A 288,358-nucleotide genomic window follows, 5' to 3' on the forward strand; every position below is an offset into this window, starting at 1 on the left:
AGCGATGATGGCTGCTGCGTCTGGGGAAAGGGCCCCTGCCTTCACTGCACAGGAGTTGGAGAAGCTTGTGGATGGGGTCCTCCCCCAGTATACGCTACTCTACGGTCCTCCAGACCAACAGGTTAGTACACAGGGAGCACGTTGTATGGGCTAGGCCTGGGTGGACAGGGCTGGGTGGATGAGGGAAGGGGGCAGAGTACATAGAACAGTCATGCATGGGGATGAATGGGCCACAGGGATAGAGTTGGGAGGGGGCCAATTACAACGACGGTGCTGTAGGTAATGACTGTTCCTCTTTCCTTGTGCATGTCATGTAGGTCAGCGCCCACCAGAAGAGGGACATTTGGCGTGCCATCGCCAAGGAAGTCCGGACCCTGGGGGCCCACCCGAGACGGGGCACCCACTGCCGGAAGAGATGGGAGGACATTCGCTGCTGCAGCAAGAAGATGGCGGAGGCTCAGTTGGGGATGGCCTCCCAACGTGGGAGGGGTGCCCGTCGCACCATGACCCCCATGATGTTCCGGATCCTGGCGGTGGCCTACCCGGAGTTGGATGGGCACTTAAGGACATCACAGCAGACACAAGGGGATGAGTACAACCTCATCCTATGGACTTTGCGTGCAGTGGAGCTGTCTGGGTGGGGGTGGTGGGCTGTGGGTGTCCCTAGGCCAGGGCGAGTTAGGTAGGCAAGGCCCCTCCATTATGTAGGCCATGTGGCAATCTACCCCAGCTAAAAAGGAAGACAAATTGATGTATAGTTGCCCCTTTGCCATCCATGTGGGCAGATTTCTACCATTGTCATGTATGCCATATCCCAGAAATTGCATGTGCAGAGGGCAGGAGCACGGCGTAATGCAGGGGGCTGCTGCGTTTATCTTGTCCGCCAACGGTAGTGGTATGCCATGCACTAAAACTCTCTTTCTTCTGTCTCCACCCTTTTTCTGCTCTCCCTGTCCTTCTGTACATCAGCATCAACAGGCAGAGGTACAGTGGCACCGGAGCACGAGGGAGCTGCATTCCACATGGCCATGGAGGGCCACACCACAGACTCTGAATTCACCAGTGGGACGGAGGGCGAGGGGAGCTTCACGTCGGCCACAGGATCACCAAACAGCGACACGGACTCGTCTGCCGATGTGAGCTCCCCTGTGGTGGCGGCACCATCTTTGTGCCCCACTTCTACAGGTACAGCCGCCACCTCCCCTACCAGCACCGCCCTCCCAGCAGCCCCTCAGCGTTCGCCCCGTGCCCGCTCACCCAGGAGGGTGGGCATCACCTTCGCCCCAGGTACCTCAGGCCCTGCCCCAGTCACCCCAGCTGCCCTCAGTGAGGAGGCCATTGACCTCCTCAGGTCACTCACTGTTGGGCAGTCTACCATTGTGAATGCCATCCAGGGTGTAGAACGAGAGTTGAAACACGGTAATGCATTCCTGGAAGGCATTCATTCTGGTCAGGCTGTCCTTCAGCGAACCCTGCAATCTCTGGCCTCAGCACTGATGGCAGTCATTGTCCCTGTGTCCAGGGTCCCCCCTCCAACTTCCTCCACCCAGACCCAATCCCCTGCACCCCAGCCCATCCCAAGCACACCTACAGACCAGCATGCACACAAGTCAACACACCAAGTAGCTCAAGCAAATATAGGCACCACACACATCACAGGCACTCACACAAGCATCAGACCCATACAGACACAGGAACATCCACTGTCTTCACTGTGTCCCCCTCCTCCTCTTCTCCCTCCCAGTCTCGTCTACACACACACTTGCATGCACCACATCTACAAGCACTAGGACTCGCACCAGGACACCCAGCACCACAAGCCGCTCACCTGCACTCACCACCTCCACTGCCATATACACGTCCCCTGTGTCCTCTCCCAGTGTGTCTGTGACGCCCCCTCCCAAAGTACACAAACGCCGGCAATCACTCACCCAACATCCATCCACCTCACGACAGCCTCCAGTACCTGCACCTGCACCCAAAACAGCTAAAGTGACACCTCCAACAACCACCTCCTCTTCCTCCACTCCCAGAGCCCCTCCAGCTACCCGTCCCAGTGTACATCAGAAACTGTCCCTATGTCAAATTGACCTTTTTGCCCCCCCCTCTAATTCATCAGTCCCGTCGTAGCGCCTCAGCCAAAAAGCCACCAGTACCAGTGGTGCGTGTACCAGGTTTTTGGAGTGCTCCGTCTACCAGGGCAGGCAGTAGGACCCAGAGCCAAGGCACTGTCAGCCCACCCCCTGTAAAGGCTCCGAAATTGGAGAGTGGACGACGGGACCGTGTCAAGACTCCTGGTGGGACAAACAGTGAAATGGGATCCAAGGCGATTGGTGAGTCATCTGTAACTCAAAAGAAGGTGGGGAAGGTCCCGAGGAAGTCTCCCCAACCTGTTGTGAGTGTCACGGCGGAGAAGTGCGCCATCATTTCTGGCGGTCCAGACACAACCGCCAGCACCGTCGTTACTGGTCAGGAGACCACCGCCAGAGTCATAGCCCAGGAGGGCTCAAGTATCATCACTGGTCCAGAGACCACCGCCAGAGTCATAGCCCAGGAGGGCTCAAGTATCGTCACTGGTTCAGAGACCACCGCCACCGCCAGAGTCATAGCCCAGGAGGGCTCAAGTATCGTAACTGGTCAGGAGACCACCGCCAGAGTCACAGCCCAGGAGGGCCCAAGTATCGTAACTGGTCAGGAGAACACCGCCAGAGTCACAGCCCAGGAGGGCTCAAGTATCGTAACTGGTCAGGAGACCACCGCCAGAGTCATAGCCCAGGAGGGCCCAAGTATCGTTACTGGTCAGGAGACCACCGCCAGAGTCATAGCCCAGGAGGGCTCAAGTATTGTAACTGGTCAGGAGACCACCACCAGAGTCATAGCCCAGGAGGGCCCAAGTATCGTTACTGGTCAGGAGACCACTGCCACCGCCAGAGTCATAGCCCAGGAGGGCTCAAGTATTGTAACTGGTCAGGAGACCACCGCCAGAGTCATAGCCCAGGAGGGCTCAAGTATCGTAACTGGTCAGGAGACCACCGCCAGAGTCATAGCCCAGGAGGGCCCAAGTATCGTTACTGGTCAGGAGACCACCGCCACCGCCGGAGTCACAGCCCAGGAGGGCTCAAGTATTGTAACTGGTCAGGAGACCACCGCCAGAGTCATAGCCCAGGAGGGCCCAAGTATCGTTACTGGTCAGGAGACCACCGCCACCGCCAGAGTCACAGCCCAGGAGGGCTCAAGTATCGTAACTGGTCAGGAGACCACCGCCAGAGTCATAGCCCAGGAGGGCCCAAGTATCGTTACTGGTCAGGAGACCACCGCCACCGCCGGAGTCACAGCCCATGAGGGTCCAGAATCCCACAGCCCCGCTGGGCAATGATGGAACGTCAAGCCACACACCAACGTCCAGTTTGGAGTTCGTCATGCCACACACCAACGTCCAGTGTGTAGTTCGTCATGCCACACACCAACGTCCAGTTTGGAGTTCGTCATGCCACACACCAATGTCCAGTGTGGAGTTCGTCATGCCACACACCAATGTCCAGTGTGGAGTTCGTCATGCCACACACCAACGTCCAGTGTGGAGTTCGTCATGCCACACACCAACGTCCAGTGTGGAGTTCGTCATGCCACACACCAATGTCCAGTGTGGAGTTCGTCATGCCACACACCAATGTCCATTGTGGAGATCGTAATGCCACACACCAATATCCGTACCAGAACCGCCATGGCAAAGCACCGCTGAACAGGGCAAAGACCGCCATGGTGAAGACCGCTGAACAGGGCAAAGACCGCCATGGCTAAGCACCGCTGAACAAGGCCAAGACTGCCAGGGTGAAGACCGCTGAACAGGGCAAAGACCGCCATGGTGAAGACCGCTGAACAGGGCAAAGACTGCCATGGCAAAGCACCGCTGAACAGTCCATAGCCAGCCATGGCAAAGCACCGCTGAACAAGGCCAAGACCGCAATGGTGAAGACCGCTGAACAGGGCAAAGACCGCCATGGTGAAGACCGCTGAACAGGGCAAAGACCGCTGTGGATCTGGCTTTGCATTCATCTGGCTGAGATGCCCCCCCTTCCCTTCCCCCTGAGGTGCCTGTATTGTTTCTATCTGAAGCCCCGGCAGTGTTCTCTCGGATTTTGGTCAGGTATCTATTGTGGGCGTCGCCCATGCATTTTTGGACTGTTGGTGCACGGACATTGTTGTGTACACATCTGCACTACTTCTTGTATTGTACATTTTTTTTGACAGATTTGGTGATATATATATATCCATATATTTTTTAATGAGTAGTATATTGGCACAATACAAAGTTTGACCGATATTCGCTTTGTCTTTGCATTCTTCCGGGGGGATTGTGGGTTGTTACTGTGATATTTTGACTGCATTGGTGTGTATGTTGTGATATGCGAGGGTGGGGATGGGGGTGTTTGGTGGGTGTCCCCTTAACTTTTGCCTCCCCCATGTCGTAGGTGCTGTACTCACCGGTATGTTCTGCGCCTACGTCGCTGTTGGTCGTAGATGAGCAGGAATGCAAGGGCAGGGAGTATTTGTAGTTCCGGCTCCATGGTGTCCTCGTTCCTCGTGGGATGTGTTGAGGTGAGCATTTTCCCATAGCACAAGCTGTTTCCGCCGTCTTTTTATCCACGGTGAATCCGCCCCGGAAAAGGTGGCGGATTGGTGTGTTGTGATAGTGTGGGCGGTACATTGTCTTCCGCCTGTCTGTTGGCGGTGACCACCGCGCTGTTTGTCTGTACCACCGTGGCGGGCGATGTGTTAAAGTGGCTTTCTTAGTTGGCGGTTTCCGCCAGGGTCGTAATTCCCTTTTTTTGTCCGCCGGCCTGTTTGCGGTATTACCGCAGCTTTCACACCGTCCGCCAGGGTTGTAATGACCACCTATGTTTTGAAAAAATGTATTTACACAAATCAAAAATATAATTTGTAATGTAGATTTCAGAAAATTAAATGCCAGTTACGGACAATAAAACATGAATGTTGACCCACAAATTGTAAGGTTCCCAAGTAACAAACTAAAAACGATGAGTCTCTAAGGAAATGTGAAATGGATGAGAGATAAAAATAAATGAGTACTGTTAGACTTGTCAACCTTAGGGTGACCTTTCCCAAAACGTTTTGCTTGCTTGCCTCACATTTTTGCTGATTTCTTTTTGTTGGCCTTAGGGCTCTGAGCACTTTACCGCTGCTGATCAATGCTCAAGTGCATGTGATCTCCCTTAAACATAGTTTGATTGGTACATCCACAATTGGCATATTTAGTTTACTTGTAAGTCCCTAGTAAAGTGCACAGCATGTCCCCAGGGCCTGTAAATGAAATGCTACTAGTGGGACTGCAGCACTGCTTGTGCCACCTACTCAAGTAGCCGATAAACCCTGCCATGTCGACTTGGCATTTAAAACTTCTTGGCAAGCCTTAAATCCCACTTTATTACATATAAGTCACAACTAAAGTAGCCCCTAGTTAGCGCACAGGGCAGAGTACTATGTAACTAAAAGGTAGGACATGTACTTTTAAGTTTTACTTGGTAGTGAAAACCTCCTAAATTCGTTTTTCAATACTGTGAGGCCTACCACTCTCATAGGATAACACTGGAGATTCCTTATTGCATTTAATAAGCTATATTTCCTAATGGAGAAGGAGTAGATATGTCATCTTTAGAATAGTAATAAGAAATCTTTTTTAATGATACGTCGGTTCTATTGTTATTTTAAAAATGACACTTTTAGAAATACTTTTTAGAATGTCTTTATTTTCCTGCTCTTAGCTCTGTGTGCCTGCAGCCTGTCTCCAATACATGTCTGGGCTGGGGGATAGCTGGACTTTATGCACTCTCTCTACACAGCCAACACAAAGGGAGCTTAAGTGTGACTGATGGACAGTCAACACTCTTATGGGCCATCCTGGGCAGAATGAGAGGGGGGAGCTGACACTAACACCTGAATGGGCAGTGTCCTGCTCTAAACAAAGGATTGCATGCCCCCTGTACTAACTTCCCTGTGGAGCTAGGGCAGGAAAAAAGACCTCTTTACACTTCAAAGACCCTTCTTTGTAGTCACCCCTCACTTCAAAGGGACAGCTGGGTATAAGTCCTGGATCTCTGACCATATCAAAGCAGCACACTACTAGACCTCTGAAGAACTCTGTCAGGGGGAAGGACAGCTGTGCTGCTAAAAGGACTGCACTCTAGACTGCTGCTCTGCAAAAACTGATCTTCTGCTGTGCTGCCCTGCTGCCTCCTACCCTCTGCGCTGCTAGAAAGTACTGGACCCATCTCACTTAAACCTGGAGTGACTCCTAGAGCTTGCTGGCTTGCATTCTGTATTTTGAATCCTCAGGGACACAAAAGACCTCCAACTAACCTGCTACAGCAACTGGACTCTGCCATCTGTGAGTCTTCCTGCCAAGTTCCTACCAGTCATGGACCCTTGAAAGTGAGACGAAGGTGCTCTGCCCGCTGTGGTCTCTTTAGAACCACTGCAAAGCAACGAAAACCCAGGAAAGCCTCATCGCTTAGCTGCCAGTCTCACCTAAACTGACACCAGGCAGTGCGAAGCCACGCAAAGCTTCGCCGAACAGCTGCCAATCCATCGGAACTAACGCACAGTGACGCCAAGCCATGCAAGGCCTAAATACACAGCTCCCTGGGATCGACACAAAGCGATGCCAAGCCCTGCAAAGCCTCACTGCACAGCTTTTTGGAACTGATGCCAGACAAAGCAAAGCCTTGCAGAGCAACACTGTACAGTCTATGTATCACGATTTGAAGTACTGTTTTCAGCAGGCCCAAGTGGGTCCCTGTAGCCAGCCCACACTTTATCGCAGTCGGCCTGAACTTGTGACTTTGTCCCAGTCTGACACAACCAGACAACAGCTGGCGCTTTGCGCTTCTAGATACTATTTTCACCTAAATCTTTAAAATTGCATATATAAGGATCTACTTATTGGACTTTTGTCATTTTGGTCTTGTTTTATTTATTAAATTATGATGTATTTTTTTAACCTGATGTGGTGTTTTCATTGTTTTACTGTTCGAAATGTTGCACAAATAATTTACACATTGCCTCTGTGAGGCCTGACTGCTCTCTGCCAAGCTACCAGAGGGTGTACACAAGTTAATTTATGATGTGACTTACCCTGTCTAGGATTGTGGTTCCTGCTTGGGCAGGCTGTCAATCAATCAATCAATCAATGATTTATAGATTGCACTAATCACCCGTTAGGGTCTCAAGGTGCAAGGGGGAGCTACTGGTCGTAGAGCCATGTCTTGTGGCGTTTCCTAAATGTCAAGAGGTCTTGGGTCTGGCGAAGGTGGAGCGGTAGGAAGTTCCAGGTCTTGGCGGCTAGGTGAGAGAATGATCTTCCTCCAGTGGTGGTGCGGTGGATGCGGTGGATGGAGGCGAGGGCGAGGCTGGCGGAGCGAAGATTGCGGGTGGGGGTGTGGAAGGTGAGTCTGTCGTTGAGGTAGGCTGGGCCTGTGTCGTGGAGGGCCTTGTGTGCGTGGATGAGGAGTTTGAAGGTGATCCTCTTTGATACTGGTAGCCAGTGAAGGTCTCTGAGGTGGGGAAATTTGGTCGGGGTGTGGGATGTCCAGAATGAGGTGGGCGGATGCGTCCTGGATTCTTTGCAGCTTTGTTAGGAGTTTGGTTGTTATTCCTGCATATAGGGCTGTGTACCTCTGCCAACCAGAAACCTAATTTCTAACATGTATCACTAACAGGAGACAGTATTTTTTTTATTCCTCTTGATGGTGGTGTGATTTGCACTATCCTCACCTGGGCCAGATAATCAACCCGTCCTCAGGGTCACTAGAGCAGCCTGTGTTGGTCTATGGGGTGAGGTGGCAGTGGCTTCCACAGGCAAAAGTGCACCCCTTTCTGTAGAGAAGGGTGCTGGAGAACCTCATAATATTTTTTTTTTTTACCTAGGCCCCATGGAATGACCACTAAAGAAGACACTGGTGCCACTATAGTTTTGAAACAATCCTGTACCACCCCTTTTTGTAAAGTCTGGAGACTTAGATGCCAATTCAGTAAGTTATTTTGGGTCCCCAAAAGGTAATTCTCCACCCTTAGGAGGTCTACTATCTGGCCCAATTGATTCTCATCTGGCTAGAGACACCCATTAGATGTTGACCAACCTATCAGAAGATGGACCAACTGCCTCAAACACCCTCCCATGCTTGTGAACCAGCACCAAGAGTATGCATATGGGCCTCTAGCCTTCTGTTTTGGTTATCAATGTAACATGACCTTGCTGAACAGGAGTTGAAGAAGGAAGAGTAGAAAGTGATGCCAGCACAGGAGTAACCATAGTTGTTGGTGGAGTAATGTCAAGGAGTAGGATGTTACAGACAGGACTGACCATTTGATATTGGACTGGGGGTTCTGGCGGGCGACTTGATCAGGTTTAGGTGGGTTAACAAAGGTTGTGGTCTCAGTGCCTTTGATGTACCCAGCTGCTGTTCCATTTCTTCATCATGAAGGGGGAATGACATACACCTAAAGACTTCACAAAGTTCTTCTTAAAAAAAAGTGGAGACCTAAGAAGTTGATGACACATTTTCTTGTTTAGCAGTTTATTTCTTAGGTCTCAGAAGAAACTGCAAGAAGACTATGGGCCTGATTTAGAGTTTGACAGAGGGGTTACTCAGTCACAAACCTGATGAATATCCTGTCCGCAGTATTACAAGTTCCATAGGCTATATGAGAATTGTAATAAGGAAGACAGGATATCTGTCATGTTTGTGATTGTATAAACCCTCTGTCAAACTCTAAATCAGGTCCTATAGCTGCAGTCTATGAGGCACTCTCACCTGGGTTTGTTTTCTCTCAGGCTCCTGGCTACTGCTCCTTGCTAGTGCAGGCCCCAAATGGCAATCACTTGTCTTAGGGCTTACAGCTGTCTTTTAAACATGCTACACAGTTAGTCCACTTTGGACTTTCATTCTCTTTCTGTTTCCTTTTCTATCATAGGTGCTTCTTCCTTAGTTTCTTTCTGACTTTCATAATCCATCATGCCTTCTGTTATGTGGAGTATTGTTGTAATTTACTTTTACTATTATTTTACTATACAATGGTGTCAGTCTGGGTGGAAGCTGTTTGGCAACAAAGCGGTGTTCCTTTGCTTGCTTCCATGCTCATTTCTTTCTGATCTTGACTCTTCATTCTAGAAAATCCCAACATTTTCATTTCCTGGTTTTCTTCTATCCTCCTGAGAAGGGAAAGTGGAGGCTTCTCGAGGGCACTTGCCTACCACACATTCCTGTGTGTGGTATCCCTCTGGCTTCTGGGAAACAGTTGCCCATACCTTGGGCAGCAAAAAACTCAGACCCAGATTAGGCATACACCTTACACTTTGATTTAACACAATTTGCAGTCTGTAAACTGTAGCAGTAGTACAGGAGACACATACAGGACAGATTTTCTATGAAAAATTAGTATGGTCAGCTAATGATTTGTGCATGGTGGATGTAATATATAAAGGGTTCAGTTTCATTCTTTATTTACTCCACAGAACCAATGCTGCCAATTTGATTAGGTTTATGTATTGATATTCTCACATAACTTGTCAAACATTGTGCCATGGTGGAATGTTTGTGACTCTACTAGGCCTTTTCATTCAAACAAATAAATGATTGCACAAATTCATCATAGAAATGAAGAAAGCACTTAACTTAATTGTGCTAATTACAGGACAAAAATAGTAAGCTCACGAATTGTAGGTTGAACAAAAACATAAAATATACCATTAAAATAAATGTATACAGACTAGGAAACCTGCCATTTTATTTACACATGTGCAGTGTATGCATCTAACTTAAAATGCAAGTACAGAGATTACTTATTGTAGCATTGTTAGCCTAGAAGGATATATGAAGTAAGACCTATCATATTGTGAAGCATGTGAAAAAAAACAAGACATCTATATTATATCTACAGAGAAAGAAAAATGTACATTTTACTACATCTCACCAATAGACACTCTGCCTTAATGCAACACCCCCCAAGCCGTCAATGACGTCAACAGAGCCGCACACACCCTCCACAAATGGATCACCAACTGTGACAACACCTTCTCCCCCCTCAAAACGCCCCCCAACAGAGGCACAGCTAAGAAAGCAAACTGGATCATCCCTGCACTCAGAGAATCAAAGCAGCTCTGCAGATGCCTTGAGAAGAAATGGCGCACAGACAAGACCCCCACAACCCACAAAGCCTTCAAACACACCATCAAACATCACCACCAGCTCACCAGGACCACCAGAAAACTCACCCATCCACAACGCATCACCAACAACACCAAAGAACTTTTCACCGTCATCAGAGAGTTCACCAATCCCAGCTCCGACTCCACCGATCGCAAGAACTCAGCGACAACCTCGTCAACTATTTCCACCGCAAGAACACAGATATCGATGGCAGCTTCACCACCCATGACCCGCCCACTACTCCCACCACCAGCTTGACGACTGAAGCGTCACCATGACCCCCTGCCCTCCTTTGCTGGAACAACATCACCGACAATGAGACACGCAACATCATCGCAACCATTCACTCAGGAGCACCCACTCACCCCTGCGCCAGCACATCTTCAACAAAACAGACAACACCATTGCACCCAAACTCCAACACACCATTAACCGCTCCTTTGAAACCAACACCTTCCCAGAGAGTTGGAAACACGCTGATATCAACCCTCTACTGAAGAAACGCTCCACTGATCCAGCAGACCTTAAGAACTACCGGCCCATCTCTCTGCTCTCCTTTCCAGCCAAAGTCATCGAGAAGGCAGTCAACAAACAACTCACCGCCTTCCTGGAAGCCAACAACATCCTGGACCCCTCACAGACAGGATTCAGGAGCAACCATAGTACCAAGACTGCACTCCTCACCCCCACAGACGACATCCACACCCTCCTCGACCGAGGCAAGACCGTCGCCCTCACCCGCCTAGTCCTCTCTGCACCTTTGACACTCTCTCCCACAACACACTACATACCCGACTCCACGACACCAGCATCCAATAATCAGCACTGGAATGGCTCTTCCTCATTCCTCACCGGCAGAACACAGAAGGTGCGACTCCCTCCTTTCTCTCGGAAGCCACCAAGATCAGCTGTGGCGTCCCCCAAGGATCCTCGCTGAGTCTTACCCTCTTCAACCTCTACATGACCCCACTGGCCGCCATCATCAGAACCCACGCACTTGAATTTGTCTCCTACGCCAACAACACCCAACTGATTGTCTCCCTCACCAACAACCCAACCACCACCAAGAACAACTTCCATGAAGGAATGAAGGCAGTCGCCGCCTGGATGAAAGACAGTTGCCTCAAGCTGAACTCAGACAAAACAGAGGTCCTCATCCTCGGCTCCACACCCTCCACCTGGAACAATTCAAGGTGGCACGCCCCCCCTCAGAAACACCCCAACCCCAACCCACCACACCTGCAATCCTGGTGTCCTCATAGAGTCATCGCTCTCAATGGACCAACAGGTGAGCGCTGTCTCATCAGGATGCTTGCACACTCTGTGCATGCTTCGGAAGATCTACAAGTGTACCCCAAGGGAAACCAGAAGGACAGTCACCCAGGCCCTCGTCAGCAGCCACCTCTACTACGACAACACACTCTAGGCTGGAACCACCACCAAGACCCAGAAAATTATGCAACGCATCCAGAACGCCTCCGCCCGACTCATCACCAACGCCGATCACAGCCACGCCTTTGCCCTTCTGAGAGACCTACACTGGCTGCCTATCAACAAGAAAATCACCTTCAAACTTCTGACACATGCCTGCAAGGCCCTACACGACACCGGACCAGCCTACCTCAACCACAGACTCTCCTTCTGCACTCCCTCCAGAAAGCTCCGCTCCACCAACCAGGCCCTCACCAATGTCCCCAGCATCTGGAAGAACACAGCCAGAGGAAGATCCTTCTCCCACATTGCCAACAAGACCTGGAACACTCTCTCCATCCATCTCAGACAGTGCCCCACCCTCTCACAGTTCAGGAAGGACCTCACGACTTGGGTCTTCGACTGATCCTCAGCTTTCCCCCCTCCTCCACCATCAGCACATTGAGACCCTCAGGCGTGAGTAGTCATGCTTTACAAATCATTGATTGATTGATTGATTGAAAAGTATAGATGCACATGCACAACAAAACATTGTTCATATCAGAACAAAAAGTTAAACATAAATCTCTAAAATGTGGCATCTCAAAAACCTTCTACAGCCCTTTCTTCATTAGTCGCGGAAAAATGTAATAAGCAGCATCACTCCCTAGAGGAGACTGAGAACTGATATACCTTACTCAACACACCACAACCTCATTAAAAGACACCCTGATTAATAGAACGAGGCTTGAATTGCAACCTGCCTCTAGCACCTGAAATGTTTCCATCAAGTCAGTGTTGCTCCAGCACCCAGTTCCATGCCAGGTCCTACATTTCAGGAGGAGAAAAATATTTCTTTAGGCTGGAATTGTTGATAAAGGTGAGACATTCACTAGAAGTTACAACAATCGACAAAGCTAAGATGTGCTCTCACAATTGTGCAAGCTGGATACAATGCCCCAGCTTTTCTGTGCCCTAACCAGCCCAATGAGCAAAAGACAAAGAATATGAGAAGAACTCAGGCTTTGTGCTGTGAATTATTGAAACCGTAAAACTGCTTCTTCCGCTACCTATGACTGTTTAAATTGAACTCTTTGTTTTTGTGCAAATTGTACTTTTCAAACTGCTCTTTACCCGTGACTGCCTAAATTTCTGTCTTAGTTTTCTCTTGCACTGTGAGAAAACCTGTAGAAGGCAACCCACCCCTCTTGTTTTTTCAAGGTAAAAAGCCAAATTACACCTTAGGGGCTAACCAGAGTGTACTTAAGAGACTGCTTAATTTGCTTTATGAATCAACTGTGTTTGAAAAATGTATGTAGCCCTGGGCCCAGGTGCAGAACCCCACTCCACGGGCAGAGTTTGTGGAATTCAGGAAATTCTTGCTACATGGAGAAGTGCAGAGTTTCCGAATTCTGCATTCCGGTGCAGAGTAGACTTCCTTTGCATGCACAAGATTTGGTTTTGGCGTTCTCTTGCAAATGCCACAATACTCTTAGGCCATTAGCGAGACTTTGCATTCACTGGTGCTGCTTCCAGCCCCACATGAGACTTTGTGCGCAAGTGCACCTGGGCTGAATTTTCTACTCGATATACACCTAAATCTAGTCAAAAAGAGGTTTTTGAGTGGATTTTATTCTCCATGCCATTAGGTGCAGAAGAGAAGAGACATCGAATCACCCACAGTACTGCCAAAGAGAAGCACTGTACAGGTAGTCCTCCAATCTCTTCTGCTTGTGCAACTTAATGGCACTGCCAATTAGAGCTTTATGATGGCCCAAAGAAAATTGGTCTCAAGAAAGTGGTCAGTGAGAAGAAGCAGCCTTCTACCAATGGTGTGCTGACCACAACCTTTTTTGGGAGACTTGTGCTTGCCATAGCAGCCTCCAGGGAGGAACCTGGGAGCAGCACTCCTGCATCAACAGCATCACCCCAACCTCAGCCCATAGCCATGTCTGTCAGTGAAGCAGTCACTGCAATCATGGCAACGTCAAAGAGAAGTGCCACTGAATTTTATTTGTCCATTTTGAAAAGTAGTAGCCAATCATTTTAGGAAACAAGGCAAAGTGGACAGTAGCCACAGCCAGCAATAGATCTTGCCGAAGTTTCAGCAAAACAGTAGGTCGAGCTTCCTGCAGAGCAACAGCCTCCGAATAAATGGCTCTCAGATCTCCAGCAAGAAAAAGGAAAGGTACTACTCCACCATCTTCTCCAAACACTACTTCCGAGGACGATGATAAGGACATGGAGTGGACCCCAGTAGAGTTGAGTGATGCCAGGAGAGGGAAGCGAAAAGAAAAGTTTCAGACTTAAAATCGAGAAAGGAGATGAAGTTGAGGAGGCTGATGATGACGAGCCAGTCTTTGTGAAAGCTGACACAGAGGAGTCTGACTTTACTATCCAACCTGCTCAAGGTTTGTGGCACAGGCAGCACTGCCACTCCCATATTTGTAAGGCCCTAGCAGAGACCTGCACCAACCCATACCTCATTATAAGTAAGCACTGCAGAGAGGCAATCAACACACCCACCTACCTCCAGTTGTTCCTCACACATTGCCAGTTGCCCAATAAGAAAGTACTTCTCCCCAGTTTGAGACATTTTTATGATTATCAAACAAGAAGAGAACATTGCGATATTCTCCATTTGTCACGCACATGTTTGTTGATATATGCCTGGTTCACATTATGGTTCTGGAGGCCAGACAACCCATATAAAAAAACATTATGCAATCCCATGCGAGGAGGACTGTTGGACTTTTCATCCTTGTTGTGGTCTCCCTTAACTTTTTGCCTCTGTTTCCCAGGATGTTGGTATGTGCTGGACTCTGTTTTTGCTGTTTTTGTTACTCTGGGCACTTTACCACTGCTAACCAGTGCTAAAGTGCAAGTGGTCCTGTACAGAATGTGTATGTAATTGACTTATCCATGATTAGCATATTTGATTTATTAGTAAGTCCCTAGTAAAGTGCACTAGAGGTGCCCAGGGCCTGTAAATCAAATGCTACTAGTGGGCCTGCAGCACTGGTTGTGCCACCCACAGAAGTAGCTCTGTAACCATGTCTCAGACCTGCCACTGCAGTGTCTGTGTGTACAGTTTTAACTGTAAATTTGACTTGCAAGTGTACCCACTTGCCAGGCCTAAACCTTCCGTTTTCTTACATGTCAGACACCCCTAAGGTAGGCCCTAGGTAGCCCCAAGAGCAGGATGCAGTGCATGGTTAAGGCAGGACATATAGTAATGTGTTTTATATGTCCTGACAGTGAAATATTACTAAATTTGTTTTTCACTGTTGCAAGGCCTGTCCCTCTCATAGGTTAACAAGGGGGCTACCTTTAAATCTGATTTAAGTGTAGATTCCCTTTGGGGGCGGATATTCATGTGGAGTTTGGGGTTTCTGAGCTCACAATTAAAAAATATATATTTTAGTAAAATTGACTTTAAGATTGTGTGTTTGAAAATGCCACTTTCACCATTTCTGTGACTTTGCCTGTTTGTGGATTCCCTGTCTGGGTCAGTTTGACAGTTGGGCTGGTTGCACCTCTCACTTGACAATGACACAAGGGGAGCTGGGGTGTAGTCTGCATTTCCTGATGAGCCATCTGTGCTAGGAGGGAGGGTAGAAGTGGTCATTCACACTTGAAAGGTCTGTGCCTGCCCTCACATAATGCAGTCTCCACCCGCCTGGTGTGTGTCTGGGGCCTGGCCTGGGCAAGGCAGGATTTCACAATCAAGAGAGACTTTCCTTTGAAGTAAGTCTACTTCAAAGTGCAAAATGAGTACAAGAAGGGCACCCAAAACCACAGACCTTAGATCACTTCTGGACTTCAAGAGGAACCTCTGCCTGGAGAAGAGCTAAAGAGCTGAGGAGGAGTGTGCCCTGTCTGAGACTGTGCTTTATGGAGCCATCTTGCAGTTGCTGCTTCTGCCTGTGCAAGAGGACAAAGTTTTGCAGCAAAGTGGTGTCCACACTATCCACCTGATGACAGACAAGTGGACCAGTTGTCAGGCTGCTGATTACATGTGCATCACTGCACACTGGATCTCTTTTGAAGAGTAAAGCAATAGCTATCTACAGGCCTTGGCCCTGAGGAATTTTTAATAGTGTTCTGCAGCATGCAATAGTAGCCATGTTCATTATGGAGAAATCACATACAACTGAAAACATCTTGGTGAATTTAATACCAGGGCATCTGCATGGCTGCGACCCAGAGGTCACCACCAAATTGGATTTGTTGCCATGGACACTGGTAGTAACATAGCCAAGGCCATGGCGGATGATGGCTATTTCAGGGCCTGTGTTTGGTGCACTGCATCAACCTGGTTGTGCAAGACTTTCTAAAAAAAGAAGACATAGCAACATACTGACTATTAGAAATGGGGTATTTGGTTGGCAGTCAGGTTACCCCGTCCAAGCAAGGACCCTCACTCTAGTCAGGGTAAGTCAAACACAGTCCAAATTATCCTGTGCCCACCCTCTGGTAGCTTGGCACTGATCAGTCAGTTTTAACTTAGAAGGCAATGTGTAAAGTATTTGTGCAATAAATCATGCAATAACACAGTAGAGCAAATGATATAAAGTATCCTTAGTCTCTTAAAAGCAATACATGTCTCTTTCAAGCACAAAGTGTCTGGTTTCGGTTCAAAATCTCTGCAAAGAACCACAGAGGAGGAGATGCATGGAAAACAGGGAAGTGTGCGTTGATTTCTCAGGTTGCACATGGCAATGCGTCATTTAGATTTCAAGTTTTCACGCAGGGAAGGCTTTGCGCCGATTTCCTGCGGTCGGTCTTGGATCCTCTTCGGGTTGCGGGGTTTTCGAATGCCTTGGGGATGATGCATGGATTTCCGGTGCTGACAGGATGAAATCACAGGGGCTGTGTTGATCCGGTGGGCGTTGTGTGGAAATGTGTACTGCACAGAAGGTGCTGCGTAGATTCCTCTCTGGAAGTCGGGCTGCGTCATTCCTGCTTGGCTGTGCATTGATCCAGTGGGCCGTGCGTCGAATTTTCAGTCGCTACATTGGAGCTGCATCGATCTTCTCATTGCGAATTCAGGCTGCGTCGTTCCGATTTGGCATGCAGTAAATTTTTTACTGCAATGCAGACTGTGCATTGTTTCTGGCAGGCTGTGTGCCGATTTTTGCCGCACAAGGAGTCCTTCTTGCAGAGACAAAGTATTTTGGTCCTGAGACTTCAGGTAACAGGAGGCATGCTCTATCCAAGCCCTTGGAGAGCACTTCTCACCACAGCCAGAGAGCAGCAAGGCAGCAGGGTAACAGCAAGGCATCAGTCCTTCCAGAAAGCAGTCAGGTGAGTCCTTTGGGCAGCCAGGCAGTTCTTCTTGCCAGGATGCAGGATCTGGTTCAGGTTCTCTTCTCCAGGAAGTGTCTGAGTCTGTAGGGGCAGAGGCCCTGTTTAAATTCCCAAATGTGCATTTGAAGTGGGGGAGACGTCAAATAGTGGCTTAGAAGTGCATCAGGTCCCCTTTCAGTTCAATTCTGTCTGCCAGGGTCCCAGTAAGGGGTGTGGCAGTCCTTTGTGTGAGGGCAGGCTACTGTCCTTTGACATGTAAGTGTCAGGCCCTCCACCCTCCCAGCCCATGAAGACCCATTCAAAATGCAGATGAATGCAAGTGAGGCTGAGCATCGTGTGTTTGGGGTTTGTCTGAGTGAATGCACAAGGGAGCTGTCAACTAAACCCAGCCAGATGTGGATTGTAAGGCATAGAAGGATTTAAGTGCAGAGAAATGCTCACTTTCTAAAAGTGGCATTTCTAAAATAGTAATATTAAATCTAACTTCACCAATCAGCAGGATTTTGTATTACCATTCTGGCCATACTAAATATGACCTTCCTACTCCTTTCAGATCAGCAGCTACCACTCAAACAATATATGAGGGTAGCCCCAATGTTAGCCTATGACAGGAGCAGGCCTCACAGCAATGTAAAAATGAATTCAGGAGTTTTACACTACCAGGACATGTAAACTACACAGGTTCATGTCCTGCCTTTTGCCTACATAGCACCCTGCCCTATGGGTTACCTAGGGCATACTTTAGGGGTAACTTATATGTTTTAAAAGGAGAGTTTTAGGCTTGGCAAGTACTTTTAAATGCCATGTCAAATCGGCAGTGAAACTGCACACACAGGCTTTGCAATGGCAGGCCTGAGACATGGTTAGGGAGCTACTTAAGTGGGTGGCACAATTTGTGCTGCAGACCCACTAGTAGCATTTAATCTGTAGGCCCTGGGCACATATAGTGCACTTTACTAGGGACTTATAAGTAAATTAAATAAGCCAATTGGGTATGATCCAATGTTATCATATTTAAAGGGAGAGTGCATATGCACTGAAGCACTGGTTAGCAGTGGTAAAGTGTGCAGATTCTAAAAATCAGCAAAAACAGTATTTAAAAAGTGGAGGGAGTGAGGAAGGCAAAAAGTTAGTGGTGATCACCCTAAGGCTGTCAGGTCTAAAACTGACCACCTGCAGATGAATCTGCACTCATTTCAGACAATCTTTTAAAGTCCAGATGCAGTTGTAAATTATTCATCTTGGTAACAGTGTACCAGTTACAGCCCTAATACAGGAGGTGCCAACGTGTTGGAATTCAGCCTAGTATATGTTGCAACATCTGTTTGAGCAGTGCAGACAGAACAATGACTATTTCGTTCTAAGAGAAGGAAATGCAATTGGGAAAGCTATCACCATGGATGCAGACAAATGGAGCCTCCCTTTGAAAAGCTGCTCCCTTTTGAGGTTTTTAAACAGGAAGTTAGCAAGGAGGACAGTTGGATGAGCCAAGCTATACCGTTGTTGCATGTGCTACAGGTGTAGCTAAAAAAGGCATCTGAAAGGTAAACACTCAGAGGTATGAACAAAAACTCAGAAGCCCATGTCACGGTTGAGAGCCCAAACTATCACTTGACTTGTAATGGAAGGCTGCAAAATGACATTATCTCATCCAAAGAGTACATCTGTGCCACCCTACTTGATCCACGGTACCAAAATATTCTTCCCACTTTCATTCCTTTTTCTGAAGGGAATGTTTCAAAATACAAAAGGTGGATTGTTGAGCAAGCCGGAGAACTGGAATGAGAACTGGAACTTAGACTCCATCTCCACAGTTCTGGGGTGCCACCTTCAACTTCCAGATAGGTCAGTCTTGTCTCACTGCAGCTTAAACCAGCAACAAGAACACTACCAACAACAGCATCAGAAGACTTGGACCAAACATCAGCACTGGCTTCATTTCAAGTGGCAGGCCTTAAGTCCAGTACAGAGGCAAGGGCAAAAGAGGTCGAGCAAGTGGCAGAATCAATGACACTTCAGAGGATGATTCAGGAGTATTTCGATGACCCAAAAGAGGTGTATGTGGCTCAAACCTCATTGGTGTATTGGTATGGAAAGATGCACCAATGACCAGAGCTCAGCAGACTGTCAATAAAGAATATGGCTTGTCCTGTAGCCAGTGTGTCTGCTGAACGTGTGTTCGGTGCTGTTAACGGAGTTGTTACAGTGGAAAGGCCCAGTCTCTCACCTCAAAACGTGGAGATGTTACCCATGATCAGAATGACCCAGCATTTTATACCACCTGATTACACTGTTCCTGAAACATCACAGGAGGAAGAAGATGATGATTGGTCAGAATCAAGGGGGTTTGTTGACCAACTTCTGAGAGTACCACATGAGTTTGGGGACAAATTCCACTTCCCAGACTAAATATGCCAGTGCCACCATATAACTTTTTTATTATTTCCCATTGAATTTCTTTTTTTACTTAAAAATAAAATAGCTAGTGGAACATTATTTGTGCCAAATGTATGCTGCCCCACCATTTATAATAATCACACACATGGCTGGATTGGAGTTGAACCTGTGTGCAGTGAAGAAGCCCATGTATTCCCTTTAGGATGTTTGAGGCTATGCCTGCCTCCCTCACATGCCATTGCCTATCCATTTTTACATCATCTAGCCAGGCTGCCCCTGAAGATCATTGATTAAAAGACTACAAGTGCCAATGCCAATTTCCAACGTGTTGCTACCATCAAAGCGGAGATAATATTTTAGATCAACTTGCTTGGATTGGAAGAGGTAACTACTAACTATTGTAACCATGAGTGATGACATATTGAGTGATTGTGAGTGATGATGTAAATGATGGCTGATAGAGAGGGAGGGAGGTAAAAAAAAAATTTAAGTTGAGTTTGATGATTTGTCGTGTTTGGGGGCTGATGGGTGATCAGTTTTTTCCTGAAAGCGATTTGCCTTTCACACTTTGTAAAATTTACTTTCAGGGTATACTCCTTTTTGTTCTGGCTCCTCAGAGACCAGACCAGTCACTTTAGTTACCAAACGCAAATCTACACAAAAATACTCCAATTCTGTTTCTCTATCTGTTCTTCAACAACAGTGCACTACAAAGGTCTTCTTCCCTCATTTTGGGACAGGGGCGAAGTTACTCAGAATCAGGAGAAGGAGTAGAAGGATAGAAGGATGCAGGGCAGATTTGGGAAGTATTGCTGAGAGGGTGTTTGCTGCATTGCTGGCCCAGACATAAAACTGCTCTTCATGTTCTTACTATGCCTCTGAGTCTTCTTGGTACACTCCTGACTACTAATGAAGTTTACCTTGCTTCATTTTTGGCCTTCTCTTTTACTCCATAATACAGTTACTGCTTTTCAATATGCAGACCTTCTTCTAGTCCTCTCCTGCACAATCAAAACTTTGTAAGAGCTCAACACTCCAGCCTACCTATCAGACAGGGTCAGCCAGGAGCCCAGCAATAAGGGACATTCCAAGGAGAATGGAGATGCACTGCCCTTTTTGGCAATACAGTATAATTTGCCTTTTAACAATCATAATTTTTTAGAACTGGGTAAGTTAACTTCAATCCTCGATAATTTGTATTTTTTAACCCTAGAAGACATAACATTTAGAAATATAATATCTTGGTTATCTGTGGGACAGAATGACTGTTTGCAGTGCATTTACCTGAACTGTGTTATACTTATCCCTTCCTCGTTTCCTTCTACAACAGATTGATGATGGTGTGCTGCTCAGCGCCCCAATTAATATTGTTGTGGTTTCTTTTATGTAGTGTTTGCCTTAGTCAAACCTTTCCCCAAATTCCCTTTCCCATCCATTCATCTAGCCCCTAACTGTCTTTCACCAGGCACTGTGATTTATACTTTTTATTACCTGAGCAATAGTCCACATCACCACCATCAACATCATCACTGAGGCCTTGTATTGTATTATGCATAAATGCTTAACCTTGTCCAACCACTCCTGACTCTGAGCCCAGTTCTCCTGACTCAAGGATTTCATTTCCTAAGTTTTTTTTTTTATTATCATGTCAGGTCTGCTTTATTGTGTGTCAATTACTGTCACTGTGATAATCTGGTCTCAGTCTTCCTAAATTTATGATATATGACCCACTAACTCCCTGTTTTCTTTTAATCTAGTTGACAGTGATGAATAACCCTTTGATTAATCCTGCAGATGGAGTTTGCATAGGTGGGAGTGGCAGCTTTGGTCTTCCCTGTTAGCACATTAGCCTGCTACTACTACTGCCCCCTTAAGTTAAGATAAAAGCCACCTTGGGAAAACCCTGCAGTAGAAGAGTGAGATATCATCCCTCACTTCAATTATTTAGGTATGGGAAGAACTATGGATTGAAGTGAACTTGTTTAGTTAGTAATTACCTTCTACTGAAGAAGATGTTGTTTGTGTGCATCTAGATTTTTGGAGGGAAAATAGGCAATGTCAATCATCCCCTAGTGGTCAATGTAGCTACACAGGGCAGTAGAGCAAGAGTATAAGTAAATGACACACACTTTTATTAGCAGATTTAAAAAAAGGCTACACTAAAAGACAGCAGTGCAAACTAAACCACCAAAAGAAACATTTGAGACCTAAATGAAGTAAAATATCCCCTTTTTATTTTTAAGAAATAGAAAATCCAACCTTTCCACCCCCTTCCCAAACAAATAGTCCCACCCCCAAAAGTCCAACGAAAGTCCAAAGGGAAACTCAGTGCCAACTCCCTCCCTACCCTCTCCACCCTCAAGAAGTCCCTCCTACCAAAAGAAAAAAATGTAAAAAGGGCTCAGAAGAGGGTATTATCTATTAGGGTCCAGAGCTGGTCCAGGCTCTGCTTGATCCTGTCTCTCCATCTGGTCCATGTGCTGTAGGATATGATGGAGTAAGTGGGAGGGGAAGGCACCAGGTGCACTCAGGGCCTCTGACAGCTGGTGGCAGCACCAGTGATGTAGTGACCAGGAGCCTGGAGGCTGGCATGCTACTGAACTGCGTATTAGGTCAGAGGCAGCTATTTCCCTCTCTTCTACCTCCAGGACCACATCCACAGGTTTTCAGCCTGTATAGACTCCAGCCTCTACCGTCACAGATGGGCCGCTATCTCTTGCCTGATGGGTGGTGCTGGTCGACCGGCAGGAGTAACTAAATCAGGAGGAACCAATATAAAAAAGACAAATTGTAAACAATGCTCTGAGCAATCACTTCTTTAAAAGTAATTAGTGGGTGCCGCAGTAGTAGTACACTACAGGATTCTTTCCTGCCCACCTAAAGAATGCATATATGCGTCCATTATTAAAGAAAACAAATCTGGACCTACATAACCCCCAACAACTACAGACTGGTTACAAATGGTCCTTTCCTGGGCAAATGGATAGAAAGAGCAGCATCCATCCATATGTCACAATTAATTAAGGATAACTCAATACTTCCAGACTACCAAACAGGATTCCACCTAGGAAAAGGCACATAATCTGCCCTCATTGCCATCTGGGATGACCTTAAAAACACAGTAGACTGGAATGGGGTCACTGCACTACTTCTCTAGGACCTCTCAGCTGCCTATGACACAATTGACTATGACACTCTAAGACAAAGACTACGAAACTGGCTTAGAGAGGACATCCTACCTTCAAAATAGAACAAATATCATCTATGTTCTCACTTTCTCATCCAAACTATACCTCACAAAAGCAGGCATCCATCTAGGCTCTATCATCTCACCCATGCTTTTCAAGATGTGCATGAAGTCTACTGATAATGATCAATGAATTTCAATGCACAAGCTATAACTATGCAGATAAAACACTCATATTTCTTAAACTGGAAAGCCCCAAGGACACTGAAACTCAAAAATCTTCAGTCACCTCAGAGCCGTTGATCAGTGGATGACCCGGGCCATCTCAAATTGAATACTTCCAAAACTGAAATACTCACATGTGGTGAATGAAAAATGATGACCCACTCTGTGCCTGGCCTGATGATATGAGTATGCTCTCCTTAACTATCTAAGATAGTAAGAAACCTTGGAATTACCATGGACTCCAAGTTATCAATAAATGCCCAAACAGACAAATTAGCTAGATCAACCTTCATTACTATGAAAACTCTGCAAAGCATCTTCCCCCACCTGGGATTTCCAAACAAGGTCCGAGCTTCTATCTCTATTGTACTATCTAAACTTGATTATGCCAATGGCATCTACCACAGATCTTTATCAACTATGAAAAGACTACAACAGATTCAGAACTCTGCTACTAGACTACTCCTACATGTAAAGCTACAATCCCACATTTCCCCATCCTTGAGGGCCCTACATTGGTTACCGGTTGCCAGAAGATCCGCCTTCAAGCTGCTTTGTATCACCCACAAAGCAATACATGGAGCAGCGCTTTTCATCAGGAATAAAACCACCAAATATATTCAACAAAGGAACCTCTGCCATAGATTGGCACCTCACCTCAAAATCCCACCACACAAGAAAAAAAACACAGGTGGTACATCTTTCTCTGTACAAGTAGCCAAACTATGGAATTCGTAACACCTAAATATAAGATCCACAAATAATTACATCATCTTCAGAACACTACTCAAGTCCGCCATACTCAAAAACTAATGTACAGCATAACCCTGTGTATATAAACATTTATAATTTGATTGTATATATGTTTTATAGATATCTGTATTTCTACTACAATTTTTAAATATATAGATTTTTTTAACCGGTTCTGTGCTGCGGACGTAATGGTTACGTTCTGCGGCACAGTGATGCTGTGCCGAGGACGTAACTATTACGTCCTTGGCACACAGCCCAGAGGGAGCGCTCTCGCTCCCTCTGTGTGCTTCCCCCCACCCCCCTAAAGGCAGGGATGGAAGGGGAAGCCCTTCCCCTTCCACCCCCGCTCTCCCCACCCTCCCATAATGACGTCAGCGCACGATCGCGCGCTGACTTCATTACAGGGTGCCCGTCGCACAGGAAGCCATTTGCTTCCTGTGCGGCGAGGGAGGAAGAGGTGAGTTTCTCTTCCCGGTGGGTGGGAGGTTTGCAAAAAGAGGCACCAAGGGAAAGGAAAGGGTTTTCCTTTCCCCCGGTGTCTCTTTGAGCATTCCTGCTGCCCGATCGCATTGCGCACGGGGCACCCCCCCAAAGGGGGCATTGACCTGTTCATCATTTCTGCCCCCCTTGGGGGCAGATGGGCCTATTTTTTTAGGTCCATCTGCCCCCAAGGGAGGTAGAAGCCACTTAGACACCAGGGATAGTGTGTGTGTGTGTGAGTGGATGGGGGGGCCCTTGGGCAAGGGACTCCCCCCCCCTTTGGAGGCACATGTACCAAGGCCATTTCTGCACCCCTTGGAGACAGATTGGCCTATTATTTTTAGGCTGATCTGCCCCCAAGGGGGGCAGAAACCACTAGAACGCCAGGGATTTTTTTTTATTTGTTTATTTTTGTGGGGGGCATCCCCTTGGGCACGGGGCGCCCCTCCAAGGGGGGCATTGACCTGTTGGCCATTTCTGACCCCTTTGGGGGCAGATGGGACTATTTGTTTAGGGCCATCTGCCCCAAGGGGGGCAGAAGCCACTTAGGCACCAGGGTTAGTGTTGTGTGTGTTTTTTTGTTTTTTTTGTTTGGGGGCTGTCCCCTTGGGCAAGGGTCGCTCCCCATGGGGACATACTACTAAAGGCATTTTCTGCCCTCCTTGGGGCAGATAGGCCTTTTTTTTTTGTAGGCCCATCTGCCCCAATGGCAGAATCCACTTAGGCACCAATTTTCTAAATGTATGATGGTGGGGTGTTTGACAACTGATGAAGTATTTGCATTTGTGATAAAAAATGTTTTCCTCCTTTTTGTTCTAGTTCAAAGCTTTTGCTTTATTTGCTGTGGCTCCTTGCGGTTTTGACGGTGGTTGACCTGCGGTTTGCATAGCTGCATGTTTTAGGTAAGTAAAAACAATTTACTCCAAAGAAGTACTGTTGCCATGCATGAATGACATGTTTGTAGGGGGTGTACTAAATGCAGGATTGTGTGTGAAATTGTCCTTAGAATTGTGCACAATGATATTTGTTTTGTCTTATTTCTAATTTGCTTTTCTTTCTTTCTTTTTAGTGGGATATCATTGGTGATTGCTGTGTCTGTGCAGAGTAGTTGCTGGTGAATCAAGCTTTTTCAGGCAAGTGAGCGGTATAGTTTTTGAGTTTATAACTCTTACTAATAAAGCTACACTTTGTTACTTATCTTACACAGTGCTGGTTGTTGGTGGTGAATTTTTCCAGTTAATTTTAGTAGGAAAGATCATGGCTAGCCGCAGGATGACCGCTCAGCAGGTGGTTGGTATGCTTTTTGAGTCATTGTCTGATCATGATTATGAGGCGGACTCTGCATCTGAGGCAGAGGAAGAAGTGAGAGATTCTGGCAGTGATGTTTCTGTTGGAGGGGAATCTTCTGATGAGGAAGCAACACTCAGTTTTAGAGGAGGACACTGATGTGCCATTAGTGCAGCAACCTGGGGCTGAAAGGTTTCCCGTTATAAGACCTGATCTCTGGGTTGCCCCAAACATGGAGCAGCCAGAGTTGCCTGTCTTTACTGGTCTTCTGGGGTGTAGCGCCAATACAGAACACTTTTTGCCTGTCAATTTCTTTGAGTTATTCATGGATGATGTGTTTTTGGAAGAGATTGTTGAGCAGACTAATTTGTATGCGGAGCAGCATTTGAGGGACAATGCTGCTAGACTTAGGCCACACTCTAGTGCTGCCCAGTGGATTCCCACAAATTTGGAGGAGATAAAAAAGTTTTTGGGTTTGACTTTTTTGATGGGGTTGATAAGGAAGCCGTCACTGGATTCTTATTGGTCTACTAGTCCCTTGATGGAAACAGCTATATTTCCTGTGACCATGAGTCGCAATCGGTATTTGCTTCTTCTTAGGATGCTGCATTTTGTTGACAATGTATTAGCCTTGCCACGAGATCACCCAGATTCTGACCGTCTTTTTAAGATTAGGCCTGTCCTTGATCATTTTGTAGATTGGTTTTCGGAGGTCTATGTTCCAGGCAAAGAGATAAGTGTGGACGAGTCTTTGGTCCTCTTCAAGGGTCAGTACATTCCAAGCAAAAAGGCACGATATGGAATTAAATTGTATATGCTGTCTGAAAGTAGTACAGGATATGTGTAAAGTTTCCATGTCTGGTAGGGATTTCAATATTGACCCCCCTGGTTGTCCTCCCACTTTTGGAGCAACTGAGAAAATTGTGTGGGATCATGGTAGACGACTGTTCAACAAAGGTCACCATTTGTATGTAGATAACTTCTACACTGGAGTGCAGTTGTTCAAGGAATTTTTTAAAGTGGACACTGTTGCTTGTGGGACAATTCGTTGTTACCGGAAAGGTTATCCAAGGGAGCTTGTTTGTAAAAAACTTGAGAGAGGACAGTGCTGTGCCTTGCGGAATGCTAGCTTTGAAATTTTCAGACAAGAGGGATGTCTACATGCTAAGTACCATCCATGATGAGAGTACTTCCCCCGTGACTGTTTGGGGCCAGGTTGCTGAAGTGTGCAAACCTGTGTGCATTTTAGATTATAATAAGCACATGGGAGGTGTAGATAGAGTTGATCAGAGGTTGGAACCTTATACTGCTACTCGTAAGTCTTACGTTTGGTATAAGAAGTTAGCAATTCACCTCTTCCACTTAGCAACCTTTAATGCTTTTATTGTGTTTAGGGATAGGTCTCCAGAGTGAAAGATGACATTTGTGAAATTTCAGGAGTCAGTGATAGGGAGCCTTATTGTGGTGGAACTGGTCAGAGTTCCTAGAGAAGCAGTGGTGGAGGATGTGGCTAGATTGAAAGATCGCCACTTTGCTGAGCACATTCCTACCACACCCAAAAAAGACTTTCCAGCTAAGAAATGTAGAGTGTGTTTTCGAAGAGGTATCCGGAGGGAGACTCAAATGTACTGCCCAGATTGTCCTTCAAAGCCTGGGCTGTGTGTGGGTGGTTGTTTTAAGAATGACCACACCCAGAAGAATTTCTGGGAACAACCATGAGTGTAAACTCCTGTCTGTTTTGTATTTTCATGTGTTCAGTTTCATGGTTAGCATTTCTGTCATGTACTTAGTTAGAGCTTTTGTGTTTGTAGTTTTGTAATTCTTTCTACTTAGTTAGGGGTTCCTCTATTTAAAAACAAAAAAACAAAATGATGCCATTGTGTGTGGAGTGGGGCTTGGCTGAGGGTGTACATAGTGTACATATTGACTTGCTGTTGGCTACTGCAACACACTGCCAGCCAAACACCAGTCCACACTCCCATCAGCTGGTGTGATTGTTATATCAGGCATGTGGGCTTATGTAAGTGATAAGCCCTTGAGTGGCGCTGTCTGTCGATGTGAGTGTTGTAATGTGCTGGGCCTGTGGAGGCGGTGTGAATGGTCTTGTGCGTGTCATGTATAAAAGGTGTGTGAATGGACTGTAAAGCGGTTGGTGCCTTGTCGTGGCTTTACAGCTCACAAGCTGTGAGTCATTGGTTCAGTTTTTTGCCTTTCAGTTATTAACAGTGCATTTCATTTTTGTGAAATCTCTTGTTAATAAAATTTGATCCACTGAACCATCACTCACCCTCGTGCAAAATCCAACCAGTATGTGTGGTAAAAATGACAAAACCTGCTCTGCTGTAATCAGGCATTGCAGCACACCTGTGACACGCTAGGTGCCTTGGGTGGGACCCTGATGATGAAGTATGCCACCAACTTGGTTGGTGGGTGAGGGGTCTTTTTCACATAACCTAAGTGTGTTTCTTTTCACAATTTTAGTTTTTGGCACATCACGGAGGTATGTGGACACATCAAAATGATATATTACAAAACTACCTGTGTTTGGGGGAGAGGGGCCACTTGTGGTTTTGGTCCTGGGTGCGGTCTTCATCTAGGGAAACCTACCAAACCCAGACATTTTTTTAAACTAGACACCCCAAGGAGTGCAGGGAGATGTGGCTTGCGTGGATCCCCCAACATTTTCTTACCCAGACGTCTCTGCAAACCGCAAAATTTGCTTGAAAAAGCATATTTTCCTGACTTTTGTTTGTACGATAACCGCTCCAGCACAAAATTCCTACTCCCCAGTGTTCCCCTCAGTCTCCCAAGTAAAATGACACCTCACTTATGTGGGTCCCCAAAGCAGAGTTAGCCTAAAGATTTATAAAAGAAGAATATGTCCTTATAAACTCACTGTGATATCCCCTCTATCTCTACAAGTTTTGGACCTTATTCTGTTGCAGGCACCTGGCCCACCCACACAAGTAAGGTATCATCTTTACCGGGATACTGGGAAGAACGCTGGGTGGAAGAAAATTTGTGGCTCCTCTCAGATTCCAGAACTTTCTGTCACCGAAATGTGAGGGAAACGTGTTTCTTTAGCCACATTTTGAGGTTTGCAAAGGATTCTGGGTAACAGAACCTGGTCAGAGCCCCACAAGTCACCCCATCTTGGATTCCCCTAGATCTCTAGTTTTCAACACTGCACAGGTTTGGTAGGTTTCCCTAGGTGACAGCTGAGCTAGAGGCCAAATTCTACAGGTAGGCACTTTGCAAAAAACAGCTCTGTTTTCTGTCAAAAAATGGGATGTGTCCATGTTGTGCTTTGGGGCATTTCCTGTCGCGGGCGTTAGTCCTACCCATACAAGTGCGCTATCATTTTTATAGGGAGACTTGGGGGAACGCGGGGTGGAAGGAAATTTGTGCCTCCTCTCAGATTCCAGAACTTTCTGTCACCGAAATGTGAGGACAATGTGTTTTTTTAGCCAAATGTTGAGGTTTGCAAAGGATTCTGGGTAACAGAACCTGGTCAGATCCCCACAAGTCACCCCATCTTGGATTCCCCTAGGTCTCTAGTTTTCAAAAATGCACAGGTTCGGTAGGTTTCCCTAGGTGCCGGCTGAGCTAGAGGCCAAAATCTACAGGTAGGCACTTTGCAAAAAGCAGCTCTGTTTTCTGTGAAAAAATGGGATGTGTCCACGTTGTGTTTTGGGGCATATCCTGTCGCGGGTGCTAGGCCTACCCACACAAGTGAGGTACCGTTTTTATCGGGAGACTTGGGTGAACGCTGGGTGGAAAGAAATTTGTGGCTCTTCTCAGTTTCCAGAACTTTCTGTCACCGAAATGTGAGGAAAATTTGTTTTTTTAGCCAAATTTTGAGGTTTGCAAAGGATTCTGGGTAACAGAACCTGGTCAGAGCCCCACAAGTCACCCAATCTTGGATTCCCCTAGGTCTCTAGTTTTTAAAAATGCACAGGTTTGGTAGGTTTCCCTAGGTGCCGGCTGAGCTAGAGGCCACAATCTACAGGTAGGCACTTTGCAAAAAACAGCTCTGTTTTCTGTGAAAAAATGGGATGTGTCCACGTTGTGTTTTGGGGCATATCCTGTCGCGGGCGCTAGGCCTACCCACACAAGTGAGGTACCATTTTTATCGGGAGACTTGGGGGAACGATGGGTGGAAGTAAATTTGTGGCTCCTTTCAGATTCCAGAACTTTCTGCCACCGAAATGTGAGGACAATCTGTTTTTTTAGCCAAATATTGAGGTTTGCAAAGGATTCTGGGTAACACAACCTGGTCAGAGCCCCACAAGTCACCCCATCTTGGATTCCCCTCGGTCTCTAATTTTCAGAAATGCACAGGTTTGGTAGGTTCCCCTAGGTGCTGGCTGAGCTAGAGGCCAAAATCTACAGGTAGGCACTTTGCACAAAACAGCTCTGTTTTCTGTCAAAAAATGTGATGTGTCCACGTTGTGTTTTGGGGCATATCCTGTCGCAGGCGCTAGGCCTACCCACACAAGTGAGGTACCATTTTTATCGGGAGACTTGGGGGAACACTGGGTGGATGGAAATTTGTGGCTTCTCTCAAATTCCAGAACTTTCTGTCACCGAAATGACAGGAAAAAGTGTTTTTTTTAGCCATATTTTGAGGTTTGCAAAGGATTCTGGGTAACAGAACCTGGTCAGAGCCCCACAAGTCACCCCATCTTGGATTCCCCTAGGTCTCTAGTTTTAAAAAATGCACAGGTTTGGTAGGTTTCCCTAGATGCCTGCTGAGCTAGAGGCCAAAATCTACAGGTAGGCACTTTGCAAAAAACAGCTCTGTTTTCTGTCAAAAAATAGGATGTGTCCACGTTGTGTTTTGGGACATATCTTATCGCGGGCGCCAGGCCTACCCACACAAGTGAGGTACCATTTGTATCGGGAGACTTGGGGGAACGCTGGGTGGAAGGAAATTTGTGGCTCCTCTCAGATTCCAGAACTTTCAGTCACCGAAATGTGAGGAAAATCAGTTTTTTTAGCCAAATTTTGAGGTTTGCAAAGGATTCTGGGTAACAGAACCTGGTCAGAGCCCCAAAAATCACCCCATCTTGGATTCCCCTAGGTCTCTAGTTTTTAAAAATGCACAGGTTTGGTAGGTTTCCCTAGGTGCCGGCTGAGCTAGAGGCCACAATCTACAGGTAGGCACTTTGCAAAAAACAGCTCTGTTTTCTGTGAAAAAATGGGATGTGTCCACGTTGTGTTTTGGGGCATATCCTGTCGCGGGCGCTAGGCCTACCCACACAAGTGAGGTACCATTTTTATCGGGAGACTTGGGGGAACGATGGGTGGAAGTAAATTTGTGGCTCCTTTCAGATTCCAGAACTTTCTGCCACCGAAATGTGAGGACAATCTGTTTTTTTAGCCAAATATTGACGTTTGCAAAGGATTCTGGGTAACACAACCTGGTCAGAGCCCCACAAGTCACCCCATCTTGGATTCCCCTCGGTCTCTAATTTTCAGAAATGCACAGGTTTGGTAGGTTTCCCTAGGTGCTGGCTGAGCTAGAGGCCAAAATCTACAGGTAGGAACTTTGCACAAAACAGCTCTGTTTTCTGTCAAAAAATGTGATGTGTCCACGTTGTGTTTTGGGGCATATCCTGTCGCAGGCGCTAGGCCTACCCACACAAGTGAGGTACCATTTTTATCGGGAGACTTGGGGGAACACTGGGTGGATGGAAATTTGTGGCTTCTCTCAGATTCCAGAACTTTCTGTCACCGAAATGACAGGAAAAAGTGTTTTTTTTAGCCATATTTTGAGGTTTGCAAAGGATTCTGGGTAACAGAACCTGGTCAGAGCCCCACAAGTCACCCCATCTTGGATTCCCCTAGGTCTCTAGTTTTAAAAAATGCACAGGTTTGGTAGGTTTCCCTAGATGCCTGCTGAGCTAGAGGCCAAAATCTACAGGTAGGCACTTTGCAAAAAACAGCTCTGTTTTCTGTCAAAAAATAGGATGTGTCCACGTTGTGTTTTGGGACATATCTTATCGCGGGCGCCAGGCCTACCCACACAAGTGAGGTACCATTTGTATCGGGAGACTTGGGGGAACGCTGGGTGGAAGGAAATTTGTGGCTCCTCTCAGATTCCAGAACTTTCAGTCACCGAAATGTGAGGAAAATCAGTTTTTTTAGCCAAATTTTGAGGTTTGCAAAGGATTCTGGGTAACAGAACCTGGTCAGAGCCCCAAAAATCACCCCATCTTGGATTCCCCTAGGTCTCTAGTTTTTAAAAATGCACAGGTTTGGTAGGTTTCCCTAGGTGCCGGCTGAGCTAGAGGCCACAATCTACAGGTAGGCACTTTGCAAAAAACAGCTCTGTTTTCTGTGAAAAAATGGGATGTGTCCACGTTGTGTTTTGGGGCATATCCTGTCGCGGGCGCTAGGCCTACCCACACAAGTGAGGTACCATTTTTATCGGGAGACTTGGGGGAACGATGGGTGGAAATAAATTTGTGGCTCCTTTCAGATTCCAGAACTTTCTGCCACCGAAATGTGAGGACAATCTGTTTTTTTAGCCAAATATTGAGGTTTGCAAAGGATTCTGGGTAACACAACCTGGTCAGAGCCCCACAAGTCACCCCATCTTGGATTCCCCTCGGTCTCTAATTTTCAGAAATGCACAGGTTTGGTAGGTTTCCCTAGGTGCTGGCTGAGCTAGAGGCCAAAATCTACAGGTAGGCACTTTGCACAAAACAGCTCTGTTTTCTGTCAAAAAATGTGATGTGTCCACGTTGTGTTTTGGGGCATATCCTGTCGCGGGCGCTAGGCCTACCCACACAAGTGAGGTACCATTTTTATCGGGAGACTTGGGGGAACACTGGGTGGATGGAAATTTGTGGCTTCTCTCAGATTCCAGAACTTTCTGTCACCGAAATGACAGGAAAAAGTGTTTTTTTTAGCCATATTTTGAGGTTTGCAAAGGATTCTGGGTAACAGAACCTGGTCAGAGCCCCACAAGTCACCCCATCTTGGATTCCCCTAGGTCTCTAGTTTTCAAAAATGCACAGGTTTGGTAGGTTTCCCTAGATGCCGGCTGAGCTAGAGGCCAAAATCTACAGGTAGGCACTTTGCAAAAAACAGCTCTGTTTTCTGTCAAAAAATAGGATGTGTCCACGTTGTGTTTTGGGACATATCTTATCGCGGGCGCCAGGCCTACCCACACAAGTGAGGTACCATTTGTATCGGGAGACTTGGGGGAACGCTGGGTGGAAGGAAATTTGTGGCTCCTCTCAGATTCCAGAACTTTCAGTCACCGAAATGTGAGGAAAATCAGTTTTTTTAGCCAAATTTTGAGGTTTGCAAAGGATTCTGGGTAACAGAACCTGGTCAGAGCCCCAAAAATCACCCCATCTTGGATTCCCCTAGGTCTCTAGTTTTTAAAAATGCACAGGTTTGGTAGGTTTCCCTAGGTGCCGGCTGAGCTAGAGGCCACAATCTACAGGTAGGCACTTTGCAAAAAACAGCTCTGTTTTCTGTGAAAAAATGGGATGTGTCCACGTTGTGTTTTGGGGCATATCCTGTCGCGGGCGCTAGGCCTACCCACACAAGTGAGGTACCATTTTTATCGGGAGACTTGGGGGAACGATGGGTGGAAGTAAATTTGTGGCTCCTTTCAGATTCCAGAACTTCTGCCACCGAAATGTGAGGACAATCTGTTTTTTTAGCCAAATATTGAGGTTTGCAAAGGATTCTGGGTAACACAACCTGGTCAGAGCCCCACAAGTCACCCCATCTTGGATTCCCCTCGGTCTCTAATTTTCAGAAATGCACAGGTTTGGTAGGTTTCCCTAGGTGCTGGCTGAGCTGGAGGCCAAAATCTACAGGTAGGCACTTTGCACAAAACAGCTCTGTTTTCTGTCAAAAAATGTGATGTGTCCACGTTGTGTTTTGGGGCATATCCTGTCGCGGGCGCTAGGCCTACCCACACAAGTGAGGTACCATTTTTATCGGGAGACTTGGGGGAACACTGGGTGGATGGAAATTTGTGGCTTCTCTCAGATTCCAGAACTTTCTGTCACCGAAATGACAGGAAAAAGTGTTTTTTTTAGCCATATTTTGAGGTTTGCAAAGGATTCTGGGTAACAGAACCTGGTCAGAGCCCCACAAGTCACCCCATCTTGGATTCCCCTAGGTCTCTAGTTTTCAAAAATGCACAGGTTTGGTAGGTTTCCCTAGATGCCGGCTGAGCTAGAGGCCAAAATCTACAGGTAGGCACTTTGCAAAAAACAGCTCTGTTTTCTGTCAAAAAATAGGATGTGTCCACGTTGTGTTTTGGGACATATGTTATCGCGGGCGCCAGGCCTACCCACACAAGTGAGGTACCATTTGTATCGGGAGACTTGGGGGAACTCTGGGTGGAAGGAAATTTGTGGCTCCTCTCAGATTCCAGAACTTTCAGTCACCGAAATGTGAGGAAAATCAGTTTTTTTAGCCAAATTTTGAGGTTTGCAAAGGATTCTGGGTAACAGAACCTGGTCAGAGCCCCATAAATCACCCCATCTTGGATTCCCCTAGGTCTCTAGTTTTTAAAAATGCACAGGTTTGGTAGGTTTCCTTATTTGCCGGCTGAGCTAGAGGCCAAAATCTACAGGTAGGCACTTTGCAAAAAACACCTCTGTTTTCTGTAAAAAAATGTGATGTGTCCACGTTGTGTTTTGGGGCATATCCTGTCACAGGCGCTAGGCCTACCCACACAAGTGAGGTACCATTTTTATCGGGAGACTTGGGTGAACGCTGGGTGGACGGAAATTTGTGGCTCCTCTCAGATTCCAGAACTTTCAGTCACCGAAATGTGAGGAAAATCCGTTTTTTTAGCCACATTTTGAGGTTTGCAAAGGATTCTGGGTAACGGAACTTGGTCAGAGCCCCACAAGTCACCCCATCTTGGATTCCCCTAGGTCTCTAGTTTTTAAAAATGCAGAGGTTTGGTAGGTTTCCCTAGGTGCCAGCTGAGCTAGAGGCCAAAATCTACAGGTAGGCACTTTGCAAAAAACAGCTCTGTTTTCTGTGAAAAAATGGGATGTGTCCACGTTGTGTTTTGGGGCATATCATGTCGCGGGGGCATATTCTGTCGCGGGCGCTAGGCGTACCCACACAAGTGAGGTACCATTTTTATCGGGAGACTTGGGGGAACGCTGGGTAGAAGGAAATTTGTGGCTCCCCTCAGATTCCAGAACTTTCTGTCACCGAAATGTGAGGAGCATCTGTTTTTTTAGCCAAATTTTGAGGTTTGCAAAGGATTCTGGGTAACAGAACCTGGTCAGAGCCCCACAAGTCACCCCATCTTGGATTACACTAGGTCTCTAGTTTTCAAAAAGGCACAGGTTTGGTAGGTTTCCCTAGGTGCCAGCTGAGCCACAGGCCAAAATCTACAGGTAGGCACTTTGCAAAAAAACAGCTCTGTTTTCTGTCACAAAATGGGATGTGTCCACGTTGTGTTTTGGGACATTTCCTGTCGCTGGCACTAGGCCTACCCACACAAGTGAGGTATCATTTATATCGGCACACTTGGGGGAACACTGGGTGGAAGGAAATTTGTGGCTCTTCTCAGATTCCAGAACTTTCTGTCACCATAATGTGAGGAAAATTTGTTTTTTTTACCAAATTTTGAGGTTTGCAAAGGATTCTGGGTAACAGAACCTGGTTAGAGCCCCACAAGTCACCCCATCTTGGATCCCCCTAGGTGTCTAGTTTTCAAAAATGTGCATGTTTGCTAGGTTTCCCCAGGTGCCGGCTGAGCTAGAGGCCAAAATCCACAGCTAGGCACTTAGTAAAAAACAGCTCTGTTTTCTTTCTGAAAATGTGATGTGTCCACGTTATGTTTTGGGGCATAGCCTGTCGCGGGCGCTAGGCCTACCCACACAAGTGAGGTACCATTGTTATCGGTAGACTTGGGGGAACGCTGGGTGGAAGGACATTTTTGGCTCCTCTCGGATTCCAGAACTTTCTGTCACCGAAATGACAGGAAAAAGTGTTTTTTTTTGCCAAATTTTGAGGTTTGCAAAGGATTATGGGTAACAGAACCTGGTCAGAGCCCCACAAGTCACCCCATCTTGGATTCCCCTACGTGTCTAGTTTTAAAAAATGTGCAGGTTTGCTATGTTTCCCCTGGTGCCGGCTGAGCTAGAGGCCAAAATCCACAGCTAGGCATTTTGTAACAAAACAGCTCTTTTTTCTTTCTGAAAATGTGATGTGTCCACGTTGTGTTTTGGGGCATATCCTGTCGCGGGCGCTAGGCCTACCCACACAAGTGAGGTACCATTTTTATCGGGAGACTTGGGGGAACACTGGGTGGATGGAAATTTGTGGCTTCTCTCAGATTCCAGAACTTTCTGCCACCGAAATGTGAGGACAATCTGTTTTTTTAGCCAAATATTGAGGTTTGCAAAGGATTCTGGGTAACACAACCTGGTCAGAGCCCCACAAGTCACCCCATCTTGGATTCCCCTCGGTCTCTAATTTTCAAAAATGTGCATTTTTGCGAGGTTTCCCCAGGTGCCGGCTGAGCTAGAGGCCAAAATCCACAGCTAGGCACTTAGTAAAAAATAGCTCTGTTTTCTTTCTGAAAATGTGATGTGTCCACGTCGTGTTTTGGGGCATAGCCTGTTGCGGGCGCTAGGCCTACCCACACAAGTGAGGTACCATTGTTATCTGTAGACTTGGGGGAACGCTGGGTGGAAGGACATTTTTGGCTCCTCTCGGATTCCAGAACTTTCTGTCACCGAAATGACAGGAAAAAGTGTTTTTTTTGCCAAATTTTGAGGTTTGCAAAGGATTATGGGTAACAGAACCTGGTCAAAGCCCCACAAGTCACCCCATCTTGGATTCCCCTACGTTTCTAGTTTTAAAAAATTTGCAGGTTTGCTATGTTTTCCCTGGTGCCGGCTGAGCTAGAGGCCAAAATCCACAGCTAGGCACTTTGTAAAAAAACAGCTCTTTTTTCTTTCTGAAAATGTGATGTGTCCACGTTGTGTTTTGGGGCATATCCTGTCGCGGGCACTAGGCCTACCCACACAAGTGAGGTACCATTTTTATCGGGAGACTTGGGGGAACACTGGGTGGATGGAAATTTGTGGCTTCTCTCAGATTCCAGAACTTTCTGCCACCGAAATGTGAGGACAATCTGTTTTTTTAGCCAAATATTGAGGTTTGCAAAGGATTCTGGGTAACAGTACCTGGTCAGAGCCCCACAAGTCACCCCATCTTGGATTCCCCTAGGTCTCTAGTTTTCAAAAATGCACAGGTTTGGTAGGTTTCCCTAGGTGCTGGGTGAGCTAGAGGCCAAAATCTAAAGGTAGGCACTTTGCAAAAAACAGCTCTGTTTTCTGTCAAAAAATAGGATGTGTCCATGTTGTGTTTTGGGACATATCTTATCGCGGGCGCCAGGCCTACCCACACAAGTGAGGTACCATTTGTATCGGGAGACTTGGGGAAACGCTGGGTAGAAGGACATTTGTGGCTCCTCTCAGATTCCAGAACTTTCTGTCACCGAAATGTGAGGAAAATCTGTTTTTTTAGCCAAATTTTGAGGTTTGCAAAGGATTCTGGGTAACAGAACCTGGTCAGAGCCCCACAAGTCACCCCATCTTGTATTCCCCTAGGTCTCTAGTTTTCAAAAAGGCACAGGTTTGGTAGGTTTCCCTAGGTGCCGGCTGAGCTACAGGCCAAAATCTACAGGTAGGCACTTTGCAAAAAAACAGCTCTGTTTTCTGTCAAAAAATAGGATGTGTCCACGTTGTGTTTTGGGACATTTCCTGTCGCTGGCACTAGGCCTACCCACACAAATGAGGTATCATTTATATCGGCACACTTGGGGGAACACTGGGTGGAAGGAAATTTGTGGCTCTTCTCAGATTCCAGAACTTTCTGTCACCATAATGTGAGGAAAATTTGTTTTTTTTAACCAAATTTTGAGGTTTGCAAAGGATTCTGGGTAAGAGAACCTGGTTAGAGCCCCACAAGTCACCCCATCTTGGATCCCCCTAGGTGTCTAGTTTTCAAAAATGTGCATGTTTGCTAGGTTTCCCCAGGTGCCGGCTGAGCTAGAGGCCAAAATCCACAGCTAGGCACTTAGTAAAAAACAGCTCTGTTTTCTTTCTGAAAATGTGATGTGTCCACGTCGTGTTTTGGGGCAGAGCCTGTCGCGGGCGCTAGGCCTACCCACACAAGTGAGGTACCATTGTTATCGGTAGACTTGGGGAACGCTGGGTGGAAGGACATTTTTGGCTCCTCTCGGATTCCAGAACTTTCTGTCACCGAAATGACAGGAAAAAGTGTTTTTTTTTGCCAAATTTTGAGGTTTGCAAAGGATTATGGGTAACAGAACCTGGTCAGAGCCCCACAAGTCACCCCATCTTGGATTCCCCTACGTGTCTAGTTTTAATAAAAATGTGCAGGTTTGCTATGTTTCCCCTTGTGCCAGCTGAGCTAGAGGCCAAAATCCACAGCTAGGCACTTTGTAAAAAAACAGCTCTTTTTTCTTTCTGAAAAAGTGATGTGTCCATGTTGTGTTTTGGGGGATATCCTGTCGTGGGCGCTAGGCCTACCCACACAAGTGAGGTATCATATTTATCGGGAGACTTGGGGAACATAGAATAGCAAAACAAGTGTTATTGCCCCTTGTCTTTCTCTACATTTTTTCCTTCCAAATGTAAGACAGTGTGTAAAAAAGACGTCTATTTGAGATATGCCCTGTAATTCACATGCTAGTATGGGCACCCCGGAATTCAGAGATGTGCAAATAACCACTGCTCCTCAACACCTTATCTTGTGCCCCTTTTGGAAATACAAAGGTCTTCTTGATAGCTATTTTTTACTCTTTATATTTCAGCAAATTAATTGCTGTATACCTGGTATAGAATGAAAACCCACTGCAGGGTGCTGGTCATTTATTGGCTCTGGGTACCTAGAGTTCTCGATGAACCTACAAGCCCTATATATCCCCGCAACCAGAAGAGTCCATCAGACGTAACGGTATATTGCTTTAAAAAATCTGACATTGCAGGAACAAGTTACAGAGTAAAACGTATTGAAAAATTGCAGATTTTTTCACCTCAATTTCAATATTCTTTTTTTAGTTGTTATTTTCGGTAGGAAACCCTTGTAGGATCTACACAAATTACCCCTTGCTGAATTTAGAATTTCGTCTACTTTTCAGAAATGTTGCGGTTTCTGGGATACAGCATTGGTTTCATGCCCATTTCTGTCACTGACTGGGAGGAGGCTGAAAGCACAAAAAATCGTACAAATGGGGTATGTCCCAGTAAAATGCCAAAATTGTGTTGACAAATTGGGTTTTCTGATTCAAGTCTGCCTGTTCCTGAAAGCTGGGAAGCTGGTGATTTTAGCACCACAAACCCTTTGTTGATGCCATTTTCAGGGAGAAAACCACAAGCCTTCTTCTGCAGCCCCTTTTTTCAATTTTTTTGAAAAAAACGACATTTTCACTGTATTTTGGCTAATTTCTTGGCCTCCTTCTGGGGAACCCACAAAGTCTGGGTACCTCAAGAATCCCTAGGTTGTTGGAAAAAAAGGACGCAAATTTGGCGTGGGTAGCTTATGTGAACAAAAAGTTATGAGGGCCTAAGCGTGAACTGTCCCAAATAGCCAAAAAAAGGCTCCACACAGGAGGGGGAAAAGGCCTGGCAGCGAAGGGGTTAAGTCTGCTTAACAGAGGTAAATATTATCACATATAGTTATATATATATACACATACACACACACACACACACACACACACACATATATATATATATATATATATATATATAGATAGATATATATATATATATCTTATTCTATGCTTAACATGTATATAGGTCACTGCATAGTTTTCAGATAAGTAATTTGAATAGATGCTTATTGGTCTCCGTTTTATTTATCTATCAAAGTATGTAAATATTATCGTAACTATGTTACCTACAAGTGCTTCACTATTGAAATGTTGAAGAAAATATAAACACATAAATAAAAAATAGGTATAAAAGTACACAAATAAATTAGCTTCAAGTACACCAACACTTGAACGTCTGAGTTTATAAAATACAACTTTAAATCTCAATATTATATCCTCCTTATACATGTATACCCTTTCTATTTACTTATGTATCTATATATTCATTACTTAACTCCTACCTTAGAAGCAAAACAATTTTGACTCTCTTTAATGCACTGTTCTATGTCTCACCTTATTGCTCTCCCAATATATCCTCTTCCCCGCTCTCTGATTCACCTAACCCTCATCCTACTACTATGACATCCAAATTAACCCTTTCTAGACCCTTCTCTGCTCTACCCCTCTTTCGATCACCACAAACCTCATCTAACTGCTATGATCTCCCAGACAACCATTTCTAAATTCTTCCCTCATATGTCCCTCCATTGACTCATCCCAAACCTCATTTTACTACTATGATCTCCCTAATCCATTTCCAGAGACTCCTTGCTCCTCCATCTCTCCTTTTTTTATCCCAAACCTCCTCTCACTACTGTGATCTCTCAAATAACACTTTCTAGACTCTTCTCTCTTCTCTACCTCCATTATCTTATCTAAGGCATTCAACAGACTTGCATTACCACCCCTCAAATTAACAAATATTCACTAATACTTTTCCACCACTAATCCTTTTTGGGTTCCGGAGTAGTGTGCTACTCACCACAAACCAATTCCATGCCTAATCAGGGGTAGTAAACCTTACATAAATATAATTACAATTATAATAAGTGTTCTCATGTGCACTGCCAGTTTAAAGATGTAGAGCACATCAACAAAGTTGTTACACAGTTAACTGAGCCTCACATCTTGCACATTACAACTGCCACTAAGTTGATACCTTTTGAAATACACCTACCCATTAGTGTGCATCTCACAATGATGACCACACTGCAATGGTAAAACTGAAAAGCGCTATTACCATGCATGTCCTGAATAGCACTTACAAACTGTGCCACTTTTCAAGTTTGAACTCAGTGAAGCTGCACCTGTATTTATTTCCTTTCTGTTGCAAGTACAGTCCTTAAGAACTCCACAGGTCCCGACAAGTCCTAATATTTGCACAGCAAATAGGTTTGCTACCACTTCATCCTTCTTATCTCTAGTTTTGGGCCTCCTCCCACTCCCCTTAATCCTCCCTGAGTGGCTGCCAACTGAACTCCAGATCATGTGCCATCCTTCTATACAACTGAGGACTAGGGGAAATCCACCTTTCCAAAAGCATTTCCATTGGAGTTTTAGTACTGCAGCACCGTACTCTGAGTGGCCACAGGCAGCAACACAATGATGGCATCAGAAGACAGGGTATTGATCAAAAGGCTGTGTAGCACCTACAGTACAGTCTTTCAGTAACCAGCTGCCATGAATCAAATTGCAGGTCACCGTTCCCAATGCTTCTACTCCTCTCAGTTGTTGCATGGCTGCCATAATGCAGTTATTACCACCTGTCAAAAAGCTGGAGTTTACAAACCTGTGGTCACCTGCATTTGTGAGCCATATCTCCTTTTCTAATGACATTACCATTACCAACAAGAGCTATATACACATGGTCAGGAAGTTCCAGGCGTGGCAGCTACCAACAGAAACAGATGCATTTATTCACCGATTGAAGTGGACCTGACGACTTCCATCCCAGCCTAACAGAACCAAAATGCCACAGGCAGTGCCTCAGTGGAACATAGAAGTCACTGAACAGTACAACTTCGCAAACCACACAGCCACATTCAGACATGGACACTAAGAATGGGAGAACAAATGGTACCACACTAACGCCTCTCATCTCATGAAATTCATGCTCCAGTCACTTATTATCATCCCCTCTCTGACATGGTAGTGATGTAATCACCTTAGCTGTATCACCACACCAACACAATCTGGTACTATAATATTTCATGACCAGCATATTTCTGCATATTCCTTGTGAACTTTATTGTAAAAAATAATATAAACACAAAATATTACTCTCATGGACATTGATTAACCAAAGTGTCAAGTGTAGGCCAAGTTACATTTTGCACTTTGCCTCCTGGTACCCCATTATAGATACCTTCCCAAAATCCCAACCCCATTAGTAGACCCCTATTTTCTGTGAAGGGGCTCTGGGAGAGAGAAAAGTACTGCAAATAAAGAACATTGTCCGTTTCTTTGTTCCTGCTGCTGGTTTCATGACCACTGAGACCAGGATAGAAAAAGCAGTGCCAACGATATCAAATGTGAAGAATGAGATAGCAGCTGCTATAACAAGTTGAAACCATACTTATGCATTGGTCATTGAAGACACAATTTTCGTAAATGCAGTCTATAACTGAATCCCACCTCTTCCTTCAGTTGCCTCTCCTTGTCCAACGATTATTATTTTGAGGGTTTTATTGTGTGACCAAAGGTTTCTGTAATAGTTTTAAATATGAGTGAAGGTTTGGTTTTTCGTTACTACACATATTCTGGGTAAATAATATTTTTGTGTGGGTCGATGCCGTTACACATCTTCTGATGATGGGGCATTAAATTACTGGTCTGCAAATCCTAGAAGGGAGCAATATGTTGCCAATATGTTATGTAGGAAAATCAGCTCTAAAATATTTCCGAGAACTTGTTTCCTCCTTCCCTCCCAGGTTAAACTACCTACAAGCATCTCCCTTCCACAGACACAGCAAGTATAATATGAATCTACCACTGTTCAATATAACACACGGGCTATTCAGAATAATCAAAATTAGGGGCTTGAGGGGATTATACAGTCCAGCACACCTCCCCCAATCTCCTAAATAAACATAGTAATAGAGGGTGCCCTTTCCGGAAAAAGGTCGATCCCAGTCTTCTGTTGTCTCAAGTTACAGGTCAAAAAAGTGGAAGCACTCTCTATCGGAAACACAGGCCCTCACCACCGAGGTCACATGCTTCATCATCGGCCCGAGGTCCTTGCTGGACGGGCGATACAAAGCCCAGCAGCTCCAACAAGGAAGCTCATTACCTTAGAGTTACCAATCCGGTAATGAATAATTACTGTTAGAAATGGGGTTTCTGGTTGGCTAGGTTATGCACCTCAGCCAGGCAGAACTTACCCACTCTAGTCAGGGCAAGGGAGTTACATGTCCAAGATAACCCCTGCTCACCCCCTTGGTAGCTTGGCACGAGCAGTCAGGCTTAACCCGGAAGCAATGTGTAAAGCGTCTGCACAACACACCCAACACATGTGACGCAATATCCCCACCACAAAGGAAACACAACACCAGATTATATGAAAATATACTGTATTGTACACAACGCAATTACCAGACCAAACATCACATATCAGTACTATTCTGCTACCTTAGCAGTTGTCAGAACATTACACATTAGTTACTCTGCAAATTAGCAGTAGTCACACATAACACACAGGTTACTCAGTATTCTGCAACATAAGCAGTAGTCAGAAAACACGTAATCACATTAGAACACTTGTCATAAGAATATCATAAAACGCCCATAGTAGGAACATTAGAAAACATATGGCAAGTTAGAAAAACATATTAGCATGTCATGCCCATAACAGGAACATTTGCATACACTTATGTAACACCATCAAAAACAGGTAGGCAATATATATATCAGGAGAAGTCTCTAGTAAGAACTTATGTTCTATATATTGTTCCTTTAAAAGTACCTGGCTTGATGAAGGCACCTCCAGTGCCTAGAAGATGAACAATGGGGCCCCCGGTGCTCCTATGCGCAAAATGGGGGCCTCTTACATCCTTTTGAGGAGAAGAGGGCTGCACGCACCTCCTCTAGACCATTGACGGGCCCCTCTGGGGACCGTGATTACTGGGGGCCATCCAGGAAGCGCTTTTCAAAGCGCTAAGGCCATACTTATAGCCCGGGTTGCTGCGGTGATTCGAGCATGAAACAGGTGCCTCGAAGTGCCTGAGGGCACAGAAGAGCGCTCTCTCAGTGCAAAGGGGATATCAAGGCAGCACTCCTCGTGCAGGGAAAAGTTACAGGGGGTCAGGGGCCACGGCACCCTGCCCCTGGGAACAATGAAGCAGGAAGGAGCACAAGGCTGGTGGGTCCAGCTACAGGCCAGCACAAGGGGTGCAGATGATAGCAGTTCCTCCTAGTGACCAGGCAGGTCACAGGTTAGCACAGCAGCAGCAGTCCAAGGTGGTTTCCTGGTGAATCCATTCAGCAGCTTCTTGTGTCCAGGTTCAATTTCCAAGAGTGTTCAAATTGTGGGGGAAATTCCCCTGTACTTATAGTCAGTTCTTACAGTGTTTTACAATGGTAGGGAGAGGAGGTTCCAGCCAGTTACAACTGGTTCTGGGAGTGCCCCCTCTCTCCTTTCAGCACAGGCTCCAAACATCAGTGGGGGGTTAACGACCCTATTGTGTGAGGCCAGGGCACAGTCTTTACAAATGCAGGTGTGCCCTGCCTCTCCCTTCTCTCAGCCCAGGAAGACTATTCAGTATGCAGATGCACGTCTGTGACACCTCCACCCTCCCTGTGTACAGGCTGTCTGAAAAGTATGCACAAAGCCCCAACTGTCACTCTGCCCAGACGTGGATTGGAGTCAAGCTGCAAAACACCAGAGTCATAACCACAGATAAATGCGCACTTTCTAGAACTGGCATTTCTGTGATAGTAATAAAAAATACACCCACACCAATAAGCAGCATTTATTATCACCATCACAACCATACCAAACACGCCTACGCTACCCCTCATAAATCAGACAATACCCCTTACACATAAGTCAGGGCATTTCTAATGCAATCCTTTGAGAAGGCAGCACTCACAGCAGTGAGACACCATGTTAGGCTGTTTGTCACTACTAGGACAGGCCATGCAATATGGCACGTGTCCTGCCTTTCTACATACATGGCACCCTGCCCATAGGGCTAGCTAGGGCGTGCCTTAGGAGTGACTTACATGTAGTAAAAGGGGAGTTCTGGGCCTGGCAAGTAACTTTAGATGCCAGGTCCCTGTGGCAGAAAACTGTGCACACAGGCCCTGCGCTAGCAGGCCTGAGACAGGTTTGAAAGTCTACTTCAGTGGGTGGCGTAAGCAGCGCTGCAGGCCCACTAGTAGTATTTATTTTACAGGCCCTGGTTATAGAGATACCACTGTACAAGGGACTTATAGGTAAATTAAATATGCCAATTAGGTATACGCCAATCATACCAACTTTAGATGGGAGAGCACCTGCACTTTAGCACTGGTCAGCAGTGATAAAGTGCTCAGAGTCTTAGAGCCAACAGCGAGAGGTCAGAAAAACCAGGAGGAAGGAGGCAAAAAGACTGGGGATGACCCTGTGTAAGGCAAAAAAGTCCAACAATTACCATAAGGGTTCCCTAAGAACAAGCAATATAGGAGCGGGGCAAGGACTAAAACAAAAACAAAAAATACAACCCACCTCCAATTAGGTTCCACTGAGTAGAATCCCACATAAAGAAAAGTTCAAAGGTCATTCATTATAGTCAGGATTCTCAATAGGATCCCATTGAGAAGAAAACATTGTTCTGCTTTAATTATGTTTTTTAGATTGATGAGTTAGTGTGTGTGGTATGACTGTATGAATGATGGGTGTATGAGATGGGTGCATGGCATTTAGGTCCTACATAAAGAGCATTATATTATTTTTGACGTAAGGAATTACAATCATAATATAAGTGAATAAACAATGATATTGGCTATAGGTGATGTTGTTTGGTACATAATATTTATAATTGAAATGTAGTATTTATCAGTAACCTTTCCTTATGCTATTATAGTGTGGGATTTTACTCAATTGAATCTAATTGGAGGGGGGTTGTGTTTTTTGCTTTTGCTAATCGGGCAAAGCCCTAAGCCTTGTTAGGAGGCGAAATGAGAAATAAAATGAAAATAATAGACTGGGAAAAGGGAGGTTAAAATTGGTTATAAGCCATCAATGAAAATACTTTTACTGTTTTTACTGAGAGCTCATGGCAAGGTTAAAAATGAAGATGGAACCTGTAAGATGTGAATGAATCCTCGGTTCACAATGTCAACTTGTTTCTTCCCCTCATCTACTCACAAGTGAGTCAATGCCAAGTCATCAGGGCTAGGTGGGGAAACCCTAATCTACCTAATTAGATATGCAAATCAGACTTTTAAAATATCCTGTTATTTGGAATTTAACCCCTTCGCTGCCAGGCCTTTTCCCCCTCCTGTGCCATGCCTTTTTTTGCCTATTTGGGGCAGTTCGCGCTTAGGCCCTCATAACTTTTTGTGCACATAAGCTAACCAAGCCAAATTTGCGTCCTTTTTTTCCAACATCCTAGGGATTCTAGAGGTACCCAGACTTTGTGGGTTCCCTTGAAGGAGGCATACCCCATTTTTGCAATTTTTTGTGCTTTCAGCCTCCTTCCAGTCAGTGACAGGCATGGGCATGAAACCAATGCTGGATCCCAGAAACCTAACCATTTCTGAAAAGTAGACAAAATTCTGAATTCAGCAAGGGGTCATTTGTGTAGATCCTACAAGGGTTTCCTACAGAAAATAACAGCTGAAAAAGAAAAATATTGAAATTGAGGTGAAAAAAACATCAATTTTTTTCTACGTTTTACTCTGTAACTTTTCCCTGCAATGTCAGATTATGGAAAGCAATATAATGTTACGTCTGCTGGACTCCTCTGGTTGCGGGGATATATAGGGCTTGTAGGTTCATCAAGAACCCGAGGAACCCAGAGCCAATAAATGAGCTGCACCCTCATTTGCTGAAATATAAAGAGTAAAAAATTGCTATCAAGAAAACCTTTGCATTTCCAAAAAGGGCACAAGATAAGGTGCTGAGGAGCAGTGGTTATTTGCACATCTCTGAATTCCGGGGTGACCATACTTGCATGTGAATTATAGGGAATTTCTCAAATAGATGTCTTTTTTACACACTCTCCTACATTTGGAAGGAAAAAATGTAGAGAAAGACAAGGGGCAATAGCACTTGTTTTGCTAATCTATGTTCCCCCAAGTCTCCCGATAAAAATGATACCTCACTTGTGTGGGTTGACCTAGCGCCCGTGGCAGGAAACGCCCCAAAACGCAACGTGGACACATCCCAATATTTTGAAAGAAAGCAGAGGTGTTTTTTGCGAAGTGTCTACCTGTAGATGTTGGCCTCTAGCTCAGCCGGCACCTAGGGAAACTTACCAAACCTGTGCATTTCTGAAAACTAGAGACCTAGGGGAATCCAAGGAGGGGTGACATGCGGGGCTCGGACCAGGTTCTGTTACCCAGAATCCTTTGCAAACCTCAAAATTTGGCTAAAAAAACACATGTTCCTCACATTTCTGTGGCAGAAAGTTCTGGAATCTGAGAGGAGCCACAGATTTCCTTCCACCCAGCGTTCCCCCAAGTCTCCCGATAAAAATGATACCTGACTTGTGTGGCTAGGCCTAGCGCCGGCGACAGGAAACACCCCAAAGCGCAACGTGGACACATCAAAAAGTTTGGAAGAAAACAGAGGTGTTTTTTGCGAAGTGCCTACCTGTAGATTTTGGCCTCTAGCTCAGCCGGCACCTAGGGAAACCTACCAAACCTGTGCATTTCTGAAAACTAGAGACCTAGGGGAATCCAAGGAGGGGTGACTTGCGGGGCTCGGACCAGGTTCTGTTACCCAGAATCCTTTGCAAACCTCAGAATTTGGCTAAAAAAACACATGTTCCTCAAATTTCTGTGGCAGAAAGTTCTGGAATCTGAGAGGAGCCACAAATTTCCTTCCACCCAGCGTTCCCCCATGTCTCCCGATAAAAATGATACCTCACTTGCGTGGGTAGGCCTAGCGCCCGCGACAGGAAACACCCCAAAGCGCAACGTGGACACATCAAACGTTTTGGAAGAAAACAGAGGTGTTTTTTGCGAAGTGCCTACCTGTAGATTTTGGCCTCTAGCTCAGCCGGCACCTAAGGAAACCTACCAAACCTGTGCATTTCTGAAAACTAGAGACCTAGGGGAATCCAAGGAGGGGTGACTTTCGGGGCTCGGACCAGGTTCTGTTACCCAGAATCCTTTGCAAAGCTCAAAATTTGGCTAAAAAAACACATGTTCCTCACATTTCTGTGGCAGAAAGTTCTGGAATCTGAGAGGAGCCACAAATTTCCTTCCACCCAGCATTCCCCTAAGTCTCTCGATAAAAATGGTACCTCACTTCTGTGGGTAGGCCTAGCTCCCACGAAAGGAAATGGCCCAAAACACAACGTGGACAGAACATATTTTTTCACAGAAAACAGAGGTGTTTTTTGCAAAGTGCCTACCTGTGGAGTTTGGCCTCTAGCTCAGCCGGCCCCGGGAGGGGGGGGGGGGCAGAAATGCCCTAAAATAAATTTGACCCCCCAAGCCCCCCTGCCCCTGCCCGGGAACAACCCCTGCCTACGGGGTCGCTCCCCCTGCATGACATTGGCGCCAAAAAACAAATCCCAGGTGCCTAGTGGTTTCTGCCCCCTTGGGGCAGATTGACCTAAAATCGGCCAATCTGCCCCCAAGGGGGGCAGAAATGGCCTAAATACAATTTTCCCCCCAGGGGAGCGACCCTTGCCTGATGGGTCGCTCCCCATCTCTTAAAAAAAGAAAAAAAACACAAACAAAAAAATTGCCCTGGCGCCTAGAAGGTTCTGCCCCCCCCGGGGGCAGTTCGGCCTAATAATTGGCCGATGTGCCCCCGGGGGGGGGCAGAAATGGCCTAAAATAAATTTGCCCCCCCAACTCCCCCCCCACCCGGGAGCGACCCTTGCCTACGGGGTCGCTTCCCCTGCGTGACACTGGCGCCAAAAAACAAATCCCCGGTGCCTAGTGGTTTCTGCCCCCTTGGGGGCAGATTGACCTAAAATCGGCCAATCTGCCCCCAAGGGGGGCAGAAATGGCCTAAATACAATTTGCCCCCCAGGGGAGCGACCCTTGCCTGATGGGTCGCTCCCCATCTCTTAAAAAAAGAAACAAAAAAAAAAAAAACACAAACAAAAAAATTGCCCTGGCGCCTAGAGAGTTCTGCCCCCCCCGGGGGCAGTTCGGCCTAATAATAGGCCGATGTGCCCCCGGGGGGGGGCAGAAATGGCCTAAAATAAATTTGCCCCCCCAACCCCCACCCCCCCCCCAGGAGCGACCCTTGCCTACGGTGTCGCTCCCCCTGCGTGACATTGGCACCAAAAAACAAATCCCCGGTGCCTAGTGGTTTCTGCCCCCTTGGGGGCAGATTGACCTAAAATCGGCCAATCTGCCCCCAGGGGGGCAGAAATGGCCTAAATACAATTTGCCCCCCAGGGGAGCGACCCTGCCTGATGGGTCACTCCCCATCTCGAAAAAAACAAACAAACAAAAAAAAAACACAACAAAAAAATTTGCCCTGGTGCCCTGAGGGTTCTGCCCCCCCCTGGGGGCAGAAATGCCCTAAAATAAATTTGCCCCCCCAGCCCCCACCCCCGCCCCCGGGAGCGACCCTTGCCTACGGGGTCGCTCCCCCTGCGTGACATTGGCGCCAAAAAACAAATCCCAGGTGCCTAGTGGTTTCTGCCCCCTTGGGGGCAGATTGACCTAAAATCGGCCAATCTGCCCCCAGGGGGGCAGAAATGGCCTAAATACAATTTGCCCCCCAGGGGAGCGACCCTTGCCTGATGGGTCGCTCCCCATCTCTAAAAAAAGAAAGAACAAAAAAAAAAAAACACAAAAAAAAAATGTGCCCTGGCGCCTAGAGGTTTCTGCCCCCCCTGGGGGCAGAAATGGCCTAAAATAAATTTGCCCCCCCACAGGCCCCCCCCCCCCGGGAGCGACCCTTGCCTACGGGGTCGCTCCCCCTGCGTGACATTGGCGCCAAAAAACAAATCCCAGGCGCCTAGTGGTTTCTGCCCCCTTGGGGGCAGATTGACCTAAAATCGGCCAATCTGCCCCCAGGGGGGCAGAAATGGCCTAAATACAATTTGCCCCCCAGGGGAGCGACCCTTGCCTGATGGGTCGCTCCCCATCTCGAAAAAAACAAACAAACAAAAAAAAAAACACAACAAAAAAATTTTCCCTGGTGCCCTGAGGGTTCTGCCCCCCCCCCTGGGGGCAGTTCGGCATAATAATAGGCCGAACTGTCCCCAGGGGGGGCAGAAATGGCCTAAAATAAATTTGCCCCCCCCAGCCCCCACCCCCGCCCCCGGGAGCGACCCTTGCCTACGGGGTCGCTCCACCTGCGTGACATTGGCGCCAAAAAACAAATCCCAGGCGCCTAGTGGTTTCTGCCCCCTTGGGGGCAGATTGACCTAAAATCGGCCAATCTGCCCCCAGGGGGGCAGAAATGGCCTAAATACAATTTGCCCCCCAGGGGGGCGACCCTTGCCTGATGGGTCGCTCCCCATCTCGAAAAAAACAAACAAACAAAAAAAAAAACACAACAAAAAAATTTGCCCTGGTGCCCTGAGGGTTCTGCCCCCCCCCCCCGGGGGCAGTTCAGCCTAATAATAGGCCGAACTGTCCTCAGGGGGGGCAGAAATGGCCTAAAATAAATTTGCACCCCCCCAGCCCCCACCCCCGCCCCTGGGAGCGACCCTTGCCTACGGGGTCGCTCCCCCTGCGTGACATTGGCGCCAAAAAACAAATCCCAGGTGTCTAGTGGTTTCTGCCCCCTTGGGGGCAGATTGACCTAAAATCGGCCAATCTGCCCCAAGGGGGGCAGAAATGGCCTAAATACAATTTGCCCCCCAGGGGAGCGACCCTTGCCTGATGGGTCGCTCCCAATCCTGAAAAAAACAAACAAACAAAAAAAAAAACACAACAAAAAAATTTGCCCTGGTGCCCTGAGGGATCTGCCCCCCCCCCCACCAAAAAAAAAAAAAAATGAAACATAAAAAAAAAACAAAAAAAAATGGTCCCTGGTGCCTAGAGGTTTCTGCCCCCCTGGGGGCAGATCGGCCTAATAGTAGGCCGATCTGCCCCCAGGGGGGGCAGAAAAGGCCTTCCCGAAAATATGCCCCCCCTGGGAGCGACCCTTGCCCAAGGGGTCGCTCCCTTTTGTCAATAACAATTAAAAAAAAAAAAATCCCTGGTGTCTAGTGGTTTCTACCCCCCTTGGGGGCAGATTGGCCTCATCAAAATAGGCCAATCTGCCCCCAAGGGGGGCAGAAATGGCCAAAATATAATTTTCCCCCAAGGGGAGCGACCCTTGCCTAAGGGGTCGCTCCCCACCAAAAAAAAAAGAAATGAAACATTAAAAAATAAAAAAATAAAAAATATATGGTCCCTGGTGCCTAGAGGTTTCTGCCCCCAGGGGGGGCAGAAAAGGCCTTCTCAAAAAAATGCCCCCCCTGGGAGCGACCCTTGCCCAAGGGGTCGCTCCCTTTTGTCAGTTTCAATAAAATAAAAAAAAATCCCTGGTGTCTAGTGAGGTTTCAAAAGCCGGATTGCAAGCAATCCGGCTTTTGAAACCCTTGGAGGGACTTCAAAGGGAAGGAAATACTTTTCCTTCCCTTTGAAGCCCCTCCGGGCCTCCCAAGTGATTGAAAAAGAAATGCTTTTGCATTTCTTTTTCAATCGCGCTGGAAGCAGAGCTCCCAGCGCGACTAGGGAGGCCCCTGTGACAAATCAGGGCGCGCTCGCGCGCTGACGTCACAGGGGGGGTGGGGGGGTCGGGGGTGGAAGGGGAAGGTCTTCCCCTTCCATCCCGACTTGGGGGGGGAAGGGGGGTGCACGGGGGGCGCGCTAGCGCGCCCCCAAGTTCCCCTGTGCCATGGACGAGATGATCTCATCCAAGGCACAGGGGAACTGTAGCCTTGGACGAGATCATCTCGTCCAAGGCACAGAACCGGTTAACAAAATATAGGGAGTGACTCTCACTGTGGGGATCCTCACTGTGTGGCCCATCAATCAGAGTACTTGTGTATCCGACAGGGGAGGCTCCTCTGCTATGGCAGAGGAGCATCACCCCCCGCCAGCAGCTGCAAAACTTGTACAATAAAACCATAATAAACTATGTTTTTGAAGCTGCAAAACGTTTACAATAAAAGCATAATAAACTATGTTTATTATGCTTTTATTGTAAAAGGGGTGAGGCCACAGGCAATGACAGGCACTGAGAGGGAGTGCACATCACTCCCACTCAGTGTGCATGTAGGTTTGGCCATCTTGGGCCAGCCAAACACACATGTGCATTGTGCTCTCTCCACCCCGGCAAAGCAGTGCTCCCACTCTGACTCGGAGCGCCAAGTGAGGGCGCTCCCTCCAATCCTCACGCTACTTTCATGCTGCCAGTAGCATGAAAGCAGCGTTAGGATTGACCACAAGGCAGGCTGGGAGCCTGTACCTGCAGTGAGGACAACGGAGCGGTGTGGCGGGGAAGGTTTGTTTTTTAAAATTGTCATTATTATTTTTTTGTCATTTCCCTGCCTTACCGCCCAACCCCTTTCTCCCCTGCGAGACGCAACTGGTATCCAATAGGGATTGGAACGTCACACTCTTGTGAACGCTTATTCTGATACCCAAACAAGGTTTAGTTTAGTTTTTTTTAAACTGCTTTATGTCTGATTCCAATTCACATTTTATTGGCAAATAGAGGAACTTTAGGTGAAGAAAGCACGAAAGCCGTCAACAACGTACCGAGCACTCAGGAAGTCCGTGTAAAGGTATAATTAACACAGACAGCTTAATTGCTTTCAGGTGAATTCCATGAACACTCCTTTTCAGCATACAGTGGTGTTGTAATTCAATTGCGCTTGTCACTATGACTAAGGTCAAATTGAAACTATACCCGGAAGTGCACTCAGTGCACATGAAAGTCTTATATTGCATTAGTTCCTGGTCAAGCAGTTGTACCTTTTCATGTGGATTCAAGAGACGCAGCAAAGCTACTGCTGACTTGGCCATTTCCCCAAAACGTATCAGCAAGATTTTTGTTTTGGGCGCGAAGACACGATGTTGGTATTTCGCCTAATCAAATTTAAACCTCTTGTCACAAGAGCTCTAAGTACAGCATCGCAGCAATTGCCAAAAGGCAAGCCGACGCAACACGTCCTTCAGACAGCAAGGACATTTTGCCATAAAGCAGGTGAGACGGAAGGAAAAAAAGGCAACTTGCAGGCGACTTATCCAGGTGAGCAAAGAACATTTCACGTGAGTTTGTCCGTGGTGTCCGTTGTAATAGATACGTGTGTTTCTGCATCTATTTGAATTTCTAACAGAACATTTTAGTATTTAATGTGATGCATTATATACTTCAGGATTTCGTTCTGAGGTTATTAGGAGTAAAGTGTAAAAAACATAAACATCACCGTTGTAGAAATCTCGTCCTGTGCTCCCAGGATTTGTTTACAATGAGAGATGGTAGCAAATGTAGAAGTGTTAGAAGTTTCTTTACCACGTTTAAAACCGCATAAAGTGCACTGTTTATTACTGCATTGAAAACCTAACACAATTTAATGATGAGAGTACTATTCTGTGATAAATACTTTGCTGCCTTACGATGTAATAGCTATAAAAAAAGTTTGCATTAATTGATGTATAATTCGCAATTCATATGATCTTACTTCAACAAGAGAAAAATAGTTTGGTGAATTTGTTACCTCGAGTATTAAGTATCGATCATGCTAAGTAAATAATAAATAAAAAGGGCAGCGTGTATGTAGCATGAGATACAGACACAGAGTGGCTATGCTACTGGTTCGCACCTCCTATGTTTGCATATAGTAAACTGAAAGAATATAATGTCCATCCATCGCAGATAGTGCTGCCAGGGGTGCCAAACTGGTAGAACATCCAATCACTTTGAGTGTACTTGTATCGGTTGAAAGAATCAACCAACTTATACGAATCCAAAACTTATATACCAAGGCACACCACAACAGTTCCTATAGTCCATTCCTTGATGTACTGAGTCAAGCAAAGTTCAACGTAAAACATCTGTGGGTGATGATAATTTTATTCATCACATGCAAAAAGAGTCCAATGGAATAACACCCAATCCAGCTGACACCTGTTTCATCAACACGACTTTCTCAAGGCATAGGTATGGGTATAATCAAATGTTCCGGGAATGCTGCAAAGTTTCCAACATCCAGACACCACTGCAGGAAGTGAGTTTGCAGTTGTCAAAGCATGAGATATAATATAATTAAGTTGATGAATGCAACCGTGATAAGTAGTATTCGTACGAGTATGTCCCGCGTAGACTAACATTATACCCATAACTATGCCTTGAGAAAGTCATGTTGACGAAACACGTGTTGGCTGTCTGTTTCATTGGATTGGCTGTTATTCCATTGGACTCTTTTTGCAAATGATTAATAAAATTTCCATCACCCACAGATGTTTTACATTGAACTTTGATTGACTCAGTACATCAAGGAATGGACTATAAGAACTGTTGTGGTGTAGCTTGTAAGTAGCTGTTTGCAGCACCACACTGGCCTGAAAAGCCATGGTTCGTCCTCAGGGAATCAGATCTGCAAAGATCTACATAGACAGAACAAGCACTATATTAAATGCTACTGGTGGGCCTGTACCAGTTATTGTGCCACCCACTTAAGTAGCCCTTTAAATATATTTCTTACCTGCCATTGCAGGGTCTGTGTCAGTAGGTTTGAACTAGGGGTGTGTGGCATTTTTAATTCTGCTGGCGTGCGCTACTCTTGTAACACGGAATTACTAATACATTTCGCTGCTCTGCTTCACCTGCACAATTAATCAGCACTGCAAAGACGTGAACGCAGGTACTGACAACCTAATCAGAAAAAAAATATTATTTACTTCTTTCCAAGATGGCTGCTAAGCTCTCAGCTCATTTGTTGCGACCATGTTCAGTTCAATCTGTTCTCTTACACATCAGTACTAGGAAGTCCTAGCCAATTCTGTTGCCTGCCACTTTTACAGCCTGGGCCCAGGTGTGGGGACACGCGACAACAACACAGCGCAAGGCGTCCATACCAACATTGAGAGCGCATGCAGCTGGATCTGAGCTGTAGCCATGGTGAGCAGATGGGTGATGCTATATAGGGGGTGGGGGGGGGGGTGCAATCATAGGAGTTCTGTCTGGCATGTTCACAGATATCACTGACCTGTGCAGAACAGAAACACCATACATTGACATTTGCAGAAAGGGTGCAAACTAACAGCATCTTTGTGCATTCTCACATGTGCAAGAAGCACCATTTCTGACTGACGCCAAGCTGCAACCAGTGCACAGAGGTCAGGATCCCGCTGTGAACTGATCTCACGGTAAGCTAGAAATGAACCCACTCACTGTGCTACTTATTGGACGGTCAGTGCATTCTCATACATGCAAGAAACAGAAGCCAGTGAGCAGTAGCTAGGAAGAAATGGTGCTCCTCTCAGTCTCTGAGTTGTGTGATACCGGGCAAAGTCATGCTGACTTCCTGAACATAGCTCTATCAGCATAACCACCCGTAAACAAACACCTCTCTGCTGCAATGTAGTGCGGACCCCGCCCACTTCCAACAAGCCTCTTCAGTTTTTAAAAGTAGATGGTTTTCCCTTACAACTACAAACAATAACACACTGGAGCTCATGTTTTTGACATTTAACAGGAAGTGCCTAACAAAACTGTCAACTGCCATTCATCCAATAATGAATGGCTGAATTTACTTGTACTAAGCATAGCTGCAGAGAAAGTCACCCCAAGGAGCTTTCTGCTTCGAAGAGCAAGTAATCGAGGTGCTGAGAATAGGCTGTGCTTGTGAGTTTTTCCTTCTGAACAGGGGGTGAGGTACTTAGGCCCATATTTATACTTTTTTAGCGCCTCATTTGCGTCATTTTTTACGCAAAGGCGGCGCAAAATTACAAAATACCATTGACCCATATTTATACTTTTTTAGCGCCGCATTTACGTTGTTTTTTGATGCAAAATTGGCGCAAACTTACAAAATACAATTGTGCCGCCCACATACATTAGTAGCCCTTTTAAGTATGTCTCAGACCTGCCATTGCAGCCTGTAGGTGAAGTTTTAAACTGCCATTTTGACCTGGCAAAATAGATCTTTTCAAATGCCTAAACATTCCTTTTTAATGCGTCCCTTCAACAAAGTCATAATTACCAGTCGGGCAAAAAGAGAGGCCTAAATTTAGAGTTGTAAGTTCACAAGATGTCAATGTTCTATTCGACAAATTTATTACTGTGTTGTTACCTTCCGTAAATACTTTAATTTTTCTGGCCCCACTATGAGTTCCCATGGGGGTTGATGATAGAAATGGGGTCTCTAGTTGGCAGAGGTATTCACCCTGGTCCAAGAAGGGACCACAATCCTAGTCAGGGTAAGTCACACACAATTCAAATTTTCCTGTGCCCACCCTCTGGTAGTTTGGCACTGAGCAGTTAGACTTAACTTTGAAGGCAATGTGTAAAGAATTTGTGCAATAAATCAAACAGTAACACAGTGAAAACACCACAAAAAATAAACCACACAAGTTTAGAAAAATATATGATATTTATCTGGTTAAATTAAGGTCAAAACGATAAAGATTAAATAAGCACAAGTTGAGATATCACTGTTGCAAGATTAAAAATAGTCCTAAATCTTAGAAATCAACAAATGTCTCTTGTTTGCACAAAGTACCTGGTTTGCATAAAAAATAACAACACGCACAGAGACCGCAGAGGAGGAGATGTGTAGAAAAATAGGGTGTGCGTCAGATTTTCCGGCGCGACACAGATGATGCTCTGTATCTTTCCACGCTGCAAGGGGCTTTGCATCCATTTCCAGCGTGCAGTCTTGGTTCCTCACTGCGATACGGGGATCATTTGATGCCCAGGGATGATGCGGGGAAAATCCTGGCCATGCAGGATGAAGCCACAGGTGTTGCATCGTTCCGGTAGGTGACAGGTTAAATTTTCTTTCGCACAGCAGGTGCTGCGTGGATTCTTCACTTGGTAAGTTGGGCTGCATCGTTCCAGTTCGGCTGTGCATAGATCCGGTAGGCTGTGCATCGAACTTCCATCTGCACGGTAGGTGCTGCATCAATTCTATACTCGGGAAGTCGGGCTGCATCATTCCGGCTCGGCTGTGCAGCAATTTCTTGGTCGCAAAATGACTGTGCATTGTTTCTGGCAGGCTGTGAGTCGAATTTCCAACCGCAAGGCAGGGGCTGCGTCGATTCTTTACTTGGGAAGTCGGGCTGCGTCTTTTCGGCATGGCTGTGCAGCAATTTCTCGGTCTGATTGTGCATCATTCCCTGCAGGCGGTGCGTCAAATTTTGGCGCACAAGGTGTTTCCTGGAGAGATTAATGCCCACATTATAATTTTGGCGGTAAGTACCGCCTACCGCCGCGACAACGGCCGCCAAAAAGACCGATGCCACTGCTAACATCTATCCACCATAATATGACCACAGACGGATTACCGCCATAAGAAGGGCAGAAATCCGGCTGTGGCCATACTGGCGGACGGTGTTAGGTGTCTGCGTGTAAGTTTGGATGTGTGTACGGATATGTGCATGAATGAATAGATGCATGCGTGTATGCCTGTGTGAACGAGTGTGTGAATGCGTGGTGTGTGCCTACGAGTGTGCGTGCATGGGACGATGATTGGAAGGGGGGCGCATGGATGGAGGGGGATGGGAGTTGTCTGGGGAGTGTTGGGGGGGAGTGTGTTTCTTCCTACCAGTGACAGGTCAGGAATTCCCTGTCACTGGTATGGCCTACTGCCATGGTTTTCGTGGTGTTACGAACGCCACAAAAACCATGGTGGTAGCAAGTGTCCTAATGCCTCAAGCTGGACAGTAGCGGCTGCCAGGTTGGAGATTGCTATCTCTAGCACGGCGGCTGCTACCACCATGGCGGTCGGTGTGGTACATTGGCAGGTTGGCTTCAGGAAACCTGCAATGCAATAATGTGGCGGTATGTACCACCAGCCTGTTGGCAGTGCTACCTCCACATTTCCGCAGACTGCCGGGGTCATAATGACCCCCTAAGTCTTTTTTGCCCTGAGACCTCAGAAAACAAGAGGCAAGCTCAATCAAAGCCCTTGGTGAGCACTTCTCAGCAAAGCCAGAGTGCAGCAAGGCAGCAGGGAAACATCAGGGCAGCAGTCCTTCTCAGCAAAGCAGTCCAGGCAGATCCTCTTGACAGGTTGCAGGCTTAGGTCCAGAAGTGTCTGAGTTGGTGGGGTCAGGGACCGAGTTTATATACCCAAAAATAACCTTTGAAGCTAAGGAGACTTCAAAGAGTGGTTTTCAAGTGCACAAGGTACCCTTTCAGTACAGGTCTGTTTACCAAGGTCCCAATAGGGGTGTTGGCAGTCCATTGTGTGAGGGCAGGCCACTAGCCTTTGAAATGTAAGTGTCAGGACCTCTACCCTTCCATCCCAGGAAGACCCATTCAGTATGCAGATGAGTGTAGGTGTGACTGAGTATCCTGTGTTTGTGGTTGTCTGGCTGAAATGCACAAGGAAGCTGTCAACCAGCCCAGACATTGATTGGAGACAGGCTGTAAGGCACAGATGGATTTTTAATGCAGAGAAATGCTCATTTTCTAAAAGTGGCATTTCTAAAATAGCAAAATAAAATCCAATCTCAGCAATACACAGGATTTTCTATTACCATTCTGGCCATACTAAATATGATATGGTTACCCCTTTCTGAAGAGAATCTACCACTCAAACAGTATATGAGGATAGCGCTAATGCTATCCTATGAAAGGAGCAGGCCTAACACTAGTGGAAAATTAATTTAGGAGTTTTCCACTAACTGGGCATATAAAACACAGATGTACATGTCCTGTCTTTTACCTACATAGCACCCTGCCCTATGGGTTACCTAGGGCCTACACTAGGGGTGACTTATATATAGAAAAAGAGGAGTTTAAGGCTTGGCAAGTACTTTTATATGCCAAGTCGAAGTGGCAGTGAAACTGCACACACAGGCCTTGCAGTGGCAAGCCTGAGACATGGTTAAGGGCCTACTTATGTGGATGGCACAACCAGTGCTGCAGGCCCACTAGTAGCATTCAGTTTACAGGCCCTGGGCACATGTAGTGCAGTTTACTAGGGACTTACAAGTAAGCCAGATATGCCAATTGGGCATTAACCAATGTTACCATGTTTAAGGGGGAGAGAATATGCACTTTAGCACTGGTTAGCAGTGGTAAAGTGCGGAGAGCCCTAAAATCAGTAAAAACAGTGTCATAAATGTGGAGGGAGGCCGGCAAAAATTTGGGGGATAACCATCCTAAGGCTGTCAGGTCTAACAGTTGAAATAATGAGTATCGGGTTATATTTGTAAGATGAGAGTTTACGTTCTAAATTCTGTTGGATATTACTGACATGGAGAAGCAATTGATGAGATTTTGCGTTTGATTTGTGTGTCAGTGGTTCCAAAAATGTTAACAAACTTTGACTGAGTAAATATCGGAACACTGATCATTTATTTCAATTATATTTTTGTTTACAAATTGTTGATTAACAACCCTTGATAACTGATATGTTATTCGTGACTCTATATGTTAGTTAACATCCAAACCACTAAGATATATGGTAACATCAATACTTTTCCTTTTCTGTATACATTGTGCATGTTCCATGATGGCGGATGCCGTAACGGGGAAAGTTTGATGCCAATACCGATTAGTCATTTCTTTTTGTTGTTCACTTATGGAATTTGGTGGATTGTGAAGCACAGCCACCCTGTGTTTGAGCCAAGCTGTTAAGCCAAAACACGTCGCAGGGGTTGGAGGTATTTCTATATATACGCTGAGAGCATGTGTTCTCTCCTTTTTGGGAAATCTATATTTTTGCATGTCGGATACCTCTCAGGCTTCCACATGCCACTCAGAGGGAGAAAGTCTGGTATTAGTGCTGATTTGTTGGAAACAATATATATTATATATATATATATATATATATATATATATATATATATATATATATATATATATATATATATATATATTTATGTATATATAGTTAGAGGTAGGACCTAGTTTACACAGAAAGAGTGTTTTTTTGTTTTGCCTATAAGCTTGGCGCCGCTTGATGAATCTTCAAGACATTTTTAAAACGTATACTTTGCTAAGTTCAACTTCTGTCTTGAAAGTTTCAGGATGATCTGTCAAGTGGGACCGAGAAAACTGGGGAGGTACCAAAACACATCTTCCCCATTTATTTTTCAATAGGACTTTTAGACACTCCTACAACCCAAACCACTGAACGGAATTACACCAAATTTGGCACGAAGCTAGATTCTGTTACACAGATCATGCTTTTTGTTATTTGGTGTGAATCCATTCAGTAGTTTTGGAGAAATGTAAGGCCAAAAAATATAGATATTTAGTGATGCAAACCACAGTCTCCTGCACTTTTTTAAATGCCCCGGGTGGGCCAGGTCTGGGGTGCAATCATAAAGGAAGGGGCGCATGCCCCCCCTCCTCGGGCTTTAATAAGCCATGTGCACCACCATCTCCTTGTGGTGAATGTTTCAATAAAAGCGGGGGGCCTCACCCACCTGCACTCGGGGGCCACCACCCCCAGGGAAAAATGTTTTTTACTGAGGGGGGAGGCCCGATGTCCTCCCCCACAGCTCCGGGGACCATCACGTCCCCAGGGCTATCAACTTAATTGATGTGGGGGGGGGCTGTGGCTCTCTGCACCCTGGGGACTACCACCCCCCAGGGCTACACTTTAGTTGGAGAGAGGGGGGCTGGTTTGCCCCTTGCACCCCAGGGACCACCATCCCTGTGGTAAAAAGCAATTTATTTTAAAGGGGACTGCACGCCCTCCCCACTGCCACAGTGACCACCTACCCGTGGGCATATCTTATAAAAAAGAATGCGCCAAGGACCACCACCCCCCAGGGCAACACTTTATTTGGAGTGGGGGGACTGTGGGCACCACCTGTAAGGGGGCCCATGGCTCCCCTACACCCTAGGGCCCAACATTCTCTGAGGGTACACTTTATTTGGAGACTGGTCTGGCCGGCACCCACAGCACAGGGACCACCACCCCAGGGCAAAAAGCAACTTATGTTTGGGGGGCCACATGGCCCCCCACTGCCCTGGGGGCCACCTCCCCGTTGGTCAAGTCTTCTATAAAAGAATGGAGGTCCCTATGGGACCACAAAGCTATGTCATTGTCTTGGAGCCACAGATGGTCCTGGGGACCAGCACCCCACACAGCCAGCACTTGCTATGTCCCGAGGTGCCTACCCCCGGGACATAGCTGTTTGCTGTGTCTTTGCTGTGGTGCTGCAGCCAAGCCACAGTAAATGCTCTGCTGTTTGACAGTGGAACCTTTAAAGCAGGTTCTGCTGTCAAACAGAGGGGACAGAGATGAATTGCTTCAGCAAGCACTGAGCTGCTGTCAAAGCCTTGAGGCTTCCCCTGCAGTGCCAGGTAGCCTGAAAGATCATTTTATTATAAATAAAAATAATAAAACAATAATGAGAAATAAAAAAGTATGTCGCGACTGCGGGGGAGCCCTTGAGGGTTCCCTCGCAGTCCTAGAAATACCATAAAGGGCTAAAATTAAAAAAACAAAAACAAAACCCCTGTAGCTCAGTATGAAGAGCATTTGAGGTTCGAGTCCAGCTGGACTCATTACCATTTTTTATTTAAATAAAAAAAATATAATATTTTAAAAAAATATATACATAATTTTTTTTTATTTTATATTGGATATAAATATCTCATTCTGAGTATATCAGACATCAACACCTAAAAATCTCTGTCTCATGCCCTCTCACTTTCTTTCTCTTTCTCTCTCTTTCAATTCATTCTTCCACTCTCAGACCCACTCAGACACTTACACACTCACTCAGACACTCACACATCCACTCACAGACCCTCTCAGACACTCACATACCCACTCGCAGACCCACTCAGACCCTTATGCACTCACTCAGAGCCCCAGTCAGACCCTCACGCACCCACGCATAGCCCCAGTCAGACCCTCAGGCACCCACTCAGACCCACCAGATAGCTATGCGTCACCTCACACACCCACTGAGACTCTCACACACCCACTCACAGACCCAATGACACCCTCATGCACCCACTCACAGACCCACGCACACACTGAGGCACCCACTAAAACACTGATGTATGCACTCTCACACCCAGAAAGACTATCTGACAGCCACTCTCACCCCCAGATACACCCTCTCACATCTATTCTCACTCCAAGAGAGTCAACGAACAACACCTGCCATGCATGGTCAAAGGGCAATGCGCAGCATGGGGTTGGGTGGTTGGGAGGTTGACTGCAGGCCAGGTCTTGCAGGTAACCTCCGCTGCAGATGAGTGAAGGCTGTGCATGGTGCAACGTTGGGTGGCTATAGGAGGTTAATCACAGGGCCTGGCCACAGGCCCAGCCCTGTGGCCAATCACCGCCATGCACAGCCAAAGGCCATGTACAGTGTTGCTTGGATTCATGTATAGTAAGGAAAATTACTATATGTTAAAAAAACATAGAAATTCACTGAGAAAAAAATGTTTACAGGGACGTTATAGTTAGGAAATAGATTTTTTTTAAACCTTAGAAACTCACACAAAAAACAAAAGGTTACATGGACGTTATAGTTAGGTTCAGAATTTACTAGAAATTCAGCAGTTATAGTTACCCAAGCTAACTATAACTTGTGCTTCCGTAATGCACTGCTTATGACCTCACATATTACATCACTCATGACATGGTCAGTGACATCACTGATGACATCTCATATGATATCATTGATGACTTCATCCAGAGACTGTAAGTGGTTGTATTGAAGACTGAATGGATGTGTAAGTTGCTGTATGGGTGAGCAAGTGACTGTGTGAGGAGCTGCATTTCATTTAGTGAGTTGGTCTGTGGGTGGCTGTATGTGTGAGAGAGTGAGTGTCAGAGTGGTTGTCTGGGTAAGTGAATTTGTGTCACTGTAGTGGTGAGTGACTTGGTGAGTCAGTTACTGTATGGGTGAGTCAGTGAGTGTCTGAATGGCTGTAAGTATAACTGAGTTGCTGTGTCAGTGAGTGTATGGGAGAGTCAGTGGGTGAATGGGTGGCTGTATCGTAACCTGAGTGGGTGTGTCAGTTTTTGTATAGGATAGTGAGTGGACGTGTGAGAACGTGTGTTGGTCAGTGAGTGGCTGCGTGAGTGGATGCATGGGTGACTGACTGGGGAAGTGAGTGTGTTGCTTTTGAATAGTTGTATAGTTAAGTGATTGCGTGTATAAGTGACTGAACTGATGAGTCAGTGCCTGTGTCACTGACTGTATGGATGAGTGTGTGTGTGTGGCAGTGCTTCTACGGCTGATTGACTGCATGTGTCACTAGATTAGTGATATATTAATGGGCTTCTTGAGTTATTGAATGGGTTTATAAGTGGGTGTGTCAGTAGGTGAATGGGTGTATGAGTGGGTGTGTAAGTAACTGTATGAGCCTGTGAATACCTCAGTTAGTAGTGTATGGGTGTGTGAGTTTTTGTGGCAATGACTATTTGACTGAATGAATGTCTATATATCACTACTTTTATGCACCTCTGAATAAGTGAATAAGTATGTGAGTAGATGTTTGTGTGGGCATACAAGAGTTTGTATCAGCAAATGTGTGGGTGTATGCCTGTTTATATGGATGATGTCATCAGTGCTGACGTATGAGATGTCATCAGTGATGTCGCTGACCATGTCATGAGTGATGTAATATGTGAGGTCATAAGCAGTGCATTACGGAAGCACAAGTTATAGTTAGCTTGGGTAACTATAACTGCTGAATTTCTATGGTTTTGTACGTGTACATTCAAAACCTAACTATAATGTCCATGTAAGATCCTGCATAAGTGGTTGGGAATATATGTATGTATTTTTGTGTGTGTGAATGGGGAGTGTTACATGAGGTGTTCTCTGATCATATTACAGTAATCTTGCTGCAAAATAAATGTATGCAAGCGCACAAGAGATATTAGATCTATATAAAGTGTGTGATCTATAAGAGTTATGAAAGTTGATTGCAGGCGGTGTTTTCTCATGTGAGAAAGTTGGAAGTGTGGCTGTTGGCAATAGGTATTGCATAAATATATAGCTGTTGGTTTATCATGTAGAAATGCTGGGCTGTGATGAAGCAAGGTGGAGATGATGACAAAGGGGCATGGCCAACCGGGACCCAAGATGGTCACAAACTATTTGTACTACTGACTTGAACTCCACTTTTTCTCTGATGCTGCTTACCCCAGGCATCCCAAGACCACCACTGCTGGTGATTGTTCCAAACATCGGAGCAAGCCTAGCCAGGCAGCAGATGTGAGGTACGACTGTGTCTGTAACATCCAATAGACTCCCTCATGAATATTAATAAATCAAAGTACCAGGTGAAGGTGAAGTTACATCTTGCACTCTTCTTATTACCCTGGCCTTGATACCTTCTCGAACTCACAGCCTCATTAATAGAACCCTATTTGCTATGAAGGGCCTCTGAAAGAGAGAAAAGTACTGAAAATAAAGAACCCTGTTCGGTTTTTTGTTCCTGCTGCTGCTGGTTTCATGACCCCCCTGACGAGGCTAGCAAAAGAAGTGCCTAAAGTATCAAATGGTGAGAAAGAGACCCCAAGTTGAAATCATACTTATGCATTGGTCATTAAAGACATACGTTTTGTAAATCCAGTCTATAACTGAATCCCACCTCTTTTCTCACTTGCTTCTCCTTGTTCTATGGCTGTTACTGTATGTCCAGAGGTTTTTGTAATTATTTTAAATAATTGTGAAGTTTTAGTTTTTCGTTACTACACATATTCTAGAAAATTGATATTTTTTGTGTGGGTAAAATTTGTGGGTCGACGACAAGACACGTCTACTTATGATAGTCACGTTCTGTTTGGGCATCAAATGACTAACCCTCAAATCCTAGAAGGGATCATTATGTTTCGAATATGTTATTGAAGAAAACCTGCTCTAAAATATTTGTCAAAACTTCTTTCCTCCTTACCTCCCCAGGTTAAACTCCGTACAAGCATCTCCCCTCTACAGACACAGCAAATATATAATATGAATGTACCACTGTTCATTATAATGAACTGGCTATTCAGAAACCTACTGACCAAACAAAAAGAGGGGCTTGTGGGGATTATACAGTCCGGTACACCTCCCCCAATCTCCTAAATTAACCGGGTGTGCAATTCCGGAAGATGTTAATTAATAGACTGGGAAAAGGGGGGGTTAAAAGTAACTATAAGTCATCAATAAAAGTACTATTATTATTCACATCGAGAACACATGGCAAGGTTAAAAATGAAGATGGAACCTGAAAGATGTCAGTGACTCCTAGGTTCATGTCAATTTATTTCTTGCCCTAATCTGCTCACAAAGGAGTTAATGTCAATTCATCATGACTAGAGGGGGAAACCGTAATATACCAAATTAGCTATACTAATCAGACTTTTAATACATCCTGTCATTTGTAATTTAAGAAAATATAAGGAGTGAATCTCACTGAGGCGATCCTTTCTGTGTGACCCGCTACTCAGAGGGCCTAAGAATCCGATAAATGATGGTACGGCATATTCTTTTTGATCGCTTATTCTGAAACCTAAACCACTTTTAGTTTTAATTCCTTTTTATTAAAAACAACTTATTTTATGTCTGATTCATGCAATGTCATTTTATTGGCAAATAGAGGAAGTTTAGGTGAAGAAAGCATGAAATCGGATGACAACTTGCAGAGCTGCCAGGCAGTCTGTGTCATGGTGTAATTGCAACAGTCATCTTAATTGCTTTCGGGTGAATTCCATGAACACTCCTTTTCAACATACTGTGAGGTTGGAACACAGTTGTGCTCGTCACTATGACTAAAGACAAATTGAATCTATAAACGGAAGTGCACTTTGTGCACATAAAAGTCTTATATTGCACTAATTCCACTTCAAGCAGTTGTAACTTTTCATGAGGATTCAAGGGACACAGCAAAGCTACTGCTTGCTGACGTGGTCATTTACCAGAAAAGTATCAGCAAGATATATGTTTCGGACACATAGGTTCGATGTTAGGATTTCGCCTAATCAAATATAAAACTCTTATCACAAGAGCTCTAAGTATAGCATGGCAACAATTGCCACAAGGCAAGCAGATGCAACACGTCCTTCAGACAGCAAGGACCTTTTGCCATAAAGCATGTGAGACAGAAGGAAACAAACATTTGCAATGCAATGTGTCTCACATTTGCTCAAGTTAGAGCTATTAGCGTTGTAAATTCTTAACTGGACTTTTCTTGCCACATAAATAAAAAAATGAAAAGTAAAACAGTTGACATAAGCAAACCAATTCAAAGCGCCACAGCTGCCGTGAGCGTGAAGGAGACACACAAAAGGAAAAAGAAGTTCGCTCACAGTCAAAAGTATTGGCAAACATGCAAATATCCATGTAACAGGGTCGATGGTCAAATCAGTAACAAAACTACCCCAAGGAGGGACAATCATAAAGCAGTTGTCAATGATAACAAAGGATTTTTGAATGGCAAGCCCATGAACGAATGCTAGTAATGGGCATACAGTGCTGTGGTTAAAAGCCCACAGATAGATTACAACACGTCAGAGCGCTTGCGCGCTCAGCTTAAAAATAGTGGAAAAATGAACTCCTGATGAAGAAAAAAGAGAGGAACAAAACAAGGAAAGAAGTAACCAAGTTTTTGTGAGTTTGAAAGAGGAGATAGCAAGAGGAAGAGGGAAATAAAAAAAAGGCAGAGGAGTAGAAATAAACGGTTGAAAGAAAGAGCAAAGCTGTTAACCTGTGGATTTTAATAGCTGGAAAGAGAAAAGTGGGGGAGAAAGAAAACATTAAGAGTAAACAGAGTAAAGGAAAGAACAGAGTGAGATAGGTGAAACAGACCCTCCCAAATAAATATGGCAGCTAAGAATAGATTTAATTGGCTCCCCCATATCCTCAAACAGAAGTCAGAGTGTGGAATTGCAGGGCAGAACTGCAGAACAGCAGGAGGTGCATTATCAGAGTTGTATGTGAACCACAATACAGAATATTGGGGCACTTCAGATCAGGAGTGGAGGTATGGACAGAGCTGTGTCCCAGCCCAGTGCTGGAAGAACAGAAAGGCAGCGGGTGAGGAATAAGAAACAGAGCACTGTGTAATTCCTGATATTGGAATAATGGGGCGCTGTAGGTTAGGGTTGAGGTGCACTTACAGGGTTGAATGTGGACTGCAGTACTGAAATAGTAATGGACACACAAGGTCATAAGTGAGGTATGTTAATGCAGCTTTGTGTGGAACCATAATATTGGCATGCCAGGGTTGCTGAGTGTTAGCCTGGAGGTGCCCTGGTGAAGCTGCGGTTGGGGCCCAATATGGGAGTGTCATTGTCTCTGAACCACAGAAGGGAGGAGTCCTGAAGGAGCCTTAGTATGAGAAGAAATGTGCACTGAATGTTAGAATTGATGGGGTCTGGCAGAACTGTGGTGGTTCCCATCAACAGTGGTGTTGAATGTTAGACTTGAAGAGCACTGGCTAAGCCGTGATTTGCTCTTTTGGGTCCAGGATTGGCTTGGCAGTGGGAATGAATATTAGAATTGAGCTGCTGTAATGGAACTGTTGTGGGTGGGGTCCCAGTATAGGAAAGGAAGTGCCCTCACCAGGGTAGAACTGAGGTGCAATGTTGGAGCTGTGCCTGAGATCCTAGTAGTGGATCAGCAGCGTGTACTGACTGTAAGAAGTGAGGTGCTCTGGCAGACAGTGTATGTGGCGTTCTCGCAGGGGCACCGCTGAGGGCTTGGAGTATGAACTGAGGTGGACTGATAGAGCTGTGCCCGAGGTCCCAGTACTGGAACATCAGAGTGTATTGGCTGTAAGAACTGAGGTGCTCTGGCAGATGGCATGTGTAGGGTTCTGGCATGGCTGAGGAGCTTGGAGTATGTGAACTGAGGTGCACCGATGGCGCTGCGCTTGAGGCCCCAGTACTAGAGCAGCAGTGTGTACTGGCTGTAAGAAGTAAGGTGCTCTGGCAGACAGGTTTTGTGGGGTTCTGGCAAGGCTGAGGGGCTCAGTGTGTGAACTGAGGAGTACTGACGGAGCTGCGCTCGAGGTCCCAGTACTAGAACATCAAGGTGTATTGACTGTAAGAACTGAGGTGCTGTGGCAGACTGTGTGTGGGGGGTTGCATAGGCACGGCTGAGAGGATTGGAGTATGTGAATTGAGGTGCAGTGATGAAGCTGCACCCGAGGTCCCAGTACTGGAGCAGTAGAGTGCACTGACTCCATGAACTGAGGTGCTGTGACAGACAGCGCATGTGGGGTTCCTGGCACTGGCACGGCTGAGGGTTTGGATGGTGTTAACTGTGGTGCGCTGAGCGAACTGACTGCAAGAACAGAGGCGCTCTGGCAAACAGCGCATGTGGTGTTTCTGGCACTGGCCCTTTCAGCACACAGGCAGGCACACTTGGTAAAGAAAATCCAAGCCAAGGAAGCGTGGGAGCCAGGCAGCTGAGAGAGGGTGCAGAGAGTCCACAAAGACTAAGGTGGTAATTATGACATTGGTAGTAAATGCGGCATACCGCTGCGGAGGCGAACATTCGTTCGCCAAATTATGACACACACACACAAAACCGACACAATATTGCCACAAACACAAATCCTCCAGACCAAAGGTGAGTGGTAAAGTGTTGGTGTGAACACCCATACTGTTACACCAACAAAACAAAGCCCATCACATTATGACTCACGAATCATCACAGTGGAAATTCAACGGCGGTAAACCATTGGAGGTACACACCGGTGCGATCAGAGTGGCCACCTAAATACAAAACAACACATCATTGACCAAAACTAAAATCACACACCTGACACTCCTAAACCCCCACAGATGGAGGCATCCGAACCTGGCCTTCAGGAGGCTGAAGGTACATTCCATGATTCGCCTGGTTCGCCCATGTGCATCATTACACTGATTCTCAGCCCTTGTCCTGGCATGGCATTCCTCACAGGGGTCAGGAGCCATGACAGGTTTGGGTAGTCAGAGTCACCTGCAAGAATTGAGGGACAAACATCAGCCTTACACAACGGTATGGGGAATTACTCCAGAAAGCATACACTGACATATCTCACCTCTCACCTATCAGCCACACCTTGTGCCTCTGTAACTGTGCCATCACATTTAGGATGCTGCTATTCCTCAGGATGAAGGTGTCATGCACTGACCCAGGATACTTGGCAGTGACGTGGGAGATGCACTGGTCAGCCAGGCACACCATTTGCACATTGAGTGAGTGGAAACTCTTCCGATTCCTGAACACCTGTTCATTCTGCTTCGGGCTGGGGCAAATGCAATATGTGTCTGTCAATCGCCCCAATAATATTGTGAATATGTCCCATTGCATAGAATCCACCCTTCACAGTGGCCAAATATTCCACTTGGAGGAAGGCGATGTAGCTGCACATGTGTTTGACAAAGGCAGACAAAACTCTTGTCAGCACAATTAAGAACATTGGCTCTGACATTCCTGCCACCAAGCTCACTGTCCTTTGTAAAGAACCAGTTGCCACTAAATGGAGCACTGATAGAACTTGCACAAGAGGGGGGACCCCAGTGGGATGAAGAATAGCTAACAGCAGATCAAGCTCCAATTGAGTACACAGCTCTGTGATTGTAGCCCTGTCCAGCCTATAGGTCAGTATTATATACCTCTCCTCCAGTGTAGCCAAGTCCACAAGGGGTATGTACATGGATTCTTACCTCCTCCTCCAATTCCTCTGCAGTAGTAGGTACCTAAGCGACACAAGGGTGTGAAGGGTGGCACACACTGAACAATGGAACCACAAGGCCAGTGCTACTGGGCATGTATGTAATCAGACTATGTGAATGGCAATGTATGTACAATTCACAGCAATGATGCAGTTTCAAATATCTGGTTGTTGTCCACCACCATGAAATTTTGACCGCCTGTAAGTATGGACAGGTGGAAGTGATGTAACTCCGCCAGCGTTGGGCATCATGACAGAAGGAGGTCTTGCACCGCCATGCTATTCCTCGTTGGCTAACATGGGGCTCTATGGAGTACAGCATCCAATGAGGATCACCGGCGGCAGTGATGGAGTACACAGCCACAGAGGTGAGTGCCATTTTCTATCTATAATCTCACTTGATTCCTGACTTTCCACAGGACAAAACCTGCACTGCGTGTGCTGCGTTTGCTGTTGTGACCTGTGTCTGGATCCTGCCATGGCCCATGTGACAGGGGAAAAGGCCCCTGCCTTCACTTCAGAGGAGTTAGAGCGCCTGGTGGATGGGGTCCTACCCCTGTATCAACAGCAGTATGGGCCTCCAGACCAACAGGTGAGTACACCATGGGGATGATGCATGCAACAAGGTGTGGGCTATGTTTGGTGGTAGTGTACATGCAGTGCTCTGGGTGATGTGTGTGCCAATGGAGATGGAAATGTAAATTGTGGCCATATGTGTGACAGGCCAAACTGTCTGGTTAATGGTCTCCTCCTGTCTGTATTACCTATGCAGGTCAGTGCCCATCAGAAGAAGGGATTGTGGTGTGCCATCGCCAAGGACGTGCAGACCCTGGGTGTCTATGGCAGGCGGAGCACCCACTGAAGGAAAAGGTGGGAGGACCTGAGATGCTGGGCCCAGAAGACTGTGGAGGCTCAGCTGGGGATGGCCTCCCAAAGAGGGTCGGGTGCCTGTCGAAAACCTGACTACCCTGATGGCTTGCATACTGGCGGTGGCCTACCCAGAGCTGGATAGGCCCTTGAGGGCAGCACAGCAGCCACAAGGGGGTGAGGACAGTGAGTGTGACAACCATTGTTTATGGCTGGCATGGGATCCAGTTGGTGGGCTTCAGAAAGTGGGTGCCCCTTAATGCCAGCTCAGACATTGCTGCATGGTCCAGCACAAGGTAAATGGGTGAATAGCAACATCTTGTATTCCAGATAGGTGGCAATTCAGGTCAGACAGTCCCAGGAGGGATGCAGTTGGCGGTGGTTGGCTCTCATCTTGCTGTGGTACCTAGCCAATGGAATGCCAGTGCTATGCATAGTGCCCAATCTTGGTCCCTGTGTGTGATGGTAATGTGTATGCCATCTGTGGTGTTGGGGCTGTAGTTGACCTAGTGCTCCCTTTTTCTCTCCCCCCTCTATTTTCTTCTGTCATCCTGTCCATGTTTGCATCAGCACTATCTGACGTAGGAGCAAGGACACCGACAACTGAGGGAGCTGCATCCCACAGGACCCAGGAGGCAGAGTTCACCGATGCTGAGGGGACCAGTGGGACAGAGGGTGAGGGGAGCACCACGGCGGGGAATGGAGGTGACAACACTGACTCTGATACCTCCTCCGATGGAAGCTCCCTGGTGGTGGTGGACACCTCTGGAACCACTCTAGCTACAGGTACAGCTGCCACCCCACGTACCAGTACTGCCCTCCCAATAGCCCCCCTCCGCGTTGCCTGTACCCATTCACCCAGGAGGGTGGGCATCTCCTTCGCCCCAGGTACCTCAGGCCCTGCCCCAGTGAGCCCTGCTGCCCTGAGTGAGGAGTCTATTGACCTCCTGAGATCCATCTCTGTAGGGCAGTCAACCATAGTGAATTCCATCCAGGGGCTGGCATCACAGATGCAGCAACGCAGTGCATTCCTGGAAGGCATCCACAGTGGATTGGCCGCCCTACAGAGATCGTTTGAGGCTCTGGCCTCTTCTCTAATGGCAGCCAGTCTCCCTGTTCCTGCCTTCTCCCCTCCAACTACCACTTCCCAGTCCCAGTCTCCTCATCCCCTACCCATCCCATGCACATATACAGAAAAGCATGCACACAAAACAGCAGACAAGAGTAGCACAGTCAAACACAGGCAGCACACTTCAGGTCACAAGCACTCACACAAGCAACAGACAGTTGCACACACAACCACATCCACTGTCTCCCCCTCCTCCTCCATCTCTTCCTCCCTCACAGTCACATCCACACTCACACCTGCATGCACTGCATCAACAGTCACCACCACCATCACCACATCATGCAGCACAACCACCTCACCTGCAGACACCTCCACAACATCCATCCATGCATCCCCTTTGTCCTCTCCTGCCCTGTCTGCCCCTTCCTAAGAGAGACAAACGCATGCACTCAGACTCCCAACAGCCATCCACCTCACACAAGCACACTGTCTTTGCACCTATACCCAAGTCCAGTAGACGTACACCTCTGACGTCCACTCCTTCAAACTCCACTATCCCTCCTCCCACATCCTGCCCCAGCATACCATTAAGAATCTTTTCCTTTCCCAATTTGACCTCTTCCCTTGCTTCCATCCCCCCGTCTTGTCCGTACGAGCAGGGTCCCAATGACCCAGCCCAGCACCTGAGCCAAACAGTCTGCCACTGCTCCCATCAAATCCTCAGCTGCAGGCACAACAGGGCCCCAGATTGTGATGGGTGCCACTCCTACTGTGAGTACACATCTGACTCAGAAAGGGAGGACTAGGGTGGTGAAATCCAAGGGACAGGATATGGGGACAGTGGAGGCACCTCCTAGTCCTGGAGGCAAGAAAGGGATGGTTCCGACTCCACCACCCAAGAAAGTGAAGGTTCCCACTCCACCAGCAGTGGGCAAGGAACCCTCCCCTCCAGCAGAGGCTGCCTGGGGAACACCTCCACCAGTAGTGAGCAAGAAGTCCTCACCCCCAGCAGAGGCAGCCAGGGTAACACCTCCACCAGCAGTGAGGAAGGGGACCTCACCCCCAGCAGAGGCAGCCAGGGTAACACCTCCACCACAGTGAGTAAGGAGACTTCACCCCCACAGAGGCCACCCACCAGGGACAATTGGGCATGGAGCCCCCTCCAGAACCAGTGGGCAAGTTCCCCACTTCAGAGACTGTGACCTTGCACTCCCCACCAGGGACAATTGGGCATGGAGCCCCCTCCAGAACCAGTGGGCAAGTTCCCCACTTCAGAGACTGTGGCCTTGCACTCCCACCAGGGACAATTGGGCATGGAGCCCCGTCCAGAACCAGTGGGCATGTTCGCCACTTCAGCTGAGGTGCTCCCTACCCCCAACCCCCTTCCCCGTGAAGTGCCTGCCCATTTCCAACATGTTGTCCCTACACAGTGGAGTCCAGATAGTCAGGAGTCAAGTTAGGCCTTGGGCTGTGTCCTGTGGCCATGTGAGCCTTTTATACTTTGGACTGGTCATTGGCCCTTTTTGAACATTGACGAATGCTTTTGTTTTCACATGGACAATATGGTGGCTGTTGGCATCAAATTACAGTGTTTGCTGATTCTCATAGCTGTCCTTGTTTTATTTTAACTTCTTTCCTGAGATATTGATTTAAATCTGCAGCTGGTTGTGTGAATGATGTGTGTTGTGCGTGTTTGTGTCACTCTCCTTTTTCTCCCTCCCTCCCTTGTGTACTAGGTGGCTGTACTCACCGTCGTCGTCTTCGTCGGCGTTGATGTTCCAGATGAACCATGGTGTAGAGGGGCATCGGGAAGAAATGAAGTTCCGGTACGATGGTGGCGGCGGAGTCCTCTGTGTACATGTTGGTGAGTCTTTCGTTTTCTGTGTTCTGTTTCTGCCAGACTTTTGATGACGTTGATATCACCCCGGAAATCCTGGCTACTGCTGTTGTGAGTGATGTTGATGACCTGGCGATTGGTGTGGTTCATTGGTTGTCTATGGAAAGATTTGCCACAATGGTCATAATTTGGCGTCATTACCGTCAGCCTGTTGGCGGTATTACCACCACTTTAACAGTCTACACCAATGTCATAATGAGGACGTAATTACGACCAAGATAACAGCCTGATTTATAGCCTTGTTTACAGCTAAGCTCAGAGGAAGAATGCTCTGCAAATGAAAGTGGACTGGAGCAGGAAACAAAGTGAAAAGAAAAGTCCCCTACAGACCATATAAACAGGACAACGTGTAATTATACAGTACTTGGTCCCTGCTCCCACACAGATGAAGGAGGGACAAAGGGGCACGACTGACCACTACCAAGTAAGGATTTTTAAATGACACTGAAACTAACAAATGAAATAGATGGAAGCCCACAGAAGAACTATACTTAAAAGTATACAAGAGGTCTTATGCTTAGACTCGACCTAAAAAAGGGAACCTTGCAGACAACGTATCCGGGTGAGCAAATAACATTTCATGTCATTTTTGATACTCTGGGCAATTTACCACTGCTAACCAGTGCTAAAGTGTAGGTGCTCCTGTCTAAAATGTATTTGTAATTGGTTTTCCATGATTGGCATTCTTGATTTACTAGTAAGTCACCAAGGAAGTGGTATCTGACAAAGGTACCAACTACATCTCTACTTATATGAAATCTCTGTGGAAGGAGTGTAGGATAATGTATAAGTTTACCCCTCCTTAGCACCCCAAAGCAATGGTCTGGTTTAACGGTTCAACCGCACCTTGAAAGGCATGATCATGGGCCTGTCAAAGCCCTTGAGGCATAAGTGGGATGTCCTCTTGCCATGCCTTCTTTTCGCCTACAGGGAGGTGCCTCAAAAAAGGCTTGGATTTAGTCCTTTTGAGCTACTGTATGGCCACCTTATCAGGGGACCTTTGAGTCTGGTAAAGGAGGGCTTGGAGAAAGCTCCCTGTAAATGCCCCCAGGATGTATTCAGTTACATGCTGGCTTTTAGGAACCTGACTGCTCGCTCCAGGGCTCGCACAAGAGAACCTAGAAGCAAGCCAGGCACACACAAAACACGGATATGACCAGAATGCCACTCTGGTCGAGTTTCCGCCAGGTCAGAAAGTGTGGGTGATAGTGCTAGTGGAGCCTAGGGCACTCCAGGACAAGTAGACTGGGCCATTTGAGGTGGTAGAGCGCAAGAGTAAGGTCACCTACCTGGTGTACTTGCGGTCTCCCAGGAACCTCTTGGGGTTGTGAATCGCCTCAAGCCACACTTTGAGCGAACTGAACTGACTGTGCTTCGAGTGAGTCTCTTCCTGACCTTCTGTCTGCTGGAGAGAAGGATGGATCTGTGGAGGTTGTTAACCTCTACCCCACCCTGACCTCAGAACAACAGAGCGACTGTCCCTGGTGTTGGGTAAGTTTACCTCCCTTGATCCCAGGGGTCACACACTTGTGTACACATGATGTAAACACTGGGGAAGTCCACCTGTTAAACAGAAGGTTTACAGGGTGACTGACAAGATCAGGGCTAGCATAAAAGATGACGTATCAAAAGATGTTAACCCTAGGGGTAATTGAGTTTTCCAGTAGTCCTTGTGCCAGCCCAGTGGTCTTGGTCCCAAAGGCTGCTGCTCCTGGTGCCACACCAGAACTCTGGTTCTGTGTGGACTACCAGGGTCTCTTTGCGGTCACTAAGACTGATGTGCACCCCATCCCTTGAGCTGATGAGCTTATTGATCGGTTGGGAGTGGCCAAATACCCTAGCACCTTTGACTTGACGTCTGGGTTTTGGCAGATTTCCTTAACTGGGGGTGGGGGGGGGCGGCTAGGAGAGGTCAGCATTTTCTAACCGAGATGGGCGCTACCAGTTTAAATTGATGCCCTTTGAGATGAAAAATTCCCCTGCCACCTTTCAGAGGTTGGTGGTGTTGGCTGGACTGGATGATTTCAGTGCAGCCTACCTGGACAACATTGCTGTGTTCAGTTCTACTTGGGAGGAACACTTGCAGCACCTCTGCAAAGTGTTGGTGGCCCTGCAAAAGGCAGGCCTCACTATTAAGGCTAGTAAGTGCCAAATAGTGGAGGGTTCTGTGATGTATTTGGTACACCAGGTGGGGAGTGGTCAGGTGGTCCCCCTACAGCCACAAATTAATAACATTCTGACTTGGGAGCCTCCCAAGACCCAGATGGAGGTGAGAGCTTTTTTGGCTCTCACTGGCTATTACAGGAGGTTTGTCCTTACCACTGCACCATTGTTGCCCCCTTAAATGAGTTGACTTCCAAAAAGCAACCAAAGAATGTGATCTGGACTGAGTCATGCCAGACAGCTTTTAATGCCCTATAGGCTGCCATGTGCACAGCCCTGTGCCGGGGGCACCTGATTTCTCCAAGGAGTTTGTTGTGCAAACGTATGCTTCAGAGCATGGTAAAGGAGCACCGTTATCACGGCTAAATGAAGGGGGCCTAAATCAACCTGTAGCCTTCATTGGCAGGAGGTTACTCCCCAGGGACCGTAGGTGGAGTGCAATTGAGCGAGAAGCTTTTGTTGCTGTGTGGGCGCTGAAGAAGCTAAGACTTTACTTGGTTGGGACTCACTTCAGGTTTCAGACAGACCACAGGCCCCTCAGTTGGTTATTGCAGATGATGGGTGAGAACCCAAAACTGTTGAGGTGGTCCATTTCCCTACAGTGGATAGACTTTATGATGGAACACTGCCCTGGCACCAAACACGCCAATGCAGATGGTCTGTCCATAATCTTCCGCCTTAGTGATGAGAACTCCCATGAAGTTGGGTAGCTTCTTCCCACTATCAGCTGGGGGGAACATGTGTTAGACTTGACATCCTTGGTGTGGTCTCCCCTAACGTTTTGCCTCTGCTTCTCAGGTTGTTGATGTGTGCTGGACTCTGTTTTTGCTGGTTTTCTTTTATACTCTGGGGACTTTACCACTGTTAACGAGTGCTAACGAGCAGGTTCTCCTGTGTAAAAATGTTTGTGTAATTGGTTTTCCATGATTGTCATACTTGATGTACTAGTTTGTCCCTAGTAAAGTGTACTAGAGGTGCCCAGGGCCGGTAAATCAAATGCTACTAGTGGGCCTGTAGCACTGTTTGTGCCACCCACATTAGTAGCATTGTAAACATGGCTCAGACCTGCCACTGCAGTGTCTGTAGGTGCAGTCAGTTTTGAACTGCTAATTTGACTTGGCAAGTTTACCCACTTGCCAGGCCGAAACGTTCCCTTTTTATACACTTAAGGCACCCCTAAGGTAGGCATGGGCAGGATGCAGTGTATGTTAAAGGTGGGACATGTACGTATGTGTTTTACATATCCTAACAGTGAAATGCTGCTAAATAATGTTTTCTTTGTTGCAAGGCCTATCTCTCTCATAGATTAACATGTGGGCTGCCTTTAAATATTATTAAAGTGCAGATGCATCCCCTTTGAGAGCAGAGGGAAATTCAGAGTTTGGGGTCTCTGAACTCACAATTTAAAAATACATTGTTTAGTGAAGTTGGTTTTTAAATTGTTAGTTTAAAAATGCCTCTTTTAGAAAGTAGACATTTTCTTGGTAAAATCATTCTGAGACTGCCTGTTTGTGGATTCCCTGTCTGGGTCAGTTTGACAGTTGGGCTGTTTGTGAATCCCCTCTAGACAGTGAGACAAAGGGAATTTGGGTGTAGCCTGCATATCCTAATGTGCCATCTGTGCTAGAGTGGAGGTAGGAGTGGTCACATACACCTGAATGGGCTGCACCTGCCCTCTCACAATGCAGTCTCCAACCCCCTGGTGTGTGTCTGGGGCCTGGCCTAGGCAAGGCAGGGTCTTGCAAACAAGAGAGACTCCCCTTTGAAATTTACTAACTTCAAAGGCAGAAAGGGGTATAAGTACTGGACCCAAAACCCCAGAAAACGTGATCACTTCTGGATTCAAGAGGAACCTCCGCAAAGGAGAAGAGCTGAGGAGAAGTGCTGCCCCTGTCTATGACTGTGCTTTATTGGGCTATCTTTCAGTTGCTGCTTCTGCCTGTGAAAGGGGATAAAGACTGGTCTTTGTGGTATATTCCATCTTGTGAAGAATCTCCAAGGGCTTGAACTGAGCTTGCCTCCTGTTTTGAAGACTCAGGGCCATCAAAGATTTCCTCTGAAAGAACGTGGACTCCCTGCTGAGATTCCTGCCCTGCCAAGTGGTGCCCTATCTATTCCCTGGGCCCTTGAAAGGTGAAGCTGGCAGAACAAGAGATGAAAATCCACCTACAGAATGGCAGAACATTTTGATTCACCATCTGCAATGCGGCTGATAAACGACGTGCCACAGGTTTTGTGGCTGAAATCGATACTCCCCCTGCATTGCGACTGGCAGATCGACATATCGCGACTGGAGAAATGATGCACAACATCCACTTGCAGCTACTGATAACGACAGAAGCCCACCACAGCATGGTTTTCTAACACACTGTGACCTGATCTTCCAGGCATCGTCCCTGGGTGTCAAAGTCACCCTGACTCTGCCCGGATCCGAGGTGCTCCGTCCGGAAATCGATGCATCGCTGTCTTGTGAGGGAAAAAAATGACGCATCGCCGACTAGACTGGATAAGAAATTACACACGGCATCCCTTGTGAGAAAGAAATCAACGCATCGCTGATTTGTCTGACCCACGCTTGCCAGTGTGGCTTCATTTTTGAGGCAAACCAGGTACTTTGTACAAAATCATCAGTTCCATTGCTTTATATAAAGTAAGAGTCTTATTCTTTTGAAAATTCATATGTTAACTTGTGTATGTTGGATTTTCTGTGTTTTGGTCTTGTTTCATTTAGATAAATATTGCCTATTTTTGTAAACTGTTGTGGTGTCCATTCTGTAGTGTTTCAAAGTATTACTGTGTGTGTTGGTACAAATACTTTACATATTGCTTCTGAGTTAAGCCTGCCTGCTCGCGCCAAACTACTAAGGGGGTGAGTGGGGGGTTAACCAGGTGTGTTTCTCTTTTGCCCTGACTAGACTGAGGGTCCTTGCTTGGACAGGAGGTAACCTGACTACCAACCAAAGACCCCATTTCTAACATTGTGGCATCCATTTTAAATGTTTTAAAGAACAATGTTTTAGAATTTAATGTGATGCATAATATACTTCATTATTTTGTTCTGAGTTTATTAGGAGTAAAGTGTAAAAAACACCATATAAATTTCAAGAAATCTCGCTCTGTGCTCCCAGCATTGTTTACATAAGAGATGCTACCAATTGCAGATGTTAGAAGTTTCTTTACCACGTTTTAAATGATATGAAGTGCACTGTTTATCGCTACATTGGAAACCTAACATGAGATCACGATTCTGTAATACATACTTAGCAGCCTGTGCAATGTAATCATTATAAAAAAAAGTTTGCATAAGTTGATGTATAAATCAACAAGAGAATACTTTTTTGGTAAATTTGTTACATTGAGTATTAAGTTTCGATCATGCTAAGTAATACAAATGGCAGTTTGTAACTAGCTGTTAGTGGCACCATGCTGGATTGAAAAGGCATGGTTATTCGTCAGGGAGTCAGATCTGCAAAGATCTACATAGGCAGAAGAAGCACTAGCAAAGCCGATAAGTCTTGCCTTTGGGATCTATTGGATTTGCTAATGCATCAGTATAAATCAGTTTTCTGCTGATGTTGTGCAGCATGGTCATTAAAAAAGAAAGTGCACTAGATGTGATGTGCTCTATATGCTTACGCATTGTGACATTACTGGTTACTGTAATTGATATGCATTATATTGTATGCATTTGCATATGGTACAAAGCATGCACATACCTACTAAATAATGCGAGCACCATTTTTTTTATGTTTCTGTCCAAGATGGAGAATGCTACATGGCATTCTAAAAAATATTTTTAAAATGTTGCCAAAGCACAGTTATGCAAGCAGAATGGCCTGGCAGGAAACTGAAAACTGCAGTGCCCTCCAAAGAATGTAAGCATTTGCTAAACAAGTATTTGCAATGTCATGGGTATCGCGTTTGCTGGAGTTAGAGCTATTAGCGTTGTAAATTCCTAACTCGACTTTTCTTGCCACATAAATTGAAAATGAAAAGTAAAACAGTTGACATAAGCAAGTCAATACAAATCGTCACGGCCGCTATGAGTGTAAGCTCAAGAGTTATTGGCTTCCTGCAGAAATATCTAGAAAGGATCATGGCTGTGCTGAAAGGCAAACTGAAACAGGAGGAGGGGCCATCACAGGCTGTAACAGGAGGAAGTGTGATGTAGTGTGTTGGCCAGCAAAAATGTTCCCTTAGTGAAATCCCCTGGGAGGGAACTCAGTACGCAAAGGAGGGACATTTCAGAAAATGCACCAATATAAATAAAGCATTTCAAACAAGCACAACAAAGAACAAATAGCAAGGAGGGTGTCACGTGGAGCTCCCGTCATGCTCTGTGACTGAGAGCCCGACAAAGCAGGCAAGATGGCGGGTGGATGGATTGGGGTGGCAGACGCGGGTCTGTGGACAATGTGATGGAGGCTTGTGTTTGGACCAAGGCTAGGCTAGGCCAAGAGCCCGAAGGTTGTGACTGGCTTGAGGGCATGATGAATGCACGCACTACAGTACGTCAAGTACAGAGCTTACAATTGCGCAAGGAGAAGCTACGGCCGGCACGTCATGAAGGGTGAAGACAGCTATAGCTGTAGCACTAGCAGATGCGAATGGAAAGACGCTGGTGGATACATGGCCCCCTATGCTGAGGTGGGCGACATCCTACGAGGAAGGGGCTGAAAAATGTGAGTGTTTTCTTCCAGGGAGAGCGTGAACCAACGCAAAGGGGAGAGGAAAAAAAACCAAAAGGAACGTTCATAGTAATACAGTGATCTATAACATAAAGGCTGTTCAGTAGAGGCTGGAAACAGGCGAGACATATTCTTTTTTTTCAGTGAGTACACTAACTGTGCTAACTAACTAGGACAAGCACCCCAGGAGTAGCCCAGGAATAAAAAAACGGGGGAGAACTATTAAGTCAAATTATTATCTATTTATTACTTCTCCCCCATTTAAAAGTAAAAAAGAGATATGTAAAAAAAATATATATATATATATATTCTTTGGAGTTGCAGTCAGCCGCATAGTATTTCATATAAACTGTCTATTCAGCTTCTACCAGCACCATTCTAGAAGCAGTATTCTGCTCTCTACTCGGTATTTCTCTTACTAACTCCATGGAAATCAATAGACCCAGAGCTATAATGGGGAGGAAGCGGCAACACAAGGAAATGAGAAAGGGGGAGAAAAAGAGGGTAGCCCCCGCAACTCTTGGCACATAAGCTCCACTATTTTGAGGAACAAGAATGAACAATACAACACCGTGCAATTGGACAAAGGGAGAAATAGAGGCAGACTATAAATTGCTAATGGGGCCAGAATAACCCACTACAGTAGCATTAGGCAGCATAGTGGGACAATTGTAGAGCTAAGGGCGCAATGGAAGCAGTTTGTGCTATCACGGGTACAGCTTGTTGCCCCCTTGGCCCCTTCCGGTGACTTCTTGATACTAGTATCCTTCATAAACTTCGCTAGGCTTTGCGGATTCCGCAAAACGCCCGTCACCTCGTCTCGTCCCACAGTGAAGCGAATGGCCCGTGATGCAGGGTCTAAAACATGGATAGCTGGAAGATTTCCTAAAGGATCCAAATCTAAATCAGTGATGCCTGCAGTAAGAAGACAGAGGCATGGCTCAGGCCCACAGGATCCACGGGTGTCCCATAAGACTTAAAAGACTGAAGTGACTCAAGGGATTGTATAGGGTTGCAGGAACTGTTAGCTACTCCCTCAGTACTCCAAGTCCTTCCAGCATCCCTGGCGTGTAGCCTATTATCGAATCATGACCAACAGCAAGATCAAAAATCGGTCATATTGCCACCACTACAGACAATACAGACCTTTGAATCTTTATCACAACCCCCTATTCTCGTATCGAGCAACTAGACCTGCAATTCACAGACGACTTTGGGTTGTTCGGTAGCACTCACTACTCTCTCTCTCACCACAATGCTCAGCGCTCAACAGCTAAAAGATAAGCCTGCATACCCTCTGTTCTCTGCTATTGTTGGCATGGCCAAGGGGGACATTAAAGGAAACCAAAAAGGAGAAAATAAAGGAGAAAAGGCAGTTAAAAGAAGCTTCCCTGTCTGAAGAATTTCTTCCTGGGAGTAAACTACCCCTTGCTATGGCATCCAACGCTATGTCAGAGGACGCCCGCTGTACAGCTTCAGACTCAGTACCTTCTGAGGCAATAGTATCCCCCGCATACTCACGTGTCGATGAACCCATTGGGCAGGGCAACTGCTATTTCTCCAATGGAGGGTATGATGGGTTGGATTCTAGAAGAACTCTGGGCAATAAAACTATCCCACGAAGAAGCACGCAAGGAAACTAAGGATCAATTTAGCCAGCTTAATGCACATCTAACTCTTCTTTCTGTATGTGTATCGCAAACTGAAAAGAGGGTATCTGATTTGGCGGATGGTAAAAAAACTGCAGGAATCCGTAATCTCCCAGGTCCAATCAGAGTTGGAGGAACTACATTTTAAGCTCAATGATATAGAGAACAGATCTTGGTGTTCTAATTTTAGTTTTATTGGGTTACCTCAAAGAGATAGAATCATCTTCATCAGTGACTAAGATAGTCATGTACCTCATCTATAGATGCATTCTACCGGATAGAGCCACTACAAAAGAGGATCTCTTGATTATGCGGGTGCAGAGTTCCTTCCACGCGCGGCTCAAACCCTAAATTCCCACGTACCATACTGGTTAACTTTGGGAATTATAGGATTAAGGAGCAAATTCTATTTCAGACTATATGAACGAGAAGCTTCAATTCTGGTGATAATTTTAGCTTTTGTGTTTTCTCGGATATGCCTTTTGCAGCTACACAGCGGTGGCATGAATTTGTGGGTCTCATAGATGATTTTAAAAGATTGGGGGCCCCTGCTGGCATTGTGCAATTGGCTAAACTGAAGGTACTGCATAAAGGACAGGTTCATAATTTTCAGGCTGTACAGGACGCAAAGAACTTCCTTGTAGTATTAAAAAAAAACAATGACTTGGTATTGACAGAATGTGCTAGTAGGGAGCAATATGCCTATCTGCCTTGATGTTTTTCTTTTTTTTCGTTCATGTTTTGCCTTGCTGTCTTCCCTTTCAACAGAGGCTCTACAAGTGCCATGTCAGTGCACTCAAATATTTGTTTTTTTGGGGGAGGGGATTGTGGGTGGAGGATGGTTCATTGTTGGTGGGGCAATGACGGGTGGGGCCCTTGAGGGCAGAGGGAGGAGCACCTCCACTCTGCTGGAGTTTTTTTTTCCACTAAGTGGGGAAAAAAGAGCAAATGACAGGGGGAAAAGAAACATTTTTGAGAAGCGTGTCCGGGAGTTGAAGATTATTCTTTTACATGATTATGTCCTCTGGTAAAGGGGGGGTGGGAAGCTGCTAAGGGTTATATCTTGTAATATAAATGGGGCCAACAACCATGTTAAGTTTATTGCTATTTTTAACTGGCTTAGGGCTTCGCTATCACAGGAGACACATTTAAAAAGCCAAGGCATTCAGCCTAAACTCTCTCGTTTTATTGCACATGCTTACTATGCTTCTGCTAGTGCTTCGGTCTGAGGGGTGGCCATAATTGTGTCTCAGGAATTTTCGGGGAAGATCTATCACATCCATAGAGATCCACAAGCACAATGGGTGATAGTCAATACATTTATTTCTGGTGAACCTATCCATTTTGCAAGCTTTTATGGTCCAAAAGCAGATGATCCAAGTCCCTTACAGGGTCTCTACAAGGTGTTGAGTTCACTGCCCGGTCTCTTTATTATCGGTGGAGACTTCAATGTTATTCCTGATATACAGTTGGATACTTCTTGTAAGATCAAAATGCAGAATAAACCTAAGGTCTCTCATGGCTAGGCAAGATTAGGTCTGATTTAGCATTAGTAGATGCTTGGAAGGTTGACCACCCTCAAGATTATAAATACATTTGCTTCTCAAAAAAATATAATACAGCTTCTAGAATCGATTTTATATATATATTTTTTTTAACCAGGAGAGGCACCAGTATTTATGCCAACCCTTTTTCAGATCATGCGGCACCTCAGGCTAGTATTGTTTTGCCTGCTGAGATACATGCTCATCCACGTTGGTGTTTTGACAAATCTCTTTTAATAGATGAAGGATGGGTACAGACCTTCAAAACCTCAGTTACTGACTTTTTAGTAACTAATAAAGATTCTGCTTCCATATTTTCCATCTGGAATGCTCTTAAGGCTCACATAAGAGGAGAAACAATATCCCATAAAGCTTCTATGGTTAAGGCTGCTAAACAAAAAGTAGAAGAGCTTCAGCAAGCATGTAATCAAGCACAGAGAGTCATGCAGACTTTCTACACCTCCGAGGTCACCGTAAAGTTGAGAGAGGCTCAGATTGATCTACAGGACTATTTTGTATCCCACAAGATAGATGATCAACAAACAAGTTTTCAGAAATGTTATGAAGAAAGTGAAAATGTAAGTAAATTTCTGGCTGCCACAGTGAAAAAGATAAAATCCAATAGAGAGACTATTAAAAGTATATTCGATATAGGAGAAGGTATTCTCGTCACCCACTCTGAAGATATTGAAGGGGTGTTTTTATCCCATTACGCAAATATCTACACGTCCTCTCTTCCGACTAATATTCTGAAGACCTCGCAATACCTCGATGAATTGCATCTTCCATATCTAGACGAGAAATCAAGGGCAAAACTTGTCTCTCCTGTTACATTTATTGAAATTAAGGAGACAATTATGACCTCAGCAGATGGGAAGGCATGTGGGGAAGATGGTCTCCCAATGGAAGTCTACAAAATTATGGTTGATCAACTAGCTGGTTGCTTGGTTTATTGTTTTAACAATATTCTGCAGGGGGGAGAGATACCTGCATCCTTTACAAGGGCCATGGTTATTAACTTTAAAAAAAACCTGCTCATATCGTCCGATTAGCCTACTCAATTCTGACTATAAATTCTTAGCAAAGATTTTGGCACAAAGACTGGCCAAAGTAGTACAAGATCTAATCCATGAAAATCAATGTGGCTTTATGCCCGGTAGGAAGTTAGCAACAAACACTAACTTTCTCATCCAGGCGATTGATTATTATTCCCATAATACCACACCGGCTGCCATTATAATGCTAGATGCAGAGAAAGCCTTTGATTTAGTTCAATGGGAGGTTCTTTTCAGGATTTTAGCAAAATGTAACTTTCCAAGACGGTTTATACAAGTAGTCAGAAATCTCTATTCCAAGGCCCAAGCCAATATTCTTGTTAAGACACGTATTGCAGGAACTTTACAAATTCAGCGTGGTACGCACCAAGGATGTCCTCTTTCTCCGGTCTTATTTGTGCTGTTTATTGAACCTCTGTCTGCAGCAATACGTCCAGATAACTCTGTTCTCCCTCCTGTTCCGCTCGTACACAAATTGAAATTGTTTGCAGATGATATGAAATTATTTCTTTCAGCAGAGACCGCAAATATTGGGGCTTTGGAAAAAATAAAGATTTTCTCAGACCTCGGGGGATATAGGATCAACCAGGTTAAGTAGGAAATGTTGCTATTTAATACCTCCGATAATATTTCACCTTTGGAATGTGAGCCCAGTTACATCCTTCATGCCCCATTATATAACGGGCATCTACGTCTCGCATAATTTCTCGGATCTTTGCAATTTAAATTATGTTTCTACTTTTAAGAAAGCTCAACAGCTAGCACAGAAATGGCAAGCTTCATCTCTCTCAATCATTGGGCGTGTAGCATTTGTTAAGATGATGATTCTTCCCCTCTTTGTATTTGTTTTTTCTAGTGTGATTTTGAAAATTCCTCAAAAGTTCTTTAAGGATCTTGATATGATAATTTGGAAATGTATGTGGGCTGATAAACCAAAGGAGAAACTAGAAGTTCTCTCTCATTCTGTCGATGAGGGAGGGCTATCTTTACCGTATTTCAAGATGTATTATGAAGCTGCACTTTTGGACTGGGATAGAAGAGCAGCTTCCTCTCCTAATCTCAATTTCTATCTGAAAACTATGCTAACAGAACATGATTGCAAGCTTGCACCATTCATTAAATTCCAGCGACAGCCTAAATTTACCAGATATAAAGTCCCTACGTCCATCTGCGCTAGGCTTCTGCAATTTTTGCAGAATTACCAAGTCCACAGGTTTCATCCTGCAGTATCGCTAGTCGATTCAGGGACGATGGGGCTTCAATTGATTCCATGCCAAGCTAGGCAATGGGCAGAACTGGAGTTTACTAGATTTTCTGATTTCTTAATAGGGCAACAAATTAAGACGTGGACACAATGTCAGGTGAAAGTACCTATTCCAGACACTCTGAGATTTTCATACCTTCAAATTGTGCATTTTTTGCTCCCCCGGATTACTTTATTTGATCCTCCACAATATCTCATGCATTTTATGGGAATCAGAAGGGGATAGGCAATTGGTATCGGATTTTGATCCCCTAGGGAGTATTGTGAGTAGTCCCTAGTTTCCTGACAAAAATGTAACACACCACTAGGGGGCAAAATAGATATGCAAACATGGAAGAAGTATAATATTAGTTTGTATAAAACTATAAGGGGGCAAATTTAAAGAGAATGGCTTTATTTTCAAAATGGATGCTATATCTCACTCCAGCGCAGATCAAAAAACGTTATCCTGATGCTTCAGGTGGTTGTCCAAGATCAACAATATTCAGGGGGATTGGCTTTCGCATGGGCTTTTTATGCCCCAAACCTATACAGTTTTGGGATAGAATCTTTCAGTGGACTAGTGCAGAGGTACAAGTGGTACTTGCCCCTGACACTATGGGAGCCCTGTTTGGTACAGCTTGTCATTCTGAGCTAACTATTTGGGGGAAACAGGTTCTATTTATAGCATCACTGACTGCTAAATCTTCAATTCTTCAAGCATGGAAATCACCTACTCCCTGACCTATAGGGCCTGGGAGATGAAAATGAAAGCTATACGTTTCAAAGAAAAACTCTATGAGCAGAGAATAGGGGCACTCCGCAAGTTTAAAGGCCTGTGGGGTTCAACTTTTGAGACAGAATAATCAGATATGGTAATCTAGGATGTTTTTCAAAGATCATTGTAGCATCACAAGGTGAAAGGCTGGCGTAGGAACATAACTCAGGATAATGATCGATGTTAGCATGGCTCAGCTGACAGGGCTTCTTCTCTTTTTTTTTTTTGTCCTTTCTTTTATTTTTTATTTTTCTTCATTGTTCATAAATGTATTATTTTCTTTTTGAATATATCATCTTGCTGAATTTTCATGCTGTATATTTGCTCATAAAAAAAAAATGAATGTCAAGAGAGGGCGTGGTTAAAAGCCCACAGAGAGATTACAACAGGTCAGAGCGCTTGCGTGCTCGGACCCTAAAAAATATTAAAAGAACCTCAGGATTTCAAGGAGTGGGTTTGAAGCAACCAATGGTGGATGGGGTAGATTTAATAAAAAGGAAAAAGAGCATAGTGGGCAGAGAGGCATGAATGGAGAGGAAAAAAGCATGCGAGGGAGAGAGCAAAATGGAGTCGAGTTTTGGTGGGAGGGGAAGCCCGAGCAAGAGAGAGAGCAGCAAAAGAGGGCGAGTGCAACACAGAGCACACAGGGCAGTTATTTGGCACCGAGGAAGCACACAAAAGAGAGAGATGGGAAGCAGATGTATTTTCATAGAAACAAGTAAAAGTAAAACCCTAAAAATCAGCAGTAGAAAGATATAAGTCATCCAATAAAAAAGATGCTAAAGAGGCTATTCTCCAAGGGAGGGTCAACTACAAGAAGTGGAAGCCATCAAATAGGAGCAAGCAAATGAGAAAGAAAATAAGCAATGGGCAAGCTCTAAACCTATTGAATACACTGTCAGTTTTTGGTATGTTCCACAGGAGAAGCTTGCTTACAGACAGCTAGAAACTGTCTAGTAGGAGAGAACTGAAAATCAGTCTGGTACATAATATATATGTACCGTATGTCTCTTAGTAGTGCACTGGGAGCACAATCTGACTGTATGAAATAGCAATTAGCACTTTAGTAAATAGAAGCAAATGTTCAAGACCATTTGTTAGTAATGGCATCTTCAGGGCCATCTTCAAAAGTTTTGCCTTTTTCCTCCCCTTTTTTTGCTGTATTTGTTTTGGTTGGCTTGAGGACTCCGTTCACTTCACCACTGCTAACCAGTGCTAAAGTGCTTGTGCTCTCTCCTTAAAGCATGAGTAAATTGGCAAATACCCAATTGGCATATTTAATCCACCTCTACGTTCCTTGTAAAGTGCAGTACGTGTGCCGAGGGCCTGTACATTACTGGTTGGCCTGTAGCACTGATTGTGCCACTCACTTAAATAGCGCTTCAAATATGTGTCTGGCGTGACTGCAGATGCCGTGTTGGCAGTTTTTAACTAGGGGTGGGATGAATTATTATCTCCTCTAGCAGAATTAGAGAAATTTAGTAATTCTGCATTGCTCTTGTTACACGGAATTAGTAATACATGTGACTGCTCTGCTTCCCTGGCAGAAATAATCAGCTCTGTGAGCACTTGAACGCAAGCATTGACACCCCGATCATGAAAAAGGAGATTATGTACTTCTTTCCATGATGGCTGCTACATTCTCAGCTTCTTTGTTGCAACCACATTCAGTTTCAGTCTCTCTTCTGTTTTAAATCTGTGCTAGGAAGTCCTAGCCAATTCTGTTTCCTGCCTCTTTTATAGCCCGGGTATAAGGACGTGTGAAAATAACACAGTGCAAGGTATCCATACCAACATCAAGAGCCCGTGCAGCCAGGCCTGAGCCACAGCCATGGTGAGGAGATGGGTTATGCTGTAAAGGGGGAAAGAACTCAATCATAGGAATTCTTTCTGGCAAAGATATCATTGAACTTCGCAGAACAGCCAGAAATACCATACATTGGCGTTTGCGGAAAATGTGTGAACTATCAGCATCTTTGCACAATCTCACAAGTGAAAGAAGCACTGGTTCTGAATGAAGTCAAGTTACGACCTGTGCACAGTAATCAGGATCCTGCTGTGAACTAACCTCACTGTACGCTGTAAATGAACCCACTCACTGTGCTTCTTATTGGGTGGTCAGTATATCCTCACACATGCAAGAAACACAGGCTCCAAACTGCACTGAGCAGAAGTTGGTGTGCAGTGGCCAGGAGGAATTGGTACTCATCTTAGCTTTCCAGTTGTGTGATCCCAGGAAACGTCATGCTGACTTCCTGGACCATAGTTCTATCAGCGTAACTCCCCATAAACAAACACCTCTCTGCTGCAATGTACTCCAGACCCCGCCCACGTCCATGAAGCCTCTTCAGTTTTTAGAAGTAGCTGGTTTTCCAGTAGGACTACAAACTTTAACACAATCATGTTGTTGACATTTAACAGAAAGCGCCTAACAAAACTGCCAATTGCTGTTCATCCCATAATAAATGGCTGAATTTACTTGTACTACATAGCTACAGAGAAAGTCACCTAAACGTTCTTTCAGCTTGAAAGAGCAAGTAATCGAGGAGTTTAGAACAGGTAGTGCTTGTGAGTTTTTCCTTCTGAACAGGGTAATGAGATACTTAGGGCCTGATTTTGAGTTTGGTGGTCCGTGGACTGCCATGGCAGTAGCAGTGGTCTGACCGCTGTCGATTTGGCGGTCGGACCGACGTATTGTGAGTATGGTGCTCGCACTACCAGAAGACCGCTAGAGGTCTGCCAGCATCACCAGGTAGGACAGATCATCAGGGTCATGAGGAAGCACAAACAGGCTTGCAGAGCCTGTGTTGTCGCCGGACTTGTTATGAGGTTCCACACTGCCATTGTGACCATGGCGGTCCAACCACCACATATCATAAAGCGGAAACAGATAGTATGCTGCTGCTCCTGCTTATCTAAAGACAACACGCCGCAGTGGAAACCAACAACCATAAGTACACACACCTACCTGTATCATTAACCTTCAAAAACAGTATGTTGTGACTGCTTACACATTGGGGGGTCCACACCACATGCAGCAGGCACAAGTCTCAAACCACCACACATCTACAAACATACATCAGTTCTTGTCATGTTGTCACACACTGGCCAGAAACTGTCCACACATATAACACAGATATGTATCAATGAGGCATGGAACACAAAGAACACCACCATGAAACAACCCTGCAGTGGACACACATATCACAGCACAATGGAAGCGCAATGGCATGCACCAAACACAGAGACACAATTAGACAAAGAAAACATGACAACTATATCTGCACAAATTGGTAGGGGGCATCTGGGACAACCAAGGAAGGGGATTGCACTGGGACATACATCACCTTGAACAGGCCCCTCAAACAACTTGTGCACAGGAAATGGCCCTACATGGGTCCCAGGGACACACAATACTCAACCCAAATGGCATGCACATAAGTGCAATGGGGAAGGGTAAGTCAGCAAAGCACATATATCTCCTACTGCATGGGACATAGCCCTACAGGAACTAGCTGCAAGAGACACACATCAAAATGGACACATGCACAGGTAAATTCAAAAACAGCAAACACAACTGAACACTCCATGGCTGCACAAACAAAACCCAAGATGACACACATCAGATAAATGCAGCAGCCATATCAGGGAGGCAAGTCGACCAGCATACATGCCCACATTGCACAACACAAAAATAAATACTTACCAAACCAATTACTACACATACTGCAAACAACAGCACATTGAGCAGCAAGGATGCCCAAACACACAAAACTGAAGGCACACAGGACAAATTAATCAGGTACAACATAATGGTGTTAAAGGAATTGGAGGACAAATGTGTAGCCCAAAAAACAAACTGTTTAGGTTTACACCTATAAAGTTCATCAAGTTAAAAGGCTATTGGCCAATCCAAAAACCTTTGAATACAGCACAGTATTTTGCATAAACGTGGCTCCCAACTGCCAGGGAACCTCCACAGGAAGGGGCATCAAGGGGGCAAGTATGCACCTCAAGGATTATCTGGCGGGTTGGTGGGTAATTAGATTTGTGAGTTTGGAGATTGTGCTTGGCAAGGGTGGTCTTCTTGGCAGGGGTGCTCTTCTTGGGAGTGCTAGGCTTCTTCTTGGTGGGGGAGGCGTATGTGTGCTTGCAGGGGGCAGGGAAGGCTTTAGAGGTAGATGGGGCAGCCTTGGAGCTGGGTGGGGTCCTTCTGGGTGTGGTATGGGGGAAAGAACAGGGGTAAGGCAAAGTCACATAGGAACTGTTTTTCGACATGCAGGGGTGGTCATCAGAAGGGGGTTGGGGATGTGGAGTTTGAGGGAATGGCTATGTGATGTGTAGGTGTGGATGCATGCTTGGAAGGTATGCTTGTGTGTGGTGGGTGTCTGTTCAGTAGTTGAGTGAGGGGGTTTATGTGTCTTGGGCTTAGGGAGGTAGAGGTGCGGGGAGATTCCATGGTGGTCTGTTGGGGTGGTGATTGCAGGGGAAACAGGGGCTGGGGTAGCAGTGCCTGTGGCAAAGGAGGCGACCACCCTCTTGGGTGAGCAGGCATGGCCAATAGGGTGGGGAACAACAGGGAGCACCTCTCCCTAAGGCCTCAGCCAAACACCACCTCAGGAATGCCAGCTGGTTCTCCCCCACACTTCAGGACTCCAGACACACCTGCAGACGGCTAGTGAAAAAATGGAGAAACAGCAAGTCCCTGGAAGACCTCAAGGCCTTCAGAGCTCCCACCACCACCTCATCAGAGTCACCAAGTAAGCTGCCCTGCAGGACCGTATTAGTGCCACAGCTCACAACACGAAAGAGCTCTTCACTGTGATCATGGAGTTTACCAAACCCCAATCGGAAACAGCAAACATCCCTCCATCTCAAGGCTTCTGCGACAGACTAGCTATCTTCTTCCACCAGAAAATCAAAGACATATACAACATCTTTGGACCTCATGGACCTCCAAGCCCTCCTACAGCCCCCTCAGCTCCAACATCCCAAACCATCACAGATCCTGCACCGATGGACCACCCTCACCACGGATGAGACCCGCACCTTCAACAGCAACATCCACTCTGGACCCCTGTCCTCACCACATTTTCAAAAATGCCAACAACTCCATCACACCGAGCTCCGTCACACCCTCAACTGCTCTAGAGATCTAGCCACCTTTCCAGCGGACTGGAAGCACAAACAAATCCGCCTACTCCTGAAGAAGCCCACGACTGACCCTCTGGACCTCAAGAAATACTACCCCATCTCTCTGCTGCCTTTCCCAGCCAAGGTCATTGAAAAGGCCATCAACACTCAGCTCCGTAAGCACATTGAGGACAACAGCATCCTGGGCATCTCCCACTCAGGTTTCAGAAGCCACCCCAGCATGGAGACCGCCCTCCTCACCCCCACAGATGACATCCGCTCACTCCTCGACCATGGCCATACAGCAGCCTCATCCTACTGGACCTGTCGGTCACTTTCAACATGGTTTTACACCTCACCCTCCACACAACTGGCATCCACAGAAAGGCCCTACAATGGATATGTTGCCTGCTGTGTGTCAGAAACCAGAGAGTCAGACTCCTGCCACACCTGTCAGAACCTACGGAGATCAGTTGCGGAGTTCAACAGGGCTCCTCCCTGTGCCCCACACTATTCAACATCCACATGGCCCAGCTTGCATCCATCGTCATGAACCACGACCTGAATATCGTCTCCTATGCCGATGACACCCAGCTGATCATCTCTCTGACCGCAAATCCCACAACTGCCAAGGAGGCTTTCACAATGGGATGGAAGTCGTTGACGCCTGGATGAAGGATAGCTGCCTCAAGCTAAATTCTGACAAAACCAAAATCCTCATCCTGGAGCCCTCCACATCAGCCTGGAATGACTCCTGGTGGCCATCCACCCTCGGCACACCCTCACCCCTACAGACCACACATGCAATCCTTGGATTCATCCCAGACTCATGGCTCACCCTGACCCACCAAGTCAACTCAGACATATCCTCTTGTTTTCACACTCTCTGACTGCTCCAGAAGATCTACAAATGGATCCCAAAGGGCTGCCGCAGAACTGACCCACGCCCTGGTTACCAGCACATTCGACTATGGCAACACCTGAAGAACCTGAAGAAACTGCAGCACATCCAAAACACCTCCACTAGACTCATCCTGGACATTCCCCACCACAAACACATCTCCAATCACCTAAAAGACCTCCACCAGCTTCCTGTCTAGAAAAGGATTAACTTAAAACTCCTTGTACATGCATAGAAGGCCCTACATGACCTAGGACCTGTCTTACCTCAACCACTGCATCACCTTCTACTCACCCAACAGACCTCTCCACTCTGCTCAATGAGCACTAGCCACTGTATCCTCCTTACAGAAGTCCTTGGCTGGTGGAAGAACCTTCGCCTTCCTCACGGCAGAGAGCTGGAACATCCTGCCCCTGCACCTCAGGCAGTCACCATTTCTGCATTAGTTCAGGAAGGACCTTAAAACCTGGCTCTTCAACTGAAGCTCAGAGGACAATCCTTCTTAGCACCTTGAGACCCTTACGGGTGAGTAGCTTCACTCCATAAACATGCATTTGATTTTGATCTGGTGATAGAATGGGGGTAGCAGACAAAGATGGTATTGGCGGATGCCAAGATGGTCCGCCACCACTTGGGAGTGGCAACTGGAGGAGGAAATCGAAGATGATGATGATGCAGATCCGGTCTCTCCCATGGCACTCCCCTTGTCCTCCAGGCCACTGGGCCACTCCGTGTCAGTTGTCTTCTGACCTAAGGTCTTGTGGACAGATGCGTCATCACTTAGTTCGGCCTTGTCTCCTCCACTTGTCTGTGCTGATCTGATGCTGCAAGGTCAAAGTCAAATATGGTCATCACATGTCCATGATAACACCTGAACCACAACTTAGATTGACTAACAATACCATTCTATTACCTAGGCCCCAGCAAATCTACTCATCTAAGTGGTGCATACATTTGCCATTACATATGCATGCATGCCACCTGGATTCACTACAGTGGCTCACAGGAAAATCAGGACATGTGATAACTACAATTTCATGAGAGAAGTCTTGGAACCACACTAAACCATACAACAACTAGGATTCATCTTCATCCTCAAAGTCGTCCTACATGCAGCAGACCTCTGTCAACTAATGGCAAACAACAATATCACATTGTAAATTCTATCCCCCCATATCTCACACAAGGGCATGCACACTTCTATTTGGCACATACATCATGAACCTACAGTTAGAAATGAGGTCCTGAAATCATGCTATGTGGATCTCAAAAGCCCTATATCCTGTAGTATGTAACATGGAAATAACCATGTCACATAGGAAACATTTCAACAATTTACACTTTAACAAGTGATATCTGTCACAATAGATTCAAGGACATAATATCAATGTAACTCAGATAGGCCTCACATGTGGAATTTAAATTGACACTGTTGACATCAGGTTCAATATGTCAGGGAGAGATGTCCCCAGAATGAACAACACAATGATTTTGCAAAACCCAGGATAGTCACAACCAATGTCTGACACCCATTAAAATGACATATTTTGTGGGTTTCTGTAGTAGATATCTGTCCTTTGCATGTTGAAAAGACACACAACTTCAAAAGAATATTAGAAGGCCCAGAATGTGTTGATCTTGAAGATCTTAATCTTGGTGTCTGTCTGTAGATGAATGCCTGTACCCAAACACTTGTGATGTAAACATCATTGCAACTCTCACCATAATGCATGTCAACAGTCAGGGCACAATCCTCAATCATTAAACATGTGCAGTACACTTTTCCACATGATCCAACATCAATGGCATATATAAACACAAAGTGGATCCATACTCAGGGCCCACCTATCATCTCCCTCATAACTACTACAGTTCTACATACCAAATGGCATACTATGATAGATGAGGTATATGACAAACAATTAACTCTGGTGACACACTCCTGTTTGTGGCACCACATGAAATGGAAGCCCATTGTAGATTTACTATGCCACTAACAATTACTCATGTACATATGTATGAGGGAATACAAACATTGTGCCATCAACATAGGTAGGACATGCATGGAACTGCAACATAGAAATGTTTCCTAAAGAATAAGGGATGCATGCCGACATGTAGGCACAAGAAATGTTGGCAACAGTGATGACACATCATATATGTCAATAAACATACTCTACTTACCCTGGGAAAGTAGTTTATTACAGCTGCAAACAAATAGCTATGTAAACCATGTTATCCGTATGACACCTACACATCACAGACTGCAGTGAGGCACCTGCACCCATAGTAGATGTCTAAATACACATGTACTCAGACACATGGCAGAGTACAGTGATCCAAAACCTACTGACCTTTAGCCGACAACATATAGGAAGAGTGATCTGTTGGATAGAAAGTAGACCAACAAGAACAACAATCAGAAAAATGAATGATCACTGTGCACAGGCATTTGTGGTCCCTGCTGAGCAAATGGTCTGAGGATTCCCCCAATTTTGTCATATGTACCAGGTCCAAAAAGCAAGGCACACCAGTTTGGTACACATGTCAATTCAACACAAAGAATCGCCCATCTACTGTTTAACACATGGCTCATCCCTTATTGTCAGGGGGTCAGTCAGCTCCTCACACCTAGCAATGGGACAGGCAGGAATTTGCCATGTACACACCCCCTTGTGGCTGCTGTGTTGCCCTCAAATGTCCATCCAGCTCTGGGTAGTCCACTACCAGAATGTTGGCCATTAAGGGGTTCATGGACCGACAAGCACCCAATCCACGTTGGGAGGACAGGCCCAGCTGGGCCTCTGCAATGTTCTGGGCCAAACATCTCAGGTCCTCCCACCTCTTGCGACAGTGGGTACTCCACCGGCTGTGGACCTCCAAGGGTGCGTGCCTTCTTAGCGATGGCTCTCTAAATCCCTTTCTTCTGATGGGCATTGACATGCATGGATGCAAAAGTCAAGTCAAAAAATTATGTCAACCAGTTCCATACAAAATGGCTGAGTCACATACATGTCAGTAGACAAAGATGAAAACATCCTGTCTTGTCCCTACTGCCCAAATGTGGCGCATAGCTGTCATTGAATACACAGAGATGGCTACAAACACTTCCCAATATGCAGTCCTACCTACCACCCAGCTCAGGCACTGACTGTGTAGGTCAACTGATGTCTTGTGGAGCATGATCTAGCAATCTGACAGAGATCAGAAACACTATAAGACATGTTACACCTATGTGGCTTCTGGAAGGTAAACTCCTCAGCCATGAATGTATCCAACCTCTCACAATCTGTGAGAATGATCCTCTGCATGCAGTCCCTATAGGCTGCTGCCAGGGTACAAACTCTAACATCACACATGGGTAACATTGAGGGGATTTGCCTGGTGGGCAATGAAAGAGTCCAGCCTGTCCATGTGTGGACATGTGCAAATACAGATGCAGACTCATGCTACTTCCTGGGGTAAGGGTCTGTGTGTCTCATCTTCAACACAAAACACACTTTTTGACATATGTGTACATAATACATAGAATACCTTCAGAATAACGAAGGCATGCATTGTACATTTTCTGCAATGTGACTAGACAACTGACTCACATATCATGGGTTATCAGTAAACAACACAGTTTGCACTTATGCAATGTCAAAAATCCAATGAGCTTGCATAGGACACATGTGAAGATGACTACTGGGCTGTGGGATCAAGGGATCTGTCAAGGTTCTGAAACACAAATTGACAGAGATGCCAAGTGCACATCAGTCACAGATCATCAGCTCTCCTCTAATACCATGTTCATTCTTATCAGAGGATAGAGCCTAAATACACTGCATTTTAGCACTGAGGCAAGATTCGGCCTCATGACATGTTGTGCTGGGATACAGGGAGTGGGCACAGTGCCACAGTTGAATTACAAAAGTGAATCAAAACCAGACCAGACTTACATATACAGTGAGATGCATTTGACAAGCACCAGTCTGCATGCTGAGCAGACAGACCTACATAAAACTCCATAGCCATGCATGACAGTACATCATGTAGCCAACTGTCAATTGGCATGTGGTGTTTATGAGCCAACCTGAGGGGCAGAAAAAGTCAGGATATGCCTTCCAAACAACAGTTTAGCAAGGGCAGTTGTGGTTTGAAATGTGTATGGCACCATACACGTAGCTCACATTACACACAACTGACACATGCAACATGCATACAATGCTCATGCTGCTGTTCAGGTATATGTACCCTCACATTGATTACATCAATGATGTAAGAGATATTGTGGCATTGCTATTATGTCACCTCACCTAGTTATATGCCTCCAACACAAGGTGGATCAGGGTACACTCAATGCACACATCACAGTGCATCAGAAATCAGCACCTGGCACTGAATACAAATACATGCACATTCACTCCCCCATTGATGCACACTGACTGTACCTACAGGGCTTAGAGTTCACATTCTGCCACACATTGTCACACTCTAACCTGTGAGGAGGGAATATATGTTGAAATGCAGAGAAGAAAACTGTACACATGAGGCACTTATCTGCTCCTCTTGTGCACCATATAGCTGTGCATACAGGGGTAGGACCTCAGACATCAGCTTCTCCTCTGGCAGGAAGCTTGGGACCCTACCACCTGCTGGATGTGGCCTGATTGCTCCCAGAGGCAATACACAACAGCTCAGGTAGTGGAGGTCTTCCTGACAGCAGTGTCAGAAGTCAAGTGAGGGATTTTGCAGAACATGGCGGTCACATCCGCCATGTCCATCACTGCCAGTGGACACAGCTATTGGCCTACGACTCCACTGGAAACAACGTTAGCCCATGCCTGTGTCCACTGCAGTTGCAACTGCCTACTGCCATAATGAATCCCACCTGTGGTTGAAGGTGGTTCCCAATGTCCTGTGGAGTAGGTCAGGCATCCACCATTTTAGATCCCTGAATTGCTCTGACAGATGTATCACACCTCTGAAATAGTTGGGTTTTTGCATCATTAACTCCGTGCCTTTTCTAGTCTTGTATATCCTACTACTCAGACACCATTGATGTACATTGGTAGGCATATATGGTGATTTGCATTGAGGCAGAGCCCCCAAAAAAGTTCAGTTTAATTCTTGGGACATCAAGTCACAGTCTGAGAGGCATGTTTTGTTGCACAATTGTTGATGACCTTTCACATAATGTGTACAAATTTATGGCAAAGCAAGAGGTGGCATGTGATTTCTGTGTGATAATCAGTTGCGATGGGTACTGTGTATCATGTCCAAACATCTCACTACATATCGGATGTGTGCCAAACCATAGAAGTCAGCCTTCCATGGGTCAAATGCTCACGCTCAGAAAAATGGATATAGCTGTGCATGTGTTTCAACATTGCTGAGAGTACATCCTTCAAAATCAGACTGAACATAGGCTGGGACATAGCAAAAAAGAAAAATGTCCCCAAGGGAAATAACAACCAGTCAACACACCCTTTCACTTCAACAACTATACACAAATATACCACATACTATATCATCCAATCAGTCACTCCTGTGATTAATCTCAAATAAAGGAATCAGTGGAATAGTTACATTTAATTAAATAATCCCATACAAGTACAAAAATCCCTTAAAATTACAAAATCAAACTCCCCGTAACAAGTAAAAACATAAAAAGTCTTGGATAGAAACCAAACATATAAAAGACACCATCACACAGGAGAAAACAAGACATCCACTTTCATCTATTGTCTTCAAGCTGTCCCAGTCTTGGTATATACAGGCCAATCAATTCTTATACATAGTCCCTATTTGAATTTTGGGCCCATTCCAATGGGTCCAGCAGTCCAATTAGCGTTGACGCGCTTCGGTGGTCATACAGAAATCCTTCCACCACCTTCTTCAGGACAAATAAATATACTCCCAACTTGTACTGTTCAGGTCTAAAAGGGGATGGACAACTTAAGATACATAAATCTCCCACATGCCACATAACCGCTTTCTTCCTTCCACCCTTCCAATTCAAATACATTCCAATTAAAAGTTCCCATTTTTTACATAAAAAAACTATTCCTTGCCCGAGGGAGGCGGTGGTTCCTGGGGCTGTGGGTGAGCCACATGACCCCCACTCACAGGGCTATAAGACCCCCCTTATATTTCTTCTCAACTTTTCCCTGGGAAAGTGGTGGTCCCCGGCAGGTGCAGGACGGGGCTGTGTGGTTCCTTGCACACTTTATCTTTATAGCTGCAGGGAGGAGGCAGACTGTACCTCCCAGGGTGTCTGTAGGACCCCCCTCTTCAAAATTTTCACAACTTTGCCCTAGGGAGTTGGTGGTCCCCTCGGGGCAGTGGGGCCGCATAATTTATAAGAAAAGCCACAGGGAGGTGGCATTCCCTAGGGCTCAGTAAGGCCTAGGAGGGGGGCCATGTGCCCCACTCCTTGAAATAATATGCCCCTGGGATCTGACCCACCCGGGGGCAAAATGAAAAGCATGCGCAATAGCTTTTATTTTTAAAAATCTCAGGAAAATTTGTGAATGCTTGTGGTTTTTGCCACGTCTAAAAAAAAAATGCTTTTCTCCCAGTTTTCCTGGGGGCCACTGCACCAAGGCTAGCTGGGGAAGGTAAAGGTGCCCTGCCCCCTTTTGTTTTGTTTTACATTTATTTTTGCTACTTGGCTGAAGCTGAGTCTCAAAATGGCTAGCAAAACTTCCTGGTTGATGTGATAGCAGCCAATCAGATCTCTGAATTTGTCGCAACCCTAGATATACACATTTGGATTTACTTTAATTTCTCTTAAACTGCTGAATGTATTTACACCAAATAACAAAAAACACACTTTCAAAAAGTACATTGTTTGGACCAAGAGCTACCTTCCTGCCAAATTTGGTGGAATTCCATCCAGCAGTTAGGGCTGTAGTTGTGTCTAAAACCTCTAAAGGAATTAAAATGGGAAATGTATTTTATTGCCTCACCCTTTTTCTTGGCCCCCACTTAATGGATCACCCTGAAACCTTCTATGCACCAAATCTGTGAAGATTTATCAAGCAGTGCTAAAGATATTGGCATGTCAAAAACCTTTTTTAAATGGAGATTAGGTCCTAACTATAACTACCTGCTTGTTTTTTTTTTTTTAAATATATATTATTCAAAAGTAAAAGATCATATATTAAGCATAAATTATTAAATGAATACCCCAAAAGCAACAAAAGTTGCAGGAAGAAAAAACTCTACCGGACATTCTCTCCAGACCCTGAATACAGACATACATCTCGACACCTAAATTACAAAGTAAGTAAAACTGAGATTTAAGCTGAATCTTACTTTTAATTAAAATAAAAATAGTAAAATAACAAATAATTAACAAAAAACACTGTGACTGTTATCTCTTTACATGTACTTACTAAAAGAAAATACTACGACATTGAGTGTTAATCTACTGAAAAACAACATCAATCTCATACCAGAAAAAAAAGACATAACAACTAAGCAAAAAAAACTTAACTACCTGAACCTCCACCATAACAATGACTAAACATTTAAAATAAAACAGGTGTTCTTTTTCTTTCCAACAGAAAAGAAAAGACATGCTCCACAATAAAAAAAGCGACAAAAAAAGTGTGAAACGGAAAAAAGAACATACAAAAAAAGAAGAAAAGAAGTTGCATAATCTTAGATGTAACTAACATATACACATTTTAAATCTGTATTATTTATACAATTGCACCATTTTCAGATATACTGACAAAAAGGACAAGATACATAACATCACAAAAAGGGAAGCAATTATTAACTCACTTCGCCTACACCTACAACCAAGAAAGTACAGCCATGGAAATTGTGAATTGGAAATGTACTACATATTACTCTAAAGTATGCAATGGGAGGGCCACTACCAAAGATGATGTTGTAAATAGTGGAAGTGAAAATAATCACCACCTCCCAAAAGTGAAAGAAATAGTAGTACCAGTTGCTCACAACAAAAATCCTAAAAGATGTACTCCATAAGATCCCCGCACACATCACAGACCAATTGCTTTCTATACCTACTTTAGAATATGTAATTAAATGAAGTACAAAAGATATCAGCTATATCACTTCTACCACTAGAAGATATCAAGATAAAGGAATATCTGATCCCTTAAAAATGGTGCATAATGATTAACCCTTCCTGTTAAATGACAATTTAACCAATGATTGATGTCTCCTAATATTTTCTACAGCAGATACCGTACTACAACTGAGCCCCTGTCAAACTTGGATGGATTTTACTTTCGAAATGTGCCCCAAGAGGTTAACTGAGATATACATCATACATGTTGCATCTGAAAACACAAATATCCCTTTATTATATGTCCAACTACCAACTAAACAAAGTAGCAGTTACTACAAACCTTTAAACCACATTAAACATAAAAGAATGCACTGCTACCCACAAACAATAATCATATACTTTGAACAAGCAAGAGTTTACCCCTACACAGCTGTTTATAAAAAATATGGGATATGCTACAAATCGTCAATTTCCCTTTGACATAAAACAAATGATAGCACAAGCCTATGTCCTTTTACAGAGTTAGGTAACCACTACAATTTACTAATAGAAAGCCCTCTCTAACAGCAAAATAAACGCAGACTAAGCCCTCTAATTGATCACTAAGAAGATACTTGGGTTGGCAGACTACATTGCTCTAAACAGAGATGCCAAACCAAATTCCAAATACTATGGTGGGAGGTCTATGACAGCACCTTGGCACAGGAAGCCAAAACAAACAATGCAGTGAAAGGATGGCACAATGTCTTCTAATCCACACTAAGCAGAACCCATACTAGTCTCTACCAATTTATAGAATTATGACAAAAAGAGCAAAGCTATTAAAAACTACAAAGAGAGCAATCTTGTAACCCAAACTGCACCTAAATTTAGTGAACAAATCAAAAGAATGTGACATGCTAGAAAGTAAAGTAAAATTCTTCATAAACAACAAAGGAGTGGATTATTTAGCAGTAACGTCGAAAAGCATATCATAGAAATCATAAAACAAAGACTAACCTGCAAAAATATCCCAAAAAGTATAGCATAAAGTTAACCAACATTCCAAAATATTTTTTATATAAATAATAAACATAATATATTATTACGAGTCAAAACATTAAATAAAACTTCAAATGTGAATGACATATAATAAAATGATATATAAATCATTTATATAAAAAATATTTATATAAAAAATCAAAACCTCACCAAATAAAAACCACAATTCAATCTGTTATGTAAAATAATTACAACAATACTAAATACCAGTGGCATATCACCTACAAAAATAATTGGATATAACATTACACACCCAAAACAAATAAATTAAATATGACTTACTGTTCAGTGGCTGCATCCTCTTATCCATGTAGTCGAAAAGTATTAATAACCAAAAACTGGAAAAAATAATTTCCAAAAAGCCACCCAAAAATGCAAAAATATACCAATACAACAAAGATTAATGAAAACCATATAAAGTATCTAGGAACCATAAAAAACAGATAAAGTGTTTAAAAAATAAAGATTCTAGAATCCTGAAAAAAGCAAATGAAAGTAAAACACTGTTGGTTTATTATAAACAAAAACAGATTTCCTTAAAAAGCAGTATATCCAAATACCCACATGACTTGTTTGTAAAGGAAACCCTGTAAAATAAAGCAGAAAACCCACACACAAAAAACATTATATTCTCTAAAATACATATATGTTATACTTAAACATCAAAAAGCAAGTAGCATGACACAGCCTAAGGGAGTCAGGTGCTATATTGTAGCACTGTTCCTGCCTCTCAGCCCAGCGAGAACATTATAATAGGACAGGGGGAATGCCACCACCAAGATCGTGGCGTCCTCCCCACGAGTTTGGCGGTCCTGCAGTGGCACCATCAAACTCTTAAGGAGGTCCTAAATGTACTGAAAACCCACAGACACTATAACTAACCTTTAGAGCTTCCCCACAGCCCCTCTACACACCAAACTCCTAACAAAACTTTAAAAAAAAGTATTACCTGCTCAGACAAACCGTAGCATCTTACCGCAACATGGATCCTGAAAAGTGACTAAAAAATTACACCAATAGACTACAAAATTGAAGGTGGTGGTAAAGAAATGGCTGCTAAATGAAAATAAACAAAAGACTATCACCCCGCTGAAATGAATGGGAAAATAAGGTAAAATGTTGAGTACATGTTCACAAAATTGTATGAAATTATTAAACATATAAAACATGTCAAGTTATAAAAAATGTAAAACAATTGAATAAAATAAATAATATTATAAAAATATACAATTCTTTAGTATATACTGGAAACACGTGTTAAAATTATGGTAAGAATAGGTATATGAAATTCAATTAAATTTAAAAGAATGTTAAACAGTAGACTTTTAAGGAGAGAAGGCCATACAGTGTGGGAACCCAACTGCCCGGGGCCAAGTGAGGATGCCCCAGTGGCTATCAAGGGCACCCACAGTGCACAATTTTAGGGTAAAATGAGAGGTGCCTCAGCACCCTGGTGGCCCAAATGGCTCTCCTGCATGCACCATAGCATCAAAGCTCTAGGGGGAGCAGGCACTCTGTTATGGTTTCATGCACTGTAATTCACTGTGCGGTTGTGTGGGGTTCTAGGAATGGTGAGGTAATAGGTGGAATCCTGTGATGTGGCATTCCACGGAGGACGGTTGAGAGAAGGACGAAGGTGGAAGAGGAGATGAAGATTCATGGGCTACCTAAGGGTGGATGTTTGTTGTACTAGAAGTTATTTTTCTACAATAAAAGTATTGGAAAAATACAACTTGTCATTTGCGACAAGCTACGAACATCCACCGCTTTCATGATTCCACGCGTTGTATATTTATTGTGCTTTTCTGGAGTGTCAAGCGTTGCATCAAAGGAAACAAAGGACACAACTACAACAGAGTTCGCAAGTATGATCTCTTGGGCATTTCATGAGCTGAAATGCTGTTTTAGAAGACGTGTTCATTTTTAGAAGTAACGCTGTTTCGGATTTACGCGTGTAAAATCTTTGCGTATTTGTGGATACAAGCGGATACAAGCGTATACAAGCGGCAAGCATTTGTCGATGAGAGTTGGCTTTGACGCTTATGCTGCGAGTGAGAAGTTCATGTTTAATCTTCAGAAGAGTGCCTGCTTCCCCGTTGTCTGAGTGTTGTGTGATCGCGCTCCCCCTTGCATTCTGTACCCCTGAGCGCCTGCTTCCCGTGTATTCGCGCTCCCCTTCTCTCTCCCGTGTATCCCGAGTGCCTGCTGTCCCTCTTGCCCCCGCCATCCCCCTCCGTCCTTCTGCCGCTTTTTGTCGTTTTTACTAGTTTTTCTGGCCTTTTTGTACCCTTCTAGGTACTCTTCGTTTTTCTGGGCCTCCTCTCCTTCCCGAGGCCAATCGCCGCTTTTTCCCGCTCTTTTTCCCCCTACCCGCCCTCCTCCCGCCTCCCAGCTGTCCCCGCCTCCCCGGCTACCCTTAAATGGCGGCCGCTGCGAGGCTGCGCCGCTGGCGCGCCGAAGGCGCGCCTAAGGCAAGCCCATCTGCGCCCGTCCGCGCCTGGACCGCAACCAGCGCCCGAACCCCTGGCCCCCGCGCCTCCCGCCTTACCTACGACTCCGCCACCCTCGCCAACCTCAACCCCGGCCGCACACCAGGCTGCTACCGCGCCACCCCGAATCGAACCCACGGACCCTTCACCTGCAGCAACTGCCGCCTCACCTGCCTTCGGACCCCCACCACTCCCGCCAAGAACAACTCCCCCGGAAGCAATCTCCACTGCATCCTGGTCAACACCCGATCCGTCCACAGGCACGCCATCGAACTGTGGAACCTCATCACCTCAACAAACCCGGACATCGCCTTCCTCACCGAGACCTGGATGAACCCCTCCTCGGCACCCAACACCGCCATAGCCATCCCCGACGGCTACAAAATCATCCGGAAAGACCGCACCAACCGCATCGGATGAGGCATCGCCATCGCACACAAGAACTCCATCCGCATCTCGACCCACACCGACGACTCACTCCCCGACGCCGAACATCTCCACTTCACAATCCACAGCGACCCCAAGACCACCCTCAGAGGCACCCTCATGTACAGACCACCAGGACCTCGCACCAAGTTCAGCGAAGACATCGCAGACTTCGTCAACCCTCACGCACTCTCGTCCACCGACTACATCCTCCTAGGAGACCTCAACTTTCACCTGGAGAACCTCACCGACAACAACACCACCGCCTTACTGGACAACCTCGCCAACCTGGGACTGAAACAGCTAGTCAACACCCCCACCCACTTCGCCGGACACACGCTCGACCCCATCTTCTCCTCCAGCAAACACATCACCTTCAACCACGCCACCGAACTCACCTGGTCGGACCACAGCTGTGTCCACTTCAGCTTCAAGAAGACCACCGTGCATCACCACACCCAGCAACCACCAAGAAGACACTGGAATCGAATCACCACAGAACAGCTCGCATCTACCCTCTCCCAGAACCAACCCACCAGCACCACCGACCCCAACGAAGCCGCCAACAACCTCACAAGCTGGATCTCCGACTGCGCCAACCTCCTGGCCCCCCTGAAGACTCAAGCTATCACCAACAACCACAAGAAAAACTTCTGGTTCACCCCCGACCTCAAGGACTCCAAGAAAGAATGCCGCGCCCGCGAGAAGACGTGGCGCCTCAACCAGACCGAAGAGAACATGTCAGCTCTCAAGGACGCCACCCGCCAACACCACCAACACCTCCGCGCCGCACGAAAAACAGCCTACCGGAACAGACTTGGCAACAATGCCCACAACAGCAAGGAACTATTTGGCATCATCAAAGAGCTCTCCAACCCGGACGCAGAAAACAACTCCATCCCTCCCTCACAGGACCTCTGCGACTCCCTCGTAACCTTCTTCCACCACAAGATCACCGATATATACAACAGCTTCACGACCGCCAACGCGAACCCCCCCCCCGGAACCCGCCACCGACATCACCACCATCCTCACCTGGAGCCCAACCACCACCGAGGAGACCACCCGCATCATGAACTCGATCCACTCCGGATCCCCATCGGACCCCTGCCCGCACCACATCTACAACAAGGCCGACAACATCATCGCACCGCACCTCCGAGACGTCATCAACGCCTCCCTCACCACCGCCACCTTCCCGGAGAGCTGAAAACACGCAGAGCTCAACGCCCTCTTAAAGAAACCCACAGCAGACCCCACCGAACTCAAAAACTTCCGACCCATCTCTCTCCTACCGTTCCCCACCAAAGTGATTGAGAAAATCGTCAACGCTCAACTCACCACCGCCCTGGAAACCAACGACTCCCTCGACCCCACACAGTTCGGTTTCAGGGCCAACCACAGCACCGAAACCGCCCTCATCGCAGCCACGGACGACATCCGAGCCCTGACCGACAAGGGAGAAACCGTGGCCCTCATACTCCTGGACCTCTATGCAGCCTTCGACACGGTCTGCTACCGCACCCTGATACGCCGCCTCAGCAACGCCGGCATCAGAGGCAAGGCCCTGGAATGGCTCGTCTCCTTCCTCTCCGGAAGGACCCAGAGAGTCCGCCTACCCCCCTTCAGATCCACAGCCACGGAGATCATCTGCGGTGTACCCCAAGGATCCTCCCTCAGCCCCACTCATTTCAACGTCTACATGACCCCCCTGGCGAACATTGCACGCAAATACGGACTCGACCTCATATCCTACGCCGACGACACCCAGCTCATCTTATCCCTCACCAACAACCCCACCTCAGCTAGGACCAGACTACATGAAGGAATGAAGGAAGTAGCAAACTGGATGACAGACAGCCGGCTGAAACTGAACACAGATAAGACGGAGGTCCTCATCCTCGGCCCTACTCCCACCGCATGGGACGACTCCTGGAGGCCACCCGCCCTAGGCAGCACTCCCCAACCCACCGACCACGCACGCAACCTCGGCTTCATCCTGGACTCATCCCTCTCCATGACCAGACAGGTTAACTCAGTGACCTCGGCATGCTTCAACATCCTCCGCATGCTCCGCAAGATCTTCTGCTGGATCCCCACCGACACCAGGAAGACCGTCACCCACGCCCTCGTCACCAGCCGCTTGGACTACGGGAACACTCTGTACGCTGGCATCACCACCAAGCTGCAGAGGAAACTTCAACGGATCCAGAACGCTGCCGCACGTCTCATCCTGGACATACCCCTCCACCACCACATCTCCGTACACCTGAAGAAACTTCATTGGCTCCCAGTCAGCAAGAGGATCACCTTCCGACTCCTCACCCACGCACACAAAGCCCTCCACAACCTCGGACCCAGACTCATCAACAACCGCGTCTCCTTCTACACTCCTCCGCGCACTCTACGCTCTACCGGACAGGCCCTGGCAGCCGTACCCCGCATCCGCAAAGCCACCGCCGGAGGAAGATCCTTCTCCTTCCTGGCAGCGAAGACCTGGAACTCTCTGCCCAGCCACCTTCGCGCCATACCTGATCACCTCACCTTCAGAAGGCAGCTCAAGACCTGGCTCTTCGAGCACTGACTCCCCCCACCCCCCCTAAGCGCCTTGAGACCCTTTATGGGTGAGTAGCGCGCTTTATAAATGCGAATGATTGATTGATTGATTGATTGATTGGTGTACACGCGCTTGACGATCGTGTTGCAACGCGCCTGGCACTGTGTGCGCGTGAATTTCCGATTTCCGTAGTCTAACATATGCTGCAGGAACGCGTATTTCTTTTAAGTATAAGTACCTTGAGCAGTTTACCTCGTTCTTGAAAGTGAACCTGTATCAGCACTACTGATCCCGATATTTCTCACAGGAAGTAAGGAAAAAAAAAAACGGAAGAACAATAAAGAGCCAACAACTAGACTGCTGACCTACTTTGAACTATGGAACCCAAACAAGTTTATTAGACAACGTATAAAGAGCTAATAACTAGAGTGCTGACCTATTTTGAACTGTGTTAAGATTCTTAGTCAACGTATATAGTTGAACTATCTTAACTTCTTATATATTTATTACCCCTTATCAACACACATTATGTCGCAGCATTCTCCTCTCAGCATGTCTCAACCACCTCAAGGCAAGGAAACAGGGAATTTTGTTGCACAATTTGGGGATTGAGGGACATAATATTTATGATAGCCTTGATTTTATAAACATTGGTTCTGCTGAAGGTGAACCAAGAGATGTTTATGAACTGTCTCTCATGATGATTTTGATGGTCGCATCAACGTTGTTATGGAAAGACACAAATTATTTATGAGACATCAAGCGAAAGATGAGAGAGTTGGAAATTATATTGCGTCACTTAAAACATTGGCTCAGACGTGTGACTTTGCAAATTTAACTGAATCTTTAATACGTGATCAGTTGGTTTATTGCACAAACAATCCCAGAGTTCAAGAAAAGTTGTTGGCCAAGAATCCTTTGCTAAATGAAGCTATTATAATTGCTGAGAGTATTGAACATGCCATTCTTTGGGTGAAGGAAATAAAAGATGTGGTTCCTATTACTGGTACTCATATAGACTCTGGACAAACAGCTATGTCAGCTGCGATTTCAACTTCAGATGGCATTTGTGAGAATGAGTTAGTGCATAAAATTGCTGGAAAGATGAGCATCACTAATGATGTACAGAGAGATTCTAAAATTAGATGTTTTAAGTGTGGAAATGTTGGTCATCTGGCTAACAATCCTAAGTGTTTTGCAAGGAATGTTAATTGCAGGAAGTCTGGGAAGAAAGGACACTTAGCGAAGGTTTGCAGAAGTTCTAAGATAAATATGGTTGGGGAGCCTGTTGATAGTCAGCAAATTGTATTGTGTATTAATTACACGGACACTGGGGATTTGCAATCTAAGGAAATTACATGTGATAAACTTGTTATGCCAAAATGTGATATCGACATTGGGGAGAGAACTGTTTCAGTACTTGCTGATTCTGGATCCCCTTTTACATTGATAGGTGACAGGAATTGGGAAATAATTTTTGGAGAAGATAACATCAAATTGACTCCACCTGATATTGCTCCTATTGGGTATGGTGGACAGAAAATTGATTTATTTGGTTACTCCATAATGTCAATCAAATTTAAAGGACGTGAGACTGTAGGGAAGGTTTATGTTGCTAAGCGTGGCAATAATCTTTTGGGGTGGCGTCATCAAAGAGATTTGGGAATAATTTTGAATCCAAATGCTCCTGACCAGGTTCTTTCGGTTTCCAATATGGGTGATGTTGAGGGGTTTGCTACTGAGTTTCCTGAAGTTTTTTGTGACAAATTAGGCTTACTAAAGAATTTTAAACATAAGATCATTTTGAAATCAAGTGCCAAACCGATTGTATACAAAGTAAGGAAAGTTCCCCATTTGATATTACAACCATTACAGGAAGAACTCAATAGATTGTTGGATTTAGGAGTCATAGAAGAAATTGAGTCTTCTGAATGGTTGGCCCCCATAGTTTTCGCCCCTAAAGACAATGGTAAAAAAATAAGATTATGTGTTGACCTTAGAGGTCTTAATCAGTCTATATGGGTTGACCGTCATTACCAAATATCAGTAAAACTTTGACTATGCTGAATGGTGCTAAAGTGTTCAGTGTCATGGATCTATCAGCAGCTTATCACCAGATTATGCTTCATGAGGAGTCAAGACATCTTACTTCTTTTGATACTCCTTTGGGAGCGTTCAGATTTCTGAGGATGCCTTTTGGGCTGGCCTCAGCTGCTGCTTGTTTTCAGAGAGTGATGAGAGAGGTACTCAAAGGTCTTGATTCAGTCTTGTTTTTTCAAGATGATATACTTGTTTATGGTGAAGATATAGTTAAGCATGATGTTGTTCTAAGAACTGTGCTTGATAGACTAAGAAGTAATGGTTTGACTTTGAAGAGGGAAAAATGTTTGTTTGGAGTTAGCACAGTCTCATTCCTTGGTCACACTATATCTGGAGATGGCATTAAACCCAAGTTAGAATTGGCCAAATCGATTTTGTCTGCACCAACACCTACTAATAAAGATCAAGTTATGTCATTTCTTGGTCTTGCAGAGTATTACTCGAAGTTTGTTAGGAACTTTGCATGTGTTGTTCAACCTATTAGAATTGTTTTAAAGAAAGGTGTACAATGTGAATGGTCTCCAGAATGTGATGAAGCATTTAAGGCAGTAAAGGAAGACATTGGCAAAATGCCTACGTTAGGTCACTTTGATGTTAAACGCAAAACTATTTTATCTACTGATGCCAGCCCTAAGGGTTTGGGTGCTGTACTCTCTCAACTGGTTGATGGAGAGGAGAGAGTGGTTGCTTTTGCCTCACGTTCCCTTAGGGGAGCGGAAGAACGCTATTCGGTAATAGAGCGCGAAGCACTGGCTTGCACATGGGCGATTAACTATTTCAAGTTTTATCTGTGGGGTCTACCATTTACCCTCAGAAGTGACCATAGACCTTTAGTACAATTGTTTGCATGCAGGAATAATGAGAACACCACACCTAGGATTGGGCGTTGGGTTGAGAGTTTACTGGATTTCAACTTTTCACTGGAGTATTATCCGGGAATAAAAATATTCCTGCAGATTTTCTTTCTAGAATGGCAGTGATGGATTGTGGTATTGAGGAGCCTACTCCTATATCATGGATTAAAGAGACTGCTCTTGATGCGGAAGAATGGAGTGAGGAATGCAGCAAGGATATTGTTCGTAGTACGGTGATGAACTATGTGGTGCAAGGGTGGCCGTGTTTGAATGAATGTTTGGTAGAAGTTGGTGCGTTCTGGGGTGTTAAAGATGAACTTAGCATCATAGAAGGGAATTTGTACAGGGGATATAGACTAGTTCCACCTATTGGTTTGCATGGGAAATTAATCAATTTGGCCCATGATGGACACTTGGGTAAGAATCTTACCAAAGCTAGTCTTAGAGAGCGCTATTGGTGGCTGGGATTAGACAAGCAAGTTGAAGCAGTTGTTAAGGATTGTGCGCAATGTGCTAGTAATGATAAATCTAAAGTGGTACGAACTGCTCCTTTGTCTCCTTTACCGGTTCCGGACGAGCCATGGGTCAAATTAGGCTTAGATTTAGTTGGACCTTTTGAGTTGTTACCGCCTGGTGAGAGGTTTGTAATTGTTCTTGTTGATTACACCTCAAAATGGGTTACTGCTAGCTGTGTAAGTTCCATCACTACAAAGAATGTGATTGAGTTTTTGACTGAAGTTTTTGCGTGTGAGGGTATTCCCAAGATTGTTGTTACAGATAATGGAGTGCAATTTACTTCTTTGGAAATGAGGAAATTTCTTAAGGATTTGGCAATTTCTCATCACCGTACTGCTTTATATGCTCCTCAAGCCAATGGTTTGGTGGAGAAGATGAATCAGTTGGTGAGAGCAAGTGTTCAGGTGGCACTTGAGCATAGATTGCAGTTGAAGAGTGTTTTAAGAGAAAAGTTATGGGCTCATAGGAATGCACCTAATGTTATCACGGGAATGTCTCCTTTCCGCATTTTGAAGGGCAGATTGGCAGGTTCCAAGTTGAATCCTTCATGGTTGCATTCTGGATCCCAGAAATTAGAAGATGTACCTGATTTTAAGTCTGTCCGGGCCAGAATTGTTCAGAACCATAATAGGTATAAGAAGAGATTTGATGGAAGGATGTGTGTAAAACAAAGGATTTGGTCTAAAGGAGATTTGGTGTATATTGAAAAGCCTGTTTGGTGTTATAAAGGTGCTTCTAAATTTTCTGCACCTAAGAAAATTGTGGAAATAAAAAAAAATGTGGTTGTTCTTGAGGATGGAGAAGTTTGGAGTATGTCTCGTCTTGCCAAGTGTCTTAATGCAAGGGAATTGAAGGACTAATTTCAACCCGATCCAAGTGTGTGTGAGAAACCCAATCCAGGTGTGAGTGAGAAGTTCAGGCGGAGTGTAAGGAACAGAGTTTATCCAAAGCATCTCTCAGATTTTGTGAAATATTAGGAAAATTGCATTTTTGTGTAAATGTTTTACACCTTGAAAATGTTATTCTGTTCATTGTTTTTATAATGCATACATTGTTGTATTAATTTGCCTATCAAAGTTCTTTATGTAAATGTTGTACTATAGTTATTCTCTTTTACAATGTTTTCTATTGTAATTTATTTAATGGGTTGTAAAGGGGGAGATGTGTTATGGTTTCATGCACTGTAATTCACTGTGCGGTCGCGTGGGGTTCTAGGGATGGAGAGGTAATAGGTGGAATCCTGTGATGTGGCATTCCACGGAGGACGGTTGAGAGAAGGACAAAGGTGGAAGAGGAGATGAAGATTCATGGGCTACCTAAGGGTGGATGTTTGTTGTACTAGAAGTTATTTATCTACAATAAAAGTATTGGAAAAATACATCTTGTCACACTCCCTCATCTTTTATTAATATTGAGCCCTGGGAGATGAGGCCTCTAGGGCATCAATAAGGCTTTGAGGGGTGCATGTCTCCCTTCCCTAATTATTTGATTCAGCTGTGGGAGATGGGGTCCCCAAGCAAGAACAAGACTTGGTCATGGGAGCCACATACCTTCACCCCTTTAAAAAGCATTGTGCCGCTCCCGGGCCCAGACCCACCCTGAAGTTTTTATTTGAAATGTGTGTGAGTCTGTGTTATTTTAAAATTTTGCTGCAGATCCATGGATCCACTGCAGATTTGTGACAAAATTGAAAGAAAATCTATATTTGTGGCCCCCAGAAGAGTATCCCTACCCTGCACCCTTACTTCTTATTTCATCCATTCTCCTAGGGCTCGGTACTCAGTCCCGAGCATTAAGATGGCTGTCGCTACATTTTTGTTGATATGGTGGCAGCCAATCATATCTCATCCCAAGATCTGTTGTCTCCATGGATCTTCTATGTAATTAAATATACATTTTTTTTTATCCTTAATGGCTCTAACACTGCTGAACTGATTCACAGCAAGTCACAAAAAGCCTGCTTTCTGAATCATGATCTAGCTTCTGCTAAATGTTTTTGTAAATTCATTCAGCTGTTTGGTATTTGACTTTTCATCCTTGGTGTGGTCTTCCTTTACTTTTTGCCTCTGTTCCCCAGGTTATTGATGTGTGCTGGACTTTGATTTGACAGTTTGTGTTACTCTGGGCACTTTAGCACTGCTAACGAGTGCTAAAGTGCAAGTGCTCCTTTACAAAATGTGTATGTAATTGGCATATCCATGATTGGCTTATTTGATTCACTAGTAAGTCCCTAGTAAAGTGCACTAGAGGTGCCAGGGCCTGTAAATCAAATGCTACTAGTGGGCCTGCAGCACTGGTTGTGCCACCCACATAGGTAGCTCTGTAATTATGTCTCAGACCTGCCACTGCAGTGTCTCTGTGTGCAGTTTTAACTGTAAATTCGACTTGGCAAGTGTACCCACTTGCCAGGCGGCCTAAACCTTCCCTTTTCTTACATGTCAGACACCCCAAGGTAGTCCCTCGGTAGCCCAAAGGGCAGGGTGCAGTGTATGGTTAAGGTAGGACATACAGTAATGTATTTTATTTGTCCTGACAGTGAAATATTGCTAAATTCGTTTTTCACTGTTGCAAGACCTGTCCCTCTCATAGGTTAACATGGTGGCTACCTTTAAATCTGATTAAAGTGTAGATTCCCTTTGGGAGCGGATGGACACGTGAAGTTTGAGGTCTCTGAGCTCACAATTTAAAAATACATCTTTTAGTAAAGTTGATTTTAAGATTGTGTGTTTGAAAATGCCACTTTTAGAAAGTGAGCATTTTCTTGCCTATTCAGTTTCTGTGACTCTGCCTATTTGTGGATTCCCTGTCTGGGTCAGTTTGACAGTTGGGCTGGTTGCACCTCACACTAGACAGTGACACAAAGGGAGCTGGGGTATAGCCTGCATATTCTGATGAGCCAACTGTGCTAGGAGGGAGGGGAGGAGTGGTCACACTCACACCTGAAAGGGCTGTGCCTGCCCTCACACAATGCAGTCTCCAACCCCCTGGTGAGTGTCTGGGGCCTGGCCTGGGCAAAGCAGAATTTCACATTCAAAAGAGACTTTACTTTGAAGTAGGCCTACTTCAAAGGAGAAATTGGGTATAAGAAGGGCACCCAAAACCACAGACTTAAGAAACACTTCTAGAAACAAGAGGAACCTCTGCCTGGAGAAGAGCTGAAGAGCTGAGGAAGGTGAGCTGCCCTGCCTGTGACTGTGCTGTGTAGAGCTATCCTGCAGTTGCTGATTCTGCGAGAGTAAGAGGGCAAAGACTGGACTTTGTGTGCCTTCCATCTTGAGAAGAACTCTCCAACGGCATGATTTAGAGCTTGCCTCCTGTTGTTTGAAGTCTCAGGGACAGCAAAGACTTCTCTCTGCCAGCACCTGGAGTCTCTGAAGAGACTCCTACTCTGCCCTGTGGTGCCCATCTTGTTCCAGGGACCCTGAAAGGAGAAGCTTGCAGCCTAAAGATAAGGAAATCCACACACATGAGCGCCGTGCAGGGAAAAGATCGATGCAAATCCGATCTGCGGCTGAAGAAACGACACGCCACCGGATCCACAGCTGGAAATCAACACTCGCCGGAAACGTAACCGAAGAATCAATGCACGGAGCAGGGGAAATGAAGCTCAGCATCGCTGACGGAGGCTGGGAGATCACAACCCGCGCTGCGTGGTTTTCGGATCCTCATGCAGCTGGATTTCCGACTCAAGTACCACTGGGGCATATAAATACAATGCAAGGCCGGCCCGGACCCGAGAGTGCTGACCAGATCGATGCACCGCTCTCCTGTGGAGAGAAGAAACAATGCGCCCTGACCCGGCAAAAGGAGAAACTACGCAAGGTCCCGCTCGTGAGTGGAATCAACGCATTGCAAGCCCTTTTTGACGCGCACTCGCCTGTGCAGGGTTATTATTGATGCACCCAAGGTACATTTTCAAGCGAACAGTGTTAGTGTGTGTTTAAAACTACTTAAAGACTCTTTTGGCCTTTTATTAATAACTTGACCTGTGTATTGTAGATTTTTGTCGTCTTGGTCTTGTTTTGTTTAGTTAAATATTTCCTATTTATTTAAACCTGTGTTGTGTCATTTTGTAGTGTTTTCATTAAGTTACTGTGTGTGTTGGTACAAATACTTTGCACCTAGCACTCTGAAGTTAAGCCTACTGCTCTGCCAAGCTACCAAGGGGGTAAGCAGGAGTTAGCTGATGGTGATTCTCTTTTACCCTGACTAGAGTGAGGGTCCTTGCTTGAACAGGGGGTAACCTGACTGTCAACCAAAGACCCCATTTCAAACATTTGGGGTTTCTAAACTTCCTATGAAAAAAATGAATGGTAAAAAGTATTTTGGTACTCCTCTTCACTTTTCTCACCCACGCTTGACCGATCATCCCAAAACTTTCCAGGAAGGAGCTAAGATGGAAGAACATTTTTTGGAAAGTTTCATGAAGGTTTGTCAAATAGCACTGAAGTTATTAGAAAAATAAAAAAAAATGTTTTCTATATGGAAACATGAACCTAACTATAACTACCCAGTGGTGAATGAGTAATTATAACTGGTGCACTAACATAACTATAACTCATGCCACCACCATGCAGAGTGATGTAATTTGTTGCATTGATATTATTAATGATGTTGTAGAACATGTCATGAGTGATGTAATATGGGACGAAATTATCAGTCCATGGTGAGGGTGCAAGTTACAGCTACTGTGGAACATGAGTTATAGTTACCATGAGATAATCATTGTATTTCAATTGTTTTGTTAGCTTAAAATGGCATGTTTAACTGACATTTTCACCTAACCATAAAATCCCTCTAACCTTTAGTTTTTTCAGTGGCGTTTTTTTAAAGTAAAAATATTATTACTATTCGATGATATAATGCCACTTTTTTTTTACATAAAGTAAAATGGCCATCCCCTTGCACTGTATTGGGTTGGGTTCAGGGCCTGGAAGCAGGCCTGCATCACTGGGCACCCAATGGGTGCACAACCCCTTCTGTGTATTGCCTTCGGTTCCCAACCCCTGCCACTCACAGCTGTGTGCAGCATGGAGTTGGGAAAGACCCCGGCCTGCAATCAGGCCCTACACCCAGCTAAGTCATGTAACAATGTAAAGCACATCATTTTAAGTGAGGCAGACTGACTGGCTTTGCCAACGGGTCAGAAAACTAAAATATTAAAAGCAGCAGGCCTACTGGTTTTATCTAGGGGTCAACAGCCAAAGATATATAAATCAGAACTATTGAAATTGTCAAAAAGTCACTGATAACTATTGTCAAATGCATATTTTATAAATGTCGATATTGGAACATTTAATAATAGTGAATGTCACAAAATATTTTCAATAATGCAGTTTAAAAAACACATTAACATGTATTACCATGTAACAAGTCTTTTTTAACAATTTTCATGCCACAAAGTGCAGCCATAGACCCACACACAGGCAATCCCTGCACTCGAAATGAAGCACATGATGCTGCCGTGGTACTCCTGAGCTCCCTGCAGCTTTCCACAACATTATAAAAATTACTGGGTGGTTCCCTATGTGGGGGCATCAACAAGACCCAAAGATATAAGTAAAAAAAACAATGGCGGGCATTCTTGTACGTGAGAAGTGAATAATAAATGAGCAGCTCTCTGCCCCAAAAACATTCATTAGACCCCAGGAAATGGGGTTCCCTGAGCCATTCAGAGGCTCAGCGGGGGGTGCACACCTCTCTCCTCATAAATTAATCCACTCCGTAGATGGGATTACTGAAAGCCTAGAAAAGGCTTGAAGAGGGTGGCTCCTCACCTTAAGTTAATACTCCACTAACCCACAGAGGACCTGACCCACCCTGGGGGCCTTGCAGCTAAAAAAAAAGAACATTGTTGGCCCATGAGGCCAAGGGTGGCAGGATATCCATACCCTGCCCCTATATATTTTTTTACTTTTTTTCAGGGTGGGGCAGATTCCCCTAGTCCTCAATGGCTGACACTAGAACATTTTGGGAGCCAATCAGATCTGATCCACTGATGATCCACATCTATACATATACATACATTTTAATCCTTAATTCCTCAAAAACTACTGAACACCTTTACACCAGATCACAAAAAGCATGTTTTCCAAATTTGGTGCACATCTGTTTGTCAGTATTTGCTGTATCACTGTTAGGAAATTAAATGTGGAAAAGCATTTTTGAAACCGCTTCCCCTGCCACTTTTACTTGGAACCCAGCTGATGGATAACCCCGAAATTTCGTCAAGATTCATCAGACGGCACCAAAGTTATAAGCAAATCAAAAACATCAATTTTCTATGAAAATGTGGTCCTAACTAAAACTGCCCAGTTGAGACTTACTGCATACATTGATAGTGATCGGATTGTGTTGCACTAACAGTGGCTGGCCATGTGCAGTGCTTGAATTGCTTTGGAATTGCTTAGCAAACTATATATATATATATATATATATAATTTTTTTTTCACAAAAAAAAAACAAAGGGACGTTGTAGCTCGGTTCTGAATTTACTCGTTCAAAACCAGAGAAATTCAGCAGTTATAGTTAGAGTTATTTCAAGTAACCATAACTCGCTACCTAAGGTAACTGTAACTTCCCCCCCACCTTGCAGAGTTTTTTCTTCAATAATTTGACTGCTAATATTTCATTTGTAACTTTAAGGACGTTATAGAAGTTGTCATGAGTGCTGTAATATCTGGGGTAATTAGCAGTGCATGGCAAGGGTGAGAGTTATAGTTACCTTAGGGCGCGAGTTATAGTTACTTGAAATAACTCTAATTATAATTGATGAATTCGTATAGTGTTGTACAAGTAAATTCAGAACCTAAGTTTATTGTCGCAGTAACTTTTTTTTAGTAAATTTCTATGTTTTTTAAAATTATATTTCCTAACTATAACGTCCATGTAACATTTGTTTTTTTTCAGTGAATTTATATATTTTTTAATGTAAAGCAATTTTAATTGCTAAATGTTAAGCAATCCATTGATGCGCACGGCCTTCGGCCAGGACCTGCGGCTATGCCCCCATAACCACCCAACTCTGTGCAGCGCATGGTCGAAGGGTCTGTCTCTCTCTGTCGGAGAATAAGTGTGGGAGGATGTCTTTGGGTATGAGAGTGTCTGTCTAGGTGTCAGAGTGGGTGCGTGAGGGTCTGAGTGGTTATGTGAGTGGATGTGTTACCTTCTGAGTGGGTCCTTGATTGGGTGCGTCAGTGTCTGAGTGGGTCTGTGAGTGGGTTTGTCAGTGTCTGAGTGGGTCTGTGACTGGTGTGTGAGGGTCTGAGTGGGTCTCTGTGTGGGAGTATGAGTGTCTGAGCGGGTCTGTATGTGGGTACGTGAGGGTCTGAGTGGGTATGTGAGTGGGTGCCTGAGTGTCTACTGTGAGTGGGTTCATGAGCGTCTGAGTGGGTGCATCAGTGTCTGGGTGGGTCTCTGAGTGGGTGTGTCAGTGTCTGAGTGAGACTGTGAATGGGTGCATCAGAGTCTGAGTGGATCTGTGAGTGGGTGGACAAGGGTCTGAGTGGATCTGTGAGTTGGAGAAGAAGTTTGAAAGAGAGAAATTGAGAGAGAGAGAGATGAAGGGAGCGAGTGGGAGAGAGATAAATCATTTTTTAGGCTTTGATGAATGATACTTAGAGTGAGATACTTTGTGGATAATTTGAAACAAAATGTATTTGTCAAGTAAAAATAGTGAGAGGATCTTTCAGAATATACCCTAAATATTTGAATTTGAAAAGAAATTAAATCAAAGAAACTGATACTCCTAAACTGGAACCCTCAACCTTCAGGTTAAGGGGTCTGAGAACTTAACCACTAAGGCACAGATACCTTTAATACTGAGTTCCCTCTCTCATCTATCCCATTATGGGATAGAAGAGAGAGAGAGAGAGACATGACTGGGGGGGGGAGGCTCAAGGCCCCTGCAGTGCTAGCTAACTCCCAACATCTTGAGCGAGCCAGCATTGCTTCCACAAGCAGGGAACTGCTTTCAATAGCAGCTCCCTGCGTGCAAGGGCATTGTTCTGTATGCTCATATTTGCTTGCAGGGAAGGCACATGAAAACTCCACTTTCTACAAGAAGCTGTCAGCTTCCACCAAGCAAAAGCAATGTCCCAGGGCTGGGCAACCCAGAACATAGCAGGAGCCAGCCCTTGGGGATGGTGGTCCCCAGGGCCATCTGTGGTTCCTCGAGGGGGGCCACGCAACCTCCCTCCAACTCTGCATTTAGCCACAGAAAATTGGTGATCCCCAGGGCTGCAGAGGTCCAAAACGGATCCCTTTTCTTATTTTTCATATTTGCCCCGGGGTAGTGGCGGTCCCTGGGACAAAGGGGGGGCTGAGTGCCCCCCACCTATGGTTGGAATATGTGCCCCAGGGAGGTGGCAGTCCCACTGGCTGCAGGGGAGCTGGGTGGACCCCCACATTTGATTTATAATGAGGGCCCCAGAGAGGTGATGGTCACCGGGGATGTGGGGGGCAAAGGGAGGCCCCCCTGCATTTAAATTGTAATAAGTGCCCTAGGGAGGTGATGGTTACCCAAGCTATGGGGGGACAGGCGATTACTCTCCCACATTTTCAAAAACATTAGCCCAGGGGAGGTGGTAGTCCCTGGGGCTGTTAGGGTCCGAAACCGACCCCCTTTCTTTTTTTCATGTTTGCCCCTGGAAGGTGGTGGTCCCCAGAGCTGCGGGGGCTGCGCAGCTCCTCGCATTGAAAACCAGACAAGCCTCAGTCAGCTGGCGGTCCCCAGGGCTGCAGGGGGGCTGCGTGATCTATATATATTTTTTTCACATCTCTTTTCCTGAAATAAGATATTGGCATTTCTGCAGTGGTTAGGTAGAACAGCTTTTATTATGCTGCGGAACAGACTACGAGTTTTGATATAAGCCTTGTTCACGTCAGTAGTGCCACTCATTCTTAACTACTTTAAGTATGCTACACCTACACTCTAAAAGTGTATTTAAAACAAAGAAAGGACACTGACATACGTATCAAAATGGTTTCTTCCATCTTTGAGTGGTTTTAACTGCACAATACATTCATTCATTATTTCAGATACAAACATACTCCGATTACGTTTTAACATACTACCATCATTAACAATAAAGCAGTGCTGTATGTAATATATTCATTAAGCTTAGTCCTTTGAATGTCCTTACATTCAGCCATAATATTGTGTCTCATTTCACATATCTTCTCCTACACTCTCTAGCTGGAGACCTCTGAAGAGCTTGTAAATCCCCAATCTACCATACTCCTGCAGTGGGTACACTATCTTGTCCTTAACCAATCCAGATCTAAAATTAAAATAAAGTGGTTTTATTAAAACCATTACTCTACATTCTCAGAAAAATCACAAGTTTTAACCCCTTAGCAGCTGCCTCCTCCACCCTGTGCTGAGCCCTTTTTTGGCTATTTGGGGTATTTCTCACCCCCATAATGTTTTGCCCACATAAGCTATCCACACCAAGTTTTCATCCTTGTTTTCCAACTTTCTAGCAATTATAAAGGTACCCAGAGTTTGTGGGTTCCATTAGAGAAATCCAAGAAACTAGCAAAAATAAAGCTACATTTTTTTTGTTTTGAAAAATGAGACAAAAGTGCTGCAGAAGGAAGCATCTGTTTTCTTCCCTGCAAACAGCATCAACAAAGGGTTTGCGGTGCTAAAATATCCATCTTACCAGCTTTCAGAAACAGGCAGACTTGAATCAGAAAACCAATTTTTTTAACACAGTTTTGGCATTTTACTGGGCCATTTCCCATTTTTACTATTTTTTGTACTGTCTGCCTCCTTCCAGTTAGTGACATAAATAGGTGCCAAACCAATGGTGGATCATGGACAGCTAAACATTTCTAAATTCAGCAATGAGTCATTTGTGTAGATCCTTCAAGATTTTCCTACAGAAAGTAACAGTTGAAATAAAACAAAATTTTAATTGAGTTGAAAAAAAAGCCCTTTCTGACTATGTTTTCCTCCATAACTTATTCCAACTATGATAGATTTTTTAATTAAAGCAACATAAATCGTAATATTTGCTGGACCCTCCTGATTGTATATATAGGCCTTGTAGGTTCATCAAGAACCCAAGCTACTCAGAGCCAATAAATGAGCTTCACTTTGCAATGGGTTTTCATTTTATATCATGTATATAGCAATTCATTTGGTAAAATATAAAGAGTGGAAAAAGGTAGCAAGTAAATCTATGTATTTCCGAAATGGGCACAAGATACAGAGTTTAGAAACAGTGGTTACTTGCACATCTCTGAACTCAAGGTATCAATACTAGCATGTGAATTTCAGCGCATTTCTACAAATGACTTTTTTCCTACACACAGTCTTACATTTGGAAGGCAAATACATAGAGAAAGACAATGGGCAATAACACTTGTTCTTCTATTGTGTATTCCCCCAAATATCCTGATAAAAATAGTACCACATTTGTGTGGATTCGCCTAGTGCCCATGATAGGAAACGTCCCGAAATGCAACATGGACACATCACATTTTTCCATTGAAAACTCACGTTTTTTGCAAAGTATCTAGCTGTGGATTTTGACCTCTTGCTCAGCCGGCACCTGGGGAAACCTATCAAACCTGTGCATTTTTTAAAACTAGACACCTAGGGAAATCCAGAATGGGGAGTTCTGTGGGGGTTCTCACTGGGTTCTGTCTCCCAGAATCCTCTGCAAACCTGAACATTTGGCTAAAAAACACTTTTTCCTCACATTCCGGTGCTGCAAAGTTCAGGGATCTGAGGGGAGCCACAAAGTTCCTTCCACCCAACATTTCCCCAAATCTCATGATAAAAATGGTACCTCACTTGTGTGGATAGGCCTAGTGCCCTGAACAAGAATGGATCACACAAAGGTCAATGGTAGTCCTTGCATGAGGGCTACTGCTGATCCTGGAGTGATCCATTTCTGACGCAGTCACTAGGCACAGGCACAGGAACACAGGTGGGGTTGTGTTTTTATCAGGACAAGCGGGGAAACACTGTGTGCTAGGAAATTTGTGGATCCCTGCAAATTCCTGTAGTTTACGTGACTAAAAAGTACGGAAAAATAGTGTTTTTAATCAATGTTTCACCTTTGCAGGGTATTCTGGTAAAGAAAACTTTGTGGAATCCAAACATGCCACACTTCCGTAGACTGCCCCAGGTGTCTAGTTTTCTGAAATGTCTGGGCTTGGTAGGTTTCCCTATATGGCCGCTGATCCCAGGACCAAATACACAGGTGACTATTTTACAAAAACAGGCTGTTTTCTGGTAGGTAACATTCATACATCACAGGATGGAATAAGTTTAACTACATTTTACCACCTGTCAAGTAACCACCTCCTTCTTCCTGAACATAACCGAAGGCATGCGTAAAGAACCTTTACTAATGACTCCCATGACAGCCACCTGAAGCTCAGGAAGGCATGTTTTTCATGCACCTTTAGAACGCTCACTGTGCTAAATCCAACTCCTTCCAGTTTGTGGATGCAAGTTGGGGATGTCAGACTATGCCTAGGGATGCCTAATCGTCAAACTGAGTGAGCATATCTACCTTTGAAACTAAGGCAGCCAGGCTGGGGAATTTTTGCAATGTTCCCTAAAGAAAAGGTCATAGATTATGAAAAAAGTTTGTGCTGAACACACAATAGTCCGTGATAACGTAGCATATGCCCGAGCCAACATTATGTGCAGTGCTGTGACTGCAATACACTTATCATACTGCAAATTTAACATCTACTAAGTTCTGATGTAGCATGGACATGGCAAGCAGGTCAAATACTGACCCATATGTGTCATTATCCTTTAGAGATTGGGAGGCACCAATGGGTTTGAATCCATAGGTATAGATGATGTGTATCTGTACTACCTTTACTATCTGACTTCTACCTGTGCAATATCTCTTTGAAAGCACACCTACCATAAGCTTTCCTTACCCGTTCATGTCTCTGTCCTCATCAGTCCTGACTAATCCTGTATAATTCCCAAGTGAACCCATACTAATGCCTTCCTCCATTAGCTACTTGAAGCTCAAGAAAACATGTCTTTGAAGCACCATCATCACACTTACTGTGTTAAATCCAACTCCTTCCAGTTTGAGGAAGCAAGTTGGGGGTGTCCAAGTATGCCTTGGGAGGCCTATTCCTTGAACTGAGCAAGCATATCTACCATTGAAACTATGGCAGACATGCTGGTAAATACATCCTAAAGTCTCTAAATAAAAAAGTCAAACAAATATCCTGTGGGACACATTCATCCAACACTTCTACTTTTGCTTTGAAAGTGAAGCCACAAAATTGAGTATGCACTCTTTCGAACAAGTAGAAATGTTGGTGAATATGTCCAACAGGACATTTGTTTGACTGATTACACTTACTCTGGTTCCCGCTGGCAATCATGGTGGTCCTTGTGTAGCATACATAAGTTCCCTAACAAGCACTTCAAAATTTAGTCATGCCTTTAACATTTTGCCACACAGGGTACTCCATGAAAATGTGGCATATGTTCTGTCCACTAGTATGTGCAGTGTGGGGACTATAATGCATGTTAATTGAACATAACACCTACCACATTCTGACGGTGGATATAGGTGTCAAGCAGGCCACAAGGAAGCCCATGATTTTCTGAAGTAGATAAAGTAAAATTCTGTGGCTGCTTGACTAACAAAGCAGTGGTCCATGGGCATTCAGTATCCATGTACAGCCACTGAAAGGTTTACCCAATGGCAGCTCCACCTCAGTTGATTTCCCAGGACTTTGCTTTAGTATGATACAACATAAATCAAGTAGGGGCACAGAGGCCTGGCTGAGATGGGCACTGAGGACAATAATACCGACTCTCCTGCCGATTTCCATGCTTCAAGCATACTTTACAGCAATGACATTGATGACCCTTTTTGGGTGTTTTAGGAATGCGATCAGCAAAGTGTCGCTCCTGCAGCCTTGCCACATCCTCCAGAATATTTGAGGTGGAGGCTTCTGCTTCTGTAACAGCAGTGAGGCTTTCAATTACAGACAACTGGAAGTGAAGGAAAGTTATGAATCTTCCAGTGGTTATCTGATGATAAACGACATATGCATTGTATTTTGCCATCTGGATCAGGTGGGTAAACAGTTTCCTGTACCAAGTGTGAGTTTTATGACACACATTGTATGGTTGAAGAACATGGTCGTTCATGCCCTCTCCACCCATGTACTTATTATAATCAAGTATACAGGTGCACTTGTGAACTTCAGCCATCTGACTCCAAACCATGATGGGGAAACATCTCTCATCATGAATTGTGGTGATCGCTAACTGCAAGCAGTTCGTTGGAACTCAAAGCATTACTCTGGGATTTCTGGAGCTTCTTGCAAACAAGCTCCAGCAGGAATCCTTTGTGGTTAAAATGAACTGTACCACAGGCCACAGTGCCAGCTTTGTAGAGCTCACTGAACAGCTTTACTCCTGTATAGAAACAGTCCACATAGAGGTTATAACCTTTGTGAAGAAGTGGCTGGACAAGTTCCCATACAATCCTACCTGTGAACCCTAACACAGGAGGACAACCTGCACTCTCAAGCTGTACACATAGCCAGAAGAGCTCTCACACAGCATGTACTGCTTGATGCCATAGCGAGCTCTTTTGATCATAATGTACTTCTGATCAGCAGTCGCCCTTTGTACAGGATCATTGACTGCTATATTCTTTCCAATAATATAGATCTCTGAAAACCTGGCAGACAAATGTTCCACGACAGGCCAAATTTTGAACAACCTGTCATGATCTAGATGGTCCTGGGGCAATGCAGCAGAATTGTCATTGAAATGCAGCATGTGCTCCAGTAGCAAAAAACGATCTCTGCTCATGTACGGTATAAAGATGGGGGTTACAAAAACCATGCCAGTCGTCCAGTAGGACTGCAAGGTGGGTTTTTTCACTAAACCCATTTTGAGTGTAAGGCCAAAGAATATCTTCAACTCCGCCATCGAAGTGGGTGCACAATAGTGTACCCTAGAACATGGCCCTAGAGTGCCTCCACGCTCCCTCAGAAATTGTTCAGCATGCAAATTTATTTGCTGCACAGTTTGCTGAAGGAAGTCAACATCCAAAAAGAGGTGAATGTAGTCGACTGGCAAAAGGTTGGGCCATATCGACTGTATATCCAGCATCACCAATGAAAGGTGGAATTTGGGACTGAACTAAATCAGGGGACTGCCAAGAGAGCACTCTCTCTGTGCTTGCGATCGCATGCACCTGCTCTCTGGGTTGAGTTAATATGCTGTTGTTCCGCTGCACAGATTGTGCTTGCGAAGGGACAGCATGAATCTCCTCATCATCTCCCTCAGAATCACTGGAAGAGGTGTCCTCGGATGGGACTCTGCCAGCTGAAAAATAATTCCCAGATTCTGACCCATTGTCCTCTCCCCCAGGTTTCTGTCTCAGTATGTGCTATCTCAGTCTCTGATCCTGCCTTCATAGCTGCCGCCATAATTTGAGTTACGGCTGCAGCAGCAGTCATCCAACTAGACGCCATCTCTGCTACTGTCCCTGTAAAGCACTAGCCTATGTAGAAGGCAGATAGGGACACAAAATTGCTTGAATGTGTGTGTGTGTGTGTGCGATGTGTGCAACATTAGATGTTAAGTCACCTTACCTTTGCTTCTTCTCTGAATCAGCAGATTACTTGAAGACACTGAAAAAATAAAAAAGACCCACAGTTAATTCACCTTACCCAGTATGGCAGTCATTTGTGGTGCTTCTCCTCCCATGACCTCTTCCTCTAATTCCCTCACTACTGCCCTGCAAAAGTGCCCTTCATTTCTCCATAGCCCCCCTCGCACATACATTTAATTTGCTTTAAAGTGTAAAGCACTAGCCTATGTAAAAGGCAGATAGGGACACAAAACTGCTTGAATGTGTGTGTGTGTGTGTGTGTGTGTGTTTGTGCGATGTGTGCACCATTAGATGTTAACTCACCTTACCTTTGCTTCTTCTATGAATCAGCAGATTCCTTGAAGACACTGAAAAAATAAAAAAGACCCACTGTTACTTCACCTTATCCAGTATGGCAGTCATTTGTGGTGCTTCTCCTCCCATGACCTCCTCCTCTAATTCCCTTACTAACACCCTGCAAAAGTGCCCCTCATGTCTCCATAGCCCCCCTCGCACATACATTTAATTTGCTTTAAAGCGTAGGTAGCTCTTGGCCTCATTACACACTTAGCTAAATACATATCTATCCTTTGCAGTAGGCATATAAACCATCTGCGCTACTTTATCTCATCAACACTGCCACTAGGCAAAAGACAGATCTATTTCTATGTAGAATATATATATATATATATATGTGTGTGGTTTCCCTTAGGGCTGACCGTGGCTCCAGGAAAACAACACATATAAAATGATATATACATATATATATATATATATATATATATATATATATAGGGATTTCTCACTATCTCTCTCTCTCTCTATATATATATATATATATATATACAGAATATCTCTCTACACATCACTTTTATACCTGTGTGCTTTCCCTGGGCCCGAGCGCTACCCAAGGCAAACCACACATGTATAAAAATGAAAAATGCCCCCAAAGGGGGTCAGCCCGTGTCAGGAGGGATGACCCTAACATTCTCATTTTTTTTTAAATATCCGGGGGGGGGGGGGGGTTGGGGGTTGCGTTCACCTCCCCCAGGGCAAACATACATTACCCCCCAGGGGTCGGCCCATGTAAGGCAGGCCGATGCCACCATTTTGAATTATTATTTTTTTCAAAAGCAATTTTAGTCCCTGGGGGCATTTCACTCCCAAGGAGAACCCCAAACATTCTTTATTTTTAAAATAATGGCTCCCCCTGGGGTAGGGCCAGCCTACTTACACGGGGCTGACCCCCCCAAACAAGATCCCTGGTGCCAAGGCTGTTCCCAGGAAACGGGTCCAGGAAGGCATTGATGGAAAGGGGAGGCTCTCCCCTTTCCATCAATGCCTCCCTGGCATCTGAGGATGCCGTTTTGGCCTTTTTTCCCACCGGAATGGAGAGAGATAGCTTACCCGCTCCTCTGAACCTACAATGGTGAAAACTGTGATGTCAGCGTGCCTTGCGGCGTGCTGAAGTCACAGATGGGTGGGAAGGAGGAGGGGGAGTCTCCTGGGAAAAACAAATCCTCCCTGGCAACGGCTACTGTTCTTGGCCTGCACCAGGGAGTCTGTGCCTAGGTCGGCCAGTGGACGACACACGCACCTATAGGGTTAAGGGAATAATTCATATTACATATCATCTCAGAGAAAAACATGTAACTATTCATCCACCTTCAACCCATTAGGCCCTCAGATATCCATTTCTAAAATCAGTTTGGCTTCAAGTCTCCCAAGAGTTGTTCCCTATTTCCACCCCTAATGGGTTTCGGTTCATGTCTCAGACCACTGTATTTCAATAATGTCTCATCACTGTCATTCATTCAGGCAAAACATTTGGCAACTAAGAGGTATCCACATGTTTAATGGCCCTCAGATGCTGCAAGATCTTTTTGTGCAAGGGAAGAGTGGGGCTTCCTATATTCTTCTTTTGACAGGGCAAACCAACATTAACACAACAAGGCTAGTTTTAAATGTTATTCTCTATCATAGCAATACATTACGTACACATTGTATCATATTTCTCCAAGTTTGCACCCTGCTTGCGTGCTTTGCACTGGGTGCACTTCACAAATCCATTCTTTGGTTTTAACTAAGTCAATCTCTTTTCCTTTTCTTTTACATCACTCTTCTCCAAATGATTTCTCATCAATCTTGCTCTCCTTTAACTCACCAAGTGACCTATCACCAGATCACTAGGCACCTAATGCCAATCTTTGTATAAGGCTGCTCTGATACTATGATGTTGTGTGTTATAAGTGGTGATAAATCTGTGCTCCATCAAAATAGCAACATTATCATACAGCACTTATCAATCAGACCTGGGCGGTAACAAAATTGTTTTGCACCTAAAGAAAATGGCAACATACTGTTTGCTTTTTTTGTCAAAGGAAGAGGGTCCAACTCCATATGCGGAAAAACAAACATTGTTAATGTTTTGCGTGGAGTGAAAAGAACTTTATTACAATGTTGACACTTTCTCATTTATACAAAAACAATTGGCTGTGCACTTAATATGTAGTACAAGGGTGGTTCATCTTAAGAAGTGTAAGGGGTGGTGCCCCTCACCCAATGTGAGCCGCCACATATTGCAGTTGAAATACAGGAGCCATGATGACTAAATGGACCATTTCTCTGACTTTATTGGGGGGCACACAATATTGTAAGGTTAGGAGGTGTGGCCCTGTCACAGTGCACCATGTGAATTCATGCATCAGATGGTTGCCTACTGCTGTGAAGTACACATGCCCAATTGACCACTAGCTTCTATGTGGCCAACCTGATGTGTACATTTGCCCTCTGAATCTGTGATGTATGACAGCGCTTTGGGTTTAGAGACCCAGTCCTCCTGTACTCTATGGGGTTGCTGGGTTAGCCCGCCCAGCCAATCGTGATGCCGCTCTCTAGCTTTGTGTTGAATTACAGAGCAAGAAAGCAGTGTTGTGGTTGGCTATGTTTGTAGTACCCCTCACAGCTCTTTGTCACCTACACACAGGAGACCTAACCCATGAGAAGGGAGGACGCAGAGAAAAGGAAGGTCAGTGTTTCCAAACTCCCAGTGGTCTGTAAAGCTGCAGTAAAAGTAAGGTAATTTTGGTGACTTTATTGGTGAATTGATTTTTTCACCCCACCATTTTTTCAATTTTAACAGCCGCCACTGATGTACTAATGAGCTTTTTCTTTGATTGACAAAGACTGCGAAAACTATGTTGCCAATTTCTTTAGGCGCAACAAAATTTTGTTACAGCCCAATTCTTATTGACAAGCATTGTATTATAATGTAGCTATTCCTTTATTTGTACTAATCATGTATTTTCCTATATATTGTTTTAATACAATGCGATTTTGCCATCATATTCCCAAATTTAAATTATATATTCTTTGCAGCCAATTTTGGAAGTGTGAAATGTGTGAAAAAAACATGTGCAGTTTTTTTTCCAAACATAGAGAATAAGGCAGCCATTATGGAGCATGAGGTTTTTTGTTTGTTTATGTCTATTAATCACTTTAAATAGTGGCAGTACACAATTGCTGACTAGACCGTAAGGAAGACCATTCTGGTCAAAACACATTGCCAACAAAAATCATACCAACTGACCAGTTGAATGTGGGACGTTTTGTATTTTTATCATTGGTTACATGCATTTTGGATATTAATAACAGGACTTGCACCCATTACCCTGCACCAGCCCTCATCTATCTATCTATCTATCTATCTATCTATCTATCTATCTATCTATCTATCTATCTATCTATCTATCTATATATATATTCACAACATTATTCCCACTCTAGCAAGGTCTATGATACATTGTCACTGACAATTATTATCTCTATGACTGTCCAATGAATGCATGTGTCTTTATGCCCTTTATCTACATAGTGTGCTGTCAGTTTTGTTTTGGATCTCTGAATTCTGATGTTGCTGCCCATGTAGTGAAGCTTGCATGGACCCTCAATCAGGTAGATCACATTATTAGAGTTGCGATTTTTATGGTTTTGTTGTCACCAGGGAGTGGCCATGCCCACGACTTTCATGCGATCCATAATCCTACATACAGAACACTATCTGCAAGGCTAATCACCTGTAACCCTAGGAAGGTCCCACAGGGTATTGTGATAATGGGGAATAGTTTTCATGGGCTGGCATGAACTAGGACATTCTTGAGACTCCTGATTCTGTTAAATTAAAACAGGGGGTTCTCAAAGGATAGCTGGATGCATGTTAGTATGTACCATTGTTTAGTGATGACTTTGTTTGAAAAATTGCTGCATGTGCTTAAACAGATGAGGTAATTCTTTTCATCCTTCCTATTGACTGTTAGTTAGGTCTCTCTATGATTATGTTGTGCTCTCTTCTTGGATGTTGTTTTGGATAATTTTGATCTAGTAATTTTGTTGTGAGTGTGTTTACTTCTTTTCTGTATCTTTTATATCTGAGCAGTTTTCCCTTATCCTGAGGAATTGTCCTACTGAAAGATTTACCCTTAGTGTGCAAGGGTGTACACTGCCAAAGCGTAGAAGGCTATTAGTGCCCTTAAGTTTCATATAAAGTTTTATTGATAATCTGCTCCTGTCTGTTCTGATGGTTACATCTAGAAATGGCACCTCACTGTTGCTTAAGGTCATGGTGAATCTCAGGAACCTGTTTTGGTTGTTCAAAAAAACTGAGTGGCCTTGTCTTCCTTGCCATGCCAGATGACGGCCATGTCATCTATGTAATGAGACCATAACTGTAATTCCTGTCCAAAATGGTAATCGGTACGGTTATGCTGTTGCTTGAACCTGTGTACAATACACACAGCCACAATGGAAACAAAAGTGCTTCCCATTCATGTGTCATGCTTTTCTAGATAGTTCCTTTCCTCGAAGGAAAAAAAAGTCTTGGTCAGGGCTAATCATGTCAGTTACATAATCCAGTCCAGTTGATTGGAGTATTGTAAGACCATTCTCTTTCCATCAGGGGGTTCTCTATGATTAGTACACTTTTCTCTTGGGTAAGCAACAGATCTCACCTGTTATTTCAGTCTTCAATGTATGATGCTGAGAAGAGTTCTCCCACTCACTGAGGTCACCAAAGACTTATTTCAAATGAGTCTGGATTACTGCAATATAGTGCATACAGTGGTGCCAATGACAGAGATACCATCAATTCAGATGATTCAAAACCAGCCTACAATGGTATATTTAAACATAAGGAGGCTGAACCAGTTTACCCCAATGCGGAGATAGGTTCACTGGCTCCCACTGGAGGCTAAGAGCAAAAAGTATATTTTTAGGGGGGCATGACCAAAACATTAAAGCTGTGCACTAAAGATGCATCTGTTCCCTAATATGTGTAAGGAAAAGATACAATATGCAAGGTTTTATAGCACATAATGCTTTTTGGTGCTTTTACATTATTAGAGTGCTTGATGGTACTACTAAATATCAACCCCCAGAATATCTTGGTGCAACATGCCACTGTATGACACTCTATGACTGTGTACTCCACTCTATGGCACTTTATGACATGCTACTCTACTCTAGGGCACTCTACAATCACGCTACTCCACTGTACAACACTCTACTCAACTCCCTCTATGCAAATTTTTCCTCTGTACTCTGACACACCACTTCAATTTACTTCACTCTACAACACTGCACCAATCTATTCCACTCCATTTTATGCCACTCCGCTCTACGACACTCTATGCTACTCCACTCTGTTGCCCTCTACTCCACTCCATGATGCTCCACTCTTTGGCACACCACTCTTCAACACTCTATGATCCTCTCTATAACACCCTACTCTTCTCTACTCCACTGTATGCAACGATATGGCCCTCTGCTTGACTACACTCCACGTGATGACAGTTCACTGTATGACACTCCACTCTGTGCCACTGAACTGTAATCTACTACACTCAACTCCACTCTATGTCAGTTAATTCTAGAACACTCTGTTCCACTGTATGCCCCTCCACCCTACACCACTGTTCACTCTACAGCACTCCACTCTACAACACACTGCTCTGCAACACATCACTCTACTGCACACTCCTCTACTATACCTGATAAAACTATGCCACTTTGCTTGGGTATAGCATTTTGTAGTGGATTGTGTAGTACTACAAAATGCAGTTGACAATCAGACCTATAACTCTATATGGGTAAAAGTATTACGTTGTGCAATGGACTCTGGTGGAAAACATTTGGCTTCTTACTTTGCTTGCAATGAAGAAAGCTGCTCACAAAAATAGCAACAATAGAAACCAACATAATTAAATGCTAATCAAAACTTTTGCAGATTTGAAGAAATGCAGATGTACTTTTGTGATACTTAAAAAGAATGACCTAATATAATGGGCCACCAAGTACTGTTGCTATTCTTTGAATGCTGCTTTGATGGCCAATAGTTCATTCCTTTCAAAGTAAACTTCTGAATACTGATGTCTAACTTCCTGAGGTGTTTGGGAAAATAGATCCCATAGGGATAGGCTAAACATACAAAATATGTTTTTCAAGATAGTAAGAGTCCGTCGTACTTACCCAGATCACTGAAACGGACCCCATTTTTCAGCCGTTCATTAATAAAAGTTGTCTCTTTGGCACATTTCTTCCTGTTGTAAAGAAATTGGAGAAACCAAATAAGCACGGAATGTCGTGCAGACGTCACTGGCCAGGGTCGTTGGAACTATCCTCATACTCTGAGAAGAAAATGAAACCAGGTATTCTATTGTTAACGCGTCCGTCTATGTTAAATTTATACACATCAGGACTCGTTTTAGGCCGATGAATCTTTGGACCCAGTGGTGAGACACCGTAAGACGAGATAACTGATCAATATATCGATCATTATATCAATAACATTGTCAACAGATAACACCAAAATATATTTCACTTTAGTCATTAATAAACCTTCGGCGCAATCATGGCCTTTCAGTCATGAATAACCACACCTTAATGGAGTTTTGTGAATTTTATTCCCTATTGATTACAATCTAATAGCAAATGCATTAATCTCAAAACCAAGAAGCAAATAAGCATAATCACAAGGCGACAACTATGATAAGCTTTCAATAATGCAAAGATCACAAACATAAGATAATCATGCGAATAACAGCAGATCGCGATACATAGTACCTCCTAAAGGTCTTAGTTCAGCATAGCACTACGTCCGTCGCGTCAATTTCGTCAGTCATAATGAATACCTCATCTAACCTCAAATTAGCATTAGCATGTTGGGCTTCATGCAAAACAATTTAGAACATCAATTTGGAAAACTTCTAACTAGGGTCTCTAATCAAAACATACAGCAGTTGGTACCTAGAAAGAAAAGGCAAATAAATGTCTTTCCATTAGCAATAATTATAATTACCCTCCTCAGAATAGGTCAGCATACAGGATCAGTCTTCGTCTTCAGGACATCAGTTAGATCACCGTCAGTCTATCTAAGTTAAAGGCAAGGGACACTCTCCTCATTAGGAGGAAAGTGTAATGGGACAGTCTATGGGCAAGGATGGTTTTGTCTAAGTCTTAAGTCACCAAATAAAGTGACAGAGTTTCTGGATGCAATCGATATCATTCCCTACCTAATGCGCTTTGTCTCTTGTGTCATGGGTTTTTATCCCTTTTTCGTAATACATTCCCCCAAAATTCTATTGGATAGTCACTACACCCCACTATCGGTAACCTATCAAATTATACATTAAGTAATGCATTTGTCATTTTGTGATGTTTCTCTAACTCCTAATTGGTCTTCATAATTGACGTTTTTCGTAGGTGGCACATCCGGGGTTACTTCATTTCCTTGGCACACATCAGGTCAAAAGTTCTCTTCTCCACGCTTTATCGTCCTTGGAAGTGTCCATAATTGTTTCGAAGTTCCTAAATTTATACTAAAAGCTGCTAGCATGCGAATGAGAAAATCTAGCATTGTTGCAGACAAGTAAGGAAAAGAACAATCGCTGGGTCATGGTCTTTTGCAAGTCAGCACACTGGAGAAACAGAAAAATATGCTTTAATATGAGAGTTACACAGCTAGTTCTCGACTCACGCTAACTTAAGATATACGAGTTCTAATGAATGCAGTTTTATACGTGTTAATGTGCTCAGTTAGGCCTAATATAAACGATTATTTCTTACAGTTGACATTAGTTTACACATGTGAACAATTCTCCACGTTTATGAATACGTTTCAATGAATAATATTATTAATGCAGCATTGCTAAACATAAACATTTCATGTCTATAATATGTAATATTTAAACTACTCTCTCTCAGTCCCTCCTCTGATGACGCTCGTCATCACACAATCTTTTGGTCTTAATTTTTCACCTTGCGCATGATACGCATTTCAACATCTTGCCCTTTATGTGAGCTTCCCCATATTTCATTGAAAATTTTCTCTCTTTCACTTTCTTCATTTCTTTTGGTTCTTTTAGTCCAATTTCTTTTCACTTTATCATTAATTTTGCATACCCCCCATAATCCTAACAGACAAATTAAAACAATTAATAGACCCATCATAATTTTTGCAAGTACCCCATTCCAAATGTTGGTAAACCAGCTTCCCACTCGGGCAATTCCTTTCCAAAATTTCTCCCAAACACCAGGTTCTTTTAGATCCTTCAAATCTGTACTATCTCTAGTAAGGTTAGTAAGCATGCTTCTAATTTTCTTACTGTTATCTGGAATAAATGAACAACAATGACGTTCATTAAGCATTTTGCACACACCTCCACTCTTTGCTAAAAGAATGTCTAAAGCAAGCCGATTTTGAAGAGTCATAGCTCTTTCTGCAGCAAGTTCAGTATCCATCAGAAGTATAGTTCCTGTAAAAATTTTCAGCATGTTATCCACAATAGTAGACACCTTTTGAATTTTCATAGAATTTAAGATAACCCCTACTGATGGGATTATAGCTCCAAATATGTCACCAATGACAGCCGCCACTGATTCTCGCTTTTGTCTAGTATGTTGTAATTCAGACGTTTTAGGTATTTGTTTTAAGTCATCAATCTGATATATCTTTGGGAATACTATTCCCAAATAACATGTCCCATACCATCCCTTAGGGAGACGGTAATATGCATTTAACCCACAGATGTAATAGATTCCAGAAATCCCGGGGTCTTGTCCATTTAACATAAAGGTCCATTTACTCTGAAACAGAAACACATGCCTACATTCACTCGTTCCCACAAACAAATTGTCTTTATCAGATTCCGGTCTATATATACAAAGTCTACCTACGTGTAATGCATCTATAGCTAACTTGTCTTGTGTTTTTATTGCTGTGTAAGCATAATCATTTGCATAAGTATGTTTTTCTAAGCCTTTTTCTAACCTTTCTTTCAGTGCTTTGCGTCTATCATCTGTGTGATCTAAAAAGCTTTTCTCTACAGGAGACAGTAAGCAAGTCAAATTATTGCGATGTGCATAAGCAGTTCCAAATGTAAGTGTTGGCTCAAAGAATCCTCTAACTATTTTAATATCATGCTCTTTAGCTAACTTATTTAAGAATTCAATCACAGGCACAAAAGAAAACACAACATCCAAATTTGAATAAAAGTATTGCACATGCTCTTGATCATAGAATCTTGTTAATAGCAAGCTGCAGCTAATTCCATAAGTAAGAGGGAGGCTATGATAAGTAACTCCCTCCTGCACAGATGAAGGAATTTTAGTACACACATAACAATCTTTCGCGTCCATAGTTTCCACATACTCATTTAGTAAGCGATAGAAGACATTAGTAGAAAGTTCCCCTTTTGCATTAGTTCCCTCATGCAGATGTCTTGCATCTTGCTCAAATTTCTCCCACGGTGATAGTTTATTAGCAGTAGTAGTCTCAGGTTTTGAAGATGCATTAATAGTTTCTCTCTCTCTCCATGGCATTCCCACAATCATTATTGCGCATACAACACCTATCATAAGTCCTAACCAACCACACACCTTACTTCCTTTGCTACTATAAGCCATGTTTGTATAGAATCAGAATAGCAGATCAACAATCAACTCTGAGAAGCAAACTCTCTCTGCGTATTTTACAGCGTCTTCACTCACTCCAGGACCCCTTTTCGTCAATTCAGGTTAGCAGCTTGTCGTAATCAGTTTTTTTTACGTCAAATCCAGGTTTAATGTCACTTTCCGGTAGTTTCTAAAAACTCTTTCTCTTTTCAGCTTTCTCAATTTCAATTTGATCAGAGTTTTCTTGTAGAATACCTTCAGGTACCGTAGTATTGGCCTGGCACTTCTCGATCAAAGCAGAATGCTAAGAATTCTTGTTGCCATTCAGAGGTTGTAGCATATGCCCATTCAGGACCTGTATATCTTCTGTTTGCTATTCTCTTTCTTTTTAATTTTCGTTCACCTTGTTGTTCTCCTTCACTCAGATCATCTGCCTGTGAAGTATCGCTTTCTTCTATTATTGTCTCGTTTGCTATTTCTCTTATTCTAAGATGTGGCTTGTCTGGCCAATTATCACCTCTATGTGTCTTGTTTCGGTGTTTTCCTTCAGGACGTTGGACAGCACCCCCCTCTTGTGATATGGTGTTTTCTCTTGTCGGCCTTGCAACTGGTTCGGGAGACTCCGACTCGTTTCGATTTGAATTTACAACTTCTCCTACTCTGTCGTCTTCCGGTTCTACACTGTATTCGGGCTCTGAATTGTATTCGTCTACTTCTGGGAGAACCTCTCCTTGCCTTAGTTCTCCTGCTGCCTCAACTGAGATAGGCACTCTGTCACCTCTCTCGAACTCGCTGTCAGCTTGAGGGACGAGGCTGTTCTCAGTGGGCTCTCCTGTAGTCTCAGATCTTTCTTGACTAATCTCTGACTCTGAGACTTCTCCTCCTGAAGTTGCTGTACCGGAATCTTCAAGTTCCTCTTCAACAGGACACGTTACCCTTTTTGTGTGACTGGCATGTATCCAGTTGGGAACCCCGGCACACTTCACAGCAGTTGTGGTCGTCAATATTACTTGATATGGCCCCTTCCAGCGTGGCTCAAGACACGATTTTCTCACGTGCTTCTTGACAACCACCCAATCTCCAGCTTGCAGAGAGTGTCCTGGTTCGCCGATTGGTGGCAACGTGTTAGCTTCTACCTGGTGAGAGAAAGAGCGAATCACGTCAGCCAAACATTTGCAGTAATCCAACACCATATCATCTGTAATATTCACTAGTGCATTTGCAGGTACCGCCGGTAACCTCATTGCTCTGCCCATGAGGATTTCATGGGGGGACAGTCCCGTTTTCTTATCTGGCGTGTTTCTCATAGACATCAGTACTAGAGGTAATGCATCTGGCCACTTCATGTTTGTTGCTGCACACATTTTTGCTATTCTTGATTTTAAGGTACCATTCATTTGTTCAACTAGTCCTGATGCTTCAGGGCGATAGCTACAATGCAACTTCTGCTCAATGTTGAGTGCGGCACACAGAAGTTTAATCACTTCATTGTCGAAGTGTCTTCCCCTATCTGATTCTATAGAAACCGGAAACCCGAACCTTGGTATTAACTCTCTGAGTAGTAGTTTTGCAACTGTAAGACTGTCATTCCTACGTGTGGGATATGCCTCAATCCAATGACTGAAAACACACACAATCACCAACACGTACTTCAATCCTCCACAAACAGGCATTTCAATGAAATCCATTTGCATTTTGTTTAATGGACCTCCAGCTCTTCCAATGTGGCTCAAAGTTACCACTGTTCCTTTTCCAGCGTTCATCTGTTGACAGATGACGCACCTGTGACAAGTAATTTCTGCGGCATGTCTGAATTTTGGATTGAACCAATCAATTTTAAAAGATCTGATCATGGCATCTCTTCCTAAATGTTCCTGCCCATGATATAATCGGGCAAATTGTGACAGAAGACTATTTGGCAGAACCAATTTTCCTTCCTCTGAAACCCACATATCATCTGCTCTTTGTACACACTGCATTTTCTGCCAGGAATGTTTTTCTTCTTTGCTAGCACAGCTTTGTAATGTCTTTAATTCGTCTAAGGTATCAACCACTCGTAATGCTAGGCTTAAGGTCGTATCGTTCTCAGGTTGTGGTAACAATTCCCACTGCTCTTTAAATGATATACAGTTTAATGCACAAAATCTTGCAACTTGGTCTGCATAACCATTCCCCATTGACACAAAGGGGGTTATTCCAACTTTGGAGGAGGTGTTAATCCGTCCCAAAAGTGACGGAAAAGTGACGGATTTACCACCAGCCGTATTACGAGTCCATTATATCCTATGGAACTCGTAATACGGCTGGTGGTATATCCGTCACTTTACCGTCACTTTTGGGACGGATTAACACCTCCTCCAAAGTTGGAATAACCCCCAAAGTCTTGTGATCTGGTGTGAGCACTGCACTTCACCACGGCAATTTCAAGAGGCAACTGAATCGCATGTAACAAATCTCTTATTTGTTCTCCATTTTTCACTGGTGAACCAGAGGATGTCATGAAACCCCTCTGTGACCAGAGTTGGCCAAAATCATGCACAATTCCAAATCCATATCTGCTGTCAGTATAGATTGTGACTTTCAAATTCACAGCAGCGTGGCAGGCTTTTGTAAGAGCTATTAACTCTGCCACCTGTGCAGAAAACACTTTCTCGAGCCAGGAGGCTTCGACTATGCCAGATATGGTACATACTGCGTAACCAGCTCTCAATGTTCCTGTGGAATCTCTTAAACAGGACCCATCCACGAACATAAAGCAATCATTTTCTTTTAACTGGGTATCCTGTATGTCTGGGCGTGGTTTGGTACAGAGTTCGGTCACCTCAAGACAATCATGCTCAAATTCTTCCCCATCTTTGATTTCTGTATTCTCATTGGGAAGTAAAGTTGCCGGGTTCAGCACAGTGCATCTTTTTAATGTAACATTTGGTGACCCCAGAATAATCGTCTCATATTTGGAAGTTGTGCATTTGTCATGTGTTGCGTCTTAGTTCGTGTCAACAGAATTTCGACAGAATGTGGAACCAATACTGTCAGAGGGTATCCCATGACTATGCCTTCACATTGTGAAAGGCTTTGACCAACTGCTGCGACTGCTCGCAAACAACCCGGTAAGGCTGCTGCGACAGGGTCCAAAGTAGCTGAAAAATATGCTACAGGGCGATTTGCATCTCCGTGGACCTGTGTTAAAACAGACAAAGAACAAGCATCACGTTCATGACAGAACAACAGAAAAGGTTTCTCATAATCAGGCATTCCTAATGCTGGAGCCCTGCACATGCACTCCTTCAGCTCTAAAAATGATTCAAGCTCTTCTTTTGTCAAAGTGATTGTGTATGGTTCATCCTTGACCTCTTTTCCTGTCAATTTTATTAAGGGTTTTGAAATGATCGAGAAGTTGGGTATCCACTGGCGACAGTAACCCACCATTACCAGAAACATCCTGACATCTCTCTTAATTGTTGGGGGATTCATTTGTAAAACAGCTGTTATTCTCTCTTTTGATATTCTTCGGGACCCTTTCTCAATCAGATGTCCTAAATATTTCACTTCTTTTTGACAGTATTGCAACTCCTTAGGTGACACCTTGTGTCCATTCTTTCCCAAATGATTCAACAATGCAATGGTATCATATTTACAGCTGTCTCTGGTTTTAGATGCAATCAACAAATCATCAATGTACTGCACAAGAGTCGAATTGAAAGGCAGCACAAGAGGTTCCAAATCCTTCTTCAATATCTGATTGAAGATAAATGGTGACTCAGAAAACCCCTGAGGAATTCTGCACCAACTGTACACCTTATCCAGGAATTTGAAACTGAACAAAAATTATCTATCTTCGTGAAGAGGTATTGAGAAAAATGCTTGTGATAGGTCTACTACAGTAAACCATTCAGCATCACAAGGAACCTGGAACATTATTACCGCTGGGTTAGGTACCACAGGGCAGCATTTTATCACAATTTTGTTTATTTTTCTCAAATCCTGCACAATTCGAACCTTTCCACAGGGCTTCTTTAAACCCATAATAGGAGAGTTACACGGACTGCTCAGAACTTCTTTCAAAACTCCCTGTCCGAGAAAATCTGCAATTATCTGTGTCACTTCAATGAGGACATCCTGAGTCATATGGTATTGTGGCACTTGTGGGAACACTGCATTTGGCTTTATCTGCACCTTGACCGGCCCTACTCCCTTGATTAATCCAACCTCTTTTCCAGTCAAATCCCGCACTTTCTCTGTTACAGACCCTTGTAGATCAGAAGGTAGATCGATCAAGGTAAACACTGGGAATAGGGTAATTAGAGGGTAATCTTCATTCATCTCTCCTCCTTCTTCTATGAATTGACCCTCATCTCCCTCATCATCACTGTTTGTCTGTACTTCTATTCCATCGTTAGAACAGGTAATCGAACATTTGGTCTTACATAATAAGTCTCTCCCTAGTAAGGACACTGGGCTTGAATCACATACAACAAATCTATGCAGGCCTTGGAAATTTCCAATTTCAACCTGCACTGGGTCAGTAATTGGATTAGTCAGGTACTGGTTAGCCACTCCGACCACTCGTATGGTGCGCCCTGAAAGAGGTAATCTTGGTACTTCTGCACTGCGAACTGTAGAGCGTGTAGCTCCTGTGTCGACTAAAAATGAAACCTTATAGCCCATTACTTTTCCCTCTACATATGGGCCTCTCTGATACACCTCTAAAGATGCTGCTAGCCTGCACTCTTCACTGTCTGAGCTGTCGTCTGACCAATCCCCATTCATGTCACTTTCACCTCGTAATGGAAATTGTTGTACAGTGTTGTTTTGGTTTGTTACCTGGCCTGTGACCTGCTGAGGAAGCGTCACCTGTTGCTGTCCCATCGGAGCCAGGGGTAACTGCATTTGCTGTCTAGGCACCATAGGGATCTGCTGTTGCATTGGTTGCACTGACACTGTTTGGAAACGCGGCATTTGCATTTGCTGCATGGGTTGTACCCCTGACATTTGCACCGAATTATTCTGAAAATTCGGGTTCTGGTGTCTCATTCTTGGACCTCGTGAATTTTGTAGTGTACCGGCATTAATGCTCTGCTGAACTGCACCATCCTGCACCATATTCGGACAATCCCGTTTCCAATGCCCCATGCCCCCGCACGCATGACATGATGACATCTTTTTCATTGCCTGACCGTCATTTTGAATAACAACATTATTCATATCAGAATTACGGTTCACAAAACCTCGACCTCTGCCTCTCGGCTGTGCCTGAAACACACCATTCATTTGCGGTTGTTGCTGTATCATTTGCTGAACACCATTTCCCTGTATTCCAGCTTGTGCAGCTCTTATCTGCATCACCATCACTTTCTCCTTCAACTTTTTCTGCTTCAACTCAATTTCATCACTACAGTATTTCGCATACTGTAACACTTCATCAATCGGTTTAGCTTGCCAACAAATCAAATGATTTTTAATCATCTGGCTGACCTCTGGTCTCAGCCCTTCGACGAACCTAAACACAAGATGATTCATGTCCTTCGGTTCAATTGTCTCAGTACCACTGTAATGTTTGAACGCTTTCAACAATCTCTCATAATACGCATGTATTGACTCTTTAACCTCTTGAGAAGTCCGGTCGATTTTCTGCCAATCGGTCACCTTCGGCGACACCTTTTGTTTCAAAAACTCAATTACTTTATGATAATATTTCATCACCTCTTCAGAAGGTGCTCCAGTCACCTTATCCCTTGCCGGCTCCTTCGTGGGCCAATCTACCCCTCTCTTGCACTCGAGCCACAAATCTGGCGGAACAATGATCTCAAATAAAGTATTCAAGTCTTCCCAAAGACACTTCGCAAGCTTCACGAATCTATCTGTCTGTTGATACCACTCGATTGGTTTTTCTCTTAACCTAGGATAATCATTCGTAAAGGACAAAATGTCTCCCCTAGACCAAGGCACATGCACTAAGACACCACCAGCTGTTTCTCTCGTAGGTAGGATTTTCACTGTGTCTAAATTGGGTGTGGTTGTTGCTTCATTAGACCCTGGGCTATCTCTTTTTCCCTTATCTCTTTTCTTTGCCCACCGGCCTTCCCATTTCTCTAGTGCACCCCAAATTTGTGCACTTTGCAACAGCTCTTTCAAATGTGCCTTCATGCCTGCAGATCTCATGTGTTCAAAATCTTTAGTGTCAAAATCTAATCTGTAGCTCCTTTTCAAATGTTTCGTGTTTCCAATATCGACATTGTATTTGTCTGCCAAATTCGTTAATCTCTGGTGTACTTTGCCTACCTCTTTGGTAATCTTAGGGCATAAGTATCTTAATTCTGCCTCAGTGTATGATTCCAGCCTATTCACTCCCATTGTTCCTTCCACCAACTCAGCAGCTTCTGCTCCTAGTCGTACAAGATTCAGATATTCATCTTGTTTTTCCTTTTCAGGTTCAATTGTGGTCACTGTAGTCTTTTGTGAAGTACAAGTTTTCTCTAACCACTCATTTAACTGTTGTACTGTAAAACCTTGCAGTGAAATGTTCCCTGAATGTATCATTGGAGTGTGGGAGGTATTCGTACTCATAGTTTGGGGAGTCAAGACTCCCAACCCTGCTTGCCGCATTGCTTCAAGAGGTGCCCCTATTGGACTAAGGTCCATTAAGGGTCTCGGTTGTTCGCATACCTGTCCTCCCTGGGCCATTATTTGTGGAGTTCTAATAGGCCCTCCTCTTATCGCTTCATGAGTCATATCTCCCTGTTCACATGTCCTTGTTTTCTCCTGTGCATATAACGGCACCGGGGGACCGACAGTAATAGGTAGCGATATAGCGGCAGGTGTCTGACCTGGTCCCAAGCTTCTTGGAGCTTCAACACCATAAGTCTGCTCTAATGTACCTGGTACAAGTTCTATCAGTGGACCCGCTACGGGGTTATACCCAGGTATCAGCTGTGGTGGTTTAGACACTAGCTTTGGAGTTGCCTCAATCTGTATCAACCTTGGCTTTGTATATATCGGGTCTGGCGGCACCACCAAGTTCGTAGTAGTCTCAAGCACTGGGACATCAGGATAAATTCTTTTTATCTGCGGTGGAGGCTGCAACTGTATCAGCGAGTCTGGTGCAGTGGGTACACTGACACCATTCTGTATCAAGTCTGTATCACTAGTCTGTACCGTATCAGTAACTCCCTTTTCGTTTGTCTGGTTCCCAGGATTCAAGCTAGTACTTGGAGCACTGTCGCTCACCGCATACAGTGGCGGACGATCATGTAACAATCTATCCATAAATGCCTCATCATCTGAATCAACTTCTTCTTCCCAGGACCTTTTATTTTCTTTAGTTTTGCCTGAATCTTTGTCGGTTTTGCAAGAAGCTTTCTTTCCCTGTGTCTCTTCTCCCTGTGTTATTGCCGGAAACAGCTTTAACCCATCTACTATTCCTCGTCTCCACATTTTATTCTCATTATCCCATCTAGCCTCTGCATAGGATTTTTCTGCTCTTGTCAATCTTCTGTGAAACCTTTCTTGCCTATGTTTAAGAGCCATCAGGTCCCAAATCGCCAAAGCCTCGTATTGTGCCGGTCTCGGAGGTGGTTTCTGTGTACTTAACATCCACCTCAAATTTTCTAACACCTTTGGATTGAATGTCCAATGTTCTGGAAACGCTAGACACCCCTCTTTCTCTGTTAATTTGTGCCATTGTTTTATCCATAAACAAGGTGCGACACCCTTTTCCTCCATAACTGTATAAGCTGGAGTACCCTCAGGTGGTGTAGGTTCCCCATCGGTTGCAACAATATATACATCTCCTTTCAAAACGCTTTTGAATGCCTTAACAAAATTCATTTTTGCAATTCTTTATTTCGTATTTAATCAGAAAACGGCTTAGTTCCCAGGACACTCTTCACCTACCCTTTTCTCAACCTATTGCCTCTCACGGACGGCAGCCAATCCGTGCGCGACCCCTCTCGGCATCTGACCTATCTCAGCGCGGCACCACTGATGTCACACTCACACACACTGCAGCTGACAAAGTCTTGCGGCTTGTCCACACCTCACTAACTCTTTACAACTCATACAAACTAACGCAAATTATTGCAAGCACTTAAAATGACAACACAAATCTGCTGGTTTACTACAGGAAGGGTAACACACTCGCTTCAGAACTTTACAGAGATTTCACTTGAAGCCTCAGCCGCTACTTTCTCCTTCTCAGTTCCCACATACGCAAGCAGAATTCGACCTGCAAATCCTACTCTCGACTTGTCAATGACTCCTTCTAGTGCACTTTAGAACTTGTCAAATCTCCATCGAAGGTTTCATACATGCATCATAACTCGAAACTTGACTTGTCAACCACGCCCGATTGACCTATTAAACCGCACAGATTACAACATAAACCACATTTATCATCATACTCCGGAGTCTTAGACCTCAATAGGTCCGTATACAACAACCAACCATGTGGATAATTTTGAGCAATAAGCACTGCATTCACATGAAGTACGCCGACTTCCCTACTCTCATACTGTGGAGTACGCCCACTCCTTCTAAACAACACTTAATTTGGCCTAAACACACGCAAATTTTCACAACCACCTGCAAGATGCATAAGATTTAGTAAGCGCAAAGACCCTAACCACACATACTATGGCGCCGAGAACATTCCCAACTCATTTAGGCAGGCTCCGATATCCCGGGAAAGCCATGGCGAACCTAGCAACTCATCATCTCTCCAAATTGCATTATCACGGAAAAACTAATTAAACAATGAAACTCCGTCCTAGGGCCCCCAAGGGCCAAACCGTCGCTCTGCTACCAGAACTGTTAACGCGTCCGTCTATGTTAAATTTATACACATCAGGACTCGTTTTAGGCCGATGAATCTTTGGACCCAGTGGTGAGACACCGTAAGACGAGATAACTGATCAATATATCGATCATTATATCAATAACATTGTCAACAGATAACACCAAAATATATTTCACTTTAGTCATTAATAAACTTTCGGCGCAATCATGACCTTTCAGTCATGAATAACCACACCTTAATGGAGTTTTGTGAATTTTATTCCCTATTGATTACAATCTAATAGCAAATGCATTAATCTCTAAACCAAGAAGCAAATAAGCATAATCACAAGGCGATAACTATGATAAGCTTTCAATAATGCAAAGATCAGAAACATAAGATAATCATGCGAATAAGAGCAGATCGCGATACATAGTACCTCCTAAAGGTCTTAGTTCAGCATAGCACTACGTCAGTCGCGTCATTTTCGTCAGTCATAATGAATACCTCATCTAACCTCAAATTAGCATTAGCATGTTGGGCTTCATGCAAAACAATTTAGAACATCAATTTGGAAAACTTCTAACTAGGGTCTCTAATAAAAACATACAGCAGTTGGTACCTAGAAAGAAAAGGCAAATAAATGTCTTTCCATTAGCAATAATTATAATTACCCACCTCAGAATAGGTCAGCATACAGGATCAGTCTTCGTCTTCAGGACATCAGTTAGATCACCGTCAGTCTATCTAAGTTAAAGGCAAGGGACACTCTCCTCATTAGGAGGAAAGTGTAATGGGGCAGTCTATGGGCAAGGATGGTTTTGTCTAAGTCTCAAGTCACCAAATAAAGTGACAGAGTTTCTGGATGCAATCGATATCATTCCCTACCTAATGCGCTTTGTCTCTTGTGTCATGGGTTTTTATCCCTTTTTCGTAATACATTCCCCCAAAATTCTATTGGATAGTCACTACACCCCACTATCGGTAACCTATTAAATTATACATTAAGTAATGCATTTGTCATTTTGTGATGTTTCTCTAACTCCTAATTGGTCTTCATAATTGACGTTTTTCGTAGGTGGCACATCCGGGGTTACTTCATTTCCTTGGCACACATCAGGTCAAAAGTTCTCTTCTCCACGCTTTATCGTCCTTGGAAGTGTCCATAATTGTTTCGAAGTTCATAAATTTATACTAAAAGCTGCTAGCATGCGAATGAGAAAATCTAGCATTGTTGCAAACAAGTAAGGAAAAGAACAATCGCTGGGTCATGGTCTTTTGCAAGGCAGCACACTGGAGAAACAGAAAAATACGCTTTAATATGAGAGTTACACAGCTAGTTCTCGACTCACGCTAACTTAAGATATACGAGTTCTAATGAATGCAGTTTTATACGTGTTAATGTGCTCAGTTAGGCCTAATATAAACGATTATTTCTTACAGTTGACATTAGTTTACACATGTGAACAATTCCCCACGTTTATGAATACGTTTCAATGAATAATATTATTAATGCAGCATTGTTAAACATAAGCATTTCATGTCTATAATATGTAATATTTAAACTACGCTCTCTCACTATCATCACTGTATGGTAAACCAATTCCTCAGTTTTTGGATAAAGATGATAGTCTTATAATTTAAGGACACTAATTCAAATGCTGCTGGCAAAAATGATGTAAGTGTTCCAGCCAAATACTGCAGGTAAATTGAGATAGAACCGATACAAAGGTGTTTGTGTTATCCCGCTCCTGCTGGGTCTTGGTGGATACAAAACATTTGAAAAATAATATGGTTTTTGTTTGTGTTATAAACGTTTTATTTCTATTGAATGTTAGAAATCCATTCTGTCTAATTTTAAATAGCTGAGCTTGCTGTTCATGTTCTGCTTGTAAGGGAAGAGGGTGACATTTGCATAAACATAACCTTGTTTTAAGAAACATTGTGAATTCCAGACAATTGAAGGTAACATTGAGTAATAGACCTTCTTTAAGAAAAAAAATCTGTTAACATCAAACTTATAATTGCAGTAGTTCTAAAATCATTACTTGTTCTGTTAAAGGTCACACAATATACAGAAATGAAAAAAGGCCGACAGCATTTGATAAGAAGATATTACTTTGGGCCGGCCGATTTAAAAAAGAAGAAGATATACCAGAAATGGTCTCGTAAGTAAACAAGAATGATTATTTTTAAGACTATTTTGAGTTTCTGATGACCTCTGTATCAAACTGTACTGAAATAAAGCCACCTGTTTGATCATTGTGGTGAATTAAATCGAATAAAGGAAACTGATGTTTTCTTCTGTGTAACAGCTAAGAAATGTTATAGGACGACTTAATGTCACTGTAGAATTACTGTTATTTAGCATCTACAATATTTTTCTGCTTCCATTTTACATAAATATATTTAAATTAAAAAGTTTGGATGTTTGTCCCTTTGGCTGCCTCAATGTTCAATAGGCTTCGAATTGTAAGGTTTTATTTTTCCTTAGTATCAATTTTTTTCATGTATGCAATTAAATAGAATTGAAGTTTGATAGTCCCTTTGGCCGCATTACTATTTATTAGAACATTGGAATGTTCGGATGTCCATTGCAGACAATGGAGTTCCGTGCTTTTACTTGCTGGTAAAACCCCAGAGCCAAAATTCCAATGTTCTCTTTGTTCACAGCAACAGCTGTGAACAAAGCCTCACGAAGCCCAAGGAGATTTTAATCCCCTCGGGCTTCGTGAGGAATTTGTTTTATTTAATAGAATATTCTGCCCCTGAGTGGCAAAATGTTCTAATAGCCTTAGAACCCGCCGTACGAGACTCTACCGGCCATTAAAGGCCCTCTCCCTTGTTAAAGACCCTCGTCTTCGGCTTGGGCCTTTAACGCGAGAGAAGGCTTTTAATGGCCGGTAGAGTCCACTACGATGTATTCTAAGGCTATAATAGGATTCGAATTGTATGTTTTTTTCCCCTTAAGTATAATTTTTTCATGTATGCATTTTTATGGAAGATCTTTCCCACATTACTATAAAAACGAAAGCACTTCTGATCTTCAATAATAGAAACTCCCAACTATTATTAAATCATTATAATATCCTAAACAGCCTTTTGTATTATAGAAGTAAAGTTATTCAGTTAACTTGATTGCAGTTTTACCAATGTAGTGGGAACTAGGCACCGACCTGATGATTACTTTGACACAAGACCACTAGACTTGGGAAGAAGAGCCTTGCTCCTAGAAGTTTGATTGATTGAGAAAAGTTATAAAGTGCCAAGAAAAGAAGTGTTTTGGCACTCGTAGGAAGTGTGCGGCGGTGGGCAGAGGAGTGACCAGACCTCTAACACTCTAAATGGTATTGAAAATAAAATGGTTTTTTGATATTTCCTTAAGGTGATTGGGGCCGCAAAGAGAACAGTAAAGAATTACATGAACTTCTGTTCAGTCTTTTTTTTCTGAATTTGTGAGTTTTTGCCAGAAAGTCATGCTAAGGTGTAATTCCACGAGAAGATTGATGTAATATAAACAGAGAGGCTATGTAGGTTTCCTTGCCAGGATTATATATTGTTTTATGGCACAGCTCCTTAAAGGTGCCTTTTTCGAGATGGACGATGTTCTTCTGAAACTCAGGTTCAGTCAATTTTGTACTATCTGCACTACTTGTAGGGGGTATTTTGGTAGTCACACCCAGCACAGACTTGCAGTAGTCTAGCATGGACAGAATATGAGTTTTCACTATATGGTTGCTTGGGAAGAAGAGGGGGAAAAGGAGTTATTTTAGGTGTGTGTTTGTTTTATGGGTGAGATCGAGGTATGATCTTGATGTAAAAAACATCATTTTATTGATATGTTAGTTAAAACAACTATTTTACATTTCTACAAATGTATGTCATGTTCACATTTTTAATAATATTTTTTTTAATTCATAAGGGTTTAGTGAATGTGACAACTCCAAGCATATGCACTGATCTCAGTGCTGTAAATCTGGGGTTAGAATAGTTCATTTGAACCTTGGAACCGTCCTTTATATGCACTTTCTCTAATGTTTGTTGCACTTGAGTTCGAAAAATAAATGTGTACCTATCCTCCACCAAAACATGCACTTTCTTTAGTGTTTTTATGTATATTTAAACTATGCAGTAGATTTTTTATATTATTTCTTAGCTATTTCAAAGTTTATTTTAAATGAATTACAATTTATAAAAGTTATTTAACACGTTTTTAAAGTTACATATTGTTTAAATATATCAATTTAAAACAATAAGTTGTGTTACTTAAAGTTAGCAATGTTGATGATATTATGATATACACATACATTATACATACATATATATATTAATATTACCCAGTGGCAGTGTAGTTAGGATCCTGTATCCATGGGAAAAGCATTTTTTGCTTTCGTAATAACTTTCATTAGTTGAATTCTCATTAAACTTTCCAAAAAAATGTTTCTCCACTGCAGCTCCTTCTTGCAAAGTTTCATGGTGATCTGTCAAGCGGGAGCCAAGAAAAAGGTGGGTCCCAAAACGTGTTTGTTTCATACATTTTTCCATCAGAAAAATGAAACAGCTACAGCTCAAATGGCTGAATGGATTTACACCACATTTGGCAGAAAGCTAGCTCTTGGTCCAGAAAGCATAGCTTTTCTGATTTGCTGTAAAACAGTTCTATAGTTTTGGAGAAATTAAGCCTCTAGACCTTTGTATATTTCATGCCCTGGAGGATCCAAGGAGCCAACAGTTCTCGAGATGAGATCTGACTCGCTACCACCACATCAAAAATGATGTGGCAACAGCCATCTAAGGACTTGGGATTCAGTCCCAAGCCCTGAAAAAAAAGGTAAAAAATATATATAAAGGTGGAGGATAGGGATACTATGGCCACCTATGACTGAGTTGACTAGAGTCCAGGGGGTGGAAAATTTTAATATTTACGGGAGGCATATGGCCCTCTAGGAGGCCTGGGACCCTATTTGCAGGAACCAATTTTACATTAAAAGGAAAGGGGTGCATGGCCCCCATTCCCTAGCCTCTCTGAGGCCCCAAGGACCCTATCCCTAGGACAGATTGAAATTAAAGGGGATGAGGGCCTGCAGACCCCTCCCGGATTCTCCAATGGCTACAGGGACGCCATGCGACCAAAACTATTTAACAGGGGAGGGAGATGTGGCTCCTCTCCTTTAGCCTTGTAAAGCCCCGGGGACTTCACTCACCTGGGCTGCTATTTTAAAAGGGGTTAGGGTGCAGGAATAGTGTATTTGGAATGGTGCCCATGTCCAAAACGTCTTCATCACTACACACATAAGGAGGTTCCAATTGGCACAACATGAATTAATGTGATTTGAAACATTTATTCAAAGCACAATTAATTCTATGCTCTTTATGTGCACAAGCATATTTGTGTGAGATAACAAAAATGTTCATTTTGTTTATAGCAGTATATTGTACATTAGTTACTTGCTCATTAGTAAGGAGCTGTGACTAAATATGTATTGTGATTCCACCCAAGAAAAAGGTATGACTCAAAATGCAGGAATAGCAGAGGTTACACATGCAATTCTTGCCATCTGTTATCTTGACACTAGGGGCCAGATGTATCATCACATCCCATTGCGATTCGTTAATAGCGATTTTTAAGAAATCGCTATTACCGACTCGCAAAGGGCCATGCATCACATTTCTTAAAAATCGCAAATGCTATTACTGAATCGCAAATTGCGATACTGGCCCCAGTTGCATCTATGGGCCTGTTGGCCCATAGCTTCAAATTGTTTGCATTTCCAAAATTGCGATTTCTGAACCAGAAATCGCAATTTTGGAAATGCAAAAGGCCAGGGTGCTGGCTGCACCCCAAAATCATTTTTTTTTCAACATGTAAGGTACACACATGCCAAAAGGGCATGTGCTTTACATTTTCAATTTAAAAATGAAGTTTTACTGCATTTTTAAATTTTGCACCAGGTTACCACTAGCAATTTGCGATTTTTTCCAGCATAGCCTTGCGCCCTGGAAATTGCGAATCGCAAATTGCGACTCGCAATTTCCAGCACGCAACAAAAGAAATCGCAATTTTAACGATTTCTTATTTGTGGTCTGCGAATGCATTTCATGCATCGCAGACCACTGTTTTGCATTCGCAAAGAGCTAAATTTACCGATTCGCACTGTTTGCGAGTGCAAAACTTTTTAATACATCTGGCCCTAGTTCCTTGAGCATTAGTACTTCAACAGCCTCATATTTGCTACAGAGGGGTTAAGATAAGACAAAACGTAGGCACTGCAGAAAGTAAACAGTGTACTTAGAGCCCTGTTTAGTTTGTGTTCCTATTACTGTCTTCATGACCTCTTATCTCAAGCAAAGTAGGTAGGTGAGAGAGTTGGGTAAGGACAAACCAGGGTTAGAAGCTGCCTACCAATGCTACCCATAATTAACTTCCTCAAAAATAAGCCTTTCATAACAGTGTCATAATATTTTCAGTTTAAAGTATAGTTCTCACGATGGTGACTTTCTTGGGTACTTGCCCTTAAACTTCAAATATTGCTCATTTGAATTGCCTTTCCATGGACACCTTAGATTCTATACTTTTACATTTAAAAATTGAGATTATATTTTTGCCATCTTCTCTCCACTTGTGTATAATCACATTTTGTGCATGTGCAAGATCTAGAAGCGTGTATGACAGGTTCTTTTTTGTATCTTTTACATCACCTGGACACCTAGCTTGCTACTTGCCTGTGGCTTCCAGTTCCTTTTTTTCCAGACTGATCCAGTGATACCGCAGCTGCCTTGGTTTTCCCACTGGGGTTTTCCCACTCACCATTCCTACTGCCAACAGAAGCCCGCCCACAACATAACCTACTTAATGCAGGCCGCAGCGTGACTGCATGCAGCGGATACACCAAATGCAGGCCAAAGGTAAGCACATCTGGGCCTGTCTGCTCCTGGACCGCACCCATCGCCATGACCCCTGGACTTCCCTCACCCAAAAGATACAACATCACCAAGCTCTACACCTTTGACCCCAGAGGCTGCAACAAACACTGCCACCGCGCTGACCTACGCACCACAATAGGGCCCTTTACCTGCACCCACTGCCATTTCACCTGCCACAGCTCATACACTAGCCCACCGACAAGCCCCACCCCGAACACACCACAGACACCACCTGATCAAAAACACCAGCTTGCATGCACCCCTCTCAACACACGCTCACTATGCAAGCTTTCCACTGAATTATGGGACCTCATCGCCATCCTTGCATCTGACATTGTTTTCATCACTGAGACCTGGCTGAACCCCACACCACCCAAAACATTGGCACAGCGATCCCTTACAGATATAAAATCACTCACCAGAACTGCACCAAGAAGCTGGGAAGAGGAATGGCCATCATCCACAAAGACACCATACTGTGCACCACCACTAAAGACAACATCACCACCCCATGGAACATCTCAACTTCAAGCTCCACATGGATGACAAAACAACCATCAAAGGCATCCTCGCGTACCAGCCCCAAGGCCCGTGTTCCAGCTTCTGCAACACCATTGCAGACCTTATTGCGCCCCTAGCCTTAGAGTCCAAGGACTACATCTTCCCCGGTGACCTAAATTTCCACATTGCTGACCACATTGACAACAACACTGCACACCTCCTCGACAGTATGAGCAGCCCCTGATTGACCCAGATTGTCTCCATCCCTACACACTCCACAGGACACACACTGGACCCCATTTTCACCTTCAGTAAACCACGTCAAAAACAGCTGTGTTACAGAACTCACATGGACCGATCACTCCATCATCCACTTCAGCACCTCCAGGCCCCACACCTCCATCCCCAAGAGGAGTAGAGCCTCACCAGAAGTGGAACAAAATCTAAGAAACCAGTTGGGCAGATGCCCTCAACACCTCCAACACCGCTACTGCCACAAACCACGAACAGGGAGTAAAAAACATCAGTGTCTGGATCACCAACTGCACCAACAGCATTGTCCCCATTAAGGGCAACATTCGGAGAAAAGCCTCCAAAAAGGCCAGCTGGTATGCCCAATAACTCAGGACAGTGAAATGAGACAGCAAAGAGCTGGAGAGGATATGGTGCACCAGCAAGGATACCTCCAACAGAGCAGCCTCCAAGACCTCCCTCAACCTATACCACCACCTGCTGGGGTCAGCAAAGAAGACAGCCCTAGCCACATTAATTGAAAGCAGCGCCAACAATACCAAGGAACTTTTCAACATCATTAAGGAATTCTCCAACCCAGCTGCCAGGGCAAACAACATCACACCCTCACAGGAGCTGTGTGACAACCTTGCCCACTTCTTCTGTGATGAGATTGCATCCATATACAGAAACTTCTAACCCCAACCCACACCTATGGACTTCCTCAACAGATACACCACCACATTAATCAGCATGAACCACATACTGACCACCTGGAACATCCTCTCTACCCAGGACATCACCTTCACCATGAAATCCATCCACTCGGGAGCTCCCACAGACCCATGCCAGCACTACATCTTCAACCTTGAAAACCAAAGTATCAGCTAGGAACTCACCGCCAACATCTTTATCAACACCACAACATTTCCTGATGCCTGGAAACACGCCGAAGTCAGACCACTACATAAAAAGTCCCCAGCGACCCAAGTGAACCTAAAAACTTCTGGCCAATCTCCCTGCTCCCATTCCCAACGAAGGTACTGGAAAAGATCATCAACAAGCAACTCATGACATACCTAGAGCAGAACCAACTACTCCGTGCCTCCCAATCCGCCTTCCACAGCAATCACAGCACCAAAACTACCCTGATCAAAGCCACTGACGACATTTGAACCCTCTGCGACTGAGGACAAACAGCAGCTTTGATCCTTCTCAGCAGCCTTCAACACCGTATCCCATGTATAGACTCTACCACACTGGCATCCAAGGGGATTCGCTCAGATGGATCACCTACTTCCTCACCAGAACAACCCAGAAGATCTACTCTCACCTTTCATCTCCAAAGTCAAGGAGAACACCAGTGGTGCCACCAAAGGCTCATATTCAGCTCCACGCTCTTCAAGACATAAATGACCCCGCTGGCCAGGATTGTCAGATCCCACAGTATCAACATAATTTACTATGCAGACAACACCCAACTCATTCTCTCACTCACCAACGACCCCTCCACCACCAGAACTATCTTCCACAGATGTAAGACAAACGTCACTAATTTGATGAAGAACAACTGCCTGCAGCTGAACACAGACAATATGAAAGTACTGATCTTTGGCCACAGCAGCAACACATGGAATGACTCCTGGTGACCATTAGACCTATGGCCCACACCCACACCCTCCGACCACACCAGAAACCTCAGAATCATCACTGACAACAAGCTCACCATGAAATCACAAATCAACATCATCTCCTCTGCCTGCTTCCTCAATTTGGGCGTGCTACTTAAGATCTTCAAGTGGCTCCCTCTACACACGAGACACACTGTGCTGCAGCCCCTCATCACCAGCCGACTGGAATATGGCAATGCGTTCTACATAGGAATCACCACACACCTCTTACAGAGACTTCAGACTATACAGAATGCCGCAGTCAGACTCATCGTCGGCCTTCCCCAATGAACCTGCATCACACCCTACCTCAGGCAACTCCACTGGCTCCCTGTACAGAAAAAAATGCCAATTCAAACGGCTGACCCACGCACACAAGACTCTACACAACCAAGGATGTGCCTACATGAACCACCAGCTAAACTTCCACCAACCATCAAGAAGACTCTGCCTTCCTTTCATTTGCCCATACACCTTGAATCTACTGAAGCAGCAGTGGAGGATGCTCCTTCTCTCATGTTGCAGTAAAACCCTAGAACAGCTTCCCCACACACTCCCAGACCATCACCTCACTTCTGGAATTTTGAATGGCCCTCAAGACCTGGCTGTTCGAATGAGCCTCTGCGACCTTCAAGTTCCTGAATACCCTATCGGGTGATTAACTGCGCTTTATAAATCCTGACTGATTGAGTGATAATAATTTCCATGTACACAAATGTGCTTTTCTGTAGATTATTCCATTACATACAAATAATTTTTTGCTGCAAATAAAGAATAATTATAATAAAATGTTTTTAAATTAATTCACACAGTTGAATTTTTATTAAAAGTGATTGTCATTAAAAAAAAAAAAAAAAGCTTTATTAAAATGTCTTTGAGTCTTTTCTAAACATTTTTAAACATTTTTTCAAGCTACAGAGTGCAGCCATATAATGGACCCCAAGTGGGCTCTGCATTCTTGCTGAAAAGCATAGTGCTCTGGCCAGGAATACTTTAAAATACATGGTAAACTCTTCTAGTACCATTGATTTAATGACCCAGGAGCCTTACTGTTTTGTTTTTCAATGTTGCTGGGAGGCTGCTGCACTTCCTACAGCCCCCACAAAATAAAAAAAAAATGCTTGCTGGTGTCCCTGCATCTTTTAGGTGCACCACCAGGCTCCCGAAATTTAAAGCAGGTCTTTGCATAATGTTATGGGTGGTCCGGGGCCCAACCAGATCTCTTTTTTTTGTTGGGGGGGCAGCCCCACTGGCTCCCCTTTTGGGTACTGGCTCTACTTTTATTTTTCAAAATCAATGTATAGGAGATGGGGTGTGTGCCTCCCCTCCCCAAGCCAATGCTGGTCGTGCAGACCCCATCCCTAGAGCTGAATTCACTTTTAAGAGGAGTGGAGTGTGTGCTCCCCCTCTCTGAGCCAACACTGGTCCCAGGGACTCCATTCCTCATGGCCATGGTAATCTTGAAGTAGAAGGGGTGTGCAGCCTCCCTCCCAAGCCTTTACAAGCTCTGGAGACCCCATCACTAGTGGTAGGCAGTTAACCACCAGCAGAGTTCACTTAGCTTTTGCCACTCCGTGCTCAGCTTGGAGCACAAAGTTCAATAAAAACCCCACCCACCACGGCGTACTGGAGTTTACTGGTGCCAACTCTTTCTCTTTCCCACCTCTGGAGGAAACCTGATAGGGTTGGAAGCAAGAGAAGCCTGGCAGCTAGGATGAGACTCCCGAAGGAAGCCCAGCGAGGATAAATATGGTTCTTTAATTTCTCCACTCACAGGCACCAAGCAGATATCAGCAACGACACCGCTGACAAAGTAAGAGGTGAGTCCATAAGAGGGAGTGATAGGTTTAGAGCAGGAGGTGAGGGAAATACATGAGGCAGTTGTGTGTTACTTATACACAAGGGTGACCGCACGCCTAGGGTAGATATAACCTTTGAGTGTGGTTACTTTACTCTTACTGACTGTGGGCCACGGAGCAGAGGGAATGTTTGTTGGATTCTCATGCTGCATCATGCTGCATTTGCAATGCTGAAGTGGGGTCCTGTATAGGTTCAAAATGATTTATTTCTCTCAACCAGTACAGTGGATTGGAATTTGGTGTATTGCACAGTAGGTCCCTTGTGTGCACAGCTTGTCTCTTCTAGACTCTTTCTGGCTCAGTTACCTCTCTCATGGCAACAGTTCATGGCCCTCTAGGGGCATCTAGACTTAGGATCAGGGCACCAGCATTTGTATGCTCATTTGCATATTCACCACAAGAAGTGCAAGCAAAGCTGTATTCTGCTTTGAACAATTGTGGTGTTTTAATTCAGAGGCATCTGCTAAGACCCACAATCTCCAGCCCCCAGGAGTATTCAAGGGACTTTATTGTCCCCACATCGGAGCACTTTAATAGGATATAGCCATTGATGGGGATGCACAAGTGTGATCATAATAGTGTGGCATACACAGCAAAATCAGTTGTCAATGTTGCACAATTGATGTAACATTAAGGCCTCGATGGGTGTCAATCAATCAATCAATCAATAGATTTATAAAGCGCGCTATGTACCCGTTAGGGTTTCGAGGCGCTGGGGGGGGGGAGGGGAGGTGTTGCTGCTATCGTTCGAAGAGCCATGTCTTGAGGAGTCTCCTGAAGGTGAGGAGGTCCTGGGTCTGGCGTAGTGAGGTGGGGAGAGAGTTCCAGGTCTTGGCGGCGAGGTAGGAGAAGGATCTGCCGCCAGAGGTCTTGCGCTGGATTCGGGGGACGATGGTGAGGGCAAGGTTGGCAGAGCGTAGTTGGCGTGAGGGGACGTAGAAGTTGAGTCTGGAGTTCAGGTAGCAGGGTCCGGTGTTGTGTAGTGCCTTGTGTGCGTAGGTGAGGAGTTTAAAGGTGATCCTCTTGTCCACGGGGAGCCAGTGGAGGTCCTTCAGGTGGGGGGAGATGTGACACCGGCGGGGTATGTCGAGGATCAGGCGGGCGGATGCGTTCTGGATGCGTTGGAGTCGTTTGATGTCTTTTGTTGGGATGCCTGTGTAGAGGGCGTTGCCGTAGTCGAGTCTGCTACTGACGAGGGCTTGGGTCACCGTCTTTCTGGTTCCTGTTGGAATCCACTTGAAGATCCTGCGTCCACTCTCTGATTTGCGCATTCTTGCCAACATGAAGAGGCATGCAAAAATCCTTACTATGAATCAACATATATAAACAACTCCATATTCCCAGAATTCCAGTGTTTGAGCCTGGTGAAAAGCTAATATAAGCTCTGGTATGAAGTGTATCATTTATTTTTAGATCAAAACTCATTTTACATACACGCTGACTCACACAGCCCACCACACTAAGGGGCATATTTATACTCCGTCTGCGCTGATTGTGCATCAAAGATTTTGACGCACAATCAGCGCAAACGTTGCCCCGTATTTAAACATTGACGCCCGAGCCCACGGACAACAAAATTCCACCGTGTGCGTCATTTTTTGGATGCGGCAACCCGCCTTGTGTTAATTATATGCAAGGTAGGCGTTCCCGTCCAAAAAATGGCTTAAACGGCCGTGTGTCGTATTTATGCTTTCGGGCAAAAATGATGCACGGCCGGGAGGCGGAGCCAGAAAATGACGCACAGCCCAATTTGCGCCAAAAATTAACGCCTGGGTCAGGGCAGGCATTAAAATGGGGCAAACACACCTGTATTTAATCAGAACACACAGAACAAACAGCAGAGCAGCAACAGGGAGCCATGGAGGTGATACTAATCCAGCGTGCACGCAGACGCAGAGCCCCGCAGCAACAACAGCAGCTACAACAACACCAGCAGGGACCCCAAAGGCAGCGCAGAAGGTAGGAGAGGATATTCCGCCCAAGAACAACCCTTCAGGGCCTCAGGGAACATGACATCATACAGAGGTACCGGTTGAACTGGCAGGCCATTCAGCAGCTTCTGCGAAACATTGAACAGCAGTTGGCCCCCACTTTGTGACACCCCGCACCATCCCAACAGAAACAAAGCTGCTTGCCGTACTTCATATGCTGGCAAGTGGCTCTTTTCAAACAACTGGTTCCCTGGTTGGCGGAATATCACAACCATCATTCTCCGCCTTTTTGCCCAAAGTACTGGACGCCATCATTCGACTGACACCCCGCCACATCTGCTTCCCTAACACACTGCAGAATCAGCAGGAAACTAAACAGGGGTTCTATGCAATCAGTGGCTTCCCACACGTCCTTGGTGCAATCGACTGCACACATGTACCCCTTGTGCCACCTGCTGCAACTGAACACCTGCACCGCAACAGGAAGCACACACATTCCATCAACATGCAGGCCATTGTCGATCACCAGGGACTGATCACCAACATCGTGGCTAAAAATCCTGGGAGTGTACATGACTCATACATCTTCTGTCACTGCACCATCAATGAACACTTCCAGGATGGACGGTATGGCAATGGACTATTTGTTGGTAAGTACAAAAACCTACATATATATACACTGCACAGCAACCCTCTAGGGCACACAACACATACACCACAACAGCAACATGTCGACAGGAACACACTGAGGCCGTGACATCGCTAGCCATGTTTCTTAAGTCACCATTGAACCTGTCACACGTCGGAATGTACTGTACAGCCTAATGTGAAGACGTCAATGAGTGTGGTTGCCGAAATGTCACCTTGTAAATTGTAAGTGTCCCAATGACCTTTACATTAATACATTGCATAAGTCTAAAGGTATGGGATGTCCAGGGTACTTTGATATGAACGTGTTAACAACACTTTAAATTTTAACTGTGCATGGAACTATTATCTCACCCACAGTGAAGGCACACAGACACCTGTATCACAAGTCACAATGCTAGGGATGGCACACTGTACTGCAAATCCCAAAACATACTGCTGACAAACGGTTAGCAGACAAACACTCGTTCAGCCAAGGAAACAACACAATGCAGATGGTATAGCCTACAAGCATAGGATGTCACATTAGTACACAAAAGAGTCACAGACAACACAAGACAACTACTGCCATTAAAGGTCTTTTCAATAGTGCCATCTACATCAACATGATCCCATTCATTTTCTCTTGCAGCTGATCAGGAGTATGGCATCCAGCCATGGATTATGATACCATTTGACATCTCGAGTACAGCTGCAGAGCGTGCATACAACGAGGCCCATAGCAGGACACGCAGCACTGTCGAGCGGACCTTCGGCATCCTCAAGTCAAGGTTCCGCTGCCTCGACATCACTGGTGTTAGCCTCCTATATTCCCCGAGATGGTCTGTAGGATCATTCTCACATGTGCAATGTTGCACAACATTTGCATCAGAAGAAACATCCCCCTCCTGGAACCAGAGCCACACATGCCTGAAGAGGAGGAAGAGGAGGATGCTGGCCTGCAACAGGAGGGGGAACTACAGAACACAGCTGCTGGTATACGCAGGCGGCAACAGATTGTAAATAATTTCTTCTGAATATATTCACCTTCACCACTTTAGTTAACTAATTTAAATAAACACCTATTATAATCACCATATCATGGTCTGGCGATTCCTTTTTACACACCTTCATCTCTACTGAATAAGAGTGTTGGCTCATGGAGCATTGCTGAGATACTGAGTAGGACACAGAACATGCAAGAGCTTATGTGAAGCCTAACATACAATGGTCACATTCACACACACTCTTAATGACATATATCATGTACATATCTCCTTTGAAGGCCAATAGCAGAGGACCACAACTGTTTCACACATACATGTTAAAAGCAAGGTCCAACGCAGCATATGGCACACAACTATGACACCATCACTCAATAAGGGGAAAACAAGCCTCATACATGAGGCAGTCAATGTGCTTTGGCATCACTAGCAGGAATGTCTGACAAGACCCTTGACAGCAGTTACTCCACAGTTTGCAACCACGTGATAGTTAGTGCCAATGTACGTGTGCAGATATGTCTGTAACTTTCACAGGAGACCCATGCTATGTACAAGTTGGCCCTGAAATATCAGATGCAGTACCATCATGTCTGAATGGCTGCCATGTCCTTATTCAGCCTACATATTGTAAATGATACTGAAAATGTTGCACTGTGCACAGATTTTGAGCACATTTCTTCCTTCCATACAGGTGGACCGGCTCCCTACACTGTGGGAGAGGTGGCGACATTTGAGGACCCCGACCACTACAGTAAGTGTTGATATGTCTTTTATGTGTTGTGTTTGCTGGTTATGGACTCGTGTGAGTTGGACGCATAGCAAGGTGTGAAGAGTTGGGCAAGTTTTTCACTTGTTCCATGAGTGGGAATGCAGTTCTCACATGTTTTGAGTTAGCCAATGCGTATCCAATGGTATCATGTAGGGATTGTAGGACATCCCTGTAGGCCCCACTGTGAGTACAGGGGATAGTCATGTCTCTGACACTTGTATCACCAAGAGTTGCAATGGAAGTCAGCCCGTCAGACCCACATTCTCTAAGATTGGTGGAGCTAATAGCTTCCCAATAGACATCTGCTTCACTATTTACCTACGTACGTTTGAAACAGTAGGTAGAACCTCCTAGCAGCATGTACTTCCACATGTAGTGCATCAAGTCTGTGGAACCTGAGTGTAATGGCCTAGGTGTGCATGCAATTCATGATCATGGGTGTTCTAGCAACTCTGTGTCTGATGTAAGTCAGGCCTCACTGGAAGTATATGATGTGTACTAAGTTCTGATTTTCCTGACCCTATAAGTGTTCTAGGGTTTGCTGACTCCAAATTGTAGATAGACCATACCTGTGGTGTGTCTGTAGAGAAAAACATGTGTGGATTAACCTATATACTCCTCGGTGTACATGTTGTTGGCAAATTATAGTTGTGTATCCACCGCCCCCCCTCAAACACGGCCATGGGTTTGTGAATGGGGTATCTAGTATTGATGCTACCAGTATGTTACACATACCTGTTAATAAGTGACAGTTTGGTTGCATAGTAGTATACACACTCAGGTTTGGCACTTGGTACCATACTGGACAGTCCAGTTACAACTTGCAGACCATGTGGCTTTAGTTTTGCTTTCCGTACACTGACATTTGTAGCCCAGCTCTTGGTGGAGGATATGCAGCATGATTCTTAGATGTTAACTGTCAGAACTCCGATTGCAAGTCAAGGCCAGTTGTTACCCATCTTGTGGGTTATGGATGTGTTTTGTGTGATGTGACCTTTGTTGCCTGGCCTGCCATGTACTTCCTCAGGGACATTCAATGCTCTGTATTGTGCTATGAGCTGTTAGAAGTACAGTAGATGTAATGTCTGATTAACTTGCTGTGCCGTTTCACACAATGCAGTTACTAATGTGGCATATCTGCATTTGTCTTCACAGCAGCTAACATGACTCCAGACCAGGTCCGTGAATTTCAGCGTCGGGCCATGCGATACCAGCACATCCTGCTGGTGTAGTAGGGGTTCCGGAGGATGGCCCAGCGATATCGCCATGAACGTGCCTCCGGGGCATGACGAGCCTTCCCACAGGGTGGGCCTACTGTGCCCACCACAGCCACCACAGAAAAAACCACCAATCAGAGCCAGGTGGCCCCACCCACAGCTGCCTCTGTTGATTCTACATCTGCTGGACTTCCTGGCCCCAGCATTGCCACAGGTGCAGGACAGCCCACGACAGACCTCATCCACCGGTACCCAGACTGCCACTGCTCCAGCTGTTGACCCTGCAGCCTTCAATAGACTTGAACACAAGATGGACAAAGTGCTGCGCAAGGTGAGTCACCTGAGCCGGGACGTGCGGTACATTAAACGGCGGGTCAAGGGTATAAAGAGGACCCTCCGGAGGGCCAACGTCTAGACAGTTGAATAGATGGACATGATACCCTCCCCTCCCTCCTCTTTCCTTGTTCTTATAGTTAGTGGGCTTAGTGTTAGGTTAGTATAGGCTGTTAGTTTAGTCAGTGTTAGTGGGAGGGGGGTAGGTGATCCTGCTTGTTTCTTTTTTTACTTATTACATGTGTGGGTGGGTGTGTGCTTGGGTGGGGGGCTATGTTAGGGTTCTTGTGTGTAAAAAACAAAAACAAAAAAAAAAGCACAAAATATATATATTTGTTTAGGATAGTATAGTATGTGTTTAGGTTAGTATGTGTTGTCCTCAATGTGTCCCGTCTCATAAGGGAGCTGGGGGGGTAGATGTTTAGAACGTTTCGTTACATGTGATAAGTAAGTGTAGCTTAGGTTAGTTAGGGACAGTTGTGGGTAATGAGTAGTCAGGGTAGATTAGGGAAGGTAAGATTTTTCCTTCAGTTTCCTCATCTATGGTTAGCTTTTAATAAATATTTGGTTACCCCTTAATAGTATGTGTTGAATGGTACATGATCGTGGGTTTGGATTCCGTGTACATCTCTTTTGTACTATAACATCTGTGTCCAATGCTACAAACAAATCCCAACTGAGCTGTACGATTGGCAGCTAACCCAGAGCTACCTTGCAAAGTGTCTACCCTTTGTTGCAACCACCAATCACAGTTAATATGGTTCCCAATGTGTTTCTGTTGATAAGTGTGTTTTCAAAGCCACTAACATTGCTTCCAGACTTGATATTGAGGAAACCGTTTTAGGTCTGACTGCAGTGTGATGATCATGCACACCCTTATAAGATGAGTTTTCATTGGCAATCTTGTATTCTTGTCTTCATGACCCTCGTACATCATTTGTGATACAGTTCGGCATGATTACCTATTTGTATGTTAACTCAGACACCTTCATTTGCGCAGTTTTTTTTTATATTTACTTAGATTATTGTGGCATGTTTATTGTGTTATTTCTGCATGTTGACAACATTTAGGGGGCACTATTTGATGACTTAGTTATCCCCTGAGGAAGCATTCTTCTGTCCTACACAGCATGGTGGTGTATGGTTTCTCACTTCATCAGATTATTCCCTCAGGATGGGCAGAGTATGATGCAATCATGGTAATTGTGCAGATTTCTCTAACTACATAATATCTGGACAGTTGTATTGACAAGCTACGTTATTTGACAGTAGGGACATTTCAATTATCTACTGCGCAGTTGATATGTCACATTACCCAGAGACAGATTTGTTGTGTAAGTGCTATGTATTGAAAAGTGCTGTAGTGCTATATGTACATTGTCCATGATTGTGAGTCCATTATAGTGATATCTTCCATTGTGATCCAACACAAGGGTTTACCAAAATGCTTTGGTCATGCTGGGGTTGCTGTTTCAGACAGTGCAGAGGGACAGAATTAGCCAATGAGTAGGAGAGAGACAATCACTGGGCTGGGTGACAAGATATACAGTGGTTAGCAGAACAGTGCTTGAGTACAGTTGTTGTAAGACTGTCATGTTTCAAAACGCAGGACTTTGGTAATAGTTGGCCATGTGGCAGGGACTAGTGCTTCCGTGTCATTTTCCTTGTGAATGTGATCTGTTCCATATCTTCTTCTTCTGATGTGTGTGTTGCCTGCTTTGTCCCTGTTGTTGTTGGTTGTGAAGGGGCAACACACACCTCAGTGTTAGAAGACGTGGAGTCAGACATCCCGGTCGCTGCTCCCTGTGAAGGTCTTAAGGGCAGTACTGCTGCAAGCAGGGCCTGCTGGTTCTTGAGAATAGCAGCCACATCACGATGGTAGGCAGCCAGGTCGGCCCTGAGGGGTTCAATGTTGCATTCGTGCACGCGTTGACAGGATTGCTGTTGTAGGTGTTGGGTCAACTGTATTACAGCTGTGCTGATTTCCTTCTGGGTTTTCTGCAGTTCCTGCAAGATAGATGTTAGGGCTTGCATAGCTGCTGCCTGATCTGCAAATGACATCATGCACGAACGCACCCCCTCAAGGCTGGCTGCCATATTTTGCATCCCCACCCGTACCTCCTTGGCCAGCTCCCGCTGTATTCCAACTACAGTTCTCTCAAAGCTGGTGCCAATGTCGTCTGAGTCCTCAGCTGTATTGGAGCTAGCAGGTCTTACAATTGGGGTGGTGGGTGGTTCCTCTGTAATTCCTGCTTGTTCTGTGCTCCTCCTTGTGACTGAAGGTGGGGTCTGGAGGGTTTCAAGGACCTTTTGGATAGTCTCCTGGGGAATGTTTATCGGCTCGTCATCCATGTCATTAGGGAAATCTGGGACAGGCATATCGGCAGGAGATCCATCTTCCTCTGCAATGAAACAGGGTAAAATTAGTGTGTCTGTGTTGTGACAATTTTGACGTGACATGCCTGCCTTTTGATGAATTCACTTTGTGATCTTGTTTTGTATTAATATCTGCAGTCCTTCAGATGGGCATTGTTTCTGGCCTATGTCCCACCTGTGTGTCACATGTATGTTATTGAGTTATCAGACTTGTCAGCCTCATCGCCTCTAGGTGTTGGTTTATGCCAAATAGAGAATTGCCACCTTCTTTTCCTACTCGACCCTCCGTGTATATCCATTCTCATGGTGAGACCTTTCACTGGCTGTGGGTTTTCTGATGGCCCTGGCAGCACACTTAACAATCTGGACCTGCCCCAATCCCTGATCGTTCACATCGACTTAAATGTAATTGACATGTTGCATATCCTATGCATGGCAATGCTATGATCTGATATGTATGTTGACATTGTTAATGTGTCCTGCTGATGTTGGGTAATGTGTGTTACATTGGATTGCCCTGATAGTCGTATCAGTGTCCTATTTCCTCCTCTGACTGTGCAGGTGTATTTCAGTGACCAGTTACATGTGTCCCCTCCTCAATGCTGTTGTCTGAGCAGTATGACATTTGGGATTTTGCCTTGTTACCCAGGCACAGGATGGACCCTGACATATGCAGCATGGGTGTGACCTTAGTGCTGTGTCGCTCCTATTGTTGTTTACTTTGGCTGATGTTTGTGACAACTATGGGCATTGACATTTGAGTGTACTGGGGCCTTTGTCTTGTTTCATGGGATTGTTGCAGATGTCATCCTCACCCCCTAATTTAGGTGTGTATGTTCCATGGGGAGGTTACTGCCATTGGCTACTTGAGCTGCACACAGATCAGAGGTGGTAGTGGCAATTGTTGTCGCAGTTACATTGCAGTTGTCTGTTTGGCTAGAGGATTGCTAATAGGGCCCTAGTTAATGTAGGAATTATGTTGGCTGACGAGTGCCAGGATGTAAGTTTGACGTAGTGGCCTTCCCTCCTGTCGTGGCTTTCCCTTTGCTCCATCGTTGGCATGACAGCATGCCCCCATGGGACTGTTGTTGGTGTTGTGTAATGGTGTGCCCCAGGACTTCTCAGAACGGGCCATGCTCCCATGCCGTGCCCCTTTACCCATGCCTCTCCATGTATTAGATGACTTCCATGCATTTAGTGGTCGGTATCCCCCCCATGCTCACAGTTGACATTATTGCATTATAATTCCCCATGCGACTTACCCTGCATGTGCGTTGTCTCCTGGTAGTCTGCGCTGTCCTGTCCTTGAATCCCTGTGACGATCTCCTCAGGGATGACGGCAGTGACCATCTCCTCCATGGCCTCCTGGTGTGCTGGACTCCCCCTCCAGTCTGCAGTGCTGCCTTCCTGTTACTGGCCATCTTTTCCTTGGTCCTGTGTTTGCAGTCATGCCAGCGTTTCTTGCACTCGATGACTGTTCTGTGTACTTCAGCCACACTGTTAATCTTGTTGACAATTTGTTGCCATATAGCCTCTCTCCTACTGATTGGCAACTTTAATGTGACAAACAGTTGGTGCTGGTGTTCCGTCACCTCTTTAACCAGGATTTCCTGCTCCTCTGCACTAAAGCAACACTTTCTTTTCTTCTTAAAAGTGTCCTGGTTCTTGTGTGGGTCCTCCTGGCTGGTTCCTGGTCTGCTGTGATCTTCCTGGGGTCTGTAGTGGCATCTGGGATCCATTTTGGCTCTCCTCTGGTGAAATGGCTGTGTTCGGTGTGTTTTTTTACGCTATTGTGTAAAAAAAAATGGCGCATATCCGGTTTGCGGTGTCGTAAATCGAACCACAGTAATTTCCGCCGCGTTAACGTCGTTTTCCTTTATGACTTAACGCCGCGGTGTGCGTAAAAAATAATGACTCCCACCTGTTGTTTGCACCGCCGTGCGTCAAAGTATAAATCTGACGCCCGCACGGCACACCAAAATGGCTTAGCCGGCAGTAATATTTTTGACGCAAAACTGCGCCGGCGCAGTTTTGAGTCAAAAAATATAAATATGGCCCTAAGTTTCACAAATCACCCCTATAAACAGAACACGCCCTTAGTAAACTCACACAACCACACACCAATAAACGCCCAGAGGAAGAAAGCACACTTGTGAAGTACCTCCTGGGGGCTCATTGTAAACATGTAAGTGCTATATTTCTTAGGTTTCCTAGTTACGACAAAGTTGAACCAGATTGAATTGTTCACCTTGGACACTAGACAACAGTTGAACCTTGTGTTTGTGTTAAGATAAGAGGGGAATAAATTGTGCTTGTACACAATTACAATTCTTAAAACTCAGCGTGGGTGGAACTCTGTGAAATTCCATGTAGTTTTTTTCTGTAAATCCACTTAATTTCGTGCAGTAAAATTCTGAGAGTTCTGCCCACCCCTACCTATCACCTGGGGCCTAAGGTGGATGCCTGATACCCACCAAGGGTTCCCACTTCACACAATAGTGGAGGCTGGGGCGGTGGGCCAGCCAGCTCCCTTGCATGCACCCATCCTGAGTGCAGCAGGAGGATGTTTTTTTTATTCTGCTCTTAAAGATTATTTTGTTGTTGCACCTCCCCTGGGGAGGCGTAAGAGTTTGGAAAATCCCCAGGTGTTGAACTTTTTTCTTTTGCAGGGTCATCTCCAATCTTTTTACCTCCTGCCTCCTATTTTTTATGATCTGTTTTTGTTGGCTTTTGAACTCTGAGTACTTTACCACTGCTAACCAGTGCTAAAGTGCATATGCTCTCTATGTAAATTGTATTGTTGATCCATGATTGGCATATTTGATTTACTAGTAAGTCCCTAGTAAAGTGCACTAGAGGTGACCAGGGCCTGCAAATCAACTGCTACTAGTGGGCCTGCAACACTGGTTGTGCCACCCACATTAGTACCTCTCTAATCATGTCTCAGACCTGCTACTGCAGTGTCTGTATGTGCAGTTTTAAAATGCCGATTTGACTTGGCAAGTGTACCCACTTGCTGGGCTTACACCTTCCCTTTTCTTACATGTAAGACACCGCTAAGGTAGGCCCTAAGTAGTCCCATGGGCAGGGTGCAGTGTATGTTTAAGGTAGGACATAGACTAATGTGTTTTATATGTCCTGACAGTGCAATACTGCCAAATTCGTTATTCACTGTTGCAAGGCCGATCTCCCTCTTAGGTTAACATGGGGGCTGCCTTCAAAAATGACTAAAGTGTAGATTCCCTTTGGGACCAGATAGACATGTGGAGGTTGGGGTCTCTGAGCTCACAATTTAAAAATACTTCTTTTAGTAAAGTTGGTTTTGAGATTGTGTGTTTGAAAATGCCACTCTTTAGAAAGTGGGCATTTTCTTGCTTAAACCATTCTGTGACTCTGCCTGTTTGTGGATTCCCTGTCTGGGTCAGTTTGACAGTTGGGCTGTTTGCACCTCTCTCTAGATAGTGACACAAAGGGAGCTGGGGTATAACCTCAATATCCTGATGAGCCATCTGTGCTAGGAGGGAGGGGAGGAGTGGTGATTTACACCTGAAAGGGCTGTACCTGCTCTCACACAATGCAGTCTCCAACCCCCTGGTGTGTGTCTGGGGGCTAGCCTGGGCAAGGCAGGATCTCACAAACAAGTGAGAGACTTTCCTTTGAAGTAGGCCTACTTTAAAGGCAGAACTGGGTATAAGAAGTCACTTCTGGACATCAAGAGGATCCTCTGCCTGCAATAGAGCTGAAGAGTTGAGGAGAAGTGCTGCCCTGCCTTTGACTGTGGTTTGTGTGGTGCAGTTGCTGCTTCTGCCTGTGCAAGGGGACAAAAACTGGACTTTGTTGTTGATTCCTGCTTGTGAGGAAATCTCCAAGGGCTTGTCGGAGCTTGCCTCCTTTTGTTGAAGTCTCAGTACCATCAAAGACTTCTCCTGCCAGCACCTGGACTCTCTGCTGAGACTCCTGACCTGCCAAGTGGTCCCCTATCCAGTTCCTGGGGCCTTGGAAAGTGAAGCTGGCAGACCATGACTGTAAATCCACGTACAGACCGCTGTGCAGGGAAAATTTCGATGCACCTTCTGAGACGCGGCTGAGAAATGATGAGCTGCCAGCTTTGTGGCTGAAATCTATACTGCACCTGAATCGAGGCTGGAAGATTGACGCACGCGGCTGGAGAAACGACACGCAACACCAGCTGACGGAGGCTGATAATGTCGCAATCCACATAGCGCGGTTATGCTGATACCGTGCGGCAGGAGTTTTGACGCAAACATCGCTGGGTGTGGAAAAACAATACAAAGCCTGCCTGGACCCGAAGTGCCAGTTCAGATCGATGCTTCGCTCTCCTGCGGAGAGGAAAAACAACACATACCAACCCAACCGGAGGAGGAACGACACACCGTCTTGCTTGGGTGTGAGAAATCGTAGCATCGCTGGTGTTTGCTGATGTACGCTCACCTGTACGGTGTTATTTTGATGCAATCCAGGTACTTTTTCACGCTAACAGAGTTATTACTGTTTTCTCAAGGATTTAAGACTCTTTTTGCTTTTTAATTCATAACTTGACTTGTGTATGGTGGATTTTTGTCATTTTTGTCTTGTTTTGTTTTGTTTAGATACATATTACCTATTTTTCTAAACCTTTATTGTGTCATTTTGTAGTGTTTTCACTGAGTTACTGTGTGTGTTGGTACAAATACTTTACACCTAGACTCTGAAGCTAAGCCTGCCTGCTTGTGCCAAGATACCGAGGGGCTGAGCGGGGTTTAACTGAGGGTGATTCTCCTTTACCCTGACTAGGGGGAGGGTCCTTACTTGGACAGGGGACAACCTGACTGCCAACCAAAGACACCATTTCTAACATTGGTGATCAGTGGTTGGGATTGGACTTGTCTTTGTACTTGCCATACAGTGATTAAGTGTACACTACTGTTTTAATTGCAGACCATTACGTGACCACATACTACTTGTCTTTGTGATTTAGATTTTTCTCTTTTTGGACTTTTTCCTTCTTCCATGTTTTTGGTGACCTCTTGTGTTGATTTTGGAACTTTGCATTTGAAGTGAGACCTTACCAACATGCCTCAATCTGGGGATGCATCAGCTGTATCTTCAAAGTCTGTTTTAGAGTTGGAAAAGCTGGAGAGTTACACAGTTGCTCAACTGAAACTATTTTGTAAGGATCTTGCCTGCCCCATCAGGAGCTCCACTGGGAAAGAGGAGCTGCAAAAGGCATTGAGGGCCTGGGTGGCAGCCAAGGAGGCTGGTGGGCACACAGAGGAAGAGGATGAGGGTGAGGAGGTGCAGAGGGTTCATAATGGTGTAGTGGATGTACCTGTTACGCCTGATGGGAGGGTCACCAGGATAGGTAGCAGTGTGTCATCAGGCTCTAGGTCAGAGTGGCAGGGAGAGGGGTTCCCTCCAGGTAGAGTTCCTGGTTATGGAGTGTGGAGACATCCCAGAAGAGTGTCGGTTAAGTATCAGGGACAGTCAGGTGCTGTCCCACTTTTCTCAGGAGGGTGATGGGGGTACTTTGTCAAGGCTGAGTCATTGGATGGTTGGGTGAAGGGTAGTTTGGTTAATTCATGGGAAGGGCGGAGTGATGTAATTGCTGTAGAGCATAAGTCCAGTCCTTATTTTCCAGAGCTACACCAGCACCAGGTGGAGTGAGAGTTCTCTGACCCCAGGGAACTTACACTGGAGGCAGACCTCTGGGTGAGTACATGAGAGTCTCAAGAGGCATTTGGTTGTGCCCCTGAATGGCGTGGTCTAGGTGAGGTGGGAAAGGATTGCAGTGTCCCAGGTATGTTCCAGTGTAGTGGGATGGGTGAGGGATCCCATGTCCAGTCTCAGAGGAGAGGGAATGCCTGTGCCGTAGGCCATCTGCTGAGGGAGACTCCACAGTGTCAGGAGAATTTGGGGGGCAGCGGCTGTAGCCTGAGTCCACGAGTTGTGGTGTCTGGCAGTACCACTCCTAGTAAGGTGGTGCAGAAGTCCAGACAGAGGGTTTAGAGGGGGTTGTGGACCTCAGTGGAGAACCTGGAGGGTCAAGGGTTAGCTCTGAGGTCAGAGCCCCCCAGGAATGACCTTGGTGAGACCATTTCTGGGTTGGGGGGAATCCAGACTCTGACAGATGGGCAGGGGTCACTAGACCTACACCAGCCATACTCTTGGGTGGCACTTGGGGAAGGTGCTTCCCTTGTGGGGGGTAGGTGTGCCCCCCAGGAAGTCCTGAAGCACCAGGCAGTGGGCCAACCGCAGGGTGGTGACTCTGGGTTGGATGGTCGGGTTCAGTGGGTAAACTCTGACCTGATGGGGGTAGGTGTGCCCCCCAGGAAGTCCTGGGTTGCCAGGCAGTGGTCCAGTCTGAGGGTACAGACCCTAGACTGGAGAATCAGGTGCAGGTGGAAAACCCTGACCTGAAGGGGGGCAGTTTGCCCAATCACCCCCCGGTGTGATTTATAGGGTTACTCTCCATGGTGGGGGGGGGGTGCAGAACCCCGGGAGGAGGGGCAGGGGAGGGAGAGACTCACCCCTGACCCCAGTTCGATCCAAGGGTACAGACCCTTGATTGAAAGGCCAGGTTCAGGGTTTCTCCCTGTCCTGGAGGGAGGGGCTACTGTTAACAGTGCCCCTACAGTGTTGTCTTTGGGGGGACTCCTAGTTGGGGGGGTGCAGGACCCCAGAGGGAAGGGCAGGGGAGGGAAGCCTCACCCCTGGCCCTAGTCCAACCTGAAGATAGAGACCTCAGGTTGGAAGACCAGTTGCAGCTTAACATCCCTGCACTGGTGGGAGAATTGTGCAGGACTGCTCCTACAAGCACCCTGACAGTTCTGGACTCTGGGGGTGGCGCTCCTAGAGGGAAGGTACAGAGCCCCAGAGGGGATGACCAGGGTCAGACTGTCATCCCTGACCTAGTGGAAGGAAGAGTGGTCAAAGGGTGCCAGGCACCTGGGGCTACCACCCCCCACTCTCCACAGTCACAGTAGTTGGAGAGCCTGGAGAGACCTGGGGCCTGGCTCTCATCCCTGACAGCTGTCAGTGGCCACTGTGGCTTGCTGTCCTGGCGGACAGAGTTGCCCCTGGGGGGAACAAGAGTCGCACCCCATGGGTGGAGTAGGCAACACCACTGTGTTGGCCCTGGTGGTACTATCTGGCCCCTGAGATACATCTGCAAGCAAAGTAAAGTTAGATGCTGCACAGATGGTATCCACAGGTGAGGAGAAGGGTTCCCCCTGGGTTAGCTTAGTGGGCCCTGAGAGTATGGACAGAGGGATCCAACTGGAGTCAGGAAGGCATAGAACTGGAACATGCCCCTGCTGTTGTGGGCCTGGGTCCCTGTTATATTGCCCCAATGAGGGAAGTCCATCAAGGTATTGATTGGACTCCCCTGGCTTTAGGCTGGTAGGAGGTCATGTTGGACTTTTTTCCTATTGCAGGGTCATCTCCAATCTTTTTTCCTCCTGCCTCTTATTTTGTATGACCTGCTTTTGTTGGCTTTTGAACTCGGAGCACTTTACCACTGCTAACCAGTGCTAAAGTGCAAGTGCTCTCTGTGTAAATTGTATTGTTGATTGGTTTATCCATGATTGGCATATTTGATGTACTACTAGGGCCCTAGTAAAGTGCACTAGAGGTGCCCAGGGTCTGTACATCCAATGCTACTAGTGGGCCTGCAGCACTGGTTGTGCCACTCACATTAGGAGCCCTGTAATCACGTCTCAGATCTGCCACTGCAGTCTGTGTGTGCAGTTTTAAACTGCCAATTTGACTTGGCAAGTGTACCCACTTGCCAGGCCTAAACCTTCCCCTTCCTTACATGTTGGACACCCCTAAGGTAGGCCCTAGGTGGTCCCATGGGCAGGTGCAGTGTATGGTTAAGGTAGGACATGTACTAATGTGTTTTATATATCCTGACAGTTGTAGCATGTAAAACCAATTTTCCCAGCTTGGAAGCCATTGTAAAACCGCTCTTACATGCCCTATATGTTCCTCAGTGGAAGACGAAAAGATGTATACCACTACACAGATATCCAGAAACTCCTGCAGCACTTCATTTATGAAAAATTGAAATGCTACAGGAGCGTTACACAACCCGAAGGGCATCACTGTGTACTCGAAGAGTCCGAATTTAGGGCCAGATATATGAAAGCTTTTTCATTTGCAAACGGTGCAAAAGCCCGTTTGTGAATGCAAAAAGCCATTTCAGAATGTATGAAAGACATTCTGAACTCAATTTTAAGGAATTGCTAAAATAGCGATTCCTTAAAATGGCGACCCTGTTTAGAGAGTCGCAAATTGCGACTCTCTAAATTCCTTATTTGCGATTTCTAAGCACATGTAAGAAGCAATTCCTAAATGCGATTTGGGCATTTAGGAATCGCTATTTACGACCAGGTTGAACGTGGTGGTGACCATGTGCAAATTTTAAAAATGCATTTTTAAAATTCACATGTAAAGCACACATGCCCTTTTGGCATGTGTGTACCTTACATGTTGCAATGAATTATTTTGGGGTGCAGCAGAGAAGGCCTTATGCCTCCAGCACCCTGGGGTTTTGCATTTCCAAAATTGCGATTTCTGGTTAAGAAATTGCAATTTTGGAAATGCAAAAAATTCGCAGATATGGCCCTACAGGCCCATAGGTGCGAATGGGGCCGGTATTGCAATTTGCGATTCAGTAATAGCATTTGAGATTTTTAAGAATCGTTATTACCAATTTGCAAATGTGATACATTGTATTTTGCAAATCAGAAATAGCGATTTCTTAAAAATCGCTATTTCTGACTCGCAAAAGGCCTCCTTGATACATCTGGCCCTTAGTTCGGAATGCCGTCTTCCATTCATCCCCCTTCATCACTGGGATCTAGTGGTAGGCACCCCAGAGGTCGAGTTTAGTATAAATGGTCGACTGACATACCTGATCTAAAAGTACTGTGGTCAACGGAAGTGGATACCGATTTTTTGTGGTCACTTTGTTCACTGCGCAATAATCTATACAGGCGCGCAACTCGCAATTCTTCTTGGGCATGAAGAACAAAGACGATGATACTGGTGATGTCGAATGACGAGTGACACCCTTAGCCAATTGATCATCCAGGTAGTCTTGCAGGTGTCGATTCTCAGGCTCAGAAAGAGCATACACCTTACTACATGCTAGCATTGACCCTGGAATCAAGTCTATACGACAATCGTATGACCTATGTGGTGACAGCTGGGTGGCCTTTTGTTCACTAAAGACAGCATGAAGGTCTTTATACGGTGCAGGAATGGCCAGAGTGCCATCTGGCTTGATAGCCGTACTTTGTGTGGACCCACAATGCAAGGGTGTCACTAGTAATGGTTTGTCTTGGTAACAGGAGTGCCAGCAATGTTTAGAGTCTAATGTCACTGTCCTTGCTGCCCAGTCAATTTTGGGATTGTGTAACTGAAGCCAGGGTATCCCCAAAATCACTCCAAATACTGGAGTATCTATGAGGTCAAACTGAATTTGTTCTGTATGGTTATTTGCATAAGGCATGGACAAGGGTGTTGTTTGATAAACGATAAGCCCGGAGGACAATTCTGAGCCATCCACGGCTCTGACTGGTTCAGGGACGTCTTTTCTGACAGTTGTAATATTTAGGGTTTTAGCCAAAGTCAAAAAGTTTCCAGGAAGCCCCAGAGTCAAGCAAAATGGTTATGATCTTACGAACTTGAGGGGACAACACTAACATCACAATAAGTGTTAGATATCGAGGTACTGGACTGGTGGTATTAGCCAGAAGATGTGAGACCATATTGAAAGAAGCACTCGATAAAATGGTCTCAGAAGTTATCGAGACAGTTAGTTTTCCGCCTGGTCAGGAAGAGAGAATTCAGGCCATGTTACTGCTCCAATGGCTTTCTTTGGAGCAGTAGGCTTGTTAGGACATTCCCAAACAAAATTCCCTGCCTTACCGCAGTATAAACACAGTTTCAATTTTTTCCTACACTCTTTCTCTTTCTTAGATAGTGGACCCTCAGACTACCAATTTGCATGGGCTCAGGTGTATCATGAGTGGGAATGGTGGACTCCCTTTTCTCAGTTGTGAGCACCACTAAGCGTGTGTCACCCTGGATTTTTTTTCCCTTACGTTCACTCAAGCAGTGATCCAATCGTACCACCAGGTCAATGAACTCGGAACACTCTGTAGGAGGTTCCACAATTTGGGATAGAAAATACTTGAGATCGTCCCGAAGGCCACGATAGAAGAGGGAGGTCCTCTTCTCCTCAGGCCACTCAGTCTCTGCCACCAACCGATTGAAAGAGGTGATATAGGACAGTAGATCCTTGTTTCCCTGGCGCAAATTCAGCAACTCATTGTCACTGGCTTGCATGAAGAGGTGTTTGGTGAACAGTTTTCGCAAGGCTTCCTTGAACCGGTTGAAATCATCCAGCATAGGGTAATTGCACTCCATCAGTGGAATAGACCAATTAGCTGCATTGCCTCCCAAATAAGAGATAATAAAAGCTACCTTTGCAGCATCGTTGAGGAATGCAGCTGCCCGACACAAAAACTGTAGCTGGCACTCGTTAAGAAAATTTTTGAACTTGGCACTATCTCCAAAAAACCTTTCTGGAGGAGCTAAGGGCACAGGGGTTGGGGTTGTGACCATTGCCTGCATGGGTTGTGTGGTGGAAGTCGTTGGACCTGAATCGGGTCTAGGAACATGATTATATGGGTCAAACCGAGGGGCCTGTAGTACTGGGGATCTTTGTTTTTGTTTGACTCCTCCCCAGGGGGTGTCTTGTAGTTTATACCGCTGTAGTTCAGTGTGCAACTCCAGGTTCTCTTGCTTTAAGGAAAGAACTTCCTTCTGCAATCCCACTAGGGCCCTAGTTAAATCTAATAAAGATGGAGCATCCTGATCAGCTGGTAAACCCTGTGGTAAACCTTTGAAAGTGCCCATTGAGGAATCCATCACCCAGGCAGCCCTGTATGTTGTGACTTGGCTTTATGTCGAGACGGGGCCACTCACCTGAAAAGGAGATGTCTGCAGCGGCGATGGTATGCCCCCGACCTCCTGGAACACCTCTCAGCACTTCCTGGTGGACACAGAAACCCCGGCAGGTGTCCCAAAAGGAAAGGGGGAGTGGAAGAGAAAGGGACAAAACACTGCCATGTCCAGCCAGGCACTCCGTATCTTCGGGGGGCAGGTCGTTGTTGACAGAGTGATAGTAGAGTTAGTGCACTCAACTTCCTTGAAACTGAATCTCTCTTTCTGATATGGGCATGGGAGTGGTAGAAGAACACCGGTATGCTCCAGCACTTTTCTTGGATAATAATAACTGTTGGCACAATGACTAACACTGCATTACCAAAAACCCAAACTGAGTACCATTACAATAAGTACTGCGACACTAGGGCTGGCTTCACAGAGATTCACTGTTGCACACTGCAATTAGAACTGTGGTTGTACTTATCATGCACAAGAAAGACAAACCAGAACATTGATTATATCATGTATAACTTTCCTGCATGCATAGGGTTAAACTAAAAGGAACAAAAACAATCCAAGAAATACAAATGTCCACTTTGGGTTTAAACAGTTAGGGTGGCATAGTTTGGTTTGGTTTCACTGTGTATGTGAAAAACCCTTCAAAAGCAAATTCCTCAAACCTGAAACATAGACATGAATGACACAATTTAAATCCAAGAGTTATGCTATCATAGAAAGAAAAGTCATGTAAATGCTCTTTTAAAATTGCACTGTCACTTTTTGTAGTACTTGAGTACAAGCAGATTTCCTGAAGCACTTTTAGGCAAGTAACTACAATAATAATGTTGAATGTTCAGAAATGCATTTGTCTCTTCAAGATAAGCACTCTGCCAAAATACGAGGTTTGAAAGACACCATCTGTTCTAGCAAAACGCTGTGCTCAAAGAACAAACTCCCTGGAGAATACTAGTCACTTAGCTGCAGTCTGTTCCGGAGTGCTGGAGGAATGCCTGGTGTCAGCTGGTATAGGAATGAAAAAAAGAATTGCCTCAAAAGTCCTGAATACGAGAATGACAGCAGGGGCTGGGCTGCCAAATCAGATGCTGAGATCAGGAAGCAAAACAAAGCCAAGCAGGAAGGCATGCTTCACTCTGCTATTTAGAGCAAATCAGGAAAGCAGTTGAGTTTCCACTTGTGGATGGGTCACCACACCCAATTCGAAGCACATGTCTAAACCACACCCAATTAGAAGCACATGTCTACACCTGCTCACATTAGCAAACAAGCATTGGTAAAACAGGCATTGATAAAAACAAATTGTGTAACACAGCACATTATGTTTACTTAGAAACATGAAGGTTTAACCAAGAACAGAGATATGATTTAACCCTAATCCCTGGGGATGCTGACAGATAACGCAGGAGGCACCTTGGGGATTCCTGACAACTGCCAGCCTTTCCAGCTGGTGGTTGGAGACTGCCCTGGGAATAATGACCGCCTGGCAGAAGCCTGTTGTTCAAGTGGAGAGGCCGGTGGTATGGCCGTGGCTAATGCGCCACAGTCATAATACACTGGTGAAACACCGCCAGCCTGTTGGCTGTGTTACCGCAAGGCTACTGCCGGCCGCCAGGGTCATAATGAACCCCTTTGTGTAAATCTGTCCTGTATATTTGGAATTCTTAAGGGAAAAATAAATATAAATATCTAGGGTTGCAGATCCTTTGTGGATCCACTCATGGTGGAACTGCAGATCCGGGGAAAAAGCAAGGACTTGATTGACTGGCCACAAACTGAGAGGAAAGTTGTGGCTGCCATTTTGATTCTCACAGGTGGGACTAAGAAAATTGATATAAGGAGTCAGATTAGAGGTCTTCTGATCCCATAAGATAGATGGAGGTGTCTCTAAGGCACCCCTCATGGTAAAAAAATGCACAATTATTTTTTGTTGGCCAATCCACAGTTCATCTGCAGTGTTCAGTGCAACCCCTAGTATAAATCAACAAGAGATCCGCGGATCCAAAACCAAGTGAAAAAAGTGTACACCCACTCACACACAAAACCCGCTGCACATGGCTAAGGACGTGTGTAGCATGAGGTTGGCTGCATACAGGGTGGGGTTTGGCCGCAGGACCTGGCCACAGTTCAGGCTCTATGGCCAATACCCCCCTTGCACAGCTAAAGGATGTGCACACCAGTGGCCATGCTTGTATTAGCATACAGTAATTACACATTACTTTATATTAAGAAAACATAGAAATTCACTGAAAAGACAAAGATTACAGAGAAGTTATAGTTAGGTTCACATCTTCCTTGCACGAAACCATAGAAATTCAACAGTTATAGTTATGCTTATAGTTACCATTATCTGAAAAAACTTTAACTCATGCCGTAAAGTAACTTTAGGCCACAAATTATAGTTTCTTATAATAAGCATTACAGACCTATACTGAGCCATCACTGTGGAGTGAAGTCTCAATAAACAGCTTAGACTGCTGCAAAGCACTACCATACACACATATAAGTATGGGACATGTGTCAGTGTAATGGCTTGTTCCCTGAAAAATAGTACCCCTGCTTTAAAAACAGGTTTGTAGATCAGATGAAATATGTTAGAAATGGTATCACTCAGTATTACAAAAAAAAGCAGTAATTTAACTTATGCAGTATCTCAGTATATACCTTTCAGTCTCAGAAACTTTCATGAAACACACTCACTGGATGATGTCATCAGTGATGTACTTTGAGGTTTCATAAGTGATGTAATCATTGATGTCACTGACCACACATGCGTGATGTGATATGCTAGGTCAAAAGCAGTACATTACCTGGGCATAAGTTAAAGTTAGCTCAGATAACTATACCTACTGAATCTGTATGGTTTTGTGTGCATACAATATAAGCCTAATTGTAACGTCCATATATATAGATATATAAATATTAATATATATAAATATTAATATATATATATATATATATATATATATATATATATATATATATATATATATTAATATATATGAATCAGGAATTAAAACAACATCATTGGAAGAAATGCAAATTGTATATCAGGATCAGCAATCGTCAAAAGGCAGGGTCGAGGACGCGGTCAGGGCAAAGGCCTGGCAAAACCAAAACCCATACAGGGAAATACAGGAAAATCAGATGAGGGAGAGGAAAGAAAAAAATACCTTCTACGAACAGACACAGGAAACAAATGGAGATAATAATACTGAGGAAAATCTGGTAGTTAATCTATCTGACCATGTATTATCTAAAGAAGAAAACAAAGTTTTTTAATAAGGGATTGTCTTTTTGTCCAGAGTATCATTTTGATGGAGCTGAAACCAAAACTGATACAGACAAGTTTATAAGGAAGATCAAATTAGCTATCCATAAAAAGTAATGAATCTTCAATCTCTCACACGGATACAAATTTTTAAATGAACAAATACAAAATGTAAAAGTCTGTTATGATTTAATGCACAAACTAGAGGATGAGGAAGTCACCACAATGGAAGTGATGGATCGATTTGGGATTTCAACCAATGATCATACATATAGGCCCTCATTATGACATAGGCGGTAAATGCCGCCTACCGCCATGGCGGCGGCCGCCAAAAGACCATCGGCGTGGCTATGAGCTGACTGCCATATTATGACCGAAGCTGGAATTCGCCATAAGGATGGCGGAATTCCGGCTAAGGTCATGTCGGCAGCTGCAGCGCCACGTCAGTAGACTGCCGCCAACCGTATCATGATCCATGATACAGCCTGGCGGTGTTCTGCTGGCAGCAGAACCACGTCCCGTCACTTGCCGCAGGACCCCCTGCAAGCAAGTAAGTCAGGTGCACTGAAAGAGGAGGGGGTAGAGGATGTGTTATGTGTGTGTGTGGGTGTGTGTATATGTTTCTGTGTGCGTGCACGCAGGTGTGGGGCATTTGGAATGTGTGTGTGCATGAATGGATGAGAGTGTGCATGTATGTTGTGATGTGTGAATGTGTGTGTGCTTGTATGTATGTCAGTGTGTGTGGATGTGTGTGTGCATGGATGTATGCATGCATGGGTGAATGTCGGTATGCATGTGTATGTCTGAACGTGTAGGTGTTTGTATGTCAGTTTGTCAGAAGGGGTGGGAGGGGGAGGGCTCCTTGGAGGGGGGCAGGGGAGACCCCTATCAGAACCAGGGAAGGAATTCCCTGGCACTGATAGTGCCTACCGCCATGGTTTTTGTGGCGGTAAAAAAGCCACGGAAACCATGGCGGTGTCATATTACCATGGGCGGCCTTGTGACGGTGTGGTACATTGACGTTTTGCCAAACCGCCAATGTCATAATATGGCAGTATATACCGCCAGCCTGTTGGCAGTACGACCGCCACTATAACACCAATCGCCGGGGTCAAAATGACCCCCATAGCCATTTTAAATCCAAGTCCAAATTTTGCCCGATATTGAATCCAGGGAATAAAGTAGATTTATTCTATGAGCTGTTATAGGGGACTTGGAAACTCTACAAAATCAGAAACAATCTCAAGGTAGAGAAAATATGACTCAGTTGGAAAGGCAAGCGTTAAATCAATTGAAGAAAATGTCAAAATTGTCATAAAACCAGCTGATGAAGGTAGAAATGTTGTAATCTTAAATCAAAAAGACTGTATCAAAGAGGCAATGAGACCACTAAATGATGTACAGAGTTATAAAAAATTGGATACAAATCCCACACAAGAAATATTGAGTCAAATCAAAATAAAATTAACGAATTGGCTTCATGAATCATTGATCAATGAAGAAGAATTGAAATTCTTGAGACAAGAGTTTCCTGTTACACCGGCCATATATTTATTTCCAAAAATTCATAAAACATGTAACAATCCTCCTGGTAGACTGATTGTTTCTGCTTATGGATCAGTGTTTGATAACATCTCTAAATATGTGGATTATTACCTTGCCCCAAAGGTAGCTTCATTGAGCTCTTATATAAAGGATACCAGAGATTTTGTAAGAACCATTGCAAATATAACTTAGCAACCAAATTACTTTTTAGTCACCATAGATGTGGTATCACTTTATACATCAATTCGTCATGAGATAGGCCTTCAAGCCTTGGAATATTTTCTCAGACAAAGGAATATAAAAGAAACAAAACATTCAATGATTCTTTTAGAAATGGTGAAATTGTGTCTTCAGAACAATGTATTCCTATTTATTCATCGAATTTATAAGCAGATACACGGCACAGCCATGGGAATTTCGCTATCTCCAAGCTATGCAAACCTCACCATGGGATCGTGGGAACGAGAAGTGGCATGGCAAGATGGATATTAGGAACACATTGATAAGATCATTTTGTGGTTATGTTACATAGATGATCTTTTTATTATAATATGGAATGGATCAAAGGAATATTTCAGCTCTTATTTTTATCTATTAAATCAAAATGCTTATGGTTTTCAATTTACATTTCATATCAATGCAACACAAATAAATGTTTAGATATCAAAGTTTATGTGGAAAACAATAAATTACATACAACCATGTACCATGTCGATTCCTTCTGAGAGGTTATCCAAAGGCACATATTCAACTTGGAGCAAAGAAAACAAGAAGTAGAACTCGTCAGCAAACTCTAATTGATAATACATCTAAAACCTATCAAGGAGGAACAAAGGAAGAAAATAAGGGCCCACGTTTGATACTAACATATAGTAGAGAAAGCAAAATAATTGTGAATACTTTCAAAAGATATTGGAAGATATTGAGAAGTGATCAAGATATTAAGCGAATTGTAGGTGTGAGGCCACAAGTAACATACAGAAGATCAAGGTCCCTGAAAGATATGTTGGTTATAAGTCTTTATATGGCACAACCAAGAACAAATTGGCTAAATAATGAATCAACTGGCTTTTATAAGTGCAATAAGTGCAAAGCTTGTCAAATTGCCAAAAATTAGAAATCGTTTACGGACTATAGAGGAAGGGAAATACAGATCTCACAAAGACTAACATGTATTAGTCAATTTGTTTTTTATTTGATCCCATGTGAATGTGGGTTACAATATGTAGGCAGTACCTTCTGCCCTTGAAGAAAAAAAATATTAGAATATGTTAGGGTGATACAACATCAGGACCAGAGTTATGCAATTGTTAAACATCACAACAAATACCATACAACAGACTGGAGAAGTATAACTTTTTTCGGCCTGGCGCAAATGAATAAAAATTAATGGGGTGGCAATAGGATATTACAACTGAGAAAACTTGAGAGTAAATACATTATTCAACTCCGCACCAAGACACTGTACGGATTGAATATGGATGAGAAACTGTTTGTATATTTATAAAGGGGATAAACTACATAATCAAGAACAAAAAATATATATGTGAACATAGGCTTGATTAATTGTCAACATTCCTCCTATATTGTTAGATACTGGTATTGAAAAGTTATTAGTCTTCATAACTTTGGCGTCATTGTTATTGTTAGCAAATAGGTTCTATATCTGAGAGGCATTTATCGCATTATTTACAACAAGCATTTTGTTGGGCACTTAGCCGATATACTGTTATAAAAGCAGAGATGTTGATTATTGAATTTCTTTCTCGCACAAATTCAAGTATTGAATGGTACAAGGAAAGGAATTGCAAATAATGGCGTATTACATTGTCATCGTATAATCTGGTTTTGTACATAATGTTCCATATTTATAGTCCTCAAGAGACATGACTACAATTTAATTAACTTAATTCAAAAGTACCAGCCCATACAATAATTGAACATCTAGAGATAATTGATCCACCTGAAATAATATAATTTGTTTATATTGCCCATTTTATTTGAACTTTTGTGTGTTGTTGTTTTCCTTTTTGGTTATGTTTGGTAAACCTATTATACCCAGAATGCATCAATATGGGGAGGATAGAATTTTACTATTTAAGGGCACGAGTAATAGGACTCACTGACCGTGAACAAGACTCTAGTGGAGTTGAAACACGTTGGTTGGTTGCTGACTGTTTGAACCTAAATGCTATGATTGGATTCTTTGGAGTGCAGTGAACAATTCTTTTGGATACAAAATTAATTCCAGGTTGGTCTCCTCTGTCTCCAGCACCGGCAGCTGAGTGCGCCGCTGAGATTCTGACTCTGACCTTTTGTTTGCCAATATATATATATATATATATATATATATATATATATATATATACATCACAGATTACATAATCCAATGAGTGTGCTAGATTGCTTTATAGTTTACATAGTGGCAGCTAAATACCATGTAACTTGTCTACCTAATTTTGTGCAACTTGGGTCCAGCTGATGGGTAAAACTGTTTACAAAACACTTGTGCTCCTAATGCACCATAGCTGTGTAGAGGTATTGAACATCTTATAAATGTTTACATTCAACAGTAACTGTGTGCGAGTGACATTTGACTTGTATTGATTATGCTACACACAACTTTTTGATTCTGCAAAAAATGTTTCCATCAGGAGACCGAATCTACATGTTAGATACTAACTTTTGTAAGCATACTTGAGTGTGTGCACCAAGTATTAACCTATGTACGTGTGATTATCTTGTTTCAGAGGAAGGGCTAACTGTAAAGTTTTCAACAAAGTATGAAGACTGCAGTAGCATGATCTTTATCACTTTCAGATCTTGGTTATTTTTAGCAAATAGTTTTTTTTTACAACTGTTGCATACACTTTTTAGTAGATTCTTTTCAACACTGTGGCCTATTTTTCTCATGAGAGTTTCAGTGTTTGCCAACAGCGTGTTATAGAGAGAACTCTTTCCATAGAGGAAAGACTTTACAGTACTCAGTTATCTACTGATATCAACTTTATTTCTTTAATGTAGGTTCAGTGTGATTTGTTATGATACAGATAAAAGCTGTCCATAGTACGGCATTGTTTTGGATTTGGCATTCACTGTTTTGGCTTTGTCTGAGCAATTGTTTACCCCCAAGTACAGTACCTTTGGTGAAGAGTGAAAACAAGCCAATGCGCAAAGTCGGGGATCGCGGCGTCTGTGCGAAACGTTGAATCCACGCGCTTCGAGTGGCATTGGTCACGACAGGGTGCGGCGACTTCTATGGAGCCGCGGACTTCAGCGGGGCTGCAGCGGTGTCGGGCCTGCGAAGAGCGTCGCGTTGCGTTCCAGCGAGGGTCACGCCTTCGGGTGCAGGCGGCGTTACCGGATTCAGCAGCGGCGTCGGTCCGGAGTTGTCTGAAGTCGATTTCCTTGGATTTCCACCAGCTTTCCTTTCAAGGGCCCAGGGACTGGATAGGGCACCACTTGTCAGAGCAGGAGTCTCTCCAGAGACTCCAGGTGCTGGCAGAGAGAAGTCTTCGCTGTCCCTGAGACTTCAAACAACAGGAGGCAAGTTCTAAATCAAGCCCTTGGAGATTTCTTCACAAGATGGAAGGCACACAAAGTCCAGTCTTTGCCCTCTTACTCTGGCAGAAGCAGCACTGCAGGAAAGCTCCACAAAGCACAATCACAGGCAGGGCAGTACTTCTTCCTCAGCTATCAGCTCTTCTCCAGGCAGAGGTTCCTCTTTGTTCCAGAAGTGTTTCTAAAGTCTGTAGATTTGGGTGACCTTCTTATACCCATTTTAGTCTTTGAAGTCACCTTTCTTCAAAGGGGACTCACACCTACTTGTGAAATCCTACCTTGCCCAGGCAAGGCTTCAGACACACACCAGGGGGTTGGAGCCGTCATTGTCAGAGGCAGGCACAGTCGTTTCAGATGAGAGTGACCACTTCACCCCTCCCTCCTAGCAGAGATGGCTAATCAGGAAATGCAGGTTACACCCCAGCTCCCTTTGTATCACTGTCTGGTGTGAGGTGAAAAACAACCCAACTGTCAAACTGACCCAGACAGGGAATCCACAAACACGGCAGAGTCACAGAATGGTTTAAGCAAGAAAATGCTCACTTTCTAAAAGTGCCATTTTCAAACGCACAATCTCAAAATCAACTTTACTAAAATATGTATTTTTAAATTGTGAGTTCAGGGACCACAAACTCCACATGTCCATCTACTCTCTAGGGGAATCTACACTTTAATCATATGTAAAGGTAGCCCCCATATTATCCTATGAGAGAGACAGGCCTTGCAACAGTGAAAAACGAAGTTGGCAGTATTTCACTGTCAGGACATATAAACCACATTACTATATGTCCTACCTTAACCATACACTGCACCCTGCCCTTGGGGCTACCTAGGGCCTACCTTAGGGGTGCCTTACATGTAAGAAAAAGGAAGGTTTAGGCCTGGCAAGTGGGTACACTTGCCAAGTCGAATTTGCAGTGTAAAAATACACACACAGACACAGCAGTGGCAGGTCTGAGACATGATTACAGGGTCACTTGTGTGGGTGGCACAACCAGTGCTGCAGGCCCACTAGTAACATTTGATTTACAAGCCCTGGCACCTCTAGTGCACCTTACTAGGGACTTACTAGTAAATCAAATATGCCAATCATGGATAAACTAATCAACATTACAATTTACACAGAGAACATATGCACTTTATCACTGGTTAGCAGTGGTAAAGTGCTCAGAGCTAAAAAAAAACAGCAACAGGTCAGACAATATAGGAGGCAGGAGGCAAAAAGATTGGGGAGGTCCCTGCATAAGCAAAATAATCCAACACATATGGTACCAATTACATATTTGCAAGACATTTTCTTCCCACAAGGCCTCATCTGAAAAAATTGCGAGACCAAGGACTCCCTGGGTGGCTGAGGTGGATCAATTGCAGGAACAGGAGTAGGGTTCTCATCTGAATCTAATGATGACATTCTGATCACAGGAAGTGAGCAAAGTCAGTGAGGTATCCAAAAAGGTGCAATCTGAAAAAAACAATAGGCAAATGATGTAACAAGGAAGAAATCTTTATTTCCTAAATAAAGATATCCATATGAACCAGTTACATTCCTTCCTTGGGATGTTTTCCTCTGTCAGGCATCTCATGCTTTAGATTGTAAAAAATAGATAACTTTCTTAATACCTCAAATGCAGCAATACATCAAATGTGTTTCTACTTTAAAAAAACTGTTTATATGTCTAACGTTCTTCAGAGCTGCAAAAAGTAAATGTTATCTTAATTCCAAATGTGCTCTCTCACAAGCAGATTGTGAGAGCCGGATGGGAAGTATATCCCCCCCCTTAGTCCACACAGAGGATTGGGTGTTCAGCTCCCTCAATCATCTTGTGACAGCCATAAGCTTCCAAACAAAATAATTAATACAATATATATACTATACTGACTTTATTATTAAGGATTAGCATTCAATAATAACTAACCAGATGAAAAGAACTCTGTACAAGAGATATGCTCAAAATCTATAACTCTACTATCTCACGAGTCTCCTGGGAGCCACCCACGAGCCTCGCGCAAGAGCAATCACACACCTTAAAAATGGATGTACATAGTGAAAACACAGTTTACAGTATAGGAAAAACTGATCAGTGTCTTTTTTAAATATAATTATGATGTTTATGTAAGGATAGAAACAAAGACTATGAAAAATATGTTGGGAATATTTCTGAATATGTTTGTGACAACAACTAAGAAGTTGAATATTCTTGGCACAAACATTGTTGGAGTGGTTAGTTTCTAAGTATTTAAAAATATAACTTTATTTTAAAAAAAAACAAAAAAAGGTTAAAGTAATGTTATAGTTAGGTGTATTTCTCAGTCAGAATGTCTACATTTTGAACTAAAAAAACACAGAATTACACCATGTAAAGTTGCCAGTGCTAACAATACCTTGCACCACCTCCATCCACTCTTTATGACCTCACACATGACATCAGTTATATCATGTTCCATGACATCATTATGACCTCATTCAAGCAACATTTTCCTGAATTACCTCCTATAAATTGATATGGCTTTACATGTACTATAGTTCATAGTCACAACCAACTACAGATATATGGGAAACCCTCATTTAGTTAGATGTGTCCGGCGTCGCTGGTGTCGGCTTGTTGGGAACGACTCTGTCACGACGCCGTGTTAACATCTCAGTGAAGCATTTTTGCTTCTAAACGCTCTTTTGAGTTTAATCTCTAAAAATTCATAACTTGACTTGTGTATGTAGGATTTTTGTCATTTTGGTCTTGTTTTGTTTAGATAAATATTTCCTATTTTTCTAAACTGGTGTTGTCATTTTGTAGTGTTTTCATTAAGGTACTGTGTGTGTTGGTACAAATACTTTACACTTGGCCCTCTGAGGTTAAGCCTACTGCTCTGCCAAGCTACCAAGGGGGTAAGCTGGGGTTAGCTGAGGGTGATTCTCTTTTACCCTGACTAGAGTGAGGGTCCTTGCTTGAACAGGGGGTAACCTGACTGTCAACCAAAGACCCCATTTCTAACATTGGTGATCAGCGGATGGGATTTGGACTTGTATTTGTACTTGACATACAGTAATTAAGTGTACACTACTATTTTGAGTGCAGACCACTACGTGACCACATACTACTTGTTTGGTGATCTTTTGCTTTTTCTCTTAAGGACTCCTTTTTGTTCTACTTCCATGATTTTGCTGATCCCTTGACGGATTATTTTTACTTCATTGGGAACTTATTTTCTGCCTTTGGAACTTTGCACTTGTGACCATCATGTCTCAATCTGGAGATGCAACAGCTGGAGCTGTGTTTGAAATAGAGAAACTGAAGGAGTACTCAGTTGCTCAATTGAAACAGTTCCTTAAAGATCTTGACTGTTCCACTGAGAGCTCCACTAGGGAGGGGGAGCTGCAAAAGGCACAGAGGGCCTGGGAGACAGTCAAGGAGGCTGGAGGGCACACAAAGGAGGAGAATGTGGGTGGGGAAGTGCAGAGGATACACAGTGGTGTAGTGGAGGTACCTGTTACGCCTGGGGGGAGGGTCACCTGAGGGGTAGCAGGATGTCATCCAAGGGTCTGACTCCTGAAGAGCTACAGGACAGACAGGCAGAGAGGGCTCGCCGGTTGAAGTTCAAGGAGTTGAGGATGCAAAGGGAGAAGGAGTTGGAAGAAAGGAGGAGGGACTTAGAGATCAAAAAGAGGATTTGGGATTATGAGCTCAAAATGAAGGAGCTGGAAGTCATAAGGGCTGAGTCCAGCTGGAATGGTGGCAGCAATAATTTTATATCCAGAGCTGCTGAAGAAGTGCACATGCCCAGAGATTTGGTGCCCTACTTGAGGGAGGGAGTTAGCACACGCCAGGATGTTCGGGATATGAGGTAGCTCCAGTGATGCACAGGGTCCCTGATGTGGATTGGGGAACTGGCATGGGGAGTCATATTCCTACTGGTGGAAGGGACACTCTACTGACTCTAGGTGAGGGTGACAGGGAGAGGGGTTCCCCCCAGGTAGAAGTCCTGGTTATGGAGTGTGAAGACATCCCAGAAGAGTGTGGGTTGAGTGTCAGGGACAGTCAGGTACTGTCTCACCAGTCTCAGGAGGGTGATGTGGGGTGCTTTTTCAAAGCAGAGTCACTTGATGGTTGGGTGAAGGGTACTTTGGTTAATTCATGTGAGGGGCTGAGTGATGTAATTGCTGGAGAGCATATGTCTAGTCCTTATTTTTCAGAGCTACGACAACACCAGGTGGAGTGTGAGTTCTCTGACCCCAGAGAGCTTACAATGGAGGCAGACTTCTGGGTGGGTACCAGAGAGTCTGAAGAGGCATTTGGGGGTGCTCCTGAGAGGAGTGGTCTAGGTAGTTCCCAACCAGGTGAGGTAGGGAAGGATTGTAGTGTCCCAGGTAGGTCCCAGTGTAGTGGGATGGGTGAGGGACCCCATGTCCAGTCTCAGAGGAGAGGGAATGGGGATGGGTTGAGGCCCAAGGTGCCCGAGATCCGGTCCCAGGTCCTGGAGGGTTCCATGAGGGAACACCAGGAGGGAAGCCTAGCCTGTACCATAGGGCCATCTGTTGAGGGAGACCCCACAGTGTCAGGAGAACTTGGGGGGGTGGCTGTAGCCAGCGTCCCACCAGTTCAGGTGTCTGGCAGTACCACTCCTAGTGAGGGGGTGCAGAAGTCCAGACAGAGGGTTGAGAGGGGGTTGCAGACCCCAGTGGAGAACCTGGAGGGTCAGGGGTCAGCTCTGAGAGCAGAGCCCCCCATGAATGACCTTGGTGAGACCATTTCTGTGTTGGGGGGAATCCAGACTCTGTCAGATGGGCAGAGGTCAGGAGACCTGCGCCAGCCAGACTCTTGTGTGGCCCTTGGGGACAATGTGTCCCTTAAGGGGGGTAAGTGTGCCCCCCTAGAAGTCCTGGTGTGCCAGGCAATGGTTCAACTGCAGGGTGGTGACTCTGGGTTGAATGATCAGGTTCAGGGGGTAAACTCTGACCTGATGGGGGGTAGGTGTGCTCCCAAGGACGTCCTGGTGCGCCAGGCAGTGGTTCAACTGCAGGGTGGTGACTCTGGGTTGGATGACCAGGTTCAGAGGGTAAACTCTGACCTGGTGGGGGGTAGGCATGCCCCCAGAAAATCCTGGGTTGCCAGGCGGTGGTCGAGTCTGTGGGTACAGACCCTGGACTGGAGGATCAGGTTCAGGGTGTCCCCCCTGACCTGGAGGAAGGGGCTACTGCTAACAGTGCCCATTCCATGTCGTCTTCTGAGGGGGCCACTCCTAGTTGGGGGGTGCAGGACCCCAGAAGGAGGGCAGGGGGATGGAAGCCTCACCCCTGGCCCTGGTCAAACCTGAAGGTACAGACCCCAGGTTGGGCGACCAGTTGCAGGTTAACAGCCCTGCACTGGTGGAAGAATTGTGCAGGAATGCTTCTACAAGCACCCTGACAGTTTTTGACTCTGGGGGTGCCGCTTCTGCAGGGAGGGTACAGAGCCCCAGAGGGGAGGACCAGGGTCAGGTTGTCATCCCTGACCTGGTGGAAGAGAGAGTGGTCAAAGGGTGCCAGGCACCTGGGGCTACCGCCCCCCACTCTCCGTAGTCACAGTGGTTGGAGAGGCCTGAGGTCGGGCTCTCATCCCTGACAGTTGTCCGGGGCCACTGTGGCTTGCTGTCCTGGTGGACAGAGTTGCCCCTGGGGGGGGACGAGAGTCACACCACGGGGTGGAGTGAGCAACACCACTGTGTTGGCCATGGTGGTACTATCTGCCCATTGGGATACATCTGTGAGCAAAGTAAAGTTAGGTGCAGCACAGATGGTGTCTGCAGATGTGGAGAAGGGTTCCCCATGGGTTAGCTTAGTGGGCCCTGAGAGTATGGACAGAGGGATCCAAATGGAGTCAGGAAGGCGTAGAACTGGAACATGTCCCTGCTGTTGTGGGCATGGGTCCTAATTCTATCGCCCCAATCAGGGAAGTATATCAAGGTATTGATTGTTCTCCCCTGGCTTTAGGCTGATAGGGGGTCGTGTTGGATTATTTTGCTTCTGCAGGGTCATCCCCAATCTTTTTGCCTCCTGCCTCCTATTTTGTCTGACCTGTTGCTGTTGTTTTTTTTAGCTCTGAGCACTTTACCACTGCTAACCAGTGATAAAGTGCATATGTTCTCTGTGTAAATTGTAATGTTGATTGGTTTATCCATGATTGGCATATTTGATTTACTAGTAAGTCCCTAGTAAGGTGCACTAGAGGTGCCAGGGATTGTAAATCAAATGTTACTAATGGGCCTGCAGCACTGGTTATGCCACCCACACAAGTAACCCTGTAATCATGTCTCAGACCTGCCACTGCAGTGTCTGTGTGTGTATTTTTACACTGCAAATTCGACTTGGCAAGTGTACCCACTTGCCAGGCCTAAACCTTCCCTTTTCTTACATGTAAGGCACCCCTAAGGTAGGCCCTAGGTAGCCCCAAGGGCAGGGTGCAGTGTATGGATAAGGTAGGACATATAGTAATGTGGTTTATATGTCCTGACAGTGAAATACTGCCAACTTCGTTTTTCACTGTTGCAAGGCCTGTCTCTCTCATAGGATAATATGGGGGCTACATTTAAATATGATTAAAGTGTAGATTCCCCTAGAGAGTAGATGGACATGTGGAGTTTGGGGTCCCTGAACTCACAATTTAAAAATACATCTTTTAGTAAAGTTGATTTTGAGATTGTGCGTTTGAAAATGGCACTTTTAGAAAGTGAGCATTTTCTTGCTTAAACCATTCTGTGACTCTGCCGTGTTTGTGGATTCCCTGTCTGGGTCAGTTTGACAGTTGGGTTGTTTTTCACCTCACACCAGACAGTGATACAAAGGGAGCTGGGGTGTAACCTGCATTTCCTGATTAGCCATCTCTGCTAGGAGGGAGGGGTGGAGTGGTCACTCTCATCTGAAAGGACTGTGCCTGCCTATGACAATGACGGCTCCCACCCCCTGGTGTGTGTCTGAAGCCTTGCCTGGGCAAGGCAGGATTTCACAAGTAGGTGTGAGTCCCCTTTGAAGAAAGGTGACTTCAAAGACTAAAATGGGTATAAGAAGGGCACCCAAATCTACAGACTTTAAAAACACTTCTGGAACCAAGAGGAACCTCTGCCTGGAGAAGAGCTGATAGCTGAGGAAGAAGTGCTGCCCTGCCTGTGACTGTGCTTTGTGGAGCTTTCCTGCAGTGCTGCTTCTGCCAGAGTAAGAGGGCAAAGACTGGACTTTGTGTGTCTTCCATCTTGTGAAGAAATCTCCAAGGGCTTGATTTAGAGCTTGCCTCCTGTTGTTTGAAGTCTCAGGGACAGCGAAGACTTCTCTCTGCCAGCACCTGGAGTCTCTGGAGAGACTCCTGCTCTGACAAGTGGTGCCCTATCCAGTCCCTGGGCCCTTGAAAGGAAAGCTGGTGGAAATCCAAGGAAATCGACTTCGGACGACTCCGGACCGCCGCCGCTGCTGAATCCGGTAACGCCGCCTGCACCCGACGCCGTGACCCTCGCTGGAACGCGACACTCTTCGCAGGCCCGACGCCGCTGCAGCCCCGCTGAAGTCCGCGGCTCCGTAGAAGTCGCCGCACCCCGTCGTGACCAACACCACTCGAAGCGCGTGGATTCAGCGTTTCGCACAGACGCACCGATCCCCGACTTCGCACATCGGCTTGTTTCACTCTTCACCAAAGGTACTGTACTTGGGGGTCTACACGACTCCGTGTCCAGCGCCGCTGGTGTCGGCTTGTTGGGAACGACTCTGTCACGACACCGTGTTAACATCTCATTGAAGCATTTTTGTTTCTAAACGCTATTTTATACTTTCATTATGTATGCTGTTCGTAGTATGTAACCATTTATTTTCCTTCTTGATGATGCTGGCGAGACACTCATGAAAGCCTTGATGCTCCCATATTTAGCATGGGTGATTCTTGTGCACCTACTTGTAGAGTCAGGTGCACAGTCCTCTGTGTCCACTGCGAGGGCTAGTGTTTGCTGTATTTGTGAGTGCTGGACCTGGCCCTTGTGGCAGGTTTATCCCATGACTTTTTGCCTCCTTCCTCCTATTTTTTTCTGACCTCTCACTTTTGGCTCTAGGACTCTGAGCACTTTATCACTGCTGATCAGTGCTAAAGTGCAGGTGCTCTCCCTTCTAAAGTTGGTATGATTGGCATATACCTATTTGGCATATTTAATTTACCTGTAGGTTGCTTGTCAGTCGTATCTCCATACCCAGGGCCTGTAAATTAAATGCTACTAGTAGGCCTGCAGCGCTGCTTGCGCCACCCACTGAAGTAACCTTTTAAACCTGTCTCAGGCCTGCTAGCGCAGGGCCTGTATGTGCAGTTCTCTGCCACAGGGACTTGGCATCTAAATTTACTTGCCAGGCCCAGAACTCCTCTTTTACTAAATGTAAGTCACCCGTAAGGTAGGCCCTAGCTAGCCCTATGGGCAGGGTGCTATGTAGATAGAAGACAGGACATGTGCCAGTTTGTGTGGCCTGTGTGTGCAGTTCTCTGCCACAGGGACTTGGCATCTAAATGTACTTGCCAGACCCAGAACTCCCCTTTTACTACATGTAAGTCACCCCTAAGGTTGGCCCTAGCTAGCCCTATGGGCAGGGTGCTACGTAGGTAGAAGACAGGGCATGTGCCAGTTTGTGTGGCCTGTCCTGGTAGTGACAAACAGCCTATTTGGTTTTTCACTACTGTGAGTGCTGCCTTCTCATAGGATTGCATTGGAAATGCCCTGCCTTATGTATAGGGGGTATTGTCAGATTTATGAGGGGTAGCGTAGGCATGTTTGGTATGGTTGTAATGGTAGTGAGAAATGCTGCTTACTGGTTTAAGTGGATTTGTTATTACTGTTACAGAAATGCCACTTCTAGAAAGTGAGCATTTCTCTGTGCTTATGACTCTGGTGTTTTGCAGCTTGACTCCAATCCACGTCTGGGCAGACTGACAGTTGGGCTTTGTGCATACTTTTGAGACATCCTGTACACATGAAGGGTGGATGTGTCACAGAGGTCCATCTATATTCTGAATATTCTTCTTGGGCTGAGAGAAGGGAGAGGTGGGGCACACCTGCGTTTGTAAAGGCTGTGCCCTGGCCTCACATAATAGGGTAATTTTCCCCAACTGCTGTTTTGGACCTGTGCTAGAGGAGAGAGTGGGCACTCCTAGAACCAGTTGTAACTGGTTGGAACCTCCTCTCCCCTTCTTTTGTGGACATACTGTAAAACTGAGTATACGTATAGGGGAATTTTCCCCACAAGGGGAAACTCTTTGGATCTTACTTGAAACTGGACACAGAATGCTGGAGGGACTCACAAGGAACCGACATGGACTGCTGCTGCTGTGCTGCCCTGTGACCTGCTGGGTCACTAGGAGGAACTGCCACTGATTGCATCCACCTTGTGCTGGCCTGCTGCTGGGCCCTGCCACCTGTGCTCCTTTTCTTTGTCTGTTGTCCCCCAGGGGCTGGGTGCCGTGGCCGTGGACCTCTGCAGCACCTGGAGGGTGCTTTGCCAGCTTTTCCTGAAGCGCTTTGAAAAAGCTTCCCTTGTGGTAAATTTTTAAGCGGGAGAGCGCTTGCAGGGTTGTTGCGCACTTCGTGGAGCACTTTGTTGGCCAAGGATTCACAGATTCAACCCAGGCTGTTTTCTATAAAGCACAAGTGACGCGATGTCCCTGGGACCCCCGGGGCACCCGCGATTGGAGAAAAGGTGCAAGCGCATTCCTACCATGCTCCTGGGGCGAAGTGCACTCTGGGAAGCACCCCCGGGGCACAAGCAGGCACCTCATTTGGTGCTGCAGCCTGGGCGGGCTCTTTTATATTCTGGAAGCCGGGCAGGGAAGGAAGCCTCATTGGAGGCTCCCTGCCCCACCGGGCCTCTTGAGTCGCCTGCTGCCCGAATAGCCCTTGTTTTTGTTCAGGACGGCGAGGGAATGGAAGTCTCATTGGAGGCTTCCCCGGGCCCAAACAGAGCCCTGATTGTCGTGTGGTGAGACTGTCGGTGGGGTGGAAGCCTCGCCAGAGTCCCCACACACTGCAGGCCTCCCTTGGGACCCCTAAGTGTTGTCCTCTTTGGCCCCCCGCCTCTGGAAGGCCTGTTGAGGTTCAGGGCCCCCACCCCCGGAGATCGGCGGCCCCAGTAGAATTACCGGAAGGCTCCCGTTTGGTGCTTTTTGTTCTCCTGGGCACTGGAAGTACCTTTCATCATAAACACAGGTACCTTTTAAAAACATAGGGCCAGATTTATACTTTTTGATGCAAAACTGCGCTAACGCATCAATCCCTATCCAAGTGCAACCCCTGTCAACTGGTCATGTCCATAGACTCAATAACCATCAGGCACTGTCACATACATAATAATGTACACAGCAGTAATCTCATACCCATGCTGACCATCCCTGGGTTTACCCCTGTGCCTGTGTCACAATAGCTGCAACGCCACCATGCAACATCTCAGGTATCACAATGCTAAGGCAACTTCATTGAGGGGGAGGACATATGTGTGTAGGAGGCAAACACACCCACACAGTCACAAGAGGAAATGGAACTCTGCCAGGTCCATCAGTGAAATGTAATGTAGAACACATACGCAAACATCAACATGAGAAACTACCAATGGTAACACGTGCATTGCCTCTTGGAAATGCCACGAATGGTATCACTACCGCAGAGGTGTATGTGAAAAATGATAGACTGGGACAGGGCCATATTGTCATGTGTGGTGCTGTGGCATCAGCACACCAACAATCATTGCAAGGCCTCACTATGCAAATGGAAGCAGAGGGAGGGTTGATGAGGACAAGAATAATAATAATAACTTTCTTTCATCTGGAAGCCATAAAAGCAATTGGAAGATAATAAATACATATGTATAAAAAATTCACAAGAGACATAAGACATGATTAAAGTCAGTCCGTGGTGTCACGCAGTTGGTAACCTATAGCGTGTGGTTGGGCTAGCAGTCTCTCAGGTAAATCCATTAGTATTCTGAAAGATCTTGTAATTCACAGTTCCAACCTGGTGTCTTAGTAGAATTACAACCTACCAAATGTGGACTCTCCCTAACTTTCAGTGCCCAGGCACATCGAAGGAACATTGATACTGCAAACGCACCCTTATCACTAGGCTCGCTTGTCAGTATACGGAGTGAATCCCTATAGTTTCTTGCTCCAAGGAGCCTACATAAGGGAATAATCCACTTCCTCCTGGGAGTTAAATATTTTGGACAAAAAAATATGAAGTAGGCCAGGGTCTCAACTTGCATCAGGCAGTAATAACAAAAGCGAGAGAAACAATTAGCCCTATTCCACCCCGCAGTAAAAGAATTCAGTGGCAAAATCCCCAATCTGAATTTGATAAACAGGCTTTTAGTATAGGCCGCTTGTAATTTGTCCAAATAAGCTTCAAACTTCGGCGAACATTATAATTTAAAAATTGGTCCGTTCTACTACCTAGTTTCGACCTAGTTTCGACCCACGTCATATCTGAGTCAAAACCATCTCCCAGTAACATCACTTTATATGTGGTGACACTTCTTTTGTTAAAAGATGGGGAGATCTCCACACCCCCTCCATTTTAATGCAGTGACACAAATCTCTAATATATGTGACCCAAGAGATTGATACCTCACTATCCAGTGCCATTAGCTCCACTACAGCTGATTGGTAAGAAGCCAGGTGCTCAGAAGACCAAAGGTGCACCCAATAGATAAGTGGTCTCAGGGCAATAACCTTGTGAACCTGATTGAGTGCTAAATCAAACCTAAGGGGAATTAATGGCGTGCTTGTTGGTAGGTGTAACAAGGAGCAGATAAACTTGTTTTTAACCAGGGTCAACTTCTGGGAATTACAGTGGCCCCAGAGTTTGGCACCATAAGTTGCAGCTGTCACTGCAGCAGCTTTGTATACAGTGACAGCAGGCAAGATTTGACCTCCCATAGATTTTTTAATTTTCCTTCCAATCACCACTGACCATTGCTGAAGGGCAACAACATTCTTCTCAATTTGTGCTGATCATGAAAGGTTGTCAGATAATCTTATCCCCAGGTAATTAAATTGGCTTACCTGTTCTATGGAAAAGCCCACAACAGTCATTTCCCCCCGAATGTCCTATGTGTATTTAAAGCCATAAACTTGGTTTTGTCTGGATTAATTTCAAGGCACCTCTTCTCACAAAACGTGGTGAATGCATCTAGTTTGTTCTGGAGTCCCACTGGGGTTCTTGACATCAGCAAGGTGTCATCAGCAAACATTAGAATTGGGACAGATATTCCTGCTAGCCTAGGGGCGTTGTGATTACACCGCATTAGCTGATCTACTGCACCATTAATATACAGGCTAAACAGGGTGGGGGCCAAGACACACCCCTGTCTAACCCCTCTTGTGATGATGTTAGGAGATGTGAAATCACCACCTTGGGTCCATCGTACCCTTGCATAAGTTCCCTCGTGAAGATGTTTTATCAGCCTCAGCAGGTCATTGTTTAAACTGTAGGATTCCAAGACGTTCCATAGGGACTCGCGTGGAACCAGATCAAATGCAGCCTTTAAATCAATAAAGGCGACATACAGGTGATCCTTTTTTAATGTTAAATACTTCCAGCATAGAAGTTTAAATCTAAGAACCTGATCTATCGTACTGACCCCCTTCCTAAACCCATCAGAGAGGATCGAGTGATCATTGATACAAGAATGCAACCTAACTAAGACCTGTTTGCAAGTTCCTTGAGTAGATTAATATTTGCATCACTCCCCCTCTGATCATGAAGGACACTAAAGGTGTTCCAATATGCTGTTTCCTTTACTTCCGCACTGTTGGCTGCAAATCTAGTAGGATCATAGCTCGTCAAAGGTTTGCTAGATGTAAAATACATATCCAGTGCGGTTGAAGGTCGAGCCTTTAGTCAGTCGGATTCCGATGTTTCACAAATTGGGTCTGAGATTACACAATATGAGTGGTGGGGAGGTGGAATTCTTTGGTTGTTCCCAAAATGACAGATGCCAGATAGAAGGCGAGTTGTTAGACTGAGGCTTATTTGTGTTGGAGTACAGGCTCTTGGTCTTTGATCAAGGGATAATAATCCCTCCACTAAGTTCTGGTTAGCTAGTTTCAAGTCTATACAATCTGGCCCTAAGCCTTTGCCAAGATGTCTTTGTGCATGGATGATATCTTCTTGTATGACTGATCTGCATTCCCTTGTTTTCCTAATCCATTGGATTACTTTGTTTTTAAGTGAGTCCCAGGTTTCCTTAGATCCCTGGGTTAACTTGGGGACATTCGTCCGATATAGATCATACTTGCTGCCACCATTATGAGTCTTGGAAGGTTTCCATGAATTGTCTTCATTCCTGTCAGCCTGCCACTCTGATTTATGAATCGTTGAATTGGTGCCACTTAGTCATGCTGTAGCTATAGCTGGGACTACACACGCCTTCGGGTAGTGTTTCCCATGATTTCTCATTGGCACCGTATTTACTCTCTCCTCCCTGTGCTCTTCAGGGGAATATAATGAACTGGATTGGTTTAGTAAAGCAGGGGGGCGCTCGAGTTCAGGTGCCGAGTACACTTTCCTTTTCTTCCCAATTATAGCGGTTATACCGTCCAGTTTCTCATGTAGCATGTTGCTCATAGATATCATATAGGCGGTCATTCTGAACCGCCAGGGCAGAGTGCAGCGGAAGCACCGCCAACAGGCTGGCGGTGCTTCATTGGCAATTCTGACCGCGGCGGTAAAGCCGCGGTCAGAAAAGGGCAACCAGCGGTTTCCCGCCGGTTTACCCCAGCCCCAAAGAATCCTCCATGGCGGCGCTGCTCGCAGCACCGCCATGGGGATTCCGACCCCCTTCCCGCCATCCTGGTCCTGGCGGTAAAAACCGCCAGGAACAGGATGGCGGGAACGTGTGTCGTGGGGCCCCTGGGGGACCCTGCACTGCCCATGCCACAGGCATGGGCAGTGCAGGGGCCCCCTAACAGGGCCCCATAATGATTTTCAGTGTCTGCCTAGCAGACACTGAAAATCGCGACGGGTGCCACTGCACCCGTCGCACACCAGCAACTCCGCTGGCTCCATTCGGAGCCGGCTTCACCGTTGCTGGGGCTTTCCCGCTGGGCGGGCGGGCGGCCTTTTGGCGGTCGCCCGCCCGCCCAGCGGGAAAGTCAGAATGACCGCCGCAGTCATTTGACCGCGGTGCGGTCTACTTGCGGTCTCCGCCCGGCGGGCGGCGCCCGCCGCCCACCGGGGTCGGAATGACCCCCATAGTCTTGTAAGGTGACAATCTCACCGTTCAGACGATTTAGTTGGGTCCCAACAGCATCTTCCCCCAGATTATCCACTTGGTTGGGCATCTCCTCTGTTGGCATGGTTTTACCATCGTCATTGCGGGTCATTAAGCCTGCAAGTAGTGCAAAGCGATTAGAGCACTCTATAGTGGGATCTGTAAGCACTAGTGTGGTTGACAACCTCTCTTGTGGATTATCAGTGGGGGATGCAGGGATTATAGAAGAAGTGACCTCCTGGTGGTTCCTCATTATTGGCTTGGCCTGGGTCTCGCTACTTGAAGGTACAAAGAATGACTTGATATCCTTCATCAAGGCATCAGCCCCTTTCTTTCCAGAAATTTTGGACTTTGGGGCTAACAGGCTTTCCACTTCTTCAATACATTCATCTGTGTGATCCACAGTACAATTCTCTGCAGAATGTCTGGGGAGCTTTCTGGTCCCTCCCAACCCATTTTGGTTACCATTCGCTTTCCTTTTCCCCATTCCTGCGCTCGGTGCCTAAGATCGAATAGTTCCAAGTGGCTCCCTTCAGTAACCTATAGAAAAGGGCTCTAGGGAGGCTGAGGATTGTTTGTTAAGTGTATTACAACAACTCACCGGTATGGAGGGATTACTGTTGGAGGTCCAAGAGGGAGAGCCCAGCCCTGCCTCTTCCTGGCGTGAAACGGCATGGACAGGCCTGCCCTTGTCCCGCGGTCTGGGAAGACTGGTGCGCTAAATAGAGTGTCTGTTGGGGTGGTGCTCCGGTGGCTCTAGTGCCACCTCCTGCGTCCCTGGGACAGTGCGGCAGGCGAGAAACATCCTGTGCCGTGGGAAGACTGGTGCACTAAACAGCGCATCTGTTGAGGTGGTGCTCCAGTGGCTCTAACGCCACCCCCTGCGTCCCTGGGGCAGCGTGGCAGGGGAGAAACGTCCCGCGGCGAGGGAAGACTGGTGCACTAAATAGCGCGTCGGTTGGGTGGTGCTCCGGTGGCTCTAGCACCGCCCCCTGCATTCCGGGGGCAGTGCGGCAGGTGAGAAACGTCCTGTGGCGTGGGAAGACTTGTGCGCTAAATAGCGCGTCTTTTGGGGTGGTGCTCCGTTGGCTCTAGTACCACCCCCTGCGTCCCTGGGGCAGCGCGGCAGGCGAGGTGGCAAGCCCCAATTTGGACAGAACCCACACCTAGAAGATGTGACGCTGACAATTGCCCAAACTGCCCTTCACAACATGTGACATGCAGGTGGGGCATAGGGCTGAAAGCCAGCAAACATGAATGACAGGATCAATGTATGGGAACCAAGATGACAATGTACCACCAATAGAAAGTCAGTGATGTCACATTACAACTGGCACAACAAAGACACACTAATTGTACAATATCTCATTGCAGAGGATGAGGGCTCTCCTGTGGATCTGCCTGTCCTGGACTACCCTGATGACCCGGATGACCAGCTGACAACCATCAGCCAGGAAATCCTCCAAGAAGTCCTGGGAACCCTCCAGGTACCACCTCCAGTTGCAAGGATGAGCATAGATATGGCAGCCATCCCAGAGGACCCACCCACCACCCCAATAGTATGACCTGCCAGCTCAAACACAAATGAGAACTCTGATGACACAGGGACCACCTTTGAGAGGACAGTAGTGGGAGTACAGAGGGAGGTGGCTAAGGAGATGCACGTGGGGATGCAAACTATGGCAGCCAGCCTTGAGGAGACGCGCATGTGCATGATAACGTCTGCTGAACAGACAGCGGCCAACAAGTCACACAATCCCTACTGCATGGAGTCCAACAGTGTGTGAGGGACATAACCACTGCCATGAGGGAGTTGCCACAACACCTGCCCTCCCATTCTTGCTGCTGCATGCAAGACAACAAGCAGGACTCCATGCACTGTGAACTGGCCTCCCTCTGGGCAGATATGGCTGCCTACCACAGGGATGTTGCTGCCATACTCAATAATCAGCAGCTCCTTCTTGCTCCTCCTTGCTGCATTGATGCCATATGTAGTTCCACAGATGGCAGCTGCTGGGAATTGAGTGTCGATTTCTCCAACCACTTAAGTGTGTGTGGCCCCCTCAAACCCACCACCACCAGCAAGGGCAGAGGAGACGACACACACATCAGGGGATGAAGATGTGGAACAGATCATCTTCACCCGTAGGATTACCTGGTAGCACCAGCCCATGCCACATGGGCAGTGATTTCCCTTTGTCCTTTTGTCAACATGCCAGTGTTGCCACAGTTGGTGACATGCACTCTTCAACGACACACTGTTAAACTTTCCACTATGGACTGCAATTGTCTCTCACTACTCCATTATCAATTCATGTTCCCCTGCACTGAACGACACTTCACTTCAGCATGTCCAATGACATGTGCCTCAGCCTTGCACTTGTGTTGTGTCATAATAGAATGGGGTTACAGACCTGGACTATGTAAATATTGCACTACAGCACTTTAAAATAAACAGCACCTACACAAACACTCTATCTCTGTGTAATGTGACACATCTACTTTGCTGGAGATTTATGATGCATGTAACATGTCTATGGTCGCAGAGTGTCAATACCAGAGTGCAGAAATTATGTGGGAAGATATCTATGCACAAGGTATCTAGAAGATGAACATCAATGCTGGCCACATCCCCTACAAGCAAGTCACTGTGTATGTCATAGTTGCGTTAAAAATATACATGCCTCACCCACTACATACAGCAGGAATGCCTGTGTAAGAGTGCCCGGGCAATAACGTCAGCTGGGAGTACAAGTAAAACACATTGGTGTGAAAGTTTTATACTTGACCTCATCTGAAACTGGCACTACTCAGTTTAGCATTGTTGACATGAACTTCAGGCTGCAGGCAGACGTCCCACAGTGCCCAACATCATGACACAGGAACAAAACAATTACAGCTTAAAAAGCACACTTACCTGTCCAATAGATGTGAACCATAGTCACGTTGAGTGGTGGGTACAATTGATGGCAGATGCATTGAGATTTAGATTTGCTGTAGCTGCCAATGTGACAGCTCAGTTGGAAGTGGGAATTAACATGTCACAAGAGGGATGTGGATGCAGGACGGAATTCACAGGCCAAGAGACAATTGGCACTGTACATTCATGCAAAGACCCTGAGCCCCAACTATATGACACATGCAGTAAGGGATTGCCTACATTTTCATTATTTATGTATGGAAATGAACTTAAAACTATGTAACACTTATACTAACCTAATCTAGCCTAACTATACATTACCCACAACTGGCCCTAACTACCCTATGCTAAGCTTATTTACCACATTTAACAACACACTCTAAATATTCCCCCCCACTCTGCTTATATGACGAGACACATGCAGGACAACATAGGCTAACCTAAACATATACTACCTTATACTAAACAAATATATATTTTTTTATTTACAAAAAATATATATTATTTTATTTAAATAAAGGAAAGCCCCAACATTAACTCCCAACACAAACACCCATCAAAAAACTAACATGCAATAATAGAAAAAACACCCCCCAAACCTACTTATCCTATCTAAAAACTACCCTACTCTAACCTATCACTAAACCCCTTAAACCCACTACAAAACCGGATGAGGAATGAGGAGGGAGGGGACTGAACCAGGAGTGAGGGGAGGCAAGAGTTCACAGATTGGCCCTCCTCAGTGTCTTTTTGATGGCCTTCAGTCTCCCTGTGTTTTTGTCCACATCCTTCCGAATGCTGTCCAGCTTTTTGAGGACCTTTTTCATGTCCCTCTGGAGCTCCACAATTGCTGACATGTCCATTGCAGCAGGTGTGGTGGTCTGTGGTGCAAAGGTTGATAGTGCAGCAGGTGGGGCAGATGTGACGGTTGTGGCTGTGGTACTCTGTGTAGGTGTGGTGATGGCTAAAACCTTTGTGGCCAATGTCAGTCCCCCTTGGCTGAAAGCTCGCCATTCCTCTGTGGCTCGCTCTCTTTGATAGAGTTGTGCCATCTTTCGGTACCCAGACTCAACATCCAAGATGTGTAGATATCGCACGACTAACTTTTGGAAAGCCCTGATTTCCGCAACATCCATGTTGGCAGCTGTAAAAATGAAACAGGCAACCATCAGTGTCATCATTGTGTGATGCATGTACAGATGATAATCTAACACTCTGCCTTGATTTGTAACATGCAGTCCAAATCACAGTCCAGATAATACAATGTCCCTGATGAATGTAATGGCAACGCTGCCTACCCATCATGTCTTTTACACCACAGCAAAGCACAACACGAGTTGGACCAATTAAAGTGATCTGTGCATTAATGTAGTGCAATGTGTCACAATGCAAAAGAAGCAACTACTTCACATGGGCCAGGCCGACTAATCTTTATCATCTAAGTCAACTTCAAACCACACAAGACCAGTGACTTGTAGATGTAATTGGCAGGATGGTATGCAGTTGCTAATCATAAGGGGTCAGTGTTGTTTGGGACACATGCATGCTTGAATGAGATGACATCTACACTGTGACCATCACATCTATCTACATATATGTTGTTCCCCTACAACATGTTTCTCAGGGGTGATGGGCATGTTATACATCATCACAACTGTTGAGGACAACCACAAAGGCATGTCCAGTTGCACATGGATTTAATGAGTAGAACACATGTGAGGAGGGCTGCCACCTAGGAATAAGGTATTCATAGGTCATTCACATCTACATGCATGTGTCCAGTTGTGGATAACCATCAGCACCAGATCTGCCAACACAATTCACAAAACATCCACATTGATGCCATCACACGTCTTGCCTTGACCTGCATGAATGCCTATTACATACCACATAAGTGTCACGTAAATGGAGTACAACTTATATGGCTAGATGCTAGACATGTACATTACAATACAGAGATGCACAATTGTGTGTGGGTGACTGATGCGTCACTGTGTTGTAAGAATGAGGGTATGACCCTGTGCCAATATACTGACACTGGTGCACTTCCAAGTCACATGTGGGCCTACATGTGGCAAGTAATCACCTTGTTCACACGCTGCTGCCTATTGTGCAGCACAAGACTCCCAAGATGACTCTCTGCCTGTGAATGTGTAACCCTTGCATGGAACACCATGTCTTCATCCAGCCGGTTAGCACCGACTTGAAACTGGTGGTAACTGCGAATGTTTTGTGATGTCATTCGTGGTCACCAAACAATCAGCGGACTGCGACTCTCAAATAGGAAGCAATCGCCCCTTCCTAAATGCCACTAGCAAACCCTGTTTTGGATTCAGCAATGTGATTGCAGAATGGCAAAATCGGGTATGTGCATTGGAATAAACATTTTTTCTTGACGTAAATACACAAATTCTGAAAACTAGGCCGTTTGTAAAAATTAAAAATAGCTTTGTACATGTGGTCCTAAGTGATAGTTGTACATGACTCAACAAACCTTAGGCCTGCATTGTTAACATGTATAGCTATGTGGACTCCATCTCAGTACTTGGACACTAACACTTTCTTCTGCTTGCATTCAACCTGGCCACAAACATTGCATGCAGCACGTCAGCACATCTGCTACTATCACTCAGGAGCATTCTACTGTACACATTTGTGAATGTGATACTCACCAACAGGTCCACCAATCACCACACCCACGTGGTCCAGCGATGCTTTAGCTATTACTCATTCCTGCTTTTATGGTAGACTCTCTTGAGGTGGTAGAGCACCTTGCCCCACTGCAGCCGCCTCGCCTCTGTGTGATACCCCTGTGTCACCCACCCACCCATCTCCAGCATCAAGGGAAGGAAGTGGCACACCAGCCACACAAAGCCCCCAAGCTCGTCCTCCCCCAGGTGGGTCAGCCTCACCCTTCCCGACATGTCCCTGAATAATAAATCCAAACTGAGAATGTGTAAAAAAGGAGGAAAAAACAAGAAAATAAGGGAAACTTGCAGCCCAAACCTAAGAACCCCAACTAACCCAACTAATCTAACTACACAAAATCACATACACAGGTACCATAAACAAATAGAATTCAGAAAATACACAAGAGAGACACAACAATCCCTGGTTGTCAGCTATGGCCTGCACATTGATGGAATGTGTGTGCTTTCTGTTCCTGAATAGGTGACCTGTTGCTGCAGGTGTGACGATCCGGACATGGGTGCAGTCAATTGCATCAAGAACATGCGGGAAGACATGGATTTGATAGAAGCCCTGTTTTATCTCCTGCTGCTTCTACTGGGTGCTGCCAACATATGCAGGACAGCTAGCAGTTTATATGTTGTCTTGGAAGCTGCATCATTATCACCTCCATGTTGTCCTGTTCGTCTGTAATGTTGCTTGAGTGTGTTTTCCTTAAGTAGTGGTGTGTTCACCTCATTTTACCATCTACCTTGACCCAGGCGTTAAATTTTGATGCAAATTGGGATTAGTGTAATTTTCCGGGTCCGCCTCCTACCCTGCGTCAATGGATAAATATGGCGCTAGGGTGTTTGAGTAAATTTTGGGATGGGAATGCCTACTTTGCATCTAGTTGACGAAAGGCGGTTTCAGGCATCCTTAAAATGATGTTAACTCCATATTTTTGACGCTAGGTGGGTCTAGCGCCAAATATAAATATGGAGTTAAGTTTGCACTGGATTTGCTTAAAAAAAAATGACACAAATCTGGTGCAAACAGAGTATATAAGTATGGGCCATGTTCCTGGTATGGACATTAATGACATATATGTTAACCTGCCTATGTTATGATGTGCTACATACATATGCAGAAGTTCCTTTTATGGGCATGACATACTCGCATGTTTTTATGACTTGCCATATATTTTTTAATGCTCTTGGTACAGGCATTTATGATATTGTAATGACAATTGCATTGCTTTGGTAATGTGATTCCTGACTACTGCTTCTGTTGCAGAATAATAAGTAGCCTGTGTGTTATGTGTGACTACTACTGGTTCTGCAGAGTAACTATTGTGTAATGTTTTGACAACTGCTTGGGTAGCAGGATATTACTGAAATGTTGTGTTTGTTCTAATAATTGTGTTGTGTACAATGCAGTATATTTTCATATATCTTGGTGTTGTGTTTCCTTTGTGGTGGGCATAGTGCATCACATGTGTTGTGTGTGTTGTACAAACGCTTTATACATTGCCTCTGTTATAGGTCTCACTGCTCATGCCAAGCTACCAAGGGGGTTGGCAAGGGTTATCTTGGACGTGTAACTCCCTTGCCTTGACTAGAGTGGGTGGGTTCTGCCTGGCTTAGATGCATACCCTAGCCAACCAGAAACCACTTTTCTAACAGTGAGTGTCTTGCGAGACCGTACGTTTACAATGGAATTTGCATTTTCATTGAACATATCCTGTTGTAGTAGGTATAATTTCTATGCAACAGATTTTTGCCCCTCATTTTAATAATATGATCTTGCAAGACTCTTGTGTGATTGTAAACTTTTTTTTTAAGCCACATAATGTACATTTTCCTTCATTACAATACTTACAACTTTTACTTCCTTCTTCTAGGATTTTAGGAAAAAGTGACCCATCCAGGTACATCTGTCCACAGAATGGCAGAAGTATGTCAAAGGGAGTGAGGAGAGACTGGACTCTTCAAAAACACCTCACCACAGAATACCCATTCCACATAGAAGGTTATAATGGGGGCTGGTCATTCCACTAAGATTTTTCCATGGAACAGTAAGGATGCACAATACAGTGTGGGGAAAGACTGATCTCAACACTGAGAACTCTTTCTTGGATATACCTTTCTTATATTAAGGTATAGGAAGAAACTGTCCTCTACAGTAAGACTTCTCTCAGATCACAGGTGTGTGAAGGAGAGTGTGGGCAGGTACTGAAATGACAAGCATACAGACCAAGGTATAGATAGACTATCGAGGCAGCTCAGACATCTTCCCAGAGTAACACATGTACCACACCAGCTGTGGGTAGAGAGTGCTGTCTTTGCTCATACCTCTCGTTATGATAATGGATATCATTGGTAAAGTATAAAATTGAGTATCCTCTCTTTTGACAACTGTGTATGTACAAAGCCAGCTGTGGGTAGAAACTGCTCTGTCTGCTCATACCTATCATGATAATGAATATCATGAGTAGAGTGCATAAAAACACTAGGCCTTGTATGTACAGATTGCAGATTCTTTGTTTTATAATTTCAGGAACACAGCCTCTTTTACTTACAGCTTCACACAGATCGAACATTTAATTTTTTACACAGCATCCAGTACTTGGTGATGTATCTCCACATTCTAAAATCTACTTGTCAAAACCCATAATATTCGACATACGCCTCCACAAACAGCTTTTCACTCACTAAACCTTGTATATGATAAATTTACCAACAGTAGTGCACTTACTGACATTTGTCAACACCACTTATAAAATATATTTCTAATTATCTGAATATAGAGCACTTTGGTATATACAGCTGAGAACACCAATTGGTCTCAGTACCAAATTCAGTCACTTCTGCTGAGCACAGCTCCCACAGATTTCCTTCTCCTCCAAATCACCAAAATCAATCTAAGCTATCTGTGGTTCTATACCCAATCACATCACAGCACTTCTTCAAGCATGCAATAAGAATGGACGCTATTGGTTGAGTCTTGGACTTTTTCTTTTTTACTTCTTCCTATATGCTCTTGCAAGACTCTCGCAGGATCGCAAAACACCTCTTAGATAACACATGCACGTAGTAGTGTGCATGTAGGGACTAGTGTGCATGAAGGAACTGGCCTCTCCAGTGAGGCACCTCTCTTGGATGATGGGTGTGCATAGTAGGGTGGGAGGAGAGACTGATCACTTCCCTCTGATCTCTCAGTTACATGAAAGTTGTGCGTCATAGATTGTCTGCATGGACTGCCACCTCTTTCCATAACTCTTTCTTAGATACTGGGAATGCTTAGTAAGATATGTACATAGACGTCCCTCTCTTTCCAGACCACTCTCTCAGACAATGGGTTTGCATAGTAGGGTGTATGGAGAAAGACTGCCTCTCCACTAAGTTCTCTCTCTCAGATGACAGGTTTACGTATTAGGGTGTGGTCTGGCCTCTTCTATCAGACCTGTGTCTCAGATGATGGCTGTGCATAGTAGGGTGTGTACATGGACTATCCTCTCCTTGCAGACCTTTCTCTAAGATGACAGGTGTGCACGGTAGGCTGTATGGAGGAAAACTGGCCTCTCCAGTGAGACATCTGTCTCAGATGACAGGTGTGGTTAGTAGAGTGTAAACTTGAATTAGCCTCTTCTGTCAGAGCTGTCTCAGATGATGACTGTGCATGGCAGGTCATGTACATGGGCTAGCGTCTCCTTTCAGATGAGAGGTATACCTATTAGGCTGTGTATATGCACTGGTGTCTTCTGTCACATTTCTATAGAGACTATACCCTATTCACAACTTTTATAAAGCCAATGGGCATAGACATTACACTCTGACAAACATCTCCAGTAATACTTCTTCCTGCAATAGCAAGTGTGCATATTACAGTGTATTCAAAGATCACCTACTCCTTTCCAAAGGTCAGGATCCTGTGAGAGGCTCAAAAGACTGTACCTTTTTTGAAAAAATAGGAATTAACCATCTTTCCATTACAGTACTCATCTCTTACACACTTCTTTTTCAAAACAATGACCACAATATGCATTCCTACTAACAAAGTGTGGTCAAAACTCATCCATCCCTTTTTACTATTGACGATTTGGCTAGAATCCCACCGGATTGTAACAATTAGTTAAAAATAATGTACATATATTTTTATGACAATAGTTATACCTAAGACACCTCTAGATCTAGGGCATGCCTTTCTCCTGCCCCCTGCACAGCTTTTTTACCTCAAATGTTTCACTGTAAACAGTAATGGCCAACATTTCATTTCTAAAATTCCAACACCCAGCTAAGAGTTCTTGTGAGACTCGTGGGAGACTCTCGCTCCTGTAAGAGCTAGACGGATTGTGAAGAAAGTAGGCATCTCGACAACTTACATGGCTCCATATTTGAATTTGCGCTCTCACAGGAGACCTTTGGCACAATCTGCAGACCAAGATCTAGATTCCAAGCTAATTTGGTGGAATTCCATTCAGCAATTCTACTTTAGCTGTGTCGAAAGAAGCCTATGAAAAATGGGATCAACCCCCCTTATTTGCTCAGCCCCTGCTTCACAGATCACCCCAAAAGTTTCCAGGAAGGAAATGAGGTGAATAAATGTTTTTATGGAAGGTTTTGGGAAGATACATCAAACGGGCCAAAGTTATTAGCAAACAAAAAAATACTCAGTCTGTGGAAAAGCAGACCTAACTATAACTACCTTTGATATATATATATATATACACACACACACACACACACACACACATACACTACATTACAAATTAAAATGAAAAAAACGACTGAAATTGAATTTCATACATCAAATGCAGTGTTCATGACCTCACTATTTTTATAACGGTATGTAATAACACATAAAAGCATGTCAATAAATAAGAATACGTAATCATCCAGTAAATACTACATTGTTGATGGTAGTCTTATTGATAGTGTTAATGGTATATAATTTCACCTGAAAGCCCCTGTACTCTCACATCTCGATGGTGATATTGCCTTGCTGCATGGCCTCCTAGTCTACACACTGGTACCCCTTGGGGTAGTCTCATCGAAGGCTTGAAGAAATATGCTCAAATCATCCCATCCTGCTGGAACTTCATTCACTCTCATTGCCACCCAGCACCATTTTCAAAACCAGCTGCATTATTCACAACATAATCACAACCAGCACCCTTGCTTATCTTGCAGACAAGCTGAACATCACTGATGTTTCTTGGACGGGATTGGCTTAGTTGCACAATTTGCTGTAATTTTCAATAGCACTGAATGCAAAAGAATATGGCCAGCAGCAGCCAGCACCTGCTGCCACTCACTAAATTATTTGTTCCTGTGGTACTGGAGTAGGATTTATGTGAATGGGCATAGTCTAATAATTTTCAGTAATTATGTATCAAATGAATAACACCAAATTTTTACAGTTACTCCCATTACTCTAGTAGAATTATTTGTACAATTTTGCCTAGGCCTATTACTCAAACACTGGTAGCCAGAACACTATCAGAATACTTACTAAGATACGTAAGAAAGCAAAAAAACAAAACAACAGGCCCTTTACATGTATTCAGTCAGAATCTGGAACAACATCCTCATAACCATTTGGGCCACACTAATGCTGCTCCAATTTAGGAAGGAGTTGAAGACTCACCTCTTTAAAGAAGACCACATTGAATCTTCACAAAATTGCCACAACTAATGAAAGTCAGTTTAGCTGTTGTGTTGAAAGCTTCAGTGTGATCTGTCAAGTGAGGGCCAAGAAAAACTAGGGGGGGGGGGATCCCAAAACACCTTTTCTCTATGCATTTCCCATAGGGTCTTAACACATGACTACAGCCCAAACAGCTGAATGGAATTACACCAAATTTGACAGGAAGCTAGATTTGATGTGCAGCTTGTGCTTTTCATTATTTGGTGTGCATCCAGTTAGTATTTTTGGAGTTATTAAAGGAAAAATAAATATAGAAATGTGGGTGGAGTCTAACCACAGTTTACATGGTAAGATCTGATTTGCTGTCAGCACTTCAACCAGAAGGTGCTGGCAGCCATCTTGGGACCAATATACATGATGGTACCCTTTAAAAGTGCATTGAGATGAATACATATTTTGAGGGTCACAAAAAGGAGAACATATCAATTATGATAACAGATTTTAGTTACAATATAAATCATTTGTTGATGGTACGATACACATTTTTGTAATTGTGGTGTATTTTAACGTGATTTTACACTGTGAAAAAGCCTTCTGCTGGGATGTCATGAATGATGTTGACAGAAAACTGTTTTCTTATTATTTTCCCATAGATGGTATAGAAGGTGCTCCAGAAGCTAATATCAGAGCATATTTTCTGTAAATTCACATTAACATTCTCAGCTGTATGAAAATGAAGTCTGCCATTCCCAGTAAAATGTGTACTTCCAACAGGAGCGGCCTGTCAGTTGATTCCCTTGTGTTCTACTGCAGCCTCCCAGAGTGTTCTAAAGATCAACTACTGCGCTAACAGTCTTACTTATGACAAACGTGTGGCATACCTGAAGCCATCTTGATTGAATCAAACTGGTAAAACTTAAAAATACTTTAGGTATTACAGTTTTGATTAAATCAAGATGACGTCAGGCGTGCCACACTTTTGTAGCAAATATAGAATGTTAGCAGTTGAGCTGTTCATTAGAATACTGTGGGGAGGCAGAGGTCAAAAGCACAGACTTGTATAATTGAGGGCAGAGAGGAGGGTGCAAGTTGAACATGCTGGGCATGTGGGAGGGGCAGTGGCAGCACAATGCACCATGGAGGCCAGAGGAGAGGTGGGCAGGGGCAAAGATTCAACCATGCAAAGCAGGCAAGCAAGGCTGTAGCAATAAAACAGACCAGTGAGGGCAGAAGAAAGAGGCAGTGGCAGTACAAGCATAGATGCCAACAGACCTGATTCAGGCAGGAGACTCACAATGTTTTTAAGCCCAAAAGGACTTTCTTTATCTGTCACATGCCTAACATCTCTTTTTCAATGTAAGTCAATGGGAAAATTCAATTCCCCAGGTTTTGTGTTAAATATCTCTCTCTTACCAAATTAAAAATGTTGACAAGTGCGGTACATTGGATTACGGAGGGTAGGAGGAATGGGGTAGGGACATGGACCCGGATAACAGAGGACACAAGGGAGATGGGCAGGGGCACCAAACTGACTTTACAGGGCAAGCTTCAGGGGTCGCAGCAGCACAATACACCACACGGGGCAAGCGGGCAGCAGTGCAGCACAATGGACCATGGAAAGCAACAGGGAGGGGACAAGGCCATGCACATTGACAACAAAGAGCAGAGGGGAAAGAAGCAATGACAGCAAACTGACCACACTGGACAGACAGGAGGGACAGTTTCAGCAAAATGGACCATGAAGGGCAGGAGGGAGGGTGCAGGGGCATGACAATTGACCAGACAAGGCAGGAGGGAGGGCATAGTTTCCTGCACATGAAAAACAGAGAGCAGGGAACAAGGGGGCAGGGCAGGAGAACCAAGCTGACCATGGAGGGCAGGTAGAATGAGCACTGGAAGCACAAGAAAACATGGAGGGCAACAGTGACTCTATAATGACATACACACAGACAATGGAAGGAAGGTGGGAGGGGGTCGGGGACAGCAAGCTGACCACACAGGGCAGGTGGGAGGGATGTAGCACCACAGAAGACCAAGCATGGCAAGCAGGAGGGTTAGTGACAGCACAACAGCCATGGTGGGCAAGAGGTAGGAGGCAGGGGCATGCACAAAGGACCATGCAGGACAGAAAGGAGGGGTAGGGGCTGGACACAGACAAGAGAGTGCAAGGAAAGGGGCTTCACAACAGACCACGTAGGGCAGGCCGAGGGAGCACTTGCAGCACAAGAGAGAATGGAGGGGAAAAAGGAGTGGCAGCCAAATAGACCATTGAGGAGAGGATGGAGGGGATACAGGCATGGAACTCAAGACTTGCAGGGTGGATGTGGCAGGGACAGGTGGCAGCCATCTTACCATGCTAGGCGGGGTAGGGGCAGTGGCATCTTAACAGAACGCTCAGATTAGGTAGGAGCGCCAGTGGCAGGGGCATGCACTTAGACATCAGAGGGTAGTGGCAACAAGCTAAGCGAAGAGGCTAATTAGGAGGGTGATGATGGGGCATAGATTTGGGCAGCAGAGGGCAGGAGCAGTGGGCAGGGATATCAAACTAAGTGGAGGGCAGAGGCAGCCCATTGGACCAAGCAGGGCTGGAGGGAGGGGGCTGGTGCATAGACTTAGACAACAGAGGGTAGGGAGGAAGTGACTGGGGCAGCAAGCTAACTAACTGTTTAGGGCAGGTGGGAAGGGCAGTGGCAGAACAACAGCCACACAGAATTGTAATGCGGGAGCAGGGGCATGAGCTCGGACAATGGATGGCAGGGAGGAGGGGGAGCAGGAGCTGTAATCTTGGGTGGGGGGCAACATAATGCCAGGCCAGGCCCTACATACAACCCACCCCCCACTGTGCATTGTAGTGGACATCTTACTTAACATTATAAAAATCCTGGAAATTCACTGAAAAAAACTAAAGTTACAAACACATAGAAATTCAATAAAAACCCAAAGGTTACAGTGGTGTTATAGTTAGGTTCAGATTTTACATGCACAAACCCATAGAAAATCAGCTGTTAGAGTGCTTTCAAGTATATATAAATTGTGTCCTAAGGTAACTATATCACACACCCTCCTCATGCCATGCTAAAACCCCAAATATTACATCAATTGTGTTATCTTTTATGACACCATTGTTAGTATTACTCTAACATTTGGAGTAAAATTACTGATGAGAAACCTGTGCATGGCAAGCTCACAAATTATAGTATATGGATATAGATACTGGACTCCACCTAATGGTAATAGAAAAGTACTGACACTCACATCCACAACTCACACCAAAAACCTCAGAATAGACAGCAAACTCGACATGAGAACCCAAGTCAATGCTATCACCGCCTCATGTTTCAATACCCTGAAGATGTTGAGTAAGATTCTCCAATGACTCCCAATCAGTACCAGGAAAACAATCACATGCACCCTTTTAACAAGCAAGCTGAATAACAGGAACACTCCCTATGCTTGGACCAACACAAAACTCACCAAAACTCACCAGAAAGGTTCAGACTTATCAGACTATTCAGAACTTGGCAGCCAAAATCACTCTCAACTGCCCACGGCACACTTACATCACACCACAGCTGAAGGAGCTCCACTGTCTCCCCATATACAAATGAGCACAATTCAGACTCCCTACCCACTCTTTCAAGGCACTACATAACACTGGTCCAGCATATCTCAAAAATTGCAAATGCTTTCACAAACCTTTCATGCATCATCTGCTCGTCCAGACTCTTATTTGCACACATCCCACCAGTGGCGTAGCGTGGGGGGTGCAGGGGGGGCCGGCCGCACCGGGCGCAACATCTTGGAAGAGACTAAATCCACGGGTTAGGGGGCGCAATTTACTTGCCTTGCCCCGGGTTAGGGGGGGCAAATTACTTGCCTTGCCCCGGGTGCTGACAACCCATGCTACGCCACTGCATCCCACTATCTGGCAGTCAAGCCGTCACCTACATCACTCTTAAAGCATGCAACAAACCATCACTACACATAAGAGCCTCCTAACTATTGGAATTTCACAAGAAGCTGAAGACCTGGCTTTTCAAGTAGTTCCTTTATGCCCTAAGTTTGGATAGACTCACACCTGCTCAGCACCAGGATACTCTCCTAGATTATAGTGTGCTCTATAAATATGTAAAACAAAACATACGTACATTTTTTAAACTGGTGTAGGCTTACCATGAACATATTGTAGCATAAAAGGGCACTAGAGAATTGCTTCGTAGAGGCCTACCCAGCTTTGCTCACACTTACTCCGTAGTTGGTAAGCAATATAAGAACAGAACTCAATACTCAACACACCATGGGGGTTATTCCAACTTTGGAGGAAGTGGTAATCCGTCCCAAAAGTGACGGTAAAGTGACGGATATACCACCAGCCGTATTACGAGTCCATTATATCCTATGGAACTCGTAATACGGCTGGTGGTAAATCCGTCACATTTGGGACGGATTACCACCTCCTCCAAAGTTGGAATAACCCCCCATGTGTCTTGCTTAGATTAGGAGTAGAAAGCAACATCCAGCATATGGATATCCACCTGCAGGTGGTCATCATTACCATATTTGATATGCTCCATTACCTGGGAAAAGGGAAACTTAATAGGTTGGTCTCATCTCACACTGCAGGAAGCTACCCTGATTTAGCAAACACATACCAGTTGACAATGTGAGGTTTGGTGCAAATAGTCAGTGTGCGAATATTATAGCAATTTAAGTTTATTCTGCATGGTCTTATTAGATACAGCAGCATTGCTGTTCAGTGTCATGGTGTATGTGCTCTGTCCCAAGGCATATAATGTGAAATTGCTGACACCAAATGGCTTATTTAATGTTCTAGTGAGACAGAATGAGTCATTAGATGGAGTACACCAATAGCATGGAAGTTAAATGTCATGTGTTGATCGCAACATGTTTTTACATGACACACATATTTTACAGTGCAAGAGCTGTGACATAACTCAAGGAAATCTGTTTTGCAATATAGAAAACCTACTTTTACATTATACCTAAATTAGCCTCTAATATACCTTGTAAGCACACATGGTAGGGTGATTAATGCATATGTGTGGGACTATATTAAGGAAAAATAGGTTCTCACAGTGGAAAGTTGACAAAAGCTATTTGTTACTATGTAGTCCTTGTTAAATGTTCATTTGAGTAGGTCTAGGTATTAAAATAAATGCTTGAAGCTTTTTTTCTATCTTTATCAAAATGTCATTCAATGGTGAAAGTAGCTTCTTGTTATGTGTAATGAAAAAGTAAAAGTTTCATATAGGCTGCCTATGAACAAACTGGATTTAAAAGCAGATTGGTGCACTGCCTTCACTTCCATGACTGTAAACATTATCCTGGATCAGATATGTAGGAGTGGCTTCGTGGAGGACACAGCAGATTGTTTTCAAGCAAAGAGGCTGAAGTGGTGGTGCAAACATTGTCCAGTTGCCAGGGTTGAGTCAAGTGGGTGGGAATATGAACAGGTGGAACTACAAAGTACTGCCACTACACCTCTTCCTCTCAAAGGGAAATCCCAAATGGGGGTGTCGGAAATGGAGGACATTTTCAGAGTACTTTCAGACATTCATCTGTATCCACAGAGGAAGGAAAATGGGGTCTGGAACAGGATAAAGTCCACTATAGCCCTTCCACTTAAATATAAATTCCAACTGGAGATCTAGGTGGCAGAAACTATTCACCTGCAGATCCCTTTCAAACATTTGATTGTGTCCACAATTGAAGGGAATCTGGTTCCAGCACCAGTAAAAGCATGACTGTCTAATGTCCACAAGGATATATCTGAAAAAGAATCTTAAGCACCATCGAGGAGGAGATGGCTCGGGCCATCTAGAAAGAAAAACTCTAGGAACATTGCAGTAAGATGAGTGATGAAATAATGTGAAAGGAGGCTGGATTTTGAGGGTAAAATTTTGCAGAACGGGGTGTAGGAATTTCCCAGTTTCTGTCAAGGGCACAGGATAACAATGCCCGACTCAGCACCACCATCTTATTAGCTCTGAAAGAAGATCTAAGGAAAAAGGAGGATTTTGACTGATTGCTGGAGGACGAAGTCTGAAGGGCTCTAGAGTCCTGCTGGCATCTAGGGATGGTAACTGCTTTCGAAGGATCATGTAGCAGACATCCTGTTGTTGCTATAGGGGTAGAAATGCAAGTATGATTCATGCTCTGAAGAAAATGCAGCTTAACAGTTGTGAGCATGCAGTGGCAGGACTTTGAAAGAACCATAGCTGTATGGACAGCGGACCTAGAAGCTGTGATGAGGAGCTGTGGGTTGAAGCAGAAACCAGCAGTGATTTTACTAGCAATAAGAACATTTTAGTGGGAAGGCATAATTTGTAATGGATGACAAAGATATTAGAACAAAGACATATTTCAGAACCACTCCACAAGGAGGATGTCAACCATCTCTGCAACTGATTTTTGCTAATTTGCCTGACTCCTCTCTTCCATTCAGAGATACACGTTTATCATAAATGCTCTGATTCCCTATAGTCCAAATTACAGGTTCCTTCATCAATGGCTTCTGTTTTCATGTTGATATTTTATAGACATTTTTAGTTAACCTCTTCATTTCCCCTTGCTTCATTTTAATGCCTGACATATTTTGAGTGATGCATGGGGATCTGAACAATTGTGCAACTATGTTACACTTGCTTCTATCTGTCAGGTACACTCTGGCTGTCCAATTGTATTTGGAAAGCCTATGAATCAATCTGTATTCCTAGCAAAGATTTGCATATCCACATGCCCCAGTGAGCAAAAGATTTTCAATGAACCAAGCTGAGGAAATTTACGGGAGAAATTAAGCAGAGGCAGTTGGAACTCTAGACCCTAATGCCCGATGTATTTTGAAATATCACTGCTGTGATTAGCGATTCACCAATGCTTGAAAATATGTACTGGATTAATGAGGTTTGTTATGATACTCTTTGAATCATCTGCATTTTGACATTCGTGTTTTAACAAGGGAGATGATTTACAGTCACCTATATAATATGACCAGAGCTTGGTAGGCGGTAGTTTTTGTGTTCCAAATGATTGATTACTCTGGCGAGGTCTGGTGGTAACTTGTCTTTCTGCCCAAAAAATTAATTCCCACGTACGTAAAAAGTGTGCCAATTATACATGTTACAGTAACAAAAGTGAACACAGAATAAATAAGGAAACTTAAGTAGATGACTTCCAACAGGCTGGCGGTACTCTTCCCCAAAATATGACATTGGCTGAGCCAAACCGCCAATGTACCAATCCGTCCGCCATCACTGTCCCACCTGCGGGATTATGATCCTGCCTACTGCCATGGTTTTCGTGGCTTCCTTACCGCCACAAAAACCCTGGTGGTAGGCACTGATAGGTGTCTCCCCTGCCCCCTCCCCCTCCCAGGAGTTTTCCCCCACCATCCCCCTCACACTCCAGCCCCCCACCATGACATACACACACATTCACGCACCATCATACACAGGCATACACACACTCATACCCACATTCACCCACGCATGCATACATCTATTCACACACACATCCACACCCACTTACATACATACAATCACCCACGCATTCACACAACACAACATACACGCACAGTCACAACCATGCATGCACACATGCATTCCACATGCCACACACCCCCTCCCCTGTCAGAGCACCTGACTTACCTGCTGGCAGGGGGTCATCCGGCAGGAGACGGGACAGGGCGCTGCTGCCAGCAGCAGCATCCGCCAGCAGAACACTGCCAGGCCGTATCATGTGTCATGATACGGTCTGCGACGGTCTACTAGTGTGGCACTGCTGCTGGCAGCAGCGCTACCCTACCGCCGTACGTCGCCATAGCCGAAGCCGGAATTCCGCCATCCTTCTGGTGGAATTCCGGCTACAGTCATAATATGGCGGACGGCAGGTAGCTGTGGCAACGGTGTTTTGGGGCCGTCGCCGGGGCGGTAGACGGTCAATACCGCCATTATCATAATGAGGGCCTAAGTTTGGAGATTCTACTGATTAAATAGCAACACCAACTGAACCCCTTGGCACCAATATTCATCAGTAATCGTTTATAATTTGCAACTGTTATATTCTCTACAGCAATCTTGTGTCCAGCAAGTCATATGCAAACACATACATTAGCCTAAAACAATTTTTCAGTGGTTGCCTACAATATTTATAAGCAGGGATCCAAGAACAGAAGTTTAACTATAAAGGAAATATGGTGATATATATGGAGCGACAAGAGTCGAACCCGATATACATCTTTGACATTAGAAACATTTGTACGTTTTAGGTTTTACATTAGTGAATTAATACGATTTTGTTTGTTTTTGTTTTGTAGGTACGAGTTAATGAACGCTGCCCAGAGTAAGGTGCGGGTAATGACTTGCTACGTGATGATAGCACTGACCATTCTAGGCTGCGTTGTAATGGTGATTTCTGGCAAAGACGTAAGTAGTGCTAATGCATTGATTTTCTGTTTACACTGCCAAACGGATTTAATAACACAATGAACTCTATTTGAAATCCAAGGCTATAAAACTAGGATGTATTAATGGAAGCTATGTATTTTCATGCCTCAACCAAACCTCTAACTTTTATCAAACCCGAACGATTCCGTTTCGGTATTTTCAGCATAGCGCGTTATTATGCTGCTCAAAATAAGTTATTCTATGGTTGTCAAAAAGATTTGATAGTAAAAGTGTTGCAGCAGCCCCTCCATAAGGAACTCCGTGAGCGGGAGGGAAAGCAAGAAACTCAAAAATTAAACTTTTTAAACTTTGAACAAATAACTTCTTAACTAAAGGTAGCTACAGTGTATACTCTCCTTATGTTATTGTGCAAAAAGTAAAAAATGTATCCGTTTTCAGTGCATCAATGGAAGGATACCTTGTAACAGAAAAGAGCACCATAAGGTTTTAATTAACAAGAAACAGATTTCAAAGGCCGTTTTGGTCTGTTACAAACATAGACTCGGTAAAGTGACAGTGTTCTAAATGCTAATCTTTCAAGAATGCTATTAAGGAATATTTTCATTTCTAGTTAAAATCGGAAAACATGGATTATTTCCAATCTCACCTTCTATAACCGCAAATAACAAAGAAGAACTACATCACAGGCAGAAGGAAAGCCAAACTACAATCCCCAAAAATCAGTGCCGTTGCACCACATATACCCCATTAATAAGTGCAGTATTGCATATAAAAAAGAATGTCAAGTGTCAGAAAGAAAAATGGTTAGAAATAAAAAAAAACAATTGCTAGCAACAGAGCAGAGGAAAATAATTATAATGGAATATTACAAATTGTTGGATCCATCTCGTTGCCAAAACACGTTTAATGAGTTTGAGGGCAGGAATAAGAAAACAAGACATTGGTATGTTTGATACAGTAAAAGGTTTCTAAAGAATTGGTGGCATTTGTTTTTTCTCAAATTTGTTGCCAGATATTGAGGACTCTGGTCCTTATTGCGAATCTGGCATTCAAGAGACTTCCAGACTCGCAGTGGCGGTCAGACTAACGCGGCTGTAGTGGTCCAACTGCCACATTATGAGCTGGGCAAGCAGACCCACCAACCTACCGCCGTCCCCGCCAGGATCTCTGATCCCAACGAGGTGACGGCGGTGCAGGTTGTAATCAGCCAGGGCAGCGCTTAACTCAGCGTCACCCTGCTGATTACAACCTTGTTCTCTGCCCACCTTTTTTTGGCAGTTGAACTGCCATAAAAAGGCTAGTGGAGAACAAGTGCAGGGGGCCACAGGGGGGCCCCTGCACTGCCCATGCTCATGGGCAGTGAAGTGCCGGTGCCCCTATGTATGGCAGCATTGCTGTAGGCTCTATTCTGATCCAGCGATAATGCTGCCACACTTTTACCACTGGGCTGATATGCAGGAACCTTGATTCTCACCCCTCAGACCACTGGAAAATTGTAATAGGGCTGATGGGAGACCGCCACTTCAACAGCTATCTCCTCACAATAGGTCTGGTGGTCAAATTCGTAATCAGACCATATGTCATTTGTTTGAACGCTTGACTAAGGTAATACATTAAAATCTTGGTATCTTTCTTTTATAGCAGGCACAAATATCATGTGCTTTTATTTGCCAGATTGGTGCTTTCAAGGAGTTTTTATCTCACAAAACTGCTGCACTTACATTTACCACCTGAGTGTTTTCTAGGAATTTCAGTCTTCGTTGATTTGTAAAGAGAAAGTCCAGGAACTGATACACAGAGAATCATGAGTTTGGCGGACTGGAACACCCATCTGCCAAACTCCCAACAGGGTGGTTGCCACTTTGCTGGCTACCTCCTCGCCTGCCTCATTAAGACGTTCCTATTGGGTTGACAGGTGGAAACTCATCCCAATGGGAAAGTGGCAACAGCATTGTCGCTGGCTCGTAATTGAGCCGGCGACATTGCTGCCGCCCGCAGGGGGGAACCAACACCCTCGTAATGTGCACTGTCTGCACAGCTGACAGTGTCCATTACAAGGGTGCTGGGCAGGGGGACTGTCATGAAAAGCCTGTTGGAGAACCAGCTTGTAATCAGCAGGGTGGCGATGCATTCAGTGCCGCCCTGACTGATTCCAAACTGCACCGCATTCAGCCTGTCGGGATCTCAGATCCCGAAGGAGACAGCTGTAGGTTGGCGGGGCTGCCCGGCAAACTCATAATGTGGTGGTTGGACCGCCACAACTGCTGCGGTCCAACAGCCTCCATTTGTGAGGAGGTCCGAGGACCACCACACTCGTAATTAGACCCAGAGTGTTGTAAATGGAGCAAACGGACAAAACTAGGCTATGTTAGTAGTTAGCAGTGCTTTGTTAGTACTAAAGAAAGTATAGTTATAAATTGCAATCCTGTAAATATTATTTTATTATACAGGTGAATGGAATAATTGTCATGGGGAGAGAGTGCTGCAATGTTCCTTACAGGTGGGATCTTCAAGAGATTTATGCACCAAGGACACTATATCCTTAACTGTAAACTTGATTTTGTTAACAGAGTGATTAAGGATTACATTAACATCAAGCCTGCTTCTGCTTTTCTAGCATCAAACAGCCAACTCTTCCCCCAGTTTATCCGACTGTTCCTCCTCCTTCCTGCTTGTGTTCTGACTGTATGTATAGTCTGTGTTTAATTTGAAAAAAATGAACATGAAGTTTCCGTCTCCATAGGTAAGGAGGCTGGCCTTATCATCCTCACTTTGTGATTAGCACTTGCAACACCACTAACCAGCTGGGGTACCTGACTACCATTGACAGTTGCTAGTCTATTGCCTCAATCTGCATATTGTCTTTGAGTGTAAACACTGTCCATCTTTTATCTCCACTAATGTTTTTTGGAATAGAAGGGATGCCTGTACACTAAATGATGAATGATTACGGTAGTTTTGTTTTTGTTTTATATAGCACAAACTTGACCAAAAACATATTGGAGTGCTTTATGTGAACACCCATTACTTTACACAAGAACACATTCATGTTTGTTAGACAGAGAGAGATTTGCTCACAATCACAGGACATTGAGCCATCACCAAAACTCAAACCTGGCTTCCCAAGTCCAAAGTCAGCAGCTCTAGACGTTATGCGACATCATCTCCCCTTACCAGTCCTTCTTCTGCTACCATGAGCTAATCAGAAATAAAAGAAAAACTGATGATCTGCTGTCTCTAATTGCTCTGCAGACCTCGATATAAACACTGCAGAAGGTGATAAAGAGCCCTGGTCCCTAAATTAAGTGGTGATGGGGTCCACTGGCAACCACCAACACAAACTAAGGACAGTCTACTCTATGCCTTGAATCACATACCATTTTTCCATTTCTCCCTATCAGTATCTGATTCTTGCCATTCGTTTCTCCTGTCTTCCCACAATATTCACTTGTCCAGCTCTCCTCCTCCCTGTTCATTCTTTCCTCTGTTATTTGTTTCTTGGCAAAAGATGCATAGGGGCAGCTGCCCATTACTATTCACTTTTAAGAGAAAGCCTTCCATTCACAAGACTGTTTCATTCACTCCTTTGTTCCCTCCATTCTGCTCCTCTGGCACCTGTATTCCTTTGTGGATCCTGTAGATCAATATGAAGATATGAACAAAGTAACATGTCTGTTAGTCATACAAAAATCAGACTAATCAACAGTGTCAATGCTTTATTATTTTTGGCTTTCAAACAAGAGCCACCCCTCCTCTTTGGTGGGAAGACAGGAGTGAAAAGCAAAGTCAAATCAGTCTATTAATCTGGCCACCAGATATAGTATAAAGCAAAAAAAAAAAAAACATCCTACAGCCCTGGTTATGACAGGACCTAAAATGGTTTTTGTTGGAAGTGCTTCAGAGCTTGCAAGAAAAAATAGGGTGCTGGTTTGGAAACTACAAGTTTGCTACATGTATTATTCTGAAATAAAATGCCTCTAATGCCCTGTCCAATTTGCCTAGCTGTAAATATCTGTACAGATAAATCTACTCAATAGGATGTGAAGCCAGTGGCTTTTCAAGATGAACTGAAACCAAATAGAGCATCATTAATTAATCTGCCTCCATACCTCCCTACACTCACCAGACAAGGAAGAAGAGGAAATGGATAGATGAGTTAATTGAAAATACTTAATAGCTGTCAATGAAAAACAATGCTGGGATCAGTAGCTCTGGAGAAGTTCACTTAAAACATTCAAACATGCATATACTTTGTGGGAGCATGTGAATTAACCTAGAGGTAGCTGTGCTCTGTGCTAAGCTTCACAAAGTAAAGTTAAAACTGAAAAACCTTAATTTTTTTTAAAGAAATACAATACAGCTTTGGAGCACCTCTAATTTACATAAGCAGTAAATGTTAAACAAGGGTATTAGCAGATGAATTGAACTGCAGATAATAGAGTGAATGAAGGGTTTAAAAAATGCACAAAAAATAAAACAATAAAAGAAGAATGAGCTGAAAATAGAATATATTGCAAGATCCAGGCAGTGGGCGATGCTAGAATGGTAGAGGTGAAAGGCACGTTTTTGCTATTGTGCAAATATAAAAGAGACCACCTTGCCCCCAAAATAGGAAATCTTTTTTGTAGTTTTAATTTTAACCTTTTTTTTAGTTTATATTAATTGCTAAAAAATCATATATATATATAACCCTAGCACTTGCTGCACCTACGGAGGTGAAAGACTTTACACATTTTTGAATGGACTACGAATTTGACTGCATTTGCCATGATGCCTTTGGGTCATACTTTGTTGCTGGAGTGTAGGCAGTGTGCTCCCTCTCTTTGAAACCATATATATAACCCTTTTGGGAGATTACCTGGAAAAATCCCTTGAAAATGTGCCAGTCCTCTCATGGAATGGATGAGGATATCCTGTAGATAAGTGCTATTAAGTTTTATTCTACTCACAATCATTATGGCATTTAACGTTCATAAAGGAATCATCAGGCTGGTCCTAGAGCAGAAAATCTATCAAATTGCTGAAGGAATGCAAAAACAGTGCTTCCCAATGAGATACCAAGTATCATGATTACCAACACCCTTGCATAGCCAAATCTGCTCATGCAGGCAAATACTGCCAGGAGGCTGCCTGCATCAACACCTGAATCTCAATACCAAAATTAGATTGCACAGAAAAACAGAAATCATGCCAAAAAAACATTTTCCGGACAAATCCACCCAGATACCCTTAAAATAACTTATTATGAAAATATCCAGCTCTGAAACTTGTGCAGAGATTGTTTTCAGCAGAGAATAATGGAAAAAATCAATGTAACACATTTGCGATTTAAATGACTTAAAGAATCAAAAACGGCAACACAATGGAAACTCATAATCCGAAAACAGCAATGTCCATTCTGCACCCCTCAAAGGCAAATACAGTCTGAATGAGTGTTGTCCTATTCCTGGGGGTTGTACCAGGATATTGTAAGAAGAATATCATTTCGCATACATATTGGGGGTCATTCCGACCCTGGCGGTCAAAGACCGCCAGGGCCGCGAATGACGGAAGCACCGCCAACAGGCTGGCGGTGCTTCCTTGCCCATTCTGACCGCGGCGGTAAAGTCGTGGTCAGAAAACCGGGGCCGGCGGTTTCCCGCCGGTTTACCCCCAGCTGGGCAAATCCGCCATGGCGGCGCTGCAAGCAGCGCCGCCATGGGGATTCTGACCCCCTTACCGCCAGGCTGTTTCTGGCGGTTGTCACCGCCAGGAAGAGGCTGGCGCTAACGGGTGTCTAGGGGCCCTGTTAGGGGGCCCCTGCACTGCCCATGCCACTGGCATGGGCAGTGCAGGGGCCCCCTAACAGGGCCCCAGCATGGTTTTCACTGTCTGCCTGGCAGACAGTGAAAAGCGCGACGGGTGCAACTGCACCCGTCGCACGCCTGCAACACCGCCGGCTCCATCCGGAGCCGGCTTCAGTGTTGCAGGCCTCCTTCCCGCTGGGCCGACGGGCGCTACCTTGGGTAGCGTCCGCCGGCCCAGCGGGAAAGTTGGAATGGCACCAGCGGTCTTTTTACCGCGGTGCGGCCAAATGGCGGTTCCCGCCAGGCGGGCGGCAACCGCCGCCCGCCGGGGTCAGAATGATCCCCATTGTGCCTTAGTTTACAACAAACATTGCCACATTGTTAGGTTAATAAAAAATCTACACCCAATGAGGTAATGGTTTTGCAAATAAAATTCAGAGCTGAGTATTTACATTAGACAATTTGTTGATATACAATTGTATGTCCAAGAGAGGCAAACAAATAAAGCTGGGTACGATAAACTGTTATGAAGTTCACACTGTACTAAGTCAGATGCCCCTAATGGAAATGTCAGTCCCACTGGCATACATACTCACTTGAGCCATAATAACAGAAAGAAACTCCATTGGAGAAGGTTATTGTAACAAATGTTAAAATCCCCGTAACTGCACAGATCAACAATATCTATAGAGATTGTGCCCAAATAAGGACATCAAAAACAACTTACCACACACTGCAACATCCAATAATACACCCTAAAAATAAAACATTGCAGAGCATGTCAAAAGAGCAGAGCTGCTACTTGCAATACAGTACTATGGAACAGAATTCTAGAGAGTCTGAGGAAAAACTCAAAGGGACTGTTCACAAGCAGAAATTTGCAGTACTGTTTGTACTACTAAAAAATGTCCTACAAACTGCATTTCACAAATCTACTTGTGGAGTTTACGTTACCACCTCTCCAATCTTTTTTTCTATGTTTATAAATTCTTACCAAGTTTTTGCTTTTCTTCATACTTTACCATAGGGTGATTCTGTAGTCTGGACAGAGATTTCCCTATGGTAATGTAAAGTATAGAGGAAAGCTTCCTATACACTTTCATAAGGAGCTCTCCACCCCAGTGGAAGAGATCTCCTCATAATAAAGTAAAGGGAAATGTAATAAAGTATTTTGAACTTAGAAAACGTTTGTAAAATATTTTTATGTTAAATATACATACACCTTTATTTTATATATTCATTTTAAATGTAGAATTCAATAAAAATGCCACAACACTTGTAACCAAATTGTGATCTGAAAATTACATTATTTGAAATATTTTAAGCCACATTAACTTAGTGTTCTCAAGTTCAAAATAACAAATATAGTCACAAATAAAGTAAAACAATTATTTTATATGATAAAGTAATAATTTATTATTACTTTAATTTAAATGCAAAATGGCTATTAAATAAATAAATAAAAATGTGTAATTTTGTTTCAAAATGAAACTTTTCTTTTTAATTTGTAGCTGTTTTAATATTGGCAGTCCGAGAACCACCCTGGTTGCTTTGATGGTTGGACTGCCCCACTCTATGTGGTCTGACCACCCAATTACAACCCTGGCAAGCAGACCCGCTGATGGCACGACGGCGGTCAAAGTTGTACTCAGCTAGGGCAGAGCTGGACTCAACGCCACCTGGCTGATCACAACTCTCCTCATTGCAAGCCTTTCCATGGACATTTCACTGACATGGAAAGGCTGATGGTGAAGGTGTGCAAAAGGCCACGAATGGGCCCTTGCACTGCCCATTGAAATGCATACTGTCTGCTTTGCTTTCCAAACGGTGTGCATTTCAAGGGTGCTGGTCAGCCCCCCGTGTGCTAAAAGATAGCACTCAGCTCATTTAAGGGGGCCCAGTGCTATCTCATAGCACTGTTCCTGCTGGTCTGACCGGCCAGAATGCTCTATTGCAATGTTCCTGCTGGTCAGACTGATGGGAACATTGTAATAGAGCAGCAGGGGGATGCACTGCCAAGTTGGTGGAGTCCTTCCTGCGGCTTTGGCTGTCCGCTGGTGGGACCGTAAAAGTCAAAATCAGGCCCTTAATTTAAATTATTATTATTTGCTATGGTGTTTACATTTCAGTCCCTACCTCCATTATTTTCTATGGGAGGGTGTTGCAGCACCTGGAGCTTACCATGTGTGGTGCTAATCTTACAACTTTTTTTTTAGTAGTAATTTACACACATAATTTAGGTTCACTCTTCTATTTCAAGGGTGGAGATGTGTAAGCCTACATTTTTGAATAACTTTATACTCATTGTTAGTGAATACCCAAAAGTCGTAAAGTTATACAAGAGTGTAAGAGTAAAGTTACATGAAAGCGTAATTTACCTTTGCGAATATTCTCACAGCCACCTAATTGCAATGTAGTAGTAAGGCACTGATACTCTTAAGTACCATCTATATATATATATATATATATATATATATATATATATATATATATATATATATATATATATATATATATATATATATATATATCTCGGCAGCCGGACACACTGTGGCCCCTCCAGTTAATACCCCTTCTATGTGCTTCTTATTTGTAAATGGGAGGATGCATAACACTCTTGTGAGGATTGGACCAGCTGCACCTCTGTGTTAGAAGTCAATATCCAAACATAATGAGTAGTAGAGTCATTGAAGACAAAGCCAATTTTCCTTTTTGTGGTATTTGTATTTCTTACTTGTATTTCTTAACAGAGATAGTCCTTTCATAATCAGTACTTTTTGTTAGCCAACACGTGTTTTGTCCTTTTAGGCATGCAGGCCTAAGGGCTCCATTATGAGCTTGGCGATCTTCAGACTGCCAAACTCATGGTGGCGGTCAAACTGCTGCACTCCTGGTGGTCCAACTGCCAGATTATGACCTGGTGGTCAGACCGCCCAAAGACTACCACCACCACCGGGATCATGGATCCCAACAGGGTGCAGTGGTCAAAGTTGTGGCAGCCAGAGCGGTGCCCATGGTAGCACTGCCATGCTGATCATGACTTCACTTTCTGCCAGCCTTTACACGGCGGTTTCACACCCATGGAAAGGCTGGCGGAAAACCAATGCAGAGGCCCCCCTGCCAGCACCCTCGGAATGCACACTGTCCGCTGTGTCAATGCCACAACACTGTTTCCACCGGTTTGATCAGCGGACACATCATATGACGGCGTGGGGCCACCAGGATGACAGCCGCCTCATCCCCGCGGCTTTAGTGGTCCAAAAGTCGGACCACCAAAGTCATAATGAAGCCCTTTGGCGTTTTCAAAACTGTAATAATAAAGGAGGTTGAATCCTATTGACATCTACATTTACACCAATTCTTATATGTTTGTACCCGTCTGTTGTTGATTGTACTCTGCTGTTGCAGTCCTTCCCTTGTTCAGCTCAGCACCATGTTTCATTGCATGTCACCTATTCTTTATGGGCGGGTGAAGTTTCATTTTTTGTCTGGCATGCAATACATAATTCTCACAACTATTAAAGGGGATGTGTGTTTTCAGAGCTTGAAAACTTTATCAAAAGGCTGTGAGATAGCAGCTCATCATACTGTCCGAAAAGTTCCTTAAGTCACACAGTGAATGTTTTTAGGACATTAAATTCAGGCATAGCATATGTTCAGTTTAATGGTTCATATAATATATTCTCTGATCGAACCAAGGGCCAGACGTATCAAAGGTTTTTACCCATCCTGTGTCTATGGGAAAAAGTATTCGTACATGTGGCCCCAAATGTCTTGTGTCTTGAAAATTGCAGGATCAGCTTAAGTGAATAAAAACATAGGATTTATGTAAGATAGAGGTAACCCAGTAATTGTAATGGACACAAACGTTCACTCAAATAAACAAATTTAATATAAAGCAAAGGACATCACTCAAGTACAGAGAAACTACACAACATGAGTGAACTTCCCATGAAATAGAGGTTATTGTATTTACACACGTTACCATTCATAAATGGTTTGATTGCATATTGCTTTGGCAAAGGATACACCTGTCTCAGCTTTAAGCTATAATACGAGACACACTCACATTTTACTTTATATTTCAAATGTTTACCTTTATATAGGTATGGAACCACCATCTTGGACATCATACTGACAGAAAATGTTTTGTTCTAAGCCAAGTCACAGTTCCATAACACACTAAAGTGTAAAGTGGCATGATTGATAACTACTAATGACTTTGTACAGTGCCCTATAATAACAAACAATACAGAAGAACTAACACAGGGCACACATCCACATATGATGCCTCATCTTAAGAACAATAATGATAAACACTCATTACATAAAGTACCTGTTTCAGAGGTATGCTAGAACAGAGTGTATCAAGTGAAGGCAAGGGATCTGGTAGAAGTCTGCCTCATCTTCATAACATGGCTGTGAACAGTCAGTTCCAAGTCATGGATGAGCACAGTCTACCTGTCACTCAACCACCACCTTTATTTAGGCAAAGGGCTGTGGTGCCAGATGATGGAATTAGGGTGGCACTGTGGGGTGCCGTGCATTCCTGCAAATTAGATGAGGAAAAGATGCAGATGCTCATGATATTATTCATGGTAGTGCAGTTAAACATTAGGTGTTGGTAAACATTCTGCCAACTGCCTTTAAAACAATGTATCCATTTCCTCTCACAGCAACAATATTCTCTAGAGCTACATCACTAAAGCCCAATGCAAATAACAAAGGGTTAGAAGAGATGATACCAGGGCCAGGTTCACCCAGCATTGTGCAGCTCAGACCACCTAGATTAGCCACAGTGAGAACTAGCAGGTCAAGTGGGGGGGGGGGGGCACTGAAACCAGTGGTAGCTACTTTAGAATGGGGGTGGCAGGAGAAAGGGGGGTATAAAAAATATAAAATTAAAAGAAAACGCTTACCTTTTATATCAGGAGAGATGGTTCCGTCTCTCCTTCATCCTCTTCTCTTCCCCGACACCTGGAAGCACATAGGCTTCCAGACTCCCTTCCAATCACAACATTGCTGTTGACAGCAGCATTATGATTGGTCTGAGCAGTCTGCTTCAGCGCTCAGACAGGGAGTGGGACTCTCTACACTTTCTCCTCCTGGCTGTGCAGTACAGCCAGGTGAAGAAATGCCAAGTGTGCTCTTATGGTACACTAACCACTCCCTCCCCAGCCCAGCCCTGCCCTAACCTGGGTCCCTGAGGAACATTTAAATTATATTAACAATGCATTATTATCAGTTTATTTTTACTTTTTCTTCACTGCAGAAAGCAGTGGCTGATGCTCCTCTGCCTTAGCGGAGGAGCTGCAGCTGGTGGAAACACGTTACTCTGAGTGAATGCACATATCACTTGATGTGCTTTGCAAAACTACCCTGCTAAAAGGTAGGGAAGAATGCCTTGTAAACTGGGGTAAACTTGTCATATGTCATAAATGCTAAAGAAATTCATTACAAACAAGACTTCTTGAATCAAAGTATATTGAGTTCTGAATACCAGATAGAGATATGCACAGAACAATCAGGACAATCAGTCATTCTTGTAACATTTACCTTTGACTAATGTATTTATACATCATGGTATAGTAAAATGTGCAAGCCTCATTCCTGTTACTTCCCAGCTCCTCTGTGGAAATTAAGTTATGACCAATTAACGTATTCATTGTGAAAAAAAGGAAAAAGTAAGTCCAGCCATTCTGTAGAACTTGACAATATTGTCTCAGATAACAAAAACTAAAATAAAAACGTGCATAACATACAAAAATAACAAATGTAGACCTTTGTCATGAATAGCTCTCCAACTTTTTCAGGTATACTGATACTCCCTCCTGGTCCCGTCAATCTCAAAGGATACATCAAGGACTATTAAAGCCACATGCAAAGCATGCAAATTCTGTTGAATGCCTCATATGAATAACTGTACCTTTAATAGGTCATCAGTTGGCCCTCAAAGTAATAACCAATCAACTTCATAGCCTTCCATATATAAACTGATTCTTCATCATCAGAAATTTCGCCTAACCAGAATGCAGTAATGAGAGCCCCTGGGAGTTGTCTAACAGAATATTAATGTCAAAAATATCTTGTGTACTGAATATCATGTAAAAATTGTTCAGAAATAAAATGTCAAGAAAGTAAGTGCAAACGGGTAAATATAGATTTACTACTTTTAGCTCCACATCTGCATAGCTTGAAGATATATATGCATATATCATCAAAGTACATATATGAGGAGTTAAGTATAGTAAAACTTCGCTTAGCCACAGAAATCTACCTTCAGTATATTTTTTCCTCAATATTCCTCACACTATATTTTGTTCACATAATATTTTTCTACATTATTTTGTCCAAACACCGAACCCAGGTTCAGGTGATGGTCTCACTCAATCACTCATTTACATATACGCATGCATGTTCACTCACTTGTTCAATCATTTACAGGCTCAATGATAGTGTCATCCGTAAATAGTAAGAAGTTTGGCTAATTGCTTGGAAATCACAATTTCTACAGTAAAATACAATGTTTCTAGCAGCCTGTGATTGTTTATCTGTGAATGCTAAAATAATGTGAAGATAATATGTATAAAAGCTTTATTCAAGTAAAGTTCACCATTCACATCTAGATGTGCAGCAGAATAAATTACTAGAGCATGACCCTTCCAGACATTACCAAGAATATTAGGACATATTATAATTTTAACGTTTTGATATGGAACATGGCTACTGCAAATATGCCACAACCACCCTTGTTATAAAATGAAGCCGAACCCTACTTTGGCAGGAAAGTTTGAATCCTACTTGATACCCTTGCAAGGTTTCTCTCCAATAAGGAAACAACACGTAGTGCTATACAAATTAGGAATTGTACAAAGGAAATACCAGCTGAGCAGGGTAATGGTGACACCAGTGATGAATTTTACAAGATGTTAGAGAGACTTTTAAGAAAGAAGAATCACATGTCACTTTGACAAAGATTTTTCTGAGAAGATTTAAGAGAAAGGAAACAAAGTACTTGTTTAGAAAGCGTTGTTGAGAGGACTTTAAGATGAAAATCTGTGACCCTTTGTAAAATCTTCAAATAAAGATTGAACAATGTGGTGTAACAATAACCATCACAAGAAAGAGAAGGTGTTGTCATGTAATCTAGACATAAAAGTAGCAGCTGCAATAGCAAAGGTGAGTGACCACATTGCCAACTGTGTTTAAGAAATGAAAGAAGACTGCAAGAAACAATTGTGTATAATGAAAGCGAAATATGTAGCAACCAACCCGGAAGACTGCCACATAGTGCAAGGAAAATACATGAGTGGTAAGGAAGAAGAAATGGACACCAAAATTGAATAATACAGACGTATAAACCTTGAACAATGTGCTCTGATTATGAGCCAGCGACCTCCCCACCACTGTATTGTGACACTACCGCCTAGCTGGCAGTAGTGTCTGCAGCTGTGTCACTGCAGCAGCATGCTTCGCCCCAGAAAGTGAGCCAATGTTGTGCATGGCAACAGTGTTCACTGACAGTTCAGGCATGGGGGGGGGCACAACATGTGCCCCTAGCCACACTGCCCAATGGGCAAAATCACCTTGGTGCCCCCTTTGGGTCCCCTTCCCTGACTTCCCACCAGGCTTTGAAAAGGTCATCATCCGCACGGCGATACTGGTATCAGCACCACCATGAGTGACCCCTGCTATCCCTACCGATGCTGATCTGAGATCCAAGATCCTGGCAGTTGCGGCAGTCTAATGGCGATCCAACAGCAATCCTTGTAATCTGGTGGTCGGACCACCGAGAATGTGGAGGTCGGATTGCCACCATGGTATGACATTCCCAGGACTGCCATACTCATAATCAGGCCCTTAGTACTGAATCTAGTGGGTTTTCTGGAGAGTGTTAAATACTGGGAACAATTGGCTAGGATGGGCAGAAAATACCTGGTGACAAAATTCAGAAAGTAGATAAGTTAGAATAAGACACTGCCAAAATGAATTTTGAGGTCGCTGTGATTGATGGCAGAGATGATGACCAATGTGAATGATCAAATTGAAGAATATTGCTCAACGAGAAAGGCGTACATGTTTTACAACATTCTGGATATTTACATGTAGATTAATAATAAGATGTTAACAAACATTCCAAGCTGGTGAGTTAGAAATGGTAAGACCAGTCATCAAAGTCAGCAGGTAAAGCAAAGATTCTGTTCCCATGACAGGAATTGTAAACATTAAAATATCATAGAAGAGACATAAAACTGATGGGCAGGGGATTAGTTTGGATGGAAGTGCTGGTGAGCATGTTCTGACTGTGGATAAAAGTATATCTGGAGTGGATATATATGAAGTATTTCCGTAAGTTTTCAATGATAAGATTAACATTTAAGATACACCTCAATGAGGGAGCCAGGGAGGTCCCAACCTAGGGCCCAATTCACAAAGGTTTACTACTAGTAAAGTTAGACTTTTGGTCTAACTTTTGAATGTTGCACTAACTTAGACCAAAAGTCAAAACTTAGACCAAAACTTAAACTCTACTACTAGTAAAGTCTAGACTTTTGGTCTTGGTTTACACTTTTGATCTAAGTTGAGACCAAAAGACCAAACTTATACCAAAGTCTAACTTTACTACTGGGAAAGTTAGACTGTAGGTCTAAATTTAGACTTTTAGTCTAAGTTTATCCTTGTGAATCAGGCCCCTAGAGTCTAAAAGTACTCAGTTCTATATAACATTTTGACATGTTGACAAGACAATTTTTTGCAACAAATATCTCAGTATTGAAACCACAAATGTGCAGTCCTTAATAAAGTATGCTCTTCAAAAAGGCCTGAGAGGTGTCAAAAGCTAGTTGTTTGTCAAATGAGATTATCATGAAGTCAATCATGTAAAAATGGAAGCAGGCTTTTAATAACATTTGCCTTAATTTCCCCCACAGGCTGTTAAGAAAGAGAATACATTACTGAAGCAGAACATGGAAAGAAAGGCCAAATGGAAAGCTGAGAAAGAATTGGAAGCAAACACTATGAAGGAACAATGAAACTCAGAAATTGTTTTATTCTGTCTTACACTACGTATCACAAAAGCTGTGAAAACTTAAGTTAGAGTCTAATGGCTACATCTCACTGTTTGAAGCGTACTCATGCAACAATTGTGAATCACCTGAAGATTGCAGTATTTAAAACCATTAAAAGTCCCAAATAATGAGATTGTGTAAAACCATCTTTCTTGTGGCTCTATTTAAAATGTGTTAGCATGGAAAGAGATTACATTTGGTGACATGATTAGCCAAATACATAAATATATTAAGACATTTTTTTCTCATTGAGAATTTGAATAACATATTAATGTTTGCAAAAAATGAGTAATTTAATTACCCTTTGCTGATTAATGGCTAAGATTTATTTGACTTTTTTTATACTTACTTTCCCATTTCACCATGATAAAGGGAACACTGAAAGGAAAATCTATAATGGGAGACAAATACAATTTTCAAAGTTAAGAATATTTAGGGAAACCGGAACGGATGATGAGCAGGCAGATCTTTTTTCTAAAAACTCTATTTCGATGTTTATTTTGTTATTTTTGTAAACCCAGCACAATGCATCAAAGAATCAGTTGCTGGGTCATGTAGGTAGTTCTCAGACCTCTCAGCTTTCTACATGACTTGCTCAAGTCATGAAAGGAGGCTGGACTAGCCGTAATGGGCATCAGCAAATCCCTGGGAGTCTGGAAGGTTAGGAGAGGTGTTTTTCTATCTGCTTACTGGGGGCTGGTATTGTAGCACTGCAGCAGTTTTTAACCCCTTCGCTGCCAGGCCTTTCCCCCTCCTGTGCCAGGCCTTTTTTTGCCTATTTGGGGCAGTTCGCGCTTAGGCCCTCATAACTTTTTGTCCACATAAGCTAACCAAGCCAAATTTACTTCCATTTTTTCCAACATCGTAGGGATTCTAGAGGTGCCCAGACTTTGTGGGTTCCCCTGAAGGAGGCCAAGAAATTAGGCAAAATACAGTGAAAATTTCATTTTGTTTTTTAAAAATGGGAAAAAGTGGCTGCAGAAGGCGGCTTGTGGTTTTTCCCCTGAAAATGGCATCAACAAAGGGTTTGTGGTGCTAAACTCACCAGCTTCCCAGCTTTCAGGAACAGGCAGACTTGAATCAGAAAACCCAATTTTTCAACACAAATTTGGCATTTTACTGGGACATACCCCATTTTTACAAGTTTTTGTACTTTCAGCCTCCTTCCAGTCAGTGACAGAAATGGGCATGAAACCAATGCTGGATCCCAGAAACCTAAACATTTCTGAAAAGTAGACAACATTCTGAATTCAGCAAGGGGTCATTTGTGTAGATCCTACAAGGGTTTCCTACAGAAAATAACAACTGAACAAGAAAAATATTGAAATTGAGGTGAAAAAAACATCAATTTTTCTCTACGTTTTACTCTGTAACTTTTTCCTGCAATGTCAGATTTTCAAAAGCAATATACCGTTACGTCTGCTGGACTCCTCTGGTTGCGGGGATATATAGGGCTTGTAGGTTCATCAAGAACCCTAGGTACCCAGAGCCAATAAATGAGCTGCACCCTGCAGTGCGTTTTCATTCTATACCGGGTATACAGCAATTCATTTGCTGAAATATAAAGAGTAAAAACTAGTTATCAAGAAAACCCTTGTATTTCCAAAAAGGGCACAAGATAAGGTGTTGAGGAGCAGTGGTTATTTGCACATCTCTGAATTCCGGGGTGGCCATACTAGCATGTAAATTACAGGGCATTTTTCAAATAGATGTCTTTTTTACACACTCTCCTATATTTGGAAGGAAAAAATATAGAGAAAGACAAGGGGCAATAACACTTGTTTTGCTAATCTATGTTCCCCCAAGTCTCCCAATAAAAATGATACCTCACTTGTGTGGGTAGGCCTAGCGCCCGCAACAGGAAAGACCCCAAAACGCAACGTGGACACATCCCATTTTTTTGAAAGAAAACAGAGGTGTTTTTTGCAAAGTGCCTACCTGTAGATTTTGGCCTCTAGCTCAGCCGGCACCTAGGGAAACCTACCAAACCTGTGCATTTTTAAAAACTAGAGACCTAGGGGAATCCAAGATGGGGTAACTTGTGGGGCTCTGACCGGATCTGTTACCCAGAATCCTTTGCAAACCTTAAAATTTGGCTAAAAAAACACATGTTCCTCAAATTTCTGTGGCAGAAAGTTCTGGAATCAGAGAGGAGCCACAAATTTCCTTCCACCCAGCGTTCCCCCAAGTCTCCCGATAAAAATGATACCTCACTTGTGTGGGTAAGCCTAGCGCCCGCGACAGGAAATGCCCCAAAATGCAACGTGCACACATCACATTTTTTAAAGAAAACAGAGCTGTTTTTTGCAAAGTGCCTACCTGTAGATTTTGGCCTCCAGCTCAGCCGGCACCTAGGGAAACCTACCAAACCTGTGCATTTCTGAAAACTAGAGACCTAGGGGAATCCAAGATGAGGTGACTTGTGGGGCTCTGACCAGGTTGTGTTACCCAGAATCCTTTGCAAACCTCAAAATCTGGCTAAAACAACACATTTTCCTAACATTTTGGTGACAGAAAGTTCTGGAATCAAAGAGGAACCACAAATTTCCTTCCACCCAGCGTTCCCCCAAGTCTCCCGATAAAAATGATACCTCACTTGTGTGGGTAGGCCTAGCGCCCGCGACAGGAAATGCCCCAAAATGCAACGTGCGCACATCACATTTTTGAAAGAAAACAGAGGTGTTTTTTGCAAAGTGCCTACCTGTAGATTTTGGCCTCTAGCTCAGCCGGCACCTAGGGAAACCTACCAAACCTGTGCATTTCTGAAAACTAGAGACCTAGGGGAATCCAAGATGGGGTGACTTGTGGGGCTCTGACCAGGTTCTGTTACCCAGAATCCTTTGCAAACCTCAAAATTTGGCTAAAAAAACACATTTTCCTCACATTTTGGTGACAGAAAGTTCTGGAATCAGAGAGGAGCCACAAATTTCCTTCGACTCAGCGTTCCCCCAAGTCTCCCGATAAAAATTATACCTCACTTGTGTGGGTAGGCCTAGCGCCCGCGACAGGAAATGCCCCAAAACACAACGTGGACACATCACATTTTTTGAAAGAAAACAGAGGTGTTTTTTGCAAAGTGCCTACCTGTAGATTTTGGCCTCTAACTCAGCCGGCACCTAGGGAAACCTCCCAAACCTATGCATTTTTGAAAACTATAGACCTTGGGGAATCCACGATGGAGTGACTTGTGGGGCTCTGACCAGGTTTTGTTACCTAGAATCCTTAGCAAACCTCAAAATGTGGCTAAAAAAACACATTTTCCTCACATTTTGGTGACAGAAAGTCCTGGAATCAGAGAGGAGCCACAAATTTCCTTCCACCTAGCGTTCCCCCAAGTCTCCCGATAAAAATTGTACCTCACTTGTGTGGGTAGGACTAGCGCCCACGAAAGGAAATGGCCCAAAACACAACGTGGACACATCACATTTTTTCATAGAAAACAGTGCCTACCTGTGGATTTTGGCCTGTAGCTCAGCCGGCACCTGGGGAAACCTAGCAAACCAGTGCATTTTTGAAAACTAGAAACCCAGGGGAATCCAAGATGGGTTGACTTGAGGGGCTCTGACCAGGTTATGTTACCCAGAATCCTTTGCAAACATAAAAATTTGGCCCAAAAAACACTTTTTCCTCTCATTTCGGTGACAGAAAGTTCTGGAATCCGAGAGGAGCCACAAATTTCCTTCTACCCAGCCTTCCCCTAAGTCTCTCGATAAAAATGGTACCTCACTTCTGTGGGTAGGCCTAGCGCCCACGAAAGGAAATGGCCCAAAACACAACGTGGACACAACATATTTTTTCACAGAAAACAGAGGTGTTTTTTGCAAAGTGCCTACCTGTGGATTTTGGCCTCTAGCTCAGCCGGCCCCAGGGGGGGCAGAAATGGCCTAAAATAAATTTGAAACCACCACCCCCTCAACCCCCCCCCCCCCCGAAGCGACCCTTGCCTACGGGGTCGCTCCTCCTGCGCGACATTGGCACAAAAAAAAAAAATCCCCGGTGCCTAGTGGTTTCTGCCTCCTTGGGGGCAGATTTATCTAAAATCGGCCAATCTGCCCCCAAGGGGGGCAGAAATGGTCTAAATACAATTTGCCACCCCAGGGGAGCGACCCTTGCCTAATGGGTTGCTCCCCATCTCTAAAAAAACAAACAGACAAAAAAAAAAAACACACAAAAAAAATTTGCTCTGGTGCATAGAGGTTTCTGCCCCCGGGGGCAGATCGGCCTAATAATAGGCCGATTGGGGGGGGCAGAAATAGCCTAAAATAAATTTGCACTCCCAACCACTGTAGTGTGGTCAGTTTTACGTATATTTTGCGCATTAGCTTCAGGCCTTAGGCCTCTGTGCACTTTGCCCTCAATATATTTTATTCATTTGCTAACAGCTTAGAGCCTCTGTGCACTTTACTCTAAATGCTTTCTATTAGGCTTCGTACTGTTATTTTACAGAATAGCCAGTTCTACGGTGTTGTTTTTTATTCATATCACACTGTTTTGCCTACTTCAGCACTGGAGTTCTTCATAACATATTCACTCTGTGCTTTAGTCAAGGATACAGCTGGTACATTGCCGATAGACGTGGTAGGAGTCTAGACTTGCCATTCCTGCGCAGGAACATTTTGTGATCACGATGACATGTTAGTTATAAAATCACTTCCTTGTCCCAATACATCAAGAGGGAGATTCCGACCAGGGAACCACAACTAGACGCTGACTGCCTCGTTGCAGATGCTGAACCAGATCACAGGCCTTTGCTCAGGTATGAGTGTGTCCGTCTCCCTAGTGATACAGAAAGGCAAGCTGAAAGCTTAACATGCTGTGCTCTAAATAGAACAAGCAGAGGGAGAGTAGAAACGGTTAGGAATTATGATAGCTTTATTTCTATGTTTTACTCTCCTGGTTACTATATCAATCCTACTATGTTGTATTGTTCTGGTTATTGCGGCTCACGCCTTAATATCTAAAATACAGTTGTTTTATTAAAACATTATATAAAACTTATACTGTCTTTGTCATTTGTATATGAGACCATATTGTGAATGAGAGAGTTGGTTTGGATCTGAGTGACCACGACTTCCCTGAGAAGTTCCTAAGATGTCATGCGCTCGGCTGCCCAATCATTTCTTCCCCGTGGGAGAAATGAGGCACTGCTAGTTAGCCGGAGCAACAACCGGATTTAGGGTGACAGAGTTCCTTACACGTGGGTCAGACTCAGTCCCCCACATCGTTATCGATCCTGCTGCCTAGAAATCCAGTAGTCTCATTTAGAATAATGAGAGCCCACGCGACATGGCGCCGCCAATGTTTGGTCTGGCTCTAATGTTTGGGTCCGACTGACTCTCTCGGTCTCGTATATATTTTGACTCCTCGGTTCCGTATGCGGAGACGTCCGTGGGGCTGAGGGTTTCCGCCACCACGGGTTGGGTACATCCTCATACTTTGTGGTTGGTTGTTCAAGCTTGAACTTTGAAAGGAAATACCCCGATATTGGTGTGCCTTCTCTGTCCTAGAGCTATTATTGTTATACTAATGGCGAATCCAGTTGTAGTAGATATACCGCTTAATGTGCGATTTCCGCTCACGGGTCATCTGATAGCACATGGACTGACGGTCCAGGGGGGTCCGGTCACTTTTGTGGTGGACGCCCATGCAGCCTATAGATCAGAACTTTTTTATTCTTGGGTCGTGTTTCCAGCAGCTGATGGGGGTACAAATACTTTTCACGAATATACTGTTGCGAATGTCCCTGGACAATACAGGGCTTAGGCATACTTAGAAATACCTTTATCTTATCAAGAACACCATAATTGGCTTGATGGCGCCCTCCCACATTCAGTAACACCAGTACGGTTAGGTCCGTTGAGTAATGATGGTCCGACCTGGCCTTTATTGGCTACATATACACCATATCCTGGAGTGGCAAATGTGGCAGTGGCTGAAGTGCGTCGTTTATATGTGGAATTAACTGCAACGTACAGACGATTAGTTCAGTTTGTGATGCAGACATTAGATACTAATGCAGCGCGTGCTGCTCCAGCTCATCCACATGCGGTGGTGCCGGGAATAAATCCGGCCACTGTACACTCTGTAATGGGCAAGGTACCGGCTAAACGTGAGGAGACTCCATTTTGGCTGGCGCAAAAAATTAATACGCTGGAAGCAGTATTTCCCCATACGGGACCTCAGGATAAGCATAGAATTTTGACGATGTGTTTGCCGTATGGGATGGTTCCTACGGTGGATCTTTGTAATACTTGGGGCACGGTGTTTGCCGCTCTCTATACTACAGCACACGGTACACCGACTTTGGCTAATTTGCCGGAGGTGCTTAAACAAATTCAGGATGACTATGGGGCTGCCCCTGCCTTGGATTTAGGCATGCAATTGATGGGTAATTTTGACGCGGTTTCTTCTATTATTTTGAGTAATCTCAAGGGGGAGGCTGTAGCACTAGCAGTGCGAATGCGTCTTCGGGACGTTCCGCAGATTAATCTGGAGCGGGAACTTCCGAGAATAATAGCTGAAACATATTCTAGTATTGGTCGTGATAGCCTAGGGGCTCGACTGCAGAAACCACAATTGCAGGGTAAAAATAATAAGGATAATTCTAAGCAACAGCAACCTGAGGGTGCGAAAAAGCGCTGGGATAAGAAACAGCAAACACCTAAGAAAGATGGTGGGCAGCCTCCGCAACCAGAGACCCCACAAAGTAAGTATAATCTCAGGAATAGGGATACTTTGAAGACGCCTGATAGATATCAATATACTGATACACGCCAATCTCGTTCCTTTCAGGACTCCTCGGAAAAGAGAAGTGAGAGAGGTGGGCAGTCAGAGCGGAGGACGGAGTACGTGAAACCGAGACAGGATTCACAACGCTCAGCGGAGGTTTCTATTAAACAAGAAGAGAAACCGCTGCAATAGAAACAGCAATTCAAAAAGAAGAAAGTGGCAGCTGTCTCAGATAGACATGCCGCTCAAGAAGAGAGTTCTCTTGACGAACAAGACATGGGCGTTAGCGCTGTTAGACAGCGCGGCAGAGGTCACAATAGTTCGCCGGAGTCTTCTAGAGCATCTGGAGGCGAAAGCAACTGATGACTTCATACAAGTCGAGACGGCGGATATGCGAGTCTCTGATCCTGATCAAGTATATCTTGTGACTCTACGATTAGAAGGGGACATTGACCGCGTTGTACACGCCATTTTTTGGGACCATATGGTGAAATCATATGATGTCCTGTTGGCCGAACAAGATTGGCCACCTGACTTTGTTCGCGACTGTCCAGTTGGGGAGGAGGTTATTGCGCCTTCCTTTTCACCACTTGTTCCGAGAGAACTAGCGGAGTCATATGGTAAATCATGGGCTCTAGCACAAGCCCCCGCCCTATATAGAAATAATGTGGGGTGGGATAAACAATCACCTTATCATGTCATTCCCATTAAAGGAGAACCTCAGCCACAGCCGCAATATCCTATTAAATTTGAAGCAAGGGCATCGGTTCGGAAAATTCTTACACAATTGGAGTACCAAGGTGTGATTGAGCCTTGTGTCTCGCCGATGAATAATCCCTTATTTCCGGTTGCTAAACCGGACCATTCCTATAGGATAGTGGTGGATTACAGACATTTGAATAGTCATACACGCACATATGCTATACAGAATTCACATAGCGCTGCGCTTATGAATAATATAGTGCGTAAAAAATACAAAACAACATTGGATATCTCGAATGGATTTTTCTGCCAGAATATAGCACCCGAAAGTCGGGACTATACCGGTTTCAGTGCGTTTGGCTCTCAGAAAAAGTTTTGTCGTTTACCTCAGGGGTATAAGAATAGCCCAGGACTGTTCTCGGCTCGTGTGACTGAACTTCTGCACGAGTTGGACCCTGAGGCGTTATCATATGTTGATGACATTTATTTGACGGACGATGAGATACTACAACATCTCAGTCGCGTATCGCGCATTGTTGTGGGTTTTGCTGATATTGGTTATAAGTTTAATTTTAAGAAATCGAAGATTGCCTTCCTCAGTGTTATTTTCCTGGGATATGAGTTATCGAGTGAGGGCAAGAGCCTGGCGCCACATTTTTTGGAGAAATGTGCTTTACTGCAGCCTCCTAATACGGTTCGGAAGCTCCAGTCTTTGTTGGGGTTTCTGAATTTTGGCAGAACTTACATTCCTGATTATGCTACACGTATAAAACCATTATATGAACTGATTCGCCCGAATTTTTCAAGTAGATTTTGGACGATTGAGCATACACACATACTGCGAGAGCTGCAGAATGATCTCTTAGCGGTTAAACATTTACACACGCGGGACAATAAAACTCATTTGGTCATCAGGGTGATTCCTGGGGCTCTTGGATTTACGTATGTCACCTTTAATGAAGGGGAGACAGTCCCGATAGCATACAAGTCCCACTTGTATTCTGCTGCAGAACAACGTTTTGCACAGACTGAGAAAATTCTCACTGCAGTACAGATGGCTGTGATCAAAGAAAGACCGCTAGCCCAGGGCCAACGCATTATTGTCGTTTCCCCAATTCCGGCCTTGGAGGCTGTTACAAAAGCGAGTGTTCCTAATTCGAAAGCTTTACACCCGCGGTGGATACAATGGGCTACGTCTTTGATGGCCACTGATGTGGATTACATATTTGACCCTAAGCTGCAGACTCAAGAATTTCTTCAATATGAAATAGAGTACCCGGTTCCTGCTGGCACATTACCTATTGACCAATATGAAGTGGTCATGTATACCGATGGCTCTGCGCAACCGGCGGTTGGGACTAAACAACAGTATTCAGCTGCATGTGCGGTGGTGAGCGGGACTATGGAGGGGGGAGTCTTCTGCCCCCGACATACTTATACTAAAACATTGGGAGATTGCACGGCGCAGCTGGCTGAGCTCAAAGCTCTTTTGTTAGCGTTGGAGCATGCAGAGCCGGCGATATTGACCTTGCTGGTCTGTGACTCCTACTACTGTGTGCAATCCTTCAATGAATATCTGCATTATTGGAAAATGAATGGGTTCTGAGATTCTAAAGGCAACACCATTAAACATAAATTGTTGTGGGGTAAGGTTGCGGGTCTGAAAGAAACGCTTCCTAGAGTCCATGTTGTACATACTCTTGGACACCAGCGCGTTGGAATACACGTTGCTGGGAATACTTTGGCTGATGAGGCTGCAAAGTCGGCAGTGGCTATCGCCACTGTAGCCGCGGTAACTCGTTCGAGTTCAAAACCAGACATAGGCCCTCATTACAACTTTGGCGGGAGGCGGAGGCCGCCCGCCAAAGTTGCGCGTCGTGAATACCGCACCGCGGTCGGAAGACCGCGGCGGGTATTCAGAGTTTTCCCCTGGGCTGGCGGGCGGCCGCCGAAAGGCCGCCCGCCAGCCCAGGGAAAACGACCTTCCCACCATGAAGCCGGCTCGTAATCGAGCCGGCGGAGTGGGAAGGTGCGACGGGTGCTACTGCACCCGTCGCGTATTTCACTGTCTGCTATGCAGACAGTGAAATACATTTTGGGGCCCCCAGGTGCCCCGCGACTCCCCCTCCCGCCATCCGGTTCCCGGCGGGAGAACCGCCAGGAACTGGATGGCGGGAGGGGGAGTCGGAATCCCCAAGCCGGCGCAGCAAGCTGCGCCGGCTTGGAGGATTCCTTGGGGGGAGCGGGAAACCGGCGGGAGACCGCCGTTTTCCCTTCTCTGACCGCGGCTAAGCCGCCGCGGTCAGAATGCCCCGCGGGGCACCGCCGGCCTGTCGGCGGTGCTCCCGCGTGCCGCGGCCCTGGCGGTTCTATACCACCAGGGTCGTAATGAGGGCCATAGAGATTTCGGCTGCCATAAAAGCTACGGCTGATGGCACGCCATTTCCTAAAGGATTCCCTTCTAAATATAGTTACTGCTTGAGTGGTGCACTAAATGCTGTTGTTAATATTCCAGGCGTTGGTGTACGTGAGTTACCGAATAAGATTGAGAGACCTCGATTAATTTCTGCAGCGCATGAAGGGGTGGCATCTGCGCATGCTGGTGTGGCTGCCATGATTTCGCTTTTACAGGCCCGTTATTGGTGGCCTGGTCTCTATTAGGAGACAAAGCAGTATGTCCTTTGTTGTGACGTCTGTCAGCAAATTAAAGCATCGTCGGCTAGACGCCCGCAGCAGACTCCTCTTCTGATATCAAATAGACCATTACAGTGTGTGTACTTGGACCATTGTGGTCCACTGACACCAGATAGTGCATACAAATACATATTGGTTGCTGTAGATTCGTGCTCCAGATTTGTGTGGGTCTGGCCACAGCGCTCGGCTGACGCTCGGACTGTTATTAAAGATTTGCGTATCTTTGTCGATACATTTGCAGTTGCGGCTTTTCATTCGGACCAGGGCCCTGCTTTTGCCTCTAAGGCATTCAGGGACACCATGGCTTCGTTGGGGGTCCAACTCCAATTCTCGTCTCCATTTCATCCCGAGGGAAATTCTGTCGTGGAGCGTTTAAATCGTGATATAAAGCAATCCTTAACAGCCAGGGTTATAGGTACAGGTCGTAGTTGGCTAGCCCGCCTGTATGGAGTACAGAGAGCACTTAATAACTTGCCTAGAAGGTCACTGGGGGGTCGTACTTCATATGAGTGCCTGTTCGGAACACGAATGTATGTTCCTGATCTAGATGGTCCTGGTGTGGAGGCGGCAGATACGCCCTTTGACATAAATGATCGTGTCACTGTTTTGCAGGATTTACAACAATTTCGTGAAGATAACTCTTCTGCGAGTGCTGCCTCCTCTGGAATTAAGGATGAGCCAGTAACACCTACTGGTTGGATACCCAGGATTGGGGATCTAGTGCGTGAAAAGGTCGCAGTAAAGAAAGAATTTGGTCCTTCTTATCGAGCACTTGTCCCGGTGTTGGGGGTGAGCGGCACGAGAACTGTGATTTTGCCGCCGCTGCAAGGGGCCAAAGGAAATCGTTTTGTTTCCATTGATAATGTCAAGTTACAACATGTGGCCGATTCTGCACAGCAGACCAAGAGGGACACCCAGTAGTTCCGGCATCCCTCTCACTACTGGGGAAGAAGTCCCGCTGCAGGTGATTAGCACCGACCATGTTTCCTCTCCGAGCTTGGGGAGGGTGGAAGATGATCTTGCGATTGTTCCACAGTCAACGATTGATATCGATTCTTTTTCTCAAGTTGCTGTACGTTCTACTGATGTTTCTGAACATGTGATTTATAGCGTGCCTAGGAGAGAACCTCCATCAGCTTCCTTGTTCACTGTTGCACCTTTTGCAAGAACTGCCTCTGGCTGCTTCAACGACGCGGATGCGGCTGTATCCAGCTCTTCGTCTTCGCTGTCTTCAATCCGAGGTCCACGTAAGCTACTAAGTTGGCTTAAACGTACATATTTTGTTGTTCCTTGGAACTATTTGTGGTTTTTATGGCTGTACTGACTATTTTTTTATGGTTGGGATTTGTGGTTACCTTTTTTCTGGTAATACATGGTCATTTTCTTCCGGATCGATCAGACATTGAGCACGTGGAGACTGTGTTGAGACCACATTTTTCGTCTCATATGGTTCGAAGAGACTTATCCCATGTGAACATTTCTGCAATACCGATTCCGGATGGAATTGTGTGGGATAAAGTAATGTTTGAAATATATGGTCCCACTGAATTGATTCAAATACCGTATGTTCTTAAGTTATCAATGAATGATATTGTTATTCCAGGCATTGTTTCTGATGATTGGGATGTGAAGACAGTAGATGCTATGCTAAAAGATTTGCAATATTATACTGTCTATGACGATGAAGATGCTTACCAATTTAAAGATAATCATGGTGATATGTTTTGCTTCACCTATTATGGACACCACTTTATTCACAAAGCGAGTAGCCCCAAGTCCATCTTTAATTATGTACAATGGGAACATTGCTCGACTCCTCCACAAGGGAGTTCGAAAACGTATAATGATAAATTTGCATATTTTTCTGGGCATGATCAGCGAAGCGCTAAGTCTTACTATTTTAAAGTGACACCGTATTCTAATAAGCAGATTTTGTTGACCGATACTAAATTACTGTATTCTAATTCGTTTGTATCTAAACTTTCGGTCGAAGGATATGAATACTGGTTGAAGACTGTTGACTTGAAAAGTGTTTGGGGTACGAAAAATTGGCAGATGCAAGGCACAGATACATTATTTCGAGCATGCATTATCCCTGTGCAAATGATTTTCCTCAATGACACAGTACAACAGACTAGTTGTTTGGGCTTGGCGTCGATTTAGAGAATTGACTTTGCCTAGCATACCTGTCCCTTCTAAATTAAATAACTGGCAGCACTATGTGAATGCTACTTTTAGTGAATTTACGCATTGGGTCCAGAATGGTACGCTTAACGCTTCATCGTTACATCCGGGCGGGTGGTTATTGTGGCCTGTAGACACTAATCAGTGTCATCAACGTTTTGTTACCTCTTCTGGGGGGTTCAGGACTAGTAGGGCAGACCCTTGTTACATTTCACCAGAACATGCAGATATAATAACTACATACAGTGTGGGGAAACTTTGTCAACAATGGTTGAAGTACTCCACGCTGGGTGCAGTTAAGTCACACCTCAAGTTACTGTCTAATGGTACTGATTTACAAGATTTTTTGTCAGGTCCCAAGGTGCCCCGGAGAAAAAGGTTCTTATACGAAGTGTATAATGAGTTTTAGAAACTTTCCCAACAGGAGGCTGCAGCCAGGTTAAGAAAGATTGATCGAGAAAATCTGCTGCAGACTTTGTCTGTTGTTGATAATGGCATGCATACCCTTTCTGACCGTGTTTACACGATTGACAGCATTGTCTCTTCTGCTATTGACATTATAAAATCAGACATGTCTTCTTTATATCATGGGCAGAGTCAGACACGATCTATCATGCAGCTGGGTTGGACTCTTCAGACCTTGAAGGCGGGTCGCGTTCCATGGCAGCACATTCGTGCGAGAGAGATCTTTATCTCCTTTAATTTAACTCGTCAACAACAATTGAAGGCTAAGAAGGAAGCGACGTATGTTATGTTAAATATTGAAAAATTGGAGAAACTGCCTTTTATGGTGGCTGAGATTCCGTCAGCTGAGTGGTTGATTCATGGGGTTATTAATTTGCCTATCTCCACTCTGCAATTTACTTCTTGTTTGAAGCACATTCCGGTGGGAAGATATGAACTATTGGGTGACAGTTACATACACGAGGTGTGGGAGCTTCCTTTTCAGTACAGATGTGTTAATGGTTTGCGGGAAGTTTTTCTTAGCGGTAGCGACTGCGAAACTTCTGTTAGCCATTCCATGGTTTGTAAACAGCTGTCCTTGCACGGAGCGTGTAATGCTTCGATTGCTAACTTAGCTTGTTATCTGAAGGGAGTTCCGGTCCCGGTAATTAAAAACACTTTCCAGGTGCTTTCTAACGGCAGTTACATTGTTCTTAACAGCGAACGCTGCTGGGGCATGCGTGCCGGAATAGTTTACATCGTCGTTGTCAACAAGGCCGTTACGTGCTGCGGGAATGTGTTGTTTCCCCCTACTGAATTTAGGGAGGTAGCGGACATCTGGCCTCATATTGCTACTTCCAAGGTTGATTTCGACAAGTTGAGTCGGCTGAAAGCTTTATTGTTTCAAAAGCATGTGGCCCTTACATCTGCTAGCGAGACCTACGCACTTCAAGTGGCAAGGTCATCGGCGGAGATACAGTCCCTTTTGAATACTAACTTTCCGAGTCATTTCGGTGAACTTGTGGGACGTATATTTAATGCATCCAGCACTGCTGGTATTGCTCATTTTTTCAAAGCCGTTGGTGTTGGTTTCGTTCACACCTTCTCTTCCATATTCGGTTTGATACCTTCGGCTATACACTCTATTTTCAGAAGAATTTTTGGGGGTTTCCCAATTACTTTGGCTTTATTGGCTGGAGTTTTGCTGTTGTTGCTGTTTTTTCGCAATGGCTGTCCCGCCGCAACGAGATCCTGTATTGCTGCTCCCGTCAGCGCAGCTGTGTCGTGAACGCATGATGCAGTGTTTTGGAGCAACACTCCTGGCTCATTTGGAGTGTGACTGGTCTTTGTCGTTCCGACCGGTTTTGGATTGTGTGCAACCCGTGTTTCGATGCCTTTGGTGCTCGTTTGAACATGCACTGGCTTTCTGTCTCTCACTGCAGCGATCTCCAGTGGTTGATCTTGATCTGTTGATGTTCCCGATTAGGGCTCATTCCCAGACTTGTGCACTACGGTTGCGTTTGCTTCGTGAAGCGGATTATGAGATTCCCTTCCTGGCGGAAGATGGTTTTGTCTCTTTCCTTGGCACTACACGGGGTGCCGCCCTGAATGGTTTTGGGGCTTTGGAACACACCTGCTCCATGGTACTTTGTGGCGTGGATCTCCCGATATTGACATATCTCGAAGTGGAGGAGCTTCTACGTTCTATTGCTTCTGTCTAACATTTGGATTTTTTTTCTCTCTCTCCTGACTAAATTGACACTATATTGCAATTCGCTCTCTCGTCACATGTTTCCTAAATTTATGACTTTGCTGTCTTCTCATCTTGTCGAAATGTTGGGTTTAAATTTAGGTCATGTTTTTTTTTTTATGTTGTTAGAACCACTTGCTACCGACAAGGGGAGGGTGTAGTGTGGTCAGTTTTACGTAGATTTTGCGCATTAGCTTCAGGCCTTAGGCCTCTGTGCACTTTGCCCTCAATATATTTTATTCATTTGCTAACAGCTTAGAGCCTCTGTGCACTTTACTCTAAATGCTTTCTATTAGGCTTCGTACTGTTATTTTACAGAATAGCCAGTTCTACGGTGTTGTTTTTTATTCATATCACACTGTTTTGCCTACTTCAGCACTGGAGTTCTTCATAACATATTCACTCTGTGCTTTAGTCAAGGATACAGTCTGGTACATTCCTGATAGACGTGGTAGGAGTCTAGACTTGCCATTCCTGCGCAGGAACATTTTGTGATCACGATGACATGTTAGTTATAAAATCACTTCCTTGTCCCAATACATCAAGAGGGAGATTCTGACCAGGGAACCACAACTAGACGCTGACTGCCTCGTTGCAGATGCTGAACCAAATCACAGGCCTTTGCTCAGGTATGAGTGTGTCCGTCTCCCTAGTGATACAGAAAGGCAAGCTGAAAGCTTAACATGCTGTGCTCTAAATAGAACAAGCAGTGGGAGAGTAGAAACGGTTAGGAATTATGATAGCTTTATTTCTATGTTTTACTCTCCTGGTTACTATATCAATCCTACTATGTTGTATTGTTCTGGTTATTGCGGCTCACGCCTTAATATCTAAAATACAGTCGTTTTATTAAAACATTATATAAAACTTATACTGTCTTTGTCATTTGTATATGAGACTATAATGTGAATGAGAGAGTTGGTTTGGATCTGAGTGGCCACGACTTCCCTGAGAAGTTCCTAAGATGTCATGCGCTCGGCTGCCCAATCATTTCTTCCCCGTGGGAGAAATGAGGCACTGCTAGTTAGCCGGAGCAACAACCGGATTTAGGGTGACAGAGTTCCTTACACGTGGGTCAGACTCAGTCCCCCACATCGTTATCGATCCTGCTGCCTAGAAATCCAGTAGTCTCATTTAGAATAATGAGAGCCCACGCGACACCACCACCCCTCCCCGGGAGCGACCCTTGCCTACAGGGTCGCTCCCCCTGAGTGACATTGGCGCCAAAAAAAAAAATCCCCGGTGCCTAGTGGTTTCTGCCTCCTTGGGGGTGGATTGACCTAAAATCGCCCAATCTGCCCCCAAGGGGGGCAGAAATGGTCAAAATACAATTTGCCTCCCAGGGGAGCGACCCTTGCCTAATGGGTTGCTCCCCATCACTAAAAAAACAAACAAACCCCCCAAAAAAAACACAAAAAAAATTTGACCTGGTGCCTAGAGGTTTCTGCCCCCGGGGGCAGATCGGCCTAATAATAGGCCGATCGGGGGGGCAGAAATGGCCTAAAATAAATTTGCCCACCAACCCCCCTCCCGAGCAACCCTTGTCTATGGGGTCGCTCCCCCTGCGTGACATTGGCGGCAAAGAAAAAAATCCCCGGTGCCTAGTGGTTTCTGCCCCCTTGGGGGCAGATTGATCTAAAATCGGGCAATCTGCCCCCAAGGGGGGCAGAAATGGTCTAAATACAATTTGCCCCCCAGGGGAGCGAGCCTTGCCTAATGGGTCGCTCCCCATCTCTAAAAAAACATGCAAAAAAAAAAAAAACAATTGCCCTGGCACCTAGAGGCTTCTGCCCCCAGGGGGGGGCAGAAATGGCCTAAAATAAATTTGCCCCCCCCCGACACCCTCTCTTCCCCCCCTGAAGCGACCCTTGCCTATGGGGTCGCTCCCCCTGCGTGACATTGGCGCCAAAAATAAGATCCCCGGCACCTAGTGGTTCTGCCAAAGGGGGCAGAAATGGCCTAAATACAATTTTCCCCTTGGTCAAGGGTCGCTCCCCATCTGTAAAACAAAAAAAAAAAAAAAAAAAACAGTGCCTAGTGGTTTTCTGCCCCCCTTGGGGGCAGATCGGCCTAATCAAAATAGGCTGATCTACCCCCCAGGGGGGCAGAAATGGCCTAAAATAATTCCTCCCCCCCCGGGGGAGCGACCCTTGCCTAAGGGGTCGCTCCCCTTGCGTGAAACTCACGAAAACAAAAAAAACTCCCTGGCGTCTTGTGGTTTCTGCCCCCCTTGGGGGCAGATTGGCCTTATCAAAATAGGCCAATCTGCCCCCAAGGGGGGCAGAAATGGCCTAAATATAATTTGCCCCCTAGGGGAGCGACCCTTGCCTAAGGGGTCGCTCCCCACCTAAAAAAACAAAAAAACAAAAAAATAGAAAAAAATAAAAAAATGATTCCTGGTGCCCTAGAGGTTTCTGCCCCCCTGGGGGCAGATCGGCCTAATAATAGGCCGATCAGCCCCCAGGAGGGGCAGAAAAGGCCTTCCCAAAGAAAATGCCCCCCCTAGGAGCGACCCTTGCCCAAGGGGTCGCTCCCTTATGTCCATAACCTACAAAAAAAATAAAAAAAATAATCCCTGGTGTCTAGTGGGGTTTCAAAAGACGGATTGCAAGCAATCCGGCTTTTGAAACCCTGGGAGAGACTTCAAAGGGAAGGAAATACATTTCCTTCCCTTTGAAGCCTCTCCGGGCCTCCCCCACGTGATTGAAAGAGAAATGCTGAGCATTTCTCTTTCAATCGCGCTGGAAGCAGAGCTTCCAGCGCGATGGGGGAGACCCTGTGTCTAATCAGCGCGCGCTCGCACACTGACATCACATGGGGGTGGGGGGGTCGGGGGTGGAAGTGGAAGGGCTTCCCCTTCCATCCCCACCTTTGCACAGGGGGGGCGCGCTAGCGATCCCCCCAGTTCCTGTGCCTTGGACGAGGTGACCTCGTCCAAGGCACACGGGAACTGTAGCCTTGGACGAGGTGACCTCGTCCAAGGCACAGAACGGGTTAAAGCACTGCAGTGTTCCTTATATATCCAACAGTTTTAGGCAACAAAAAACGTGGCAAGAGAATTCTGGTGATTAATGTGCCTGCTGGAGAGGGATCAGCATTTTGTCTTGTGGCAGTTTTGAGTCATCTAACATAGCACCCAGGGTTACTATGTCTGCTTCAAAGAATGTGTACTCTGCAGATCATAAAACATTTCGTATGAAATGCTCAGTGGGATTCTGTGTTTGGCACAGAACTCATTTTGTTACTGTGCAGTTCATAAGTTACAATCATTATCTAGCACAGTGAGCTATGAACTGCCATACAAAGAGCTGCATGCAAACTGCATCGTACAGGTTAGAGAGTTATATTTTTTCCAGTCTTTGATTATCCTAATGTTGCTAAAAAGGGTCTGTTTGGTTATAAATACATTATTAGTAAAGTCAACCCTAACCAGTGTTACGTTCCGAAAACTGAGTTTATGTCTCCCCGACAAAACACTCTTAAAAAAAAGCCTACCAGTATGAATGCCGTTGACCCGACACCTTGTAGTTCCCTTTGTCTTATGTAACATTTTCAATACACTGATTTACACACGTACCCTTCTTTGTTACTGTATGTGGGTGTGATGTAAGGTGCTTCAACACCCTACGCTAGTAAGATAGGTGCTATAAAACAAATAAAATACATGTGAGAGAGGGGCTATGGAGTCATGAGAGGCACTATTAGAGGGTGTTGATGAGGGATTCATTGAATACCGCCACTAAAAATTGCTGTATCATGGTGCACTGTAAGGTCATCATTTACTATCCTTTAAAAACGAAGACAATTGAACAGGTGTTGAAAAATGTGTTGTAGAATCCACCGTTGTTTGCCATTTGTTTCCCAAGTTTTCATGGGGGGGACATACAAACCCAATTACAGTGGTCAGGCTCACTCACTATGCACCCTATGGGGGCTGGTCTAACAAAACGTTCTATGGCTGCTTTGGGTTTCCAATCTGGCTTTTCTGAAACTCTGTTTGTCATCTCTTGAAGCCATGATAGTGAGATCTGGTAAAGAAACAAATTATAACTGGCATAACACAAAAAAAGGGAAAGAGAAGGGGAAGGAGAAACCCACAATACAGTGATAGATAGCACAATGGCCAAGTGTCTCTTAACAGAAAGTATTTTATGAAACCCTTATCCAAGCTTAGGTAGAACAGCTGTCTATACTCAATCATATCTCATGCTTACGTGAACACAACAAATACTGACTTCAGTCACACAAATCCAGCCAAATCAGCATCACCAGCATTCAATTTACTATATCAAGCAGCAAAGACACTACACATGCACATCACTGAATGTGGATCAGTACTGGCTCTACAGTCATGCACTTCACAGGCATTTCAGGCCTCATACATACAATACATAAACCCAATGCAATGCTAACTGTGAGAAGGCTTTACAGGATAGATGTATCTTCATGTTATCTTCTAGTGTTTTCATTTTTAAAATGTTTTATTCTCACTAGTTTATTGAATTGTGTCAATAAAGGATGTATGTTTGCCCTCTCACCTCAAATAGGGACAATACACTTATCATGTGATCTATAAATTGTTATTATGTACAAGGTGTGTTGTCTACCTTTCTCTTTGTAGGCACATCTGGTTATTTTTAGATGTACTGAATAGTCATGATTTTAAAATCTAACAATGCTCCTATTTAGACCTGATGAATCTAGGCTTAGAGTTAGATAGCAGTGACATATGTCACACCTATTGAAGGCTCTATAGGTGCACCACTATAATTTGTACAAGGAGCTGGCACACTACAAATCAAGTCAGATACACTTTTTTCCCTTTGTTAACTTCCCTCTCTCCTCAACACACACTTTTTGCGGCTAACCCATAAACCCATAAAGAAGTATTTAGGTGGCAAATCACCATAATTCATAAGTATTATGGAAAGGAGTAGGATTAAGCATGAGAGAATCTGTATTCTGTCTGACCATTCAGTTACATTTTAGTACACCAAAGATAAGAAGCCCAGAAGATGTTCAACTGTTTTCTTGACCCACCCACCCCCAAATGGTGTTCCCATGAGGTTCCTCTTATTTTAACTAAACTGACAAATTTGCTGATTCTACTATACAGTAAACTTTGTATCACAGTTAGCTATACCCCAGTGAGTTCTGTTAAAAGTTAATTTTTTATGTCTGCCCTCACTCTGTTTGGGAACTATAATATGATTTTCACATTCTGGGTATTATTCTCCTAGAGACCTTTTGTTTTTTTGCAGATAGTGATAGAGAATGATTATTCACTCATACACTTCATAGCTGGACAATTTCCTCAGCCTCCACTAAATAATTGACATTTTGTTCCAACTCATCATCCAAAGCATCAGCTAGCAAAAACAGAATAATGGCAGGCATCAACGTTGTACACTTGCACTGTATTATAAAAGCTGTCTTTCAGCAATTTCCCAATATAAGCAACACAGACTGACTCTTGTTAATGATCTACTAACCACCTATAAGAAACTCAGGGCCTGATTATGACTTTGGTGGTAAGACTGCCAGACCACCATGTTGACAGCCCTAAAAAGACTGCTGTGCCAGCGGTCCACAGACCACCGTATTACGATGCAAACAGGCAGGACTACCACCCGTCAAGCAAACAAGGCATATCACCAGCGGCACAGCAGGCTGTATCTAGGCAGTCTGACCTCCAGCACCATCAGTGCTGCAGCCAACCTTGTGGAGGTTAGCCAATGGCAGTCAACCACCACGGTACTCATTCAGCAAAGTAACAAACAAGTGCATATTGGATGAATTAAAAAAACAGAGCTGACACGCATTGGTTCAGTGAACATACCTGCAAGGCACATTATAAATCACACCCCTTCTCAGGCCACAGTCAATTGCATTTCCACAGTGAGCCAAAGAACCATGACCACCATTTATTGAATTTTTCATACATTAGGCACCCCTTTCTCCACCATCACATAGAACACTCTGCACACACTTCTGTCCATTCTCTTCCTAATTGCTCTTCCCTGTGTTAAGTAAGTCGCAGTCAACCACTTTAGTTCTCCACCATGTCACGTTCCAAAAATCCCCATTTTTCAGAAGAAGAGTTGAAAGTCATGGTGGATGAAATAACAGTAAAGCCACAATTGTTTGTAGTCCAAGGCCAGTACACTCCTTTCAGTAGGAAAATGGAAATGTGGGACAGGATAGTCAACAGAGTGAATGACGTAGGCACCACCCTGCACAAAAAGGAGGCCATTAGGAAGGGGTGGAATGACCTCCAGGGCAAGGTCAATTGCTTGGTCTCCAGGCAGCAGGTGGAGGCCAAGAAGACTGGCTGTGGCCCTCCCAGTGTCCCATTAAGACTCTTTCACTGTGAGGAGGAGGTCTTGGCCATCCTACATCCTGAAGGTTTGAGAGGACTACCTGGGGATGTGGAGCTGGTAAGTTACAAGACAAAAACTGTCACAGAACTGCAATGTCATGCATGCTCACAGCTCAGCATTTGCCAATGTCTTGTTATGTACCTCACCAACATTCAATACCCAGAGTATCTTCATTTTAACACTGTCAGTGTATATAATACAACCCATCATCCCAGCTACCATTGCCCATCCCATGACATATGTCCAAATGGTACCTGGAAATCCAACGATACCAAAAGCACATTCCAGATTTCATGGTATGTCCCAAAATGTAAATGTATGCTCAAACCTAAATGCAGCCTGCATACAGGTAATACCCAACATTTGTCAAGTGTTAGGGAGTAGAGGGAGTGAGCTGACTGCAACTCCCAGGAGGCCCTACTTCTGTAACTCCAAAAAATAGCCCTGTGTTCACTTGTCTCAATACATCTGTCAGGGAACTCCCACGTGAATTGTACTCACCTGGGAGGATACCATTTTTATAGTATGTGTAGTACAGATAGTGACCTGACTGCAATTCCTAGGAGGCCCTGTTTCTGTAACTCCAACCACTTGCACAGTGTGCACTCGTCCAAATACCCTTCTTTGCTAACTCTCAATTGAAGAGTACACACCTAGGAATATACAAGGCCTCAAGCTGCATCACTAGGCAGGTATTTGCAGCAGAAACAGCACTGTGCACATGAATACTCCTCTCACATATACAACAAAGTCCTGGATTTGCCTGCATCCCACTCAACTAGGCCTCCAAATAGTCAAAGCCATATGTTGCCTCTCACTGTGTTGGCTTCACTGGTAATAAGATTTAATTTTCAGGCCATCTTCCAAAGTGAAACTGATCTGCACATCTCATCAACTGCTTGCGTCAAATAAGTTAAGCATCTTTTACACATGTCATTCCAAATAACCCAATACTGTGCTAACGTGGTACAATAATTACCCACAACTTAATAATGTCAAATGTCTCTACTTACTGCAACACATAACCTTAGAAAGGTAGATGTCACAACTCAACCAGTAACAATGTACATTTTTTCATCAACAGGTGGATCCGTCACAGGGCACATGAAGGACACAGAACAAACTACCACTACCCCCTTGGATGAAGCCCTCAGTGATGACAACACTCCTGGACTTGTGGATGTGGAGGACATTCCTGGCATATCTGGACAACCTAGTCAGATGGCAACAGTGAGTCTCACTGTGCCCACGATGTCACTTCCCAGTCCTGTTGCTCCAACATCCCGGTCAACTATGTGCCCCCAACTTGTGTACCTAGCATAGCTTCCACCATCTTGTTCCCCCCAGTCCTGGACCCTGAGGTTCAACTCGACTCTCCAGATATTGAGGTTCCAGGACCCTGTTGGAGAGGGCATCATGTGCCAAGGGCACAGGCTCGTGGGGGTAGGATGAGTGGGAAGGATACTGTGGGCCAGTGGAGTGAGGCCACTGGGGCTTCTGTGGGCCAGGTCACCATCATCCATGTCTTGGGGGTCTATCAGGAGTCCCAAGGCATGATGGGCCAGGTGTTGACTGAACTCCAGGGCATTAAGCAGCTGCAGAGGGCCATTAATGAAAAAATGGATGCCCGTAGTACTGAAATTGGCACATTAACATGGGTGCTGCGGGAAATTAACACCACAATGATCAGGGCTTTACTTCAAACATGTACCACTTCTTGTGTGGCAAGTACATCATGCCAAAATACATCTCTGGTGAGGTTCACAGGAAAGGAGGTCCTGACAGAGGTACAAACAGCTGCAGACACCCCTGCCTCTGCAGCAGCTGATTCCCCCACCCCCACTAGTGGGGACGTCCAGTAAAGAATCCAGGAGGTGTGGATGTCAAGACACCCACCACTGCCAGCAATAATCCTCTTCCTTAAGGTTCTCCTTTGTGTGTCACACATTTGTTCCTTGGACTGATCCAGAACCACCTTCTATTTCCAATGGAAGGGGTACTCTAGACTTTGGTTTTCCTATGGTAAGGCATCTACTCCAATGCTCCAGTGATTCCATTCAACATGACTGACCCCTTCACATTTGTTTTATTGTTGAGACATGTCACATATATTTTCTGTTAGTCATAGCTTTCCAATAAAATCACCTGTCATTGACTCATTGTCTACTGTTTTTAATTTCACATTTAGCCATGTAGATATGTCAGACCATGGGAACAATACGATGATGATCCAAGGAACTTCTTTCAAGATGGGATATGTTGCATGTACACAGTGCCCCGCTCAGGATTAACACCATCCCACACAAACACATACATACAAGTGTCTAGTCAAAGAAGAATTTTTTATTACAGTGTACAGCACATAGGCTGTCAATATGCCTGAAGTATTGCAAATCAATAATGATTGACACATACTGAGTAAAATAACAGATTTACAGATGTAGACCTCCGGACCATGGTAAAAAGGGGTTTGTCAGATGTCCTGCAGAATAGGTAAACATTGAAGTGGTTGATGTCATCAGCTGGAGCCTTATCATATACCACACCAAAGTAATCCAACATCACATAATCCAAGATTCAGACAGATGGCAGAACAACAGTTTCTGATCACGGGGTCATAATAATTCAGTGCTCATGCGTCTGGTGGTATGACAGAAACATATGTCACTGTTTTGGCACAGGCACTGTGGCTTACAATGATGAAACACATCAGCAGCTGCATACAGGTAATATAAAAAGAGTGTTTAGCCAATGTGAAGGAGAATTGACGTGGTCATGGCCTAAGACTATATATTTTTTTACTATATGATGTCACACACAATGCATCAGGGCCACCACAGGACATGAACAAGTCTAAAGCAGACTTCTAAAATTCCAGCCAAACATGGTGCATAGGCATGAAACAATACACATGACAAAAGTCACATAGAAAGCATCTGGAAAACAAAGTACATTGTAAGAAATCCAACACAAACAGAGAAACATCATCATGGTGGAGATGTGTCAAAAACTATCTCATCAAATGGCCTTTGACTGATTTGTGCTGAGTATCAACTCTTTAACTATTTGAAAAAAACAACTCCACATAGTCTCACACTCATGAGCAGATGCTGTGGTTGTGATCGTGTTGCAAGTCAGCGCCTTTCTCTTCACCACTGTCATCTTCAGTTGGTATTTTAGGATTCTCACTCAGAGCACTGCAGGCCCCCCTCTTCTGGGATGTGCAGACTATTCCTCCGCAGGGCGATGTTGGGGAGCATGCAGTATGACACAGTGATCAGACACACTTTCCCAGGTGAGTAGAGTAGGGCTCCAGCAGTCCTGTCCAGACAGTGAAATCTGGCCTTCAGGAGCCCAACAGACCGCTCCACTGCCCTCCGTGTCCTTCCATGGGCGTCACTGAAGCAGACTTCCCCTGGCATAGTTGGATTCTTCAGTGGCGTCAGCAACCAAAGACGGTTTGAATATGCTGAGTCTCCTGTTAAAGAATGTGACATAAGTGCAACAATGAGTCACTGCCTACATGATTGTAGCACCTAACATTGCTCACACATAATCAGAACAGACATGACTTACCAACCAGCCAGGCCCTCTCTGTTTGCAGTTGTGACATCAGCTGGGGTATCGTGCTGGTCTGCATTAAAAGGGAATCATGTGCTGGACCTGGGAAATGGGCACAGACCTTTGAGATGTAGAGATCCACCAAACATACAACTTGCACGTTGATGGAATGGAAGTTTTTTCTGTTGCAATAGACTTGTTCAGTGGCCTGCGGAGGCACCAAGGCAACATATGTGCCATCAATGGCTCCCACCACATGTGGGACGCATGCAAAACCATATAAGTCAGCCTTCACAATGACTAAATCCTCACGTTGGGGTAACCTGATATAGCTGTCAATATGTTTCAACATTGCTGAGATGAAATCTCTCAACACCAGAGTGAACATAGATTAGGACATACCACTCGTTAGCACCACTGTATGTTAGGAGGATCCTATGGCCAGGATTGGCAATACTACCATCCCATCCCATCCCCATCCCAATAACATCCCAACCAAGCATGATCCCTGAGGTGCCTGCATGCCCACTTGATGCCCCTTCCTGTGGAGGTTCCATGGCAATAAATTGAGTCAAGGTTGAGCACAGTACGTACATGGACTAATATGGACGGGCCAATGGTCTTTGATCTGAATCATTTGCATTCAATAAACCCAAGATGTTGTTTTGTTAGGTGCACATTTGTCCTGCCATTACTTTTCTACCTTTTTGTTGTTCTTGAGTAATTTGTGTTGTATGCCTACAGTTGTGTGTTTTTCACCCGGATTACTGATCCGTTTTCTGTGAATTGCAATATCTAACTTTATGGGCAATGTTGGTGTCACCCAGGACAAGGGTAGATGTTCACTGTCGGATTTGTGGATGGTAATCCAGTAGGGGTGTTATGGCATTGTGCCATGTTTGCTGTGGCAGGTATTTCATCCTGATTTGGCCAATGTCAGCATGTATGGTGTTAGAATTGTCCCCCTGACATGGATTGGACATTCACCTCATGTGTGGGAGCTATAGTTTTGTCTACACATGGAGGGTGTTCAATTGTGCCACCTTCATTTAGATTTGACTGACCCTGTGTCCATTTTGATGTGTATACCTTGCAGCTACTTCATCTACATGTATGTCCCATGCTGTTGCTGGTTTATTTGCTTCCTTGACTTGCAATTACACATTTGGCAGATTGACATATCACTTAGCTCTAATATTGTTTGTCCCTGAGATACACGTAGGGCCAGATCCTATGGACATGGTGTCTTAGGGCATGTGCAAAGTGAAATGTGTCCCAGGGCAGCATCCTTCCAGGAGTGCTTCTGATACACCCATCCCAATTGTGCTGGTATTGTTTGTATTGTGAGCTTTGGAAGTTTGTCTCACAAACTATTGTGCATCAAATTGACCTTCCATTGTGTTGCAATGCAGGTAATATGTCTGGGTCTAAACAGGGATGTTTCATATGAGGGGCATTTTTGCTACAAGACAGATCCATACATATGTATCTTCAATCTGACAACAGTCCTTGGCATGTGAGCAATGTGAGGGTGTGAGTTGAATTGCTAGGTGTGAGGTTAATGTGGTGGTGCTGTCGTGTGACACAATGTTCTGTACACTTCACTGTCCATGTGCCTAAGATGAGCAGAAGAGTGTTTTTGTGGAGTGTGGTAGTGCAGTGTCAGTGGCCTGCCCATTAGGAAGTGTTTTATGGCTATGAATGTTTAATTCATTGTGAATGACTCCAACCAGGGACACGATGACAAGTGTTATTGGTCCACATAGCACGACCCCCATATGATGTTGATGATGGTGTGACGATCTGTTGTTATGCTTAATGACACAGGTAGGTGTGTGTTCTTATCATCAGTGGATTTTAAGCTTCATCCATGAGCAGCAGCACATATGTGATTTGCTACATGGCAGCACAGGACGAGTGACACTGCCTACAGGTGAGTTCCTTCCTTTATACTCTACATTCTGCCTGCCAGAATGTGGTGGTTGGACCACTATGGCCACGTTGGAGGAAGGCAACATCATAATGTGTCCAGGTGAAACACTGGCTCCGAAGGCCTGATTGGCCTGTCTCAGCAGTGCGGCTGGCTGCACAGCCTGGCAGTGTTGACGGGACAACGGCGATCTTTCCTCTATGGAACAGCATGCATCGCAATACAGTCGTCCGACGCCAAGCTGATGGTGGTAAGACATTGACCATAACCCTGAAGGACGTTTTCTCCAGCTTGCTGAACACTCACTGCCAGTATCACTCATTTGTTCACTCTGTTGACACACATCAATGGAAAACACCCTGAATTTGGTTTGTTCATCATGATCAACATTTTGACTGGATCAGTTACGCAGCCATGTCTTGCAGTCTTTTTCACTTTTCAAAGTTAGCATTGTGAGTAATCTGATCATTCATGAACTTCCATATCAGGAAATCTAAGAAGAACCTGAAGTCCCTGGCATCTACTTCCTTATCCCATCACTGCATTGGGTTCACTGTCCCTCCTATTTAACCATACCTCCCAGTGGATAGCAGCTAGCTATGGCAAATAGGTGGAGCTGTTATAAGAATTAATGACTCTGGAGAATCTTAATACCTCAGAGAAGACACTTATGACAGAGGTCAAGACTACCTAAAATACAATCAGTATCAGAATGTCTCCATTAGGAGCAGAACACCCCTCAAGGCCACAGAATACTATGTGAAAACCAATGCAGTTCCATCATTCAAACACTTGATGGAGAGCTGTACAGCATTCAACAACTTTTTTAAAGACAAGATTATTAAATTCAAGCAGCCTGCTGAGTCTGGTGTCTCAGTGGACTAATATGTCCACTTCAGAAAGCTGTTTATTCACTCAGCTGTTCATCCTTTCAAGGTCAATTAAAAAAAAGTAGCATTGAACTGGGCTTCAGTAAACATTTGTTACTTCAGTACCAAGAGAAACAAGGTGAAAATGAACTTCACAATACACATTATCTTATGATTGCAACACAGACGGGCTGGGCATCATGATAGTTCACGGAGCAACACACTCAAATGTAGTCCTTTCAACACTGTGAATGAGAATCTGGTTAGTCTCCTCTGCTCTTTGATGCAACATTCCATATAAAGATGGAATCATCTCTGTTCGATACTGAAGAACATTGCTGCCAAAGCTCCCAGCTCACTGCTCAACACAGTCAATGTGTCCGGCCATAATTGTCACATACCAAAATGCAAAACCAACTCCTGAACCTTGTGGGGAAGGTCACTGAGAAGGCCATTGTCAACCAGCTACATGATAAAATAAGATACTAGAACATTATCAGCTTTACAACTTTAGATTCAGATATCAAGAAAGAATAGAGCAGAAAACTAAAGGTAAATAACAAAAATCTTGAATCAAAAATATTGTGTGACATGAATATTTTGTTAAAACTGTTGTCACTATGAAAATATAAAAAAAAGGCAGAAATTATATTTATGTATATAAAATTGTTAAAAAAATATTGTAGTATATAATAGAGTTTATTATATTTGCATTAAATGTTGTTTTTAAATGAATTTAATTTATATCAGATATGATATCAATTTAGGTGCTAATGTTATTATTGTAACTGTTTTAAATATGGTAAATGTAATTTACCCATTTATAATTTAGTAGTGCGTTGTTGGGCTTGTAATGGAATAGGTTCGGAAATTATTTCAATAACACCTTTTTGCAAAATACATTTGGTGTAATTAAATATTTATTTGGGGATTATTTAGCAACATGGATTACTTGATTAATTGTTAGTTTAATTATTTCAATGTGTTTTTGATTTTCAATGTGTATTTCTTTTTTGTACAGTTAAATAGTTACATTAGTGATATATATTTTAGCTGCAGGTTGTTGGATTTGTAGGGGAGTAGAGTTTGAAAGTTTATATCTGTTTACAATTGTATCTCAAATATTTCATTGGTAATTAATGATGTTCATTTTTAATTGAGTACTTGTTAAGTAAAGTGTTTATTACTTGTTAATTAATTCTTGTTTTTAATAACACACTGTGTTTATATTTATTATTGATTTTCTTATTATTTGTTGCACTTAATTAATATCCTAATGTTAACATTATTTTATGTAGAATTTATTTTCTGATCGCCTGTGTTATTTACGTAGGGAAGTTCATTCTTTTTTAAACTTTTTGAATACTTCAATTTTTCTTGTATCTTTTTTTACATTTAATGTAATTTATTTATATAGGGTGTATTTATTATCTTTAATACATTTTAATGATTTTGTGTTGCTAGATATTTAAATGTTTGTTAAAAATTAGTAGAATTTGTAATGGTATATGTAACCCATTCTATGTCCGACACTTCCCATGTTTTCGCTAATGCTGGAGCAGAAATAGTAAACGTAACCTCTCCAACAATTTACCTAATGGTGGTTAGATTGTAGTGGGATTAATAAATCTAAACCCTCCACCTCAATGTCTCAATGTCCAAGACTTTACCTACTGTTGCTTGGACTGGAGTGAAAATAATAAATTTACCCTCTCCAATATCTAACACTGTGCTTGATTGTTCTTAATTACAAGTAGAAATAGTAATTCTAACACCTCCAATGTCCCATGCTTCCCCTAATGTTGTTAGATTGGAGTGTGAATAGTAAATCTAACCTCTTCAAAGTTCCACACTTTTCCAGAATTTGCTTATGTTGGAATGGTGTTGAACCTGGCCCTTTCTGCAGGATAATTCCCAAAACTTTTGCCATCCTCCTCCTACTTTTTGCTGAATTAATTTTTGTTGGCCAGAGGACTGTGAACTTTACTACTGCTAACCAGTGCAAAAGTGCTTGAGCTCTGTACTCTAAACATGGTAACATTGACTCATACCTAATTGGCATATTAGGTAAAGTCTCTAGTAGAGTGGCACTACAGCAGCCCAGGACTTGTAAATTAAATGCTACTAATGGGCTTGCAGCACTGATTGTGCCAACCACTCAAGTATGCCTCAGTCCTGCCATTGCACAGCATGTGTGTGCAGCTTCAACTGCCATTTCATCCATTTGCCAGATCCAATTCTTCCTTTTTTGTTACATAGAGGTCATCCGTAGATTAGGCCCAAGGTGAAATACATTTTGAAAAGATGGGCATGTATTTTAAAGTTTTACATGTCCTGGTAGTGGAAAACTTTTAAATTAATTGCTCACTTCTGCAAGGCCTGTCTCTCCCATAGCATAACACCTTCCACAACCAGTGTACAAAAGGACCTCAGACACCACCACTACATCACACTTATGGACCTGTGTATACTTTGCCAGTAAGAAGGACTGTTGTGCTGCTACAAGGACTGCCACTCTGCTGGACTGCTGCTCTACAAGGAACTGCTGTCCTGGTGCGCTGGCCTGCTGCACTCTTGTCAGGGAAAAACAAATTGGATCGGCAATTCCACCCTGAATCTAAGACCCCAGAGGTACTCAAAAGGATAGACTGCTGGACTCCTGATCTGAGCCTCAGGGACATAAAAGGCTCCCTAACATCTCCTAGACCCATCTTCTGTGAGTTCTTGACCCCCTAAGAGGTGCTTCTCAGATCCTGGGCCCTAGGCGTGCTCTCAAGCTCCTAGATGCAAGCTTTTGGTGAACAAGGGCCATTCACATCAGAACCGCACCACTCACTTGGAAAATCAGCGTGAGCTGCTGCAAGTCTGTCTCTTCTCTCCGCAAGCATTGATTACCCACTGAATACCAGCCCGCCTGTCTGTTACGCTGACCTGCTCTTTGTGCCATGAGACTGCCAATAGTGATGCTCTACTTGCTTCTTGTGACCCTCTCAAACACAAACAGAATTCTTGGCTCAAAACTTGAGAAATTAAAACTTCAGTTGGACTAGTCTGGCACTGTATCTGACCAGTGGTCAATTGCAGTGGGCTTGGACCTTTGAATTTGACCCCGTCCAGTATGACCAGATAGCCATGGTTGGCACTTTATGCTTTCAGGCGCTATATTACAGTTTATTCTTTGAAAATTCATAACTCCGGTTCTACTGATTTAATTTTTACCATTTTAGTCTTGTTTTATTTATTACATTTTTCTCTATTTTTCCAACCGGATGTGGGAATACTTTACTCATTGCCTCTAAATTAAGCCTGACTACTCTATACAGAACGTCTAGAGGGTTGGGCACAGCTTAATTTGGGATTTGCTTGTACCTTACTCTGACTAGGATTGTGATGGCTGCTTGACCGGAGCTAACAAATGGCAATAGTAAATTTAACTCCTCCATAGTCCAAAACCTTCACTATGGTTGTTTAGCTTGGAATGGGAATATCAAATATAGTTGTTTCAAAGTCCAACACTTGTCCTACTGTTGTTTGGATTGGGTTGGGAATATTAGATTTAAGCAATCCCAAATCCAACACTTTACCTGCTTTTGCTTACATTGGAATGAGCATAGTACACATAACCCCTCTAAAGATTAACACTTCTCCTGCTTTTGCTTACGTTGGAGTGAAAGTAGTGAATGTAACTCCTCCAAAGTCCAACAGTTTTCCTACTTTTGCTCCATTTCATTAATCTGACCTTTGACGTCTGAGACTTTTCTCAGTGTTGTTTATTTCTAAGTGTTATTACCTGTTAATATCAACAATGAAATTTAAAAAAATTGTTTAAAAAACTGTTTAACCCCTTGGGTGCCGCGGACGAGCTTGTCTTGTCCTCGGCTACCGTGCTCATGTGCAGAAGACGAGACCAGATTGTCCTGCACCCTGTCCATGGGGGGGAGCGCTAGCACTCCTACTGGAGGTCACCCACCCGCACCCCCTGGTCAGGGATTGCAGGGGAAGCACTTCCCCTGCCACCCCGACTCACCCGTTGGCGATCTGATGACATCGGCGTGCACAAAGCACGCTGACAAATCAGATGCTACCGGGGATGCCATTTAGTTGAGACATTCTCCTGGGGGGGTTAGAGAGGGGAAAAGAGACACAGGGGGACACCAGGAATTGACTCCTTGGGCAAGGGTCACCCCCAAAGGGGGCACACAACTGTTGGCCATTTCTCCCGCCTTGCGGGCAGATCGACCTATTTCTTGAGGCCCATCTGCCCCCGAGGGGGGCAGGATCCACTAAGGCATCAGAGATTGTTTTGTTTTCAGTTATTTTTGTGGGGGGCACATAAATGTTCACCACTTCTTCCCCCCTTGAGGGCAAATCAGCCCATTATTCTTAAGCCCAACTGCCCAAGGGGGGGCAGAAACCACAAAGATGCCGGGAATTTTATACATTTGTTTTTTGTGTGTGGTGGGGTGACCCCTTGGGCAGGGTCGCTCCCCAAAGGGGGCACACAACTGTTAACCATTTCTGCCTATATTTTTTAGGCCCATCTGCCCCCAAGGGGGGCAGAATCCACTAAGGTGCCAGGGATTATTTTGTTTTCATTTGGTTTTTGGTGGGGCGGCCCCTTGGGCCAAGGCTGCCCCCCCAATGGGGACACATTATTGTTGGCCATTTCCGCCCCCCTTGGGGGCAGATAGGCTTATTTGTGCATGGTCCATAGCCCACTTGACATCAGGGAAGAATTCTTTTTAAAGAGGCCATACCCCCACCCCAAATAAATTGGATGAAAGTTGTTCTGCCCACCGGTGGGCAGATGGGGCAATTACCTCCAATCCACTCCCCAGGGGCAGAAAGCCTACCAGATGCCATGGAATTAAAACAAAATAGAGGCGTGGGGGCTGTCAACCAGTATGGGCATGGTTATGCCCCCCTAACCCACCTGAAGGAGCTAACAGTCTTTCAGCCCCCCTTGCAAACTAAAGGACCTTATCCCAATGGCAAGCAAGAGGACATTTGATTATGTTGGGTTTTGATTTTACATTTGAGCTAAGAGAATTTGGCTAACTCTCAATATCATCCCACTTCAAATGGTGAGCGGCTGCACTTTTTGGACTTTGCGATGCTGATACCTAGAAAAAACTACCAGACCTAGACACATCTGAAAACTAAACAACTGGGTGAGTCCAGGGTGGTGTGCGTGCTTCTCATGCACCCCACATCATTTTCTTACCCATAATGCCCTTCAAACCTACAACTTTGCTTGAAATCATGCATTTTCCCTACATTTTTGTGATGGAACCTCCCAGAATCCACAGGAATCCACAAAATCCCTACCACCCATCATAGTTGCATTTATACCGAAAAAAATTCTGCCCCACTTGTCAGCCTAAAAACTTTTTTTCAAACTGCCCTTTTGGGCCCGCTTTGGTTCCATCTAAATTTTGACATGTTTTTGACCATTCCATGTCACAGCCCCACCTACACAGGTGAGGTATAATTTTTATCAGGAGACTGAGGGAAATGTCAGGTAGAGGCACACAGAAATGTGAGGTAAATGTGGGTTTTTTAGCTAAATTTGAGGTTTGCTGAGGATTCTGGGTAAGAAAGCACTGGGGCATTCATACAAGTCACACTTCCCTGGGCTTCCTCGGGAGTCTAGTTTTCAGAAATGTCTGGGTTTGGCAGGTTTCCCTAGATGGCTGCTGAGCCCAGGACCAAAAACGCAGGTGTCCCTTTGCAAAAACAGGTAGTTGTGTAGTAGATAATTTTGATGTGTCCGCGTTGTGTTTTGGACCCTTCCTTATCGTGGGCACTAGGCCTACCCACACAAGTGAGGTACCAATTTTAGTGGATGATGTGTGGGAATGCTGGGTAGCAGGAAGTTCATGGCTCCCCTCAGATTCCAGAACTTTGGAGCACCGAAATGTGAGGCAAAAGTGTTTTTTAGCCACTTTCTGAGGTTTCCAAAGGATTCATGGTAACAGAATCCACTGAGAACCCTGTAAGTCACCCCATCTTTGATTCCCCTAGGTGTCTAGTTTTTAAAAATGGACAGGTTTGCTAGGTTTCCCTACGTGCCGAATGAGAAAGAGGCCAAAATCCACAGCTAGGCACTTTAAATAAAACAGGTCAGTTTTCATTAGAAAAATGTGATGTGTCCTCGTTGTGTTTTGGGGCACTTCCTGTTGCGGGTAGTAGGCCTACCCACACAAGTGAGGTACCATTTTTATCAGGAGACTTGAGGGAACACTGGGTGGAAGGAAATTTGTGGCTTCTCTCAGATTTCAGAACTTTCTATCACCAAAATGTGAGGAAAAGGTGTGTTTTTGCCAAATTTAGAGGTTTGCAAAGGATTTGGGGTAACAGAACCTGGTGAGAGCACCACAGGTTACCCCATTCTGGGTTCCCCTAGGTGTCTAGTTTGAAAAATGCACAGGTTTGACAGGTTTCTGTAGGTGCCAGCTGACCTAGAGGCCAAAATCCACAGCTAGACACTTTCCCAAAAAAAGTCAGATTTCAATGTAAAGATTTGATGTGTCCATGTTGCCTTTTGGGGTGTATCCTATCGGGTGCACTAGGCCTACTAACACAAGTGAGGTACCATTTGTATCAGGAGACATGAGGGAACATAGAATAGAAGAACAAGTGTTATTGCCCATTGTCTTTCTCTACATTTTGTCCTTACAAATGTAAGACAGTGTGTAAGAAAGAAGTCTATTTGAGAAATGCCTTGTAATTGACATGCTAGTATGGGGACCTCCGAATTCAGAGATGTGCAAATGACCACTGCTTCTCAACACCTTATCTTGTGCCCCTCGTGGAAATACAAAGGTTTCCTTGATACCTATTGTTCACTCTTTATATTTTACCAAATGTATTGCTGTATACCAAGTATACAATGAAAACTTGTCACAATAGTAATTATTGATAGAATTTAAGAAATAAAATAGTGCACAATTATCAAATAAATGAGGTGCCAGTAATAATGTTCAGCTGTCAGGCCCTTTAAAAATAACTACAAAAAATAATTAAGCATAGATTGGAACAGTATGGGTTGGCAGGCAAGTAGGATGGGAAGCATGTGGATTAGAAGCAGTGTGCAGCTTCCAGGTCCCCCACAGAAGCAATTGTAAAAATGAAGATTTAATGCATTAAGTGGAAAGGCATGGTGAAATGGATGAGGGAAGGGTATAGGGCAGTGGTACCCAAAAAGCAACAGATTAGGGTGACATGAGGATAGCCATGCACTCCCCTTTAGTACTACGACAAAAGAAGAAATCAACACCTGACAATAGAATTGGAAGGATGTAATACTTCCAGTCAAAATGATCAGAACCTTAGGGAGAGAAAAGGCTCCAACCACCTTTGACCTAGCACCAGGACTCTTCCAGCTGTTAGTCCTACCCTCCAAAGTAGTGCCAACACAGTTATGGATCACTGGAAGTGGGACTGAAGGAACTCTGCTAGCCTAGATGTGGTCCCAGCAAAACCAACATAGCATGATGCATCCCCTCCCAAAACTCTGCATCACAGCAAAATGCATCACGTCACAGGACTCTGCATTGAAACCACTGCACAGTACATCACTGATGCAGGCCTTTGAATTGCAGCCCACAGTCTCCTCAGAATGGCCACTGCACACTGCATCCTCAATGCAGGCATTCGTGTCACAAGACACTCACTGACAACATTCCGGACTTTGATGCAGGACCCTGCCTTACAAGTTTTACAAATCTCTGGAACCAGCTGGAGCGTGAAGCATCTTTGGCGCAGTACTTTGTTTTGCAAGCCTCTCATCAACGGCATTCTCATTAATGACGCAGGACCTTGCATCACAGTTTCACAGAAGTGATGCTGCGCAACGCATCTACTCACCAGGACCATGCATCACCTCGAGTGCACAAAGTCTTCCCGACCTAGGTTCTTCCAACCCTCTGCAATCCTGATTTAAGGTTCTTTGGGCCTGATGTACTAAGCTTTTTTCTGTTCAAAAACAACACAATTTACAGAAAAGGGGCATTTGCAAACAGAAAAAAGCACTTTGGGATGTACAAATGCCAATTTTAAAATTGGTAATCTATTTCATCTATTACCAAATTGCAAAATAGGTTTGCAAGTAGGTATTAGGAGAAGCATGTCAAGGTTGTTCCTTCCTAATAGCGAATTGCAGGGGAATGTAACAATGTTTTGCAACCAGTAATGGGGTTGCAAAACATTGGCAGTTACCACCAACTTCAAATTGGTGGTAACCTGTTCCTGAATGGGAAGTGATCCAAAAGTGACCCCTTCCCCCTGCAAATGGGGGTGCAAACATTTCTTAAGAGCAGGCAGTGGTCCCACGGACCATAGCCTACTCTTAAAAAATGAAAGGGAAACTTTTCAGTTTTCTATTTGTAATGCATCCCATTTTCCTTTAAGGAAAACAGGATGCATTACAAAAAATGCTTTATTTAAAAAGCAAACACAGCCATGGTGGTCTGCTGACCCCAGGAGGTCACCATCCCTGTGACTGTAGCCATTCCCAGCGGGTGCAAATTTTGACCTGCCTCATGAATATTGATGAGGCATTTGCGACCCACTACAAATTGCTAACAGTGTTAAACACCCTGCCAAAACCCCGACGCGCACGGCACAGGTTTATTCACTCCACAAATACTTGAGGCTTATCATGGCCATCATTTGCCTACACTATTTGATTTCTGCCAAGGACTCAGGACTACCAGCAGCTTGATCTATGTACCTTTTGTGTTTACATATAATGTTTTATATACATCTGAAGCCTTGACAAAGTCTTGAAGATGAAACACGTGTTGTATGGACTTATTGTTACATTCGAACATCCTATTGTAACTCTGACCATTTATCACCATCTGGCTGCTCTGGACACATGGTCATTTTGTACACCGCAGTCTTTTGATTGAGACTTCTACTTTCTACCTGCACTTATAATAAATATCTACACATCATCTTCCAAGAACGAACTTTCTATTTATTCCTGAACATTATCAGGATCAGGATTCATGCTATTGGTGTTCCCTGGCCACTCTTCTTTCAGTGTTAAACATCGCATTTTGAGATTTCCAATAGCGAATTGTTAACAATCATGTTTAGAAAATCACAAACCTGCCATTTTGTACATCTGGCCCTTTGTTCAGTGGGCCTAAATTGGTCCCTGCATCTGGCCCGCACTCCATCACTGTCATCCTGAACTTGTGAGTTTATCCAGGTTTGGCACACCTAGATAACCACAATTGGTGTTTGGTACTTTTTGCCACAATTGTCACTTACATTTTGAAAATTCCATATCTTTGATTCTACTGATTGCTTTTTTGTCATTTTGGTCCGACATTATTTAATAGATTTCACTCTATTTTTCCAAATTGGTGTGGGATTTTTCTTTTGTTGTGTTTTACTTCATTACTGTGGAAATGACTGCATAAATACTTTATATATTGCCTCTAAGTTAAGCATGACTGCTCTGTGACAACCTATCAGAGGTGGTTGCACAGGCTGTTTTAGAGTTTGCTTGTGATTTCACTCTGACAAGGATTGTGTTGCTGCTTAAATAGAGTTCCACCCCCTTCAATCAACAACCCAATTTCGTTACAACATCACACACACCGCTACCGTGCGGGCCCTCAAGCACAATGGTACCTTACTCTAAATGAACAAAGGAAATGTTTTTCTTCAACAATAAAAAGCATCCTCTAAACCACACTAAGCTACAGTTATTGATATCAAGCCTAACAAAAAATGATAATGCATTTTCTATATAAAAAGCCAAAAACAAGTACAGCACAAACCAACAGAGACAAATATGTCAGGGCACAGATAGATGCTTGTCAAAAATACTGCTGTACTAATCCCCCCCCCTTCCATGTCTCTCTCCTGACCTTGAGAATGGCTGAAGTTTCACCAAACTTCAGATAGATGGACTGAACATTTTTTATTTTTACTAATTTGAATTTACATTTCATAGTGATGTACGCTGCCATTAGCTCACAACTTCTTTTCCTCGCACACTGACTGAAAGGAACTATGGCAAATGCAGCTTGGGGATTTTAACAAACACAAATAGTACAACTTGCCAGAGGCAATTTTACTGTAGCTACTGTCCCATTAGCATTTGAGAAAAGGGAGTATTTGTGCACATACCTTTCAACAATAATTGCTGTTAACATGAGCCTCAAAATAATGTTCAAACATAAGCAGGCAAAAGCCTCAGCATTTTAAAGGAGAAGTCTTACTTATGCAGCAGCAGCAGTATGAGCTTCTTAGGTGTGGCCCCTGGACAGCTGACTTATATGACAGCAGCTCTCTGCTTTGTGTACTCTACAAATGGAATGTTTTGTTACCTTCAATGATTCTGTGCCCCACAATTCCTTCTGTACTACGAACATAGCCCCTCTTTGAGTCTTGGGCTTCAATGAGGCTCCCATTAAAGTTAGGGTGAATGGGGGCCATTTTGGAATGGTCCAGGAAGCTTGTATACAGAGTTTTCCATTTAAAGCTGCACATGAAAATGTTTGGTTTAGTGGATTACAATCGGTCTTTTTCATTTTAAACCAAACACCGGAAAGCCTACTCTTACCCTATCCACTCAACAGCAGCTTGATCCTAAAAGGCTGAAACTTTTGGTTGGCACTCTAAGTCCATTTCCACAAAATATACTGTGAGCGAATATTTAGTTGTTAAAATACACTCACAGTAAGAGTCCAAAACCGGGTAATCCAAAATAAAAAACAATTACACAGGATAATTAGGCAGATCTAATTTGTTAAGTGTTACATTTTAGGGAGTTCAGATTTACTATTCGATCCCAACTCTAATGCAGTGAAATATTTAATTTTAGGGAGTTCAGGTTTAGTAATCTAAGTCTATTCTTACACTAATTGGAGAAAGTGCTCACCTCCAGGGAACTGTGATTAGGTATTATATCTCCATATCACAACTCATTGGGAAAGTATCTAGTTATGGCAGGTTCAATTTAACTATTCTAAATCCAAAACCACCCTCATTATTGAAAGTTTTCAATTTGGAGGTATTCATATTTACTATTCTATCTGCAAGTCAAGTCTACACCCTTTAGGAAATGTGTTTACCTTTCAGAAATAATTACTATTCTATCAACAAATCTATTCTCATTGTGAAAATGTTTAATATTTAGGAGTTCAGGTTTTCTGTCCTGTTCTAACTCAAATCCCACAGTCACAGGGGAATTTTTTTAATTTAGGGGAGTTAAGATTTACTATAAGTTAGACCTGGCTTCGTGGTGTGGTTCCCCTCAAAATGTTTGACTTCTATTCTCCTGTTTTTTCTGACTTTGTTTTTGCTGGCTTTAGGAATCTGCACACTTTACCACTGCTTACGCTTTCTACTTCAAACATGGTAAAAATGGCTTATTCCCAATTTGCACATATAATTCACTTGTAAGTCCCTCATTCAGTGATACTACATATAATCAGGGCCTGTACATTAAATGCTACTCGTGGGCCTACAGCACTAATTTTGCCACACATTTAAGTAGCCCTTTTAAACGTGTCAGTCCTGCTATTGCAGCCTGTGTGTGTATTTTAAACTGCCATTTTGACCTGGAAAAATAACCCTTCTGCAAGACCTAAACCTTCCATTTTAATACACATAAATCACCCTTAGGGTAGGACCTACACTGGTCAGAGGGCAGGTTGCAGTGCATTCAAAAAGTTGTGTATGTACTTTTAAGTTTTATAATGTCCTGGTGGTGAAAAATCCTTAAATATGTTTTTCACTATTACAATGCCTACCTCTCCCTTAGGATAACACTGGGTTTCCTTATTACAATTAATACGTGGTAACTATCAATTGAGAAGAGATAGGAATAAATAGTTTGGTGTCTAAAGAATTGTAATTCAAACCTTCTTCAATGGTAAAGTCAGATTTTAAGTCATAATTCTGAAAATGTGACTTTTAGAAAGTTGGTATTTTCTTGACCTAACCACTGGCTGCCTACAGCCTGCATCCTCAGCACATGACTAGGTATAGAAGCCAATTGTTTTTAGGTCAAGCATTAGCGTTCGGCCTGCTGTATACGTTTAGTATGCTATAGAGTGAGTTCCATCCTTCTCATTTGTTAGTTGCAGTGTCCTTCAAAAATCTTTGCTTGCTAGTGGTCAGTTCTGCCTCTTTGTCCTGCTTTTTTCACTTTGGGAGCAGCACAAAGTACTGTGTAATTACGCTATGTCCTGTTTATCTCTTCTGTAAGGGACTTTTTGGGCATTTTCCTGTTTCACCTCAACAGTGTGGGTGCTTGTTCAGTCCCTCCTCCCCACCAGCTCCCTCTGCAAACATAATAAAAACAGAAGGGGGCTTTTCCAGGGCAAGCTCGCTCTCGCTCTCTTCCTGTGCACCTGAAGTAAGGTGCGCGCTGAATAAAAGGAGAGCCACAAGGTTCACGTTGCAGTTTCTAGAAACGTACTTGAATAATGTGTCCTGTGTCTTTTTCTGCACTGCGTACCAAGTCCGCTTATCAGACAGGGCCACATAACAGTGAAGCACCCTAACACTTTGTGTAATTTCCGCTCTACATCTAACTGTGTGAATAAATATTTGCAACGCTGCATACCTCTTTTTCAAAATGCCTCCGAACTATGCTCAAAAAGCGAAACAGGCAGCAGTGAAACTCTGGCTCACCTCGCAGTCCTCTGTCGACGTCGCTGCCCCTGTGAAGGGTTCTGGGAAACCCCACTCGGAGGCCCGTCCATGAAGAGGAGGAGGTGGGTGAGCTGTGTGCGCCATTTCATTCTCTGTTCAAAGCGGAGGCCACGTGCGGCGGACAGAGTGGAGGCCGGAGCGTGCAGAGCCCCGCACACAGCACCTGGCCCCATATTGCCATGCTCAGGAGACTGGTGAGTATCGGAGAACTCCTCCTGGGGGCGGCGGGCATCAGCGGCGGGGTCTCGGCCTTCGCACCCATCACCAATACAGTGTACTGCCGCTTGCCTTCGGCTGACTCTGCCCTCTGCGAGGGTGTTCTTTATTAGCCCTTGTCTGCTCCATGAGTCACACCTGGTTAGGGAACCGCCACTCGGCTGGAGCTGGCCCTCTCTCCGCCTACAATTTGAGTTTACCTTTACAGAGATCACGCAGCAAAACCCACTCTTGGCGTGTTTACTACCTTTGTTACATTGCATGTTGATTGCAGTTTGGCCGAAATGTTATCATTATAGGATGTTTGTTTCTACACTGTTGAAAGAGGAATGATTGTGGATAGGGTAGAATGGACAGATCAACGATTTCTGCACCCAGACATAGATTGCTAATAAACGACCCAGCATTTTATCGTAATCTGTTTTCATTGGCAAGTTTGTTATTTTATTAATCAGATTTCCTCTGTTTCTTAAATAGCACCTCGCTGTAGCGTATCATCTGCTTATTGTCCATCTTCTCCGTCACTCTGACCCAGCCTCCTCCCTCCATTCATCTTTTTCGACCCACTGTATACCAGCCCTCTCTTTATGGGCTTTTAAACATGCCCAAGTCACGCCCATCAGTTTGGTTGGTTCATGGCCTGTTTGTTTAGCTGAAGTCATTAAGCACGTCTCAGTGCGGTGAGCATACGGACAGTCGGACCCAGGCAGAACTTTGCCAGGCCTGTGATGTCAGCAGCCCTCCACTGAGGGAGCAGAGCTGAGGCTAAACATGCATTCACGTGCAAATAATAGGTGTTTACATGTGCAGGAGTTGAAAAACTCTTTCCTCCTACCATAATTGCATTTCCCACGACATAAAGAAACACTCTGAAGAAGCAGATGTTAAACTGTCATTTTGACTTTTCTTTCCTTTGGTATTTTCCTGTATACAGTGCTATTTCTAAGTATACGTTGTATGTTTACAAGCTGTGCAAAGTGTTCTGAATTCAAACAGGATGTAGCCGACGTGATGCTAAACAGACATAAATAAGATTTTATCACAGCTTATAAGCATCTTTCCAACTTTCCATTACTGTATGGCCCACGTGAAACAATTTGCCCAAGGTCAAACAGCGAGACAAGGCACAAACAGGTTGCTGGAGACTCTAACATCCTGCTCCTGAAGTGCAGTATCTTAATGGCTGGAGCTCACCTCGCCCCCAAGACAGGCTACAGCCGAGAACAAGAAATGCTAACTCGTCAGGCCAAAAGTTTGTAAAAGCAGAGAATTCAGCGCTCTTAGGGTCATTAATGCATAATGTAGGAGCAATGCTTGTTCACTATTAAGGCGCACCCAGCGCAGCACTTTCGACTCCCACCATATATTACCTAGTGGTGGCCGCCACTAAGTAGTCATTGTTAGGACCATGTTTCCATAGTAAAAGCATTTTTTGACTTTCCTATATCTTTGGCACAGTTTGAAGAATCGTCACAAAATTTCCCCAAAAAAAGTGTGCTGGTGATTCCTGTTGCACACAGAAAGTTTTGGGTGATCCATCAAGCGAGGGCCAGGAAAATGGGAGTAGTCAAAAAGTTGTGATTCCCATGTTAATTCCCATAGGACCTTTGAACACAACTACAGCCCGAACCACTGGAAGAAATTATACCAAATTTGGCAGAATGCTAGCTTTCAATACACAGATTGTGTTTTCGCTTATTTTGGTGTAAACTTGTCCAGTAGGTTTGGAGATATTAAAGGGAAAATAAATGTGTATATCTCTGGCTGCAACCACTTGGCAAATAATGATGAGCTTGTGCAGGGAAATGCACAGCTCTGATTGGCTGCCAGCACTTCAATCATCTTGAAACTTGACTTCAGCCTAGTCCCACAAAAAAGTTAAAAAAAAAAAGTCAGAGTATAGTCACCCTGACCACTTAGCTCTTTTGCTGGTGTCCTATAATAACACCCCAGCTACAAAGCATTGTTTTTGCCACAATGTGTGACAGATCCGTGGATCTGGTGAATAAAAAAAAAAAAAAGAAAAACAAAGCACGGCTCCTGCGCTTCTCATTCTCAAGCCCCCGGGTGGGACAGGTTCCAGGGGCATTGCTAATTTAATGCGGGGGGCTTCCATGCCCCCCTGCAAACCCAGGGACCGCCACCTCCCCGGAGCAATAAACAAATGTGGTGCAGGAGGAAGCCTGGCCCCCTGCAGCCCGAGGACCACCACCTCCCTGGGGCTTTAATGAAATATGGTGCCAGGGACACGTGGCCCCCCTGCAGCCCTGGGGACCAACACCTTCCCGTCACACAAACGAATATGGTGTAGGGAAGTGTGCAGCCCCCCTGCACCTCCAGGGACCACCACCTCCCCAGGGCATTTACCAATATAATGGGGGGGCACCCACCAAACCTCAACCCTGGGGACTGCCACCACCTGGAGCTTCAATAAAAAAGTGAAGTGGGTGTGTTTTAGATCCCTGAACCTGGGGATCACCAACCCCCCAGGGCCAGATCCTGCTATGTCCCAGGGTGCCCACCCCTGGGACACAGCTGTTTGTTTTTGCTTGGTGGAAGCTAACCTCTCCCACCAACCAAAAGCAAACAAAGTCTGCTTTCTGTACTCCGTGCAATGACTTCAAAGACTAAGAGCAGGATGATGTTTGGTATCAATTTTATAGTTACATTTGGATGCAGAGCAGAACAGAGTCATTGCTGGCCTAATGTTCAAGTTCTTGTATTGTCACTAAGTAGGCTGAAGGTTCAAATCATAGTATCGCTTGGCACTGTGTTTGTTTGTTTACTAGATTTTTGATTGTTAAATCTACCTAGTTAAGGAACATTCAAGTTTCTTTCCTCTCACATTTGTGAGTTACATGTCATAGGTATGTCTGGAAAAAGTCTCTTGAGGAGTCACCTGTGGCCTAATGGTTAAAGTTACACACCCTCACACTCAGAGCTGGGAGTTCTACTCCAAGTTTGTCCTTGATCATTCCCCTCCTTTAATTTCTGTTACATTTCAAATGTTTAAGATTCATACTGAAAGAAGATCTCACTTTTTTTAATTGAAAACTAAATTTTTCTTTTCCATTTGTCCATAAAAATCTCAATCTAAGTATATCATCCATCAAAGCTCTGTATCTCTATCTCTGTCTCTCTTCCTCTCACTCTTTCTCTCTCTCTCTGTCTTTCAATCTTTCTCCCAGTCACACACCCACTCAGACCCTTACGCACCCACTCAAAGACCCACTCAGATACTCACACACCCACTCATAGAGCCCCTCTTGTACCCACTCAGGCCATCACACACCCACTCACAGACCCACTAAGATTCTCACGCACCCACTCATGACCCAGTCAGACTCTCACACACTCACTCACAGACCCATTGACACCCTCATGCACGCACTCAGAGACCTGCGTAGACACTGACACACCCACTAAGACACTGATGCATGCACTCTCACACTGAGACAGAGACCCTCACTGCCACTCTCACCCCCAGATATACATTCTCACACAAATTCTTACACCCAGAGAGACAGGCTGCAGCCAACTCCCGCCGTGCATAGCCATAATGCTGTGCACAGTGCAAAGTTGGGTGTTTATAGGGTGTTGGCCTCAGGCCCTGTGGCCAACTGCCACAGCACACAGCAGAAAGCCATGCACGGCAGAGGTTGGATTAACGTATAGTAATTACATTTTTATTTAAAAAACATAGAAATTCACTGAAAAAAATAAAGGTTACAGAGACATTATAGTTAGGCTCACATTTTAAATGTACGAAACGAAAATTCACCTTTTGTAGAATTATCTCAAGCTACTATTACCCGTACCTTAAGGTAACTATAATTCACAGCCTTACATGCACCACTAATTACCACAAAAATTACAACACTCATAACATGTTTGATGACATCACTGATAATATCAATGTAATATTTGCAGTAACATTTTTTACAAACAAAATGTGCATGGGCGGGCACGAGTTATAGTTACATTGGGGCACAAGTTCTAGTTACTTGAAATAGTTTTTGTGTTTAAAATGTGAGCCTAACTGTAACATCACTGTGACCTTTGTTTTTTCAGTGAATTTCTCAGTGTTTTATTCCATTTCCAAACTATAATGTCTCTGTAACCTTTGGCTTGTTCAGTGATATGTATAGTTTGTGTGCATGTATGTATATATATATATATATATATATATATATATATATATATATATATATATTTATATATATATATACTGATAAAGGAACAGTTCTCCATGCCGCAAGATTTAGGTAAGGGAAACAATTAAAAAATTCTATCATGCAGCATAGACTATGTGATTTATGTCCTTGTGATAAACTATATGTAGGGAGCACCATTCACCTTGTGCAAAACGGATATTAGCACACATGAGGGCCATTGATAAGAGTGATGTCCTGTGGCCCTTCATTTTGCAGAATTCCATTTCTCTGATTGCATTGACATTTTTTTGGCATTGACAGAATTGATCTCAATTTTAGAGGTGGAACAGGGTCTTACAGCTTAAACAAAAATAATTCAGATATATCATTGACTTAAAGACAAAGGTACCTAAGGGCTTTAACAATGAGGAAGAATTAGCAGTATACTTAGGGGAGTAGTTACCTTCTCACAGAATGCTTTCTGAACTATGGTGTTCTTGCTGCTGTGTTACTGTTGACTTAGTGTTCACTTCTAGTTTTTAATACTTTTTCACAGGACACAAGGAAGGGACTATCTGAGGAGAGGTGGTCAGCTCCCTCTACCTTTATGTTCATCGTATGAAACTTTGGTTATAGAGATGTTAACATAATGTTGGAATATTTCTCACTGTACTTATTATGCAAGATATTATGCAGTGCTTATGATTGTGTTGTGAAATGCATTTCTTGTTGAGATCAACTTAGTGGAAGAGTGGTAGTGGTAGAGACAGTGGACTAATTCCTGTATATGATTTCATGTATTTAAATTATTTTATTTATGTGTGGCCATCTGGGGAGCCCCTTTCAGTTGCTTTTTAAAACAGTTCAAATATTTTGTGTCTTTCTATATACAAGATGTTTTATGCAGTATATTTATAGGCTCATGATTGGTATGCCTGCTTGCTCTTTTGGAACATTACTTGTCCAGTCCAATGTTGGATTTTGGGTTATACTGACTCTCATTTTTATTTTTATTTTTATTTTTATATTTGTGGCTCTATAAAGTCTTCTGCATTTTCTATTTTTACTAACACGCATACTGTGGATGCAATTTCAATGTCAGCCTTGGAGACTACATTAAGGGGGTCATTCTGACCCTGGCGGTAAAAACCGCCAGGGCCAACGACCGCGGGAGCACCGCCAACAGGCTGGTGGTGCTCCCATGGGCATTCTGACCGCGGCAGTATAGCCGCGGTCAGAAACGGAAAACCGGCGGTGTACCGCCGGTTTCCCGTTGCCCTGGGGAATCCTCCATGGTGGCGCAGCTTGCTGCGCCGCCATGGGGATTCCGAGCCCCATACCGCCATCCTGTTCCTGGCGGTTTTGGCCGCCAGGAAGAGAATGGCGGTATGGGGTGTCGTGGGGCCCCTGGGGGCCCCTGCAGTGCCCATGCCCATGCCCAATGGCATGGGCACTGCAGGGGCCCCCGTAACAGGGACCCACAAAGATTTTCAGTGTCTGCCATGCAGACACTGAAAATCGTGACGGGTGCAACTGCACCCGTCGCACCCCTTCCACTCCGCCGGCTCCATTCGGAGCCGGCATCCTCATGGAAGGGTGTTTCCCGCTGGGCTTGCGGGCGGCCTTCTGGCGGTCTCCCGCCAGCCCAGCGGGAAACCCAGAATACCCGCAGCGGTCTTTTGACCGCGCAGCGGTATTCTGGCGGGCCCCGCCAGGCCGGCGGCTATTGCCACCGGCCAGGGTCGGAATGAGGCCCTAAGTGTTTTTGTTATAAATTAATGTGAGCAGTCATAACTTTATGTAGACAGATGTGTCTTTTTACTTTAGAGTTTATGCTTCTCAAATATTATTTTTGAACCAATTGAGTGATACAAATATTTAAATTTTCATTCTCCCAGTTGTATTCATGCAACAATGTGTAAATTTCTATATTTTGCTTTATAACATTCTTTCTTTGCTAAGACTTGGGTATTTATTTAGGTTTTCATGATTTTTAAATGTGACAGACACACTCCAAAATGGCCCTGTATTTTACAACTCTACTGGAGTCCTCGGTTTATGTTCATGAAATGTTTATATTTTTTTAGTGTTCGAATATGACAGTATGGCGGTCATTCTGAACCAGGCGGGAAAGACTGCACTACCTCCAACAGGCCGGCAGTTCAGACCGCCAAATAAAGAAGCATAGGAGAAACAGCCAGTGGCCCATCCACTCATCGCCATTTTGGTAGCACCGCTGAAGAAGACAGAGGCTATCGGCAGCCCGGCGGAAAGGCCTAACCTGACCACCATATAATGAAATACCACACTGCCATCAGATCCGGGGCGGAAACCACCTCCACGCAAAGCCTGGCAGAAACGACCCATATAAAGGAAAACACTCACCAGAGGCACACAGAACACTCCAACACCTACATGGAGTGAGAGTTATAAATAATCCCAGTGTTCCTCCTTGCCATATTTCTCCAGGGCTGTGACTGCCAACAAAGACGACAAAGGTAAGCACCACAAAGGGCACAATTATACACCCATCCACCCCACCCACATTGCAATGCACACCCAACACCTTCCACCACCCCAAGCCATACATACCCTAACAAAATGTACTTACCAGACACAAGCCAACAAATACCTGCACCAATGCACACCCCTATGCACACCACACCCCCAGGGTGAAACGCTGCACAACCGGTCAACAGAGCACTAACACATTTGCTGGCAACATAATTTATTCCCATCAAAATCCAATTTGTTCAAACAAGGCCATTGGCCAGTCCATGTCAAGGTCCCAGAAGGGCAAATATAGCCCACACTTTCCTACGATGGAAAAGAAAACTCCACTGAGGGGCATCTATGGGCCAGCCAGGCACCTCAGGGTTCAGGGGCAGGGGGTGGTGAGGGTGGATACTCTAGTTTGGAAGGGGGGTCTTGGGCATAGGCTTTGAAGGTGGAGAGGGTTCGGGCTTGCCATTGGAAGGAGGAGTGGACCTGGACTGGGGGTGGCAGAGGGACCAGGGGCAACACAAGCCTTCTTCCTCACTGGGGAGGGGGCACAGGAATGGGTAGGGCGGACTGGGGAGGACTTGGATGAGGAAGGAGTGGGATTCTGGAGGCCAAGGGAACATTTGGGCACAAGACGGGGAGGACCAGTGGGTTCAAACAGGTCAACACGGGAGAGGAAAAGCTTTTGAGGAGCAGCTGGAGGGGTCTTGGAGACAGGTTTAGGAGTGGAGGTTGAGGGAGGGGTAACATCCTTTTTTACGACTTTTTTTTCCCGAAAGTCGTGGTTAACGAAAGCGCAACAACGCTTTTTTTAACCACGACTCCGGTTTTTTGTGCCTTAACTACGTATGTTCTGAACAACGAACATGCGTGGTTAAGGTACAAAGAAGTGAGTTGGCAAAGGTAAGTGGTGGGTTTAGGTTTTGGGGAGGGGGTGGGGGGTCAGGGGGTTTTAGGTTTTGGGGTGGGGTTGGGGGGGTGAGGCGTTTTTGGTTTTGGGGAGTGGGTGGGGGGTCAGGGGGTTTTAGGTTTTAGGGTGGGGTTGGGGGGTGGGGCGTTTTTGGTTTTGGGGAGTGGGTGTGGGGTCAGGGGGTTTTAGGTTTTAGGGTGGGGTTGGGGGGTGGGGCGTTTTTGGTTTTGGGGAGTGGGTGGGGGTCAGGGAGTTTTAGGTTTTGGGATGGGGTTGGGGGGTGGGGCGTTTTTGGTTTTGGGGAGTGGGTGGGGTGTCAGAGGGTTTTAGGTTTTGGGGTGGGGTGGGTTGGGGGGGTGGGATGAGGGATGTTGGGTGAATGGTGCCTATTGCTAATGATTTTATCAGGAATGCCTTTACAACGAAATATCGTTGTTAAGGCATTCATGGAAAAATCATTAGTAGCAGCAACGAGGTCGGTGTTCCGACCTCGTTGTTAAGGCAGTAGTTGTTTTGAAGTCGTTGTTTCGTCGTACAGTCTTGAGGGAGTGGTGGTATGAGGTGTAGGTTTGCTGTGCTTGGATGCAGGTGCCTGAACAGTATGCCCATGTTTTGTGAATGTGTGTGGAGTTGATGTCTGGGAGTGTTTCTGTGTCCTGGGAGAAGGGGGGTGGACACAGTGGGGGAGGTGGATGTTGCTGTGTCTGCCTTGGAATGTTGGGTGTGTGCCTGCATGTTGTGGGACATGTGGTGCTTGTGTTTGTCTGCCTGCTTCCTGGGTGTTGATTTGGGTGCATGGCTGTCTGCATGTGTGCTTGGATGGGAGAAGGTAGTTGGGGGCTGGAAGGGGTAGAGGTGGTAGGAGGGGGGACGGAAAGACCAGGGACACTGGCTGCCGTCAAAGAGGAGGCAAGAGCCTGAAAAGATCTCTGTAGGCCAGACATGGCACCATGAATGCCTTCCAGGAATGCATTGTATTGCTGCATCTCTGATGCCAGCCCCTGGATGGCATTCACAATGGTTGTCTGACCTACAGAGATGCTCCTCAGGAGGTCAATAGCCTCCTCAGTGAGGGCAGGAGATGAGGTGCCTGGGGTGAAGGAGATGCCCACCCTTCTGAGTGAGCAGGCACGGGCTACTCGCTGGGGAGCTACTGGGAGAACAGTGATGGTATGGGGGTGGCGGAAGATGATAAAGAATGGGTGGGCCCAGTAGGCCCAGTAGGGCCCAACACCACCAGGGATCTGCCATTGCAGGAGGTGTCAGAGCTACTATCTCCAGTGGTAGTTGCCACCCCTGTGAAACTCCCTCGCCCTCCACCCTACTGATCCCCTTGATGATGGCGGACTCTGCCTCCTGGGAACCGTAGGCTGCAGCATCCCCACTCACCAGTGCCTCAGCTCCTTAGCCAGATGATGCTAAAGCACACAAGGACACAAGAGCACAGAGTGGTGGGGGGAACAAAACGAGAAAGAAGTATGTCAAATCAAGGTCAAACATATCTGTTTGCACACATACACCCCCACCCATCTCAGACACTAACCCCCAGCAGACACAATATTTGATATGAATGTGCCCCTGACTGGTAGGCATGATCCCACAGTACACTACATGGCCATCCTGGCCCTCTACTCTGATACACTTTGCAATGGGATACAGTAGAGAGACAATGGCAAGACCACAAATCTGCAAATCTCTAAGGCTACATCTAAGCCAATAGTCCAAACATGGGACCCCTCACAGGCCTACATTCCCAGCCATATCTACCTAAGGACACAATCCCATGCAGATAGAGGGGGGCCAGACTGCAGGGAAACACCTGTCTATGTTCCTGGCACTACACTGCATGCACCTCATGGCACCTAAACACACTCAGAACAGTAGCATCATAATAGTGTTGGCACTCACCACCTTGTGGCTGCTGTGCTGCCTTCAAGCGCCATCCAAATCGGGATAGGCCACGCCCAGTATGCAGGCCATTACGGGAGATCAGGGTCCGACGGGCACCTCTCCCACATTGGGAGGCCGTCCTCAGCTGGGCTTCTATGGTCTACCTGGCCCAGCGCCGCAGGTCCTCCCACCGCTTCCTGCAGTAGGTACTCCGCTGGCTGTAAACCCACAGGGTCCACACTTCCTTGGTGATGGCTTGCCACAATGTGCCATCAGTGTGGGTGCCCCATACACAAAAGCCATGCCAGTTCGACCTGACATGGCCCATGGAGACAGACAGATTGACAATAGCCAAGCAAACAACTGCCAGGCACATCACGCGTAAGCATCCACACAGCCAACAAAATGCCTAAATGCATCGACCACGTTCACACACATTCATGGATGTCAAATAGCAATTTACCTGAGCCTCTGATCAGCCATACAGATTGCATACAGGGGTAGGACCCTGTCCATCAGCTTCTCCAGCTCCTCGTGGTGAAGGCTGGGGCCCGTTCGTCTGTATCACGTGCCATCTTGAGGACCAGGGTCAGGGCACAGCAGCTCAAGCAGTGGAGTTCCATCCATCTTGAGGTGCAGGAGTCAAGTTGCAAGAGCAAATCAAATTGGCAGTATTTCCTGCTGCGGTGTGCAATTGGCCCTGATTCCTAATAGACACCAATGATATCCAATGAACAGGTGCACGGCGGTGATCACCGCCTACTGCCATGAAGACTAACGCCAGCTGAATAAAGTCACTTCCTGCACTACACTACCTGTAGGGCAGAGGGCTGCCATTTTGCATTCACCACGCCTTCATAGTCTGTCCGGGGTCCTAATCCATGGCTCCATTCCCTCTCCCATTCGACAAGTACTGGTATGATCAGTGATCCTCCTCATAGAATCTTATTGGGAAGTGTGCAGACACTGTGATGCAATGACACATACACACTTCACCAGACATTACCCTGTTCTCTGCATCTGTGTGAGGGACAATAGTGTTGCATGTACAAGATGAAAGGTGGAACAATGTCATTGAAGTGTTTGTCACAACGTAATGTGTCTCTCTTCCACCCCCATAGGTACAGACCCACGTGGCGAGGGAGGGCCCCATCTGTTTACAGATCTCTGGTTGGTCTGCCCACCATGGAGGAACGGCACATCATCACTTATCGCCTGAATCGAGCCACAATTCTGGAACTCTGTGCACAAATGAAGCCTGTTCTGATGCCAGCTATTAGGAATCCCCATGCCATACCTACAACTGTGCAGGTACTATCTGTGCTACATTTTCTGGCAACACAAAAGGATGATGGAATGAGTGTTGAACAATGCAAACACTCACCACAGTCACTGTGCCACTGGATTCAAGCTAGCCTGGCTGATGAAGGGTGATACCCTGAAATCGGTCCCAGGATGCTTGTTTCCGGTCCAAAGAGGACCTAGCCTGGCAGTTCGGGCTGGACTGTTCCCATGGGGAACAGGGTCTAGAGTGATTTGCATATGGCTGGGTCCAAACTGGGGTGGCATGGTGAGCTAAAGAATGAGGGATTAAACCTAGATCTGTGACTGGGGGTGAGTGGTTGAAAAGTTTCAGCACTCTGTCCATCAGCCTTTTGTGTTGCTAAATTTTCTGGCCACAGGCTCATTCCAAGTTAGTGGGCATAGCATCCACAGTATCTCAGCCAATGTCCAGCAACATCATGTCTAATTTTCATGATTCCTTCATGCAACACCTGCAAAGTTATGTCCAATTTCCCCAAAGGGCTGATCTCACCTCCATCAGATCTGGATTCTATGCTTTTACAAATTTCCCCATGTGATAGGTGCCATTGATGGTACCCACATAGCCCTCATACCCCCAAGAGTAAATGAAGAGGTGTTCAGAAATCATAAAAGCTTTCACTCCATGAATGTCCAATTCATGTGTACTGCTGATCAATCCATTACTCGTGTCAATGCAGAGTTACCAGGATCTGTCCATGACTCCTTTGTCCTGAGAAACAGCAGTGTTCCACACATGATGGGACAACTACAGTGGGACATAGCTTGACTCATAGGTGAGTGTGTATGAGACTGGATCATTTAGATAGCTGACAGGCAGGCTGTATGCAAGTAGATAGTGTGTGTTTCAACCCTCTTTTGCCCGCTTTTCCATGGGATTCTGGCTACCCAAACATGCAATGGCTCCTGACACCTCTGAGGAATCCTAGAACAAATGCAGAAATCCATTATAATGAGGCACATTGTCTCACTAGACGAGCCATTGAGCGGACCATAGGACTCCTGAAGGCAAGATTTCGATGCCTCCATCTCTTTGGAGGATCCCTGTGCTATGTCCCTGACAAGGTGTGTCAGACAGTGGTGGCCTGCTGCATGCTGAACAATGTAGCTTTGAGGAAAGCTATTCCACTACTGGATGAGGAGGATGCTGTCCAACCACCCCTGCCACCTCAGAGGATCAATGAGAGTGACAGGGAAGAGGAGGGGCAAGACATCAACTCCAGGACTCATCTAATCCGGCTATACTTCCAGTCACTCTCAGGTACTGTTCTGTGATGCCAATGGGTCTACTGCATTGTTTTAGGGTGCCTGATGTGCAAAATGCTGTGGTGTCCCTTACCAGTGATGTGTAAACTTCGTGTATGAAGGGGGAGATGGAATGTACATGGTGACATCATTCAAATACTGCAGTCTATTGAACCCCCTCATGCAATGAAAATGGCATGATTATGGTAACTGGCTAATATGTTCAAATTTCCATTTGAGTGGTCATATTAATAAAAGAAAGATATTTCAAGTGCACAAGTGTATTTATTCTCAGACAAGACATCCATGAGGGATGGGATAGTGGAAGGGAGTGAGCACATGGTGAACATTATCCCAGGTACATTTCCACAGCTGTTGATAGCACAGCGGCACAGTCCATGGGGCCATTGGAAGATGATATGGCAGTGGCATGTTGACATGCTAGCTCAGTGGCACACAAGGGAGACAGTTCAGGGCAAAGTCACTTCCTGGCGGTGGCCCTGGTCTTGGCTGGTGTTTCACAGGGATGTCTGGGTCTGAGGCCACTTTGCAAGGGGGAAGCTGGGCTGCAGGGGAAGGGGTGCTGGTGTCCTGTGAGTCCTCTGGCAGTGCCACCAGTCCACTAGCAGCTGCAGATGTGGAAGGCAGAGCATTGTCCTGGCTAGTGGAAAGGATCTAAAGGTGGGTAGTGGACTCAGGCTGGCTGTGGTACTGGCTCTGCAGCACCCCTGCAATGGAGGCCATGGTAGCATTGAGCTGTTTCCATTGCTCCATGGCCTCCTGATGGTGTGCTACATGCAGCCTCTGATTCTCCTGTAGAGTAGCAAGGATCTGGGCCATCCTGTCCTGGGAGTGGTGGTATGCTCCAAGGACCTCAGCAATGGCCTCCTGGGCAGCAACACTTTGGGCCACCCCTGACCCATTGCTCCCCTCCCACAGGCCCTAGCCCACTGTACCTGGGTCCCCTGCACTGGTCTGCCAGTCCCACTTGCATTGGGCACTTCATCATCCTGCCTGGTTGTGGGAGGACACTTGGACCTTTGTACTTGTAGGCAGCCAGTCTGCGGCCTGGAGACACTTGTGTGGGGGCATTGTGCCAGAGCTGATGGTGGTGGCTGAATGGTGGGGGTGTCAGTGGTATCCTTGGAGGGTGACTGTCCAGGGTTGTGGGATGGCCAAAGGACTTCCTCTGTGTCCAGGCATCCCTCTGCACTCTCCTGAGTGGGGCTTTCGTCTTCAGGTAGAGGACTGGCACTCCTTGACATCTCCATCTGGGTGGCATAGGTGATGGTGTGTGTGTGAGAAAATAGAGGTGTCGGTGTCCTGCATGTACTTGTCCCTTGCAGCACTGCTTAGGAGTTATTGGTGGTCCCATTCCCATGTGGTAACATACAGGGTCCCTTTATGTTCTTTTGGATGCATATTGTGAGGGGGTGTTGCATTCTGGGTGTTGTAGTGCTCCTGTCATTTCATGCCTGGGTTGGTGACTGTGCACAGGGGCTGCATAGTGATCTGTGGGGGGTTGTGGGCATTCAGGGAACATGGTTAGGAGAGTCTGGGAGTTGTGGGCTGGGTAGGGGATGGTGGCATGGTGGTAGTGAGAGGGTTGGGGTGGTACATGCATTCCTGGTGTAGTTGACTTACCCAAGTCCAGGGAGTACAGTGAGGCCTGTCTGGTGAAGGATTGCCACGACCCTCTCCTCCCAGTAGGTGTATTCGGAGGGAGGAGGTGGGGGACCACTGCCAGTCTTCTCTACGGCGATGTTGTGTCATGATAACATGGACCGCACCTGCCCCCGCAGGTTGTTACATCTCTTCCTGATGTCCTCCCTTGTGCGTGGGTGGATTCACACAGTATTGAACTTGTTGACAGTCCTCTGCCACAGCTCCATCTTCTTGGCCAAGGGTGTCTGCTGCACCTGTGCCCCAAATAGCTGCGGCTCCACCCTGAGTATTTTGTCCACCATGGTACTCAGCTCTCCGTTGGGGATGCCGGGGTGCTTAGGGGGTGCCATGGTGTGTGTTGTGGGAGGTGTGTTGTGGGTGTGTTGGTGACAGTGCTTTTGTGTGGCTGTGTGTGTGGTCTGTGATGGTGTGTATGCTATGTTTGATTTTTGGTGGTGGTTTTGTGTGTGCGACTTGTGTGCTGGTTGTTTGAGTGTATGTGTGTTGTGGTATTGATTTATGTGGTGCTGTTGGTGTTGCAAAGGATTGTGGGTTGTGTATGTGTGTGTTTTATGGTGGCATGGATGTGTGTCAGGTGTGTGCTATACATATTTGCCAATGTGTGCTTCTGTTGTTGGCGGGTCCCATGTCTGAGTGTGTCGGTCATTACCGCCAATGGTCGTTCAACATCCACTGTCCGCCGCACTGATTTGTGCATCATTATTTGGTGGGCGGGGTGTGTGTAGAGATGGCAGTGTGCTGTGTCCTGACTTTCTGCCATTGTTGGCCCTGGTGGTGAGTGGAGGTTGTAATTTTTTTGGCAGGTTGTGTTCTTGGCATCATTATTCGGTAATGTGCAGTCCACTGCCACTGGCGGTCTTTTGTTCACCATCAGCACGGCGGTCGGCGGTGATTGTCACCAAGTTCATAATGAGGGCATATGTAATCAATGCTCCATAGAGCCACAAATGTCATGGGGAAATGAACATTTGCTGTACTACTACTCCTGAGTTCTTGCATGGTCCTGCTGGGATGAGTTTGGAAATTAGATATGAATGTATGCGGTCACCTCTGGGTAGTTATGGCTAGGACCACGTTCCCATTTTGAAAGCATTTTTTGTTTTCCTATAATCTTTGGCTCCATTTGATTAATATTCACAAACGTTTTAAAAAAACTATGGGGGTCATTATGACCCCGGTTTGGTGATAATGTGGCAGTAGTATAGCCAACAGACTGGCGATACCTACCATCACATGATGACATTGGCGGGTTGGCGGAAGCCAACAGCTGACGGGCTGGAGATAACATTCTCCAACCCGGCAGCCGCTAATGTACCACCAGCGGCATTTTGACCCTGCCTACCGCCATGGTTTTCGTGGCATTCGTAATGCCACAAAAACTATGGCGGTATGCCCTACAAGTGACAGAGAATTCCTTCCCTGTCACTGGTAGGAGGCCCACCCATCCCCCAACACTCGCCAGACCAGCCCCACCCTCCCCTCCATCCATGCTCCCCCTTCCAACCCCTCCATACATGCACACTCGCAGACACACACCAAGCATTCACACACTCACTCACACAGGCTTACACGCATTCATACACGCATGCATCTATTCATTCTCGCACACATCCGTACACACATTCACACTGACACGGAGACACACATTTCCATTCATACACTCATTCTCACACATGCATACACACACACAAACAACACTACACACATATTCGCATTCATGCACACATTTCAACATACATGCACACACTCCCACACACACACAACACCCCCCTCCCTGTCGGAAACCCAACTTACCTGCATCCAGGTTGGTCTTTCGGCAGGGGATGGGATGGGGCGCTGCTACCAGTAGACCATATTATTTTTCATAATACTGCTGGTGGTGGTCTACTGGCCTGGCGCTGTTGGAGGTAGCAGCGCTACCTTAACACCATCCACTAGTATGGCCACAGCTGGATTTCTGCCCTTCTTGTGGCAGAAATCCGTCTGTCGTCATAATTTGGCGGACGAATGTTAGCCTTGGCCGACGGTCTTTTGGTGGCCATCGCCACGGCGGTGGGCGGCATTTACTGCCAATCTCAAAATGTGGGCCTATGTTCTTTCACTTCGGCTCCTTCGTGGAAAGTTTTGGGGTGATCCATCAAGCAAGTGCCAAGAACAAAGTGGGGTCCCAAAACATGTTTTTTGCATTCATGTTTCCATTGGAAAATTATACACAGCTACAGCCAAAACCAGTGAATGGATTTACACAATATTTGGTAGAAAGCTAGATTCTGGTCCAGGAAGTGTGATTGTTGTAATTTGGAGTAAATCCATATATTAGTTGTGGGGGAAATTAAGGCTTAAAACATTTGTATATTTCATGCCACAGAAAATCCACAAGCTCAATCACGCACTGAGCTAAAAAATGACTGCCCATTCCCTGCCAAAGTCCTGGAAATAGGCATTAACCCCAAGCTCATGGATTTCCTTGAACACAACAACCTGCTTGACCCATCCCAATCTGGCTTCCAGCCAAACCACAGCACTGAAACCACCCTGTTGGCAGCTACAGATCACATCAGATGCCTCCCAACATTGGGGGAACAGCAGCTCTCATCCTCCTCAACCTATCTGCAGCCTTGAACACTGTCTCCCACTACACCCTCATCACCAGACTCCATAACCCTGGCATATGAGGGAATGCTCTAAAATGGGTCTCCTCCTTCATTTCTAGTCAAACAGAGAGGATCCGCCTCCCACCCTACATCTCCTCCCTCAAAGATCATCTGTGGCATTCTGTGGCATTCCTCAGGGTTCCTACTTCGGCCGCACCCTCTTCAATGCCTACATGACTCCTCTAGCCGAAGTCGCATGCACCCATTACGGAATCAACAACATTTCCTATGCCAATGACATCCAACTCATCCTTTCCCTCACAGACGATGCCTCCGCCATACAGAGCATCTTCCAAAACACCATGACTGACTTCGCTGCCTGGATAAAGGCAAACTGCCTCAAGCTGCACTCCAACAATATGGATATCCTCATCTTCAGCAACAAGCCATCACTGTGGGACAACTCTTGGTGGTCTGCCAACCTCAGCCCCCCACCCAAGCCCTCCAACCAGGCACGCAACCTCTGGATCATCCTGGACACCCAACTGACCATGAAGCAGCAGATCAATGCTGTCTCCTCCACCTGTTTTGACATCCTCCACAAGATCTTCCAATGGACACCCATCTCCACCAGGAAAACAGCCACACAGACTCTCATCTCAAGCTGACTCAACTATGGTAACACACTCTAGCCCGGAACCACCAAGCAGCTCCTGAACTGCCTCCAAACTATCCAGAGTGCCATGACAAGGCTCATTCTCAACCTCCCCAGAAGAACCAGCATCACTCCCCACCTAAGGGCCCTCCACTGGCTCCCTGTTTGCAACAGATGACTCCTCAAACTCCTCATTCATGCCTTCAAGTCCCTCTATAATACCGGACCCGCCCATATCAACAACTGCCTTACTTTCCACTGACCAACTAGAGAACTGTGCTGGGCCACCTGCGCCCAGGCTCACCTCCCATGCATCTGCCACTGGTGCCTCGGAGGGCTCTCCTTCTCCCACCTCACTGCCAAATCCTGGAACAACCTCCACCTCTGCACCGCCCCTTCCCTGAAGAACTTTAGAAAGCAGCTCAAGAACTGGCTCTTTGACCACCACCAACAGCAGGACAAGGACCAACACA

General features: G+C 44.7%; 1 protein-coding gene across 1 annotated transcript; it reads left to right on the plus strand.

Annotated features, from left to right (window-relative positions):
• The first annotated feature begins 51,998 nt into the window (after positions 1-51,998).
• On the plus strand, positions 51,999-230,914 carry LOC138264426 (protein FAM162A-like). Its single transcript, XM_069212542.1, has 4 exons — positions 51,999-52,331; positions 145,286-145,391; positions 215,839-215,947; positions 230,646-230,914. The coding sequence occupies exons 1-4, from the start codon at positions 52,154-52,156 to the stop codon at positions 230,745-230,747; spliced, it is 495 nt and encodes a 164-aa protein (XP_069068643.1). The 5' UTR covers positions 51,999-52,153; the 3' UTR covers positions 230,748-230,914.
• The last annotated feature ends 57,444 nt before the right edge of the window (positions 230,915-288,358 follow it).

This window comes from Pleurodeles waltl, chromosome 2_1 (genome assembly GCF_031143425.1).
Source record: "Pleurodeles waltl isolate 20211129_DDA chromosome 2_1, aPleWal1.hap1.20221129, whole genome shotgun sequence".
NCBI classification, from domain to species: Eukaryota; Metazoa; Chordata; class Amphibia; order Caudata; family Salamandridae; genus Pleurodeles; species Pleurodeles waltl.

Excerpts from the sequence above, each read along its gene's own strand:
- LOC138264426 (XM_069212542.1), top strand. The coding sequence starts at position 52,154 with ATGTTGGTATTTCGCCTAATCAAATTTAAACCTCTTGTCACAAGAGCT. Across the intron at positions 52,332-145,285 it reads CTTGCAGGCGACTTATCCAG|GTCACACAATATACAGAAAT; the intron begins GTGAGCAAAGAA and ends GTTCTGTTAAAG. Across the intron at positions 145,392-215,838 it reads GATATACCAGAAATGGTCTC|GTACGAGTTAATGAACGCTG; the intron begins GTAAGTAAACAA and ends TTTGTTTTGTAG.